Source organism: Pygocentrus nattereri, chromosome 2 (genome assembly GCF_015220715.1).
Source record: "Pygocentrus nattereri isolate fPygNat1 chromosome 2, fPygNat1.pri, whole genome shotgun sequence".
Taxonomy (NCBI): Eukaryota; Metazoa; Chordata; class Actinopteri; order Characiformes; family Serrasalmidae; genus Pygocentrus; species Pygocentrus nattereri.
Window position 1 is genome coordinate 28,940,974 of NC_051212.1, and position 245,303 is coordinate 29,186,276.

The 245,303-nt window shown below is 38.6% G+C and overlaps 2 protein-coding genes across 11 annotated transcripts; one reads left to right on the plus strand and one right to left on the minus strand.

The window, feature by feature from the left end:
* The first annotated feature begins 341 nt into the window (after positions 1-341).
* sec24d (SEC24 homolog D, COPII coat complex component) lies at positions 342-29,600 on the plus strand. Its single transcript, XM_017713949.2, has 23 exons — positions 342-471; positions 2,086-2,296; positions 4,963-5,065; positions 5,174-5,319; positions 5,429-5,707; positions 6,725-6,864; positions 7,825-7,936; positions 8,087-8,214; positions 10,667-10,805; positions 11,530-11,645; positions 13,092-13,216; positions 17,320-17,511; positions 20,885-20,978; positions 21,674-21,790; positions 21,945-22,115; positions 22,673-22,769; positions 23,113-23,258; positions 23,588-23,726; positions 24,832-24,950; positions 25,188-25,367; positions 26,377-26,568; positions 27,036-27,125; positions 28,348-29,600. The coding sequence occupies exons 2-23, from the start codon at positions 2,146-2,148 to the stop codon at positions 28,486-28,488; spliced, it is 3,117 nt and encodes a 1,038-aa protein (XP_017569438.1). The 5' UTR covers positions 342-471; positions 2,086-2,145; the 3' UTR covers positions 28,489-29,600.
* An 855-nt stretch (positions 29,601-30,455) lies between these two features.
* kcnip4 (Kv channel interacting protein 4) lies at positions 30,456-241,705 on the minus strand. Of its 10 annotated transcripts, none has more exons than XM_037534748.1 (9): positions 240,981-241,705; positions 59,933-60,034; positions 54,500-54,624; positions 38,640-38,709; positions 36,308-36,378; positions 35,616-35,723; positions 35,421-35,525; positions 34,182-34,244; positions 30,456-33,482 (listed from the first exon to the last, which is right to left on the minus strand). In XM_037534748.1, the coding sequence occupies exons 1-9, from the start codon at positions 241,072-241,074 to the stop codon at positions 33,435-33,437; spliced, it is 786 nt and encodes a 261-aa protein (XP_037390645.1). In that variant the 5' UTR covers positions 241,075-241,705; the 3' UTR covers positions 30,456-33,434. The 10 variants fall into 10 exon arrangements, with proteins under 10 accessions (XP_037390645.1, XP_037390644.1, XP_017569439.1 ...); XM_037534747.1 differs by having other exon boundaries at positions 240,969-241,705; XM_017713950.2 differs by lacking the exons at positions 59,933-60,034; positions 240,981-241,705 and adding exons at positions 223,728-223,879; positions 224,509-224,759.
* Positions 241,706-245,303: the final 3,598 nt, after the last annotated feature.

A 245,303-nucleotide genomic window follows, 5' to 3' on the forward strand; every position in this document is an offset into this window, starting at 1 on the left:
CTCTTCGTGGGGACATTTTGCTGGTACCAGACACGACAAAACATATTTTAATGTTCAGGCTGCAGTTTTCACCTGAAAAGAGCTAAATAAACCTAGGAGATCGTCTTTTTCTTTGGTGGTTTTTGGTCATTTCACAGCTACAATTACCCGCCGGCTAAATGTGCCGCGCTGACGTCTTCGCTCAGGAGCCTGACTAAGCGTTGGGGCGATTTGATTCGACTCATTCAGCTGTTTATCGTCACTTTTACGGACACAAACATACAGTCTGCTCGGTGGAGGATTTCGCCCCGCACATCTGCATCTCTGCTGACGTGTAGCGGCTCTCACGGCTGCGCGCATGCGCAGAGGCGGCGGGAGGATGACGCTGCAGGCAGCAGGGTTCATCACGCCGGAGTTTGACGTGGCACTCCGCTCAGCCACTCTGCCCCAGCGTCAGTTAGACAGGACAGGCGGCGTCCCTCTGCCTTCCCGGTAAGTGCCTCTTTCTTTTCACGTTGTCAGACAAACTGAGAATTTCTGCCGAAGGAGTTCAACATTATGTAAGAATGACAGAAGCGCAGAGGAAAGTTTGCAGCGTGCTGTTGTCAGTTTCGGTCTGTGGCTCATCACAGACATAACAGACCACAACTTTGACTGTGGGGCAGTCGACTGGCATTTAACAACACTCAAAAAGCTTATATTTCGCCATGTTGCGGTGGCTAAACCGTTGGAAAATGGTTTTAAAGGCACAAATGTGTCGTCTTGCTGTTTAAACGTGAGCAGGGTTTACCGCTGATCTTTGACGTGGCAGCTTTGGGTAGAGCTGAAATGATGCCCGCCTTGGGTGCTGGACTACTCTTAGAGCAGGACCATAGCTAGCATTCCCTGCCAGAAAGCGTTTATAGATGCATAAGGAGTGGATTTCGCCCGCTGAAACTTCTTTGACCAGGCCTTAGGTTAAGAGATGCAAGTCCGGTGAAACATCCGTGTGAAGCATCTGCACAGACCACGAACGACATTAGACTAATGGCTAAATCAGCAGGCTGAGCAAACTTTTTCCCTCATTAGCCCTTTCGTTATGCGCAGGCTGCTCTGTATTTTGGCATATATGCTTCCAGTTCTGAAAGGAAAGATCATTTGTTTGTCAGTATGCCTTTTGCAGGTGTGCGGTGTAGCAGGACAGAACTGGGATTTAAAAGCAGTCAGTTTGTGCTTTACAAGAGATCCTTCTCTCTGATCTGTAAAGGGGAGATGGAGAAACCAGTGATCATACATACACAGACAGGCAGTGTTGAGAGTATTCCTGCCAGTGTAATCACTCCCCTTATCATAGTCCATTGGTTAAGATCCCTCTTACACGTGATCAAGAGTTGCCATGAGATATGGTATGAACAAAACCTGCAGCACTCAGGAGGTAATAATTTCATCGTACAGGCTAAACTGCTGTTTACTTGATCATAGGTAGTCACCACTAAAAAAGTAAGGGTGTATCCTAACCTCTAGATTACACTGCATTACAATACAATTTCATTTTGCAGCAGCACAGTATTTGGCAGTATTTTAAATGTTACAAAGATACAATGTCATACGAACAATTAAACCTCTAAGATTACTATCATCGTTTTACATTTGTGTGGAAAATGGCCTGTAATCAATTATGATGTTAAATAATAATTTTGGCTCAAAATAAAAGTCTTAGGTTGAAACAAAACACAAAAAGATAATCCGAAACATAAAAATCTAAAATAAGGCCATATGTTTTGTATTCCACTATTGTGAATAGTCACATTAATGTATACAGTGTATTTTAATCAGTAAAACATTATCGAATTTTACCAGAACAATCTAATGGAGGTGGTTTCCCAAAGAACTGTCATCAGCTCAAATCGTGAAGAAGTCAGAGCTTTCCACCCTTCTATCTGATGTATTATTATATTTCTGACTAAAGGTATGATAACCGAGTGTGGACTTAATGGTGAAAGCTAGAAACACTGTACAATGACATCATCCGAGCTCTAACATGAGATAGGCTTGTGTTCATGTTGGTGCAAAAAATGTGTGGATGGTATTAAAAACGTTTGGAAACTGATATCAAATTTGTTTCAGAATCACTCCACAGGTTGCTGATCTTCTGTCAGTCTGGAATGAAAGAACTCTAACAGGAAGATGAGCCAGCAGGGTTATGTTGCTACACCTCCTTACTCCCAGGCTCAGCCAGGAATAGGGGGCTATCCCACAGGATTTGGAGCTTCCCCTCCACAAGCCCACTATGGGCACTATGGAGCCCCACCACAACCCTACACTGCACAAGCAGCAGGTAAGTTAAAATCTCCTTGATCATGTTCTCACTTGTGTCTGACATGCCTCATCTTGTCCCTTCATGGTAGATATATCACAGAGACTTACTTAATTTGAGAAGCACAAACCCATAGCGATGATTGTATACCGTAAAAAAAAACTGCTGTAAATGTGCAGCAATTTCCAAAAATGGTGTGATGCTGTGCAAAATGTAAATAAAATAGAATGCAATGATGTGCAAGTGTTGTATTCCCTATATACATTTCAAAATAGTACAAAAACAACATATCAAATGTTGAAACTGAAAAATGTTATACATTTTTTGTAAAATATATACTAATTTTCTACTGGTTGCCAGCGACGTGGGGCATTCAATACAAAATAGACAGGGGCATGTTTACCACTGTGTTGTATCACCTCTTCTTTTAACAACTCTAAGTGTTTGGGAACTGTGGAGACAAACTGCTGTAGTTTTGAAAGTAAAGTAGGTTCTCATTCTGTCTTGAGCGAATTCAGGCCCAGAGAAGGCGGCAGAGTTTTTGGATGCAGTGATGAACTGTGTTCACAGACAGTGGTTTTCAGAAGTGGTTTTCAGAGCCCATGCAGTGATTCTGTACTAGAAATCATGTCAATATTTAATACAGTGCTGTATGAGGGCCAGAGAACACACCCAGCCAGTTTTGGTTTTCAGTCTTTTCTCTTGCATACAGAGGTTTGGATTTGCCTTAATGATATTATGTACCGCAGATGATGAAATTTCCAAGAAATGTTTTTATTGAATTTTTGCACTATTTTGTTGTGCAGTCTTTCACAGAGTGGTGATCCACTCTCTATTTTTACTTCTGAAGGACTCTCACGGATGCCTTTTTTTATAGTCAATAATGTTACTGTCCCTGTTGCCAATTAACCTAGTTATTGTAAGATGTCCCACCAGGTGTTTTTTTTAGCATATTTGGAAATGTAACTTGAGCAATGTATCTGGCAGAACTGTAGTTGGGTTCTGTTAATTAACTGTTATATCTTCATCTACAGTTCATTTCATGAGTTTTGTCAACATGTAATTCTCACACCAAAGAAACGTTTGAAATCATCAATTTTATATTTCAGTTAAAAAGTCCATCTTGTAGTTTCATGATAAAAAAAAGTTATGGAGTTACTGGTATCTTTGCAGACTGAAATACGGTGCATGCAATACATAAGTGCATGTATCAGCTGTAGTTTCTAACATATATTATGATGTACTAGTTGTTAAACACTTGTAATTTAGAGTGTGATCTTAAAATCAACCCTTGATTATTATTATATCATATTGTAGTTAACATAGCTGCCAGTATTTTACTTTAGTTCAGAATATGAGAGAGTATGAGGGCAAAAACTTCAAGTCAAAAGTTTTTCAAAACATGAACTATGTTTATGTGTAATCATATTCTGTTCACTGAAGCACTTACATTTTTGGCAGGTTTGACCCCTTCCATGGCTAGGGCCTGCTGGTGGATCCAAAGTTTTATTACATACTTCAGTAACCTAGGAAAAGCTCAAACAGTTTGTATTGAAGTCTCTGTACTTACTGAATAATGCGGTTTAAAATGTAATATGCCTTGGATTTTAATGGTTTAAAACACATTTTGGTTGGGCCGCTGTATAATGTACACATTTTATTTTCCAGCATAGTGAATTTGCTTAAAAAAACGTCATCAGTCTTGTGGGGTCATCATGCTCTGATGCTTAACATTTTGCTCCAACAGTGTTATCCATGATGCACCATTATCACTGTACATTTTATGGGGCTGCTCTGAAAGACCTGTCTGAACAGGTCATTATATACAGTCAAATGCAAAGGTATAAACACTCCTCATGAAATGACATGTTTTGTTGATTTTCTAATTTAAAATAAGTTAACACCTTCTACAGATAACTAACTTAAAATAGCATGTTTCTGTATATTCTGTATGTTCTGTGTATTGGGTTTATTTATTTGCTGAGTTTAACATATTTTGGAAAAAAATAAAACAAAATATAAAATATACCTTAACTTTTCTACAGGACACAGTTTATGTTTCAGTATGTTAAATGTAGCAACTAAACAGTAATTGTGCACTAAAATGTGCAGAAGTGTGTTGTTTTTAGAGGATGTGTTAACTTATTTTCGTTCAACAAAACAGATAATTTGACCAGGGGCACCCAAACATTTGCATAAAACTGTATCTATCTGTCGGTGTATTGACTGCTCTGTCTTTTTAAATGGCATAGTGACAAAGCAAATGTAAATGGCTGAACTATTACTTCAGTCCGCGACCCTGAGAGAGAACCGGCTTAGAAAGTGTGTGTGTGTTACTTCAGTAGGGCAGGGGAAAGAATTGTATGTTCAGAATGCATTAATAGATCATAAGAGATTGCATGTGAAAGTCACAAAATATTTTTAAAGTTGTTGTTTTGCTCATTGTTTGTAAAGTTTTATATCCATTTGTATGTTCTAGCCAGTTGTTTTGACCTTTTTGGCCATTTGGACCATTTGGCCAGCTTTGCACCCCGTAAAAATAACCTACACTTAAGCTTATAATATGCTAGATTTTGTTCTTGTCTAATCTCTGATTGTTGACTGTTGTAAATGTTTTTGTAAAAGTAATAATCCATTAAGAATGTGGTCATGATACTATGCCCCTTTCTGTAATTGTTGTGCTCCAGGTGTGCTGAAGCCAGCAGCCTCCTCCCCTTCTGGGATGCCTCCACCACCTGTGTCTAGCCAATATGGATCGCCCATTCAGCAAAACGGCGCACATTCTCAGAAGTAACTTTACTTTGCTCTTAGTTTTCTAAAGAGTTTTGTCTGTTGTGTTTTCCAAAATGCTCTTGAGATTTAATTTGAGTCTCTTATGGGCTTTTCCTTTACAATCAGGTTCCCCCCTCCTGCAGTCTCTGCCCCTGCCATGCCTCCCTATGGACAGCCCCTTCAAAGACCTGCTTACCAGAGCATGGCTCAGGCAACACCTCCAACCCAACAGATGACCAATCAGATGAGTGCTATGAGCATTGGTGGATATGGTAGGTTTAGTAGAGCTTTACAAGTGCAGTGCAGTTTCTCACTCCTAATATATTATACTTGTTTGAAATGTTCTCTAAACATAAATCCTTACTTTTGCTCTTTATCAAGGCCAGGGTCCCCTGCAGTCTCCTCAGTCACCCACCAGTTCTGCAGCACCACAGCCTTACCAAATGCCTTCAGCACCAGCAATGGGGCATCCACCCATGTCTCCCACAGGCCACCAGCCTCCCTCGATGAGTGCCTGTCCACCAATGACAGCTGGCCCTCCCATGGGTGCAACAGGAGCTCCACCAATGGGAATGCCTAACTCACAGCCTGGCCTTCCCCCGATGGGTGGAGGTGGATTCCAGCAGCCAGGAGGACCTCAGGGCTTTCCTCAACAGCCAGGTTAGCAATCATCTCTAATGTACAGCATAAATAACTGGAAACGTGGTCTACGCCTCTGATGCTTTGCCCACAGATGTGCACTGACTGATCAGCTCTGTTTTTTTTTGTCAGTTACATTTTTAGTTACACTCATGCTGTCCTGTGTGTACACACTTTAGTGCCCTGTTTTTTAGCCGTTTGACCAGAAGTAATTTTTTATTATAAAGTTAATAGAAGCTACTCACCTGTTGAAAACAGTTGCTTGCTCTACACACTCTGACAACAATCAGCCTTGCCAAACAGGATATATTTGCTGGACAGAAGTCCAAAAATTTCCTATCGATCACCACACAGTATGTAACGCTTTGCCCCTATGTTGTGTGCTAAAACACTGCTTTGTGTTTTTTGTTTTTGTGTGCCAGTCAACTGGCCATGTCCTGTTAGGGCTGCACAATACATAACCTTAAAAAAGTACACTGTACTGTTAAGAACAATTTCCTGAACAGCTTTTTCTATAATGACCACAAAAATGTTAAGATGACACTTTTTGTTAATTTTTAAGTGAAAAGAACACATTCTGTATAGAGAACAAACTTAAATGTGTCATTTTCTGCTAATTTCAGGGCAGTTTATGTGCTGAATATAACATACTGGAAAAAATCAAATTTATTTAATTCCTTAGAAAACTGCTCATGGTAATGCAGGTCTGTTGTGACAGCAGCCATTTTTGCTTCACACGTGTTACACACAACAGTGGGTGTGAAATTAGTCATTACATTTAAAGAATTTTTAAAAAGTCAGTAGTTCAGAATAGTGTAGTTTTTGATCTGGCTGTTTAGCTGAATTGCTTAAGTACTCAGTCTGTACCTTGGCAACTACATGTTTTACATTAAAGCATTATTAATTTTCATTTACCATAAAGGAAAGTGATTCTGATGTATAGCAGGATTCTGGTTATTACAGCGTTGTCAGATAATGAGTACACTATGTTGTAGCAACTTATACTTTAATTTAGTCTGAGCATACCTGTGATTGCAGGGCCGTATGGAGGGCAGATGCCAGGGTCACAAATGGCAGGGCCTCAGGCAGGTGCTTTCGCAGGAGGCTTCCCTGGAGGAGCCGCCCATATGGCTGGGCCTCCTCAGAAGAAATTGGACCCTGACTCTATACCAAGCACAGTAAGCCAATGTGCTGCTTGCAGTTTTATTATATTGCACTGCTGTGAAAACGTATTTGGTTTTCTAAATTTTTAAATATTTGTTACACTAAATGGCCTCAGATCCTCATACATGATCATTTCATTTAATGAAAGAAAATAGTTTTGCAAAACCCGTGTCCCGCATGTGAAACTGCAACCAAATAGTTCCTATACATGAAATCAGTTTTCAACATCGCTTTGGATTTTGGCCCACTCTTCTTTGCAGAATTCCTTTAATTCAGCCAAATTGGTACTGCATACTTGGAGGCAAAATGAACCTTTCAGAGGTGGATGTGCTTTGGATTGCTGTCTTTTTAAATAACTCAGTTGCGCTTGAGCTTCAGATCGTAGACAGATGATGTTATTCATGGTTCCATCAATTATGACTCTCCCACTCCCTGAAGCAGCAAAACATCCCCACAACATCACACCACCACTATTTTTGACTGTTGGCATATTGTTGTTATTGTGGAATGATGTTTTTTGCTTTATGCAAATGTAACAAGACCCATCTTCCAAACGTTTTCACTTTTAACAACAGAGAACATTATTCCAAAAGAGCTCATTGGGGGTCATCGTATTTTTTTTGTTTTTTGTGAGACCAGCTTTTACGTTCCTCTTGGTTACCGGTGCTTTTTTGGTCTTCCATGGATACCATTTTTGCCTAATCTCTTTCTAATGGTGGAATCATGAACGCAGACCTTATCTGATGTCTTTTTTTCAATAAATGATATGTTGCGTTTATTAAAGTTGTCTTTGTCTTATATTAAATTTAGTTTGAGCCCCTGAAACGACTGTGACAAATATGCAGTAATAGTAGAAATCAGGAGGGGGAAAATACTTTTTCCAGCAGTGTATGTAAAAGATCATTCTTTTAGCTCACAGAAAAACAATATGCACTGCTGTGTGCTTGAAAATAAAATTAGTTTCCACTGTATAGACTCAGGTGATCGAAGATGACCAAGCTAAGAGAGGTGGTCAGCTCTACACCACAAACCTCAGGGGTCAGGTGCCTCCTTTGGTCACGACCAGTTTCACAGTCCAGGATCAAGGTGAGCTCTAGAACAAAGTGATTGAAGTGAATGAATTGCTACTAAATTGGTTATAATGAATTTAACAGAATGATAAAAGGGATTCAGTGAGTTTCCAATGAATTGAAAAAATAACTCTCTGGTGACTCAAATTGTTGATTGTTGTTTCAGGAAACGCTAGCCCCAGGTTCATGCGATGCACAACTTATTCATTTCCCTGTTCCTCTGACCTTGCCAAGCAGTGCCAAGTGCCCCTGGCCACCATCATCAAACCTTTTGCCACCGTGCCCAAAAATGAAGTATGTAGAATCAGTGTTGTGTAATGTTTTGTAATGTAAATAGCCAAAATGAAAATCTGAACCAACAGGTGCAAAAATTTGTACTTTGATTAGTTTAAATGCTTGTGTATCAGTGATGGCAGTTTTTTTTCTTTTTTTTATGTCTTTACAAAATTTCTGCAAAGTTAAATGGTTACGATGTAAACTCTTTCAAAGTAGTTTGATGTGAAATTATGCACCACTGTACATAAACTGAATTGTCAGAACTGTTCACAGTGGAACCAAATGGCTCTAAATACCTCCCAGTCATCTGTTTTATGAAATGGTTACAATTATGTTGCCTGATACCGGAGACATTGTTTTATGGTAGCTTCTTTTGAGAGAAGGTTTTGGTCTGAAACAGTTTTGCAGAGAGGTACATGCAAGGTGTTGTAAGGCAAAATCCTCTCACCACAAACTTCTTTTTTCACATTAACTTGTCATAGTCAAGAAATTTTAATGTAAATAATGGTGATTAACAATTGAATTGTCTTTTTGTTCGTTGTATGCAATTAAACTATGAGCCTAAAGTGGCCAAATTGGCTGATTACCTATCTTGCTTTCAGTCTTAGTAACCTCCAGCTGTCAGTGGAAAAAGCTTGAGTTCAAATAAACATCGCTCAGCGCTGCCCTCTGAAGGTGTTATTGTACCAGTCAGAATTCTTGTTGATTTTGTTTGTTGAGTTTGCTTTCTTTTATTTACATTTATTTGCTTAAGCCCAACGAATGAAAGCAATCCACTTGCTGTGACGTAAAGGAGATTGTGAAAGCTTAAACTCTGGAGAGTAATTGTAATCAGTTAAAATAACTGATCAGCTCAAATCATTGCGATCAGGCAATTATGTAATAATTGTGACAGGCCTAACATTTCCCACTATTTTACCATTTTCATCATTACACATAAAAACTCAGAAGACATGTTTAGGTTCATAATTTTGGATGGTGAATAAAATGGCTATATTTAGGCTGCAAATGTCACAATCCTTGGTTCCTGTTATCTGGTAAAAATATGGTAAAGAAAATCCAACTGTCCAACTGTTACAACTGCAACTGTTAGAATCAGAATAAGAATCAATTTATTTTGCCCACTATATTACACATACAAGGCATTTGTCTTGATGAGTGCAGACAGTATGACATGTAACATACTGAACAGATTAGACAAGCTCACAGACTATTGACAAGTATTTAACTAAGGGACAAAAAAAGAAATAACAATACACTAGATAGGATAAAGAAGAAGAAGGAGGAGTAATAAAGAGCCAATGTGGAAAAAATAGATGCACATCTGAATATCTATACATATGCTGGTCTGAGGAGACATCTAATAACTGTTACATGCAGAATATTATAAAATGATATGAACATTTGTGCAGTGTTAGCGTAGTAAACATGACCTGTGCCTTTACATTAACTGTAATTGCTATATATATTTTTTGTTGATTGTATTTTCATCCTGCTGACTTGCATGTAAGAAAGGATAGTATAACTCCTTGTCAAGACCTCCAAGTACTTGTGTGTCCCTGGGGCCTTTTTTCAGTCACTCTCACTCTTCTGTCCATGACAGCACTATGCTGTAGGGCCTTTTTAGGCAATGTTAGTGTAGTCTTTCACAAGAGGCTAATTAGCTTAAAGTTCGCTCTCTGGGGAGCATTTTGGATGAAGGGTTTTCGTGCTCTCTGAATAAAAGCAGAGCTAAAACATTTCACAGGGCTACATCTCCCTCTATCAGCAATAGTAAGAGATGATAAGAAGACAGTATAAGAATGTAAAATGAATGTGTATAAAAGGTAAATGTCTTTAAATAATATTAGATTGTGTGACTTTATTACATTGTTTCAGACCTATCATACACTTACTCACTGTGATGGCCTCAGTGAACCTTTCTTTGGAACGCTTTTAAACACTGTATTTAGAAAAATTCTAGAGCACACAACAATGCCTTTTAAAGGAACAAGACAGATGCTGGGACAGAAAGTGTTTTTTTGCTGAGTGCCATCGAAGAACCGTTCAGCATAACCAGTGCTTACAGTTTATTTCTGTTGACTTTTTCCTTTTGGTCAGTCTCCCTCTGTTTTTTTTTTCTCAGCACTGACCAGAAATGTGCACTGCATGAAAAATACTTCAAAACAAGTAAAGTTAATTGGCTGCAAGTCTACCAGCTTTGTTTACTGCATGCCATCCACTCTTATTAAGCAGAGACCAGCTTATTCCAATTAGTTCTGCATATGCTTTTTAAGTTTGTAATTACTGTTCACTTAACAGATATAAGAAACATGTGGGTGTGGGGATATGCCTCATAAACTGCATTGCAGACAGTAATATGTCATACTCTACAATATATACAGCAACTACAAATGCAAGAAGCTCCATGTTATAGTTCAAAAAGATAATCATTTGTCTGTGTCTTCTCTGTATTCTGTTTGTCTAAAAGACTCCTCTGTATGTGGTAAATCACGGAGAGGCAGGACCTATACGCTGTAACCGCTGCAAGGCCTACATGTGCCCGTTCATGCTCTTCATTGATGGAGGGCGGCGCTACCAGTGCAGCTTCTGCAACTGTGTCAACGAGGGTCAGTATTTTACTCACTGTATCATGGTGTCTGATTTGCAGTGTACCGGTCAGTCCTTTAGGATTTTAGATTTTAGGTTGCCATTAATTCTTCATGTATGTGTCATAACTATACATATTATGGGGAAATAAAAGGGCCTTAAAGGGTCCACATTGTACATTTTCCCTAAATTCCATTTAAAGCGTTTGTGCGAATATAGTATAATCATATATAGTTTAAATGTATCATATAGCTTTATAAATAATTTATTCAGTAATTGAGCAAATAAATTGACATTTATTTTCACATGACCCCTTTCCAGTCTCTACCACACATAAATGACTTCTGTTCTCATTGTCTACCCTGAATTGTGCCTCTTTTAATAAGCAGTAAGTAATATAAGTAAATTCATTGGTTTTCATGGTGTCAGTAAAACTCAAACTCAGAATACAAATCAGACTGTGCAGCTTAATTTCCTGTTATTCACTCAGGAGTGGTGGGACTGAATGGTTGGTGTTGAAACTTTAGCATAGCTTACATACTACATCAAGGTTTTTAATTGAACAAAAGTGAGATAAACCTAATTTTCTATGACCTTGGTCGTTTAAGATTAATAATACAAAAGTAAATCTGTAGTTTTTGTGGTTAAATACTGTGAGACAATGGGCCAAGCATCCATGTTTTCTATGAAGCTATTTCCTCAAAAAGAGTAAGAAGTAAAACATGCACCTCCTCCCCCCCACAGTTCCTGTCCAGTATTTCCAGCATCTGGACCATATGGGTCGAAGAGTGGACCTATATGAAAGACCAGAGTTGTCCCTAGGCTCCTATGAGTTCACTGCTACTCTGGATTACTGTAAGGTAATGATCTGTTTGCAGCCCCTCTAAACCATACATAACTCCTAAGCTCAAACACTGAACTTTTGTTTGAAGTCTGGCAACAGTGTTAATGTGATTTTGCCAATTATTATAGGGCCCGTTTTGGGATAGAAGAAGCCTACTTTGTATTATGTGGCAAACATAGACAATTAGAGTAGTTTTATCCAGTGTTTATTGTGGATTAAAGCAGATATTAATCAGCAAGTATCAACAAATAAAATTCGGTCAAGGAAACATCTGAGAAAATATTATCCAAGTCTTTGATTGGGCTTCAAGAGGTTAGCATGCCCCAGGAGGCAGCTGAAAGAGCTTCATTTTTTGGCAGTCATGTTGCATTTTTTAGTCAAAGATGGGTGATTAGATCTCGGGCCTAAACACTGTAAGAGTCCTGAAACAGTCTGAAGACAAAGGATTATTTTCACAAAGGATGCTGTATCATATTACAAGCTTTTATAGAATGGGAGTATGCAGTGGGAAAATTCCATTTTAGAGAAAATATTTGTTAGTGAAGTAAACCTCTGTTGACTATATGCAAATAAACTGATGTAATTGTCACTGTAATAAGACTAGAGCTGAGTGCAGTATATTTGAGAAATATTTTTTTCTTTTGTTTATCTACTGTTACCATCTCTGAAAAATTGATTACACTGTGGCAGCACTGTGAGATAAAAACTACGTATAATTAAATCACAGAAAAATCAGCAACAGACCCCAGTAATGGTCTTTGTTTTGGCTGGTTGCTCAGGAGGCTAAATTTAAGCCTGACACCATTTCAGTTGCCTGACTTTAGCCTTCATACTCTACTGTTTATTAATGTTTACATTTCTGTTGATGGCCCATATTAAACAAACGCCTCATAGATGATACCTACTGCACAGTGTTAACTACATGGAAACAAAACTGAGCACTTAGTCCTGCTCCTACTGCCCTCAATTGCATGAGAATGTAGGTGATGGAATGAGTGTGTGTCAGTTGTATGTTTTCATTGGTGTCTGTTCGCTTGTTTTTACATTTTGCCAGTGACTGTTTCAAGGTTTTGAGTACGATTTCATAAACAAAGTGTTTCAAATAACAACAGGAGTGAGATAAAAACACATTTGAGCAGTGAAATAACTTACTAGGGCCTAAAAGGCTGTGTAGTTTTTGCCTGGTTGAGGCAAAGAACGCAGGATCTTAAAGGAAATTAAATTTAAAAATTAAATTGCTGTCCTTTTAAGACTGTTGGCACTGGTGTCAAGTTGAGCTCAGTTAGCATTTGTTTTAGTAAATAAGCATTTGCTAGTTCTAGTTCGATTTTCACTTGGTTAAGAGTAAATAAATACTATATATATATATATATATGTATGTATGTGTATATTGTGGGGTTTTTTTCTTTCCAGTAATTTTATGCACCTAACATCAAATGACTTAATTTCTTCCTTTTCTTAGAACAATAAGCCCCCGAATCCTCCAGCTTATATCTTCATGATTGATGTCTCCTATAACAACATAAAGAGCGGGCTGGTCAAACTGATATGTGAGGAACTGAAGACGCTTTTAGATCGGCTTCCAAAGTGAGTGAGGAGGCTGCTTTTACTGTCTTTTGTCACAAGTTATTTCAGCTGTGCACAGTTGTTGCAAAGCAAATCAGTTTATTAACCATTTTTGTCCAGAGAAGTTCCAACCATGGTCAAGTGTAATTATATTTTTGGTTAGTAATCTGAGGAAAAACTTTACAGACCAGAGACTGAGGGCGTTTATCATGCCCTGAAGATCTTTAGCTGCTTTTGCACACTTTGGTCATCTCTCAACTTTAGCTAAACTACAAAATAAAGATGCCTATGGGGTTCTTTGGAGCAATACCATAAAAGAACCAGTTGTGCTTCCCTAAAGAACTGTTCAATAAATTGTTCTTTTAATGAAGCATGTTAGTTAATGAAATAATACTAATATATTTCATTAACTAATAGTATACTAATAGTATATTAATGAAATATATGAGTATGCAGCTGGGTCATTATAGTTTCTTATCTTTAATAAGTTTTTTATTTTAATTATTTTTTATTTTATTTTCAATTCAGTTTATTTTCAGTTATGTCAGTTAGTGCGTTAATGGTTTTAGCTTTTATTTTCCAGTTGCACTGTTTAAAGCTGCACTGTGTGTTTTGGAGATTTGGAGACCTCTCTGGTGGAAATGTGTAGTTGTACACATTGTGCAGAATAACATTCTATAATGATGGTTTTGCTCCAGTTTTCTTCCCTAATGAATCTGATTGCGAGCGTATTGAAGTATTCAAAAACACTCCGAAAAAACTAGGTCAAGGATGTGTCTTGCAAGGATGATTTATTATGAATTATCTACTATTGCCATCATCTCTTCATCAGTATAATGTTGATTTTTGTATTTGAGACCTAAACATAGAGCCAGACCTTTTTGTCGAGCCTGTGAATGACATTAATGTGTAAAGATGCATGGCCTGGTCCTAAAAACTCCTGCGAAATCTGACTTTTAAATTAATATTGCAGGGCTCACAGAGAGACTGCACACATGCCATAGTTCTGTTCTGTTTTTTCATCCTGCTTCGTCTTTGAATTTTATCCCCCAAAATTACATAATGCATCTTTAAAGAACCTAAAGTTTATATACCAATTAAAGATATTCTTACATTCTTAGACATTAAATAAAGATTAGTCTTTATGTGTGGCATTACTTTTGCAATGATGTGTATCGGCATGGGGTTTTTCTGGTAACTTTTAAGAGGACAGCTGATTTCAGGCATATTGCACACTGTTTTCATCAGCACACTCCACAGCTCCACACACTGCTCCAGTGGGTCGCTCGCAGGGTCTTTAGAGCACACTCGTTGCCTTGGGCAGTGAAGGCCCTCACTGTTTTGTCAGCACATTTCAGGTGGAACATGTGCACGTCTGAGCTACTGTCAGCTCGGAATTCAGCTGAACCCACCCAAAAAAAAGGCCCCCGATTCCAATGCCAAATATGGCCATAGAGAAAAAAATGGGGGAAAAAAAGAAAAAACAAAAGCTCTGTGTTGCTAAGCAATCCAATATCTCATTCGAAAATTCCTGCCTGTAAGGTTTTGTGTGGGGGCTGATAGAGGAAGGCCAGAGCATTTTACGGGGTTGACTGCAGTCCTGTACCCAGTCCAAGTCTCGAAAAAGTCCATGGGGCACATGGCTCTTATCTGTGCCATTTTTCTGGCCTGAAAAAACAGTGGGCCTTTGATTTACCTCCTATGGACTCGTATGTCTCTTTCCTACAAGATTTTGTTCTCCCTCTCCCCCAGCTCCTGTGGGTATGTCCATATTTGTTTGGGAAACTGACCTCACCTCACAAGCACTCTAGTAGTACACTCCAAATAAGCCTGCGGTATTAAATCTGATTTCTCCCCTCTGTTCCTGGCTATGCTCACTAGAGTGCTTACACTTAATGAAAACCACATTGGACACCCAACGGTTTTATATGGTTCACTTTACCACTCTTCTCTCTCATAGTTAAGAATAGAGAACAGGCAGCAAGTAGCTGTACCCAGTGGTAGGTTTTGTCATTCTTCATTAGAACACAAGCCTGAAAATATGCACCAAGCTGAAAGCAGTTAATGTTCTCTGTTTTTGAGTGATATTGTTTTGAATCTGTTCTTTATATGGGTAATGACAGGGTTGGCATGCAGACCCTAAGTGAGATAAGCCAGCAACATGTTTTACTGTATTTTTCCAGCAAGGACTACAAATATCCATCCATCCATCCATCCATCCATCCATCCATCCATCCATTTTCTAAGCCGCTTCTCCGTCAGGGTCGCGGGGGGTGCTGGAGCCTATCCCAGCAGTCTTTGGGCGAAAGGCAGACTACAAATATAAGATGTAAATATCAGTAGAAGTCATCTTGCTGAACCTTTTCACCTAGCTCAAGTACACTTTCCACTCCCTGGCTAGCAGCTACTTGGTAGGCTTGCACCTCAGCCACTAATCAGCATATTCTGTATGAACATTACTTTACAGTTAGGGATGTATTGTAATGGCTGGGCAATATGACAGTATTTTAGTGTTATCATGATTATTTTGTTACAGTATCCTTTTTGAGCATAACTACATGCTTCATTACAAATGAGCATAATTAGGCCTGTTTAATTGGATTTATTGCAGCATGGTTTGTAAATCACAAAATAAAAATCACTGTAGTTGTTGATTTTTTTATTATTATTATTATTATTATATTACTTTTTAATAAGTATAATTTTATATTGTAATTTTGTTCTTTTATAATGTTGAATGCTCTAATAAAACCAAAATGAAAACATATTAACCTAAGGCAGATTTTCTGGCGCTCATATTTTTACTGTATTGAAAAATGTAATGAATCACAACACAACCCTAATTACATTACATTATGTGTATTTTAGCTGCAGTATACTAATAGAATTAGGGTTATGTACTGCTCAGTTTGGCTTTGCTCCATTTATTATTTCAGGCAGTCTGAACAAAACATCTTAATTTATATTGCAAGAAGCATATTTAGTGTTTCTTTAGTCTTGAAGCAGTCATCCTGCTACAGGAATATGCACTCCTTTACATTGTTTTTTTCCAGTTGGAACTGTGTACTTTTGACTTTTGCCCTCTTACTGAAACCTGATGATAAGCTAAAAGAGATAAGTGTGTTTCTTGATTGAAAGTATAGAAGTCTGCTCGCCTCTCACTCAGCCTTTTTTTGCCTTTCAGACATTCTGTCCCCCCACTCTAGTACTTCAACACAAACTCTGCATATCTACATAAAACTTTTGAATATTTCCCTCCTTTTTATTATACCACTGAAACCATAAGAAGCTCATTTGTGCTGCTGCTTTGGACAGCACTATGGGCATGCTGTCCTAATGGTCCGTCTAATTAGGAAAGAGTCAGAATAAGAGGTGCATAGCAAGAATGACCTCATTCTATTATGTCTGACTTTTTCCTTTTTTTCTTTCTTTAAAAAAAGAGTTGTTTTTGCACAAGGAATGTGTATTTGGCAATGTTGGCTCATGTTAGCTTTCACGGTGATTTATGTTAAGGAAGTTGTTCTCAGCACTACAAATACACAATGCTGCCTGAACTGGCTTTACTAAGAGAGAGAACACACTTCTCTTTGCGTAAATTTGACTTCAAATCTGTCATTGTACTAACAAAAACTAGTTTAGCTGCCCTGTTTGCCTTTTGTCCAGTGATGTTTTCCTCATAAACAGTTGGAAGTTGCATTTCTCACTGATATCTTGTAGACACACATTCTAGCCATTCTGACCCATGCTGGCTTACAGTACGTGCTTTACAATGGTGGCGTTGTTATTTTGATTCGTTGGACAATCATTTTGACCTATCAGATTAAATCAGATACACCCAATGAATTATCAGTAGATTGACGGAGTCAGACCAACTCTAAGAGCTTTCTGACGCTCAAAAGGGAGTTTTGCACGTTATACAAATAATATGTGGAACAAATACCGTACAAATAATATACGGTGTGTAGTTATGAGAGTGAGGAAGTCTGGACCCACCAGCATGTCACCAGCATAGTTTAAGAGCTTATGGACATGCTTGCTCTAATAACATTTGTACATGCTGTATATGTGCATTAATATAAAATGCAGCATATCACCATATGCATGTGTGCCCTTATGTGTTTTAGGGAAGAAGGAGCTGAGAGTTCATCCATCAAGGTGGGTTTTGTCACCTACAATAAGATCCTGCACTTCTACAATGTGAAGAGTGCGCTGGCTCAGCCCCAGATGATGGTGGTATCAGATGTGGCAGAGATGTTTGTGCCGCTGCTTGATGGATTCCTTGTGAATTTTCAGGAGTCAAGAGCTGTCATCAACAAGTAGGTTTATTTTTATAATCATCTGCCTCCATCTTGCCCTATCCATTGCCCCCTCTACTTTCACACCAACCATCTCCATGTCCACCTTCACTACATCCATAAACCTTCTCTGAGGTCTACCTCTTCTCCTTCTACCCGGCAGCTCCATCTCCAACATTCTTTGCCCAATATATCCAACTATTCCTCCTCAACACATGTCCAAACCATCTCAACCTGGCCTCTCTGGCTTTATCTCCAAACTGCTCCACCTTCACTGTCCCTCTGATCTGCTCATTTCTAATCTTGTCCAGCCTTGTCACTCCCAACAAAAATCTCAGCATCTTCATCTCCGCCACCTCCAGCTCAGCCTCCTGTCTTTTAGACAGAGCCACAGTCTCCAAACCATACATCATAGCAGAACGCACTACTGTCTTGTAAACCTTCCCTTTCACTCTTGCTGCTATCCTTCTGTCACACATCAGCCCTGACATCCGTCTCCACCCACTCCATCCTGCCTGCACCCTCTTCTTCACCTCTTTTCTACACTGTCCATTGCTCTGGATGGTTGACCCAAGATATTTGAAGTCATCCACCTTTACGACCTCTAGTCCTTGCATCTTCACCTTTCCACCTGCCTCCCTCTCATTCACACACATGTATTCCGTCTTGTTCCGTCCACCTCTCCAGATACTCTTCCACCTGCTCTCTACTCTCACCACAGATTACAATTTCATCTGCAAACATCATGGTCCATGGAGCCTCCTGCCTGACCATCTGTCAACCTGTTCATCACCATTGCAAACAAGAAGGGGCTCAAAGCTGATCCCTGATGTAACCCTACCTTCACCTTGAAACCATTTGTCACTCCAACAGCACACCTCACCACTGTCTCACTATCCTCATACATGTCCTGCACCACCCTAACATACTTTTCAGCTACACCTGACTTCCTCATACAGTACCACAGTTCCTGTCTTGGCACCCTATCATATGCCTTCTCTAGATCCACATAGACACAATGTAGCTCCTTCTGACCTTCTCTGTACTTCTCTACCAACACTCTCAACGCAAAAATTGCATCTGTGGTACTCTTTCTGGGCATGAAACCAAACTGCTGCTCACTGATCTGAACCCCTCACCTTAGCCTTGCTTCAACAACTGTTTCCCATACCTTCATGGTGTGGCTCATCAACTTTATACCTCTGTAGTTACTGCAGCTCTGCACATCACCCTTGTTCTTAAAAATGGGGACCAATACACTACTTCTCCACTCATCAGGCATCCTCTCACTCTCCAGGATTTTGTTAAACAACCTGTTTAAAAAGTCCACTGCCTTCTCTCCTAAACATCTCCATACCTCCACAGGCATGTCATCTGGACCAACTGCCTTTCCATTCTTCATCCTTTTTAAAGCTGCCCTTACGTCCACCTTACTAATTCTCTGCACTTCCTGATCCACGATCTCTCCCCCCGTTGTCCTCCTCTCTCTCTCGTTTTCCTCATTCATTAGTTCTTCAAAGTACTCCTTCCATCTACTCAACACTCTGTTCACTCACTAGTACATTTCCCTCTCTACCCTTTATCAGCCTAACCTGCTGTACATCCTTTCCAGCTCTATCTCTCTGTTTAGCCAAACGATACAAGTCCTTTACTCCTTCTTTACTGTCCAGCCTCTCATACAGCTCATCATAGGCCTTTGCCTGTGCCACCATTCTTTTTGCTATGCGACTAGCCTCACAGTACTCCTGCCTACTTCCTTCATCTCTCTGGTTATCCCACTTTTTCTTAGCTGCCTTCTTCTTCTGAATACTCTCCTGGACTTCCTCATTCCACCACCAACTTTCCTTGTCTTCTTTCATCTGACCAGACGAAACACCCAACACAGTTTCTATCACCACCTTAGCTGTAGTTTTCCAGTCCTCAGGTAGCTCCTCACTGCCCCCAAGGGCCTGTTGCAATTTTTCCCTGAACTGCCTGCAACCATCCTCCTCCTTCAGCTTCCACCATCTAATCTTTGGCTCTGTCTTCACTCTCTTCCTCTTCTTTGTTTCTAATCTCATTCTACAGACAACCACCCTATGCTGCCTTGCTACACTTTCCCCTGGCACCACTTTACAATCTCCAATCTCCTTTAGGTGGCGTCTCCTGCTAAGGATATAATCCACCTGTGTGCACCTCCCTCCACTCTTGTATATCACCCTGTGTTCTTTCCTCTTCTGAAAATACGTGTTCACCACAGCCATTTCCATTCTCTGTGCAAAATCTACAACCATCTGACCTTCCGCATTTCTGTCTTTCACACCATACATACCCAGCACCTCTTCATCCCCTCTGTTCCCTTCACCAACATGTCCATTGAAGTCTGCACCAATCACTAATCTCTCCTCTCTAGGGACACCATCTACCACTTCATCCATCTTACTCCAAAACTCCTCTTTCTCCTCTAACTGACAACCAACCTGTGGTGCATATGAACTGACCACATTCAAAATCACACCATCAACCTCCCACTTCAGGCTCATGATCCTGTCTGACACTCTCTTTACATCCAGAACACTTTTCACAAGCTGTTCCTTTAGGATTATCCCTACTCCATTTCTCTTCCTCTCTACACCATGATAGAACAGTGTGTTCTATCAGGAACACCTCCAATGTTCTTGGCCTTGCTTCCTTTCCATCTGGTCTCCTGGACACACAGAATATCCACCTTCCTTCTCTCCATCATGTCTGCAAGCTCTCTGCCTTTACCAGTCATTGTCCCTATGTTCAGAGTCCCTACTCTAACCTCCAAACTCCTGCCTTTCCTTCTCTCTCGCTGCCTTCTAACCCGCCTTCCTCCTCTCCTCTTTGATGGTCTTTGACCTACTGTAATCCAATTTCCCTGCTGGTCAACAGCACCGGAGGCGGTCGTTGTTAACCCGGGCCTCGACCGATCCAGTATGGCAATCATATTTGTGATCCGCATGATAGTTTTGGCACAAGTTTTACGCCGGATGCCCTTCCTGACGCAACCCTCACCATTTATCCGGGCTTGGGACCGGCACCAAAAGTACACAAAGTACACCCCTAATGGCTGGTTTAGGTTTATTTTTATAATCACTATTATAATTATTATTAGCAGTAGTACTAGTGTTAATATTGTTGTTGCCTAGATTAAATGGGACACATAAAAAAGTACATGTGACAAGTATTAGTTTCCTTTTTCAAAAAATTTGGCAAACATTTGTTAAAACTACTAGTGATCATGTGATTCCAATCTAAATCTTATAACTTATCAAAATCAGTACTACATCATTAAAAAGTAAATCCCTTTGCTTTATAATAGCAGGAATTAACATTCTTTGGCATTAGGAGTTGTCTTATTTTTGGGAATCCCTTCTTTTGTCATTTGTAGTCTACTGGACCAGATCCCAGACATGTTTGCTGATACCAATGAGAGTGAGACAGTTTTTGCCCCAGTCATTCAAGCTGGTGTTGAGGCACTAAAGGTAAGTCATTATAGCTAATTTGATCCCAAAATGTTTTTGTCCTACATGATTTGTACTCGTTTCAGTACTTCTTTTGGTGAACTGTGTTAAACCGTAAGCATCTGTCTATTGTATTCCTTTAATAGCCTTTTTTTCTGTTGTCTTTTATTATTTTCTGTTGTCTGTTGTCTTTTATTATTTTAATATCTAATGTTTATGATCCTAAGCAGAACATATATTTCTACCTTTTTAAGCAAGCCAACATATGAATCGCACTATAATTCACACATCGGTTGCCTCTGTCGCTACTGAATCCTGATCTGAATGTGTGCTCATATTTGCTTAGAAACTATTGCAATGTACCTACAATAAAGGCAGCATTGTGCTTCTTTTACATGGTGATAGAAAGCAAAGTAACTTATAATAAGCTCTAATTTCACATGCCAAACATATTATTAAATTTACGTTTGGTAAGATAAGGTTAACCAAGTGTGTCTTTAAATAATGCATGCCTTTACCAAATAAATACTCGGTTACTCTGCAGTTTCAGAGTGTTTGAGCTTATTGACTAAGTGTACTGGCCCACTAAACCCCCCCTAGAGGCTTTAAGAAAAATGAACAGCTATTAATTATTCATTAATCACTTCTCCGATTGTGCTGTACCTCCAGTGAGAATTGTGTGTCGTTGATCATGTTCAAACTATCTGTCTCCTCAGGCAGCTGAGTGCAGCGGCAAGCTCTTCATCTTCCACTCCTCACTCCCTACTGCAGAGGCTCCGGGCAAATTGAAGAACCGAGATGACAGGAAGCTGGTGAACACTGAGAAAGAAAAGGTGAGATGTTCATTCAATTCATTTATACTTCTATCAAATCTTCACTATGAAAATGACATCAGTACTGTGTGACACAAAAGAGGAAAAAGAATGGAGCTAAACTGAGTTCATACTAGGAATGTCAGACTAAGACTAGGTCGATTTGTGTTTGCAGATTCTGTTTCAGCCACAGCGGGGTGTGTACGAACAGCTGACTAAAGACTGTGTTGCCCAGGGTTGCTGTGTGGACCTCTTTGTGTTCCCAAACCAGTATGTGGACATGGCCACTATGGGCGACATCCCTACACACACTGGTGGCTCAGTGTACAAGTACAGCAACTTCCAGGTGTGTATTGACAAATACATACAAGAGCCCAAATTAAATCATATTGCCAATAAAATAGGCCTATATTAAAGTGTGGCAGATTTATCTGTATCGTTGACAAGACTTTTTTTTTTTATAAAACATTGGTAATTATAAAAAGCTTGTTTTATGTTACAACAAAGATAATTAAAATCACTAATTAGTGTGATCATTCTTTCTCACCAGCTAGAAACTGTTGCTAGAAGAGTTGTCAATCAATTGCCTACAAACAGCAATACAATTGTAAAAAAAAGAATTTTTTTTTGTTATTTAGTTTTTATTTTTCTTATTTTCTTCCTTGTTTTCAACCTTTTCCCCCCCCACAAAAATAGTTATCTGAATTTTTCCACCATTAAAATAGTGTCAGCATTGTTGAGAACTTTCATATTGGTCGGGTCTTAACATGAAGTCATGAACTCAGATTACAGGCATGTTAAAACACAAATGGATGAGAGTATAACGGTTTGTAGTTGTTATTGTAGTGTTATGAAACACTGCCCTCAAGTGGTCATGTTGACATCTACATCTCTCGCTCACAGGTCCAGATAGATGGTGAACATTTCCTCACTGACTTGAGGCGAGATGTGGAGAAGTCCATTGGATTTGATGCCATCATGCGTGTCCGTACCAGCACAGGTAATACTGCCACTACAATATTAAACAAGCCAACAGAAGAGAAATGAGCCAGAGAATTTCCCCATTGTGTGACTAATAAAGGATTATCTTATCTTATGTACCAAATAAAAAAAATATAAATACAAACAAGCATTTACTTTATTTGATTCATTTGTGTGCCATTCAAATCCACATGGATGAAAAATATTACATGATCACTGTGTATTTACTTTTAGCAGTAATTGTGATGATGAAATGGTGAATAACATGAATCAAGTAAAAATAAAAGCATTACTTTTTTCCATTGTATGAAACTGTTACAACATTTTGCTGAGCCATAAATCTCAATCTTGATGAACATCAGGTTTCAGAGCCACAGACTTCTTTGGTGCCATCTACATGAACAACACTACCGATGTGGAGATGGCAGCAGTGGACTGTGACAAGGCTGTTACTGTGGAGTTTAAACACGATGACGCTCTTAATGAGGAGGCTGGGGCACTAATACAGGTCTGTGTGGCCACATATAACACTGTACAGTGACCTGTGTGTTCATTCAGACAATTGTATGATATGTGCTGTAATCTGTTTAATTCATAGAATTCACGTGCTGTAATTCTATTTAATTCATAAAACTGTGAACAAATCAGGACCTGCTACTCCATGAATTTATTATTTGTTGGTATTCTTATTTCACTATGAGGATTTCTCTACTTTACTTTATTTGCTTTTTTCTAATAAACCCAGTAAAACATTTCAGAAACAACTGAAAAAACAACTGAACTAAAAAAAAAAAAACTACTGGTCGCCTACTTACTGTGTTCCTCTCCTGTCTGCAGTGCGCTCTGCTGTACACCTCTATCAGTGGTCAGAGACGGCTGCGCGTCCACAACCTCAGTCTGAATTGTAGCTCTCAGCTCTCTGAACTCTACAAGAGCTGTGAGACTGATGCACTCATCAACTTCTTTGCCAAGTCAGGTAACCCACTGCTGTGCCCTCTTTCCTCTGCTTTTGCAGTCAGACACTACATGTCAAAGTATTCAGACACTCCTTCTAATCAGAGAAATCAGCTACTTTAAGGGCACTTGTTGACACAGGAGTTCAGTTGTGCACACAAAGCTTCTATAATCTCCATTAAAGAAAAGCATCGCTTAACCTCTAAGATATTAATCAGTCTGTAGGATGACAGTGTTCGCATTCAACCTCCAAAAGAGCCAGTTAAACACAGGATAACCAATGCACTGGCACCTTATACGTCTGCCTTTTCCAGCACATTGTGTACTAACGTACAATAAAAACTCTTTAAGATAACAGTGCTGTCATTAACTTGTAGGTGAGTTGATTAAGTTTAGGGTGATCACTTTCCTCAGAGGAAGTGTCAACATACCTTTGCACATAAAATGTTTGTTTCCCAGACCCAGATTAAGTCTAAGCCTAAAGATAATTTGTAATGTTAATTCTCCCTTGACACAAAAATTTAGTCCAAGATTATGCTTAATTCCACACCACATATAAGCTCAGTAAGGGTAGAGGCAGTAAAAGTCTTGGACTAAACTGCAGTCAGGGTATATTCACGATGGAAAACTTTTTTTTAGTCCAGCATCAGTCTTACCTACTCTATTATTTAAAAGCTTGTAGCAGATGTTTTCAAAGATATAAATCCGACTTTGTTCTGGATACGTGTACAAAATGATAGTAATGTAATGTCAATATGCTAGATGCAAACTGATTTCAAATGATTAGTAGAAAGCTATAAATAAAGAAGGAGAAATAAATGTGTTCATGATAATGGACAGTGCCGTAGGTGATTCTGAGATGACTGTATAGCATCAAAAAGGAAGTATACATCTGACTTCAGCATGTAAAAAGTGGTGATAAGGCTCATTGTATATGTTTTTGTCATTGTCCAAGTTCTTATTGCATGTAGAGTAACGAAAAATATTTACCAAGTTATTCCAGCTTTCTGAACATTAGTTTATGTGCGGAAAAATTACCATAGGCGGAAATTACACTGTTATGAGAATTGTCGTTTAAAACCTGTTTATATAGTTCTAATTATAACTGTTTGTCTTTGGTCTTCCAGCATACCATGCAATTCTAAACCAGCCTGTGAAGACAGTGAGGGAGATTCTGGTTAAGCAAACAGCTCACATGTTGGCCTGCTACAGGAAGCACTGTGCCAGCCCCTCTGCAGCCAGTCAGGTCTGACAAATATAACACACAGCCATTCTCAGAGAAAAGAGAAATGGTTACAGCATGATAAATGCACTGTTAGAGAATATAAAGATTATAGAGATCATAGAAAGATTATATAAAGATGGTAGAGATGCTTGCAGTTCTGTACAAACTAATATATTCAGTGTTATCTCTTCCATTAGTGTAAGTTCAGATCAGAGTTTACTTACTAACTGACACTTTTTCTCCTGTTCTTGTCTGTAGCTGATCCTGCCTGATGCTATGAAGGTGTTCCCAGTGTACATGAACAGCCTGATGAAGACTCCAGTGCTGGTGGGCAGTGCAGAGCTCTCTACAGATGAAAGAAACTTCCACAGACTCAGTGTCATGTCTACGGGAGTGGAGGAGAGCCAGATCCTCCTTTACCCGCGTCTCATTCCCCTGGTGAGAGCAAATTCTCATTTTGTGTATTTGATGGCAGTACCTGAAAACAATACATAAGCACAGTGGACAGTGACCAATTTAACAGAAAGATGGGTCATGCAATCGTGCAGTTTATTTTTGAAGGAACTAGGCTTTATATGTCTCTGCCTTAAGGAATCTCCAAAGTTACTATTTCAAGATATATTTCCTTATTTTTCTACCTACCTGCTGTATCAGTCTCATACTGATGATTACCACAGGTAGTGACTGTGATGCATTTCTCTATACTTAGAAAAATAATAGTTCTGACCAGCCAATCTCCAATGTCTCTCTTGTTGCACACATTCTACCTCTGTGTGATATGAGTGATGGGGCAGCATATCTGCCACAGCTCTCACACATAGCATGTACACTGCAAAGCGGTCTGGCAAGAGCTTGATGCATTTGTTTACTCTCTGCAGTGTCTTACTTGTGATTGGATGGTTGTTTTAAGCCTGGTAGATCCTACTGTGAAATAATAACGTTATTGCTGTGATGATCTACAATACCTCCTTTAACCAGTCACAGCTATGCTGTTATTTGTGGTAACATAAAGCCTTGAGTTTTCTACTGCTTGAACTATATAATGCTAATTTGAAACTACAATGATCGCAGTCAGACAATACAGGTCTTAGGATGAGACAGACTTATGAAGTTTATTCAGATTTTTAATTCAGTATTCAAGCCATTCCACTTTTATTCACTTTCCCTAAAGTGTTCTGCTATCCACGGTGATCAGGCAGGATCGTGTGAAAAATCTAGTGTCACCCATACACTGATAACAGTTCACCTTTCCTCTGAAAAGAACAAATGCTACAGATTATTAACTGAATAATTACATATTAAAATAGGTGTTTTAAGTTAAAGAACTGTGTTTTTGCAGGCAAGTGTGCTGAAATGATTGAAATGATAACTGGACTATTGCTTTAATCAGTATTATTTGAGGGTGTTTGTTCACAGTGTTCTTGTTGCTTTTTTTTTTTTTTTTAAGCACTCCATGGATGTAGTGAATGAGGCAGTGCCGGCTGCAGTGCGCTGCTCTGAGGAGCGTCTGAGTGAGACCGGTGTGTTCCTGCTGGATAATGGCCAGAATCTGTTCCTGTGGCTGGGCCAGGCCTGCCCCCCTGACCTCATCCAGAGTCTCTTTAATGTGCCATCCTTGGCCCACCTCAGCCCTGACATGGTATACAGAATCACAATCAGTTGCTCAGGGAAAATTTGGTTAACCCCATAAACTGCAGGCTAATTATTTAGTTAGTTAAGGTAACTATTGTACAAACAAAGGTGTGCAGCTGTGAGAGTAAGGAATAGACATGTGGACCTGGTGACCGGTCCCCAGAGTTTAAGGAGTTAAAGAATAATTGCCTTAGGGTTTCCTAAATCATGCTAAGACAATGGGTCTGCCTTTGAAAGAGTAACCACTGACTTTTTAAGAAGTCAAAGATTAACGCCGCTATGGCCCCAACTTACCTTTAGTGTTTTTACAATGTTATTATATTACATTATTGACTGTATGTAGCTGTATGTATGTATATATTATATATACAGTATGTACAGTCAATAATGTAATATAATAATTTTTTTTTGTTATTTGTCTAACATCTCAAAAGAGGACCTGGTGATCACTGAACGATTGTAATGTTATTGCAGACTTCATTGCCAGAGCTGGATAATGCCCAGTCTAAGAAGCTCCGCTCCATCATCTGTGCCATCTCCCAGCAGAGGCCCCACTCCATGAAGGTACAGCACTGTTTTTATTCAGTTTGTACATGTTTATCATGTACATGTTACTACAAGATCTAAGTGATAAATAACTGCAATTTTGTGAGAAATAAAGATCAAAATCTTAAAAATGTTTATAAAGGTAAATGTTTATGGGGTCAACAAAGCAAAGATGCATTGTAATTGTTTTGCATTTTTATTTAGCCCCACAGGCTAAATCAGGCCTGCTACACAATCCTGTCTGGCCCACAAAAGTATTAGAATTTTCTATTAATATTAGCCTGTTTCACAAAGAGCTGCACTACACTATCCAGCATGCACTGCAACGTAATGTGCATTCTGATTCCCAGTAACAGTTTACGGGACAGCAGTTACACCTCAGTTCTACACAGTTCTACACAGTTCCACACCAGTCGTATTGCCAAAATGCAATAAGTCTAAACGAACATGCAGCAAAGAAAAGATGCCCAGAGACTAGTTTAAGCTAATAGGTAGGTTTAAAAGACTGAGCTCCTGTGGACATGTACATTTTGAATATTTGAAGGTCTGCTACAAATGTCTGTTTTACTGTTAAGGGTTTTTTGTATATTGTAAATAAACAGTGGCCAGTTTGGGTTACAGTGCAACATTAATTAAAACTTAAATAACTTTTTTCTCAGACCCTCAGATTTGATTAGATTTCTTAATATGGCCCTTTTACTGGTTGAGTTTGACACCCCTGCTCTAGGGCCATAACTGGCTGCTTCAGTGATTCACAAAACATTTCAGACACCATGTCATATCATCAGAGTGTAGTAACATGTAGAAACACCTTAGCATCGACTGCCTTAGGATGTCCTGTCCTTCTTGTACACCGCTAAACCAGGAAGGCTGTTAGCTGCTCACAAAACGGTACTAGCTCAGGGGTGCACAATTCCAGTCCTGGAAGGCTGGTGTCCACCACTGTTCGATGACTTGCTTGCTTAAACACACCTGATTAAACTCATTTGTTCATTGACAGATTTAGTAGGAGTATTTGAATAGAGGGAACTACCAAACTGTGCTGGACACTGGTACGTCAGGACCAAAATTGTGCACCCCTGTCATGGCTTGAGTGTCTTATAAAACCTTAGGATGACTATTACAACCTCCCATCCAACTTCGGTACCAGTTCCAGAAGTCTTTGGGTCTACATGCAGGTCATAGTTGTGCCTGATCTCAGATCTGCAACAGTAGGTGTTTAACTGTCTTCTGTTTGCAGATGGTAATTGTGAAGCAGAAAGACAAGCCAGAGATGCTGTTCCGCCAACATCTAGTGGAGGATAAAGGTCTACATGGAGGAGCATCATACATTGACTTCCTATGTTATGTCCATCGTGAGATCAGGCAGCTCCTCACCTAATACAGATACACACACACAGTTTTACAGAGGAAATATGTCTAAGACAGCACACATCTTGAACTTGAGCTGCCTTTGATGATGGTACTACACCTTCAGGACTTTACGTACATGTGCTTCTTTTGTCAATTTCAATAGAATTCCTGTTTGGAAAAAAATCATTCCAGTCTTTGCTTGATTATATGTACTAGTATGTATTAGGGTTAAGCTTTTTCAGATAGCATAGGAAAACAGAGGGTTCCCAGATGACCCAAATTCCTGAAATATTATATACCCTGTTTATTTTATCAACAGGATAATGAAACATGACATTACATGGCTACAAATCATTCACAATGTCTATTTTAAAAAAATACTTAAGTCAAGTAAAAGGCCCTTTTTCATTAACAAGTAAAACATGCTGTGTCTATTAAATTAATAGATGGCAACTTTGAATAGTATTAGAATAGTTAGATCCAGTAAAACAAATCAATTACCTTAAATTCATTGATTCTATAAAAACAAACATAATACATATTAATTCATCAAACTAAGGAAAACCATTACATGCTTAACTTTATGTACGCTCCATTGTCAACACTTATCTTGACTTTGTCTTCATTATAGTGCCATTCATTTTGCAATTTTGTACATCAAACATATATTTTGTGCATTCAGCCACCTTACAATAGTGTATAATCTAAAAACCATGAAATAACAGTATAAAGCATATCTTGTACAAGTTTTTTCCATGCTTATGGAACATGTCCGTGTTAGTTATATGGAATTCAAGCTGGTCAGAAAAGTTTCATATTAAAATCTGCCTTAATTTTTATTTTTTTTAATGGTTTTCTCTAGATGTTTACTGTATATTTTATTACAACTGGAGATGTATTTGAAAGACTATGGTTTGTATGCAAACATGCCTCAGGTAACCCATGTACTTAACCTTTGTAGAGCATAGGTAGACTTGTACATGTACCATGTACCTGCTTATAGTAGTGTAAAACTAGAGGGATGTGTTATTTTTGATTTGGGAAAGGCGGATTCTTTTGTTGAGACAAGGATGCCATGTCATACATTTCAGTTTAAAGCTTTTACAAAATATTGGAATAAAAGTGTAGTCTTCATTGGAATGGTGTTTGTGTGAGTTTTTTAAAACCTCCATGAAATAAAAATGAACTTGAATGGCAACAAACCATGCATAGCCTTTCAAAGACTCCACAATGCTGGAAATAGAAACTAGGTAGCGTTTAAGAAGACTTTATGAAAACTCTGCATCTTTCAGGCTATACTCTATGGCCAAATGCATGTGGACACCTGACCATCACACCTATACGAGTTAGTTGGACATCCTTTTCCATGGCTATTAATATGGAGTTGGCCCCACTTTGAAGCAATAACAGCCTTCACTCTTTTGAGAAGGCCATCAACAAGATTTGAGTCTGTGGGAATGCGTGTCCATCAAGTGAAAACAGCATTAGAGAGGTCAGGTACAGATGTTGAATGTAGGCCTGGCTTGCAATTTCTGTTCCAATTCATCCCAAGGTGATAAGTGGACTTGAGGTCAGGGCTCTGTGTGGGTCACTGAATTTTGTTCCACATCAAACTGGTCAAACCAGGTCACTAGGGACCTTCCTTTGTGCAAAGGGGGACAGTCATGCTAGAAAAGGAAAGGGCCTTCCCCAAACCGCTGCCACGAAGTTGAAAGCATATGAAACCTCTTTGTATGCTGTAGAATTAACAGTGCTCTTCACTGAAACTATGGGACCGAGCCTAAACACTGGAAAACAACCCCAGGCCATCATTCAAAATCAAATCACTTCACCTTTGGCTATATGCATTTCTGTAGGTAGTACACTTACAGTTTTTATCCAGTAATCATGAGAGTCCAGATTTCATTATAAAACACATTCGGCATGACTGAACACTAAAGGACAGAAAATAGATTTGTTTTAGTTTCTCTGGCAGACAAAACACAAGCAAGCATGTACATTCGGAGCCGTTTATTGAATCTATGCCACAAAATGCCTCTATGTCCTCTAGTACCATAGGGACATGTGATATGCACAGAGTACTAGGATCAGCTGCATTCAATACTACCCACCACCAAGGGCCATTCACTAGAGCAAGCTTCGTTCATAAAACATGCAGCTGCCAGTCTTTCACACAGCATCCCTACTAGATTTTCCACATTCAGTATCTCAATGCAGAATCTCTACAGCAAGTGTGCTATGACATCATGTTTCCAAAGGCAGTCGGAAGAATGCTACAAAAAAGACAGATTAAACACAAATATGCACAAAAGTCAAAACCTTAATAAGCTTGCTATTTGTTAAGTTGCAAGACCCTTGGTTTATAGTTCATTTTAAAGGAGGGGGCCTTTAACTTTGGTACAACTTGCACTTATAGCAAGTGTCCCATAGGTGGCACCATGTCAATATGAACATGCCATCTGAAGTCAACATTGTGGAGTTTCAATTTACTTGAATAACAGGGTTTAAAATTCTTGTGTGCAGTTTTTACCCTCAGAAAACCATAATTAAAATGACAGAGCTGCTAATCATATCATTGAAACTCTTCACTGTTCACATGAAAAAAGATGTTATCTATAGTTTAAGAAAATATGACAAAAGAGCAGCTTAATTTCAATTACACACGTGATCAGTCGATAAACACACATGGCAAAACAACCATTCAAGTGACTATTACAACAAACAGCGATTTTATGCAAAAGAAGTATCTCAGAAAACCAGCGTACACCATAAAATAACGCTGCTGGTGGTAAGAGTAGTACATAGCTGTTGGAAATGTTGCCTTTGGACTTAGTGCTGGGTTGACAAGTGCTTTTGGATGCAACTGGGTGACGGAAAGCATACATCTGCTACTCAGCATGCTTACTGCTCAGTCTGTGCTGCAGCCAATCACAGCCCTATGTCTTTGATTTAGACAGTGGAAGTTAATCAGTCCTAATGCCGGAAAACAGGAGGAATGAGAGAGAGATACAGGGAGAGAAAAAAAGGATGAGTCTGCCTTGGAACGACATAAAAGGAAGACATGAAAGGAAGCTCCAAACTTGTAGCTTGTAGAAAAAAAAAAGCCATGAAATGTTCACTGGCTAGAAATATATCTACAAAAATAATGATGTGCTTTAATTCGGTCCAAACAACCTGAAATTAACATCAAAGCAAAGCACTTTTCAAAACAATTAGAGCATTTTGCTGAATTTGCACCTATCCCTGACAGGGACACACACACCAGCACCTCTCCTGTGACTTGTGTATAATGTAGATAATGTAGGTTTCTAGCAGACACACAAAAACTGATAAAGTCTTTATCACAACAAAGTCAAACCAAATACTGTAAAGCTAAGTAAACAGTGCTCCATTTCTTGGTACAATGTTAGAATCCTAGTAAATGTAAGTTGCTCTGAGAACAGCAACACGATGCCTGAAAACTGTAAACATGATAATAGCATGTGATCTTCTGAGAGGACTTTACATATAAACCCATAAGCAGCATTATACTGACAGTATTATTCCTATAATAAACCTACACTACAACAATGTGTGCTTCTATCTGCTAGCTTTCAAACTCAACATATGAAAACAAACCTGGAATCTATTATTTCATATATATATTTATTATATTTGTTCTGGTTGGCAAATAATCATGAACAAAGTTGAAAAACAGTAGATATCTATATTAAATACATATTTAAAATGATACAGTATCTCTTTTCCATACTCTGGATGTGTCTTTTGGACCTTTTGTGGCTTGGAACTCCAGCTATAAGAACATTCTGGAATGTTTCTGTAGAAATTGAACAATATCGCTTGCATAAGAGAAAGTTCACACGGACAAAAAGTAAAATACAAACAGAAATCAGGGCCAAAGGGCAAAAAAATGAACTCATTCATTATAATGCTTTGAAATGCTTTATCATTCATAGTTAAAGGATGGTCAGCTTCGGTAATGACACCCTAAATCTGTTTCCTCATGCACTGCGTGTACAAAAACATGCTATGTTCAGTAAAGGGTTAAAACGGCTGAGGATAATACACCTACACTGACCTCAACAGGTTGTCTCAGCTTTCTCATAAGATTAAGAGCAGAAATAAATTACTTCTGTTTACTATCTTCATTAAAAATGTCAACGTGTGCAATCTAATCATAGAAAGAGTAGGCAACTATTTTAAGCAAGTCCAAAAAACAACGCTCATATCAAATGTTAACACTAAAACTTGGAAATGGAACATGGCTTGGAGATTAAAAGGCCCATATCAAGGAAAGACTTGCTCTCGTCCAAACTAAGCTGCAAAAAACATGGTCCATTTGAAATTCTTTGTTTTTGTGATGTCATGGAAAACTAATGCACTTACATGCATCTGCCTTCAGCCTACAGCAGTTTAGCTCCTCCCATTGATTTTGAAGGTATAAGGAATGTTTCAGCCAGTACTGCTTTTTGAGGGCAGCCAATCAGAACAGAGGTTATTTGCATGTTAGGCTTAAAGGCACAGTAACAAAAACAGCCTGTTTAATTCTAAAAGATAGTTTGAAAATGGTCATCTAAAATTGAATGATGACATTTTTACTACATAAAGCCACACAAACACCAAGTTGACCACCTAGGAAAAAAAAAGTAAACAGTAAACAAATTTGGGATATGGGCCCTTTAAAAGTACTCCTTTCCCAAATGCCCTCTTATTTGACAAGTGAGGGGGTGTGCAATGTACCGTTTGCACAGAATCCTTCAAATTAATAACTGCTGGGGGAACGAACCTTAATTCTTTAATACTTTAATTACAAACGCTGTAATGAGAGCAAGTGGAATGAAGTTTGAGTGAGAGAGATGGTGTTTTATGGATTGTGTGACTTCCATTCAGATAGATTTGTCTTGATGAGGAAATCAGCAGAAAGGTCCCAGTCAGCGCTGACCAGCCACCAGAGACATTTTGTCCATTCAGGTATTAAATGACATTTTCAAAAAGCTGCATCGATCTCATGATGTTCTCGTCCTGCGGAGGATAGATAAGCACAGGTGAGACATTTCACACTCAATGCCACGAGAGACGATGGCTTCATAAAAACAACAGGACATAACATTTTAATAAGGCAACTCACAAGCCTGGAGCCACTCATTATAGGGAGATTTTTTTTCCCTGTGAAGGCTTCTAGCTGCTAGCTTCCAAATCCAACTCCAACAATCAAAACAAACTGGAATCTATGATTTCATATATGTGTATTAGGGGTGCACTGACCATTAAGTTTTATGGCCGATTTCTTCACAGCCTAGTTGGCAGATGCTGATTTTTTTGGCCGATTTTGGGTAAATGAACACATGAAGCACATTTATGGTACTTTTTAATAGCCAAAGTCATTACGTAAATAAGATTATTGGACCATTACTGGACCAAAGTAGCACAAAGAGTTATGCATACTTATGCTGTAATATTACATTTGGAGCAGCAGTATTCAAATGCAGCACAAGTGCACCCACCTGCCTATCAGCATTTATATCATGAAATGGCAACACAGATCAAATAATACTGACAATGCTGATTACTCTTACATAGGTAAGACAATACCATGCAAAGATTTCATACTACTACTACTGAAATTTCATTTTTTATACAAATATATATTTGATAATGAACTGTAACTAAAAACAGAGGAAACTTCATGCACAGTATTTGTATAATTTTAATAAGTCTTACATTTTGGCAGCAGTCTATAAATTCATCTATGGTGACCACTCCATCCTTATTTTTGTCCATTTTCTGTTATAAAGACACAGAAAACAAAAGACAATTTCATCATTACCACTGCTGCTCTGTCTGCACAGGGCTCCCTCCCCCGAACCTCTACACAAGATGCTCTTTAACAACCCTGACACACACAGATGCAGCAGTATGTGAACACCACAGTGATTCACCAGAGAAGTGAAGAGTCTTCCTCTCATAAAAATGACCATTTTTACAGTACGTTTAGAGAAAAATCTGCCTGAACTCAGGATACTGATTACAGAATCTATTTCTTAAGCTCTGTTTGAGCTGAATGAATGTTACCTTGAGAAATGCTTTAACCTGAGCAATTATTAAGAGATGCACGATTTTAATCCAGTACAAATCAATATATATTATATATAGATCTTTTATATGCTAAGTTGATATGATAATGTTAGTACATAGACAACAGTGGTTAAAAAAAAAAAAAAAGTTTTTAATTTGGGGATTATTTTAGGTTACCACACCCTGCATGTACCTCTAAACCACATGTCAGGCTCCAGACCCTGTGGGACAAAACACTGGAGACTTCAGCGCACTGCCTCATTAAACACACCTGATTCAACTAATCAGCAAGGCCTTTATGAACTGAATTCAGAGTGTTAAATGAGGGAAAATGCTAATATCTGCAGCACTGGAAAGACCCCAGAACAAAGAATTCCACGTCAAACTACTCTCAATGATTTTTACATCTTAACCATTAAATTATGCAGAATAAAAAAAAAGGTAAAACTGGAATTCCCCTTGAAGTTCAGAACAGCACTACTGTGATCTACAGCATATTTGTTGATGGCCTAATTAAAATGAGCATTCTTTGGATGAGCTTAATGCTGTTCTTATGTAACATTAATTGGATGTTAGTTTTGGGTATTTGTTTGGACCCCTGTAACTGTAATCTTAATGTGAATGTGAACATCCAGGCCATGAGGCTTTCTGCATATAAAACAGGCAGTCAAAACCCTTACAAATTACATTACCAGAGCTCCTCTGGCAAAACTAATGCAGCACCAATTGTCTCAATAATAATAATGTATGTTATAGGAATGTTGGGCCATTTCTATTGATCCATTCATCACGAAACACAACGTAAAGAGCACCTTCTTTTTATTAAAATCAAAACAAAAATGCAACAATGCAGCCATTCCAAGTATTCTTAAAAAGTCGTCTTACCTGGAAAAATATCTCCACATGTTGTCTTGGAGTTTCCTCTTTAAGAATAGGATATGTGCATTTGCCCATCATGTTGTAGATGGCTTTCATGATGTCCAACATCTCCTGTATGACAGAAATCAGGAAGGATTGCTTATCCATGTTAAAATGGGAGTGAAAAACTCATCATTTTTTCTGCTTTAGAACTGATGGTACCTCTTTTGTTATATATCCATCTTTGTTAATATCATACAGGTTAAAGGCCCAGTTAAGTTTTTCCTGGACTGTCCCTCGGAGGAGAATGGACAGACCCGTTACAAAATCCTGAAATCACATCAAGCACAAGGACAGTCAGAATGATTCAAACCTCTCTTCAGTTATAGAAAGAAAAGGACATAATTCACCCTGTTGTGATTCACACATCAAACTACAAAAGGATCTCTTACACTGCATATCCTACATAGGATTGTGAAATTACCAGCAGACCTGAGGACAACTATAAAGCAGAACCAGACAAGAATCTAGCTGATAATTAAAGCATAAATCCAACTTTCATTTATTAAAAATGATAATGGCGATATTCTCATTTTCTTTAATTGCCAACATGCTGTAGGCCAAGCAATGCTAATTAATAAATAAAGCTTAAGAATCTACAATGGCTGTGTGGAGAACAGGACACTTCCAGCAGCACCCAGGCTGGAGAGTATGTTTTCATGTGGTGCTGTAACACATTTTATGGTTTTCTTTGGTGGGGGTAGGGGGCTAGAATAAAAGTGCACCCAAGAAATATGGAGCAGAAATATAAAGTTGGGCAGTTGTTCACAGAGCCAGCTTTTTGAAAAATGTGATCACTTTGAATTTGGGTACTCTGCATATGTTAGAAATAAAGTAAAGTAAGTGTTACTTACTTCAAAACTCACTGAGCCGTCGTGGTCTGTGTCGAATGCATTGAACAGAAAGTGTGCATATGTGGACGCATCTGAAGCAGTAATCAAAACAAGCTTCGTATTATTTTAGTAAAAGCAATATCACTCACAGTACATTGTTGCCTGTATTACATTTGTGTTATTAGTGGTGGGTAACATTTTGTCTATAGTGGTACACTGCTATTCAAGTGAATAATATTGCAGTTATTAATCAGTACTGCTGAAACTAATACTCCGTATATCCCATTTACTGTGTGTTTCATTTTGTTTTAAAAGACCAGTTTAAAATACATAAAAACTAAACAAGTAGTAAGTTTTCTTTATGGAAATGTGCTTTTTGTTCAGTTAATGTTTACAATATTGTGTAAGCTCGCCTCGGGTGTCATTTCTGGTATCAGAAGAAAACATTTCAACCAAAACAACTTGTAGCCCTATTGTGACGGGATTAAATTAAATGAGGCCCTTGTAATTTCCTCTTTTACAGGTGCTAGTCAGTGCATTTACTGCCATGCGGACCAGCCATGTTGGTACATCTACATACTTCACCTACCTTAGCAGTATTCAGCCAAATATCAGTTACATACAGACACACATATCTGCATTGTTCAGGTAGATGCCACATTACATTAGGAAAAAATATCTGCTTGTACTCACTCTATCAGAGACTATTTATTTATTACACTAATGAATCTTGTGGTCATTTTGCCTATACTAAGCTCTGATCTCACAATACTGGCACACATTTGAAAGTTATTAATATGCATATTTTCTCACATAATCTGCTGTGCCCATGTAAATATTCTTCCGTGCTTCTGAAAGAGGCCTTGTTTCATTTGAAGAAGAGAAATAGAAAACAGTTTTCCAATTCAATTTTTTCCATTGTAAGAAAATGCCTGTAGCCTAATGCAATATTGTTCCTTTTATTTTGCATTTAGTACAACTCCAGTAAGCACTGGTGTGTGTTTTTGCTATCATTCATCAAACAGAATAATGGTTCATTTGGAGTTATGCAACAGTGAGGTAATATCTTCCAGGCTATTAGGATAGTCCAAATGGCAGTCAGCAGAAACAGAAGGAGTTTTATTTGCCATTGTTGAAACATGTCAAATCCCCAAAGGTTTTGTCACTGGAGAACTGCAAATCCCAGAATTACTTCAACCCGTTACTCTGACTAGCTGTCACAGGGCTTAATAGACAACAGTGAACTACAACAGCAGCCACTTTCACTGCAAAATTTATACCCAAAAGCCATTAATCACTGTATATACATCTTTCACCAAGGATGTGACTGAGGAAGTCTTTGGTAGTTATTTCTTCTAAATATTTCCTTACAGTGCTGGTCAGAGATGAAAAAGAGATGAAAAATACTTGAGGGATTCGGATTTTGTTGCTATACATAAGTACTATTTTGGAAGATTTATACTTCACTCAAATATTATTAAAATGAAATACTTGCACTTTTAATTACAGTTCCCAAAAACAAAATACACAGTAACGCTTTATAACAAGATTACCCTTATAAAGGGTTTATAAAGAATTTAATTATTAATTGAGCCATGAACAATTTAAAAATCCTGAATAAACAATTATAACAAATAAAAAAATTACAATAACATTGATCTATTACCTGCCAAATACTGAGCCCACGTTTATCTACACTGTTAAATCTCAGATTTTGCTCTTCTGAGGTCACTCAATAACACAACCTGATGCTGTGGTATCCACAGAAAATATTATCAGATGATATTCACTTTTGCATTAATACAGTTACTGAGCCCTTGAAGTCCGAGTACTGCTAGTCTATGCTAAAACAATAACTTAGAAACCTAACATTAAAGTTCTGGTCTGTTTTCCTCTCTTAAAATTACACCAAAGTGAAACTTTGATAATACTGTAAACATTAACAAACAGATTTACAGAAAGGAAATGTATCATTATGTGCTATATTTGTTTTTTTATGTGTTGTGTGCTACATTTTTCACTTAAAAACCAACAAAAAACATGGTGTTCCAACTTTTGTAAACAACTATCAAAACAATCTGAAGCATGCAGCAGATTACAGCCAAGTTTCTGTAATCAATCATGTTGAAAATTCATATTGTGTGAAAACTGGTATAGAACCTAGGGAACGCAGCAATACTGATTTACTGCTTTCTTTTCTTGTAAATTATTGCCACTCTGACTACATGCAGCAACACCGTAATGCACTACCTTTATGGCATTCTTTAAACCGGCAAGCACAGTGCAGTAAGTCAACTGAACATGAATGTGTATGTGAGGGAAAATGGTAGGTAATATCTGTAAATGTACTGACCTCCTTGTGGGAAGAACTGAGAGTAAATGTCCTTAAATGTGTCTTCATTGACCACACCACTTGGACATTCCTGTAAGAAAGGAAAGTGTTACTTCAATATGTAGCATTATCTTCAAAAACAGATTCCTTTAAAGTGTCATATTATAGAAAGGTCTGTTATGAATGATATTACGGTCAATATTACAAAAAGCTTGGCATGAACAGTTTCATGTAATGACCTCTTTTCCAAACCCCTTTCAGAACAGCTAAAATGTGTCTCACTTTGGAAAATGTGAATTACTAATAACACATCATTTTTATACGTGAGGACAATGTACTATAAACCACATATGAGCAATAATGGGATCTCGTTCCACAGTGCTACTTCCACAAGGACTGAAGAAGCCATTGTTGTCTAGAGGCTTTATTCATGTTTCACAGTGTTGTGAGAGATGATTTTTCTTCATTGAATCATTATAGCTGATTCAGCGGCCATAATGAATGGCGAGCCTCACCCCTGATTTATAGCAAGAGCACTCGAATGGAATTTACCCAAGTGCTTAACAGATAAGGTAGGCTCAGTAGAGCATCATTAATATAAAGGAAGAGAAAATACCAGCAAAGCCATAAGAACACTGGGGTTTCAGAAGAAATTCACTTGACTTTCAATAGCCCGTAAAGGTTATATTTGTACTGCTTTTTGTATTGATATGTTAATGCATGTCAGCTGGCACGTAAAAAAAAAACAAACAAAAAAAACATACTTATAGGAAATCTCATACTGTGAGGGCATTTTAATATTCTTCAACAGGGGATTTCAATAGCCACAGGCCAACACAGTTCTATTTTATTCAATTACCATGTTTTCTTTCTCCATACATCTTTGACATACATACACAGCTGTATGCAAAGTTTGGGGACCTCTGGTCAAATTGCATATTGATATTTTTAGTGGAAAGAAATGAACACAAGCAAATTATTTTATGAAATATGTCATTTTTTTCTGTGAAGGTTAATGCTTACTTAGAAAAAACAAAATTATAAAAAGTACTTGTGGCATATGCAAAAGTTTGGACACTAAGTCAGCACAGCATATTGTGGTGAAAAGGTTGTTTTTACTTCAGTGTACAACACCACCTGATTCCAAAATGCCTCTGCTTTTCTGCTTAAAAGATGTTTACTGAACTTTAAACACTGACTTTTGTGAGGAAGTTGCAGGGAAGGTTTCCTTCTGATGACTCTCCCATGTAGATGCAAGCAACTCTACACATGAGAACAGTGTGTCAGCCAAACCTTCCGACAGGCCCTGTGCTGTCATATGGGGATTTTGCTTTGCCTTTCTGGCCTACATACAAGCAGCTCTATCTGAGAGTTTTCTTTTCTTAATTTACACACTTCCCCTGCCATTTCTTAATGAAATTTTAGACAACTGGAAGTGTTGATATTTTTATAGCATTTCCCTGCTTTGTGGGCATCAATTAGCTTCCTTTTCAGGTCCTCTGGAATTGTCAACTGATTATTCCTGAAAGGGTATCAAACTTTGGCACATGCCACAACTACTATTAATTTTTAACTATTTAAGTTAATCAAGTAATTGCATTAACATTTGCAGAAAAAAATACAAGAACATAAATGCAAAAGAAAATATTTTAAATATGTAATTGCATAACGGTTATATTTCTTTCAATAAAAATAAAGACAAACAGCATTATTGGTTGGTTTAGTGTAGTGGTTAACACCTCTGCCTTCTACAGTCGAGACTGGGGTTCAATCCCCCACCTGGGTAAGCACCCTACACTATACCAATAAGAGTCCTTGGGCAAGGCTTCTAACACTACCTTCGCCTACCTCTGTAAAAATGGTCAAACTGTAAGTCGCTCTGGACAATCTGCCGAATGCCGTAAATATAATTATTTAACTGGTGAATAAATCTTAGGTAAGCGAGCAAGTCAGATCCATGAGGTGTTTCGTAACTAAAAACAGATTTTCCAAACAATGGCTTGTAGCTTAATTCAATATTAACAGCTTTATTTTGCATTAAGCATAGAGTTCCATCTAAAATCACTGATATACACTATATTGCCAAGAGTATTCACTCAATGATCCAAATCATTGAATTTAGGTGTTCCAATCACTTCAATGGCCACAGGGTTAAAAAACCAAGCACCTAGGCCTGCAGACTGCTTCTACAAACATTTGTAAAAGAATGGGTCGCTCTTTGGAGCTTAGTGAATTCCAGCGTGGTACCATGATAGGATACCACCTGTGCAAGTCCAGTCGTGAAATTTCTTCATTACTAAATATTCCACAGTCAACTGTCAGTGGTATTATAACAAATTGGAAGCCACGTAATATGAGAGCACGGGGTCAGTGGATACTGAGGCGCATAGTGCACAGAGGTCGCCAACTTTCTGCAGAGTCGATTGCTACAGACCTCCAAACTTCATGTGGCCTTCAGATTAGCTCAGGACCAGTGTGTAAGTAGTTTCATGGAATGGGTTTCCATGGCCGAGCAGCTGCTTCCAAGCCTTACATCACCAAGCACAATGCAAAACGTTGAATGCAGTGGTGTAAAGCGCCACTTTTTTTTTTTTTGTTTGGTGTGAAAGAACTTGACTGGCCTGCACAGAGTCCTGACCTCACCTTTGGGCTGAATTAGAGCGGATACTGCGAGCCAAGCCTTCTAGTCCAACATCAGTGTCTGACCTCACAAATGCGCTTCTAGAACAATGGTCAAAAATTCTCATAAACACACTCCTAAACCTTGTGGAAATGCTCCCGAGTGGCGCAACTGTCTAAGCATTGGCCCCTTTGATCAGGAGATCATGAGTTCGATCTCCTGGTGATGGAGCTGTCCATAGCCGGGAGTACAAGAGAGCACAATTAATCTTGCTCTCTCTGGGTGGGTAGCATGGCCCCCCTTCTCCTCCCATCACTCAATGCGATGCTAGTCAGTGCAGGCGTCTGTTAGCTGACGTAACAGATCTGGCGGTTGGTGCTTTCTTCCGAGCGTGTTCGACTGTTCCATGACGTCACATGAGCAGCAGTTCGAAAAGGAGCAGTGGTTGGTTTTACATCCTGTGCTAGCCTTCACCCTCCTAGCATTGGTACTATCAAGTGATAGGGGGAGTCCTAAGTAGCGGGTGGAATTGGGGAGAAAATCGGGTGAAAAGAAAAAAAAAACTTGTAGAAAACCTTCAAAGAAGAGCTGAAGCTGTTATAGCTGCAATGGGTGGCCCAAGATCACATTATACACTATGGATTAAGAATGGGGTCTCACTCAAGTTCATATGTGAGTGAAGCCATACGAGCAAATAGTTTGGGAAATGTGTGTGTGTGTGTGTGTGTGTGTGTGTGTGTGTGTGTGTGTGTGTGTGTGTGTGTATATATATATATATATATATATATATATATATATATATAAACTCTTTAAACTGACTACTCAACAGGGGGGAAAAAGAAAAGGACCTCTCTAGTTTAATTACATTAGTATGTAAAGTCTGGTTTATCAAAAGGGTTTCTAGTAGGAGTATCACTGTAAGATGATCACTGTTCAAATACAACACTTAAGGAAAATTGAGCATTACTGGCTTTTATTGGTACTTTATATTGATGCCCTCTCTCAAAACACCAGCAAAGACCAAATCTAATCAAAGAGCATTATACTTATACTGGTTTTCAAAAAAATAAATAAATAAAATTATGAACACAGAAATGATCTCAAAAGAAGTCTAATTACACACCAGGGACAGACTTTGCACAAGCATTAGTGTCTCCATTATCAGACTGAAGCAGTAGGAACAGTAAGTAGCTCCAATTCATTTTCCACCACAGAGCAACTGGAAACTCTAGAGTCTCATAAGGAATACAGGACAATGGGCTTCACAGATAATAGAATATTTTAAAGTCCTGATCTTTTTCAAAGTCCGTCTAGGCACTATTCATTGAGTCTTACCTGGGAGTTTATGCAAGAGCACAGTGTGGAGCTCAGGTGAGCTTGAAAGTGAAGTTATTATAGCACAGCTCCTGGTTTTTAGGGCAAGGTAAACAACCCAATTACAGCATTCCCTCTGGTTGTGTACAGAATAGCTGGACGAAGGCCAAAGGATGCAGAAAGCAGTGGACAATGTGTGAAGGCTCTTTAAACTTTAGACTTATATAGCCTTTAGTACCAACAAAGTGCTAGCATTTGGCATTAATACAGACTTAAGGAAACCAGTATTGCCTGTAAGATACGTATTACTTCAACCATAAAATTATTCTGTTAAGACACTTATAGATGTGGGGACTGAACTGAACCAACAGTCAAATGGCATGTCAAATATCTCTTTGCCATAAAGGAATACTCCTATTGGAATATTGCTATATATAAAGGAACACAGCACCGAATCAAAGAAAGATTTACTACAATTGCCAATTAAGTGAGATGTCACAAATGGTTAAATGTCAGAAAATGTGCCTTGCTCAGCTAGAAGATGGACATAAGTAAACAGTCTCATTATTAGTTTTTTATTTGTATGTTGTCTTTAGCTTTTTCTTTTTAAACCTGTGGCCATGCTTGTTAAACAAATAAAGCCATTCTGCAGCCTTCCATGAACAGAATGCATTCTTTTGCAAGATCATGTGGTTACATAAAAAAAAAAATAAATAAATAAAATAAAATAAAATAAAAACATACAAAGATAAGCCTTAGCTGTTTATTTGACCAAGGAGCTAATTTATAGGCTGTAAACGCATGACTTATTAAACCTTTTTGCAAAAACTACCAAAACCATATTGATGACCAAACCATAAACAAGAACAAAGTTAGCTTGCAAGTTTCTGATTTAAGCCTTCTGCATGATGTTACCTTATTAACATCTGAAACAGGTAAACGAAAATAGTCGTATCTACTAAGAGGATTTGCTGCCTGCAAGTTATGAACAGCTCTCTCAGTATTCAGTTCTTTTTCTGAACTGGCATTCACATCACTTGTCTGCCACTGCAACCCCTTCACAATAAAACTGTCAGTTGGTGATGGTTACAGACCATGATTAGACGATAGCATATTGCACATGATCTCATAAGCCTAATCTATCTGCTACATCTGTAATATACAGTTAGCACTGGCAATAAATTCCCTCTACTTACAAATAAACAACTTGTTGCTGAAGCATACAATATAAGTATAATATAAGTGCCTTTTGAGAAGTTTTAGTTATTTTCTTTAAGTACAGGGAAAAGGGTTCAAATTACTGTCCGTGGTGAGGAACAAATGCACAAAATGAATTAGCTGAAAAATTCCCTTAATTTGCCAACTCTTGTTGCCACAATTAAAACACTTGACAAATTGTTAGTAAACATTCATTTTAATGATTGCTATTCTTCATTTCAGATTACCTGAATTCTAATACTATGGTACATGAGAACCTCTACTGTGGAGGCAATGTGAATGTTTAGTAATAAACTTTTAATGAACACTTATTGAGAATCATGAATCAAAGCACTGATTCTGCTTTTACTTTGAGACGCGAGCAGATGTGATTGCCTGAACTTGAAATGAACTTCATCTGCTACAGTCCCTGTGTGTATTATACTCCAGTTCACAGATGAGGCCAATATCATCAAGCAGTGCTGCAGAACTCAGTCTTAAAATAACTAAGTGTTTGTTCAAAGTTCTGGACAATTGCTTGAGCGTCTGGCCCTGTGCTTTGGCACTATGAGATTTACAGAGCAACAGAAAAAGGTAGGAGTGTGTGTGTGTGTGTGTGTGTGTGTGTGTGTGTGTGTGTGTGTGTGTGTGTGTGTGTGTGCTTGCGTGTGTGTTGGTTTAGCTGATACCTGAGAAAACATTCGGTTCATCTGTGTTCCCACTTGGGATATGAAGTTAGAAGTTAAGCAGGCCATGGAGACCCAACTTTTCCTGCACTCTGTTCTAAATCAGACTTTTACCCAAGAAGGGTATTTATCCCATGACAATACTGCTTTATTCTGAAAAAGACTAGAAGCTAACTAAGAAGCTCATGGTGCCAAGAAACTTCAAGCTGCATTGGCAGATCTATTGTGAAGCAGGAGGTAGCTGCTGGTATCCCAATGGGCTAACCTAAGTTAACATTGTACCTCTGGAGCCCGGAAATGTAATGACTAACGTAATAATTTTAATTCGGTACGATGTCATTATACTGCACAAAACCCCTAAAATAGGCAAGGAAATATGCAAAAAAAAGTCACTCACTCATTACAGGCCACCAAGTCTAGGCAAATCATTCCTCACATGTTGTGCACATACACAATCTTCTGTATTCATTATTAAACTTGTGGTTCTGAATTATTTTAATTCACTTGATCCCATTCATCACTATGATGGCCCTGTATGCAAACCAAAGAAAGAACTTAAGTATTTGTTTATCCATATCCTCTGGGCTAACTGTTATTACAACTTATATTTTGGTAAGTGCTATGAATTATTCTGCTTAATTGAGTACTACAAAACTATCATGTAAGTCACGTAGCTATAAGAGTGAACCCCTAAAGTTTAAAGTGTGTCCCTCATGTGTGGCGTTTTCATATCAGATCATGGCTGTACATTCTTTCAAGTCAATGTAGAAATAAAGAAGAAAATGTTTGAAAGTTGTTTTAAATATATTACACTGATTTAGAAACAGTAAAGAAGTTTGAAAACATTTATAATTAGTGCATCAGGCACAGCTCTGACTCCTTTAATGATCCGGTCTCTGATCTAAATGCCAGATCAAAGGAAACTCTGGACACCAATCAAACTGAAGAAAATCTCATGAATGAATGTGGAAATATGCCAGCTTTAGAGGAACTGTCGTAAACCAGAGCACATTTAGATAAAATCTAGGTGACAATTTTCATAGCTATGCTGATGACACAATTTCCATTCCTTCTAAAAATCAAGACTTGGTTTACAAGCTTACCAGCTGTGTGTAGATCTCATTGGATTTCGACAACTAAATTAGGAAGCTAGGTCCTTTAACTTCATATACCAAAGCTGAAGTACAAAATCTGGGTGTAATCTTAGACTCTGAGCTATGCTTTATCCTGCATATGAATGCAGTTACTTAAGTAGCTTATTATTTGAGAAATAATATTTAAAGTTCAGCCTCGTCAATCTCAGAGTGACGCAGATAAACTTGCTTGCTAAGAAAACATTCCATTCTCTACAGTGCATCCTAACAAAAAAACAAACAAACAAAAGCTCACATACTACTGTTTTGAAAGAACTGCACTGGCAGCCTGTATCTTTCAGGACAGACTTGAAAGTTCTGCTACTAACATTTAAGGCTCAAAAAGAGCTAACATCCGCACACCTGGGCTCTTAGATCTGTAGACACTGGCCTTTTGCAAATGCCTTCCATAAAATACAGAAAACTTGAAAAGGCCTCTCAGTTATTATGCCATTAAATTGTGGAACTCAATTCCACCTTTTATTAAACAGTCAAGTTGAATGAACAAGTAAGAAACAATTAAAAACATCTCTAACTTGGCATTTAATTAAAATAAAGTGTTTTTGGAATTTATCTTTTTAATTTGGGCAGTGTCATTGCCTTTATAACTTTAAATTAGCACTCTTCATCAGCTTTCTGCAAAGCAATTTGAGCTGCTACCAATATGAAAAGTGCTCCATAAATAGTTATTATGATTATTATTATTATTATTATTACTGTTAAGGTTGCTACAACAGGATAAGGGGTTAGGGTCATCTTGGGAGCAGAAGATTTTAGATACTGGCAAAAGATTGTCATAAATTCAGTGCTGTGGAATCTAATCTACAAAGCTGTGAAACTAAAGTTATTTTAAGAGCACAGTTCATCAGAACAGAAACAGCGCAATATTAAATGAGCTGTGTCATATTGTAAATGTCCAGTGCATCATAAATCCGTTTCATAAAACACCAGGAAAATCAGAGAGTTACTAAACAGAAAGATCCCTGTGAGATCAAGAAATGCAGTATTTATGTATAAAACAGACCAACCCAAGATGTTTAAAATATGGTTGAGTGAGAAATCAAACTGACACTTTCACCCTCTAACACAGATGTAGCTGACAGGACAAGATATACCTGGTGTCCAAAGTTTGCTTCTTTAGTTTTACAGCTAAGCTACAGCTTAGCTATGAGGCCAGTGTATTTACCAAGTAATGGAAGTCTGCATCTCTTAAAATCTGTTTGGGTGGCACAGACTACTGACTATAATAATAATGATGCCTATTATTTGTATCACTGTGAACCTGAAATTCAAATAGTCTCCTGAGCTACAACGTGTTCAATAATCAGAGATTATTTATTTATTTAATTTTCAATCAAAATCAGCAGTTATGTGTAATTCATGTCTTCTCCACTGTGAGAAGACAACTCAGCATTACAAGTCTGAAAGGAAGTGTAGCTGTTATTGAAAAAATATCCCTACTGATTTTTTTAGGGGTGGAAGCTGCACTAAAGGCAAAGCATGGACTCCTTTAAATAAAGGAAAAATGTATTATATTTAGTTGTTAAGGATTCTGCATAATTTATTGTTAAACATATTACAGCTTTGCATTACTGTTTCAAAGTTTGAAGAAATATATGATTCCAATATGGCTGCAGCACTAGTAGCTGTTACTTATTCTTGTCCAGATTTCAAGAAGACAAAAGCCCAGTGCTGAATATCTGTAGAATTTGTCTTCACTGTGAGAGGACAGTTGAAAGGAGGTCTAAAAGGATGTATAGCTGTTTAAAGAAAAACAAGGAAATGGACAAAGAAAATAAGCTATAAAAAGAAAATCAAACCAACTTCCAAGACTGACCTTTGGAGGTGTGGAAAAATGTGGAGGTGTAGAAAAGTAATGGAAGCTGTAATAAAGGCAATTGGATTAAATACTTAAACGTATTATATTCATTTGGTGAGAACTCTGTTAAATATGTTCCTGCTTTTTTCCTGACACTGTTACACAATTGACTGGAGGTCAACTCTGTAAAAAGACAAACCTATAAAACTGTAAAAGCTTCAGAATGTACACTATATTGCCAAAAGTATTCACTCAACCGTCCAAACCATTGAATTCAGGTGTTCCAAACACTTCCATGGCCACAGTTGTATAAAACCAAGTACCTAGGCCTGCAGACTCCTTCTACAAACATTTGGGAATGAGTGGGTCGCTCTCAGGAGCTCAGTGAATTCCAGTGTGGTACTGTGATAGGATACAACCTGTGCGACAAGTCCAGTAACACTAAACATTCCACAGTCAACTGTCAGTGGTATTACAACAAAGTGGAAGCGATTGGGAACGACAGCAACTCAGGCCATGTAAAATGACAGAGCAGAGTCAGCGGATGCTGAGGCGCATAGTGCATAGAGGTCGCCAACTTTCTGCAAAGTCAATCGTTACAGGCCTCTAAACTTAATGCGGCCTTCAGATTAGCTCAAGAACAGCGTAGAAAGCTTCACTGAATGGGTTTCCATGCCTGAGCAGCTGCATCCAAGCCTTACATCACCAAGTGCAATACAAAGCATTGAATGCAATGGTGTAAAGCACCACTACTGGACTCTAGAGCAGTGGAGATGTGTTCTCTGGAGTGACAAATCACGCTTCTCTGTCTGGCAATCTGATGGATGAGCCTGGGTTTGGCGGTTGCCAGGAGAACGGTACTTGCCTAAATGCATTATACCAAGTGTAAAGTTTGGTGGAGGGGAGATTATGGTGTGGGGTTGTTTTTCAGGAGTTTGGCTCGGCCCCTTAGTTCCAGTGAAAGGAACTCTTAATGCCTCAGCAGACCAAGAGATTTTGGACAATTTCACGCTCCCAACCTTGTGGGAACAGTTTGGGGACGGCCCATTCCTGTTCCAACATGACTGCGCACCAGTGCACAAAGCAAGGTCCATAAAGACATGGATGAATGAGTTTGGTATGGAAGAACTTGACTGGCCTGCACAGAGACCTGACCTCAACCTGATAGAACACCTTTGGGATGAATTTGAGCAAAGACTGCGAACAGGTTTTTGTCCAACATCAGTGTCTGACCTCACAAATGTGCTTCTGGAAGAATGGGCAAAATTTCCCATAAACACACTCCTAAACCTTCTTCTTCCCAGAAGAGTTGAAGCTGTTTTGGGTGGGCTGATATCATTCATTTTAAACTCTATGGATTAAGTTTTCAGTCCTGGGCAAGTTAATAAGTGGTACATAAGGCCATTTAGTCCTGAAAAGAGCATTGCTAACTTAGAGAATAACAGTAAGTCAGCAGGACAGAAAAAATAAAACTGACAGAAAATTGACACTGGCAATAACTTAACCTGGTTAACATACTTATCAGTATAGTAATACAGAATAATGTAATACAAAATACAGAAATAAAGGTGAAGTCACATGGAGGCCAATGGACACCTGGTGATAGTTTTCTGGATACAAATTAAAATAAATTACACTATCAAGACAGACTCTCCACTGACAGCAAAAAAACATTGTGGCTATATTAAGTACAATCAAAATATTTTATTCTACTGAGGATTTGTGAATAAGGTCTCATTTCAACATAAACTTGTTGCAGTTATGACTTGAAATGTTCAAATTTACTTAATTGAGCAAAATACAGTTCCAAAACAGTAACAACTACAAATTTGTGTAAAATAAACCAAAAAGAAAACTGAACTGAATTGTGACATTAAAACTGAAAAGAAAATTAAAATTAAAATGACATACATCTACAGTAGTGTGATATTTTTCACATTTTGAAGTTTCACAATGTTTTACAATATCACATTAAGCAACCTTTTAAAATCAGGTCATGAAAATTAAAGGAAAAATTCTAAAGAAATATGCATACCACCACTCACAACAAAATATAATACTTCAGTATTTAATGTGTCCAGGCTTTGCCTTTATTACAGCTTCCATTCTTTTCAGACTTTGTTTTTTAAAGAAATCTGTAGGGATATTTATCCCAATTTCCAAAGTTCAGCTAGAAGTTGGTTGCATTTTTTGCTTCTCACAAAACAAGTAATCTCAAACACATTTTTTAACATTGGGGTGGTCAGTTCATTGTTCTGAGAATACAAGCAGCTTCTTTCATATGCAATTTTCTTGTTTTTCATCCATTCCCTTTTCTCAGTAACAGCTTCCTTATGCTAATGGATTATCTTGTGTGAAATTTTCTCATACACATCTCCTGAAAAATTAATATCGTGTACATTATGGTTGTTTTGACTGGAAATTAAATAAATGAGTGGAATGTGACTTTTGCACAGTACTGTATATGGATTACTGGATGCACAGAAGCACTTCTCATAAGTTTCATATGTAGTATGTAAGCATTAGCACATAATACATGCAGTTTTCTGTGAGGGTAAATAGCTTAATCTGAGCATTATTACACAAACATTTTTTCTAAAAATGGAAAATATGAATGAGAAGTCAGTAAAAGTTCTGCACAGAAATTTACGTAGCTATTGTCGAACAAGGGAGAAACTCATTCAATTTTTTGAAATAGCTCAGCTAGCTCTCCATTTCCAAAGCTAGTTCTATTAGTGAGTGTTTTTCTGCAAAACAACCAAATATCCCTGCTCTTCTTTTTTTAATCATGCTTCAATGACATTTTCCAAGTCTGAGGGTATATAAAGGCCATTTTCAGATCCCACAAGTAATGTACTGCTATGATTGATGAGTACAACAATAAACCACACAGCATTTATCATTCTATCATCAATCATACTTTATCATACTATAAAGGTTCATCTTCAGCGGTATCCTGAGAATGAAACTACATAATCTTCAAATTAGATTGTACTATAGTATGTAAATAAACACTACACAACAGCTTACGGTGACTAATCTAACACACAACTCTGACATAAAGGGGCTGTGTCTGAGGGACTTTGTTGTTGTACTGAGCGCTGGATAATTAAATGGGAATGTTTTGTGTAGCTGTCATCCTCTGGCTCTTGTGCACACAGGATGAGACAGAGTCAAAGTAATTACCATCTAAAGAGATCCTGCTTTTCCACAATGCCATCAAGTACTTCAGCTGCCTACCAGTCAAGAGTTCTATTAACATCTTTTAGACTGGAGGGGCAACATAAGGTTCATTACAGCTTCTAAATAAACAGAGTGTAATTAAAAGTATTTTTCTGTCTAGTCATCCATGATCATTCAATAATTAGCTTACATAGTAACAGCGGAGTGTCTTGAAATGAAGTTATGTTTACAATTTTAATATGGCCACAGCACTAGAGGCAATAACTACCATGGTAGGTTTTAGGTAAAAGTGATATCATGTAATGCTTTAGAGAGACGTATTGCTTACAAACCTTTGAAAAGTTTGAAAACAGACAAATGACCAAAAAGAAGCTGCCCACAAGGATAAATACAACTACTGCCTGCATGAATGTAATCAAGGTTGAAGGGAACTTATTCTTGTCCAGAACTAAAGAAACCAAAAGTCTGAATATCTGAATATTCAGAATATCTCAGACTCTTCCATAACTCAAATTTTCTATTTGGCAAAGTATTTTTTCAAAAGGTGGCTGCTTTCAGATTGTTATTGTTTCAGCAGTTTCATTCAAAATACCAAATTGCCTTTGTACACTTCAGAGCTCATGATCCCATTACTGAACACAAGCTCACCAACACCACTGTAAGAAAAACAGCTCCAGACTTTGATGTTTCCACCGCTGTGCTTTACAGTACTGTTAGTGGTGTCTGGTTAGAGCTCTTCTTTCTCTTTGGGCTCACCCAAACAACATTTTACAGGTTTTCAATACTCGTTGGTATTTCTGAATGAGTATATGAATAGCAGCAGTAATTGCGATACAAAGGCTCAGTTGAACTTAGTCAGAGCTGAGCTGAAAATACCTTGTACACTTCCAAAATAATTTTTGTCTGTGTGGACAGCAAGCATCTTTTTGAAAATGCAGAAATTTGTGGATTAAGATGTAGCACGGACGTTGTCTTGCTGCATAGTTTCATCTGCCTGAATGGCTGATGACTGGTTTGTTTCTGTGTGATCAGTATATCAGGTTGGATTATGTTTACTTAAATTAGATTTACTTCAGCATTACAATATCAGTCCTCATATGAACTCTTCCTTTTTTTGTTATTTCTCATTTTCATAATACATCTAAACAACTTGTGTGGTTGCATTTGCAGCACACGGTCTTGCACTCCATTTCTAAAGCAACACACACAAATGCAATGTCCTTACCAAGGCATTTATAGTAACAAGTGCTACATGATATTGACATAACTATGCCATAGACATGTCATGGCAGATGTCATATGCTGTCATAAGTGGTTATGGCAGTTTATGTCCAGTAATATAACAGTTTTACCATAACAGTTAATTTTGTCATGACGGACGCAATAACGGCTAAGTAGAGTACACAGCAAAGATTAGCATGTGGCGATCTGTAATGAAACATGTCACATTATGAAACATTATGGCATCTGTCAATGACAATTACTGTGAATGGCAGCTATATTACTGAACAAAATTGGTCAGGACAGCTCATGACAGCATGACACCTGATATGACATGTTTATGGCATGGTCATGTACATACATAGCAAGGATCAATAAAACATTGCCTAATCCAGTTACAAATGAAACATATTCATTTTCAAACCGTTTTTGTGTTCTTGTGTGGACAGAGATAATAGTCATGTGCAGTCTCGCAGAACTAAAATCAGTGGATCCAGGTTTAACCTAGTGTTTAGCGTGTACTATGAAGAGTCAGGTCATGGTGCTGGATACAATGACTCTACATTTCTCAAAAGGTTCAGAGGTTCCAGTTTGCCACTAAATCTCAGGCTCTCTTGAGAAACATACTGAATTATTGCTGTTGCACAAAAAACATCATGGATCTCATGGACACCATTTATGAGGGAAAACGTACAGCGTGACCCTGTCTTCTCACTAGATGAGATGTGGTATCTTTTGATCCAAGTCCAGACTAAGATGTCCAGGACAGAGTGCCAATTCCAAAGACTATAACTGTCATAGAGGTTTTAAAAGCAATACTATATATGGCCCCTCTGCAGAGAGTGTGCCAGCTGCACATTACCCAGTTTCTGTCTTTGTGGTCAGGTTGAAAGCGAGAGAAACACATTCCATCTAAAAAGCCATCTACAAACCTTTAAAGACCACAAGATCACTTAGAGTGAATTGGACAGGTGCCCGATGGACTGCCTGACTAAAAAGAGACGGGCTTTTAGCACTTCATAGAAGCTGTTGTACAAAATGGAGAGCAAAAAGTCACTGAACTACGGCTGGCAATGACAATTACATAATTGAACTTAAGGGCTAAGTACAGGAATATCAGAATGCTCTGAAAAGAAAATCACTTCAATCGTTTTAACTTTGTTGGTGATTCTATGAGGTAAAATTCGATCTAGTGCTAAAAAGTTATGCTGCATTCATGGCAGCTGGGAACTCTATTTTCTTACTTGGAATGCCTATATTCCCACCTTAGAGCATTCACATAACCTCAACTGTATAAGGTTATAAAAAAGTAGGGTCACCGTAAGCTAGCACTTGTTAGGACAATCTAGGACAGAACAGCCTTGTCTTCCAGTATCCTCATTTATTTTGTGGTCTTCTATTCAATATTTGAGTGAATGAAATTCTATATAAAAAAATTTTGCAATGGTCAAAATATTAAAAGCTGAAACATACACTTAGGATCTAAAATGTAACTTTCAATAATTTAAATATCATTTTTTTCTTGCCAGTGAAGAATGCGTCATGTTAGCTTATTATTTGAAGCTGAACAAAATCAAAATTTTAAGGCTGTTCAGCTAAAAAACTGACCAGTACTGCGACAACATACAGAGTTTGTTGAAGAGCATTACATCAAAACAGATTTGGGTTACTTTTTAAGATGCCCTGACTTTTAAACAATGTTTAAATGTAGCTACTTCTTGACTTTCACTCAAGTACAATTCTGGCTCTATGTTTCTGAGTAAAACAGAGTATGGGAATATGTTGGGAGGGCTGTACAAATGGATTTTCTCTATTCTGAAGTATTGCAGAATGCTAATATATAGCCATTATATGCAGGAGTTGCTTCAAGTACAGTCTCAAGGTAAGGTCCCCTACTTTATCTCTCAACAGTGAGATAATGCAGGGCCCATGTGCCAACCTCAAACTTTGCCACTTGACAATTTAGGTCGAGTTAATTGGGTGTTGTTTCATTTCATCACGCACCAGAGGTGACCGAGGACATCATCTCTGCTACAGGGCCACTCTGGAGACCTTTACCTGACCTGATTAGAAGAAAACGTGTGATATCATTTCAGATAGCAGTGTTTGGCATATTTTGAAAGCTTTACCCTTCGATCTTAAATGTTATTTGTTTCCATTAGGAGTGCAAGATTCTAACAGTTTATATGTTACTCATGGTTAATGGAACAATCATCAATCCTATACTGAAGTTACAGAAAATATATATGAATAAGTATAAGATATATGAATAAGTAGCACTTTTAGCTTGTGCACATTCTAAGCCATGCATAGTAAACTATGATTAGGCTTTTCCACTCCTTTCAGCTCACTGAAATGGCTAGCACAGTGGATAACACTACTGCTCCAAAATGAAAAGCAAAGGTTTCATTCCATGCCCAGGTAGGAATGCTACTACTATAACAACATTGGCAAGACTCCTCAAGCTTTACAAAACTCCTCAAACATTAACATACCAATGACCATTGACAAGTATAACCAGTATCTGTTAAATAATATAAAATGCAAAAGCATTTACAATAATCACCCATGCGTAATTTAACTAGGTCATGGCCATGTAAAATCTTGCTAGTGAGATGTTATAGCAATCACATTTGATCAAAACTTCATAAAATGTTCTAGTTCAGTTTATGCTCTTTCTACAGTGAAAAACAGACGTTTTAGCTCACGTTCTTGAAGCCACGGTAGAGGATCTGCAGCTCCTTGCGAGAGAAGCGTGTCTGAGCCTCCAGCTGCTCCAGACCCTCAGGCCGGTGACGCACTGCCGACAGCTCCAGCTCATCTTCAACACTGTCTGTGGAAAACAACCACATGCACCCAAGTAAATCATATTAACATTTAACTCTTGACCACTGTTTATCAACTAAGAATCAGCTCAGATGGATCTATCAACAAGCTTGTGGTCTCAATACAACTAATAAAAATAACAGAAGTAGATAGATTTCATTATCATTGGAGCCTATAACAATCCCTGTGTGTTTACAGGTATAGTCTTCATTAGCAAAGGGACACATCTGACACCCAGCATCTGTATTGGGCCTATACTAGACATCACTGCAATGGCACTTCATGTCCACTTATTTATCTCTGCTACTGTACTGAATAAGTGCCTCCAATATATCACCCTACACATGTCACTTTATACGTCACTTTATACATTACCAGTATTAATAATAATAATAATACATTTTATTTCATGGCGCCTTTCAAAAACCCAAGGTCACCTTACAAAACAGGAAAAAGCAACAATAATAATAAATGTGAATCAACAATCATTTGAATACGTCAAAGTAAAACAACACTAAAAGATTAAGATTAATATGTATACCTTCTACCTCGGACTCATGCTGCTGTGTTTCATGCTGCTGTTATTAGCACCTTCTATTTATTGTTCATTGTTACTTTTGGGAGTTAACTGGGACCTTGAGTACACTATATCGTTCCACCTCATGTACCACATGTGATGTGAATGACAATAAAGCACTAGATCAGATATCTGAGGAAAAAATTAATTTGTGCTGATTCTGTAACAGCTCTAATCTGAAACAAAGGATTGCTTGTAGCACAAAATAAAAAAAAAATATATTTTTTGAACATCAGTTTTGTATCCAAGTTTTCTGTTATTTCTGTATCAGTATTAAGAAAAAGCAGCATCATGCCAATCCCTAGTATTTTTTTATGTATTTGGCACTGCGTTTGTAAAGACATTAAGTTACATTATGCTAGATTCATCACATAAACACAAACAAAACACAGGAGACACATAGCACTGTGCAAAGGTTTAAGCACTTGAGGAAATATCTAAAACGCTATTTACCTTGGGCGAGGTTTGCTCAGAAAGACACTAATTACCAATCAATACAAATAAACAATATGTAGTGATTTTATGCATGTCAGTTTATTCATGTAACCACTTCCAAATCTCTCCTGTATTATTTGTATCATCCAGTTCCTGTTTGGGCTAATCAACAGAAGTTGCGCTGTTGACTTTACACAGATTTATACTGAATTCTAATACAGTATATTATTAATATAAATACAATTCTAAGTGATTGTTACAACACATTTATTACTGCATGAAAATCTTCACTTATTCTAATGATGTGATGTTTTAGGCATACAGCAAAAACACACTTATTACCCAGATAAATAATTTTAAACAATCTGTTTAAGTGCCTAAGACTTTCACACAGTATTTCATATCCTTGACATTCATCAATCTGAACACTCCATGTACAAATCTGTCTAACTAATCTAAGTACTGGGGGTCAATTACACTGGTACACAAAAGCAGCTCACAGTCAGTAGTGCTCTTATTACAGCATACATCTTAGTGCAAGATTAGATTTGCTTCAAATCCTTTATGATTATTAAAGCAGTTTTATGACAAAGTCATATGAATGCCAGGAGTTTATTATTGTGACTAACATCAAAGATGCTGGCAAAATTTATGAGCAACCATTACATATGCATAAAGCACAGTGATGGGTGTAAACAGGATCTTTTTTGTCTCACTGTTCCAAATACTACATCTCTCCTCCACATCCGCTGTGCCTAACTGTCTCCATATCCCATTAGACAACTGATAAAAGCTAAAATGAGTTCAGAGCAAAGAAACCAGCACCCTTCAGCTCCTCTTAGAGCTGATAATCCAGGGCTTTTGGTGTCTGCTGGGGCACTGAACCATTGTAAATATCTCCAGACAAGTGAGGTTTGTCATGGACATGAGTTGCAGTTCTAAAATGTTATGGATTGAGCCACATTCAAAACTGTTGTACAAATACATGGTTTGGGCAAATGTCAGACCACCTTTATCATTTAATTTTCATTCAAAACCATAAGCACAAAAAAGAGCAAATTTAAAAAAAAATAAAAATTAATAGTTTACAATACTGGGTTTTGAAAATTGGACAACCTAACAGCCATGCAAGACCTAGCAGACCACCAAAATAATCATCATCAGATAAAAAGTACTCATGTAAAATTTTTATCTCGAAGAGAAACTCAAGCTCAGATCTAAAAAAAAAAATCCACAGGTGTTTTTGTCCATCTGTGAGGAGATAACAGAGTCTAACAGCATGTGTAACTGTGAAGAAGCAGCTATGGAGAAAAGTAAAGACAAAAAAGAATTTCTGCAAATCAAAGAGGCTGCTGGTCTTCTCAAAACAATCGACTGACCACCCCAGAGTGCAGACCTCAACACCACTCAATGTGTTTGGGATTACTCTGATTGAGAGAAGCAGAAATGCACTCAAATTTTAAGTCTGAACTTCAGATGTGTGGAAAAATATCCCTGTAGATTTCTTTGAAAAACAAAGAGAGTCTGTTGTAAAGAATGGAAGCATAATAAAGGCAAAGGATAGATATAATAAATGTTAGACATGATATTAGGCAGAATATTTATTTGTTGATGGTTGTATTATTTTTGTTTTAATATATTTTTCTCTGATGGAACAAGGGTATTTTAATATACATAATGACAATTTTGAGTGAAAACTAAATAAATGAAAAGTGGTTTCTTTTGCACAGTACTGTGGACACAACTACAAACAAATACTAGAACAGTTAATGATTTTATTTACTTAAAATAATTGAACTTTTTATTTTTTTAAATAGTTCCACCATCTATCATGATTTTGTATTAACACTATTATGCACATTGTGCTGTTCATTCTCTGGTTTGTGGTTGGAGTTATGAAAGCTTGGCATGTTTTCACCTAGTCCAGCTGGATGTTCAGCTGGTCAGCTACCTTCACCACTTTTAGAATCACAAGAAATTAACTAATTACCATCAAAGGCCAGCTTACACCATCTGAAACCAGCTACCAAAAAAGCCAGTTTTTGCTGAATTTGCAAGAAGGGTGAAATAATTTTGGTTCCCTAAACTAGTGTTAAACTGCATCGCTTGGCAGAAAAATTGTTTACTGCAAATAGTATTAATAATCATGGCTAGTGATGCATAACAGCACCCCTTAATTGTGCTGAATCACTGTGATGCACATTTGTGGGTTATTGCTATAGTTTGGATGCCAGTTAAAATGTTCTAAACCTCTCTAGTAACATTTTCTCTTCAAGTAAAGTGACAGATACAGAAACTGGGCTTTACTGGCTCTGCCAATGCAGCTTAAAAGAATTCTGAAATAAAATCTATTCTTGCTTCTGTTGACAGAAAGACAATATGCAGTACTATTTGGTTGGGCTGTAACAAGACACCAGAGCACTGCAAAGCATTGATCTGAACACAACCGACTCAATCAGATTGATTCAAAATGTGATGAAATTAAATATAGCTCTTCTGAACTCAGCTTTGTGTTTTGTTATCAACTGCATCTGGTTTATTCTACGAATTCAGCATAAATGACAAGCACAATTTTTAGTAATCGTATTGAACAAACTGAACTGTACAGAATCTTGGCCTAAACAGAATCATTACGATCTTGTTGACTCAAATTCAAAAATGTAATTCTCTCCATTTGTAAAGTACTGGAAAATATTTGACTTTAACTGTATAATATTTTACTTTATCTAAAGCTAAATCCAGCACTAAGTTAGGTTTTCAGCTTAACATATACATATCAAGTAATATAAATATTTCACTAGAAAGAACAGGAAAAAGGATCCAATGTCCAGGAAAATGAGTGCTGACCACTGAATTGCTGCCTTTTGGTATAAAAGTTTGATTATTGTACGATAGCCTGAGCAGGAGGACGTGGGCCACTGTGTGTCAAGGAGATTACTGAAACTCTTGATGCAAGGAAAACTAATGGCTCATGTTTGACCTCATGATGTATCCCATCATAGGCTGGGGCAGACAGGCAGAACAGACCAATCAGAAACATCAAAACAGAGGCTTTACCCATTTACGAACTACCTTTTCATCATGCTGTGAAGGAACAAAGCAATTAGGCCTGGTTAATATGTCATTATAGCACAGCAACAGACCATAAATTACTGAGCCAAAATTTTTAACCTATCCATGTTCTGCCCACAATGTGTTCACGTGTAGCGACCACTTGCTTCTGGGAAGATTAAGCATTGTTCCCTGTTTTCACCATTTGTAGGTAATGGTTCTCACTGTGGTTTGCAAGAGAAATGGCCCCCTTTCCTTTCCAGACCAGGGTTATTATAGATTTCAAATTCATTATTTTAGTAATTCATTAGTTTTACTTTAGTTTTTCCATAGTGGTTTTGGATTTCAGCTCAGTTCCAGTTAATCTTAAGTGAACAAGAAGTATAAAAATAAAATAATATTCTTGGCTTAGTTTTTATTTTCTGAAAAGTTAATTTTACTTTAGTTTTTACTTCATTCTCTCATCCATGCATTGAAAAAAAATTTTTTTTCAGAAATTCCATAGATACATTGTACAACAATGTCCAGTTAGCATAGCACTTTAAACTAGAAACTCAATGTTACGTAGCAGCTCTAATACATTTTTTTTTTCCAAAGTTCTATAAATTTGTCCAATCTAGCAACAGTTGCTATGAAAGAACACATCGTGGGGAGAGCTTCAATTTTATTTTAAAACAGCATAGATACATCATATTAATTCAAACATGAAAGCCTGCAGAATGCCAAGATGGGCTATAATTCATTCAAAAGCTTCTTATAAACTAATGCCAGACTCTGCTAACTGTTTACTATTCTACTCCAAACAACATCTTGTCCTAGTGTCAACATCAGTACTGATGTTAAGAATTTGTTACTTGATAAAATCAATGAAATGTGATAAGAGAAAGGCTTCAAAATGAATAATATCACTTCGTCACCAAGTCCACTGATATCCAGCCTGTTTAAAAACACAGACACTGCTGAGGAGTGGAACAGAGGAAATCAGCAGTCTGGAGCGATAAGATCCAAACCAACACTGTATAATATAAACTGGAGAGTCAGTGCAGCAGGTACACCGAGTATGGACATGTCCTGGACCTTCTATCAGGGTAAAAAATAGAGAGCAAGAGAGCGAGAGAATATCAGAACAGGTAGAGATAGATGGAAATGAGGCTATGGAGAAATACAGAAAGAGACTCAAAGGGAATTGGCATCAGAACAGTGCAGTGAGAGGAGATGTGAGATTTTGAGAATGTTTCCAGGGAGAACTTGCTTTGGATACTGGCAGACGGCTTTTTGGCAGCAGAGCACAGGAAGAGCTTCCGGAGACGTGCGCCGACTCCCCGCCTGTTGCCGTTCTGAGGGCAGGCGTAACCTAGGAGATACAGTATGAGCATCACCACAGACATCGGTGTGTCCAACGAGACATAAGGTTGAAAGCATGCACAACAGTTGGATCCGGAGCACAGACGGCTGGAGATGCATTGCGAAGTTTCCATTGAGGGTGGATGTGCTTTTGGTTAATAATGGGTTGATGAATGAGTGTCTCAGTTGCAGAGAAAATGTGATGTTAGTTGAGACATTAAAGAAAATATGAGCTACTACTTGATCAGGGTAAACATCTCACACTTTGAGAGCTTTTATAATGCTTCTGACCAGGGTTAGGCAGTAACAGTAACATGGCATCTCACAGTACTTGAAAATTGTGATTTTCTGAAAACTGGTTCTTTGACATCACTGTGCCTTTCTTTTACAGTTGCAAATATGACAATGTGACAGCAACTGTTAATGGTTAACAGTGCTAAGGAGAACACTAAGGTAATGTGCTGCGTTAGGGGTAGCTTTCCTAGCAGACTGACCGATCCACACAAACTACAGGACAGGTCTGATTCTGGCAAACTGACACTGCTCTGACATTTAGTTGTCAACAAGCGGGTTTCATTTCTGTAATAGAGGAAAGCTTTATAAAGGCTGATTCAATTTACTGGATTCATATCGAAAATGATTTTGAACTTTCAATCAACACAGAGCTGTCAGCCTAGGACTGAAATTGTAAAAGGTACTGTAAGCGTAACAGTGAAAATCTATAATAACTCATGAGAATTCCTAGAAATAAAGAACAGGGATAGAAAATTAACTGACTACAACTACCAATAAACAGATTCATCCATCAAATAATCCATCATTATTTTTTTGTGATAAATATGATAAATCATAAATTTTATGTACCTTGCCTACAAACATTAACACTCTCCAACTACAATGTGACATTCTCCTTCCGATTTCTGTAAACTGCAGACTAAAGAAAGAGATATTAAGTAGTAAAAAATATGCAGCATTTACACAAAGGAAAAGAACCAAACATATGCACATTTTTTGGCTGTAGTTTTGTAGCTGAATAACACAATGTGAGGAAGCTGAACGAGTCTCCAGGCACTTGTTTGGTCAGTGTTAGTAAGGGAAAGACAGTAATTAGAAACTGGAAAACACATCAGGCTAGCACCTTTGCAATGTCTTGTACCTTGGTTTCGGACACTGAAAAAACAAACCAAGGCATCAATACAGAGGGATTTCCATTTGTGTACAGACATTCTCACTTGTGGAAATGTGTTCGTTAACGCAGCTAAAATAACTATGAAAACGCACGACTAAAGAATTGTCAATCTACTCTGTCTCTGCATCTGATAAACAGAACACTTAACAAGGCTGTAAATCACATTTGTTGGGTGATTTGTCTTAGAAAATAGATTTTTATTTACTTTTTTATTATAAACAAAATTTTTGAAATGTCATGAAAACCAATGTATTTACATAATATGCCTATTCAGCTTATGGCAGGTAAACTCAGCTCAGTCATGCTGAAGCTCCTAAGGAGTCTTTCAGCCTGGACTGCCTTTTGAAAGAGGCACAATACATGAAAGCTAATCAAAACATTAGTTGTTTAAACATCTCATTCTTGAGGGCCTAAAAACAGCAACTGCCTGTTTAATTCTAGGGGATGAAAAGAAGCTGTGAATATGGACCTTTTAAATCAAGGCCGCCTGGCAGTTAGAGTGAGATGCAGAGGCCGCTGTCTAGATCTGGATGGTTAATTGAATGAAATAATAGTAAAGTTTGCTAGACAAGATGGCTGTTCTGTAACACAATAAACATGACAACCAAGCGCTCTTTAACTTTGCTGTGAGCTTGGCTTTGAACGGCATTAATCCTTTCTACTGAGCCTCTGAGGATGTATTCTAATTCTCACAGGTAAAACAAAACCTTGTTTTAAAGCTCTGAAGGGCACACAACTATGGATCAAGCAAAGTAAAGTAGGCTAAAGTCTTAGCATGCTATAGCCCAGAGTTCTAGCACGTGTTGGGGGGGGAGCAGAAATGTGAAGGCATATCTGACCCTGAAGCTTCTCTGAAAAATTCAGCACAAAGCTTTAAAGAGTGGGAGTGGGTGGGAGACAAGCTTTCATATACCGCTAGTCATCCATCATCCACACAAATCTGTGAAACTATCAAGAGTGCTCGGACAGCGAGCAGAAGTTGAGATGGAGTAGATGTACGAGCTCTGTGTATAGTAAACTCTCTTAGGCAGTGAGAGTTTCTGGCAGCTAGGTGAAGCCCTCTGGAGAGCAGATAATTTGAGATCACTCAGATCGTTATTTGGCACCACTGCAAGTCAAACTTGGAAATGCTCACTGCATTGTTTGGCTGGATGGCACCAGCTCTGGTAAGGAATGGAACAGAATGAAAACGTGTGGACAGGTCATGTAAATCAATTTTGAAACCACATATATTGGAGCATTAACAACTTTCTAATTCTCTCACAAAACCTTTTTTTCATTGTTTGCATCTGCTTGTAGCAAATATATTTGCATTTCTTTAAAAGAACAAATAATACACACATATACACACACACACACACACACACACACACACACACACACACACACTGTAACGTGCTGACAGAAAACCAGATGCTTGCAGACGTTTGTGATGGTGGTTTAATGAAAACAACCAATCGAAGCAAAAAGGGGCAAAACACAAAGCGTAGTCAGAGTCCAGGCAAAAAGTCAAAACATGGGTCAAAACAATGAGCAGAAGTACCAAAGGGGAAGGCAAAAGACAATCAAAAACAATGAAGCAAAAGGGTCAAAACACACGGTCAAACAATCAGAATCAGAAAAGAGAACACTCAGTAGTTTCTGGGAAACAATACCTTGCACTGAGACTGACTAAAGCCCAGGCTTTTATACTCTAGACTACCTGTCCTCTGAATAAACACATAGGTGGAAACACTTAAAACTCAGGAGATTAAGAGCGCTGATATGCGCACATGATAGAGTCCAAAGTCACATGGGAATCCACTGAATTCTGGGTAATGCTGTCTTCTCTGAATGTACATCTTGTGTCATTGATTCCCACCAATACTGATTGGATAGCAGTTTGTAGGTACGGGTCTCTCCGGGATGGCCTGAAGTGAAAGATGAATGAGCCCACGTTATCAATGAGGTTCTGAATGGTTGGGGAACATACAGTTTCTCTGGGGATCATTTGTTAGGTACGTGTGTGAGGCAAAGCCTTCTCAATCTCTTCATCTATGCACCACCAGATAGAAGAAATCTTCCCCTCTGGAGGAAGAATTTGCTCAGGGTCCTCATTCTGCAGCAGATTAGTTTCCGTTTGATCTTTCCTAGAAAGTGCATCTGCTTTGGTATTACAAGACCCTGGCCTATAAGTCATACTAAACTTAAAAAGGGGAGAAGAAAAGTGACCATCTAGCTTTTCGGGCATTCAGTCTTTTAGCTGTGCGAAGACATTCCAAGTTCTTGTGGTCAGTTGACATGATGAAAGGGTGGTTGGTGCCCTCCATTCCTCTAGTGCCACCTTAACTACTAATAATTCCCTGTCACCAATCCCATAGTTTCGCTTTGACTGTGACAACTTTTGGGAATAGAATATTAAGGGGTGCAATTTGGCCAGGGATCCATTCCTCTGATATAGTACTGCCCCTACTCCTGTTTCAGATGCGTCTACCTCCACTACGAAGGGCTGTGTGGGATCCGGGTGAATAAAAATGGGGCAGTAGTGAAAGTAGTGAAGGCCCTCTCAGCCTGTTCGTCCCATGCAATCTTTTTTGGGTTTCTTTTTAAAAGAGAGGTCAACAGGGACGCTATGGAATTAAAATTTCAAATAAATCTGTGGTAGAAGTTTGCAAAACCTAAAAACCGCTGCAGCTCCTTTACTGAAGTGGGCTGAGACCATTTGAGCACTACCTCAACCTTGTGATCATCCATTATTATCTCTTGTTGACTAATCGTGTACCCCAAAAAGGAAACTGATTGTAGGTGGAACTCACACTTCTACCCGCTGAGAAACATTATTCTCTAAAAGTAATTTTAGCACAGCACGGACGTGTTGCACGTGGATCTCAAACGAGGGTGAATAGACTAGGATGTCATCTAAATAAGTGATGCTAAATCATCCTAACATGTCCGTGAGGGTGACATTTATGAACACCTGGAACACAGAGAGGGTGATAGAGAGCCTGAATGGCATTACAAGATACTCAATGCCCCCTAGTGGTCAAAAATGCAATCTTCCATACACCCCCTTCCTTCATATTGATTAAATTATAGGCACTACGGAGATCTTATTTGGAGAAATACTGGGCACCTTGGAGGTGTTCAAGCGCTACTGGGACTAACGTTAGGGGGTAAGGATAGGCCTTGGAAATTTGGTTAAGGGCTCTATAGTCTATGCAAGACCGTAGCCCACCATCCTTCTTAATGAAGAAAAAACTAGAGGCGATAGGAGAATTGGACGGTCTGATAAATCCTTGTTCTAGAGCTTCATCTATGTACCCATCTAGGGCTTTTTGTTCTTCCTGTGTTAACGGATACACTCTAGCTTTGGGTAGGACTGGGTCTTCTACAAGCTCCATGGCACAATCATGTGTCCTATGAGGGGGCAACTTTGTCACATTCTGCTGGTTGAAAACTTCTTTTAAATCTATGTATTCCAGGGGTATTTTGAAAGAAGAATCAGAGTTGGGGCTCTCAATGGTGGTAGAACCAAGGAAAATGGATTGGGTAGCAATGCAGTGATTCAGACAATGCTCTGACCAATGTGTAACAGTATGCTGAGTCCAAGAAATAGTAGGGTTATGCTTCTCTAACCATGGGAGCCTTAAGATCATTTCAAAGTCTGATTTTTCAAGCACCAGGAACAACAGCGTTTCAGAATGTAAGGTACTGGTATGCATTTCCAAAGGTATGGTGGCTTGAGAGATGGGTCTCAGCCCCACTGGATCACCATCTACAGCAGTAACTTTCAGGTCTGTTTGGAGGTTCCTGACTCGAATCTAGTTGCTCCACAATCCGGGTATGAATTAAGTTTCCTTCTGCTCCTGAATCAATCAGCACTGAAACAACAAGAGATTTTGGAGTATATCAGCACAGGTAACATCATCAATTTAGAAACCAACCCCTTTGTGGGAACACTCACTACATTAGCACGTGGAGTGAACTCCATGTGCTGTCCAGGGGTTGGCGCCTTGCTTTGTTTTGCTTTGTTGTGGTCTCGAGAGGTAGTCCTGAAGCAGATGACCCGCTTGATTACAGTACAGACAAACGTGATGAGTGATTTGGCACTCTGTCTCTTCTTGTGACAATCATGCAGATTCACATATCATGGGTTCAGGGACCTCGGGGATCTCTCTTAGAATTCTCACATGGGCCAAATTGCTTTGTTGGGCTCTTGTGGTCTTAGTACGCTTTCAGGAGTTCAAAAGATGATCTAGTTTAATGGCAAGGTAAATGAGCTGGTCCAAAGTTAGTTTATCATTCTTGCTAGCTAGCTCATTCAGGATGTCGGCGTTTAATCCTTGTTGAAACATTACTAAGAGCTGCCTCATTCCAGCCACTGCTAGCAGCGAGCATTCTAAGTTCCAAGGCGTAATCCACAACAGAATGAGTCCCGTGACGTAACTGGGTTAGGAGTTCTCCGTTAACTTTCCCCTCAGAAGGGTGATCAAAAATTAACTTCAACTCCCTTACAAATTGGGCGCAAGACAAGTGATGCAAATTAGACCAACTAGCAGTGGCCCATTCCAATGCTTTATCCGCTGATCTAGAGATTACAAAGGAAATTTTAGCCTGGTCAGAGCTACGAGGTGAATTATCAAAAAACATGGAACACTGAAGCAAAAAACCTTGACATTTATCGAGATCTCCTTCAAACTTGTCGGGTTTACTGACCGGAAATATGGCTGAGGAAGCCTCTGCTGCAGTGGTAGATAAAACAAAGGTAGCAGTCTGATCAGACAAGCTCATACTCCAGAATTGGCTGGTCATATCCTTCATGCTATTAACCAGCTGAACCAACTGAGCCTGTTGTTCCACCTGTTGATGGGCCAGTGATTGCAGGGAATGGGTTACTCCAGATAACATGTTGATGTCATCCCAGGAGTTGTCCCTGCTCAGTGACAGCCTTCTGTAAGGCTTCCTGATCCTCCGCATGCATGGAGGCGAGATATTCTGTAACGTGCTGACAGAAAAACAGACGCTTGCAGACGTTTGTGATGGTGGTTTAATGAAAACAACCAACCGAAGCAAAAAAGGGGCAAAACACAAAGCGTAGTCAGAGTCCAGGCAAAAAGTCAAAACACACGGTCAAACAGTCAAAATCAGAAAAGAGAACACTCAGTAGTTTCTGGGAAACAATACCTTGCACTGAGACTGACTAAAGCCCGGGCTTTTATACTCTAGACTACCTGTCCTCTGAATAAACACACAGGTGGAAACACTTAAAACTCAGGAGATTGAGAGCGCTGATATGAGCACATGCTAGAGTCCAAAGTCACATGGGAATCCACTGAATTCTGGGTAATGCTGTCTCCTCCATGGTTGGAGTCTGAGTGCGGATGTTCCGTCACATGATCTCCCAGAGTATTCTGAGAGTTGGAGTCTGTATCCTTCATAGAAGGAGCTGAATGTGTGACACATACAAACATGCATACATACACACACACATACACTTTATATATGTACACACACCCCAAAAAACTGTCCGAACATTTGTGCCATCCTTAGAAGTGTATTCAATGTGTGTTAGAGCAACAGCAGCATTATTAGATAAGTATATTTTCTGCAAATGTGAAAAAGTCCACTTCATGTAATGTTTTTTGAACATGTGCGCATGTATTAGTATTTGATCTTAAGCTGAACAGTATATTGTCACTGTTCATGGAAAAACATGTATCTTCATTTTTGTACATTTTTAATTTGCAGCATTAATTGAACTTGATGCCTGTCCTTTATACAGTGTGAAAATCTTCATATTGATGTTTTTGCCCTCTCCTGTAGAGTTGCCATTTTGGAGAGACTTTGGACTGCAATGATATACAGATAAATATTACATAATAGAACAAAAATTAGAAAATTTACTGTGCAATCATTCATTAAAAAAAAAGTAAGCATTCCACTGTCTTCACGAACTTGCACTGTACCTTTAGCAGAAACATCTATGTATATTTTCATTAACAGTCTACCAGTTTCTGACATTTACTAGGAATAATATTTGCCCACTCATGAATGCAGAGTTACTCTAAATTGTTCTGAATTCTGTGTTATGAGTATGCACGCCTTGCAGTTGTATTCTGTTATATGCCAGATGTGTCCATAGCACATTGTTCCAGAAGTCCTGGTTCTTGCCTGGGTACTCATTAATCTTGCCCTAATATTCGTTTAGACAGCAAAAACTTCTTTCTGGCACATCTTCCATGTAGGTCAAATTTGAACCATCTCTTTCTAATGGTAGATGCATGCACTTTGACATTAACAGTGGCAAGAGCTAGCAGCAGATTCTGTGATGGAATTATGTGGTTCTTAGAGACTGCTTTTAGCATTTTACAGTCTGCTCGCAGGTTAAATTTGCGAGGCCAGTCTGGTCTGGCCTGGCCAAGTTAGCAGTGCTTTAAAATCTTGCCTACTTGTAAATGATCTTCAGTGGAATGACTGACTTCCAACTTCCCAGACTCTACAGCCTCTTTAGGTCTCTATTAACCTAGGTATGATAATAGTATGCACTTCAATAATGAAGAGCAAACCATACCAGATATCTGATCTGAGTTTCTCAACAGTACTTCGCATAGGACAGTAGCACAGTATATATGATATTTACACATGTGCAACATCAAGCATGCTCATCATACACAGGCAGCATGGTACTTCAATAAATGTGTCTAGAGTTTCCAAGTCAGTTGAGACAGTAAAAGTTCAAGCAACACAAAACTATTGAAATAAAAATACTCATGACACTTTAAATGCTTTATGATGATGTTGAGGAAAGTTTATGGATGTCTTATGAATGTTTTATGTGGTTGCACCTAACACATAATAGTATCAAAATCTATGAAAACATAAGCGAGAAGAAGCAGTCATGATGTACTTTTGCCATTTGGTGAAAAATTCTCCCAGAGGTTAGGAAGGCTTCATATCTAGCCAGACAATTGGGACACAGCCTGAACTTTACTTTTCTACATTCTTCATACACATCCAGCATAAACATCACTACTGACCAGAGCACTGTGCCCTGAAGTCATACTGGAAATGAAGTCAGACTTTGAAAAGTTCACAACCAGAGCAATAAAATGTTTGGGCTGAACATGATTACCGGGGGACACATCGAAACTACCTCTGTAAAGCAATAAAATACATTTGTGGTTCAGAGTTCTCTTGCTCATGTTTTGATGAATCTACAAATACCACATATATGGAGGTGGGGAGAGCAGCCTAATTTCAGTGAAATAATGACTCTAGTAAAAGTAAAAGGACAAAACTTTCAGGTCAACAAAACAACTTGGTCAAACTGAAATCAAAAATGACCTCAAAAAGCTCAGAGATCTTCAATACTACATAATAGTACATAATCACCTTATTGCAGTTATTTGAGTTGATGTTGAATTTTTCAACTGACCATAATTGTCTAATTTTTACTTTTTCTTTTTTTTTACAGTTAATGTTGAATTTTTACAGTCATGTTTATGGAAACAATAAACTGGGTGTGTTTTCATTCATTGGGTTGATAAATTGGCAAATAAATGTGAATAAAAGAGAGCAAAACATTTTATAGATATACATGATAGATGTTATGAAAACAACAATAGTTCTAACGTCTGATACCTTTAGAGGACAGCAATGAATAATTGATCATTTAAGATCATGTTGCTTCTGTCATCAGTTGTGAGCTATGATGAAACAGCTAATCAGGTCACTTTAGGCTTGTACTGTATTAGTTACAACGAAAACTTGTATGTAACTATTTGTATGGCAATTAATGATCAGCTAAAATTTGGCTAACAGACCTACTTTTCGTCTAAAATGAAATGATAAACCTTAGAAGTGGTGTGTATTACAAATTGCAAAGCACAAATGTAATAACCCTAAAAATGGAATAAGTATCTAAAACATTAATCACTAAAATGTAACCGAGTAAAAGGTTGTAGCACTTCTCACAAACATTAATAGAAGCAATCTGAAAGGTACAAATCCATTCATTTTACTTTAGTACAAACTCTAAACTAGTTACTACTAGTTAAATAAAACTAGTTACTACCCATCTCTGAGCATAAATAAGAATGTATGAATCAACCACAAAGTCTTAAGAGATTGGGAAAAACAATGGAGATATGGGGATATGTGAGAAGGTATTTTAAGCTGGCGGTGCTTAAATTTTAAGCACTGTATGGGTGATATGAGCGATCACATATAGCAAGGTTTCTTTAGTAAAGGAATGATTCTAATTAAAAGTGATGTATATGACATTTTAATCATCTCTTTTCTATATAAAGACATAGTGGTGTAATGGTGTGCTGAGCAGATTTTAAAGTCCTGCGCTGTGAAGCGTTGGCCCTCCCCACGTTTTGTTTTGTCCTCCCCAGACAGTGACACCCATATACCGTACATGCGCAATGTAAGGTGGAACGGGAAAATTTGAAAAGAGGCTTAAGTCCTGAAATGTAGTCTACTCTGCTGCACCTTAAATAGCTGTTGAAAAAGGAGCTGACTTCAGCTTCTTTGCGAGTTGAAATGTATGGAGCACTGAATGGAGGGTGTGTACGTTTTGCTGTTAAGTTCAAACATCAGTAATCATTCTGCAGAATCATATAGTTCCCCTTTAAAACCATAGATAGAATAATTTCATATTAAATGCATGGTGAATTTATTCTACATCAATCTGAAGAACATGTTACATATGGTTCTATATAGAAACCTTGCCAAAATGATTCTAAATTGCACCAAAAAGTGTTTTTCTATTTTCACGAAGTCACAATGTTGGTGCTATATGGAACCATTTTCAAAAACATTCTGTAAGGAACCATTTACACATGAAATGATTTTTTTTTTACCCAACCACTGATGCCCATTGTCTCTCTGCTCTCGTTCTAGATGAACTTCATGCCAATGAACCGAGTGGCGAACAATCGGATTCTTGATCTGTGGCAGGAATAATTGGATTTTGTTCACTTTCCCTCTTTGCACCAACAATCTGCGTGTGATTTAGCAACACACACCCAAAGAGGATAGCAGTTGGTGAAAGAAGCATTTTGGCTTGTTAATTTAAACCGTGCATGGTTAGTGCAGGTTTTGCAATCATATAAATAGAAAAATGCAAACTCCACTCTAACACAAGCACACAGTGCTTTACTATGATCAAATGATTATAATGTTAAGAATGTTTTTTAATTATTATTTTTTACAGAATTCTGGGGGTGCAGCTGCACCTTTGACACCCCCACTTTCTACATCTCTGACTCAATGAAAATTAAAGTCAACAAATCAAGCTTGCTCCAATTGACTTAATTTCTCCATGGAATTCACTGTTTGAGTCAAGCAAGCAGATCACTTTATTGATTAAAGCCCATACTTGGACAACTAGTTTTAATTTCTTAAATAAATTGCTTCATGTACAAAAGTATGGATTTGGAGTTGTTAAAGGAAGCTGCTATGGTACACTATAGCTGACTGCACCAAATCAATTCCCCACTGAACAGAGGCTTGTGCTGATTTCAGATGCTGGGTTTGCACTTCAGCATGGAGCCATATGGGCCAGAGCAAGAGTCAGTCCTACTGGTTAACCTCAGAGCGCTGATGATGGATTATTACTGGGAGTATAAGACCCCATGAAAAAATTCTGCAGCGTGTCAGGCTTTTTGCAGCACGGCACAATGAGGCAGATTCTATTACCTTCTGTTTGTTAACTCAAATCAAACCAAATTTATTTGTATAGCACTTTTTACAATGGATGTCACAAAGCAGCTTTACAGAATTTCGGAAAAGACAAAGTTTCAACAGGACTGTAAGAATGTACCCGGTGGGTAAGCCAGGGGCAACAGTGGCAAGGAAAAACTCCCTCAGAACTGAGGAAGAAACCTTGGGAGGAACTCATCCTCCTCTGGTCAAACTACCTACAAGTGATTATATTACTAATATTATATATATATAATATTAATATTATAATAGCAGTAATATTGGTATTAGGAATAGCTAGGAGTCCATGAGAATATCAGTGTAGGGTGGGCAAAAAAAAAGGGTTAACTGATTTGAAAGCTAACAAAAGACATTAAGAGCAAAACGAAACATGGTTAGCAACTGAAGTCTATGCTAGATCATTCAGTTCAGTGCAAGGTGGAAAACTAAGGCAATGTAAATCTAGTTCAATAAGGAATAAACCAAAGCACTTGATGTATGTGCTCCAGAACATTGATTAGATTGGAACACCATGGCCTATGTAAAATCAATCACCAGTTGTAGAAGCACTGGAATAGCCAAGAACTTAAAATCTGTAATTATATAATACAATGTTTAGTCAGTTACAACCTATGCTATAATTATGAGTCTGGACAGTTTCATTTTTCCACACTTGAACATTTTCTCCTGACTCCAGCTTGAATTTACAACTTCCCATTTCCTCCTGGCATTCATCAGATTTCACAGTGTTCCTCTTGATCCATTATGTACCTCAGTCCGGGCAAATGAAGAAATTCTGCATGAGCCTGGGGTCTCTGATAGGAGAACTGTGTATGATTTAAAACTTTACTGATCCATAGAGACTGCTGTACTTTAGCATAGGCAAGGTAATGATCTATTCTCAGTCATGACCACCTGCCTGTGGCATTAACAGCAGTTAGAGGAAAACACTGGAGAGCACAGGGCACTGCCCTAAGGAGCCACAACTCAAGCGCCAGTCAGCTTTATAGAGGAAAAAAAATAAATAAAAATTACAGCTCAAAATGATGCGGCAGAATATTTGGATCATTTCATTATGGGCAATGCCTGGGTATATACAACTTATTGAAAGGACAAAATCATGAAAAACTTTGAATTAATCATGGTTGCAATGTCACCATCAGGCACATGCCTAGTTAACCCTCTGAGGTTCCAATATCTGCCAATAATGAAATCACTATTTGGTTATCCATTGCATTTCATTACAAGAAAGAAGCTATTTCTAAATAATTTTGAAGTGTATTCTTCTGCATGATACTACATTTCTGTTCATCAATTCCATCATCTAAGTTATGGCTCCGCATTAACTTCAGTCAAAATTTATTGATCCTTTTTGGGCATTGTTTTTATCCTTTTTCCATGGTTAACCAGACATTAGAGTTATTGGAGTGGAAAGTGTGCAAAAACGTTTAAAATGGTGTACTGTTCCTGGCTACCATGAAGCAAATGTGTAACTGTAGCCATTCAAAGGATTGTTTTGGAGATGTAGATTTTGTTATGAACTTTTGTTTTCCCCTAAATATCGTCACAGACTGGCTTGATTGAAGCATAGACTGAAGAAATCAGGTCATTTATCAGTCTTAAAAGGAACCATATCTAAAGCAGCCTGTTTAATTAATGAGATAAAGAGAGGTTGAAGAATGGTAAAAATAGAGCAAATCACAGCTGCTTTTGGTAGACCAACCTAAATGGACATCAGGGGTGAAAATACCTGACAATTGTAGGATATGGGTCTTATAAACATCGGCAAATACACTTACTGTTGCCCTCTAACTACACTAATTGATGGCTAAAAGCCAACTGATGTTCAAGCCTTTATTTACTTCCAAATTTCAGGCCAAATGGTGCTTACCAAAAAGGTTGCCTAACCTCATACTGTGGAAAAAATTAATTCAGCTGCACATTTCACTGCTTTTGGCAGTGAAAACTGCTGCACAGTCCATCTGCTTGTGACTTAGGAAAATGAGGAAAAATTTGACCAGCAGTTGACAGAGTGTGCAGGTGTTCTAGAATTTAAAAACTTAGGATCACATCTGTTCTACTCACAAATCACACTTACAAAAACAGGTACACACACACACACACCCACACACCAAATCTCCAAAACACTCATTCCCAGCACAGAGTTGCAGCAGTAAATCATTGACCGAGCTTCCTGTGCCAAATGAACATATAAGGAACATGTACACTGTGAGTGCTTCACTTTGTTCAGGATCTGCAAGACGGTTTATCTGGAAGCCTGACAAAAACAAAACAAAAAAAGGATTCTGTGCATACACCAACAGGCCAATCCACTTTAAATTTTACAGAGAGAAGAGCATGAACTTATGGATTGTTTGTAGGTTTTGTGAACCATGCTTAGAAAACTTTACTAACATTAATATGTAATAACAAAAGCAACAGCAAGTGGAAAGCTACAGTTTCCATAAAGAGTCTCCACTGTATGAACAAGAAGGGGAGCAATTGACTCTGTGTGTACACACGTGTATGTATATGTGTATATGTAGAGAGAGAGAGAGAGAGAGAGAGAGAGAGAGAGAGAGAGAGAGAGAGAGAGAGAGAGAGAGAGAGAGAGCGAGAGCGCTATTAGTATGGAGAACTGAAATGTAATCACTACACTGGAAAAACTTTCATAGTGACTCCTTGAATACATGCCAAATGAAACGCAAACACTATTACACCTCTTTACTGAAAAACACCACACAAGGATTTTCTGAATTCATGTCAGAACTGAACAATCCACCATGAAAAGTAATTAATACACAGTTATACTGCTTTCCACTGAGCAGTACTACAAACATATATACCTAATTGAAATGTAATCGAAAAGAGAAAATAGTGAAAAGCAATGAGCATGTGATACCTGTGTACAAACAAAAACATGCACCAAAAAGTGCTTAAATGAAAGTAAGATTCATAACATTGTCTTAACGCCATTTGAAGAGCTACACTGTGAAAAGCTATAAAGCTGTGTACTGATTACATTTTAAGGTGGATTGTTCAACTTTTGCATGAATTCATCATTTTGTTTTTCCAATGTAAATTTTACTGTTCTGTTTTTCACCAAAGGGGTCAAGAAAACCTTAACTCTGGAAGTTAATGGATACTTTTTCTAAGCAGTTATCAAGATTTTCTTTTGCTTCCTTCATTACATTTTAACATTTTATAAAGGGGAGCTTGCAAATTAAAACTTTATTAACAAGTCAAAAACGGAAATACTAATATTAATTATTGAGTAACAATTAAATTCTCCATAAAGATCAAATTAGACCTATGACAAATTAGATTGATCCTGATCAACCCCACAAAACAATGAGATTAATGATTTATAATTTTACCACTGTAAATAAATACATACATACTGTATAATCACTCATTTTTGCAATTTTAAGAAAACGTGTCGCTCATTACTGTGCTTGCCCACTATATTAAGGCCAGTCAAAATGCTTTGAAATGTCATGTTTTATTGTCTATTTCCCCCCATTCCCCTTTATTTCTAAGTAAGCAACCTCTAACCTAAGATCCTAACTAAACAAGAACTGACATTACACCAATCTTCCAATTTACTTGTGGCTCCTTTTGCTTTTTGCTTGTGCTCTCCAAGCCAATAAGAGACACTCTGTCCAGTTCTCTCAGACAGGACAGATGTCTTGTTTGCTAAGCTCCAAATGCAAGTCCAAGGCAAGAAACATGGAAAACAGATCTGTTTATCTTCTGAACTAGACAGACAGACAAGTAAATTGAGAGAATTCAGGAAAACAAATGAATGGAGTTTGAAAGGCCAGTAAAATAATAATGGCCCTGTTACCTGCAGTGTAACTCTCACTGTGTTAGTTAGCTATTCTGTGTGTTCTTATGCATATTCAGAGGTTCTGAAAGGGGGTCGGGGTTTTACAGCAGAGATGTGCAAGAGGAGGGAGCTGCCAAAAGCCAAACACTAATGAAGCACAGATGGTCACTGGACACACAGGACAGGTCCCGCTTTCCTTACTGTTAAAAAGCACTGACAAAACACACAAACGCACACACCTCTAGCTTCTCAGTGGAAAAGAGAGAGAGATAGGGCACTGAAATCTGCATAAAGCATCACAATCACCTTGAATATGTTATAAAAAAGAAAAGGGGTAGGGCAGAAACTATCATCAATTCAATGTATATTTCGATCACTCAAAATGAGATATCTTCTGTTAAAGTCAAAGCTGAATTTGAAGTTTTAAGTTATGGCATCTGCACTTTTTTTTTTTTTTGCTAAAGCTGAAGGAACAAAAACACTTCAGTTCTGCACACCAGCAACAGTACTTTTGATTGATTGTTGCAAATAAACCTAAATCACATCTTTACCCTCTGTGCTTAAACCTATTAATTTCAGGAAGAAATAAAAGGAAAGTTTAGTGAGACCAGCTGTGGAATACAAGTTGTGTAAAGCATGAAGTTGTGTAAAGCATAAATAAAAACAGAATACGATGATTTGCAAATCATTTTCAACCTATATTCAATTGAATACACTACGAAGACAAGATATTTAATGTTCAAACGGATAAACCTTATTGTTGTTTGCAAATATTCACTCATTTTGAATTTGATGTCTGCAACATGTTCCAAAGATGTTGGGACAGGGGCATGTTTACCACTGTGTTACATCACCTTTCCTTTTAACAACACTCAATAAGCGTTTGGGAACTGAGGACACTAATTGTTGAAGCTTTGTAGTTGGAATTCTTTCCCATTCTTGCTTGATGTACAACTTCAGTTGCTCAACAGTCCGGGGTCTCCGTTGTCGTATTTTGAGCTTCATAATGCACCACTTCAATGGGAGACAGGTCTGGACTGCAGGCAGGCCAGTCTAGTACCCGCACTCTTTTACTATGAAGCCACGCTGTTGTAACAAGTGCAGAATGTGGCTTGGCATTGTCTTGCTGAAATAAGCAGGACGTCCCTGAAAAAGACGTTGCTTGGATGGCAGCATATGTTGCTCCAAAACCTGTATGTACCTTTCAGCATTAATGGGGCCTTCACAGATGTACAAGCTACCCATGCCATGGGCACTAACACACCCCCACACCTTCAGAAATGCTGGCTTTTGAACTTTGCGCTGATAACAATCCGGACAGTCCTTTTCCTCTTTGGCCCGGAGGACACAAAGTCAATGATTTCCAAAAACAATTTGAAACGTGGACTCGTCAGACCACAGGACTTTTCCACTTTGTGTCAGTCCATCTCAGATGAGCTTGGGCCCAGAGAAGCTGGCGGTGTTTCTGGGTGTTAGTTAGTTCAATACTGATCATCACTCCCTCTTTGAGAAACATTGGCTAATTAATAGCTCATAAACATTTCTGTAAAACCAACTAATGAACTGTAAAATAATATTTAGTAAACTAGATATTCAAATTATACCACTATGTTTTTTTAGGAAACTAGAAAGTGAACCCCACTTTTATTATAAACTGAGGAATTTCTTAGCTGTTTTTACTATACCAGCTGAAGCAGAATGTGTTACCATAGAGACTGAGTGGGCAGACCCTGCTGCATCGCAGTATTCCATTGGCTGATTGGCAGTAGGCTGGACTTGGAGTGCATACATCAGCTTAGTTCAGCCGCATGCTGTAGATGTGTACATAACTATACATCTATCTCTATAAAAACAATTGCCTAGAATTGCCCGTCACCACCCATGACTGTAACAAACACAGAACAATAACCATTTGCAGAATTACTGGATGACTTTAACCAAATATCTTTCATTCTAGATCCTTGATATCCCTCTAGCAGAAACGACTTGGCTTCCTCTCATGTAACCGAAGCAAATGACCACCTATAAAGGCCACTGGAGAGCAGAGAGTCTGGACTCAAAGTTGTAAAGTGCTGTGTAATGACAGTGCAGAATTCTTTATATGCCATTACCCCATCCGCAGAGTCAAAGCCACCACTCTTCCTTTTAGAGCTGCCTATGGGATGGTTAAACAGACAAGCCCTGATGTTTTATGAAGAGAATATCTCACTGCTTGTGGAAACAATCATATTCTTTAAAAGGTACTGATTCATTTTTTTTGATGGATTGTATATATAAGGAATGCCTGGCCAAAAGGCAGAAAAGACCTCTATAAACTGCAATCAGGTAGGATGCATTGTTTAAAAAAAAAGAAAAAGAAAAATCAATTGTCAGTGTTTGTGTAGTCTTACATGATGGATCTATGTATTTGTTGTACACAAAGTTTTCTTACATTTAAACCACAAATTGGTCCTTTTAGATTTCATAATAGCAACATCTATTGCACTAGTAAAGAATGAATATCTTGTACCCCTATTATTACTGTTTTCCTTCTTCTGTGACCAGACACAATCATCTTGACAGTCAGCATATAAAAGTCTGCCCATACCATACATATTTACATTGCCTTTAATTAGGCAGCAACAAACTGACACAGGTCTGCTCTTCCACACAGCCCTTTTAAGATAAAGCCAAGGAAAGAAAACTAGGCTAAAATTAGGTGTGTGGTTATTAAGGATATTATGGAGATGAGACAAATTCAGACTGTGCTGAACAAAGTAAACATGGAGTCTAAATAATCCAAACTACAAAAGGCCCTTTACAGAAAAAAAATTCTAAACTACAAATTGATGAATAATGTATAAGTGCACCTACGCCCTATGAATAAACATGCAACACTGGTGCTGGATTTGTAGGGATACATTATTCTACATCTAGCTCACTAATTAAACTTGAAGAAAAATGATGATGGAGCACATTCAGTCCACACTGTTTTTGATGAAAACAATGAAATTCAAACTGGTAACTTGAGCCTCAGGCATCCACTTTCAAAGCCAAGTGACCTTGTGTCGCATTTCCAAAGACGTACGTTGGAAATTACTATTGCTTCGTTGTCTGCAACACAGTCATACAGAAGGTGTTCAATAAAGAGGTTTAGGCTGTCTAGTAGAACAATAAGTAAAACATGATGTAGCCCTAAATGTAACTAATAAAATGAAAGCACTCCAACTGACAAAAAGCAGCAAATCCTTTGAGATCAATTTTGTGCTCACAATAGATTTTCTCACTGAAATTGAGTCATTTTTTCCTACTTAGAATCAAGACTGAGCACAGACATGAGAGGCATTTTAAGCAGACAAGCCTTCCCATAGAACAATCTGTGGTCTAGGTTTTTGCATTTTGATCTGCTTTAAATTTTTTAAAACTGCATAATTAAATTGTTAAGATGTAAACAAAGTCATTCAGAGTGGTTTGATATGAAATATGTCTTTGTAGAGAAACTTACATACTCTGAATTCTTTACAGTGGTGATGGTAGGAACTAGGGGCCATTATGTCTACATAACACATTATCCATATAGTGGTAAATCCAAAAAATTTCTTTAGGTAATATATTGCCTTACAACTCCCTGCATATAATTCTCTGCAAAAAAGGATATTTTAGCCAAAAGCTTAATCACAAAACTACATCTCAGGCATCAGGCAGCATATTCATAACCATTTCATGTCATAACGTTCCATAAAGGAGCTTATAGAGGCAGACACTTGGTTCGTATCACCACTAATGCGAACCATTCGGACTAAGTTTGTCTTGAACAGAACATTTCACATAAAAACCACTCTGAATACTTTTGCTTACACCTTAACTATGTAGAACTGTTCAAAATTGGATAGAATTACCCTTTAAGTCTAATAAACATGCTATCGTAACCCATGTATTAACAATAAAAGGTCCCTGTACTGTGATCAAAGCTCTCTGTTTCTCTCTCTTGTGAGACTGATGTCAAATTCCACTTATAGTTTCTTCTTAATGGGGATCAATACTCTGAGATAAGATGAAGGGCCATTAAACTGAACATATTACTGTTCCACACCTTTCTAAAGCAGATGTGGTCAATGTCTTCTGGTGAATTGAATCCAGCCACTCAGAACCTGCCCTTAATGTTAGTCCCTGGAATGGACAGCCGTTAGTTTCCATTAAGCTCCTTTAATTAACAGACCAGAACATTCCCAATTACACTTCCACAAAGCGTGAGCCAGCCTTCTACCGTCTCTCTGATTATAGCTAAAGCCACCTGAGGGGATGCACAGAAACGTAAGTGGAAAGGTCATGTCAGCTGCCACCTATAACCACTGGCCTAAATTAGAGACTGGTAAAAGCACAAGGAGAGCACATTGTCCTGTACACTGCCTGAACTTCAGCTTAGCTGCTTGCCTACTTTACAGACAACACATTTAAATCTGCTCTGTGATATTACAACAATTCATCATACATAATATGTACATATTGGGGCACTCAAACACAATCATTCTTTAATATTGTAATATGTAAAAATGTACACTGTGTGTGTAAGAAAGCACTGTTCTACACTCTTAAAAGATGGTTCTTCATAGGTTCCTTAAGTAAGGAAAATTGTTCTATGTAGAACCATTATGAAAAGTGTTCTATATAGCACCAAAAAATGTTCTTCTATTGTTATAGTGTCAAGCTTGACACAACTGAACATACACTACTCACAAAAAGTTAGGGATATTTGGCTTTCAGGTGAAATTTATGGAAAACGTAAAAAGTTCACGCTACAGTGATATAATATCATGAAAGTAGGGCGTTTAAGTAGAAGCATGCAATGATGATTTCCTCATTTCAAACAATTTATTGAAACAAAAGCAAACAGTGGTGGGAATACCCCAACAAAAAATGTCAATGACTCAATAACTTGTGATGTGCCCTTGAGCATCAATTACAGCTTGACAATGTCGTCTCATGCTGTTCACAATTCAACTCATTGTCTGCTGAGGCATGACATCCCACTTTTCTTGAAGGGTGGCCCTCAGGTCATTGAGGTTCTGGGGTACAGAGTTACGAGACTCTACACGGTAACTCAGCTGATCCCATAGGTTTTCTATGGGATTCAGGTCTAGAGAAAGTGCAGGCCACTCCAGTCTCCAGCAGCCGTTCCCTAATGATATGACCTCGATGAGCTGGAGCATTGTCATCCATGAAGATGAAATGAGGCCTGTGTTGTTCATGCAGAGGCACAATGACTGGATTAATGATGTTATTCAGTAGTATGGGCTTGTCACTGTACCATTCACAAAGTGTAAGGCAGTTCTGTATTGACGAGACACACCTGCCCACACTGTAACACCACCACCACTTTGCCGTTAAGCTCCTTGTTAGAGAACAGCAGGTTGTGCAAAAAGTACTGAAACACTGAACAGTTGCAATCAAAAGTTTAGATAAGGTCATATTAAGTTCACCTGTAAAGGTTAGAGTGCATTTTAGGCTCATCCTGAAATTTCACCCGAAAGCCAAATATCCCTAGCCTTTTGTGAGTAGTGTGTATATATATCACCTTTTTGGTGCTACATATAATCCTAACATTCCTTAGCTTCATCTAAATTTTTTTTAGCTCAAAAACAGCTTGTGCATAGTTAGTTGGCTTAGTCTATTCCATCATATCAATACGAGTAAACGAGTGACATAGCTGTGATCTGTAGTATCTGCTGTGCATTTTGTTAGGTGTATGGTGGCTTTTAGATGGCCACAGTAGTCCTTCCATGCTTTGGACTAAACAGATCATCACTGCCCCCTGGAGGTCTCCATCGTGGCTCATAAATATGGGAACAAATAACATTAGAAAGAAACTATCGCCATATCGAATTACTTACTATTTGAAGTTTAACCTTTATGACGATTTAAAAAAATTTAAATTCTGAATATATGTCTAATATGGTGAAAATGTCCAAGCTATGAGGTTATAGTTTTGGCCTACTGATCATTCTTAGATGTAGTGTAATAGAACAATGCTCTTACAACACTCCAGCGTCTACTGGGCATTAAAAACTGAACCCCACCTATGTCTACTGCTAAAAAAAAAAAAAAAAAAAAAAAAAAAAGGTCAAATGCAAGAATCACTTGCAAGACTGCTGACCAAGATTTTAGCAGAACTGTTAATCTATTAATTAGATAATAGATAACCTCTTAATTATCTACCTACTACTTCATGATATTAAAAAAAAAAACAAACAAACAAAAAAAACAATATGACTAAGGCAGAAGTAAAAAAGAAAAAGGTCTTATGCTTTAGCTCCTGACAGCCCATTACCATGGCTCATCTGCTGAGGTTCATCAGCATCTGCAGGCTAAAGTTCAGACTCAAGCTCTGTCGGAGGCTCGTGAATCGCGCACAAGGACATGTCTGAGACAAAGGCCAGGAGAAAGGGGTCCGTCGCCATCATGCCCACAATGTTCCCTCCACTAATGGCTGGCGCCACTGTTAATCTGACATAAGCACCCTCTGTATTCCTGAGTCACTAAGGACCATGGTGTGTGTATGCGTGTGCGCGTGTGTACACACACTGAAGTGCACAGCTGAGGTGGGCAATATTTATCTTCACTGACACACTAATTAGTTCTCCCAGTCCTCAGTGAGCGCTATGAAACAATGGCTGTGCTAAGATCCACATTGCTGAGACGCACAAATCAAGTAGGTGTTGTAGGACCATTTATGCCTGGTCAGGGATCAGTGAGATTGCTTTGTTGATAATGTCTGAAATATAAACTGGGAGACATTTAGTCTCTCTGTTATCAATTAGGAGATAATGACTAGCCATTGCACCTATCCTAGCCCCGCGTTTAAAGAGTGTAACTAAATGGAGAAATTGTTAGTGACTCATTACTGTAGGTGTGTTTCCCACAGTTTCCAGCAAATATTAAACTCTGTTTCAGTAATAAATTCCACCTGCTATTTTGAATTTCCAATCTCTCTTTATTCTTTAGAATGGAATATCCTTTAAAATAGACATATGTAAATGACCTCTATTCTGATTGGCTGTGTTGTACTGTGACAGTTCAAAAAGTCCCAGTCTGGGATGAAATACTCCATCATAAATGGGCAGAGCTAAACTGCTGGAGAATAGGCAGATACACTATATGGCCAAAAGTAAATGGACAGTTGACCATGAGCTTGTTAAACATTCCAAAATCATGGGCATTAAAATGGAGTTGGGCCCACTTTGAAGCAATAACAGCCTCCACTCTTTTAAATAGGCTTTCCAGAAGATTTTTTTTATGTCTGTGGACATGTGTGCCCATTAAGTGAAAATAGCATTCAACGGCTGATGTTGGACAAGAAGGCTAGGCTCACAAAAGACATTCCAATTCATCTTAAAAAGGTGTTCATCAGTGGTGCTGAGGTCTGGGCTCTGTGCAGACCACTTGAGTTCCTCCACACCAAACTCATCAAACCATGTATTTGTGGACCTTGCTTTGTGCACAGGGGCACAGTCATGCTGGAATCAACCGACACAAACCACCGACACAAACCTGGTAGGATATAATTGTCTAAAATCTCTTTAGATGCAGTAGCATTAACATGAAGTTGAATCTACACTACTTGATTATTTTTGCCCAATTTTAAAACTCTGCCCCCTCCAACAAATTTTCCTAATTTGAAGCAATTTTACAAGTCAGGAGCTTGATCTGAAGCGTTTGATTGCATGAATGATCTGGTAGAGGAAAAAGATGAAGACAGATTTGCATGCATTCTACTACATGAGCAGTGGACAGCAAAGACAGAAGAGCTGCTTATTAAGGTAAACACATGACTCTTTACAGTTTCAGTAGGCAGTTCACAGAAGATCATTTTCTCCAAGTTTGACTGTGATATCTGAGTTTTAACTTGGTTTCACATATGGAAAGTATAGAAATTGACTAACATTTTACACTTGAGATTGTTAGCACCCAATCTTTTCCAAATTTTTTTTGCATGCATAAACATTTACATCTAGACATCTCAAGTCACTTAATCTTTGAAGCAGGGGGTAGATGAGGTCAATATGACTATGTAACAGATGTATTACATCTCAGTGGTCCTTTCTGAGTATTTCATTAGTATCATCTTTACTTCTATTGAACTGCATGTATTATATAAAAAAAAAAGAAAAAGAAAGAAAGAAAGAAAGAAAGAAAGAAAGAAAGAAAGAAAGAAAGAAAGAAAGAAAGAAAGAAAGAAAGAAATTTAGGCCTGTAATCAACAGCAAATGTGTTGTGGTAGCCATTTTATTCATATTGTGGCACTCCATTTTCTGTTTGTGGTTTTCTGTTCTGTTCATTTCAACTTCATAAAAGCTCATTTAAAATATAGATATAGAGATTGCGGGTGTATTGAACATTAGTCTAAAATATCAGAGTTTCAAACATTACTTAATTTTGACACTACTATAATTATTTTCTTAATGAATTCATAAAATCAAATCATCTTGAAACATCATATTCAACTTTGTTTCTTTGAATAATCATGAATCTGAGTTAAATACTGCTGTCAGCACCTGGCCTCTTACTGTGTGAATGGAAATCCTACCAGTCAATATCACGCCGCTTCACAGCATCTAGTAAATCGAAGCTGAGACCAAAACAAACTGCCACAATACACCATGTCAAAAAACTGAAATGGCTATTAGGCTATGAACAAGCAATTGATTTTTCAAGTTTCATGAAAAATTTCTCAGAACATGAAGTTATGAATCTACATATTTCCAGCAGATGGCAGCCGTTGATTGACTAAGTTGGTCGACTAAGAAAACAAACAGCTCTGCTTAATGGCTTCAGGCAGGAAGCTAAAAAGCTGCAGCTGAAATTCAGCTCACCTTGTTGAACGCTGTTCTTTCTGTCTACTGATGTGACAATGTTTATTACTGAAAACTAGCTTATAAAGAATATTGGAAGGCGAAAAAGTGGTCTTTTTGGTCCCTTTGCGAACCAGGTCTAAAGGCTGGTTTTTAGGATGTTGGGACAAAAACAAAAGGTGTAGAACCTCTACATTATGTGCAGGTTCTTTAAAATTCAAGAAGGTTCTTCACACTCAGACCATTTACAAAAAGAAACCATCCAAGTTCTTTATGGCACCAGCCCTCAGGTATTATCCATATATTTGCTCTGTCCTGGTGTTGGGAGTTCAAGCAAAAATGTGGAGCATCTGGGGGTCCCTGAGAACCACTGCTTTAGGGAACCAAAAGTAGGTGTTCTGGAGCATCACTCCAGAAAACCTTTTTGGTACCTTTTTATTTAAGTGCATATATCACATTTTGATTGCATCCATTTAGCTAATTACTGCACGTGGTCTATAAAATGTGTGGATTTTGTAAAGTGATTATGAAGGAGCTGACATTGGGTGGCTGGGTTTTCTAGCACCTAGCTTTCAGTGGGAGGGATGGAGATGTTTCAAAGATGTTTGCTTTATGCGTGAAGGGTGAAACCTGACTGAGAAAACAAACTGCTCTGCCTGACGACTTCGGGCAGGAGGCTAAAAGCACCAGCTGAGCTTCGCCACACCTTGGCATGCAGCACCCGTGCTGTCTAATGATGTTAAATGACCCATTTAAATGAAACACTACAGCTATGACACAGAATAACCTGGAAAGCTGGCAGTACATTGCTTCAAAAGCTCTGGGTTTTAGATATATAATATATAATCTATAATGTATAAAATGCAATATAGGGTATAATGGTTTCTTACAATTTAATCAACACAAAGTACTTTAAAGACTCTAGTCTCAAGTCAAAATATATAATGAAGAGATGTTTTTGTTGCATTTAAGGTAAATGCATTGGGATTTATTTAGGATCCTGTATGTTAGGCTAAATGATCTCTGTACTTTTGTTTTATTGTACTGTAGATGTAATACACTGTGGATTACACTATGTGTACACTAAATGTGAACCTCAGAAGGGCTTAGAGGCTAAAATCATTTAGGTTCATTAGCTTGTAGGTCTCACAAAACCTCATCATATACAACACTACTGTACTGTATTAAATGTTGTATTCATACAGTTGATGTAGGTTGATGCTATCAAGCCAAAAGTACTTTGTTTATGCAGTGGACTAACCTCTCTGGAACATTATGGAGTGGAAACTCGAAGCATGGGTTGAAGAGGGCTGGGAAAAAGGTGTGATTAAATCAATTATTTACAACAGTTCTTGAGATACAGTACTTTTAAGTGTGGGAAAAGGCCCCAGCTTGCCAACATCTCTCACCTACTCTCATAACATCAGTTAAAACACTTGGAACCTTTTTCCAAAACACTTCTCTGTCATTGTGTCTTGCCAGTAGCTTTGTAAATTAGACTTTCCTTATCTCCCTCCTCTTCATATCTCAAGCAAATTTACCTATATATTTACATATTATACCCAGTTCAAATCAAAAACCTTGCTCTCTGGATTTCAACAAACCGGCGGCAACTAAAAAAAACCCAACTACAGCCATCAACATCGATTATGATAGGGACAGAGTAATATACCTATTATTCTGCCAGTTAATCAAATAACTATAAGTTCCACACATGTTTTTTGAATAACTATAACTGCAATGAAAGAGTGTCAGTGGTTTAATGTAAAATTGTAGAAACACTCAATGACTCTTCAATGACTTCTTCCCACAGCAGTAGAACAAAGACCTGCAATGTCTACAACACAAAGAGTCATTTTATTTACTATGTAAATCGGTCAGAAAACCTGCACATCACAATGCTGAAACTGTTAAACTTAGGGAAAAATCCTTGGGAACAATTTTGCCTAAAGCTATTTTATTTTAAATTTATTTGGTCACAACCATCATAAATAAATGTGTCAGGCATCCATCAGCATATTCAGAATCATTTCACGTGATGTAGCTTTTAGAGGCATTAAACACTTCAGATGTCTATTCCCATTACAAACACTGAACAATTTTGGGTTACTATAACTTAATCATGCAGAAATCCTGAAATTTCTGAAAAATTTGTGGACGCCCGTTAAACCATTTAAACAACAAACCATTTAAAGTATAGTACAGAAAGACCTCAGTAAAAACTAGAAGGTGCCTATGTGGTAAAAAATGCACATGAATGGCTATTTCTTAGGTTATTTTTCTTAGATCAATTTGGAATAATTAGCATCCAACTTGCCAACAAACCACCAATTTATCAAGAAAGTGAATGTTAATGAAATTAATTTATTTGCATCATTGTGATGGCCCAAAGGCCAACCCACGCTAACAACACAACTTCTACAACTCACAGACCAACCATTACATCTTTTTGAAGCAATAACAGCAGTGTTCTGCCAGCATGTAGCCAGATCTCATTTTCTCATACTAATGGAGCCACATGCTTAAACTCATACACCCAGTCTGATCCTCTCTTACCCTCAGAGAAGCTGATGAGCCCCAGCAAATGCAGCAGCTTCAGCGCAGCGCACACGATAACCACGATGCCCAGCGTCTGTAGCCCCTCCGTTTCCCACACTGTGCTCAGCATGGCCCCCTGCTCTGGCTCATGCCCTCCTGACTCTGCTTCGGCCTCCGTGCTCCAATTCCCCAGTGCCCAGGTGCCCTCTGCGGTGGGCTTGCAGGGGCCGGGCAGCCCCAGGCACCCCCAGGCCCCCAATTCCAGGCTGTGCGAGACCCCTGGGGATTTCTTTAGAGTAGAGGTTCCCAACCCTGGAGTTCCCCTGTCCTGCACGTTCCAGCGTCTTCCCTCCGCTATCACACCCACTCCAGTCCAAGGAAAGCCTTATTAATCAGCTGTATAGGTGGATATGGTGTGTTAGAGCAGGCACCAAAATATGCAGTGGAGGGGGCACTCCAGGACCACTGGCTTAGAGTAAGAGCGCAAGAAGAGGCCACGAGGAATGAGGAGGAGAAGAAAGCAGGAGAGAACAAGAGAGTTTGACCCAGTCTGCTGTGCGAGTTTGAAGCATGCTCTTATTTGAGAGGCTGCGAGTTTCTGTGGAGAGGAGGGGCTGAGAGTGAGCAAGAGAGAGAGAGAGAAAGGCAGGAGGAGAAATAGGTGGAGCTGAGGAGGAGAAGACAAAAAAAAATAAAAAATTGCAACCATGTAGATACAGACCTGTATTTAACATATAAACAAGTCACGATTCACTCGGAATTCAGACGGAAATGTTTGGGATCTTGCCGGAAAAGATATTTTAAAGACTGATTTAAGTGGAATTGAAGAGACTGTTCAAAATGTTTGCTAAATGTAAATGGTTATGGTGTAAATTAAGTAATTCAGTATGGTTTGATGTGATGCACTGTTGTAGAGAAACTTACTTCAGACGTCTGAAGCTTATGTCTCTAAAAGCTCCCTCAAAGAAAGTTATTACATGAAATGGATAAGAAAAAAAGCGGGTGATGTCCAAAAATTGATCTATAATTTGTTGGTAAAGATCATTCTTGGTAAAGAAACTACATGAACAAGTCATTGTAAGGTAGGAGTGGTAGGACAGGTGAGATAGCCACCAGAAGACTGCAGGTTCAAATCCCAACATTGACTGGGTGTGCCTGATTGTACCCCTACGCAAGGCACCTAACGCCAACTGCCCCAAGCAGCACTGCTCAGGGAAGATGTACTGTGCGTAGTTACACAGTGAAATTACTTTTTGAATTCTTTTACAATTCAGCAATTGAATTCTGCATATATTTTGAAAAATCAGTGGAAACTAGGACTGTTTACATTTGTTACTGTCATGCTTCCTGAGTACCAGGTTTATCCAGACAGAAATGCAGGTGTAAATGAAACCAATACCACACCTGGTCATTACATGTGGATAGTCTAACTGGAATTAATCCTGAGACTCAAATGTAAATACACAAAATACTCAAATATAGCAAACAATCAGATGTAAATTGGATTGGAGACATGTTTTATACCAGTTTAAACAAGCTACATTTGACAACAGAAATCCTTTACAATCCAGTGACAAAAATGCCCCCTAAACAGTCAAAACTTTAGAGGCAATGTTTAGTTCAACTCCTGATGGGAGTCTCTCTTTCAATTTTATTTAGGCAGCCAAATTAGTTTGCTTAAACAAAGCAACAGTTTAGCTAGCCCTTCTTTACCTGGTCACCATCTCGCTACAACACACTGCATTTCAACGCAGATGGTTCACGAGGACGATTACTAATACAGGAGCCATCTTCTTGTAAACACTGACTGCTGGTGTGAGGAAATGAACAGGCCCATATGAAATTGTCATATGCTTTTGAATAGAACAGAAAAACAAAGATCACCACAGGCAATTGGCTGTTGTATATGTGCCAATTTACATGCTGCATAGTAAATTATGTGCTAGCTGTAGAATTTGACTACAAAGTGTAAAGGCCAGTGGTTAAAATCTTAACAATCCAGTGTTAGTCACATTAAATGAGCATATGCAAACAGGGTCCAGGAGTCTACTAGACATATTTTTAAAGTTTTCAGCATCTTGTGTTCTTGATTGTAATTATATACGATACAGATGGATTTGTATGCATCAGTCTCAAAAATCATAACCCCTAGAATTTATAAGTAATAACAGGTTAAAAAAAACAAAAAACAAAACAAAAAAACACTTGAGGATGGGTGCATGTATAGCATAAGCCTCTCCCCTCCTCCCTACCTGCTTATTTAATCACTGAGGGTATAAAAGCTGGCAAATGTGAAACCCTCAGGAAACAGTGAGGTTCATATCAGCACTACAATTTTCATAGACCAATTTTTCAACGCTGTATTGAAATCACTACACCCTTTGATGAAACCTTATCACACTCATATAAAGCCTTCCAGCCATTAAACTTCACAGTCCATTCAGCAAATATGAATTGCTTTGTTTTGCTTATTTAAATCAATCCTTAATTCTACAGTAAAAGCTACGTAACCTCAAGCTTAAATTTGAGTCATTCTGCTGACCTTGTGTTTTTATTGACACTATTCTATTCCCTAGTTGGCCCCTAAGCATTGATCCCAGCACATATTAAAAGGAGAAAAAAAATCCATTGTGTTCTGGTGCTGACACCAATTATCTTCATTAAGCAGAAAAGAAACAGAGACCAAAGAATAACAAGCAAGCGGCCATGAGGATTTACTTCAGTTCAATCAGGGGATATTGATTCAGTCTTTCAGCCAGATGTATCTCAATGGTCAGTGACCATTTCAACAGAACAATTAAATACTGCCACCTGCTGGACTTTTAGATTCGCAGTTTTTGGACCTTTTCTTGGTGATATATTTTCTAGGATGACTGCAGCTAATGAAAAATTAATACAATTTTAAACTCACATGTTCAACGAACTGGCAAAGATGTAATGCCAATTAGCAGGATGATGCAAGTTTTAAAACTATATATATTCCAAAATTGTAAAAACATACATATGGGGTAATATTAGTAGATTACTTGATCTGTATTATAATCAACAGTGACAGCCCTATGATATGTTTATTATTAAGGTATATTACCATTTCTGTAGTTTTACAAATGCAATAAATGACTAAAATGCAGACATTTTAGCACAGTAGTGCAGCATCACCTTAGCATTCAGCCCTTCCATCGGGAAAAATGAAAAAAAAAAAAGAAAAAAAAAAAAATCAATAAATGGAGGATTAAATATCGGTTTGAAATATCAGTCAAATCTCTGTCTGTTTGATGACTATTTTTTTGGAAAATATCTGCTGATATCGGTATGACTTTGCTTCCCTGTATACACAGATTTATCTGGGTGGAACACCATGGATACTATGTTTCCAGGCTCTGAAAACGACTACAGTCTGGTATTTCATCATTTACTCCTGCTTAAAGACCAAATACTGTTCTGAATAAAGGGACCTGAATATTTAACAGTTTTATAATACAAGCCCTCTTCGAACTTTGCTCACATCAAACCAAATGTGCTCATGCCCCACTGGCCCAGACCTAGTCCTGGACTCAGCCTTCAGAAAACGTCTTGAAGGTGAGAGCTAAAATGTCACACTAGGCTGATAGAGAACTGCCCTATTCTGGGGCTGATTTCTTATCGTGCTCCACCATAGGGACATGTCTATGATGTGACGGCTCTTTGTTCTTCGATTTCTGATGGTGAGAAAATCGATTTTGGTTGGAGGTTACATATTATGTCTACTGGCCAAAGCCTTCTCTGCTCTGTCCTTGGGGGCTCTCTTATCAGCCCTGGCCTGCCTGTAAACCTGAGAGAGGGTGCTGGAGGAGCTGAGCTCTATTCCAGGTCACCTACAGCACCACCGAGTTCAGCTCTCGACTCAAACAGGAGAGAAATAGTTCATGTCCAAACATACTGGCAACAGTAAAATGCAACTGATTTCTATTTAAATAAAAACTGGAAAAGGTTGAAAGTGATTCATAAAAATACCTACATTTAGTATAAATCTCCATTCCTGGGTTGACCAACAGTTTCTCCTAGGCTGATTCCAGTGGCAAAATTTTGAGAGCGGTGTGGTTGATGAACATTATAATGCAGATGTTTGATTGTTCTTAAATACAGACCATTTAAAAAGGACAGCAATATATAATTATACCTTAAAAGCCTATAGTACATAATTATTGGCTATAGTTATTGGCAATGTTGGTGTCAATTTCAGCTTGACAACTAACCAGTGGCATCTTTATTTATTCACACCACAGGAATAAAAGCACTTCCTCGTCTATCATATCCCCCTTACTCAAAATAAAGAGGAAATCCCTGAAAGTGCCAAATTTCCTTCCTAGCCAAGTGTTCATGCACGTAAGTATGTGTCTACATAACTTTCAGTCAAGGAGACTGACCGGCATGAACTGGTCAAGAACATTATATTTTTCAGCATTGGAGCTTTTGTGGGAAAAATTGAATGTTGCTTAAGAACAGGGGTGTCAAACTGGGCACCTTCTGGGCCAAAGTACAATGAATATTTGTATTTACTCTCATCTATGCTCTGCAGTCAGTTCATGAGGGCCTTGCTAATTAGCTGATGAGCTGAATCAGGTGTGTTTAATGAGGCAGTGTGCTGAAGTCTGCAGTGTTTTGGCCTGCAAGGACTGAAGCCTGACACACACGCTTTACAAGTATGGTTGGAATTATTGAGAATTACCAGTGGTTTGCATCTAATGTGCAGATCAGACTTTTGGATTCTTCTCTTTATGGTAGTCTTATACATACTCTTAAAAATGGGTTCCAAAAAGAATTGCCTGGAGATGCTAGAAGAAACACATGGTTCCTTAGAGAATCTTTATGAGTAGCACTTCCAAGATCCATTTCTGTAAATAAGATGTGAGTGAAGAACCTTTTTAAAATGTAAAAGAACCTGTGCAACAATTCCATAGAACCACGTAAGCTTCATTTTTAGAAGTGCATGCTATCACTGATCTTGATGGAAGTATTCTACACTCACCCCTGTCTTCTGTGGTCTGCCAAGTTGTTTGTTATTGCTGGACTAAGCCAATCTAACCAATGTGTTGACTGACACCTCACGTTTTAACTATGTTTTTGATTAATTTATGCTAATGCCACAACACAGTCAGTGATTTTGCTCTGATTCTTCCAATATATATATAAATACCATCATCTTAAAGCACTTTAGCCTCAGACATTTTAAACATAATGTACTGAGTACAGAGATAAAACAAATATATTACTGTGTTGTGTGCAGACTGTTTAATCAGGAAACTCATTGTTGGGAGAGCTTTTAATGTGAACGTATGATATCTAGCTGCAATTCTTTTCGTCATGCAATCACTGCACAATCACCAACCCACCTACAACAGCCAGCAATAATGAGCATGATATAAAGTATAATCTCTATAAATCCCCAAGCAATTAATTTTGTATGTATACCCAAGTGTGAACTAAATGACAATATGAAAACAAATACACTTCAGAAATATCAAAAGGTCACACAGAACAAAACTAAGAAAAAGGTATATGAGCACTATGAGAACCTTCAGACTGGTAACTCTTATTTACACTATGCACTATGGATAAAAATTGTAATATGCACTATTTATTCACTCTTTCATAGATAGAGTTGAGCAAACAGTTTCCTTCTGCTTCACACTTTCCAATATACCAGTGAAAATCCATTAAAACACACCCAGCTATTAGGGCCATGCTCCACAATTATACCACTCTCAGATATGCAGCAGCTGCACCACAAAAATGCCATTTATCAAGCTGTTGACAGTTACATGACATGAAAGAATCTATAATAGGATCATTAAGCTGTTTTGATACCAGTTGGACAGTGTTCTGGGACTAATTACATGCCACACAGTGATACCTGTTAGGCTATGCAAATCAGCTTAGGTTCCAATATTTAGGAAACATTGAAATTAGCCCATCATATTTAAAAAGGCAATGTGTGTGAAATGCAAGCAATTAAAGCCTGTGAACCGTGGCCGCCCTGAGCAGTGCTGCATACACAATGTGCACTGGTTCTCTTCTCTACACAAACAGAGCTGACTAGGTTTCTGCCAACATTAAAGGGCTCGTCTGATATCCTAATTTATAGACATTAAGCTATAAAAACAGCCCATCCGAATTTGCTGTCACACAATGCATTTACATTGTTCACTTTCTCGGTCTGGAGCAGTTCAGCCCCACCTATTCACATAGAAGTTATAAGGAGTGTTTCAGCCCAGAGAAAACTGAACAATCTTTCAGCTTCAGTTTTAAATATATATAAAAAAAAAAAATCACAATTTCAAACAGCACAATTTACAAACTGCAAGAGTTATTCATTTTATCCTAATTTATCAGTAACACTGTCTTAAGTTATGCATGGGAAAATTTTGCATAATTATTATTATGCAGGGGGCACTATGCAGGTGGTCTTCAAGTGGGGCCAGCTAAAAATTGTAGGGAAAGAGCTCCATGTTTTTTCCCCACCAGGTGCAAGTTTTAACTAGGCCTATGTAACATACACATTTATTTAAGTGCATCTTGGTTGCATAAATGTATCATTAGCAATTCTACAAATACTACAAACAAACATTTTGCCAATATTGTTCAGCCATAGGCACAATACAGGGCAGCCAGTCGGAACAGAGGTTGCATTTATATCCATCTTCAAGGCACAGCACCAAAAACAGTCTGTTAATTCTAAAGTATAAGAGAGAGATAGTAAAAACTGGTTTTGTTGGCGTTTGAGGTTTTTTTTTTTTTTATGGGCACAATCAACTGCAACACAATTGCAAAATAATCTAATGTGCTAAGAGATAAACATGACAGCTAGAACTGATATTTCAAATTCAATTCTTTGATCTCAGCCCTCAACACAATGTTCAGCTGCCAGTGGGCAGACAGGAAGTGAAAGAGTTGAATCGTGGCCATTGTCTGAGCTGTACCTGTAAGCCTGGAGAGCAGGACAGTTGGGCCTGATAACACTGATTTGTAGTTCCATGTATGGTTCTGAGACAGCAGAGCAGACAGGTCCTCTGTGAGAGCCTCTGTGCTTACAGAAAGGAGTCGAACAGAGGCAGCAGAAATGGCACAGAGAGCTGTGTGTGTCTAATGTGTTTGAGGAGCAAATTATGCAGAGTAGTAATAACTCCACGACACCTGCTGAACGACTGTTTAACAATCACACTGAATCAGGAACTCGCAGATGAGCATGTTATTTCAACTGATTGAACACTGAGCTTTCTGACAAAACTCCTGAAGCACGTTCAATGCAAGTCTGGCCAAGATGAAATGCATATCGAACTACAGCAGCCTGTCCAAAACACTACCAAGAAATGGACCATAAATTGAGAAGTAGAAAAAATATATTATTGAAAGGCCTGCAGAGAGAAATCAATTGCAAGTGTCCTGAGGAGGAAATCATTAAGATGATGTGGCAGATGTTGTACACAGTCTTGCGATGGCTGTTTACTTTTTAACAATTTATTTATTTATTTCTGTTGTCTGCCAATTTGGTCATGGCCAATTCCCAATGTAGCAGCAAATCTCTTCCCCACTGCATGACAGTAATATTAGTCTGGGAGGATGAAGGCCTAAGGCCAGATCAGCTCTCCTATGATACGTACCTTGGTGCCACCATATCTTTCTGAACTACTGGCAACAAATTGTCAACTGCTTCCTCATGCTCAGAGGGGGAGAACAAAAAAACTTGACAGCATTGTTTTCCACTGTATAATGACAGAGACCATATGACTATGCAGCAGTCTAACTGGCTATGCCATCTTTCCTGCACAATCACAACATGGTTCATTGTGTTCTCTTTGAGTGATGAAAACTGATAACTCATCACAATATTTTGGGCAAGAGAAGCCCAGGAATGTAATTCCACTGTTGTATTTTAGTTTATATTAAGTTCATTGTTATCACAACAGCAAACGTTCCTGAGTCTACAAGATGGTGTAGAGAAAATGCTCTGTGTGAACCCATTCTCATAGGTTTTAAACAAAATTGTAATTTGTAATTGTACCAGTTATAGGACTTCATACTACTGCATTACAAGCTTGCCAAACAGTCAGCACTCTACAGTGCAAAATCTGCTGCAGTATAAAAATGTAAATATACTGTCTTCATAAATGTATGTAGTACATTATACTTTTCAAAATGAAAGGAAAAGAAATAATAATAAAAGCTACCAAAATATATAAACATTTTTAGCTGTCTAGACTTTTGCTCACATCCAACCAATAGCAGTTATGTTTTTGATATAGTGACAGCAACAGGAAGAGGCCAGGTTCTCCTTAAATTAGCTGCAATTGGATAGTGCAGCAGATAAATCCACTGGCCTGCATGCAGAACAGGTTCTGAGGTTTGAATCTTTTGGCCATCCATGAATGTCACAGATACACCAATAATGTTCACCTAATGCAAGTCACTCTGGATAAGAACATGTGCTACATATGTAAATGTAGGAGGAAGTTTCTGAAATGTTGCTTCCATAACTTTTTTTTTTGGCTTTGTTAAAAAATTATTTTACGTACAATAGCAAAGTGTAAAATAAATTAGATAAAGATTTCTTCTGGAGAAAATACAGGCAGTCAAAAGCAATATATCACAATGTCACAACATGTCATATCACAATACTTGGCACATCCCAAGTCTCAACAGAATGGTACTGTAGGTCAAGGATCGTGACATTATTTCATGGGTTTTCTACTGTCACCCACCCTAGTGTTGTACTCTGTATGACTACATGTAAGACATGGTTAGAACTAATTCCTGAACCCCAGGCTCACAATTAGTATCCTGTACTTTTATTTGTTGTGTGGCAGGGGAATAAATAATGCATTTTACTTTCTGCATGTGATTAATAGTCAAGAGTGTCGCATTTTGCATGTAAAAGGTATGTAAAGTTGAATTATAAGACCTGTCCCTGTAAAGTCATCTAAAGTCAAAATGCAGATGTATTAATGTTATTCTTGAGACATTCAAGACTGCAAGTCTGCATAATAGGAAAAAGAGACTTTATACATTCTTGCAAGTTTTAGTCTATACAGAAACAGTCAACCAATGACCTTCAATGAGCCGAAATTAACAAACATGACGGCACAGAGCCAAGCACACTTTTACAAAAATAATGGCTGTGTTTACCCAAGCAGCACTATATAAATCAATTGGTGTAGGTGTAGGTCAATGGGCTGGCCATTCTCACTATGCCCACAAACATCAGACAAGTGCTCAGAACAGCAAAGGCTAATGCCTCTTTGCAGATGTGTCACTGAACAAGGTTACTGGCATCAGCAGTACAGGAAGCATCAGTGATTAGCAATGTTCAGGGTACATTACACAAATTCAATTAAAAATCTTAGAATAACCTATTACAGCCGCAGTTCAACTTTGTTGAGTGGGACCTTTAACATCTAATTCATATTGGGATGCCTAGGGTAACATATTATGAATTTGTCAGCAGGTACAAAAGCATGGTGGGCAACTGCAACCCTGGGGAGTTTTGGGTACGGGTGAAGTAATGTTGTGAATGCTGACAAATGTGTGGTTCACTCTACTAAAAAGGCCTGACACATTCAACAGCCTACTGCTCATGAAAGTGTTTGCAAGAGCCAGAAACACTGATCTTCCATAAGAACCTCAAGAACAGGGCTTACCCCACGACATACACCATAAATAACTAAATGTAACCACTTTGGTCATCATTAAGGTAGTATAGGAAGGGCCTAAATCTCATACAAAAAGATGACATTGATCTCTGCTAATGAGATTCTAGTATCATGCTAGCACTAAGCTAACAGTGATTCACATGAACGATTTTGGCTGTTGTAGATTAAGCAAGGACATTTAAAGCTTGTAAAAGACATTCCATGTTTTACCTGAAAATTGTTACAAATGTATTAACACAAATTTTACTTTATATTAGGAGATTTACAGTAATCATTTATTAAAGAGGCCTGACACTCCTTTCCTTCTGAAATGTATGTAGGGAACACCAGAAGGTCTCACAAACCTGGTCCCACCCACTGTAATTTAAAATGGTGGATTCCACTGAAAGTACCTAATTTTGTGGTAAATCTGACATGTTAGGCTCACTTTAGACTTTTGATACAGTTTCTGAATGCCTAACCAATAGGAGAGGTAGCGTAGATATACAACATACCATGGAGAACAAAACCTGATAATCTTCTCATTTGTTTCCAACCAAAGCTTAGCAATGACCAGATTAATACTACAACTAGAGTTTAAATACTACAAGCTTGGTGATATTAAATAAAAATGAACTACAAATTGCAAACCCTTTATTCATAGAAATCATTACGTTTTCTCTGAAGGCCTAGAATGAGATGTGAGAGACGTTAATGTGAAGATAATAAAAACAGCAATAGCGAATGTTTAATTTCACTTACACTGCTCAACCACTGGTTTGGAGTCCCACGACACTCTTTACCAGTCTTACTTCTTAAATTTTCTTTACATCAAATGGATCCCAATACTTGCCTGCTTTGTGCAGACTGCTACTGTTATGTTGGGGTCAATAAATGCTTGGCTCTGTACAGGACTATCTAACCTGATCAAATGGCTGCAGCACAACGCATTGAGTTACTAAAAGTGTTCCCTGCAGAAACAGATATGTATAAAAGATACCATCTTGGAACTGCACATCGTCTGAGAGTCTTTACTCAACTGAAGCTATTGAGCAGACATAACTTACTGATTCACTACTGTTCTGTCCTATACAATCAAAAAAGGCTCTCTTACTGTGAATCATACAAGAACAGTTTAAATTGCACCACAACACCAACATATTCAGATACTTATTCCCAGTGAGGTCTTTATATTTGAGGGCAACGATTATGATGACACAAAGTGCCAGTTGACTACTTACACACTCCCAGCACTCCAAAATCGCAGATTTAGAAGCAGTTATAGTGAGACACAGATAATGAAAAAGAACTGTGTACGTTTGTTTTGCAATGGTTGTTAATTGTGAACTGCTAACAAAAACAATGCAGGACAGTGCAGAAGAGGGCGATGTCAAAATGGAACATCACGAGTGAGTGGTGGGTGATTTAAATTTGAGATGAGCTATAGCATTTCATACATGATTATAGTTGAGTAGTACATAACTTCTTGTTCAACCATCTGAATCATGTGTCTGTATGCCTCTTTGAGATTTCACCATAGAATAGGCTCTTCCTGTATCCACAGCAAGCATTTCCTTTTTTTTTAGTCATGAATGTTATCTTTCAGCCATAAACGCTCAGAGTGATGAGGACATAGACTTTGATGCATAAACTCAGCAAACTATTACTGTAATGTTAATTTATACATCATCTCAATGTCACTGCCCTCCATTGCTCTCAACTCTGCTGACTTTTGCAGTATGCTGAATTTTGAACATATAGGGTTGGATTGTAATGAATGAGTGATGGTGTGATTAGCTTATATTCAATCAGAAGGATTTAAAAGACAACAAAAGTCTTTTCCCTTTAGATGTACCTTGCAAAATAACCCCATGAAATGGGTCACAGAGCAAGTTCAGCTAAACCAAATGTTGACAGAGGCACGTATTTGCTCATTTCCATTCCTGAAGAAAAGACAATGTTAACAAACTATGAAATGACCCACAATGTGTCACAAGGTAGAACCATTAAAATCAGAGTCACAACATACGGACCATTAAACAATCTTATTAAACATGAGAGAAAGCCATCGTATAATCATATTGAGGAGGGATTTATGCAGTTCATGACCTGTTAGAGACTGCAAAGGTTGACTCTTTTGGTGAATGTCATTTATACCAAACTGAAGCCCAAAATGGAGAAACTTTTTTCTATTTAACTCAAATTATAAAATGTATTTAAGGTACTGACTATCTTTATCTCAGGGGCAGGATTACTCCATCTTCTTTGTCAAATCCATGGAAAGGACCTCTGTACAGCAGTTACTACCTGGTGTACTTTTCTCCTGTCCTCAAAGCTGCCAGCTAGTCTGCTAAAGAAAGTTTAATACAATAATAAGCAGTTTAAACGAATACTTGCACGCTCTATGCTGGAAAAAATATATGAAAATAAACTGTGACAGTGTTAGGTATACAGGAAAAACTGTCAGTGAATTCACCATTTCTGCAGTACATGTACTTATGATGAATTTTAATTTTTGATTAAATAAAATATTAACAATTAATTTAATATAAAGTCTCTCCTCAGCCCTACATCTGTACAAGACATCTATACAGTTTTAAGATCAAAGCTTGGTATCAAAATTCAATACTTTTATTATACTGACAATTAAACACTACAAAGTACAGAAATCTATTAAACACTAAATTTCATCATCTAAGTAGAGTCTCACTCAGCATCAATAAGTCAATAAGCAAAAAATTTATTCCCAAATTACAACGGTCATTAACAGCAGCAGTCTGCTACAAGTACAAAAAGACAGCAAAAATAGTACACACATCATGCGCCTTTTGTAATACTGAATCTCACTGAACAGCAAATTCCATGGAAATCTTGATGTTCTTTTTTGTATGCATAATGGCTGCATCATGTAAGGATGGGTAAGAAAAACTACACCTAAAGCATAATTATGACTTTAGCAGAATGAATACTGTATGCAGTGTCAGATGAAAGAAGTAAAACCCTTTTTTTTTGGCCATTTTCCCCTCAATCTAGTCATGTCCAATTCCCCCTGCTAGTCAGGCATCATTGCTCGAGAAGAACTTGGAGGATAATGCAAACATTTGCCTATGTTGGCTGGCACTGTGCTAAGTGGTGGTTGGAGAAGGAGGGCCAACCTACCGACCCAGACAAAATGAAGCCTACAGATGGCTGTGGCATCACTGGGGATTAAACTTGCAATCTTGCAGAGTGAAACATAAGATTTCACTTGCCCTGATATATTTGTCAATGTCTTAGTGAAAATGTTCTGCATCTCAGTCACTAACTGCTCTGAGTCTGGGTGGGAAAGTAGTCAGTGACTGTAAACTATAAAAGAACAAAAGATGATATCAGAAAGCATAATTCATTAATTGCTATTGGAATATTCCTGTTGAAATACTGTCACGGTCAGTAAAAATGTCACACAGAACACAGAGCATGTGATTATTTTGCCAACAGGAGCTAAAGACAGATTTAAAAGATTTTTAGTCTGGGATTACTGGTAATTTAAATAACCTGTTTGGCCAATAGTCTTGAATTTGCAGTGACACACATCAAGAGTGTCAAACTCTATAGCTCATCTAAAATGGTCAAAAATCTGTATATTAAGATCACCTTTATGGTTTAAATATACTTATGTTCAGAGATTTCCACTTTACTGAAAATGTCTTGGTTAAAAATGGACCTTCATTGACACCAATGTGTCTGTTTAGACTGTAAACTATAAAAGAACAAAAGATGATATCAGAAAGCATAATTCATTAATTGCTATTGGAATATTCCTGTTGAAATACTGTCACGGTCAGTAAAAATGTCACACAGAACAACAGTTCACAGCTAGAGTCTCTGGGTGATGCTGCTAGTTACAGCACATATAGCAAAGATTTCTTGCTAAAAGCTAAACCCTCTTGGTCTTGTACAAAAGTATGTAATACAAAAGGATTATTTATTATATTATATTTTATATATATATATATATATATATATATATATATATATATATATATATATATATATATATATATATATATATATATGCGCGCATGGGAGGGTCTGGAAAACAATGGAAGGATTAATTCAGAATGTTCTGTTTGCGCACACAGACCATCTTCACTTTTCCATTAAAAAGGTGTTTGTAAGCCGTATTAAAGAAATTATAGCTGAGCATACACAGATCTCTCCACAATGCAGAGCTTACTGGTGCAACAAGATGGATGAAGTACAAATTCATGCCTCAGAAAACACCTCATACTCCTGAGTAATATAATAGAAATTCATGTCACTCCACTGTGTTGTACCTGCTACAAAAAATGGTGTAAGAATCCCTCATTATCAGCTACACGCACATTAAAATCAGTTAATGTGTATGTTTATGGATGACTCAGTCATTTAAATCAAATTAAATGTGAAAATGACCTGTTTCCAAAGCAAAATTACTCAAGGTAAATATGATATATGGTAATGTCATGCACACCTCCCCCAACTGATTTGATCAAAAAGACAAATGTAAATATCTTGGTGTATAAGAGAAGACTTAGTGTTTAATAAATGCATGATTAAACAAAAGCAGAGGCTTTCATTGTGGCTATTGCTGGTTACACTACAACTGAATGTTCAAAAGTGTGCAGTTGCTTTCAAAAAGCTGATTACGAGCAAAAACAACAAGCTACAGCGATGTTGGTTCCTGATGCTGTTGTAACCATCAAAAGAGAGCATAACGTAATGTATATTATGTATAACTTCTGAAGGGCCACAAAACTGAAGTCATGAATAAAGGAATAAAGCTGTGTTTATTTATTAATGAGTTGATTTATCTGAATTGAATTATTCAGTTTTCATCTGGTCTCGATAACAAAGTAATCCCCAACGACCCTTAACACAAACACACACTCATGTAGATAGGCTTTTACAGGAGTCTTTGATAGAGACTGAGAAACAAAATGGCCTCTCCAAAAATATGTTCTACAGCAGCTCCATCTACTGGATCTCCATGCAACTGTACAAAGAATCGAAGCAGTTATATCATGTTGGTTTTGAAAAAAGGTCATGCACTGTCCTTAAATGCATTTTCATTCATTTAATACAAGAAAATATGTTCTAATGTAGCTCAATCCCAGATTTTCCATGCAAATGCACAATGAATCCAATTAAAAGCAGCTATATCATGCTGGCCTTGCACAGTCCATTTTTAATAGTCTTTAATCCAGGATTTGAACGTGCCAGCAATGTGTTAAAGCTTTATGAACCAATAGAAATGCTCCAAAATTACTTCTGAAGTTACCATTTTGAAAAAACAAGGCTTTGTCGGAGCACCAACAATATGTTTGGGTATATATACAGTCATACGCAAACGTCTAAACACCCTCTGGTCAAATGAAATGTTTGGTTGATTTTCTTGGTGAAAATAAGTTAAAACCTACACAAGAAACTAACTTAAATATGGCATTTTCTGCTAATTTTAGTGCACAATTTCTACTTTTTTGCTGAATTAACCATTACTGTGCACAGGCCACATTTTACAAATGTTTCATTAGTTTCCTAATACATTATATTCAGCAAATAAACAATAGTTGTGCATTAAAATGTGCAAAAAGTGTGTTCTCTATAGAGGATTTGTTAACTTATTTTCACTAAATCAATAAAATGTCATTTGACTGGGGTGGCCAAACTTTTGCATGTGATTATTTTGCCAACAGGAGCTAAAGACAGATTTAAAAGATTTTTAGTCTGGGATTACTGGTAATTTAAATAACCTGTTTGGCCAATAGTCTTGAATTTGCAGTGACACACATCACAAGAGTGTCAAACTCTATAGCTCATCTAAAATGGTCAAAAATCTGTATATTAAGATCACCTTTATGGTTTAAATATACTTATGTTCAGAGATTTCCACTTTACTGAAAATGTCTTGGTTAAAAATGGACCTTCATTGACACCAATGTGTCTGTTTAGACACACAGCACATCAAGGTCAATTTGGCATTATTTATACAAACCTCCGTGGGGAGTGGGGGGTTACTGGGGGACATTCTGAGCACAAAATTCAGTTGCTGTGTTCCCTAAAAAACTCACATTGACACTACCAAACATCCTCATAGCCCCACCAAGTGGCAATTTAAAAGTACTGCAAGAGATTAGCTCAGTGAGACAAACCTGGCTGACTATTTAAAGGCCCCCAAAACACCCATTTTAGATATTTCTTGGTAAATATTACAAAGTAATGCAGCTGCAAGGTGTGGACAGTGTATATTTCCACTAACATTTCTGTTAGGCTTGTCATAAGTATTTGATTAAACTGAATTTGAATTTATCAAGAAACTAATGCTATCCTCTCATACGTGGCAGTTTACATGATAACGTACATTTTAATATCTCCTGCTGGTAAAGAGACCAAGACCTGAGTAAGAAACTACCTGATGGACATTTATATGCATCCACTTACCACACAGTGTTTTAAATGCTTTTAAATGGTTCCTCAAATTGATGAATGTGCTATGTATGGTTCTATATAGAACATTTTTGAAAAGGGCTCTGTATCACACAAAAAAGGTTCTTCTATTATGATATCAAGCTTGTAACAATGCAAGAACCATATTTTTTGTGTTATATAGAACACTTTTCAAAAAAAGATTCTGTACAGAATCATCTATAGTACATTCTCCATCGATATGAAAACCTTGCATTCAAGGTTCCTTAAGTGCTAATGGTTCTACCTAGCAACATTTTCTTTACTAAAGAACCTCTAAAAAACCATTTTAAGTGTGTAGTTCATCTATTTTATATTCCAGCAAAATATTTTAGATTCCACCAACTTCAGAACTGCATTGTTTAGCCTAAGAAAATAGAACAAACCAACTTGGTTGGTTACTTGAGGACAAATATAAACAAGAGTGACATTTATAATATCTGTACATAGTGATACATTTGTAGCAGACACCCCCAATCTAGGTGAGCCAGAATCACACTGCTTAGAAGGACTCCACATTTCTGAACTTTGCGCTCAGGACTTTTTCAAAGGTCAAGCAGATGCCATCAAAACAGGATTAGGGTGCCTACAAGTTTTACGACTTAAAATGATGCTATCTTGGGAATATGGACACAGTGGGAAGCCTGCAACCCCCTTTTGCTCCACATGGCATACCATACCAGGCCATAAATCCTGGCCTGGAATCCAGCTGCAGATCTTCCCAAACTTTAACTAAGCTATGAATTAACAGAAATCATTCTATAGACTGCACCAATACGGAATTTCCACCATTCAATGGGATTTGGTTCAAGAAGTCCAGAGATATCAAGAAATGGGTTGCTATGAGAATCTAACAAAGTTAGCCTTTTTAGATTTCATTGACAATTTAGATATGGAACCACAACACCCCAAGTGGTGAAAATGAGGCACATCACACCACCACTATGTGCTTATAAAGAATCCAAGGGACTTGGATGTTGTCTGCTTTGAGTATTAACATTTCTATAATCTGTAAGCAATACTACTTGTTTATTAGTATTATGTGTATTATCTAAATAGTACCTATATCCCTTTCTACTATTGAGTGCTAGAAATACGGAGTGTCAACTTTAATAACCAACAGCGACAACCATCTAATTGCAGTAAGTTAGACCAGTGACCAATACGTATCCTGAATGTGGCTCTCTTATTTCCTTTGGTCCTTTCCTTTTGTGGTCAATTTTATTTCTTCAACATTTATACAGTCTATAGTATTATGGATATAAACATATCTGAATATTCTGTTCATTCATTGATTCTGAAAGTTTAACCAATTTGATGATATAAGAATGTTCCTTTGTTTAAACTAACTGAAACAAAGAAGGCAGCACCTCTGAGGAAGGCGTTCCTAAAATTATGCACAACCAATCAGGGTTGGAAACAATGAATAGCTAATTAAGTGTTAGGTTAGGAAAACCTATCAGCACTCTGATTCCACCCCAAGGGAAAGGGTAAGCAGTTGGAGCAAAACCCCGGGGCACAGAACTTTTGTTAGAGAGAGAGAGACAGAAAAGAGACAGACAAAGAGAGACAGAGAAAGAGACAGAGAGACAGAGTGAGCAGGAGTCAGCGTTCTCAACCAGAAGATAGCTGAACTCCTAAGTTTGCACCGGCCTTAGTCAGAGAGACAGGCCAGAATTGGAATGCTCCAAGATCAGATCTGCTTAGATCAGTCCGTCTACACACCTTAAGTTTAGACCACCCTCAGAGAAGGAAGGTAGATGTTTCTTGTCTGCTAAAGAGAGGTAGTTAGTTAAGTTAGCGTCACCAGCCTCAGAACCTAGACTGCAATCGAATGGGACACAAGAAAAGAACAAGCGGTTCGGACACCACGGACACCCAGCAGCACACCCAGAGCCATGCACTAATCTGTGAGCAGATTAACCAGCGAAAGGCCGAGAGACGCCACCCTCAGACGGCCGAGAGACGCCACCCTCAGACGGCCACAAGACGCCTTAACCAATCACTTACAGGAAGGCGCGTGCCCGCACGGTGACACAGCACCTGCGACCAGCTAGGAGAAAAGCAACGAGTGAGCTCCGGCCTCAAAGACGGCCTTTTGGAAGTTAGCTGACTCCCACGTAAGCTGGTTCCATCAATTGACAGTGAGGGCTCTGACGCCAATTTATTTAATAAGACAGCGTTTAATAAGTACATCTAACTTAGCCATATGTAGTTACTCCTGTCCATACTTAGGTTAGTTCTTTACAGAGACTCTTTCAAGTTTAAGTTTCCCGCGTCTTCCCGAGAACCACTGTGCCTCAAATCATTTAACTGAACCACTTCACACGAGCCATGTTGTCCTTTTAACTTTTATCCTTTTTGTTGTGTTTTGTTCTATTTTCTTTCATCCATGATTGAATGTAGTCCAACATAGTTTAATATTTAGCCAATAAACTCTACGGTCTGGTCTGTGGACTTGGCATAAATCCAGGTTACCTCACACTCTCATCTAAAGGTTTGAGCAATAATAAAATTAATATTGCATAGACCGCAACACAACCCTTGAATCCATATCTGATCCATGCTCTAGATACTGATAGGTAACTGAACAATCTATGGCCGTCATCACACCTGAAGGGATTTAGGAAAATCCACGGACTGTGAATTGAGGATCCCTGGCCTGTAGCATACTGAACAAGAATGGACAGCAGATGGCCAAACAAGCAGTTGCCCAGAGCCTGACAGGAGACTGATTGGTGTCTGTGTGTGAGAATTTGGTTTCACACTGATTCACACAAGAACTAACACCTCCATTGTTTTTCTCTTTTTTTTTTTGCCCAGTCTCATCTTAGGTTACACAGAGAAATCCTATAAAGTCCACCTCAGTGCCTTCCACAAATTTGTAAATACTATAGTAGTGTGAGAATATTTGTACACAAGATGATGACATGCAGTGCTACAAAAAATAAAAATACGGCTGCATTATTATGGCCAAAAATAATACCACGATTTAGCTTGATTGATCAAAACACCCACAGAAACCCATCCATCCATCCTCTTCCGCTTCTCTGGGGTTCGGGTCACGGGGGCAGCATCTTAAGCAATGAGGCCTAGACCTCCCTTTGCCCAGCCACTTCCACTAGCTCTCCAGGGGGGATTCCGAGGCGCTCCCAGGCCAGCTGGGCAATATAGTCACGCCAGCGTGTCCTGGGACTTCCCCGGGGTCTCCTCCCTGGTGGACTTGCCTGTGACACCTCACGAGGGAGGCGTCCAGGAGGCATCCTAACCAGATGCCCGAACCACCTCAACTGGCTCCTCTCGACGTGAAGAAGCAGCGGCTCTACTCCGAGTCCCTCCCGGATGACCAAACTTCTCAGCCTCTCTCTAAGGGAGAGTCCAGACACCCTGCGGAGGAAACTCATTTCGGCCGCTTGTATTCGCGATCTTGTTCTTTCGGTCATTAACCAAAGCTCATAACCATAGGTGAGGGTAGGAACGTAGATCGACCAGTAAATTGAGAACTTTGCCTTGTGGCTCAGCTCTTTCTTTACCACAACAGACCGGTAAAGAGCCTGCATCACTGCTGACCCAGCACCAATCCACCTGTCAATCTCCCGCTCCCTTGTACCATCACACGTGACGCCGTGACCCCGAGATACTTGAACTCCTCCACTTGAGGCAAGAGCTTATCCCAGACCGCCTTTTCCACCTGAGAACCATGGTCTCGGATTTGGAGGTACTGATCCTCATCCCGGCCGCTTCACACTCGGCTGCAAACTGATCCAGCGAAAGCTGAAGTTCGCGGCCCGATGTCCCAAATAGGACCACATCATCTGCAAACAGCAGCGATGTGACCTTGAGGTCACCAAACCGGACACCCTCCGTCCCCTGACTGCGCCTAGAAATTCTATCCATAAAAATTATGAATAGAATCGGTGACAAAGGGCAGCCCTGACGGAGTCCAACTCTCACTGGGAATGAGTCTGACTTATTGCTGGCCATGTGAACCAAACTCCTGCTTTGTTTGTACAGAGCCTGAATGGCTCGTAGCAAAGAGCCATGTACCCCGTACTCCGGAAGCACCTCCCACAGAATACCCCGGGGAACACAGTCGAATGCCTTCTCCAGATCCACAAAGCACATATGGACGGGTTGGGCAAACTCCCATGAGCCCTCCAGAATCCTGGAGAGGGTGAAGAGTTGGTCCAGTGTTCCACGACCAGGGCAGAACCCACACTGCTCCTCCTGAATCCGAGGTTCGACTATAAGCCGGACTCTCTGCTCCAGAATAGCATAGACCCCTGCATAGACCTTACCAGGGAGGCTGAGGAGTGTGATTCCCCTGTAGTTGGAACACACCCTCTGGTCCCCTTTTTTAAAAAGAGGCACCACCACCCCAGTCTGCCAATCCAGTGGCACTGCCCCTGATGTCCACGCAATGTTGAAAAGGCGTGTCAGCCAAGACAGCCCCACAACATCCATAGCCTTGAGGAACTCTCATCCACCCCTGGAGCCTAGCCACCAAGGAGCTTTTTAACTACCTTAGTGACTTCGGCCTCAATAATGGACGAGCCTATTCCCGTGTCTCCAGACTCTGGCTCCTTACTGGAGAACGTGTTGGTGGGATTGAGAAGGTCCTCAAAGTATTCCTTCCACCGCCCAATGACGTCTTCAGCTGAAGTCAGCAGCAGACCATCTCCACTATATACAGTGCTAGTGGCACACTGCTTTCCCCTTCTGAGTTGCCTGACGGTTTGCCAGAAGCTTTTCAGAGCCGACTTAGTCACTTTCCAAGGCCTCACCAAACTCCTCCCACACCCGAGTTTTTGCCTTGGCGACGACTGAAGCCGCAGATCGCTTGGCCTGTCGATACCTGCCAGCTGCCTCTGGTGTCCCACAGGCCAACCATGCCCGGTAGGACTCCTTCTTCAGCTTGACGGCATCTCTCACCTGGGGTGTCCACTACCGGGTTCGAGGATTACCACCCCGACAGGCACCAACTACCTTGCGGCCACAGCTACAGTCAGCCGCTTCAACAATGGAGGAGCGGAACATGGCCCATTCTGAGTCAATATCCCCCACCTCCCCCAATATCTGGTCAAAGTTCTGACGGAGGTGTGAGTTGAAGATCAATCTGACAGGTTCTTTTGCCAGAAGTTCACAGGAAATCCTCACTATATAACGGTCTGACCGGCATCTTCCCCACCACCTGATCCAACTCACCACCAGGTGGTGATCAGTTGACAGCCTAGCTCCTCTCTTTACCCGAGTGTCCAAAACACATGGCCGCAAGTCCGATGACACGACTACAAAGTCAATCATTGAACTGCGGCCACAGAAACACTCATTAAGAACTGATATTGGTCAAGATGCTCACAACAAACAATAAGGCACTGTGACTGGTTAGAGGGCTCATTTGTAAACTTTTGTCCTGTCATAACCAGCATCACGGTAGTCAAAGTCAATATATTGCACATAAAATCAGAAATTGGACAAAACATCACTCTGCAAATGAAAACAAAACCATGCACTCCTATAGCCGCAGCTAGAGACCAGTGTCCTGCTTAACAGCTCACCCTGTTATCTCTATCTTCGTCTCATCATCAACCATTCTAAAGAAACAGTCAAAATTGTTTAATGTACCCAAAATCTACTTCACAGAAAATGATTATAATGATTCAACATTCAATACTGATGAATATGCTGCCTGATACACGAGTCATTACATTGCAATTATTTTGTGACTGTTTGGTCTAAAACCCTTTTAACAAATCTATTCAAAGTTCCCAGGCGTTTACTATTATCAACATTATCACCACCAATGTGAAAGAAATACGAGTCATTAAGTTTTTCTAGTGAATAATTCTCAGATCAAAACCCTTTGTCTACATCTCAACAACTGAATTATGGACAAATTTTGAAAAGTTGGTGGAATTCCTCTAAAGTCTTTACAGAAGCTTGATAACTCCACTTAACATTTTTTTTCTATATTATTTGAGGTTTTTATTGCATTTTTGAGTTCTCAACAATGTATTTCATTAGTCATCCACAAAATGCACTGCTGGCACTTTGAGGACATTTATACACTCACGCACGCACGCACACACAGTACAGCAAAACAAAAAGCCTTAAAGTTGAAACAAACATTTTGGTCCCTCACCTGCAGCCAAAGCAGGTCAATGTGCTGCTTGCAGTGCAACTTCTGTGGTGAGTCTCAGATTTACACTGACCTAGGGATGCTTATTCTTACTCAAATATTACAGCTCAGGCCTATTCATAGCTAAAACTACAGCTGTATAACCCGGTACAGCCTACTTTTGAGTACATTAAAAAGTCCTTTGTAATTGAAATAAGACGTTTCTTCACTTTAAATGCTCATTTTTCCCTACATAACTGGTAGGTATGGGTTGGGAATCTCTAGGCACCTCACAATTTGATTCAGAATCATTAAGTTTCTCTAGCGATGCAATTCTAAAATGATTATCGATGCATCTTATTTTCTATACAGGATTTCTTTATCCTCACTGTGTGACAACTTTGGACTTTTAAAGCAAAGTATTTGTAATGATCCATAATGAATTCACTCCAATATCCTTTATTGATAAATCAATCAAAGCGTTGTGCCATGCGAACTGGAAGGCTCTCATTCACTGCTAGTTTGGAGCACAAGATGCAGGCTGCTACTCATCTGTGATAAAATGCACAGTTACAGTGAAATAAGATCCTGTGGCAGTGGGTGTCCACACAACACATTAAAGCAATCCTTCCCATTTTCTTCAGTGATTATAAAATGGATCCATAAATTGGATTTTGGTCTCATTGTAACAGGAGGATGCGTCACTGTTTCAGTAAAATATCTTCGAGACAGAACCAAAGTGTCCAACATAGTGCAAAAGCCTTGGTTCTCAATGACTGAGAACAGACACAAATCCTTGCCAAAAGTTGCAATAGAGTTTAATTCACTTGGACTATTTTGAGTTTGGTGGAAGCCTTGACATTGCTTGTTCGATGGTCCTCTGGTTGTCAGCCACTACAACTGGACCTAAAATTGCTAGTTCACCTAGCTAGTAGGTAGTGGAAAGGTAAAGAGAAAGATTTAAGATGAACATTGATCATTTGGAGACTAATGGACTTATCTGCATTTATAAATCACTCCAGCTGGTTTTCTGATGCATTTAATCTGCAACGAGAAACTGTCAAACATTAGAAGACATGACGCCCAAGTCAGTTTCTCGTTTGCCAGCTTCTGATTTGAATTTTCCCGTTCCACCTTAAATGGTGCAGCAATTACATTCTTGCATTCAGGCACAATTTAAGGTGGCATGGGAAAATTCGAGCAAGAAACTAGTGAATGAGAAACTGACTTCAGATTTGTAAAAAGTAGAAAAATTTACAAGAAACTACTTTTGAGGTTCTACTTTTGTGGACATTTTTCCAGCTGGTGATGCAAGAAAGGTGGCTACAGCCTAGCTAAAGCTTAGAGCAGAGCAAAGTAATTTTCAATTTTTGTTTGTATTATATTTTTAGACTGTACTAGGATATTAACATGTACTAAGACATATAGCCAAGATGGTAAAATGGACACAAAATGTTGTGGGGCTCCCAAGATGGTGTGATTTTTATTTCAAGCACAAAATGACTTAACATTTAACATCTGAGTTGCGACCCCTGCACTAGCTTATAATGTAGTGTGTGTGTCACAGACTGTTCAGGACCAGCACTTCTGCACTTTGCAAAGTTCCACCTTTTGCGTTCCATCAACATATCAATTACAAATTAGAAAATCGATTTTAGATATTTGTGAATCGATTCAGAATCATCCACACAACTATCAAGCTTCCAGAAAGCAAAGGTTTTGCTGGTTCTCTCATTAACAGTAAAATAAAGATAAAACTATGCTACGCCTCACATTTTAATATTCCCTTACTTAATATTCATTCTAGCATCACACTTAAAATAGGGTTACTAGATGCTAGATGACTGGATCTAGATACTAAAGAGCCAACAGAGTTAGCCATAACTAACAACCTTTCACATCTACCATAAACTTCTCTGGTTAGCTGATACACAGTAGTGAAAGTAGATTAGGGATATAGTTTTGTCGATATTTACATCACTACATGGCTAAGTTTGCAAAAAGAAGCTAACAGATAGCAAGTAGTTTCCGTCTAAGCAACCCACCCACCCAAAACAAGTATCACCAAAATGACAATTTTATAACAGAAGGAAAGAACATTCCTAACTACAAATGTAGTTTCAAAGGTTTCTGTAAGAATATTTCTGTTGGTGCAATCTTTATGAAATTTCACAGACTGTATACAGCAGCTGTTGTGCTCAAATCATGTAGAAAAATAAATATTGGAAAAAAGTTTGTATACTATTACATAGGCTGGACATATTACACATATATACATATAAAACCCAGCATGTGAAACCTCTCGTCTTAGATGAATATTTTGTACATTCAAAGGCCTCCTTCTCTACACACCCAGTAGCTTCATCTGATAATAAGGAACACTTTCTTGTATCATTATAGAGAGGAAATTATCTTTAATGTGAATGCACTGGAATGGAATAGAGGCTTAGTTTCAGACGAAAGTCCAAACACTAAAGTGTTGCAGCAGTGATCATCACTGTATAAGCTCTATGAGCTAGAGCAACATAATTTCTGTTCCATTAGGCTCTGAAGCTTTTGGAACGAACAGGCCTGCTGTGTTAATGGTGATCAACACAAGAAGACAGACTTGGGAAAACAAGTCTGGGAAAATTCATTGGCAAACTATGAAGTCATGGCTGAAGCAGACGTCTAAAATGTGACTAATCGTAAAGAATGTGATGTTGACTATATAAATAGAACGTATAGAAAGTCTTTACTAATTCCTGATTGTGACAAAAAGCACTGCATTTAAAAAAACTGTCAAATCACAACTCTCAACACACCACCTCAATGAGTAAAGTACTCCATACATTATCCTGACTCGTATCATAACATGACTAAGCTGTCTCACTAACTCTGTGTATTTGTTATTATTTGTCTGCCCTTGAGGCAAAGCAGACAAGAACCTCCACAGCCTCAGTTTCACAGACAAGTCTTCAATAGGGTTTAGTCATTGAGTGTTTTAGATCAATGTCTGTTCTGTTGTGTGGAGGTGACCGCGTACATCCGGTCAGCACTCTGATGAAAGACCAAAATGCTCTCAAAACTATTCAGTCCAAGATTTCTACAGTACTTTCACTATAACTTCACATTTACAGTCACTGTAACTAGAAATAGAGCTGTATTGATACCTTGTGGCCAATTCTGACCCCAATAACTGATTTAAAACTGATCGTTTTACCTTTTTTATATAGTAAAACAAGTTTGCACTATAATCAATGTATAAAATGAAGTGAAATTTGACAAGTTCTAATTTAACAGATGGACAATATATTAACTTAAGATAAATCATGAAATTGGTAAACCACACATTATGATTAAAAACATTTACATATTTTATATGTAAATATAAACACTATATGGACAAAAGTATTGCAACAGCCACACGTGCTTTGACAGCCCATTCTACAACCCCAATTCCGAAGAAGTTGGGACGTTGTGTAAAACAAATAAAAACAGAATACGATGATTTGCAAATCCTTTTCAACCTATATTCAATTGAATACACTACAAAGACAAGATATTTAATGTTCAAACAGATAAACTTTATTGTTTTTTGCAAATATTCACTCATTTTGAATTTGATGCCTGCAACATGTTCCAAAGAAGTCGGGACAGGGGCATGTTTACCACTGTGTTACATCACCTTTCCTTTTAACAACACTCAATAAGCGTTTGGGAACTGAGGACACTAATTGTTGAAGCTTTGTAGGTGGAATTCTTACCCATTCTTGCTTGATGTACAACTTCAGTTGCTCAACAGTCCGGGGTCTCCGTCGTCATATTTTGCGCTTCATAATGCACCACACATTTTCAATGGGAGACAGGTCTGGACTGCAGGCAGGCCAGTCTAGTACCTGCACTCTTTTACTACGAAGCCACACTGTTGTAACACGTGCAGAATGTGGCTTGACATTGTCTTGCTGAAATAAGCAGGGACGTCTCTGAAAAAGACGTTGTTTGGATGGCAGCATATGTTGCTCCAAAACCTGTATGTACCTTTCAGCATTAATGGTTGCACTTGTAGATGGAGCGACGAACTGTGTTCACTGACAAAGGTTTTCTGAAGTGTTCCTGAGCCCATGTGGTAATATCCGTTACAGAATGATGTTGGTTTTTAATGCAGTGCCGTCTGAGGGATCGAAGGTCACGGGCATTCAATGTTTTCTGCCTTGCTGCTTACTTGCAGAGATTTCTCCAGATTCTCTGAGTCTTTTGATGATATTATGGACTGTAGATGATGAAATCCCTAAATTCCTTGCAATTGCATGTTGAGAAATGTTCTTAAACTGTTGGACTATTTGCTCACGCAGTTGTTCACAAAGTGGTGATCCTCACCCCATCCTTGCTTGTGAACGACTGAGCCTTTCAGGGATGCTCCCTTTATACCCAATCATGACACTCACCTGTTTCCAATGAACCTGTTCACCTGTGGAATGTTCCAAACAGGTGTTTTATAGCATTCCTCAACTTTCCCAGTCTTTTGTTCCCCCTGTCCCAACTTCTTTGGAACGTGTTGCAGGCATCCAATTCAAAATGAGTGAATATTTGCAATAAACAATAAAGTTTATCTGTTTGAACATTAAATATCTTGTCATTGTAGTGTATTCAATTGAATATAGGTTGAAAAGGATTTACTAGTATTCTGTTTTTATTTATATTTTATACAACGTCCCAACTTCAATCGAATTGGGGTGATAAATCCATACCCATTACTATGGTCCCAACCTTTGCAGCTACAACAGCTTCCACTCTTTTGGGAAGATTTCTACAAGATTCTGAAGTCTGAAAGTACAGAAACCTGCCCATACAAAATTTCTGAAATCAAGGTAGCCTGTGACCTTTGCAAAGGCTTTACACCAGATGTTGGAACACTGCTGTAAGGATGTGATTGCATTCACCAATAACAGCATTACTGATCAGATAATGATGAGTGATCAGTTCTGCATCACAACTCATCACTCTAAGTCATCCCAAAGTTATTGGATGGAGCTCAGTCACTCCAGAGAATGCAATTCCAATGCCTCATACCCTTCTTGCCAACACCTGCCATTAAGCATGCTGTCTTTAGGTCAATGTGCTCCAAGGCATCACATTCTATAGGCAGGGCTTTTCTATGTATATCATACAAGCTGCGTATGTGCTACTGAACTGGTGCACCTTATAGTAGAAATCAGTGAAGTAGTAAAGCAACAAACATCTTACATAACAGGTAGTAATACAAAATCAGTTGAAAACTGATTAATTCAAACATCAACATTTCTTAAAATTTTTTTTAAACTCTCAGAGAAACAGTTCAGCAATTTCTCAGTGTTTAAATGCTGGCACTACAATGCAAATATTAAATAAAAATAGATTATAAAGCATGGAAGTTATATCTCCAACTTTTAATCAATAAACATACAAAAAATAAATTTTGTGGTAAATACTGTAATAAATCCAATAAAAGGTATAATAACCTATAATAACCTAGAGTTGTTACAAGAAACCCAGGTCACAGAACTCAGGAAGGCTGCCATCAGTGCATTAGTCTGAACAATGTTCTGGCCTTCGACATTCTAATTAGCCTCATCTATAAGCAGCTCACTATGAATTAAGGTACTTAAGTTTCTGCTAATGTCTAAGTGGCCATTATTTGTTCCAGCTGCCTTTCAAAAGGCAACAGTTAAAAGCAAAACACACTCGCATTCTGGGCTTAATTAACTGGAGCCAGCATTTTGACTTGACATCTGGCAAAGTTAAACAGAACAGCAACTATATAAATACAGGACTTCATGCAAGCTTTGTCCACTGATACATATTTTAAAATCCCATTAACTGAACAGAGGGGCCTAATATTTTTAGAGAGGGCTAATTTGATATCTAAGGCATGACAAAGATCTGACCACCTGTTAATAGAACCTATTTTAAAAGGCATAGCTTACAAATGGTTTTGGATAAGGTCTGTGCAATATAACGAAAATATATCTTGTTACCTGAAGACACACTAATGATACACAATATGCATTATGGCATTAATTGCTTAAGTACATGAATATGTTGGAATGGACAAAAGTAGTCATTTATTATTATGTACATGAACGAGTTTTTGTACTTGGACAATCATATTAAACTGTGGTCTTGAAATATAAATCCCTCTCACACACACACACACACACACACACACACACACACACACACACACACACACACACACACACACCTATTTCTCAAATAGCTAAACAAAACATTGCAGCAATAATAATAACAATAATAAATCAGCAGCAGCACATGTTCATGGTTGTGCTGGGACCATACCACAAAAGAGTCTAAACTGAATCAGCCTAACCATAACTCATCTCAAACCATGACATCTAGTTGGCAGTGTTGGACAGTAACAAAGTAAATGTAATTTGTTACTGTACTTTTTTTCTTGTCTCTGTACTTTACTGAAGTATTTTCATTCTTGATGAGTTACTTTAACTTCACTACATTTCAAAGTCAAATTTCTTTTTACTCCACTACATTATGTGAAAGCTGTTCCTTTTGGTTTATGTGTGAATAAAATCACAACATGTCAAAACGAAAGAGGCGCAAAGCAAAAACACCAATCACAGCACGCACTTTGTTTTGAGCTTGTTTTGGCCTGTCGGTGCAGCAGCGTAAAATTTTGGTAGAGTCTATTTATTCTGAATTCATACAAACACTTTCATTTACAGTAAATTTGTTTTGGCTAGTTTATGTTTATGAACAGAGACCTACAGATGCAATATAGTAAAGGAAAACTCATTTGGGAACCTTGGGTATTTCTACTTTAACTCAAGTACATGATTTGTGTACTTCGTCCACCACTGCTAGTTGGATCCTTGTTTTTATGCAGTATACACAGTTACTACACACTGGTGTTTACAGCCTCTATATAATTAGTCTAAATATGTTGCAGAAGTACTGTAACTTGCAACGTAATTTTCTGTGTTAAAACCTCACTATTAACACTACTGCTTGTATAATGTCAGTTGGCGATGTGGACAGCTACAAATAACATTTCTATAGTTGACAAATACAGAGACCCTGTAAAGCAGCCTGTTGTGTTTAGCCTGTTCAAAGTTGCACATAACAGGTAGCCATGTGGCTGCAGAACATGAGATTCACACGTTCAAAATAAGACCGTAGAAAGACCCCTAACTGTGATTCCAGCATTACTTCCCACAAAACATCTTGCGCTCAACACAAAGAGCTTATGCTGAACAGCATATTTGCAATAGAGAAACACTTATTTTGAAACTCTGTATTTAATTTGAACCTTCAGGACCAAAAAGCTTCTTAGAGGATTTAAAAATGTAAGTCAATTCTCAAGCAAGCTCTTCATTAACTGAGTCATATCACACCGTTTAAGTCTGTATGAGGTAATAACTTCCACATACTACTAGCTACATTTACTAGAAAGAAAGAAAGAAAAAAAAGCTAATCTGTAACAGCAAACTGAGTGAGCAGTTTCCTGAGAATGGAGAAAGGTTCTTGTATTTTGGGAATTATTTACAAAGTTCTTCAATAAACATTTTGCTACACTACATAAATTACTATTCTCAATAGTGAATTGCTTTGCCGAATGCAATTCATTTCTACCAATAGCTTCTGTTCATCATTTGGATAATTAGGATTTCTTCAAACAGCTTTTAAAATTCACTCAATCAGTGGACATCTTGAGCTTTATTAGTTAAATTCTATCCCAAGTTGGAAAGCATGCCGGAGTGGAATCAGGACAGTGTGGAATATTTTTTTTCTTTTTAAGGTTTTTTTGGCTTTGCCAAAAGAGTACAAAATCATACAAGATACGAGAAGAATCTGGACGTAGGACAACACAGATCAATGTCAATTTCTAAGGTTTAATAACAACCAAACAAAAGAAAGACCACCATTTACTATTAAAACACGTCTCACAGACCTGTTGACTGTTTTGAGTCACAAAATTTCAGACCATTTCCACTTTCTTTGACTGCAGGTAGTATGATTAAAAATAACCTTCTCACACAATCAAAAACTCAAAAGAAGCATAAGCACTGTTCAAATGCAAATATAACTATGAACATACAGAGCACAAATGCTATTTATATTAGCAAGTAAACAAACCTCCACATTTTCTCCCTTATCATTATAGCTTGCCTTTGAAGACCAAACGGTCAGCACACGGAGTACAAGAGAGTGTAAACATTATTCAAATAGAACTTGTATATACTCAATTTCTTCAGACACAAATACTACTAATAATAGAGAGTAATCAGAAACCGCCACTTTTTTAATGCCATCTTAATTCTGTGAGTCCACACTATCAATACATTATCACATTGTCAAATACAGCATGAATACTGTCTACTATTTAAACTTAAACACATTCCTTTAGGCATAAACACTAAAGATTAGCAAGAGAAGTATCCACTTTTTCCTTACCATCATAGCTTGCCTCTAAAAGCCCAAACTGTTCCAGAACCTTTACAAAGAGCACGACCACAACCAGCACAGCGATCATCTCCAGCCCCTCCAGGTTCATGGTGCTGACTGGGTCAGGTCATGGTCTGACCACTGCTTTGGGCAGAGAGCATTGCCTTTTAACCACATTTGAAGAGCCACTATCTCATCCTCAGGGAAGACAGAAAAAAGAGAGGAGAGGGGAGGGGAGGGTAAAGGAGAAGGAGGAAGAGGAGGGGGAGAGACAGAGCGAAGAGGAGTATGGAGGGAAGGAGGAAATGATGGATTAGACAAAGACTAAACAGATAAAAGGTAGAAAGGACAATAGAAAGTGAAGAGGGGGTGTGCCATAGGAAGAAAGATAGAATGCCCTTTTTATACCTCCTGTAAAATTGCACAATGAAGCACTTAAGTACATCTCTGTCCAGTTATCTTTTCCCAACAGACACACACAGAGGAGCAATAACACCTCAGGACAGAGTACTGTGAGGTGTCATAATCCAGCCGAGACTGGCCTTCACACAAAACAGCATATGCAGAGCTCGGAAGCTCTAAACACCTCGAGACGCTGTCACATGGAGCATCCGTTGCCTGGGAAACAGGGTCTGCAACAAATACAGTAAGGATCCACACTGGACACAAAGAGACTGCTCCCAAAATACAGCACAACACTATTTGCCAAAACTTGTCACTACTCAGAGTCCCTGAGAGAGTTAGTACTCTTTCAAAAGTCTGACAGTTTTACAGAAATCTAGTGCTAAACTTGCTAAACCTAATATCAAACAAAAAAATACACTGTAGTGCTAGCACACACAATTTGATACATTAGGGAATGCACTGGTTTAGAATTTCTGGGCCATTAACATCTTGTTGTAGTTGATGATGCATACAACATACATTTTTAGCACAAGTTCACACTATAATCCAAGGGCAGTGAACATAAAACAGTTTAAAGCTCTATATTTATTTGACATGGCCAAAACTAAATCAGATATGGAAGTTACCGTAAATGAGAATGAATTATTTTATAGTTCAGGTCCTAAAATCTAACTGGCTGGGCCATATCTAAAGCGGTTATAAAATACTTGATATATGCACACATCAACTCAATTCTGTATTCGTGCATTGAGATGTTGATAAGCGTTCCTTATACGTATCAGGACCATGGAACATCATACTGATGGGTGCAGCTGGGTGTGATTATATGAACAAAAACTACAAAGATGATGAAATGACTGAATGATTTAGTGATGGGCTACTAAAAGTTAAAAGCTCAAAGGTTACATTCACCACTCATTAGTAGTCCAAGTTTAAACAAACAAATGCTACACTCTATAAAAGTTGGTTCTTCAAGTGTTCTTTTGTAAAAACAAAAGTCCTATATAGAACCATGAACTCTCAAAAGAACAATTTGCATGCAAAGGGTTCTTTGTGTGGTAAAATGGTTCTTCAGATTAATAGAGCATTTGTTATATATGGTTCTATATAGAACCTTTCTGAAAAGTTCTTTGGGATTCTGCTATTGTTACAATGTCAAGCAGAACTGTTTGGTGCTATGAAGAATCTTTTTCAAAAAGGTTCTATATATGAACCATACACAACATTTTTCAATCAAAAGAAATATTTCACCATGCACAGGACCATTTAAGCATGCAAATGTTTTTTTTTTTGGAGTGTTCATGGTTCTTTAAATAGAATCACTATCTTTACTAAAGAACCTTCGAAGAACCATCCTTTTTAAGAGTGCAAGACCAGGGCTAGTTTTGGCTCACTGTCCCTCAGTAGCTCTCAATAGCAGACACTGTGCACCATGTCCTTCTCTAATGTGTGTGTGACTTCCTCACACTCCAAATTGTAGAATGGACAAAATGGTGGTTGTGTTTGTGGATGTTTGCTTCGATGCATCTGTGCCATCGTCTTCTTGAAAAGTGGTCATGAACACCACTATTTTTAGGCCTGTCTAGCAGAATCAAATGCCTATTGCATCCTCATATACAATTCAAAATGTTCATGATAAACCTGCCTAATAAATAATGCTAAATATTTAATCAATATTTTATATAAATATTTAAATATTTAAGATATTGTTGATGTTGACATTGGCCATACAATGGTTATTTGTCTGTTAATCATTTACATCCCCAAATGTAAACAATTTCATGAAGTTACATAAATATTGTAAAGTATTCAGCAGACGCTCTTATTTTGTGTGCACTACACTATCCATTTGACTGTAAAGAATGAACATGTCAAGTGACTACACTTACATTAGTGTACAGTACACTACTTATCAGTTGTAATTATATCAGACTATAACTATTGATTCAATTTTCTCACTTACCATAGTATATAACGTATGAGCCAGAGATAAATCGTTCACCCCTACAAAGTAGTGGGGCACTTCATCACCATAAACATACTGCTGTACATTCAAGCCCCTTGCTCAAGAGGCTACAAAGGCTACTGAAAGAGCTGTTCATTCTTCTCTAGTGCTGTTCTGATCACGCTATTTTGTGGCATTTGATTAGGGCAACAGTCTTTTGATTTGTCTGCTAATGAAGCTGTATTATTGCGGGTAAATTAGTGCCTCTAGCAGCCCCCACACCTGATTACCTTCAAGGTCAAGCTGTCAGCCACACATGATTAATTCATCTGTGTCTGCAAAGCAAGCACTGAAGACAAAGTTCACAAGTTTAGAGTACATTAACATTATGCCATGAGCATAATGTCCTGGTTTTCTAAGAAAACCTTGCTGGGTTTCTTTATAACTGGGCCATACGCATTTTAACCAGTGTGAACAGAGACTGTAGATGTTAAGTAACATACACACTCTGATGTACATAAATAGTATATTAATACTAGGCCATCGTCATTGTCAATGCTCACTTTGATCCATTTTTGAATACGTGAAATTGGCAGCTGCCGTTTATGTCTTTAGAATATAAACATTTTAATGACATTTGACCTAACAGAACCTAATTTTATTTCTTTTAATCAAGTTTTCTTATGATAGAAAATGATTTACTTTTGCTATTCTAGTGCCAGATCTTTTTTTTTTTTTTAAATATATGAATTACTGGGTGGCAAACTTGTGTGAGGCATGAGCAACCACAGACATAGAACCCTCTGTTCCAGTCACAAGTCAGCTTTTAATACAACAGTTCTGCTCCTCAGGTACCAAAAAAAGTCTTGGAAACAGATGCCTGTCTCTTGTAGATCTGAAAGCCAAAAGGACATGTAACCACACTCATGCCCTGAGTTCAAAATAACTCTCCTTAGAACAGATGATTGCGTAGGAGTGAGAGATGGAATTACCTGTTGTTACATGTCCTTCAGCCTGATAAGGAAGGTCAGTTTACCTCAGGACATGTTAGCTGTAGGATCTCACATTGGAGCTAAATCAGATTCAATTCTACAAAGCAATATGGTAAAATAAGCAAATCTAGAGCTGCTGTAGTGGTCTGAGTAAAGATGGCACTGACATGTGTGGATTTAGTGTTCCCAGGGCTCTACAGAAGAGAGAAAAAAACAAAAAACAAAAACCCAGGAATAGGAACCCTGATGAATGGACATAATTAGTTGACAACATCTACACTGCCTACACTACAAATACTTTCGGCAAGTTATTTATAAGTCTGTTTGATATATTTAGTATTTCTATTTTTGAGAAAGTTGTAAGAAAAAAACTGTCAACATAGAGATAATTAGGTACAGAGTATATAAAGTAAAGAGTGATGAGGCAACTTTTTCTAGAAAGTAAATAGTAACATTCCCAGTACATTTGAAGAGAATAATTAGTAACATGTAATAAGCCCACACTTGTGCTATCTAAACATTAACACTCGTGTTATGTACAGTCTGCAGAGCCTGCAGTATTTTTGTACCAGAAGATGATTTTGGAGAACCGTAAGTTAGTTCTGGAAGTGTTCTCGAAGTGTGGTACCAAAATCTTCCACTTTCTTCATGTTTCTTTGCTGTACTTGAACAACTGTATTAGATGTTGCCCACTTTAGATCCACAAAATTGCCCAGCAGGACCTGTAATCTGTTAATTATTACTTATTATAATTATAATTACTTATTATAATCACCATGTTCACACTAGTCTGTCTTTACACGGTTGTGAAATGTTTAAAATTCAAGCTACAATCAGCTGTTTGAGAAATAACTGCTACTTTATACAAACTTATTATATTCTTTATTATTTATTATAGAAAAGGCCCAATATTTTAAGCGCCATCACTGCTATAGAATTTAGAAGTGCAAAGATTTGGCTGTGCACATAAGAATGTGTTTGAAAATATTTTGCATCTTCCAGGTCTCTTCTCCTCAGTGAACGATATGCCAGCATGTTAGTTTATCTCAAAGATCTCTATTGTTTCTAGCCTTGGATTTCAAGATGGTGATGAGCAATGTGAAATGAGCATATAGCTATTGTAAGTGAAGTGCTTCAATCAAAAATAGCTCATTTTAAAGTTTACTACATTTTAAAGGGAAAAAGAAATATTGTAATGTGTCAGTATCAACTGGTAGTCAAAGTTTCAGTTGCGAAAAAGGAGGTACTGTGCCATTTCTTGTCTCGAGTGGATATTCTGAGAAATGCAAGTTGGGGGTGAAAATTTCTACCATGCTGAGACTCTAATAAAAGATATTCATCACGTTTCTCCTAGAGAGATTTCCATCATCAATCATGTGCAACTGGGAAGACAAGCAGGGATTAAAGATTAGCTCAACCAGGTTTTGATTGCCATCATCAAGTGCTCCCATTGAATTCAATTATCCTCTCTATGGTTTTAGACATCTAAAAGTGCACAAGGTTAAGCAAAAGATATTTTTGATGTAATATAATGCAGATCATGATCTCATTTGACATCTGAAAGCTCAATAATCAAGCATGTCATAATATTCAGGACTCTTCATTCAGGAACCTAAAGATCAATTCTGATGTATGTAGTACATTGGTTCTAAAAATGGAACATCACCATACACAATATGTCCTCATGTGCGAGTCTTTCATTCACACTCCTCTGTCACTATACACAGGTGAGAAAGCTACCCAACGAGTCTCAGATAGCTCCACCACACACACACACGCCAGTATGTCCTGAGTGATTGCACCATACAGCCACACAAAGCCTGCCATCAGGGCCTGTACCCTCAGCTATATTTAGAATGAGCCCAGCAGCCACAAATAAAATGGTAAGAGATAGTGCCCCAGCATCAGTAGCCACAAGCACACCATGGTACAGAGGTCAGTGCCATGATTAGTCCATCACTTTAATTTCTTTAAAAAAAATACAGGAAAGATGTTTTCATAAAAAATATGCCTGAATGTTAGGCATGTAAACATTTTTTAACAGTAATCAAAAATTTTGCCCACTGATTTTTTCAAACCACTATGAATGTTTACGTGTTATGGTTTTAACCTCACAAATTTGTTATTTCTCTGATTGAGATTAACACAAAACATTGAAAATAAAAATGAACATTTAAAATCACACAAAACCTGAAAACACACATCATTACACCCCTAATAGTCATCAAATGTTTTCACAGATGATCAGTTATACATATTGAACAAGAACTATGGAAACTACCCTGTGTAAGAATATTGTGATTTTAAGCAAGTACTCATGGATTCTGATTCATTTTATTGGATATAAGTGCACCAATACACAACCATCATAATCGTTACAGGCTATGCTTGTATTGATGCAGTAATTGTCCTAAAGGCAAGATGCTTCTCTATAAACATCTAAAACATGCGAGAATCAGAGAATTTCTGACATTTAACCAGTCTGAGTGGACAATAACTGAGGTTTTCAAATAACATGCTTACTCTAGAATTAATTACATTTAGTTGCCCATAATTGGATGCAAGCAAAAGAACATCCATTTTCTTTATAGTGTTTGCTTGGTTTCGAACAAAACAACCATTTATAAACAGGACAAAGGCAATTATTCAGCTTTCTCTGTGTAGCTTAATTAACTTAGCATTGAATTCTTAACACTTGATGAATGTATCTGTAAGCATGGATGTTAAATGTAATTAATGTCCTCCATTTGTTCCTGCATTTATGCTGAAAGTTCCCAACAGCCTATAACCTTGTGTAGCTAATGCATGTTGCTCTGTTTATCTCTCAAGCCCTTAAGCTTCAGCGCTAAACTGTGTTCATGGGTATTTGTCATGGGGAGACAACTATGAATAAAACAAATGGACAGAGGTCAGAGAAATAGTCAGGGTCCACAATGCTACCCCTGTATTGTTTAAAATATATTTCTCTTATTTAGATCTGGTGTGAAATGCAAGCCTATTAGCTGTGTACCAGCACCAGCAGAGATGTCAGTCACCAAGTGTGAACTTGGACCATGGGCTGAGAGATGGACTACATGTGGCTAAACAGGACTGTGCTGCCCTCAAGTGGATATCATCACCAATCTCTCTATTATATGGACAAGGATGTGGCATAATGCAAATGTATTTCCCCAAATACTTACTAGTTGTCTCAGGGGTAATTTGTTGGGGGGCATGTTGGGGGCATGTCTGTGCATGTTGATCAAACCTCAAAGAATCCAACACATTTTGAATCCACAGTAATTGTTAGTGATAACAAAAGCATGATGTAATTTGATATGACTTCATTATATTCCGCTTGTAGCTCACTGAAACAGATGAAAAATTCTATTGAAAGCTGGGGATCTACAATGTGAATCCCACAAGCTGTGCATATATACATACATACATGCTTACAAATTAATTTGAAGTTTCTATGCATGGTCTTCTTTTGCAATAAATAAATGAAAATAAAGATTTAAATAATAAAAATTGCCATGTTCGTCTCTTCTTGACATCAAAACATACAAAAAAAACGTGTGCAGTCAAATCTGTCAGTACAGAATATAAACTGAATGTAACTCATTGCATAATTAATTGGATAAATACATTATTATTACTAGTAGTTTAGTTGAAGTTAATTATTCATTTTTTATGCTGCTAACCATTTCCTAGTCAAGCTTGAAGGCCACTTCAAAAAGCAATTAATCTTGATTAACTCCACAACATGGTGATGAATCATTTTAATTGCTTGACAGCCCTAACCATTACATTTGACCAGTTTAACTAAGTGAAATGCTTAACTTCTAAAAGACTAACCTTGGCCACTTATCCCAAAGGTTTTTCCTTTGCATGAACCAAGAGCCCTTTTTTTATCCTACCTGTGTAGAATCTCACTTAAGCTACAGCTGTAAGGAAGTTAGACTTCGGCCCGATCCCATTTCACCCTTTGCCCATACCACTCAGCCCTAACTTAGCCCTCCATTTTGCGTGTTCACGTCTAGGGTTAGGGTGTCCCATAGAGGGGTAGGGTGAAGTGTTAGGGCTTTTTCAGAGACTCACTCCAAACGGAGGGTTATGAGGAAAATAAAGAAAAAAACGGTTGCTGAACTTTTCCCTTCTCTGTTATATTGATTTGCTCATTAGGCCGCTGGACATGGACTTCAGCAAAACCGCTTTGCAACAATGTTTTCTGTAAAAGGGTTGCACAAATAGATCTTCACCAAATTGCATTCCCTCTTAATGCAAGAACATGTAAGTATGCCTGGCTCATCCACTTGAAAGGGTACATCTAGCACTGCTTTGGAGAGACAGCACTTATGAATCAGAGCACAAACAAGCAATTTCACGTCATCTCAGTGAAGTCCACAGAGACCTGTGATTAATTCTACAAAGTAAATTCTCATTGAAAGTCATGCAGTGAGACACGGAATTAAAACTGCAGAAGCACTAAGGGCTCTTCCCTTTCTCATGGCTCTTCAATCTAAATGCTAATTTGAACTGATGTATTCTTTTATGTTTATCCTTGTCTGAATGCTTTCACTTACATATGTTCCCAGAACAGAAATAAATACCTGGTTGGAAACATAAATGTAAAGTAAATGATTAAACTGTGTTTGGAAAACATTTTTGGGGGAGGGCTGCAAGTAGTAGAGATTCAGAAAAAAGAAGGTTTATTCCACAGGAGTAATATGTGGGTCATTCTGCCTACTCCATGTCTAAAAGATGTCCCAGCATCCCTTCTAGTTAGGGAGTTCAGCTACTTTAACATGAACACATTGCTGACATAAGCATAACACACAACCACTAAACACTAAAGAAAAATACTGCCAACAGAACGGGACACTCTGGAGAATCCAAACACAAACCACAGGTTTGCCAAGCATCACCTACAAGGGTATAAAGATCCCCAATACAATACAATACAATACAATACAATACAATACAATACATCGTCTGGCACTAGGTGGTTTATTGCTCTTCATTAACCAGAATTTTAATTTGGCTTCAGCAATACAAATTTAGAAACCATGCATAGACTAAAAAATGCTTTTTTTGCCCTTCTATGATGTTTGTGGTATCAAATGAGTCAAGAATATTGCTTTTTGGCATAGAAAACAAATTATACCACACATATATACACTCACCAGCCACTTTATTAGGAACTTGCATGTTAATACAAATAGCTAATCAGCCCATCACATGGCCACAACTCAATGCATTTAGGCATGTAGAGGTGGTAAAGACAACTTGCTGAAGTGCAGACCGAGCATCAGAATAGGGAAGAAAGGTGATTTAAGTGACTTTGATTGTGGCATGGTTGATGGTGCCAGACGGGCTTGTCTGAGTATTTCAGAAACTGCTGATCTACTGGGATTTTCACACATATCCATCTCTAGGGTTTACAGAGAACGGTCAGAAAAAGAGAAAATATCCAGTGAGTGGCAGTTGTGTGGATGAAAATGCCTTGTTGATATGAGGTCAGACGAGAACAGCCAGACTGGTTCGAGATGATAGAAAGGCAACAGTAACTCAAATAACCAACCAAAATCTCTGAGGAATGTTTCCATTTCTCTGAGAAATGTTGAAAGTATGCCAGAATTAAGGCAGTTCTAAATGCAAAAGGGGGTCCGACCTAATAAAGTGGCCAGTGAGTGTATAGCATATATAGCAATTATTACTCCAAAACATCTTTTTATTTATTTTTATACTATTTTCATGTTTTCATGTGCACACACACACAATTAAGGATTAATCCTAGCTTGAGTATGTAAACCTGGCTTAACAGCGAATGTGAACCATTCCACAAAAAAAAAAAAAAAAAAAGTTTTTGTGGGGGTGGAGGGGGCGTTTCAGGTCTAGTGTGCACTCCGCTTAAGAAAGCAGTAGGAGAACTGAAAATATGGATCATCACACAAACTGAAAACTAATCACTAGCAATTGATCAATAAATAATCAATTAAAGTGGATTTAAATCAAAACTACCATATTTGTGAGCAGAAAAAACTGGCCAACATCAGGGGATCATCGCACTAATGCTCCTGTAACTTAATGGAATCAAGTTCCAGCATCTAATTGTAAAGCCTTCACTGCAGCACAGGGGCACAAACTCCCTATGAAGACCCTTGATTTCAGAAGAAACTCTGGACAAACAGGTACACTATATTTCCAAAAGTATTCATTTATCTGGCTTCACACACACATGAATTTGAGTGAAATCCCATTCTTAATCCATAGGATTTAATATGATGTTGGCTGACCCTTTGCAGCTATAACAGCTTCAACTCTTCTGGACAGTGTCTGCTCTAATTCATCCCTAAGGTGTTCTACTGGTTTGAGGTCAGGACTCTATGCAGGCCAGTCAAGTTCTTCCATACCAAACTCACTCATCCATGTCTTTATGGACCTTGCTTTGTGCACTGGTGCACAGTCATGTTGGAACAGGTAGGGGCCACGCCCAAACTGTTCCCACATAGTTGGGGGCACAAAATTTTCCAGAATCTCTTGGTCTGCTGAAGGATCAAGAGTTCCTTTCACTGGAACTAAGGGACCAAGCCCGACTCCTGAAAAACCACCCCACACCATAATCCCCCCTCCACCAAACTTTACACGTGGCACAATGCTGTCAGACAAGACAATATTTATCACGGTACCACACTGAAATTCACTGAGCTCCTGAGAGCTACCCATTCTTTCACTAATGTTTGTAGAAGCAGTCTGCATGCCTAGGTACTTGGTATTATACATCTGTGGCCATGGAAGTGATTGGAACACCTGAATACAATGATTTGGATGGGTGAGAACACTTTTGGCAACATAGTACATCTTAAATGCTTTCAGACATTTAGGGAACTTAATTTACTCAGGTACACATACAGTAAACACATAGTTGGGTATAACCCTACAGGCATAGATACTAAAGTATCTATGTTCTGCTGAACAGGTGTTTTCAAACGTTTGACCCACTTCTGTGGCTCCCAAAAAAGTCTTGCTTCTGAACAGGTAAGCTGAATATGAGGGAGTATGTTTAACCCTTTATACTCTACACCAAAATCAGGAACTGAGGGCTGAAATCCTGCAGTTTGGTGATTTCTCTGCTCTAGCACATCACCTTAATGTGACAGTTAACTGATGAGTTGAATTAGTTGTGCTTGAGCAGGGTAAATGAATAAATAAACTGCAGGATTCTGTCCCTCCAGGACTTTGTCTACACCCACATTTCAGTTCTTCATTCTTGTAACTTAACTGATTAGTATATTGTAGTAAATTCTTATGGTTTATGAATAATATTATGCACATAAAAAGCTTGCAAAAAAAGTCTGTACTTTAATCCTTAGAAGTCAGTTATCACTGACAACAAAAGCCAGGTGTGATTAATGATTTACTATTTTGCATTCATAACGTATTAAAACAAATGTTTCAGACTATATTTTCAATTCAACCCACATCACATTTGTATTAAGTTAAAAAGGAGACATTCATGATTTGTTGTGTAGGGATGTCTGACACGTTAATTCCTTTTCTTTTCCCCCAATACAGGAGACACAAGATCATACATGTGAATTTGATACTGTACATGCTAGAAAAAGATTTCAATGGCCCTGTTTAACACAATCCACGATGCTCCTAAATAATTTGACCATGAACATAAAAACCCCTGCTGTACAGCTCTCAGAACTGGGGAAAAAAGGCTTGGTTACCTTCTTCTGACAAAGCTAAAGTTAGCACCGTATGCGATGGCTTCTTACCCAGAATTTTCTGTTTCACCTTAAACGGTGCAGCAATCAGTGTGGTGCCAGTCTGGCACCTGAGCAAAATACAAATAAGAAGCAAATCTTTGTCTACTTTAGATGGTTGATTTGCCAAAATGGTTGAAATGGTGAGCAGAGAAGCCTTAGCCAGAAGGAGCAACATAAACTCTTAACGAGTACATTAACGACCTGCAACGAGTAGTATGTTGAACGCTGACGGTTTACGGGTGTGAAGACTCCGCACCAGTATTGCAGAAGCATCAAATACCTGAGCTAATATCTGACCTGTGCCAACTCATTTGTGCAAACATCTACGTCTCAGATAGTGGAGAATGAAGAACATGCAGCAGCTACTTCTCCACACAGGATTCTAACAGTGGCCAAGGGCCGAGTGTAAACGGGCCAAACAAGTATCTCTAATAGCTAGTCAGCTGAAGAAACTCTTGAAATCCACAGTTTGTCAAATTGTTAGAAAATGAAAATCATCAAAAATGCAACATTTACATTAGTTTTCTTACTCTTTATTTAAAACATTGTATAACGATGTAAAAACGGAAATACGTCATTGTGAAATCTGCAGTCTTTTTTGGAAAACCATTGTTCTGCCTGCGCTCAGAGCTGTCAAAACAATGTATAACAATGTATGTTATGAATTGTACACTGGGAGTATAATAAGTAATTGTTAGATAGGCCAACTAAAAATTAAGTATGCATAGTGGCTGATCAGTATCACTTATCATGGGGCGACACTGACAGCAAACATCCACAAAATTGTTAAAACGATTTATCTGAGACATGGGTGTGCAAAACGATAGAGAAATGTAATAGACAGGAAAAATTAAAATAACTTCATTAGCTTATGAAAATAAGCATTAGCTCCACAGGAAGCAAAGTTCTACATAGTGTTAGTTTAGTTGTATATTTAGTTCATATTTAGTAAAAGCACAGGCCACATTTTATTTCTTTTCCCTAAATAAATTCAGAAAATGAACAGTAAATGTACATTAAAATGTGCAAAAGTGTGTTTGCTGTAAGAGGATGCACAACTTATTTTCACTTATTAAAAAAGACGTTTGACCAGGGATTCCCAAATTATTACTCTGGCATATGGACTCAATGTACGCACTCATAAAACGTGCATAAATCAATCAGCCAATCAGAACAAGTTTGTTATATAATTGCTATTCTGATGGGTCGTATCCTACAATTTTTGCTTTGTTAGGTTAACCTATTGCTAGCTGGTTATTGGTCAAAATTTTAGAAGAATAATATGATGGAATTTATAATCTCTCTTTAGGCGTGGTGTATGGCTGTATTGCTGAGTGGACACGAATACCTATGTGTAGTCGCTACCCTGTGCTCTGCGACAGCTGCTCTCCCTGTAGTGGTCAGCAAGTCATAGTGCTTCTTCTGCTTGCCCTGTTTATCAGTGTAAACACCAGACGGGCCAGAACTGAACTGGGGCCAGAAGCACGGCCTGACTGCTTCCTCAGCAAGCGACAAGGGAAACAAAATCAATTAGCAGCCACAGCGAGAGGAAAAGCAAGTACCCCTGAATAAGGCAGGTTGCGCTCCTTCTGCTATTTGTGCTCCCGCACAACTATATGAAGTGCATGATGGTACCGCCACTCACTCACCTCCCTTTTGGTCCAAACTGAAGCTCAAATGGAGTGCAAGTTGCAAAAGTACTCGAGAGCTCTCGATCAGCATGGCTTCTTTATGAGGTATGACTATCCCTATAGTGCACTTCAAATGCATCAGCGTGTTTGGCCTGATGTATTGGGATGGCATGATTGTGCTGCAGAAGGGGCTCTGCTGAAACACAGGGGCTCTTGAGATGGCCATGCGACAGGCAGTGAAAGCGAATGGCAGGTATTAGTGAGGGAGTAGAGTGCCACTAAAGCATTATCATTCAGTGTTTCTGAAAGCGAGCGCAACATTCATCAAAGCCCACTGGATGCACTCATATGATGTGTCCTCTCAACAACTTTGATTACTTTCCCTGCACTTTCATTTTCAGGTGTCTCATGCATTACACACACACACAGTACTGTGTATGTCAAACACTTGCGCACATTTTTAAAACCCATTTGTCTAGGCAATAAGTGTTGTTGCTTGTACCATATATTTTTAGAAAAGAAAGACATACATAATGGAATAGATATCTAAGCTAGTTTGGTTGCAGATTTCTCTCCACCTCCAACATTGCATAAGATTTGTTACAGTCCAGCTGTAAACCTGAATAAAGCACTGATGACCCAAACTAGCTAACGGATAATAACTACAGGTAATTCTGGGTTTACTTGAGGAGAGGTTTGGAAATGGTTGATTGAACACATGGACATTTGTAAAATCACTATTCATTGAAATGTCGTTTTCATTCATTGTTAAATGTGTGTTTAAGTAAATAAAAACTTTCAGTTGCCTAAATATTTTGCAAAGCTCTGAAAGTAATAGGGATTTATACATACTTCTGCCTCTTTCCCCCACCCCCAACAGAGTACTTTAATACTAAGCATCAGCTAAGAGTCCAATTTAAATTATTTTCATTAATACAATCACACAATTTAGATAACACATGCTAATCTGCTCATTAACTTCTTTGCTTAATTTCATGTGAGAGTAACAATGTCTGATCTTCTCATATCAGTGCAACACACACGCTACCACCACATCAGAGTCACTGCAGTGCTGAGAATGATCCACCAGCCAGATAATACCACTTTTGGTGGCCCTGTGTGGCTCCTGACCATTAACAAACAGGGTTAAAAGGGGACAAAGTATGCAGAGAACCAGATGGACTACAGTCTGTTATTGTAAAACTACAGTGCACATATATGGTAAGTGAAGCCAACAAAGGGTGTAGAAACAAGATGTGCTTAATGAAGCGGTTATATTTATTATACATACATACATACATACATACATACATACAGGTCAGTTAATAATAATATAAAATTAATATAACTTTTTATTGTGAATGTTACCACTTTACATTGCTCCATCATGCAAAGTCTGCTCCTTTCAATCATTTTTAAATATGCTGATGATGTTAATGATGGTTTTAAAGCAGAAGGGGTGTGGTACAGCCAGTAAGGCAAAAATGTTTCTGCATTGCCTTTTTTTGGCCCAATGCAAGAGAGTACATGCATGGCGCTTGCAATAAACAGCAGAAAACACACTCAAATCATAATAGCTCACATTCTACATGCAGCTAGTTAAAGCAGAATTTTAAACAAAGGTTGCAGTCATAACACCAGCATTGACATTTTCATTTTCCACTTTAAAAAGTCCCACTTTAAAAATGGATAGACCGTTTTCTTACAACAAAGTACTGTAATTGCAATTATAATGGTCTACTCCCATAACATAATAGAAGGAGTCTGGATAGCAGATCCTTAAAATAGAGATTTTTTGTTGAATTGACTGAGTTCCAAATACTAGTCAGCATTCAATCCAACGCACAACTGAACCTATAAGAATGACTGATGCTGCATTGTACTGATCTTTGTAGCGCAGCTCATAAGCCACACCTGCAAAAGCTCATATTGACAAATTCAGTGCCTCGAGGTCACTGCTCACAATGACTTTGAAAAGGACTCTTTAGTAAAAAGTCAGACTCCATTAAACCAAACTTAAGCGAGAGGAGTGGACTGCACAGCCACCACAAAGCCTGCTGTGAAAACTGGGTTCCCCCATTTCTGCTTACAGTGCACAAAACCTGTCTCCTCTATGATCTATTGCTTGGGAGAAGGACCAAGCTTGCCCATTCATTTTGCTCTCAACCTGTTCCACAAAACATTCATAAAATATAGGTTAGAAATGAGACACTAAATATAGGCTTTCGTATAGCCCCTAAATGACCATCAACACTGAGACCAGAGTACCATTGTTGACTTGAGCTCGCCTCAGTAGCTGATGTCATTAAGTGTTCTGGACATTTTAAAATTGGATAAATCTATCGACACTATCCTACCAAAGGCTTGCAACTGTAACATTTAGTTTTTATTTTACACCATTTCAAAATACAAGCTTTTGAATACTTTGCATACAATTGTTATATTAATGTATATTAAAACTAAATATTTCTTCGTTCTCATACAAAGTTACCATTTTGGAGATAATGTTTTGTTAAAACAATGATGACTTAAAAACAGTTAACATTAAAATGTTACACCACTACCACCACCTCCTCCTCACCATCACCACCATCACCAACAAGAAAGTCTCCTAAATATACACAGGTCTTAAATAAAATCTTAAATGCAAACATCTTGAAGCTCTTACTCTTCAAACAGTAGTACTTTGACTCTTAAAGGAAGGATAAAGCTTCTCAAAGTCACTCTGTATGAAGTGACTGATACAGGCACTTAAGCACAGTAAAAGGTACCGAATAAGATCTTAAAGTGCAAATCTCTGAAACCTCTGGAGTGAGTGGAGTCACGCTTATATGAAGTTAAGTACAGGTGAATAACACTTCATTTCACAGCCTGCTGACCAGGCATCATTTTTCTTGATGGATTTGCATAAAAATCAGCAGCACATCACTAATGGGTCAATGCTGGAAAGCTCTCCCCTTCCCCACCCAAAGTGATTGTACTAAAGACGTATCTGTGACGGTGCCGACATAACAGTGCAACTTGAAACAGTTTTTTTTTTCCTGAGAGCATAGAGAAGAATGTTCATAAAAAGAATGGACATGTGAAGTAGACATCAAAGAAGAATAAAGTGGCTCTTCAAGGCAGAGTTATCTGGAATTGGCACAGTTATTTCAATATGACTGCCAAATAGAGCACCTGCCAGAGCACCTGTCTCAGAACTTCAAAGAACTTTATATCTCTACTGTACCACTGAATAACACTGCAGCATTCACATGTATCAAAAGAAACCAAAACGTAGAGTTTGAAAGTTTTCAAGGTGCTCCTTGTGGGCAAAATAAGTGCCCTGTGCAGGCACGGATTTAAGTTGTAGAAAAGCTTCTAAAATTCTACAGCATTTTGAAATGACCAGTCAATTTAAAATGTTATTCAAACAGCAAGACGCCACACACACACATTAAAAGCCACACCATGTCTTACTGAAGGCACTGTGTATGTAATACATAATGTCAGAACAAAGGAACCAGCTTAACTGCCATTCTTTATAATTCTTCTCACTCCAAGTTAAGCGACAATCTTCAAATCACTTACCTCTCCTTTTTCTCTTTTGTTTTGGCTGGAGGGAGAAAATGACCATTAGCGCGCCCATGTTGCCCCTTCACTTCTTTATCTGCTCTGCTCAGTGGTCCGCAAGTCCTGTTGAGGTATCTTTTGCTTCAGAGAACCCTGGCACCTTCCTTACGACAAGAGTGACCAAGTCTTCTCCGTTAGCTCTACTCCTTTTCTCCTTGTTCAAACTTTGACAAAATGATGAATGAATGTTTTCCTCTCATGGAATGCTCCTTTAACTTTGGCTCACTTGAGGAACTAGATAAATGAAGCTGTGTGCGCTTTCTGTTAGCGCTGACTGTTGCACGCTGTTTTTGCAAGTGTGGGAGAGAAAGGAAGCAGAGCAGGAGGAGGAGGAGGAGGAGGAGGAGGAGGAGGAGGAGGGGGAGAGAAAGGGACAGTGGAGAGCGGCTACCCACAAAAGCACAAGCAGCATTCAAACTGTCCGCTACTGGTTATTAAACCAAGTGCGTGGCAGATAATAGCTGATAATAAATACTGCTGCAACAAGAGCACCATTTCAAATCAAGAACAGTAATCATGTAAAAGCAAGGCTAGTCTACATTATTTAAAATTCATAAGCAATTCCTCAACCTGAGAGCTTTAAAGCACAGAGAGCCGGATCACCTAAATGAGCGCTATTCAACATCTGACAGCCTTCATTTGCAATTCTGCTCAGCTATTTCTCCTGATAGAAACGTCAGAAGGCTGCATTAAAGAGACGGCAGGACAACCAAAAAATTGCAAGGATCCCCACGAGTTACAATAACCTAACAGACAACTAACCACACAGCTTATTAATCAAAAGTTGCGAAACTTGGTTTGCAAACAGCTTTTCTTTCTAATCATAAAAGCCTTAATGGTCCAGTAACTGCAATTACAAGGTAGTATGTATAACTTTAGACAGGTTCAAAGATGCCATGCTTTACATTTCCTCACTTTAAGTGTGACCGTGTGGAAATGCAATGACATTGAAATGGGGGAAAAAAACATTTATAAATAAAGAGCTGAGACTACAAACTCATTTGTCTTTTTTTGTTACATATTTGCACAAGTCTTCTGTGAGCCATTATCTGAAACAGTGCTGCTATCTTAACTGACAAAATGACAAACGAACCGCAGTGAGAATCCTTGAGAGTCACTGTAAGTGTGTCATGCAGGTGCTAGCTGCCACACAAGCAAAATTCTAGAAGTGTGGCAGTGTTTATTTCTTTTAGTTTACACATTCATCATTCAGGTATGGGAAAAAAGGGCATAACAGCCAAATATATATAAATGCTTTAATACTACAGGAAGAAATGTAAAAATATCAAAGAAATACAAACATGGAGAGCTCTACTGATAGGGCACTAAAAACACTGAAGGCTCCATTGAGTGGGGTTTAAAAGCTGAAAAACAAAAATCCATGGTTCTCTGCTTTGAGTTTAAGAGCCTTTACTGTATCATGGCTTTGGACAAAATCTCTACACATTCCAGTGTGAACCTTTATCAAGAAGAGTGATTGAGCATGAGCCTTAATCTCCTTGATGAGGGTTCACACAGAAATGCGTTGAGAGATTGTGTCCACAGCAATCACACAATAAAGACTCAAACTGAATGAAGAGAACTGATTTTATCATTACATTTTAAATCATACAGCTGGAATGAAAAATTGAAAAGACTACATGAAAAACTGAAGGAAGGTACACTATATTGCCAAACGTATTCGCTTGTCTGCCATCACACACACATGAACTTGAGTGACATCCCATTCTTAACCCATAGGTTTTAAGATTATGTCCTGACCTCAAGCAGACAGCCTTCCCACCATCCATGTCTTTATGGACCTTGCTTTGTGCAGTGGTGCGCAGTCATGTTGGAACAGGAAGGGGCCGTCCCCAAACTGTTCCCACAAAGTTGGGAGCATGAAATTGTCCAAAATCTCTTGGTCTGCTGAAGAATTAAGGAGTTCCTTTCACTGGAACTAAGGGGCCAAGCCCAACTCCTGAAAAACCACCCCACACCATAATCCCCCCTCCACCAAACTTTACATTTGGTATAATGTGGTCAGACAAGGCAACCACCAAACCCAGACTCGTCCAATACATTGACAGAAGAAGAAGCGCGATTCGCCACTCCAGAGAACACGTCTCCACTGCTTCTAGAGTCCAGTGGTGGCACTTTACACCACTGCAAATCAACACTTTGCTTTGTGCTTAGTGATGTAAGACTTGGACGCAGCTGCTCGGCCATTCCATAAAGCTCTCTATGCTGATCTTGAGCTAATCTGAAAGCCACATTAAGTTTGGAGGTCTGTAGTGATTGACTCCACAGAAAGTTGGCGACCTCTCTGCACTATGTGCCTCAGTATCCGTTGACCCTGCTCTGTCATTTTACATGGCCTACCACTTCGTGGCTGAGTTGCTGTCGTTCCCAATTGCTTCCAGTTTGTTATAATACCACTGACAGTTGACTGTGGAATATTTAGTAGCGAGGAAATTTCACGACTGTCACACAGGTGACATCCTATCATAGTACCATACTGGAATTTACTGAACTGAGAGGGACCCCTCCTTTCATAAATGTTTGTAGAAGCAGTCTGCATGCCTAGGTGCTTGGTTTTACACATCTTTGGCCATAGAAGTGACAAACACTGGAATACAATGATTTGGATGGGTGACTGAATACTTTTGATTTTTTTTTTTTTGGGGGGGGGGGGGGGCTTCGTACTGTTGTCAGGCAAAAAATAGAAATACCCATTAAGAAGTGTTAACATGCAGAAATTGATGACAGAGCACCACCAGTAATCATCTCAGAACATAACCAAAAATGTGACAGTCTGAGCCAGTGGGGAGTGATCTCATGAGAAGCATCCCATGAAACAAAATGAAATGAATGTCTTCATCCTGCTTTCTGTCCAGCCCTTTCTTGAGTAAGCTACTGAGATTTACAAGGCAGGGATTTACACCTGTGAAGCAAGTCTGGAAAGCAACAGTAGTTTCAAGGCTGAAATACACGTGTCCAAGACAAATGTCTGCTCAAAAATTATTGTTCCAAAGCCAACTCTGAAGCTTATGAACTCAATTATGGTTCATTCATAATTCATAGCTGAAAGGTCACCAAAATCCTAGTTTGCCTTCTACTCTCTGGGTAGTCTTATATACACACACAGCTACTACATTCAATTACATTTAGCAGTGTTTGGGCAGAGCAGGGATTTCTGACTTGTTAATACAAGTTAATAACCATAAAAAGTGAAAAATAATTGTAAATAGTTCAGAAGTGATATTTGTCTTTGCCACTGACTGGATCTACTTCTGACTAGGGGAAGTATAAGCAACAGCCTAAATAGCATGAAAGTATAAGTCTCAGGCTTAAATAAATACTTTTTGTTCATACATTTAATTCCTAAATCTAAAACTAAATATTTAATTCCTCTTAACATGTAGTATAAGTTGCATAGGTGTCAACACATCCATAAACCTTTATAAAATATGGTTTTGAAGCAGTTTTGAAAGTATATGGTCACATTAGACAGACATGTGGAAACCTAGTCTAATACAGATTCACCATAAACTCTGGCCAATAATTCTGCTGTACCCAGATTTTTTTCTTGTTTTTTTATATGATAAGACTGTGGGTGGTGGGCTGAGAGCATAGACACATTCATGTATATGAAATTCTTTTCTTGCATGCATGAACAAAACATCACCTCACCTGAGAAATGGGCCAAAACATCAAAGTGCCACTTGATCGATAAGTGTTGTGCTGTAATAATCAGATCATTGTTCAATCTAACAGCAGAAAATAAAAGAAAAGTTGCATGTCTAGAGTGGAACTTACTTAAAAATGCAACAGCAAAGACACTTTTCCTCCACAGCATCAATCTTGCAGATGACGCATCGGAAGATTTTTTTGTTCTGTTAGATAACAGCCTGGCTCTGCTCTCTCTGACCGCCTTTGTATGTACGCATGTGTGTTTAACTATGTTTAGCTGTTTAATTCTCATTCTGTATAATTAGATTGATTATCATAGGACTATTTCACAGGTTAGAAAATCTAAAATGGATAAATCGCTGCTATTGCTACTGATTTTAATGACAGAAACTGATTAATTCATACAGTTTGAAGACTGTCTAGATCTAGATCTTAACACCTATAAGGTTGTACAGTTTTAAAATATCTAATCCTCTTCAGTGATGTCAACATTTGATCAGACTACTGCAGGCTGATGAAACTGGAAATGTATGGACTGCCTTGTGCTGCTTTATTGCTCAATTCAATTTTCAGGCAGTAGCGTGAACAAGGAATGGAGAACATGACAAGCCAGCCCACACTTTCCCATAATTTTCAAATGCTAGCACTTGTACTTATATTGTGGCATATTGGTGAGGAAAATATATCCCTTACTTCTATGTCAGTCCTTTATATCTATTCACTAATTTCTCTTTTTATGGGAGCGCTGGATAGTAGTAATTTCATTATAGGTGTTTGGATTTGGTGTTACACCTCTTACTTTCAAATTGTACATTTTATTTTAATATAAAAGGAAGAGAAGAATAAAGCCCAACAAACACCCATTCCATTGCTGGATGTACCAAGATCTACCACTACTGTTCTATATGGAGTTTTTTATTTTTAATCCATATTCAAGTTGGCTTCCGGCAGTCACTTCTACTTGAGTCATTATTTCATCAAGGTAACAATACTTGTACTTGGTTTTAGGCCATTCCACCCACATCTGCTCACACGTCATACAGTCTCTCACATCTCTACAGCACCCACTCAGAATTACTTCAATACATCTCTGCTTTTTTGAATCAAACACTTCCTTAGTTCTGGCACCGTCAGAAAGAGTTGGTTATACTAGGTTAATCCTAAATAAAAGGCTGGATTTACATCTCAAATCCTATTTATTTTCCACTGTAAATGATAAATACAGGCATATGTTCTCCATTTTGCTCCAGGCTGAAGTTATTTTGCCACCTATGGATAAAGGAGCAACTAAAGATAAAATATGTAGGCATGGCTCTAAATAATTTTACAGCACAAATATGCTGGTTGCATTGAAATACTTCACATTAGGCAAAAAACAATTATGATCATTTAATAAAGCCAATGGAATTATTCCTATGGTAATTATAGGTAGTCAAGAGGCACAGTGAGAACAGATGATTAATTAAGACCAGTATGGCAAATTGGATGAAGAAGCCCACCACGGAAAGATGTCTCCCACTTTTTTTTCCCCTGATCAAATGAGGTCACATCTAATCTCAACACATTTACTGAATGGCTGTGGTCCAGTTCATTTAGAAGTTTCATCTGCATGACTGCACTCCTGCGATTCATTACCTAGAAAAAGTTTTGGGGTCAGCTGATCTCATTTTTGCCACTGGATAAAAGTTTGAACACCACTGGTCAAATGACATTTTTGTAGATGTGTTATATTTCAGTCTATATATGTTGCCTTTGGGTCAAATTCTACAGAACAACATTGACTGCCATAGTTATACAGATGATACACAGTTCTATCTGGTTCTCACACCAGATGATTACAGCTCGATAGACTCACTGTTTCATTGTTTAGAGGTGCCAAAATGTCCTTCAGTTAAATGAGGATAAAACAGATATGATAAGTGTTTGGCAGCAAAGAGAATTAGTTTCAGTGAACATCATGATTCTCAAGCTCTAAAAACCAAAGACCAAGTCTGAAATCTTTGAGTTTTAATGCACTCACCTTCACTAGCCATATTAAAGCAATTAACAAACCAGCCTTCTATTATCTGAAAAACACAACCACAATATAGTGCTTAGTTTTCCAGCAAGACTTTCATGCTTTTATCTTGAGTAGGGTGGACTATTGCAATGGACTCTTAACTGGACTCCCCAAAAAGACCAATAACAGTGACAGCTCATTCAGAACGCTCCTGCTAGAGTTTTAACAAGTTTACATCACTCCAGCTCTAAAATCTTTACGCTGACTTCCATTTAGTCAGAGTAGATTTTAAAGTGCTGCTACTAGTCTATAAATAACTGAATGGTTTAGGCAGATCAGGGCAGTTGTAGGCTGGAGGTTAGGGGACCAGCCTTGTGATCCCCTGAGCCGACAGTGCGTGACTGAGGTGCCCTTGAGCAAGGCATCTAACCCCCAACATCTTCCCGGGAACTGCAGATAGTAGAGCCCACCACTCTGGGGAAGTGTGCTCACTCCCCCCCCTAGTGTGTGTGTTCATTAGTGTGTATGTGGTGTTTCACTCCACGGATGGTTTAGATTTCAGGTTAAATTTCCCCATTGTGGGACTAATAAGAGAGTCTTTTACTCTTAATTACTACGTCTTTTATATGTTTAAAGAATATAAACTGAATAAGTTTCTTAGATCTATGGACTAAGGTCAGATAATAAAGCCCAGAGTCCAAAGTAAACATGGTGAAGCAGCATTTAGCCGTTATGCAGGATACAACTGCAACGGACTGTTGGAAGATCTTAAATGTGCACCAAATGTAGCAATTTTTAAATCCAGATTAAAAGCATCTCTCTTTTCATGTGCCTCTTATTGAGCCTTATAACTTGTGCTTAAGCTTTGCTTTAATTCCCTTTTATGTTTAACCCTATTTTTTTACCCTATATTTTATAAGCTTATTTAAAAACATGTACATTGTTTTAACTCAGTTTTTATGCCACATGCTTTTTATGCCTTTTAGATCTGGATGTAATAATTAATGATTTTATTTTTCTGTGATTGTGTAAAGCAATCTGAATGACTGCTGTGTATGAAAAGAGCTATACAAATAAACATACCTTGCATGCCAGTTAGAGCAATAGAATTACACAACATTATCAGCCATCTTGCTGGAGATCATTCTATAAATCCTAGATGAGTAACAGATGCAAGATACACCAGGGGGACTTTGTACACCACAGGGGGCAAGATGCCACTTATGATTTTAATTCTGTCATATCAAACAAAACTGGCTAGTGCTCCATCTTATTTCTCCTAACTGTACACATTTTTGCATCATCATCCTACACATGCTAAGCCCATGTACAGTTTAGCTTCAGAGTAAAGAACCATTGCTCTGGTGGACAGATGGAGATTTCACCCATTTACCTCCACATGGTGGCTTTGTGGGAGAAAATACTAACACTAATAGCACCACTTAATGGAAAAATCTGAACAGCAAGTGACAATTCTTGGAGTCACCACTCAGGGGCAGTATGAGACAAGGTTTTTAATGCTTCAGAAGCTCTGCTTCTCATTTCTTTAAGCACAATCTAGAGCCTCGCCACTCTTCTACAGCCCCTTTGCCATAATACAGCATAATAAGTGAGAAAAACACAGGACAAACTAAACTCCATTAAGATCAAAGCACTGCTTCTAAATCGTTGGTGACATGGTGGCACAGGTAGATTCACACTCAATCCATCTTTCAGATAGTAACATTATAACAAAGCCTTCAGACCGGCTGAAATTAAAGTACAACAGAGAACTGTGACATCCGGAGGCTAACAGAACAAGTTATTTCAACTGAAACATTCAAAGTTTCTGCTAAAATGTCTCTGTCTAAAAAGTGTTCTGCCCCAGACACTGCAGAGGACTTTGAAACTCTTCTGCAAAGGACTCTGGTAATGATCCCCAGGTCCATGTGATTAAAAGTACCCATGCTGTTAGATCTCAGAAAGCAATTCTTCTGCTTTACATTGAAGTCAGAGGTCCTTGGACAGTGTCTATCCCAAATCTTTAAGCTTTTCCTCATTAAGAATTATGTTACTCAAGAATTAATTTAATTCATACTGAATCTACCAAGTTTCCCTCTCTATGGTAGCTCAGTTTTGGTATTTTGGAATAACAATTTCATGTGGAGTCTACAATTCTGAAAAGTTTTCTTTTAAAAAAAAAAAAAAAAGAAAACTGTCCAGAACTTAAAACGCTATATTTTGCTCTTTAGTCAGCTATGCCTTAATATTAAGTGCAACGCAGTTTGAAATGCTCTCTCTTATAAAACACTAATATTTTAAATACAAATGAACATTAGTACAAATTCAATACAAAAAATTATTAGAATTTCTTGTTCACCATCCGCTGGTTCCTCTACCAGTCATATCATAGATTAGACAGATTCCATCAGCAATATAGCTCAAAAAATTGACAGACAAAATCAGTAATGGACAAAAAACAGTTGACAAATTGTTGATTTTTTGGTTACGTTTTCGAAGTGATGTCCAACCTCGAAGGGGTTAATGACTTAACAGTCATTGACAGAAGAGGGCAGCAGTTCACTAACAGTGGCATACCTATGCGAGCACCCAGCCTAGGGGCATGAAGTAAAAAGTAGTCACATACAACATATGCAATCTGACTTGGTAAGTCAATATAGGGTTCCACAAGGAGAGTTGGGAAAAGGCAAGCTAAACCGAAAGGCTTGCTGCACAGATAAATAGCTTTAAATATTCTCTCGGGTGTCTTTTGCACAGTACTCCAGGAAAGGTCTGTCCAAATGTGACATGCTGCTTTGTGTCAACAGCCACACGATTAAAGCATCAACAGGGCCAATTAATCTACAGCATGTGTAGATCTAGGCTAAGGAAAGGACACCTCTAACATTAGCACCAGTGCTAACATTAGCTTTGCCTGCCAACTGGGCCAAGCAGTAGGTGCCAAGGACAGGTAGTCAGTGGTATGCAGTCTAATGAGCATAATCACCTGCTGTTTCTAAACACGGCCAAGTTAAGACAATGACCTTAATGAGTACACAGAGCAGAGGCAGTGAATCACATTGAAATAAATTTTTACAAGACATTTGTTTGGGTTTACAATTTTTTCTTCATGGACTGAGGAGTAATTTGAGAGAAGAGCAAGGTTGGCAGGACTAAACCATGTCAGGCTGTTTCTGCCCACAGGGTGCTGAGACTACAGGGACAGGTGTGTGTGTGTGTGTGCGCAAAAATTTGCAGAAAAAGAGACACATTAGCTTTCACATCCTCGCTGTCCAAAAGGAAAAAAATTATCTCCAAAATGGCAACTTCACAGAAGTTGTCCTTTTAATGTAAGGGGATTTTTTTTTTGTTCAAATAATTTTGGACTATTTTTTATTGGTTCATTCATTACATTTTGACAACCTGAAGGACAACTGCCGAGTTTGAATGGTATGGAAAACTAAAACGCAGATACGCATTTTTTTTCCCCATTTCGGACAGCGGTAATCTGCTAGATGTTAGGAGCGTGCAATGTAATATGACATTCAATCGAATCATATCACAACATGCTCTTCTGAGAGTATCCTGGATATCACCAGCCATTAAAGAGCACAACTGCAATTTGTTACAAAGATCACAATCATTTTTGCCATTTTTTTATATACTTTTATCCAAAACTACATTTACATTTGAACTATGAAAACGGTGGACATTAGGTAATATCCCAGTAAGATAATATAATTGTTTTTAACATTTGCAGTGAGCATCTAAAAATTACATGGCATCTGTCCTGTGTGTTATTCACTATATAGCAAAGATCTTGCACAACCCTGTCGGTGCAACTGGTTTGATGATATGCAAGTGGAAAGTTTATGGAGCCACAACTAATCATCGAAGAAAGTGAAGTTACACAGGGAACAATAATGAACTGCACTGCAATCATTTTTGTTCCAACACACTACGCAAAACTGCTCTGTTAAAAAAATCTGCACTCAGATGCACGTCTACAATCTGCACACAAGTGTTTAGACAAATCAGAACTCTTCTGTTTTCTGGTCAAATAAAACAAAACAAACTCTTTAGTAATAATTCAGCTCATCATGTTTGGAAAAAGAAGAGTTGCATGTATGGTTGCAAGAACAAACACAGTGAAGTACGGAGGTGGGTGCGTCATGACTTGTGCTGGTTTCTCTGCAAATGGTACTGTTAAATTATATATGTCATCCAAAGAAACATGAATGAGTGATGTCCTGAGACACAGTCGAGGAGAATTTCATTTCAATAGCCAAGAAACTGAGTCTGTGGACAAGATGAACATTTAAACAATGACAATTACGACAATGACCCCAAACATAAAGCCAAAATAACAAGACCGGTTTCTACAAAAAGTGAGGCTTGCACATCCTCATCAATCTCCTAACTTAAATCCCATCGAAAATGTATTAAGGCTTTTGAATTTGTGGGTTTTCAAAGAGGAATGGGCCAAAGCTGAACGAACTACAATGCTGCAAAAAAGCTTCTACTTACCATAGACGTCTCAAACCTGTAATTACCATCAATGGCTTTGCAACAAAGCCTTAATGTAATTAATTTGCAATATCTCTGAGATTTTAATGTGTAATGACTGCTGTGCAGTGTATGTATTAGTATTCCATTTGTAAATTTATTCTGTTAAATTAATTCTCAAATAAACTCATTCAGCCAGCAAAATCAAGTAATACAGTTCATTGATGTCTGTTTTTCTTAACCAACGTGACTAGAGCGGCATCCATTTGGAATATCAGCAGGCAACCGTCAACTTCAGTGATCCACACACCTCCTCCTAGCACCACCACAGGGACCACTGTAGGGCCTCAGTGTGCAGGTGCACAGCCAGCTGTACATGCCAACCTACTGCTGAGGCTGAACCACAGAGTTGTGGTGGAGTTCATGGGCAAGCAATTCATCTCTGCCTGACAGAATAAGAGGAAGAAGCAAAAGATACTTGAAGTTTTAGATAAACAAGAACATCAATTACATAAATAAATAAAGCTGTCTTGACTGCTTCTTTACAAACATTCCATAACACATATAAACTGCCCTAAATTCAGACGTAGTTGTTACTGTGGGAAATCATAAGCCATGAACTGCTTCAAAAGCATTAAAACAAATAGTTTCCTTAAATTATATTTCTAAGCAGAGTGAGGAAAATGTTATGCCTTGTGGCTACATGGCTCTTGCACAGCTGAGTATATTCATAATTACGTTCTTTGCTAAGGCTACAAGAATTAAATTACCCAACAAACAGCCAATTTTACATTATTGCACATCATGGAGAACTTTGCTCTAAACAATAAATCTCTGTTCCCATAGGCTGCCTTTATACACTCAGACATCATCTTAGAATCTCTACCAGCTTTCATCCAGTGCACATTCAGAATGTTGGGCTTTTCACCCCAAAACGTTTACTTGCAGAACACAATGCATTTGCCTTTCATGTGACTTACGAGTTTTCAAGTATATAAGAAAGCTCCTTTAAATGGTTTTATCTTGATAAAGATATTGTTTGGTATTCCCCCAGCTACATACAGTGAACGGAAAAGCTTTGAAGGAGATAAATCTGTTTAAACAATTGACGCAAAACAAAGTCACACTTCAGTTCTCCAGAGTTTTTAATGCTTTTATGTATAAACAAACATGAACACAGTTGTTAAGTGCTTCATAAACTGCCCAGAAGAAAAAAAAAAGTATACTTCTTAAATGGGGAATATTACAGAAAACCACATTTTCCTCACTTTTTTTGGTTAAATAAAGAGTTTGAGTCATTTATCAAGTTACATTTTTAAAGACAAAAATAATTTTATGACAAATCAAATTATTACATTCTAAACCAAGCACCACCCTAAGTTCCTCAGCACATCAATGTTGTAAATTCAAGCTCCAGTTGCGGTTAAAAAAAATGAAACGAGGGGGGCATTTAAAAGTGAGATTCTGTCCAGGTCCATTGTTTGCTGACAATTATTACTGTTTTCAAGTTTGCAGTGCTTGTTTTCTTCACTTTTGCACATCTCAACTGCATAAATTTATCTGTCATGTCTTCTTTGGGTCCACCTGCTGTACCAGTATGCTTTAGCCTAGGAACATTAGGCTTAGCTTTTAAAGTATGTTGTGTTTTTCCTTATCTACGTACATTTCAGATGTCTTAATTTTATCATAGTTATGTCATCTTTATTGGGCAAGGATGCCTGCGCTGGGCGGACACGTTTTATAGAGAAGGGTGCCGCAGCATTAAGTGCGTTTCTGTGAATCTGCCATGGTGGTTCACTGATATGATTTTGTACTGCCACTGAGCAGAAGTGTTGGAATAGATAGGTTGATGACTGCACTGCTGTCAGGAATAGGCTATAACCTCACGTTGTACCAAGTTTGTCTACTCCACAGACCTACACAAAAATTGTATTTATGCTGTTATGACCCGGTCTAGGTCAACTATTAAGTTCAAGACTGTATTATGTAACCAAGATGAAAACAGTAGATTTACACACCGGCAACAACCTCAGGAATGGCCTAGGCCAAAGCAACAAACAAACCCACACTAACTTTACAACACAAACTACCTTCCCTACATACAAACAAAAAGAAAAGACAGTGTTTAAACCTACCTCCCTTACTACCCAAAGACACAGAAAAACCCGTTCCCAAACAAAACGGCAGCCACTCCCTACAGCCGGTTCACATAGACTATTTACAAACATACAAGATACATACAGCATTTAGGGTGAGACTAAATCGTAGTCAAAACAAGCAGGGTCGGTAACAAGCAGAGCAGGGAATGGTAGCAAAATACACACAAAAGCAAGCGACACAATGAGGAAGTCTCCTCAAGTCTCAGCCATCTTGGGCCTCTTTAAGCAGGTGGGATCTGCAGCAGGGTCTGGTAGGAAAGGGTGTAGTTACGGGGGCAGATGAAACCATGGAATGGATCAGCAGCAGGGTCCGGTAGTGGAAAGGGTGAAGTCATGGGATGGAATCTGTAATGAGTGCAGAAAAAAAAACACAAACCACGCAACACCACAAGGCATAAAACTGCCTACACCACTTGTATGTTATCACTGTTAAAGGTTTCAAAACGTACTCCACTCTATAGAAGCCATTTATGGAAACTATGCCGCAAAAATGCCCTGAGTGAATTATTTTGGTGATGTCACACAAACATTTACATGTGTGTTCATTCTGCCATATGTAATATAGCCCCAGCCATTCTCATTAAATTTATAATAAGTGTTTCAGCCTTGACTTTTTTGAATGAGGCACAATACAAGGCAGGCAATCAAAATAGAAGTAATTTATATATACAGTATAGATCAGGCACAATGCATAAACCTATATAAACATTAAGTGGACACAAAACATACAAATGTATGAAAAGCCCTTTCAGCCCCTTAAACAAAATAACTAGCATACTGTTGGCTCTGTTTGAAATGCTTTGACGCTGCATTGAGCTGCTAGCAAGCAAAGAGGAGTGAAAGAAGATGGATGAGGACCCTTTGCTGTGAAAATGCATTCCACTCCAAACATGATCAGAGCACTTAAAAAAAAAAAAACAAAAGTGTTAAACCCAGCTAACATTGCACCAGTCATGCTTCCAGAACTTAAACTCTAAGCTTAATCTTAAAGAACTTTATAACCCTCTGACATCTTAAAAATTTGACAACTTAAAATTCCACCCAAACTATAGAAACTCTGCTTTCCAACAACAGGCCACATATACTGTGTGACTTATTTCCCTGTGAAATACAAGGACAGATCTATACTACAACTGCAGAGTCAGTGTATACAGACTAAAGTTCACCTGCCATTTTTTTACGACTCCATATCTGTAGCAATACACATCACCAATAAGATCAGGAACTGAAAACATTCGCTGACCGTGCTGAGGAAAATGGTCAAGGATTTGTACATATACACAGTAAAGTCATTAAGAGACCTCCATACACACATACATTTATAAAACAAGTACACTGCTCAGATAAAAATGTTTCAGTAAAAATGTACAATGTACATTTTTTGGCTTTGTATTTTAACATTTAATATTTGCATTTAACAATTGGTAACACTGAAAGGTTGAGTGTGCTGAAGCAGATGATACAAAATGTATGGTCGCATAACTACTTTACATTTAAAAATAAGATGCATCAGGGCAGGTTTATCATTAATTCAAAAACGTTTATAAATGTCAACCTGTTTGCTCAGCTATGCAGACACAAAAAACAGTTTGCTTTACGTTTTGTAATTTATACACAATCCCATCATATTCACATCCCATTACCAATCTTTAAGACAAAAAAAATTAATTCAACTAAATCTAAATTGCATTTGCACTGGCTACTGTCAATAATCTGACCAGCAAATCACATGGTGATCAACGGTAATCAAGGTCTCTGCCCCATCAAGGCCTTCAACCAGTCAAGATGGACTGACACCGAAAACCAAGGTGTTGAAAGCTTCAATAAAAGACTAAGCACTTCCTAACTATCAGCCATCACTCAGACACATGGTTGGGTATATCAGGTACATCAGCCCCAATTTCACTGTTAGTCCAGGTTTAGTTCTGACAGGCTGGGCTCCTTACCTATTTATATCCTGGCCTACTCAGGTGCACAAGGGAAACCCTTTCCCTCAGAGAAGACAAACTGTAACCAATATGTCAGCATGTCTCTCAACCCTGTAACTGAGCACTTAGCATGCTCCTGCGGCTTCTTCAATGTCAGGGCTACAGCAAAGAGTCACACATACCACTCTTCTAGAAACATTTAGCAGCTACAGAAATTAAATGCATACTAAGAACTGGTACACTAAAACTACTACTTACAAATGCCTGATGACATCAAAAGGAGCCTTACAGTCCTGCAAACAACCAGATAAAAAAAAAAAGCTGATTTATTATGTAGGAATGGAAGGATCAATCGCCTGTCGATAGGAATCAGCTGCTTTTTGGGTAAAATACACAACCAAGGATCTCCCGATATTCCTTATCCTTACTTGGCCGATAGCAAGAGGCAACTTTTTTCGTCGCACAAGATATGTATACGCTAAATTTCTCTACATGTGCTGAAAAGAACAAACCGTCAGTCTAGCAGTTTGTTGTTCCAATATCTGATTTACACCAAGCCAAATGTTATCTGCAAAGCATAAAAAACTAATGCAATTCATGAAGGATTCAAAGCAACCACAATTTTCATTTTCAACACCATTAACCAGAAACAACACTTTACAGTGCATCATCCAGCTGACTGTAGTATCAGAAGCTAGCAGTACTAGCAAACATGGAATATGGCATCAACAATAAGCTAACAAACTGTGGAGATGGCGACTGGATTTCTCATCTAAATTTACTGCACAGTTAAGTGTCACATAAACCCGTCCTGACCCCGAATAGAATCTGCATCGGCCGATCATGCTGAGGGACGATCACAAACGATATTGATCCACCACAGGAACAGGAACTATATTAATGAAGGACACTAACACTGTTGTGCTGTTACACAATTTAGCACCCAGCACTACCTTACTTGTAATGTGATTACACTAACAACATTGTCTGATCTTAAAACACATAGGATACATCTCATATTGATTTTCCCACTACTTAAGATTCATCCATCTATTTTCTAAGCCGCTTCTCCGTCAGGGTCACGGGGGGGTGCTGGAGCCTATCACAGCAGTCTTCGGGTGGAAGGCAGGATACACCCTGGACAGGTCGCCAGTCCATCGCAGGGCAGACAGACAGACACAGACAGTCACTCACACACTCACACCTAGGGGTAATTTAGCATGTCCAATTGGCCTGACTGCATGTCTTTGGACTGTGGGAGGAAACCGGAGAACCCGGAGGAAACCCACGCAGACACGGGGAGAACATGCAAACTCCACACAGAGAGGACCCTGGTCGCCCGGCTGGGGAATCGAACCTAGGCCCTCCTTGCTGTGAGGCGACAGCGCTACCCACCATGCCACAGTGCCACCCTAATTAAGATTCAGTCTGATAATAATAATTAATTAACCAATAATCTATTGTAGTAGAACTAATATTAAATTTACATCTAGATCTCTATCAAAACAAAAAGGCTACATGTTCAAGCCTTTTTAAATGTTTTGAAAACTCTCCTTTGTCCTGCTCTGCCTGGTCAAACTCCCACTGTAGCAGATCTCTGTATCAGGTGGTCAGTTTACCGTTTCATCAGAATGCAGCCAAATGCACTTCTGAGGACTCCAGGCCAAGGACAGCACACGGTTGAAAAACACTGCACTTATCGCTCATGAATCACTGCAATATACTCATAAAATAAACAAACAAATGTGTAATTTCATCATACTGACTTCTGACACCATTGTGATGAACATACCAATAAAAACAAATTGACCTGGAATAATCTTTACTTTAGCGAAGTTAAGACAGTCTTTTTTTCTTTTCTTCATTTTATATGAGATATGAGATTTTATTACAACAGTGAAGTTTACACATTCATTTTAGGTAATATTGCCGTCTTGTATACCTCATCAATCATCCAGAGAGACCAGAGTCGGCAGTTTTGTCAAAATATATGCATTAGAGCAGTTTCTTTGCAAAACTTTCACTGATTTGTACTTCCATAATATGTTCTTCTATAATCCAATATCTCTTTCGATCTGTTTTCACCACTCCCTGCTATTCCCCATTTCTCCCTTCTGTCCTTTCCTGCCTGTCCTTGTTACTAGTATTCCATACTCTCAAAGAACAATTACATTTCTTATGCCTATATGTTTTTCCTGCACCTTGCATGTCCCAGCATTTCTTTAACCCCTTAACACCAGGGCAAAACAGGCCATTTCTGCCTTTAAATCTACTCTGTTCTCATGTATGTAAAGACGATGATCTAACAAAGCCAAATAAAAAGATACATTTTTATTCTGTTTGTTTCACAAACTACCATTTTGAGTAAACAACTATGACATGACTAACTTTAGAATATAAGCTTGAACTTCTTAACCGCAAAGTGGTAACGATATGATCTCTGCAGCCTAACAGCGGTAAAAGGGAAAACGGCTACTGCCTACAAGCTCACGGTCAGAAAGTGAGAAGCCTCATTTAATAAATACATTACGGCAGGTTTTAAAATGTTCATCAAGCTCAGAGACAACAGTAATCATGAAAGCTCCATGTTGCAATCTACTTTTGCCATGTAATTGCTTTTCTCTGAAAAGTAGCTTTCATGTTGCTAAGCTAGATTTGCTACAGTTTTAGGTAGCTTGCTCAAAAATGATAAGCACTTAGCGATCAGAATTACATCTGTCATGTGCATACACTGCATCCAACAATAAAGGCATCATTCCTATATAAAGAGCATTATTCCAAAATGGTTTGTATCCATTTGTAAAAGGCAGAGGTTTCAAATGAATAACAGCTGACATGTCAAAAAGCACATTTTTATTTCTGTAGTAAATGTGATATTAATCATAATATTGCGTTGATATTTATGGTATGTCCCCTCCATGGATCACCACCTTATCGTGGTGGAAGGGTTTAGAAGGTGCAAATAAAGGGGTGGACAAATAACAGCAGCATGGACCACAGCAGTATGAGTATGAGGTAGGAGGTGTACATCTAAATGCTGGTAACGTATAAAGTGACGTGTGGATGATATAGTGGAGGCACTGATTCAGTAAAGCAGCAAGAAATAAGTGGACATGAAGTGCCATTGCAGTGATTGTCTAATAGTAGTCTTACAGCTTCAGGGTAGAAGCTGTTCCTCAGTCTGGTTGTTTTGCACTTAATGCTCCGCAGCCTCCTACCTGAGGGGAGCGGAATGGGTGGTGTCCTTCATAATGCCAGTGGCCCTTTTCCTGCATCTGGACGTGTAAATGTCCAGGGTACCATGTTACCTCAATGGCAGGGAAGAAGCCTGAGTTGGTGCGCGAGGTTGAGAGATACCGGCTAGATATAGTCGGGCTCACCTCAACACACAGCTTGGGCTCTGGGTCCAATCTCCTTTTCTGGAGTTGCCCATGGTGAGAGGCGGCGGGCAGGTGTGGGCTTTCTCATAGCCCCTTGACTCGGTGCCTGTATGTTGGGGTTTTCTCCGGTGGACGAGAGGGTAGCTTCCCTACGTCGGGTTGGGGAACGGGTCCTGACTGCTGTCTGTGCTTATGCACCAAACAGCAGTTCAGAGTACCCAGCCTTCCTAGAGTCCTTGGGAAGGGTGCTTGAAAGTGCTCCTCCTGGAGACTCTATTGTCCAACTGGGGGACTTTAACGCTCACGTGGGCAATGACAGTGAGACCTGGAGGGGTGTGATTGGGAGGAATGGCCTCTCTGATCTGAACCTGAGTGGTGTTCAGTTTTTGGACTTCTGTGCAAACCACAGTTTGTCCATCACAAACACCATGAACACTTTGAACACAAGGCTGTCCAAGGAAGTGCACATGGCACCAGGACACCCTAGGCCGCAGTTCAATGATTGACTTTGTAGTTGTGTCATCGGACTTGCGGCCATGTGTTTTGGACACTCGGGTAAAGAGAGGAGCTGAGTTGTCAAATGATCACCACCTGGTGAGGAGTTGGATTAGGTGGTGGGGGAAGGTGCCGGTCAGACCAGGCAAACCCAAACGTATAGTGAGGATTTGCCGGGAACGTCTAGCAGAAGAACCTGTCAGATTGATCTTCAACTCACACCTCCGTCAGAACTTTGACCAGATATCGGGGGAGGTGAGGAACATTGACTCAGAATGGGCCATGTTCCGCTCCTCCATTGTTGAAGCGGCTGACTAGCTGTGGCCGCAGGGTAGTTGGTGCCTGTTGGGGCGGTAATCCTCAAACCCGGTGGTGGACACCCCAGGTGAGAGATGCCATCAAGCTGAAGAAGTAGTCCTACCAGGCATGGTTGGCCTGTGGGACACCAGAGGCAGCTGGCAGGTAGACAGGCCAAGCGATCTGGGGCTTCAGTCGTCGCCAAGGCAAAAACCCGGGTGTGGCAGGAGGCTGGTGAGGACTTGGAAAGTGACTAAGTTGGCTCTGAAAAGATTCTGGCAAACCGTCAGCCAACTCAGATGGAGAAAGCAGTGTGCCACTAGCACTGTATATAGTGGAGATGGTCTGCTGCTGGCTTCAGCTGAAGACGTCATTGGGCGGTGGAAGGAATACTTCTCAATCCGACCGACACGTTCTCCAGTAAGGAGCCAGAGTCTGGAGACACGGGAATAGGCTTGTCCATTATTGAGGCCGAAGTCACTAAGGTAGTTAAAAAGCTCCTTGGTGGCAAGGCTCCAGGGGTGGATGAGATCCGTCCTGAGTTCCTCAAGGCTCTGGATGTTGTGGGGCTGTCTTGGCTGACACGCCTTTTCAACACTGCGTGGACAACGGGGGCAGTGCCACTGGATTGGCAGACTGGGGTGGTGGTGCCTCTTTTTAAAAAGGGGGCCCGGAGGGTGGGTTCCAACTACAGGGGAAATCACACTCCTCAGGCTCCCTGGCCTCCTATGCAGGGGTACTGGAGAAGAGAGTCCGGCTTATAGTCGAACCTCGGATCCAGGAGGAGCAGTGCGGGTTCCGCCCTGGTTGTGGAACACTGGACCAACTCTTCACCCTCTCCAGGATTCTGGAGGGTGCATGGGAGTTTGCCCAACCAGTCCACATGTGCTTTGTGGATTTGGAGAAGGCATTCGACTGTGTTCCCCGGGGTATCCTGTGGGAGGTGCTTCGGGAGTACAGGGTACATGGCTCTTTGCTACGAGCCATCCAGGCTCTGTACAAACAAAGCAGGAGTTTGGTTCGCATGGCCGGCAGTAAGTCAGACTCGTTCCCAGTGAGAGTTGGACTCCGGCACGGTTGCCGTTTGTCACCGATTCTATTCATAATTTTTATGGATAGAATTTCTAGGCGCAGTCAGGGGATGGAGGGTGTCGGGTTTGGTGACCTCAAGGTCACATTGCTGCTGTTTGTGGATGATGTGGTGCTATTGGGGACAACAGGCAGTGAACTTCAGCTTTCACTGGATCGGTTTGCAGCCGAGTGTGAAGCGGCCGGGATGAGGATCAGTACCTCCAAATCCGAGACCATGGTTCTCAGGCAGAAAAGGGTGGAGAGCTCTCTCTGGGTTGGGGATAAGCTCTTGCCTCAAGTGGAGGAGTTTAAGTATCTCGGGGTCTTGTTCACGAGTGATGGTAAAAGGGAGCGGGAGATTGACAGGCGGATTGGTGCTGGGTCAGTAGTGATGTGGGCTCCTTACCGGTCTGTTGTGGTAAAGAAAAAGCTGAGCCATAAGGCAAGGCTCTCGATTTACCGGTCAATCTATGTGCCCACCCTCACCTATGGTCATGTGCTTTAGGTAATGACCGAAATAATGAGATCGCAAATACAAGCGGCTGAAATGAGTTTCCTCTGTAGGGTGTCTGGACTCTCCCTTAGAGATAGGGTGAGAAGTTTGGTCATCCGGGAGGGACTCTGAGTAGAGCCGCTGCATCTCCACGTCAAGAGGAGTCAGCTGAGGTGGTCCTGGCATCTGGTTAGGATGCCTCTTGGACGCCTCCACTCGGGAGGAGACCCCGGGGAAGACCCAGGACTTCTTGCCCAGCTGGCCTGGGAGCGCCTCGGAATCCCCCCCGGAGAGCAAGTGGAATTGGCTGGGGAAAGGGAGGTCTGGGCCTCATTGCTTAGGATGCTGCCCCCGTGACCTGAACCCCGGAAAAGCAGAAGATAATGTATGGATGGATTTCTTGTATGTACAGAGCATGCTACCAACTACTAATATCATGAGAAAAAAGAAAGTTGATGAATGTGCTGATTGTGTTTAAACTCTTCCTCTCTAAATGATAGAAAACAAGGCTGCACAAAGAAAACTTCAATTCCAAACACTAATATCTTAGTATCTTATTAACCATGCTCTAATTTTATACTAACCATGCTCTAATTTTACTGAAAGAAAAACCTCTAAGCTTTTATCCTCATTGGACACCTTCATAATGAATCACCTTCAAGCTATTCAAGGTTGATTCAGCATTGTTTTCCAATAAAACTGGCATTTTAATGATGAGGGACAATGACCGTGTTTCCCTCCAAGAATGTCAACTGCATAGAAGTCTTCTAGGATGTCAACTTAATTCAGTTACTCTGTCTCGAGATGGATGTGTTGAAATATGATTAATGGTGCTTGCATTAAAAAAAAAAAAAAAAAAAAAAAAGATTCAGGCTACACTGCACTGTGATGACAAAGCCTGTCCTCAACACATGTCAAATTACCACCAAATCAAGTTGAATTACATTTTGATACACTGGATAAAATGACCACTAACTTGTCAGATGGCAAAAAAAGAATCAATAACTCATTCAAACCATTTACAGTCACTTTGTTATGTAGCATGACTTGTGTATACATAGGGTGTTAGTCTTTTTTATAGAAATACAGAGGCCAGAGTTCTGAACTGATGTTAAAAATATTAAAAGCCCTTAGTTCTACACTATTCTGTCCATGTGCAAATGAGAAAGGTATGTATCTAAATGCGTCCATGAAAAATGCACAAGCTTAACCTGACTGGCAGAAATGCATAGCTAAATTATGCATGACACTTATTAATATTAATCTGAACCAATGCCCTAGTTCATTTATGCATTTAGGTGATCTGAGTCTAGTCAATTTAACACATCTAGAATCTTTCACACCAGCTCAAATACATGATGTCTAGGAAGTTCTAAGGGTAGTTCATACAAGAAGGCTAAAATGGAAAATAGGCCATGGCACACTGCAGCTGCTCCAGGACACTGCACAAGTTCCCCCAATATGGACATTTCATGGCTGTACAGGGAATGCTCAAAGTTTTTCTAACAATCTTACAGTTCACAAAATAAAGTCCTTGCAATTCTCATCCAAATTGCAAGTATTTTGCATTTTTGTTTTATTTTGCACAAATAAAACTAGTGCTTTTGTAATTCTGCATTTTTGCTATTTGCCTAAAGGAGGATAGTTGGATTTCTATTTACACAGTAATAAATAAATAAATAAATAAATAAATAAAAAGGTCTGTACATCCAGACACACGACCATTTTAATAGCAATTAACTGCTTCACATGTTGTCATTAGGATCTCTAATAGCTTTATCAAACATGTTTCATGTCCATATTGTGCAGCCCTAGTTCAGTATCTGATGTACACAGCTTGTAGAACCAGGTAAGCTCAAGAGCTCTCTGGCACTCTCTAAATGCTTCTGCCCACAGCCCATCCATCTGGTGTGTATCAAGCCCAGACAATGCTCTTCATTAGCCTGCCTGCACCAAGGCCTGCCTCTTATTTTTCATCTCTGCTCTTTTAGATGATACAGGCCAGAAGGAACAGCTCCTTTGGCTTTTAGACAGCCTAAGAATAGAACCTGAGAGAATGCAGCATTGTAGCTCATTTTATCGACTCCTTAAAAACTGACCTCTACAGACCTTGGGCTATAAGATTTCTAATATTTCTTGGTGCTGTCTAGTGAGTGAGAACCCATAAAGTGCCTTGGCTCAGAGTGGATGGAAAATCGAGAAGCGAGGAAATGGGGGAAGTGATCAGACTGCAAACGGCCACTAATTCGACCACAATGGACAGGAATTACATAAATACATACGTCACTAATGACGATCGGGGTAAAACAGCAAAAAGGGAAGTCATTTTGTGGTAATTGATAATGTGGTAAAATGTGGATTATTGCTAACCTCCGTTTCATAGTAAATATACGGTGGCAAATCTTATTCACTATAGTCACTCTAATTATTGATTCCAGATACATGATCTACATATATATGAGTCATGTGCAGTATTAGCCCATGCAGCTGAATGCAGTTTTACAGTGAAGCAGGGGTAGAGAGCTGGCAACTCTGAGTCATCCTGCATCTCTTCTGGGACCAGGTCCAAATCAATGTGGTTCATTTCCTGTTTCTGTGGTTCAGGAACAGGATCAGAATGGGCTCATTTGAAACACCAACCTGGAAAATGAACAGAACATGGACCTTGTTCTTGGAAATATATTTTAGAAGTGGCTGTTATTTCCAGCAACAACAAAATCATTTTGTAATTTGATATTTTTCACATCATTAAAACAAACTGAGAAACTATATTAAAAGTGCAGACTCCTAACCTTCGATTGATGACATATTTATGTTTGTAAGTAGGTATTAATGGACAATGTGGCCAAACAACAGGAGAAATTCGATGTATACAACAGAGAGAGAGTGTGTGTGTGTGTGTGTGTGTGTGTGTGTGTGTGTGTGTGTGTGTGTGTGTGTGTGTGTGTGTGTGCGCGCATATACATATATGCATATGCACAGACACACAGCGATACAATATGCACCATGACAGTGATTATTATTCAATATACTGTGATACTATAAGCAATGATGAATTGATGAATTGCGATTTTTATTTAATTTTAGAAAAACAAAATCTACATCTTTCTAAAAAAATCTGAACAGTGGCAGCACACCTACTAGAGGGCAGTCGAGAGTTCCTGACATGAAACCTAGCGACAGTGGAAGAGGACTTAATGTACCAACTACAAAATAAACAAAAGAGGTACCAGAGTAGACTGTGTGTGGAGGTCATTCATTTGTGCCATGTGGATGAGGAATTATTTTCAATCACATTACCAATGAGAGAAATTCGCATCATGTCTCGTGTGAACTATTGGCTACAGTGCACCCACGAATTCCAGTGGTACATCTCCATGTCATCCCTATCTGTAAGCCTTCAGATAACAAGCACAAATGAACACAGAATATGGACAGAATGCTCAGTCCACATATATATTTAACATTGAGCATAAATGCTGTTAGGTGGCAAAATGTAACACGATAATTTAAGGTGGAGCAGGAAAATTTAAACAAGAAGCAGGCGTAAAATCCTAAAATCTAATGTCAGGAAAATGTCAGCATTAACAGAATAAGTAGGATATTCCAATACCAGGAAATGTAATGAAAGTCATTTTATGCTGGACAATACAATACTGTACTGTACAACAGACCAAGTAAGGGTGAATTAGCATTAAAAGCACAAGTTATTATACTTTAGTAATAGTACAGGTATACTCACTTGATAGGTATGACAAATCGTAACACCAGTCTACGTCTCAAGTACACACATATACATATGAGGTGGTTTGGGCATCTAGTAAGGATGGCCTCTGGACGCCTCCCTAGGGAGATGTTCCAGACATGTCCGACAGGGAGGAGGACCCCGGGGAAGACCCAGGACACGTTGGAGGAATTATATCTCTCGACTGTCTTGGGAATGCCTCAGTATCCCTCCAGAAGTGCTGGAGGAGGTGGTGGGTGAGAGGTAGGCATTTGCTTAGGCTGCTGCCCCTGCGACCCGGACTCAGATAAGCGGGTCGAGGATGTATGTATGTATGTATGTATGTAAATATAGAGCAATATTTAACAACTGAGTTAAATAAATAGAGTGAATACAGAACTGAACTACATATAAGATAAACATAAGTAGATAAAGCTGTGTCGCCCACACAGAACGCAAAAACGACTGTTTGGTAAATACAAATCATGCACGCAATCAATAGGTGCTCTTACACAGCAGAAGTGATCTTGACATGAGGCCAATGCCCAGAGACCATCAGCTGAGAGCACCACTTCATGCAGCTGTACGCAGGAGGCAGCACACCACAAAGTGCAAAAGAAAACAGAAGCATGGCAAGCAGGCTAAAAGCTAATCCCAAAATACCAGATGCTCTTTACATACTACCTGCTAGCATTTGCTCACTTGACAATAAACTGGTGCAGGAGGTTCTGCATTTTCTTTTTTTTTCTGAATTATAACTGAAACAGGTCTAACTTCATGCATGTCCGTGTCATGTTACACACAGCATTTGTAAAGCAAAATAGAAACAGCTCAGCAAGTGCTGAAACTAAAACACTGGTATTTCATCATCCTGTTAAGGCTTACAGTACACATGTTATAAAAGCCACGATCATCTATAATTTAATTATATTCCCATATACAAGCATGCCAGCACTTTATGATAAAACTAAGAGCGAACATGCAAGATTAATAATTGATTTGAGGAATTCCGCATAAGGCAGATGAAGCACAATGACATGCTTGAAAGTGATTTATATTTATGTATGTCTGCCTTTACAGAGAACTTCAGCTGCACACAAAGAAATGGTAATGACAAAAATAGAACCATGAAACAAAATCAAAATCTCATAGCTGATATATGAAGAGAATTTATGCAAAATCAACATGAAATGGTCATGTCACATGTGCCATCTGTATCATTTACTGAATTCCTACTAAAATTGCAAATCAGGCTGGTCATCCTTGCATGGTTACTTTAAACAGTCTGACTAACCAAAGTTGGATTAAGAGAATCAACTTGCAACATATCTCCAACACTTTATTGCCCCTTCTGACTCTCTGATTCAATTCCCCTCTCCTGTAGCCAGGTGCCTCGGTGCATCCGACACATTAATCACAGTGGCTATCTGCTGTGAAGGCGCTGTCCTTTAGTACTGACTGTGACAGGTATGAAGTGTGGCTGATCAAAGCAAGGATGACACGATTGCATCCAATGACTCACAGTCACTCTTCGCCAGTTGCTGTACCATGCAGAGGAGTTGATTAGACTTGCTAAGCACACCGCTGGTTGCATTAACATGGGCTACACAAAGGCAAAGTTGGAAAGGGAGATTAAGGAAATCAGCAAGACGAGAGGACACTGAAGAGATAAGACATGCCGACTTAAGAATACAAACCACAGGACAAACACACATGCAGTGCATAACTTCAAAAAAGTGAACTTAATACAAATGTTGGTCACATTATCAGACAAGGTTGTCAATTTGACAGCATTCATAATTTTGTATTGAACCATCAGAGTTCTCGTTCTGCTAGCCACTGACCTACAGGCTAATAAATACATCCTTTGAGCTAGCTGGCTGGCACATACAGTAACTGTGGTCAAACAAGGCAATGTCTGACTTCTTCAAAGACATAATTTAACCAAAGGTCCCCTGTGAATTTACCATATTCAGGAGTGGACATTGCAAAAAAGTAACAAGTGGCTATCATGGGGAATACCATCAGCCGGCAAAATTGATTTTTTACTAACCATCCAGGCAGGAACACCACTGCTGTGTCATACAGGATGCTGAGTAGGAAAGCTAATCATACAATCTCCCACCATATTCTTTCTAGATTAAGAATCCCTGCTGTTTTTTATCATCTAATTTAGTCAGCAAATATTGCAAAGGATGTTAATAAGCACTGGAAACTGAAGGACTAGATAGATTTGGAAGAATCTCTGAACTACTGGGTTTCCAACAAATAATGGCAATTTCATCTTTATTCAATACAAAAAGACCACTAGAGAGAGAAATGTCTTGGCCTTTCAGTCAGAGAAAAGAACTCCTTGCAGAAATATTAGCTCTCTGGAAAATGAGCAAAAAAAGCTTGCAGTCTTACAAAACATGTGATTTTTTTACATTCAGAACACAAAATATCCATTAAACCATCACCGTATCTGTTGTAAAAATATGCCTACTTGCTTCTTACAGCAGTGACGCAACAGTCTAAAGCAATTCTGGTTTGAATGCTGGGACAACCCTTTCAGATGACCTATCTGGAAGCTGGGAGTAGATTTTAAAAGGGCTACAAACTACTTTTTGACTGTTGATTTTTACACAATGCTGGAATACACCTTTGACAACCTAAGCTATAACATCTAAAGTTAGATTACTCCATACAGCTGCTTAACAATCAGTGCTTAACAATCTCTTGCTCAGAGCACTGAAAGCTCTCAGCAGTTTGGTCTGCCATACTGAATCACTGCAACACCACTAAGTTGCAGCTCCAGTTTGTCCCAGGCAGATGAAGTGTGCAGGGTGCATTGATCGCCAAGTTAAAATACAAGTAAATGTGGTGACTCGGGCTCTCCAATTGCCTGGAGGCTTCTTCAAGCGCAATTTGTAGCAGTGTCCCTCTTTCCCAGAGCTTCGAGGGACCCCCAGGAAAGTGTTTGCTCAAAGAAACAAGGAGTTCTTCCTCCACAGTGCCCTTCTGTTTGTTCAGTAAAGGGAAGCAGATACCAATTCTGGTAATTAAAACCATGTCACAGTTTAAAGATGGATATAGAGTTATCCATCACAAGAGTTTGATCTGAGCTCTATCTAGATGCACCTGTGTAACAGAGTTAAAGTACACTGCTCAAAAAAATAAAGGGAACACTAAAATAACACATCCTAGATCTCAATGAATGAAATATTCCAGTTGAAAATCTTTTCTTTACATAGTGGAATGCGTTGAGAACAAAATAACAAAAATGACCAATGTAAATCAAAATTATTATCCCATGGAGGTCTGGATTTGGAATCGTACTCAAAATAAAGCGGAAAATCAAATTACAGGCTGATCCAACTTAAGTGGAAATTCCTTAAGACAAGTTAAAATGAGGCTCAGTAGTGTGTGTGGCCTCCACATGCCTGTATGACCTCTCTACAATGCCTGGGCATACTCGTGATGAGGCGGCGGATGTTCTCCTAAGGGATCATTTCCCAGACCTGGATTAAAGCATCAGCCAACTCCTGGACAGTCTGTGGTGCAACGTGGCGTTGGTGGATGGAACGAGACATGATGTCGCAGATGTGCTCGATTGGATTCAGGTCTGGGGAACGGGCGGGCCAGTCCATAGCATCAATGCCTTCCTCATGCAGGAACTGCTGACACACTCCAGCCACATGAGGCCTAGCATTGTCATGCTAAGGTACCTCTGGCTAAGCACATGGAGGGCTGTGCAGCCCTCCAAAGAAATGCCTCCCCACACCATTACTGACCCACTGCTAAACCGGTCATGCTGAAGGATGTTGCAGGCAGCAGATCGCTTTCCACGGCGTCTCCAGACTCTGTCACGTCTGTCACATGCACTCAATGTGAACCTGCTTTCATCTGTGAAGAGCACAGGGCGCCAATGGCGAATCTGCAAATCTTGGTGTTTTCTGGCACCAATCACCCTGCATGGTGTTGGGCTGTAAGCACAAGCCACACTTGTGGACGTCGGGCCCTCATACCATACTCATGGAGTCCGTTTCTGACAGTTTGAGCAGAAACATGCATGTTAGTGGCCTGCTGGAGGTCATTTTGCAGGGCTCTGGCACTGCTCCTCCTGTTCCTCCTTGCACAAAGGAGGAGGTAGTGGTCCTGTTGCTGGGTTATTGCCCTCCTACGGCCCCCTCCACATCTCCTGGTGTACTGGCCTGTCTCCTGGTATCTCCTCCATGCTCTGGACACTGTGCTGACAGAGCAAACCTTCTTGCCACAGCTCGCATTGATGTGCCATCCTGGACGAGCTGCACTACCTGACCAACTTCTGTGGGTTGTAGACACCACCTCATGCTACCCTCTAGGGGTGAGAGCACTGACCAAATGCAAAAGTGACCAAAACATCAGCCAGAAAGGATGAGAACAGAGAAATGGTCTGTGGTCACTACTTGCAGAACCACTCCTTTACAGGGGCTGTCTTGCTAATTGCCTCTCATTTCTACCTGTTGTCTGTTCCATTTGCACAACAGCATGTAAAATTGATTCACAATCAGAGTTGATTTTTATGATAGGTTCTGGAAAGTGTATTTCAAATGTAACTTTTCACAATAACGTACACATCGGCTTACTGCCCACACCTACTTCAGACATACTAATAAATAAGGATGACATAGTTTTCCTTTTTGATAGGCATACTGAAACCTGGAGTGCTGGTGGACTCATACACAAATGCCTTAAAAACTACAAAGCTTTAAAATGAGCCATTATAAGTTGAACCACTTCATTTAAAAATACCTTCCTCAAACCCTTCATCAACCACAGAATGACGTACAAACCTGTTTAAAACAAAAAAAACCCCCCCACAAATTATTAAAAACAACAACAACAACAACAACAACAACAACACCACAAAGCTAGCTGCTTAAGGTATCGTCCTGATACAGATACAAGTTATCAGATTGGTACCATCCCTATTTGAAAGTTACAGGCTTATATAAGATGTGTGCCATCTGATGCTTTGGGTGTTACTTATCAGAGCCTCTGCTGCTCATTTCCTAATGAATGCTGACTACAACTCCCTGTCACCCACTAAAAAAATGCTGCTTTTTCTGTACCCCCTTCTCCTCATGATTGCATGCATTGCTTTTAAAATGATGATTGCTGCTCATAAAATATTACCAGTGGAACAAGAAATAAAATCACCAGAGTACAGAAAAGCATTTCTGAAACATGATCCAGTAAGTCTACTCCCATCATACACCACAAACAACCAGAGAGGACAGCATGAACTCTGTCACATTTCTTAACCACTGGCCATGAAGCTTTGCCAAGCACTGAAGGAAAGCACTGAGGCATCTGGCCACTGCAGTAAGTACTATATTTCAAATTGTGTTTCAGAAATGTGAGTTCATCCATAATAAAACTCATTCACTTCCTAAAACTATACAGAAACAAAACAAGAAAGTCACATTAGAAAAGAAAGCACAGTTTAGCTACTATAAGGCTCTAATAATAATAATAATAATACTACAATTTATAGTTATTATAGTTTTTTTCTGATCAGTTATCAGTAGCACTGCTTGTGATCTTTTAGATTATTTTCGCTTTTAATAGCTGACCTGGCTGAATGCATCATAAATTGATGAGAAAAAGATGAGAGACGCTTCTGAAATAAATCATACGCTGGAGCGTTTTGCATTACAGAAAGCATTTCATTACAGAAAGGCCCAGTGAAAAACTTGTGATGAGACCTTCACATCATGCAAGCACGACAAGTTTGATAAATCCCCTTAAATAATCATGCATACATGTCTTTGACGTGACAAGCATCATGCATGGACAGCGTAAGTGAAGCATAAGCAATCGTGCCTCTATTTCTGCTCTTTTCTCCTTTTCTTTTCTAATTAAACATAGCAATTCTGCTATGTATTCTGATAAATATAATTCTGCTAAATATAATATAGCAAGTCTGTTTACTACCAAACAATCACAACTTTTTACCTCTGCTGGTGCCAGAAGAGAGAAGCTGCCACACACTGTTAGTACAGTGCAGGACCTGCTCTGCAATTATCACACCAATAAAATCAGTAAAATATAATTGAAAATACAGTTTAGAGTTCTATAGTTAGTGGGAGTAAGTGATTTGAATGGCTCTCTTTAAAGTTCGCTCATTCTAAAGCTTCACATTCACATTTTGGCAGATGTAAGACTGGGCCAAAACAATGATTAAAGCAGAAGCATGTCTGTTCCATCAGAATACTGATTTGCCATCTACTAGATATATTTTGATGCTGCAATAAAAGAATGTGCTTAAAATTATGGGTATCTATGAAATGAAAAAATGTTTTTTTTTTTGTTCAGTAAAAAGCCCATCAATACTGTGATAATACCACTACATTTTAGTAACTGATGTCATGACAGGACATATTCATACTGTCTAATTCCTAGTACAAGATTTGGGGCACTCAAAGTAATGGCATGCCAGATGTGCATTCATGTTTTAGAGAAATGGATAAACCTGGGAAAACACCTCTGCTAGACAAGTCGCACAGAAAGGCCATATTTTATTGCTATGAGAGAAGTCTAAGTTTTCAGGAGGAATATCAGTCAGTTCCAGTCCAAATCAGAGATTTTACAAGATCCAAATGTCTTTGCAGAACTGGAATGAGACTGCAGAACAAAAACGGTAATATTGATTTGAAAAGTAGGCTAGACTGAAAAATCTTGTGTGTCCACTATGTACCAGAGTAAAACAAAATCAAATGCCTAAAATTGACTTCGTCAACAAAGTTTGAATGAGTTGGTGCTTTCAAGCAAGATATTGATTATTACTAATCATTATCAAAATGTTGAGTCATATAACAAATGACCAGTATTTTAGCAAAGGGAAAAGAAAGCAGAAATGGAATCTGATCCATGATTTTAACTAGCAATTTCACTTTTTCTGATTTTTATTTCTTTACCATATTTGAAAGTCAACTACCCTTATCCATTCAGTGAACAGAAGAATAAATCAATAGACAGTCCTGACATTAACGTACATTAAAGTTGAGAATGTAGACATGTGCCAGTAGCCTGTGATCTGGTTTTGCCCAATATTAAACTCTCATTGTAACATACAAATACACTATACCGTCAAAAGTATTCTCTCGTCTGCCTTCACACGCATATGAACTTGACTGACATTCCATTCTTAATCCAAAAGGGTTACTATGATGTTGGCCCACCGTTTGCAGCTATAACAGCTTCAACTCTTCTACGAAGGCTTTCCACAAGGTTTAGGAGTGTTTATGGGAACCATTCGTCCAGAAGCGCATTTGTGAGGTCAGACACTGATGTGAGCCAGACCTTCTTGTCCAACAACATCTGCTCTAGATCATCCCAAATGTGTTCTATCGGGTTGAGATTAGGACTCTGTGCAGGCCCGTCAAGTTCTTCCACACCAAACTCGCTCATCCATGTCTTTATGGACCTTGCTTTGTGCACTGGTGCGCAGTCCTGTTGGAACAAGAAGGGGCCGTCCCCAAACTGTTCCCACAAAGTTGGGAGCATGAAACTGTCCTGAAGCATTAAGAGTTCCTTTCACTGGAACTAAGGGGCCGAACCAAACTCCTGAAAAACAACCCCACACCATAATCTCCCCTCCACCAAACTTTACACTTAGCGCAATGCAGCCAGACAAGTACTGTTCTCCTGGAAACCACCAAACCCAGACTTGTCCATCGGATTGCCAGAAGAGAAGAGTGATTCACGTCTCCAATGCTTTAGAGACCAGCGGTGGCGCTTTACACCACCGCATTCGATGCATTGTTTTACGCTTGGTGATGTAAGACTTGGAAGCAGCTGCTTGGCCATGGAAACCCATTCCATGAAGCGCTTTATACTGTTCTTGAGCTAAGGCCACATGAAGTTTTTGCAGAGTCAGCAGACCTCCAAAGTTAGTGACTCTCTGCACTATGCACCTCAGCATCTGCTGACCCCGCTCTATCATTTTATGTAGCCTACCACTTCGTGGCTGAGTTGCTGTCATTCCCAATCGCTTCCACTTTGTTATAATACCACTGACAGTTGACTCTGGAATATTTAGTAGCAAGGAAATTTCACAACTGGACTCGTTGCACAGTCCATCACGGTATCACGCTGTACCACGCTGGAATTCCTGAGAGTGACCCATTCTTTCATAAATGTCTGTAGAAGCAGTCTGCATGCCTAGGTGCTTGGTTTTATACACCTGTGGCAAAGGAAAATGATTGGAACACCTGATTATGATTTGGAAGGGTGAGTGAATATTTTTAACAATATAGTGTAATTTGTGTTTGCAACTGTGTGTGAAATAAAAGGCAAAATGATAATCTTGAGAACCTGGTTTTATTTAACAAGCAGCTCAAAAGACTTAATGGGATAAAAGGCCAAACCACCAGCATTCAGATTTAGGTTTTAAGTTGAAATGTTTAGTGAAAGTTTTACTTTCAAACAGCTTACAAAACAAGTAAAAATACATCTGAATGTCTGTTGCAAGTTTTGCTTGGCAAAAGTTTGTGTTTAGACTAGTTTTCTAGTATTGAACATGGGGGGGTTGGGGGGGCAATCATTTATTTTTAATGATTATTTTATTGCAAATATTGCACATGCATACAACAATTTTAAAAAAGACATTCAAAACATCCTTACATTGTCAACATTTAATGATGTACATTAAAAATACCATGATAAAATCAAACTGCAAATTAAAAAAATAAATCTAATTGCAATGAAAAAGACGCAAGATTTTACTGCATCTGTGACTGTTTAAATGAATCTAAAGTACACTAGTCTCCTCCCTTTCTGCCTGCCTTTCTAAACACACTATATTAACAGACAAGACACCATTGACTGCTCATATTGTACAGTAAGAAAATGCTGACAAATCACCATGATGCTTGAGAGGACAGTAAACACTCATCTTACTGACAACACATCAATACCAATTCAGTGCATCCTCAAACGGAAAAGCAGTAACCCCTCACCAGCAAAATTAATTCATCCATACAGACTCCTGCGCGGTGGCTTACTCTTAAGCTATTTATAGAGATCTCACTCTCCATGAAATTGACAGTGTGTTAATGTATTTCCTGCAGTTAGTACCTACAAGCCCACAAGCTCAGTGCTGGGCCTCATGGGGGAGAAACTAATGCATTTATTGCAATTGTTGCTCCTAATGCATTTTTTTGCCCTTTAATGGTGTTTTTTATAGCTATGGTACAAGACATTAGTTTGATGTGCCACATCATTAGAAGAGTTTCATTTTTCAATTCAAATAGACTTCTCCATTACACATGGAGCAGGAAGAGGTGCAGTTTAGCCAGCTGCTAGTAACCATTCAGTACACTATCTATGTCTTTAGATTGAACTGCAACAGTAAATCTTTACATACACACACACACACACACACACACACACACACACACATAAATAACATACATTATAACATAAATGTGACCTAAAACATGATTAGATCTTCATTTATAATAAGAGATAAAGAGGACTCAAACACCACAATTATATAGTTTTTCATCCATTTATCGAACAAAGTGATCTTACATTAAATGTGTTTGTTGGCAAACGTTCAGAACAACCTTCAAACAACCTTCAGAACTCTCAGTTTGGTATAGGTGAAAAGTAGGGTCAGGAGGTTCAAACAACTGGATGACATTCCGGTGAGAGTGTAGCTGACCCTACCCTATTAAAGAAACATTAACCTTCACCATTAAAATCTGGTCACGGACTTTGACTGTGAAGATATGTGAGTGTCTTGGTTAAAGGAGACTTATGAGAACCTCAGTAAATTGTTTGCCATTGCCTGGAGGGGGGGGGTCTGAAAAAAAACTTTGATAAGTTTTGACTTCACTGGTCCACTGTCAGGAAAACAGTGTACAAATGGAGGAAATTCACTTATTACACTTCCCTGGAGTTGGCATTCAACAAAAATGTCAGATCACAAAAGCCCCAAAGTAACATCCAAGGAGCTGCAGGCCCTTGCAGCTTTTGTACATAGGCTAATGTCAGTGTTCATGAGTCCACAAATCAGGCAAACAATGAACAAGAGTAGTATGTGTATGGGATGATGGCATGGAGAAAACCCCCCTTCTCTCCAGGGAGAACATTTCTGCCCATTTAGTTTCCTAACGACCATCCAAACAAGCAAGAAGACAACTGAAATAAAATGTGGATAGATAAGGCAAAAATGGATCATTCTAACTTAAATGAAAGATGTTACATTTGGCAAAAAAAAAAGAACATTGCATTCCAGCATAAGAACCTCATCTCAACTCAAACATTGTGGAGGCAGTATCATGGTTTGGGACCCACCCACCCGCTCACACAAAGAGCAGGACAGATTCCCTTAAATACCTAATTGGGATATAAATATCTGCTAGACACATTTTATAGACATCACTGAAAGAGAGAAGAGTCATCATATTTTGAAGCACTTTTACGGGCTAGTTGAACAGAATAGAGCAATTTTGAGCTGGTTACTGTCTGCTCATGCTGGAGAGCTGGGTTCAAGCTCAGCACAAAGAAGCACTTGCTGGGCTTATATAACACTACATTTCTGCCAATCTAATGATGTTACTCTGGTGCTGCATGAGAGGTAATTTAATCTGTTCTGTCATTGCAATCCTTAACAAAGTGTTTATCATGGAAATCATAATGAAAATACTATTTATTTTGCAGCCCTAGAATCAACCATAAATATTCATGATTGGTGCTTATTCCTAATGAGCACAACAGACCAATCTCAAGCATTCCAGGATCCTCATGCAAAAGAGTATGTACATGTATGTCCTATTAATTATGCATTTTGGCTCATACAACTTCATAAACAGGCAGAAAGCACCCTAGTCTACCCTGGGACTGAAAGGCTTCGCACATCTGGCCAAGAGATTTTACAATTAGTTGTTCAATATGCAATAAACAGCTTAAAAAGCCTTTAAGGCATTTAAGGCAACAGGCAGAGACGACATGGCTTGGAGAAAAGTTCAGAGTTGAGGTACTGAGACAGCCCAGACAAAAGTCACCCAATGATCCTCACCACAATTACAAGGAAACGCTCCATGATATTGAAAGGAAAAGCAGCCAAGCTGAGAAATAATGAGGGGTCCTTCAGTCATCATGCTGAAAAAATCTCTTGTGGCAACACAAACTGAATAAGGGCACAGTTGAAAGACACTGGGGTAAAATTCTCTATAGGGTTTTGTAGACGAAACTAACAATGAAGAATGTTAACTTCATATGAGACGTGTTGCCTACAACCCAATTATCCTCAAACTATTCTTTTAAAACAAGAAAGCTTGACACTGTGAAAAGGTTCTAAATCACATCTATTTTGCCCCCTTAGCAGAGGTCAGTGAACCTACTACTTTGAAACGTAATGTAACATGCTCCTAAATCTCCTGGGGTTAGCTAATATTTAAAGAACTAAATGCATTCCCCCCGTCTTTACATTTGCCTGTGTCTTTTGTTTTGCTCTGACACCATTGTACATTTAACTGTAATACCATTAGATCACAATTTACACACAAGACTGCTTTTACTATATTCATAACCATTTCACAAATATTACTGCAAATGCGTTCTAGTGACAACCATTGTCTTCACTAAAATGCCTCAATTAGTTTGATGGACCTACTCCCCCCTATACACTCCACATAATTGTTAAGAAAATCTACCAGCATTAAAAATATATATTTTTTAGGAAGGCAGCAACTGAACTAGAGCTACAGCAAAACAATTATTTCAGTAATTAACCAATCAGTAATTATCCATTCTTTCAGTTATTAATTGGCACCTGCCATGTTACTGGTTGATGCGTCACAATACGTGGATTCAATTAATATGACTTTAGTTTACACCCTCTTTGTAAAAAAATACCACTGACATAAGCCTCCGTGTTAAATTAATATTAAATCACACACACACACACACTAAATTTTCATGCTATAATGGCAAATGTTTATCTACACCATGTGTTGGTCACAGGACTACCTAATCATCATCATCGGTATTGGTACTGCCCCAGAAAACACATCATTCGACCCCCTCACCCCTGCATCCATAACGCTCATCAAGCATCTTTAATTCATTTAGGATCACTTAGCATTTGCATCCTGCTCTGTTCAAGTCTGGCTTATAACTCATATATTTAAATTTCTTCCCCCTCAAACCAAGAAACACAAAGCAGTGAACTTTCTAATATTTACAGCATCTCTTTGGTGGACAGATGAACAGAAAAAAGACTGAGGTAATGAGAGAGAGACAGGCTCAAAGACAGATGGCGAAGGTGGGTGGGAGAGAGACTGCATTAAGTAGGGAAGAAGCCATGCACCCTGACCTATGCAGTAGAAAAAAATAGGCAGTGGCAAATGTTCAAAGTATTTGGTTTCTACTTCGTGGTCTGAGTTTGTACTGGATAGATTAATTTTCCTTTTGAATTCAGAATAACCTGAGTGCACTGCTGTATCACTGTATACTGCTAAATTAAAACCGCAAGGATATTTTTTTCCACACCTCCAAAATTCAGTCTTAGACATTTGTTGCATTTTATGCTTCTCATGAACCAAGTAATCCAGACACTTTCCACAGTCCATTTATCTGAGAACATAAGCATCTTCATTTGATTTGCAAATACTGTTGTCTTAGTTCTTATTGTTTAATTTTTCTCAGTAATGACAGCTACACATCCTTTTAGACCCGTGACAGTGAATTGTCTTCTCAAAGTGAAAAGATGGACAGAAACACCTGTGGATAATTTCAGACATGCCACAAGAGTGGAGCAGATTTTTTTATTCACTCTCAAAGATGAAACCTTTAAGTACTGTTTAATTTGATAGTGACTGTTTTGATGGTCTACTAGGACATGGTTGTAAGGAGTCCCATTTTCTGTATTGTTAAATCATTTTCAATTATTTTTCACCCTTCACCCTTAGTTACAACTATCTTTTGCCTGAGCTCAGAAATATCTCCTGAAAAATCAATAGCTGGTACTTGTTTTAATGGTCGTTTTGACTGAAAAGTAAAATGATGGTCAATCACTGCACAAGTTCAGAGATGTGAAAAGCAGGAACACATTCAGCACAAATGACTGAACTAAAAAGCACTAAATGGTTTGTTTATACACTTTTATAATGCTTAATCTTGGTTTAAACACTAGCATCACATTAACAAACAAAAAAAAGACCCATCCAAATGATGTTATTCTTCTAACTTAATGGTAATGTACTGTATATTTGATGCACATAAAATTGCTTTGACAAAATTTGTTTGTGGCTTTTAAGACCAAACACAATCTCACTATTCGAAGGTCTGTACTTTTGTTCAGTATGATTTGGTGGGAGAGAGAAGGGGAAATCCTAATCCTGCACTCTTTATGGTGCAATGCATCTGTCATGGAGATCTATGGCAGTAATTTTCATTATGAAGCAGTCAAGCAAGGCTGCCGATTTCTAGCTATCACAATGACGCATAATCGCTATGGTGATGTGCCCCCAGCAATTCATGGAGACCAACCAAAGTGACACCAGCCATTTGGCCTTGTATAATTCAGGTTGTCCCATCAATCTCTGATCTCCTGTGTTTTAAAGGTGGGCAATCCTACATCTGTGATTGTATCTGACTCTCTAGTGAGGTGAGAGCAAGCATCAGCAAAACTGCAGTCCCTTGAGAGCAAGTAAGAATTGACTGCACGTCAGAACGGAACCAGGTCAGTGTTCACCTACAACTTTCCACACCTGGAAAATGAATCCAACACTTAACATTACAGAATAAAGGGACACTATGAAATATGGAGTTCAAATGGTATGCATACTTATTAGACAGCTTATTTGTTAATATGGTAAAGCGTTAATTTCTGGATCCATCACTGTCAATTGCACAAAAGGTCCAATTACATTCAATTCCACACAAAAAAAATAATCAAAGTATGAATGGAATCGATCTTAATTAGAAAAAGCAAGACCAATCAAATGCTGATTCAGTGCATGTTAACTTGATAGCTTTCCACAGTTAAACAGTATGGGAAAATGAATCCAGCCTAGATGTCTTTTAGCTCATTGATTTCTTATGCAGTGCAACTAAGCACATTAACACCAGGGTGTTACTTTGCATTTAAATAGGACTGGAATTGACTGATTCAGCCCATGAAGTTTTCTGATCCTGACCATCACAGGAATTTTCTGCATCATGCAGCACACCCATGCATATTTTCAGAGCTCTGTGATAAATGTTAAGTAACTGCTATACTATCTAATACTTCAATACTTTTAAGCGAAGGTGACATTCATTTAGATGATTGATTCTATGACTAAATCAATTTGCATACATAAATAAAAAAAGTCGCTTCCATTGGGGGGATGCACTCTGGGGTGATGTGGCTTACACTTTGCATCAAGGCTGCAGCACAAGGATTTGTACAGCAGAACTGTAAAGTGGTGAAATACTTCAAAATCCATCACTGTTGCATATATGAGAGACTCAAGAAAAAACAAGCAGGGACAGCATTTTGATAAAACATTTGGAGATAGAAGTAGGAGGAGACATTACAGGGTAAGCACAGAAATGAGTGGGGGAATACAAATCCAGGGGCCTCAGCACCTGCATATATTTGTGTTCTTTACATGGGATCCTGAAATGATTCAGAAACCACTGAATCACTCATTCCTTGTGGCTACTTCAAAATGATACAACCGCCAAGAGATGTTAGAAACCAATGACCACAAAAACATACTGAAAAAAGTGCTGTTGGGGATTGAAATATGTATCAGAGCATAATACAGAAGCCCTTGTAGGTTTACATATGGCTGTCTAAGAAAGACTGTGTCCCAGAGAGCAGACTGGGAATCATACATAATCCTTGGACTCCTCTCGGGAATTTTGTCAGATTTTGACAGGTTTTCTTTTTAGCTCTACTTCAACCTACATGTTATTGTGACCTATAAGAGGCCCCTGAAAACTTGGATAGGTTTTATAAAATCTGACCTCTATATGTCTGTGGCATCTTTCACTCTATGGAAACGGAACTCGGCACCAACTAACAAATAGTACTTTCAGAAGGAAACTTTCCATCCTTCAGTATGCTAAAGAGAAACTGGAACTACACAGGGTGTATATCTTATGACTTATATACAAGTAGGGATATACAGTCATACACAAGAATCGTATCAGTTCCAGAAGATGGCATAGGAAAGGTACTTGAAACTGAAATTTTGGTTCAAACCGACATTTTCACCTGTTTGAAAACTGTCTGGGCATAGCTTAACATTCTGATGACTGATTGACATCCCTCAGTACAAAACATTCCCAGCCTGTTATGAATTGCATGAGCAAAGGAACATAACCTAACAAACTAAACATAATTATAATGGCAAAGTCAAAAGGCAGTTATTTCCAGTCATACAAGATGAGACTCCAATCTCTCTGAATGGGGAAAGACCTAAAAATGCAAAAAAAAAAAAAAAAAAAAAACCACAATCAATCATCATCATACTGTAAAGAGGAGACCATGTTGAGCATCATGAGCTTTTCCATTTATTTTCCAAGCCAGTGACCAGTCTCCTCTCCTTTATAATGTCTCTGGCATTACCCAAGGTTAAACCTCTCTAAGAGAATGTCAGCAAAATGCATCAGGCATTTATTAACCATTGGAAAGTTAATGCAATTAATACAGATTGTTAATACAGCAATGTGTTCATGTTTTTGTGGGCACACAGTCTACAAGATTAACCTACTTGGAAAGAAATCATAGTTATAGGCTCTGAGGTGCTTGAATAATTTTTCCAATTTCTCAAAAAATTTCTCAAATAGGGTAATAGTTCAGCTAAACACTGCCACATCACACAATGTTTACAGCCCTAAACATTTGGATTTCATGTGGTTGTAGTTTTCAGCCTTGTTGATGTGGGCAAGTACTATGAAGTGAAAGAGTGAGACCAGAAAGAGTATGCTGAAACGGGTCATGGGTAGGGTGAGCAGGTGAACCAGGTCATGAGTGAGGAAGTTAAAGAAGATCAACCACTAACCATATACAAGATAGACAGCTCATCCAAAAAATGGACTCTCAGAATGATTATGCATGTCTTTGATTAGGCTGTCATAACTGACATGTGTACTGAAGTGATAAAATAATGTCAGAACATTCCTCGATAGCACAACTGGACCTTCTATTCTTGAAGCTGAATGCTGCCAAGAACCTTTCGTAAGCAGGAAAGCCAATACAATGAGGAAAAGAAGACGAAACGTGTCATTACCTCATTGGAAACAATCCAATCTGGATGGCTGCCACTGAATGATGACCAACAGAAGAGATCTGCAAGGATGTGATGGACCATGACAAGCTAGGCTGACTTATAAGAAATAACCAGGGGCAGCTCACTGTGACAAATCAGGAACTATTGCTTGGTTCAGTGTAGAAACTGCTTTAAGAAAGCAGTTGAAGGCAATTAACAACTGTACAAACATCGAGATGAGAAAAGTACATAGTTAAGTATGAATGTCTGTGGCCAATCGCTATAAAATGTTAAATCATCTTAAATAATATAAACGGATGACCAAAAAAAAAACGTTTAAAATCTTTAAATTAAAAATAGAATCTTAGTGAAGCAACCTGAGCAGCTATAACACAACTTGGTCTAGATTCTTCTTCTAGATTCCCTGCTTTAACATACCCATTTCATCTCTGTAAGGGGTTGTTAATGAGCTGATTAGTTGGATCAGGTTTGTTGGGAGCAGAGAAAATAGTACAATGTGCGGAGCAGTGGGCCACCTGGACCAAGGATGAGAAACAGTGGTCTAGGGGCAAGTCTAGAGCACTGTCTGACATGTTGATCCAAAATGTCCTATTGGTGTTTAGTTCTGTTGAAGGCCAAAAATGTATGATTTTATTTTCATACTCATTCAGTGACCCCTTATGCCCTGTGAGTGCACTTTCAACCACAATGTCCAACCCTGCTTACTGTCTTTCTCACAGGTCTAAATGTAGATGTCATTTTAGCTACTGTTCGAAAAACGAAGTAGTTGAAAAGTCTTATGACTGATGTGAATGGCAGGAGCTTCAATTATAAACTCTTTCAAAGTAGCTTAGATTTTTTCCTCTAGGCATCTTGATACAAACAAGGTCAGCTGGGCCTGCTTAGCATTTTTATTTGCCTTAGAAAATAGCAGGATGTTTATTGCTTAATTGTACCATGCAACACACCTGCCTGAAAGCATCTATACTCACCATGTTTTTCTACTGTGAAGGGAAAGAGCGAGAACAGAAACTGGTCATGGGTAGGGTGAGCAGGTGAACCAGGTCATGAGCGAGGAAGGTAAAGTGGATCAACCATTAAGCATATACAATACACAATTAATGGAATTAATTGTTATTTTAGTGAAAAAATGTGATCGATTAACCTGATTAAAAGCATATTTATGGAACCAAGTATGGTTCTTCTCTGGCATTGCTTCAAAAGAACTTTTTGGCTCCACTTGGTGTGTATTAAACAGTTATTCAATTCTGTACTTATTTATCAGTGACAGTACAAATTATTCTGTAATTTCTATGAAACTTATGAGTTACATTGTTAAGAGAATGAGGAATATAAGTGTAGCAAGACATACATGGTGGTTACATAGTGCTGTGAATAAGCATTTGCCTCTCACCTGATTTCTTCTGTTTTTGCTAATTTGTCATATTCAACTCTTTCAGATCATCCGACTTATTTTAATATAAGATAGACAACATGGATGCACTTGGGACAAAATTATAGCAATTGAAATTAATTCTTTAAAATTCTGGAAATAAAAAGATGCTGTACTCAGTTTGAAAAAGCATGACCTATTTTATTCCCTGTAGAGAGACACTTGCATGATGCTAAATCTGAAAGGTATTGCTCCGCTTTTGAAACTAATTCAAGTTCTAAAAGCCTCTGGGGAGAGGAAATATTGTTTTGTGGGCAACACAGGAAACCAACAGTAAACAATATTGACTGATGTCCCTCTCCAAGAATGAAATCATTTCTATAATATACAGAATGTAGCAGAGGGTGAATGCTACACCAGTACTAGAGAGCACTCACATTTCCTGACTGCATGACCAGGCTCATGTTGACCACATTGACCCTCTATCTACTGCAACCCAGATGCAGCTTAAGTAGCCTCAAAGCCCTAATATTCACATCTGTTAAAATAAAAATTCAGCTTTTCACCAGGACGGTCACAAGCAACTTTAGCTGACAACTACCATATAAATAACTGCAATTAACAACATATTAAGCGCTCAATTTAGATGATTATCTATCCCAGTTCCTAGATGTTGATACTTTAGACCTGAAAACAAATGAAGATCAAATAAACAAATATTATCTTACCACCACCCTCTAAAGACTGCAACCAAAAATCAAACAAAAAGCTTTTTCACTGTTGGCCTCTGAAGCTGTTAAAAATTTAAACAAAAACAAAAGGTCACTGCTGCACTCTAAAGATGTTAAGCGGATAAACAAACACTTGTTACTCACCGCTGCCCTCTCAAGATATTAAACATGAACCATTACTCACTGCTGCCCTCTACAGATGTTAATCGAATAAACAAAACACATGCATTACTCACCTATGCCATCTAAATTGTACAAGACTGAAAAACTAATTTTTGTAAGATGCCTATCAAAGAATGCATTTTCTGCTTTTATTTATGGGTATTTGTCTCAACCCAAGCCAAATAAATGCCATTTCATATCTGATGTACAGTAAATAAACAATAATTGCAATCAGAAGATTGCCATACATGTGACAGGCCAATCTTACAGTCCAAAACCCACTAATGAAATTACTATTTTTTTAATCACTTGCACAACAAAAAGTAGAAAAATATCAGGTTCAGCTCCCAATTTAAATATTTTTCAGAGAACCTGAAATGTCATTTGCTTGCTAAATTATATAATATAATTTAATTAATATAATTATTCTGTTAATTTTTGGCCAATTCCAGTTTGTTTTTTTGTTCCATTGTCACAGCTGTCAACTGAAAAGCTTGCTTAGGGACAACAATAGGTTCAGAGTTTGATTTAGTCCTGCTGTCACACTCTCCTCCAGGATCATAGAACCTCTAATCTATGTAACATCTGGTTTTATATGTGCCGAAGTACAAAGATAGAAACAGCTGCAGCATAAAGGAAGTTATTACTTAAAATGATACAGAAAAAAGGTGCTTATCACAAAACATCACCGGTTGAATGCTCAGAAAGTGTCTACCTGTGGAAATTGTTCTACCTCTTGGCCAGGGAAGGAAAAACATTAGAATGGGTTTCTCTCACTGATCGGTCCACTGTCTGATCTGAATACCAATGTAAAGTGTTTATAGTAATTTATTTAATATATTGCAATTTCACTTTACACTGAAATCTAGAGGAGGATGAGCTCTAAGAGTCATGGATATTTGTGTTTCTTTCATGCGCTTAGGTTAAGAGTTTTTTTCTGTCAACGTGACCCTCAGTGATGCTCATTGGGGGCTACACCCACTTTTCTGGAAAGCTGCTGTGACAAACGCTGTTGCAATAAGAGTTGTACAAATACTGTAATATTTCAATATATCCAGAAACACAAACTGAGTACCAGGCTCTGCACCACTAGGGAACATGGCTACAATAAAAATCTGCTTTAACACTCAACACAGTCTTCATAGCACATCCAAAATGCTCACAAAATGACGCATTAATGTTTAGACACAGTAAGTAATGTGAACTAAATTTGGATCTCAAATGGCAAGGGCTTCAAAAAACATGTTTTTCGAAAACAGTTTATCACCACCAAACAGTGACACAAAACAGTTGCCACACTCCTATGGAATTCATAAACAAGGGGAGTGTAATTTTAGACTGTGCTCATAAATTTGTTAATTCGGTGACTACGGTTACATGACATGACTTTATTTCACACACTTACATAATATGTGGACCAGGATGGTATTTTTGATAAATGCAACACTCATTTTATGGTTTAATTATATTGTTAATGAAATCATTACAATTTACAATATCTGACGTTCCAATCAATCAATAATATTTCAAGCACGCAAAAGTTCACAAGTACAAAAATAATAGCACATTTGATGGTTAAAGTGGCAATAAATTCCAAATGCATTACTACATAATTACTACATTACTACATAAAAATAAGCAAAAATGCCATCTTTATTCAGTTTCCCTTGTTCTATTCTTTGGTCAGCTTCATTTGTCATTAACCAATCTACCATATGCTCACATGGAGCACAGTGTAACCAGAGTTAGAGCTCACTGGTGTCACAAAGCACCATTTTCCATTTTCCCCAAATATGATTTTTTTTCATTCCTCTGAAAGGGATGTGAACATTGGCCCCGTCATCACCGGACCTCCCCCTGTCATTCAACAAGAGCAAACCCATGCAGACGCGTGCTGGCTGAAGCATAAGAAATCAGCAATTAACATTCTCCTCCAAGCATAGTGAGTTGTCCAAAGACGTTGCATTAGTAGAAATTTAAAAAGATGTAGGGGCTTCATGTGTCTCGGAAGACACACCATGTTGCATGGTAGCAAATAAATAAATAAATAAATAAATAAATAAATAAATAAATAAAGGATTTGGCAGAAGCAAAAAGGAAGAAAGAGACCAAAGGCAAGAGCTACAGAAAACTGAAGAGATCTAGGAATTCCAGGTGAGGTACAGCTATACCTTGTGCAAAAAGGTCAGAATACAGGCAGCAACAGAAAAAAAAAACAGACAAACTGAAAAACCTTAAATAGAAGAAAATGTGAAGCAATGTGAACGTAATGTAATGTAATGTTCATTTGAGTGTGTGCTGATATAAAGGGGCTGAGGTGGATAGAAATGGCATGGCTGTGGCAGATGACTAATGAAAGGACAGAATGAAAAAGGCTTCAACAGAACACACTCAGACAAATAAAGGGCAAGCCATTTTCAAGCTGACTGATCACACACACACACTACCATCTCCACCAAATGCTGACTGCCCTCAGTCCAACTGTTTAGAGTTCCAAAAGCCATTACCCAAAATAAGCAGTGGAGCAAGATTCAGTTTTCCAACCTGCCACTGCATTTTAACCCTATTACACTCAACGTCTCCTCAGCAAAAGCCTTTATATTTGTCCCATGTAATGCTGCTCTCTCCCTTGTAAATCTGCTGCCAGAGTAGTCATAGATCACAACACATCCATTTTCATATTGGTCCTAGTAAAATGCATCAGCATGCCTTTGGCACTGCTGTATTAACTGAGCACATCATGAACAAATTCTGAACATTAATGATAATACATGCCTGAGGTGTAGGGGTATATTCCTATACATGTTTTTGCTTGATCTGAAAATGTAGTTTATGACTGAAATCTACAATTTCTTTTTAACTTTGTTAGACTTATTTATATACTATTATATTATTTATATACTAAGAGTAACAGAAACCACATTATTGATGGCAAAGAGCAGAATAAAAGTCAGAAAATGATTTTTGTGTGTCTACTGGTTTTAAAAGGATTCAATAAACACTCTAATACATATAATGGTAACCTAGAGAGACTCAAATATAGTTTCTACTTTAAAGGCAGTAATTCAGTACAGAGCTGTGTAATTAGTTATGTAACAAAAAATGAAAACTCCAGACACTGAAGGGTTAAAGGTGAAACCCTGTACAACACACTGGGTCGCATTCATAGACGACAAAAAAAAAAAAAAAAAAAACCTAAAAATACACCACCCATTTTCTAGACAAACATTAGTGCAAATGAGAAAACTGATTGTACTTGCCGGAGGGGCTGAAATGGAATCAAATGAACTAGGTTGACTGGAAGCTGCAGGCTGAATCAAATGGCAGAAAACAATAAGAGCAGTGGGCTCCCTGAGGTCCAAGCAATGCTCAGATGATTGCACTGCAGCCAATGTTTTAAATTCTGAAAAAGCCTGGAAGAATCTATTCCATGCAGCTTGATATTCTTTTGTGGGGTAATCTTCAGAATGACTGCCAGCATGTCTGCCATTATGTGGAAATAATACAGACAGATTTTAGTAACAAAATCTTTCAAATAAGCACAGGTATGAAATCTTAATTGTAGTATCATAACCAAATACCACCTCATCTGCTCAACCAGAAATGTGTTTGCCTCTTGAATAGACGTGATGGGAAGATAACAACTGAGAGTCAATATGCTGACAGATACTGTTGTCACCATCACTGTCATTTCATTACAGGTTTAATTCTCATTCCTGCATATTTGTCTTGTCATCCTCATGGGAACAATGTACCACTCACGGGTGTTGGCAGATGTTTAACCTATGAAATTCTATTAAATCAGCAGAATATTTTGACAAGTGTTTGTATATTGCACGTATCCCAGTAACAGGTCTGCGGATCCCAGAGAAAGTAAATGGGTAATGCCTCAAAACACTGAGGGTAACATTAACAATCACCAAATCACATTAACAGCATCATCATTATCTAATTATTCATGATACATCTAACTAATTTTTCAATGTGCGTTTAGCCTCTCTGCTGAAAATATCAGAACAACAATGCATGCCAATGGGCTGGGTTTGAAAGAACACCTGAAGTGGGAGATTATTTTCTTGGTAAAAAAGGGGAAAGGTGATGCAGACAGTGAGAGTTCAACACAATGAGCAAAAAGCTTACATTTCTTTATCTCAGGTTAGCCATTAGCTATTCATAATGAAAAGGGAAAGCTGGGTCTTTGAAAGCCTTCAGTTCACTGTGCTCCAGTCTTGCTCGGTTCCAGAACCGCTGAGGGTGGCAGCAACCTGGTATCAGTCCAGTCAACCTTCAAAGAGAATGCCAGCCAGTCTGACTGACACAATAGACATGTAACTCAATGAGGCTAAGGACACCTCTGCTGACAAAGAGCCGGAGCATTATGCCTTCAGTCATGGCAGGATGTAAGATAGGTTGCAGGCTCACCTCGCTTGGCTAGGGATGCCAAGGGCAGCGAGCTGTGGTACAGGGGCCAAAACTAAAGGTCAAAGTACTAGTGATCACACCATAGCTTGTAGAGGGAGCTGCTCTTGAGGCTGCAAGCTGAGGCAGAAGCCAAAGACAAATGGTGAATGTTGCTGATGGACTAAACCAGGCATAATGAGCTAGAGTTTGCAATAAATTTCTCATGCTGTGACTTGTAGAGTATATTGGCATTTATTATAATGTGTTATGGCAAATCTAATTAAATGGTGATTTTGATAAGATCTGTTGAAGTGTCTGAAGGTATGGATACATGGTATTACCTGCTCACAGATACTATTTGGTGATTAGACAAGAAGGCCTGCTTAACACTGGCCATAAAAGATTTTCACTATTTCAACATTTTATAAACATCTTTCTATCAGCATGGGATATGCACATGAAAAGCATTGCCGTATTCCACAATTCCCATATTGGTGCATCCCTAATAACACCAGCTACTCCAATTGTACCCTTCTTATACCAAAGCTACTTGAACATTACACTTTAGCATGCTAACTGCTTTAAACAAGGTATCAAGTAAATGTACATGAGCTTGCTTGAAGCAAGTAGCAAATATACCATTTTGAATCTTATACTTCAAATAACAATGATATTCAGAGCACAGGAGAGGTGATGTGTCCAGATGACTAGTTTTGATCATAAACTGTGGTTAAACACCGTAAACAGGAGACAACAAAACGACACGCTCAGATGTCTCATTTAAAAACGGGGATATTAAATTTCCTCAGACTACCATCACGTGAACAACTTAACACGACTGCGTAATCACACCTCATCTGTGAGTCTGCTTCATCCAGATGGAACAGGTAGGATGTGCTCAGGCCCAAACAAGCTACTACCTTGGATTAAATATTCAGTGTTTGATGAGGGATTATGTGGACTGTCGTAAGGATGACTGGAACATGACCTGGTAATAGCTGTCAAGAAACCAAAGAGAAGAAATCAAGACGGCTTGTGTCGCAGGCTCCACATCAACACAGACAGCCAACACGTCAGTCAGATCTATGCTGACACACCACAAACAAATCCTCCTGCCCAACAGTTCAACTCCACACACACATACACATGCAGAGCAGGGGTCAAAGCCAGCATTTCTTAGCTAAATATTAATACAGACTGAAATATATACAGTGCTGAGCTCCTTAAATTGCAGTTCGTTTAAAGGAAAGGTTTGGGCAGGTCATCCTGATAATGCCAAAGGGTGCTTGGGCATTAGAAAGAAAAAGTATAGTACCCACCCTTAGTTCTCTCTATTGGCGTAAGAGATTATTGGTCTCGCAAGTAATGACTTCAAATCTCTGTCTACAGGCCCACTGCACTGACTAGCAAAATCAAATCACAACTGATTGTCTAGTGATGGCTATGCACAAAGCTGTTTGCTAATTATCATGGAAATGAGAGCATTGTTCGAGGGAATAAAAGTCAAGCAAATGGAACGTTTTCTGGACGCTTATAGCCAGTTAAAAACATCATGTCAAATTTTGTTTCTTTTCTTAGGCAAGACAAAAGACAGACCATATTCCAGAATCTATGCCAAGTATTTTAACATATTGTCCTGAAACACCTCAGATATAATACACAGAAGCTAAAGGATGACAGCCATAAGCTCATAAAGGTGCTTGCCGTGGAAACTACTAAAATGCACAAAGATACATGCATACATGTTGCTTTAAAGAAGCACAACCTTAGACATTTTAAGCTAATCCTGAAGGAAAGAATTATATGCAACATAGCAAATGGTATTACACATCTTTCGAAGAGCATAAATTATCTAAATAAAGCACTGAGAAATGGGCAAAGTCTAAGACCTTGTGCACAAAAAACATTCTTTGTGTAGGACAAATCAAAGATACCATCTACCACAGCCTCATCCCAACTGTGGCTATAACAGAGTCGTCTTTTGGCGTAACCATGTGGAAAATATCCACAGTAAATGGTTAATCCGCATTGGGTGGGGGCGGGTCTTTTTGTCCTGTAAATTTTGCAATGATAAACTGACACTGATGTGGGTGTAAGAATAAACAGTGATTGAGTAGGAGCTGAAGCTTAAAGCAGCACTACATAAGAGTTTTGTTAAAACAAAGTAGCAGCATTACGGAGTCAGAAGAAAAAAAAAACATGCTAAAATATGCTGTCGGCACTGCTGTAAATCACTCTCTAAAGCACACCACATGCAAAGGCTAAAAAAAGAAGGTCCTGCTTGAGGTTTTGGTCTCAAAAAAAAAAAAAAAAAAAAAAAAAGTCAACATTATGCTGATGAAGATGACAACAAAAGATAGATAATTTACTTACATTCTTGAAAGACACGTCTCTCATCAAGATTTGACAAAGTTCTCTTTGAATTCAACCCAATTGCAGAGTGATCCGCAACTCACATTACAACATGCTCTTTAGCATTTTCCACGCATTTACACATTGCCACCAGATCCCCAAATCTTACAAAGTGCAGCTTTAATCTCTGCCAATAACATAAAAGCAGAGTTCAGTAAGAGTTTTGGTTGTATTTTGATGCCATCATTTGTCCACAAATTGTTATTATCCAGTAATAAAAAGAACAGAACTGCCAATGCCACAACTTTTAAAATCTGAAAGTTGCTTAGTCTGATATCTTCTAATAAGAAATGGCCCGTTTAGCCTGTTGTACGAGAGGTGAGACATGTTTTTACTCAGGTGTTTTCCTTGAGATCTGAAACTGAGACCTGATGGTATATAACGCAAACTATCATATAACAGAGGTTGCATAGGCTAATCAACTAGTTGATTAGTAAATACACTAGCCGACGCTATACAAGAAAAAAAAAAAAAAAGAAAGTGAAGAAGCACAAGGAGAAGACACAGTTTTTTTCTGCTAAACACAATGACCTAAGTACTTTATCACTGTGGAAATACTACATGAAATGAAACCAGTTGCAACTGAAAGCTGTGTCAGACTACGCTCAAATACAGGCTTGCAAGCCAGACCTATAGGTAGACCTATCTGATAAAACAATTACAGATAGTTCAGCATGATGTGCATAATAAAATAAAACATGGAGTGCTGGTTGGCAAATGCACAAGCATATTTTGTTTACTTGCTACCCAAGAGCTCAAACACAATTTAGGAAAAACTTGTGAAACAGTATATCATGAATGCTTGCTGATTCAGCTACTAACCCTATACTTCACTCTGAATGGCTTACTGAGCAGATGCAACAGCTTGCTACTAGCATTTACATTTACAGCATTTAGCAGATGCTCTTATCCAGAGTGACTTACAAGAAGTGCTTTGTCAATCTAGATAAAGTTTAGAGAAAAGACAGTCCTGAGCTCAGATACTGCTAGAAACAAAATGTCACTGCGGACCCTGAGAGAAAAAGGAACAGAGTTGAACGCAGAACTCTGTGCAATACAATTACAATAACATACAATACAATAAACTACAATACACAGTGCAATACAATAAAATATATATAAGTGCAGCTTATAATTCAGTGCTAATTTAAGTGCTGTGTGAAGAGATCTTCAGTCTGCGTTTGCGAGACTCTGCTGTTCGGACAGCCAGTGGGAGTTCGTTCCACCACTTGGGTGCCAGTACAGAGAACATTCTCGACGCTTGTCTTCCACACGCCTTGAAGGATGGCGGGTCAAGCCGAGCTGTACTCTAAGCACGAAGGGCTCGTGGTACAGTTCGAGATTTCACCATTGCCATCAAGTAGGTAGGGGCTGGTCCATTTTTGGCTTTATAGGCAAGCATTAGGGTTTTAAATCTGATGCGTGCAGCTACAGGGAGCCAGTGAAGGGAGCGCAGCAGTGGGGTGACGTGGCTGAACTTGGGCAGATTGAAGATGAGCCGTGCTGCCGCATTTATCTTGAAACATGGTAATTCTTTTTTGCCATCGGACAGTGCATGGACCAGAGCTAGTTTATCCTCTCTGTGAGAGATACGTTTCTGAGAGCTATGTTGATTTTAAGCATGCACTATACATCAGACAGTCTATGCACTTCTGTGGTCACGGGGCACAGGTCTAGCTTCAACAAAAATATTTTACAAAACTGGACAAGGCATTTTAGGCAAGTAGAATCAAATGAAGATGAAAACACTGCTAGTCAGTAGGATAAAGCACAAACAGCAATAAAAATCCCTGTTGATGTGTTACTTAATGACTTATTTTTCCAAACTATCTGGGAATTTACTAAGGAGAAAAAAAATAATAAAACAGGACTACATGCATGTTAAAGGAGCCAGAGAGATTGCGTTTCAAATCCATGTGGTAATCAGCATAAAGCATTCTAAATGCTTAACAAAAGTCATTCATCAAAACATGCCGTTAAAGTCCTACTCATTACCAGCAAAACTGTGTTATGCATGATCAAAAGGAGCTAAATGCTAAAAAGTAGGAAATGCTAAACAAAACTGCCATTTTCACACAAACTAAAATCATATTCCTATTATTTTGACTTTTGTACAAAAACAGGTTCTTCACCTGTTTAAAAAAATGAATTAATAAAATGTTCACTTCTCCAGAGTGAGACCCCCTCAACATCAATCTCAGCATAAGGCAGGAAGACAGGCAATATTAGTTTGGCAATACTCTGACTGGCTCTTGGGGAGTCTGGCTGTCAATAGCAACATTCAGTTTCAATGACTCAGCAATAAAAACAACTTTGGGTCTATTCCAAACAGCAATAGGGCTGCTCACTCCAGTGGTACTTATTTATTATTGATATCTGCTGGTTTTGATTGGCAAATCAGAGGCCTGCAATCAATAAAGGAGCTAAGTCAGATTATTGATTCTTTTAAATCCTCTTCAAAGTAAATTACCCACTAGAAAAATAATGGAAAGCACCCCTGGAAAAGACACTAGCCTTTTACACCAAATCTATACAACTGTTATAAACTGTGTTCTCAGAATAAATACTAAAGTTCTACGAACATTAATATAACCGTAGATAAAAGTAAGAGCTCATTAAGAAGCAAGAAAAACCCAGCATTATTGTATTGCACCCAAGAATTCAAACAAAACAGACAAAAGCTAACTATGAAAAAAAGACACTTCTGAAAAACAATACTTTAGCATTATTTTAAACAGAAGAACTTTGACCATGACAACATTTTCCAAGTTTAATCCATTTTTGAACTTATTTTAAGTCTATACAGGAACGTCCTTATACATAAGCATCTAATAACATTTAAAGTGATACTTGAGAGCCCATCAGTATTCAATAGATATGTTTTTTTTTTAAATATATTTTTCTAAGTAATGGAAGGAAGAAGGCAAGTTAAGAACACCACAACAGTTCTAAAAAAAGATGATGCCCTCACACTAACTCATAACAGTCATTACAGTGTATGTACACATTATACATAACTTGCACATATTTTCTTACATTACTTTAGTTTGAGGGCATAATTTCTAACAAATATTGTGACAAACATGATTTTCTGTAATTTAAGCCCTAGGCCTCAACTATTAAATGTAGCTATGTAACTATGCTCGCAATACTTGGCAATTAGCCTTCATAAATTAAACAAATGTCCATCACTTAACGTCATCGACATCACAAAATAGTCACCTTGTGAATACTGACGGGATTTATCCAAAACATTTGTCTTGTTTATTTTAAACATTATTTAACCTTTAAGCTTTGTTTTTAAATCATTATGTACCCAACCTTCAAATAAAGTGTTAACCTGTTTTTAAACAGATCATTTCAATTTTCCAGCAGTTTAAGATGAAATGACCTGTGACCAAATCCAAATCAAGCAAGGAACATCAAGCAAAAAGTCTCAAGCATATCCAGTGATAATCAAATACTGCACCTAACTGCCTACACAGGTCTGACTTACATTTAAATTAACCTACATCCAGTGCTGAAGTCATTCCAGCAATTGCTTTCATGCATTATGCTATGCATTACTACAGGGGTCCAGCTTTAAAGAGATCAATGCCTATCAATGGCAGGCTTTTACACACCTTACCAAATCATCTGAGTACAAAAGATGAATGAAGAAACTATGAACGTCAGTCTTTGCCATCAGTATTTTTGAAGTTCTCAGAGTCAAAAACCCACGCACACTCCTTTGCATACCTTTTGTGTATCTGCCCACTCAACCAGAGGATTATTATTACATGTTCTCTTTATAAAATGTTTAAAATTCTAGGGGAAATAAACTAAAATAAATAAGTAGACTGTGCCATTGTGAAACAAGACCCAAAAAGTCTGTAAAAAAGTTCATCTCAGTGCAATGCACCAAATTACAAATTTAATTCCTATATACAGTACATAAAGGTGCCAAAAACACTGTCACCATCAAAAAAAAAAAAAACTATTTTCTTCCATTTTGTTTTTCAGCATTTGAAAATGGCATCTGTCCTTGAACAATAGAAATTCTGCGAAACACTTGGAATACATCTTTACAGATATTTATATTGAGAATAAGGAGCACTTTTGTATTTTCCTATAAAGGTACCATTTTACAGATAGTGCTTTTGTTTTTTTTTTTGGTGGGGATACGTAATATTGACTGCAAAAAAAAAGACAAAAACACATGATGACAAGACATGATGGTTTTAAAAAGGTATTCTGTGCATTCTACTGTTGCACTAGTCTGATAGAAAACCTATTGCGGTATAATATCCAGAAATCCAATATAACCTAGCCTAACCTCATTTAATCCCATGTAGTCATTAGCACTCCCGCCACTTAAGTAGTCCAATTTATACACCAGCACAAGATGCTAATACAATAGGCAATTCTACCATCAAAGTCTAGTAGTTGCTATACCTTATATAAGAGAGACAGAGTTTTAATGCTAGGTTCTGACCATTTTCCAGCACATCGAGCACCAGCTTCAACCAGTTTCTTCTCCGTGTACAATATAAAAGGTTCAATTCATGAAGCAACAGTCAATGAAACCAATTTCACAGTTTTCCAGTTCCTCGAGGTGAAAGCTGCACCAAGGTCAACTTGCCCACTACACGATCATTGATTTATTTGAGCAATTATGCACCAAGCCTGTAAAATCTTTTAAACACGCTATACTGTTCAAACACTGGAACCAAGATTTACAATACATCACTGAGTAAAGGCTAAGGGCCAGGACCATAACCAGTGACAATGTTTGAAGGACTCTAGGACTGTATCCACAAACATGTCTAAATACACTGCAGTCATGGCCGTTCATATTTGTTTAGATTTGGCAAATCTGTTTACCTCATTACAATAATTTAATCATTGACCTTAATTGACCTAATTAAAGAGATTCGGATGGAGGGGCTTGGTAATGAAGGTCGAAATCATGTTTGAGACTGCCTGCAGGCTCTGAACTGTATGCCGCACTGTATCAACCTGATATAGACAAATATATAAACTCAGAGAAGCATAATGGCACTCATCAAAACCGGCTGCTCTTTTAAATTCTTTAAACCTTTCATGATGAATGGACCAATAGAAACAGCCAATTATTACAACATACATTAATGGTTGGAGATTTGCTACAACAGTGAATATTTTAAATTAGGTTAACAATCAGTCCTTGAATATGCTGTAGATGAGCTACTGTGCATATAGCTTGATGAGGTATGTTGCTTCAAGCATAAATCACTACTTTTCAATACATTTCACAATATTCATGTAAAACCAGTATCAGCACTTCAAAAGCATGACAACTTGAGGTGCGCAGTACAAACTTGATGGAACCGCTCCAAACTCTACCTGCATTAAGAGTGCCAGTGATGAGTCTGAAGAGGTACTGAGCAAACTTCAGGAATTCTCTCTTGCATCTCTTCCTGCAGCTCATTTCCGAGAGTTGTCACTTGCTGGAGACTTTTCCTGCTGTGGGATCCTCTGAGGGCTGTGCGTTAAAGGATAACTTCCCTTCCTGAAGCTGCGTTCGGCAGCTGCGTGCGAGTGTGTGAGGTGACGTGATCATACGGCGCTGCAGGACGAGGCTGCAAGCTCCACGAGGGTCAGCTCATAAAAATATTTCCTTGAGATGCTGAGTTTTCCTCTCTCTTTCTAAGCTGTGCCTATCTGTAAGCCTTCAAGCAGCGCGTGGCTCCTCAGCTCTCTCAGTCACACGCTTTCACACACTGTGCTCTCATGCACACACACTTTGGTAGTAGTCTGGCTGCTCGTGTGGCTCAGCACCATCTGTGGAGCTTTAACCCTCCCCCTGACCACTGCTAGAGAGGCGGGACCAGAGAAAGGGGGGCAGGGAGGAGCAGTGGGGGAAAAGAGTGGCAGCAGTGAAAGTGTCTAAGCTCATGAATCAGCGGTGACAGGTGATTGTGGAGCCATCTTTACACAACACCTACACTGCACCACACAGTGAGGGGTGAGAGAGGACGAAAGAGAAATAAAAATGGTGAGAGAAAAGCAAAAGAGAGGAAAGAGAGAGAATGAGAGAGAAAGCGGCAGAGAACAGAAGAAAGACGAGAGAGAAAGAGAAGATGACCGAGAGACAATGAAAAGGGGCCAAAAGCAAACAGAAGAGAGGGAGAGAGAACAGAAGAGAAAGACAGAAAAAAATGGATAGGAAAAAGGCAGTGAGTGACCAAAAAACATAGGAGAAAAGCAGAGAAAGTGCACGAGACAATAAGCGAGAAAGCAGGGAGAAGGGAGAGGGAGAGAGAACAACAAGTAAGAAACAGAGGAGACAGATAGGAGAGGAAAAGTAGTAAGAAACGTAAGAGAAAAAAGGAGAAAGAAAAGAGATAAGTGAGAAAAAAGTAAGAGAAAGGAGAAAACAACGGATGAAAGAAAGAAATTGCAAGAGTGAAAGAGAAAAATGACAAGAAAGAATTACTAAAAATTAGTAAACAGACATAGGAGGAAGTCAAAGCCGCAAATGGTGACTGAAGAGAGACTCATTCATATTGTAGGTATTTTTATATCATCTTTAAATATTAACATCAAAAAGCACAGCCGGGTGACATCATGAATTTGGGAGCACATCAACTTCAACGCTAATTACCACCACTTCAATTATCATCAGTCAACGTCAAGCCCTTCTCTCCATGAGTGCCATCACCAACTTCAATTACGTCAATCCCACAGACACTTCTATCTGATCCCTGATCAGTCACGATACAAAGACTCAACTTTCCCCATTCCTTTAATGTGTTCATACTCTTCTATTCTAACTACAGATGAAGGCTCTATTTTTTGCAAAACGTCTATACAGAAGAAGCGTTCAGCTATGAAATGAGCTGGTTTGTATTCCATGTGAAGTGAAGGTTGAATTCCATAGGTCATTCCTGCTGGAGGAAGGCCCATCTCAAGAGTACTCAAAAAGGAGAGCTTTTCCCCCCCATAAGTGACGCTCACTAAGGATTTAGACCCCTGCCTCTGTTCTGCTGTGCGTCATTTGAGAACACTGTTTCCGCAAAAAGGCATGGTGTTCTCCATACATGGACCTGGCACAGTCTGTTCAATGCTAAGGCCAGATGAAAAGTTTACACTTTCACAGGTGTATGTTTGACATAACTTTCAAAGTGTCTGCTTTTTGTAATTGAGAACACACAGAAAAATAACAGCCAAAAAGACGTTCATTCATTTCCATATTCCTGTGCTATCACAGAACACTCTGTCCTGCAGTCTTGGACCAGCAGGATGACACACCAATTCAGTATAAGAAGGAGCAGGGCACAACCTAGCATGGTGTAAAATGGATATTTAATGTACTTAAACAGGATCAAGCAAAAAGTGCTTCACGCATTCCCACAGCAACATCATCTACAACATGACAGCAGTTAGACAGATTTCTCATAAATGTTGGTCTTCAGCATGAGTTCACACCTATATCATTTTAAATCACTCTGTTAGCAGCTGTATTAATGTTTTGAATCAAAACCTCAGTGAGAGCTAGCCAGGATAAAATGTACAGCCTCCAAATGATGGGGTTAGATGTAACATTAGAGCCAAGTCTCCCAAAGTATACCAACAGTTTTTTGGGGGGTGGAATTCTTCACTATAAACATACTATAGAAGCCATGTAAATAAATGTAACCATGCAAGTATTTGCCATTTTACTTTGTAGTCAAAAATAAATTTGCCACGTTAGATGTTTGACAGCCTCTTTTATTAAAAAAAGTTATTAGGCTACACATAACATTTATAAGAATAACATTCATAAGACATACAACAGAAGCCAATTTACTTTCTCTAGAGGAAACGGACACAGCAGAATGAAGATGAGCACTTGAGAGACTGCTTCATTAAATTAAGTAAATTTAGTTGGGCAGTTTGTGTGCTCATTGAGGGCCATTTACCACTCACTACACTGGGTTGGCAATACTCAATATTTGGGTACACACAAAAAAACTTCAGAGATGTCAAGCATGGAATTTTTGTGATTCTCATAATGACGATTCACAGAGATAAAAAAATTTTGCTGCGGCTGATAATTTTACGGAATTTTAAATCAATCATACTATAATTTATATGCATGGCAGTGAGTATAATACTAATTGCCTCATTTTCCTTAGGATATACAGGAAAAATTTGTTTCACTTATCACTAATCAATCATGGTATCTCAGCTGAACATTTTGTGTAAACCGCTGCTGCTATCCTCTGCTGAAAAAAAAAAAAAAAAAATCTAATTTGGCCAATAATTTAATTTGTTAATACAAATTTTACAAGGGAACAAAACCTCTCAGACTATCAAGGTTACATTTGGCTGAGCTGTGCATTTGCACTGAGGAGCTCCACACCACATAGCCGAGTGCTCTGAAGTCACTGAGCAGGAAAGTCAGGTCACTGGAAGAGTCAAACCTCAGACTTAAATAAGAATAAGGGAACATGATCTAATTGGACATGCTTTCTAAACAGAAACCAATGATCAATAAAGGACATGGCATACCAAGCTTATAAAAGTCCAGCCAATAACAGTCAAAGGACAGCATAAAAAAAAAACACAACCCTAACAGAATGTGTTGCAGCCTGTGGGAACAGCTGCTTCATCTGAGTTGGACCTGCTGCCTTTTGTCCTCAGCGTTTCAGCTGCAATCCCTCCATGTTGACCCAGCAGTCAGGAGACTGCATTCATACATCACCCTAACGGCTCCCTCACTTTGCAGTGCGACATACGTACATGATGTATGCAACACACAACAGAATTCCAGAGCCTTATACAGTACGACCCAAATAAGACCATTCACAATGAGTGAAAAAGCTGCAAAAGCCAATTCTCCAAAATAGAAAAAAGGCAGGACAATTACTGTGTCGTTCCCATTATAGCAATTTATTGGGCCATAAAAGATCTTCTAGGTTCAAGATTGAACATATTAAAACACTTGTATTTACATTCTGTGGTCTTACTGATTTTTTTTATTTCCAAAAAGCCACAGTTGTGCAACCTCATCTGCAAAGGGCCAGTGCTGAGGCAGGTTTTCATTCCAAACGAGTAGGAGCACATCCACTTCCACTTGTTTATCATCAGGTGGTCTCCGTCTTCAAAAACTAATCAGATATGCCACTGGTTGGAATGACACTCCTGTTTGAGAATAAACACACAACACTGCAATGAGAGATACGATAAGGGCATGCATGCTGTCTATCATACCAATTAGACAAAATATGCTTAGCACATAACACCAGTGCAGCTGTCCACTCACTGATTCACAGTTCATGACACCATATTATAGTCTTTCAGAATAGGAAGGAGTTGAATCGCTGCCTTTAATGGTATATTATTACATTGGTCTTTTTCTTTCGTCAGTGAACAACAAAACAGTTCTTGTCACAGAGCAGAATATTTCTGGTACAATGATATCACACTCTGCTGCCTGTGTCTCAGCAGGAGGGAAAAAAAAAAAAAAAAAAAGATTTTATCATAGCTTTAAGAATATCCATCACACAGTGACAGAGTGGAGCGTTTGTGAGGAATGCTGCATGATGTAAAACCTAGCCTTACACTAATCACAAACCAAACAGACATTCAGTGACTGCATTCATCATTTGGGATGTGTTCTGAATGTTGCAGTGCACCTCTTTACTCAGCTGAGTAACTACACACCTAGAACTATCACCAATGATGTAGTTGAGATGCGTAAATGATACAACCCTTTTTTAATTAGGAAACCGTGTTTGCTCACCATCTATTTATGCAAATGCCCTACAGACCGTGGAAACTTTCACAAACCTCCCCAAAGAAAGTGTTTCATGTAGAGAGGCTAAACAATCCTGTGTGTTTTATTAAAACAAACATCAAAACAAGCAAGCAGTAATCTGTACACATTTTCAAAGTGACCCTTCCCTGGTTTACCATATCAGAATGAAATGAACATTAAAAAGAATGGCTGGTAGTCAATTTCAAAAAGACTTAACTCTAGGAATTCAGGACTCCAGGGTTGACACAAAAGCTTGGGACTTGATTCCACACAGTGACGTTCAAGTCTGCCTGCACTGAAAAGATTGTGCTGTAATGGCCAATGCAGTCTGTATGAAACATGCAGCTTCCCACAACTCAGTCTACCTGTATTTTACTGTACACAGAATAGAATGTAAAATTTACAACAAATCAAACAACACTGCCAGGGACCAAACATCTACACCCCCCCCAATCAGATACAGCTGATCAACAGGGGCTGGCAGACTAACTAAACAGAGCTAGCATTAGCTCTCCATACTTCTTTGGCAAGGTCACATATAATTAATAGCACACAGTCTAAATGTTTGGAAGTTGTCCTCCTTTATCTTTGTTTTTGGAACCAAGATTGGAATTGGTGTCCACTCTAAAATCTCCATAATTGAACAGCCCTTTTAAAAAGTTAACATCTACTGTGCACAACTGTGAAAATGCTAAAATTAATAAAATGGCTCTCAACACAAACCATAAAATACATGAGGCATAACATTATGACCACCATAATGACCATCTCCTTGTTTACACTCATTGTCCATTTTATCAGCTCCACTATATAGGTGCACTTTGTAGTTCTACAGTTACAGACTGTAGTCCATCCGTTTCTTTGTTAGCTGCCTTTAACCCTGTTCTTCCAGGATCAGGAGCCCAATGGACCCTTACAGAGCAGGTACTTTTAGGGTGGTGGATCATTCTCAGCACTGCAGTAACTGAAGTGGTGGTGGTGTGTCAGTGTTTTCACATATACCTGGGATGACCACCTCTCGACAGACAAAATGTGGGACAAGTAGCAAGTTTAAGTGGGACAATATGGGACAGACATAACATTAAGCTAATCTAATTGACCAAACCTACCAAATTTACTAAACATTTATTCTTGCCTTTCAACCCCACCAACCAAAAGATTAAGACACTACCTGACCCAGAAGATAGCCTAAAGTTGCTATAGTTTAAGGCATAGACCTTAAATCTTGTCTTTATTGGCACTATCAAATTAGTCAACTGTCCAAAGGACCAGGCATTATGCAACTAAAAGTGTGCTCTCAGTTTTGATCAAATTCAACTTAAAATACAAGGCACAAAAAATATCAGGTCTAGCCTATTTAAGTTCAACAAAATATTAGGCCTAGCCTATACAAAGTTTAACTATTTCAGTGCAAATAATGTAAACCAAAATCTTATTGATAAGAATCAAAATATGATATGACCCATACAGTTAGCCTTAATAATGCCAATGTTATCTGCCTTCAGCTTTTGATAAACAGATTTATACTTTCCATAATTTACACTAGTGCTATCCTCATAAAATCAACAACATTGTTCTTTAACCCAAGCCCTGGGGTCCAGTAACTCACTGCAAGTGGGAAAAGCTTGGTGCTGCTGTGGTTGGAAGTACCTGACGCCACTGAAAAACAGTGCGCATTCCACCTGCAAACATAAGTGATGTCAGTTCTTGTATACATATTTCCACTGAGACCGGAGCAAGAACATCGGTTACAATGGATGCTGCTTTGGTGCGGCCACACGACATTTTTTTTTGCTATCTCAGAGTCTGGAAAAATGACAGGCTAATTTGTTATTGCATTCGGTAGAGTGATATGAATGAGTATGTTGTACTGCATGATAAATGCTCATCATTTTGTTTAATGAAAAATGATTTCATCGATTTGCATGTTTCTTCTTGTTGTGCTCTCTTCCTGTGAAACTCACATGCACCATGTGGTTTCACACCATATTCTCCACTATGCCCGACAGAAAAAACTGCTTTTACATAAAATGCAAAAAGCTCTCTCTGCTTCGCCATCCAATGGTGCAGTCTATTCGCTACTGAAATCGCATCTTCTCTTTTTCGTGGCCACACTGGCCATGTCCGCTTAACCTGACCGAACAGCACGCGCTCAAATTTGAGATTGTTGACGATGTTGAGGAGGCATTCGTGAGCGTGTCAACAGCTTGACTGACATACAACTCAGCCTGTTGACTACCGCTTTTATTGCTCTCCTCTGAGCTATTGGACAAAAGTCAAGAGTAAGCCTATCCACGGAAGTGGCCGTGTTTTTATTTTCAATTAGGTAGGGTGGATTAAAAATGCGGGACAGAATGCTCAATTTGCGAGACGCAGAACAAAAGGGTAAAATTGATGTACAGTACAATGTAAAGCGGGACAGGTGGTCACCCTACATTGTTTTAAAAGAACCAAAAAGAGTTCTGTTAAAGTGAACCTGGAAAGGAACCAAATGCAAATGACCTCAGTTCTTTTTGTGTTCACAATGTAAATAAACTATAAAGAGGATTCAGTTTTCTTTCCGGTCCTTTGAGAGCTCAGACCACTTCTTGTTCAGACCATAACTAGAACACTGACCCTTTTCCCAGTACTCACGATGTGCACAGCACTCGCCAAGTGGGCAGCATTCTCCGATAAATCCAATCAGGTGATGAGAAGAACCACCAGACCCGCCTATGGCGCTCCTATTGGCCACGGTGAAATGATTGGCTGAAGTGCATCGAGCAAAATTGGAAAAATGGCCCTGTGGGTCTGCTGTAGCGGGCTCTGTTTTAGGCTGTACTCCTCACCGAGATCCCTCCAGTGAATTTTTTCATTCATTTATTAAACGTTAGGTGTGAAAGCAGTTGAAAATTGCATTGCATGCCCTGTTTGAGCCTTTAACAAGGCAAAATCACGTAAGGTCTTGCATCTTATCACTTTAATATGTCAGCGCTGCTGTCTTTTTTCTCAGATCACAGACAGACTTTATCCTGAGTAGGACCTTATAGATTATCCTTGGTCTGTTTTACCTGCTAACTGTGGCTGTGTGTACAGTTAGCTTCGAGGTCTTCACTGTAAAGCAAAGCTAAAGCAAACTGGGGCCGTTTTGTTTTCACAATGCACAAATTAATCAAACCACAACACAAACTACAAATGAACCAAACAGACCACCTCAAGAGGTTCGTTTTTGGGGCCATTTAGAGGGGTCTCAGTTCATTTGACGTATTCACATATGCAAAAGATACCATGTCTGAGCCCACTTCAGAAGCTGAAACGGCCCAAATGTGAAAACTTCCTTAGTGTGAGTTGTGCTGGTCTAAGTGGATCAGACACAGCAGTGATGCTGGAATTTTTAAACACTGTGTCCACTCACTGTCCACTCTAGACACTCCTACCTTGTCAGTCCACCTTGTAGAGGTTAAAGTCAGAGACAATAGCTCATCTGCAGCTGCACAGTTTGTGTTGATCATCCTCTAGTCCCTTTATCAGTGGTCCAGGAAGCTGCCCACAGGACAATGTTGGCTGGATATTTTTGACTGGTGGACTATTCTCAGTCCAGCAGTGAGACTGAGGTATTTAAAAACTTCAGCAGCATTGCTGTGTCTGATCCACTCAGACCAGCGCCACACACTCCAACACACCACCACTATGTCAGTACTGCAGTACGGAGAATGATCCACCACCCAAATAGTACCTGCTCTGTGGGGGTCTATGGGGGTCCTGATTACTTTAGAAGAGAGTAAAAGTATGCAACGAAACAGGCTGTAATTGTAGAACTACAAAGTGCACCTATATAGTAAGTGGAACTGATAAAGTGGACAATGAGTGTAGAAACAAGGAGGTGGTTATAATATTATGCCTCAGTGTACATAAACTGCACTAAAAATAAATTGGCTCTAAAAGCCAATAATCCAGTCAGTAAACATCTTATGAACAATAAACTCAATGGACAGAATAGACAAAGAGGAAAAATCTAAACAATGCTGCCAACATCCAAAATATTTCACGCCCTTCAACAGAGTTTATGCTGACACACAAGCAAAAACAAAACTCTGAAATATACATATCAAGTCACACAGCTAGAAAATATAGCTTTCTAGGCAATGTTACACTAAAGAAAACTGGATGTCTTTCAGCAGCCATGTCCAATTAGAACTACATATGACTCATCCTTTAAACGTTAAATGCTTGTTTTACTAACTGCACTCCACCTCACATGACAATGACTGTAGATATTACGTGTGTGACTAGACGTTATTAAAGGAATGAAAATATGCATCATTTGTATCTAAAAATATATCTACTTTTTTAAATACATGCAAACTACATGCCTGAATATTACTTCAGTCTATTCTTCCTCCTTTTCTCTTTTCCATAACAGAGCTGGTTTTCCTCATACTGGCCAGCTGGATGTCTTTAGTGGTGAACCTTGCAGATATGGGACAAACTGCTCTTGACCCATTTAAACCAGACTTGCCTCAAGCCTCAAATGTGTCACACATCCCCAGTTTTTGTTAAGAAATTTCTTCTCCTTAACATAAATTGACAAATGGTCAGTAAGTACAACCCCAATTGCAATGAAGCTGGGACATTGCGTGAAACATAAAAACAGAATGCATGGTTTGCAAATACTTTTCAACCTATATTCAATTGAATACACTACAAAGACAAGATATTTAATGTTCAAACGGATAAACTGTTTTTTGCAAATATTCACTCATTTTGAATTTGATGCCTGCAACACGTTACAAAGATGTTGGGACAGGGGCATGTTTACCACTGTGTTACATCACCTTTCCTTTTAACAACACTCAGTAAGCGTTTGGGAACTGAGGACACTAAGTGTTGAAGCTTTGTAGGTGGAATTCTTTCCCATTCTTGCTTGATGTACAACTTCAGTTGCTCAACAGTCCGGGGTCTCCGTTATCATATTTTGAGCTTCATAATGCGCCACACATTTTCAATGGGAGACAGATCTGGACTGCAGGCAGGCCAGTCTAGTACCCGCACTCTTTTACTATGAAGCCACGCTGTTGTAACACGTGCAGAATGTGGATTGGCATTTTCTTGCTGAAATAAGCAGGACGTCCCTGAAAAAGACGTTGCTTGGATGGCAGCATATGTTGCTCCAAAACCTGTATGTACCTTTCAGCATTAATGGTGCCTTCACAGATGTGCAAGTTACCCATGGATGTCCATGATTTCCAAAAACAATTTGAAACGTGGACTCGTCAGATCACAGGACACTTTGTCAGTCCATCTCAGATGAGCTCTGGCCCAGAGAAGCCGGCGGCGTTTCTGGGTGTTGCTGATATTTGGCTTTCGCTTTGCATGGTAGAGTTTTAACATGCACTTGTAGATGGAGCGACGAACTGTGTTCACTGACAGTGGTTTTCTGAAGTGTTCCTGAGCCCATGTGGTAATATCCGTTACAGAATGATGTCGGTTTTTAATGCAGTGCTGCCTGAGGGATCGAAGGTCATGGGCATTCAATGTTGGTTTTCTGCCTTAAACTTACTTTCTTACTTCCTTTCAGAGATTTCTCCAGATTCTCTGAATCATTTGATGATATTATGGACTGTAGATGATAAAATCCCTAAATTCCTTGCAATTGCGTGTTGAGAAACGTTGTTTTTAAACTGTTGGGCTATTTGCTCACGCAGTTGTTCACAAAGTGGTGAACCTCGCCCCATCCTTGCTTGTGAACGACTGAGCCTTTCAGGGATGCTCCCTTTATACCCAATCATGACACTCACCTGTTTCCAATTAACCTGTTCACCTGTGGAATGTTCCAAACAGGTGTTTTTTTGAGCATTCCTCAACTTTCCCAGTCTTTTGTTGCCCCTGTCCCAACTTCTTTGGAACGTGTTGCAGGCAGCAAATTCAAAATGAGTGAATATTTGCAAAAAACAAGTTCTTGTCTTTGTTCACTGTTAGAAAAGAAAAAAAAATAATGAAGTTCTCAATTTCTCTGTAGTTTCACCTAGACAAAAAAGAGATCAAGTGGAAAGGCAAAGTATTTCTGCTCAGGTCACGTGTTGCTTAGATATTTCTTGTGAGCAAAAGAGCAAAGTAATCTTGTGTCTTAAGTTAGCACAGCTCTTAAATTTGCTGAGATACTGACAAATCTTTATCTGCAACTAATCTGCAATTTCTCATCTCTTCATCTCTCCTGCATCTCATGTCCCCTTTAGTCTGATTTCTCCATAAGAATTTTAGATTAAAATCACAACTAAGTCTCTTGAGCCACATTCGAGCAATAAAATTTTCCTCCAACAGTCAGAACTGCTGTCATATAGTTAAACAGGGAATGACACACTAATGTCAGGAGATTATGGGTTTGAATAGTCACTTTAATTGCAATATTTTGCAGATACCAATAAAACCACAGGTCATTAATATCTACTGTGAACTGACGAGTCTCCAAAGTCCTGCCTAAAATTGGATATAGCATTACTTTTCACAGGGCATATGACTAAATGTCAAGCTTCATTGATTAAATCTGGGATCAAATTGACAGCAGGCAATCAGTGTAGACAATACAATTCAAATATCCCACCATCAACTGTTACATTAAATTCACTAGAGCTACCAGCAATCCATATTTTATAAGATGACTCCTTTATTGATGAACAGAGGAGACATAAAAAAGTAAACACACTTCACATCTAGGTCAGACAAAAAATTCCCATACAGATAAAAAGTTAAAACTTAACTTTTAAGTTCATTAAAGGTTCTTCTGAAGTTAAGAGAGATAAATCAACTGCGATACAAGTACTGTGATCTAACTGCACACCTGGGCTAAGAGCCCAATATGCTGCTGACAGAATTAATTTTTAATACATTTTACAAGATATAATGGTCAAAATTTCAGAAGATAGCGTCAGACTGTATCAGATTTTGAAGGTCTGCATGCACTCCTCTAGGAGTAATAAGATTTTGGATGTGAAATTTGTAGTCCATAACTTGATACGGACTCAAGCATCCACACATCTCATTACTTCTAGACAACATCTGAAAAATAGCAGTTGCCGTACAGTCACCAGCTCAAGGCAATGTCTTTTTTTTTTCCTTTTTCCAGTCAATCACCTTAAAGAAACCAAATAAGTTAAGGAAATGGTATCAAATTACACTGTGACCATACTGGCAATGCTACTCTGCTATTTAATGGAGTTCACCCCCTCAATCTCCGGCTACCACCAGGCACTCTCTCCCACGGGGCCTTCCTCTGCACCATGCGAGTGCACATTGTGTCAAAATTGTGACAATCAATTTTGGGGGTACATCTAGGAATATTTCCACATGCACCAGAGGAGACAACAAAGCCAGAGTGTCTGAGTTTTGACATGAAATAAACAAAAGATAAAGGTTTGAAAACGAACACCAACACTAATGACGTTTGTCAGAGCTCATGGTTATGCTTGGCTTGTTTGCTCCTTTTGATGCTCAGATTTCTGAGCTGAAGCAAAACCCGCATAATTTGATGGATCTAGTTGAGTTTTAAAAAGTTAGTTAAAAACAAAAGCACACCAGACAAGAGATTTGACAGACTTCCAAACAATAACAGAAGATAAGAGGAATAACTTGACATTAAATTGTGTGGATCTCAGCAGTCTCATCATGAACTTGAGGAATAAGGAATTTAGACAAAAATGTAAATTTTAGCTGTAAGCCTCATCTTCAGCTCACAAAAATAAATGGTGGTGGTTTTACTACATTACGGAGATGTTGATTTGAACAAGACTACTATTACTATGAGAGCTCCAAATTTAACAAATTATATAAGTAATTCTTTCAGGAATTATTACTTCACAGACTTAAAGCTATGGACATGGTGGATTTACAGTAGATTAAAATCAAGGATCTCATCTGTGAAAAATGAAAGGACATAATGTAATGAAAATGTATGTTTTGATATTTTTTCTCTGTCCATCAACACACCAGTGACATGCACTCATGCCATGTGTGTAAAACTAAAACCAGAATAGCTCATAAAAAAGAAAAAAAAAACTCCATTTAGATAATCAATAATTAGATAAATCAATACCTAATTTTCACAAAAGTTATTTCTGTGGGCAACGCAGCACAATAATATAACATACTATAACACTGTCCATATAACACAGATACAGCTACTAGTTATTCTCAATCTGGAGACAATAGCACACCAAACTGATTATTATTACCACTAAATCCATCTAGTAACCAACAATTAAATAGTCCTGTGTAAACTCTTTCCTTTACCATCGTGTTCCCCGCAATCTACAACCACCAGACAAAACCTCTGCGTGTGAAAGAAGCACAAGATACTTTAAAAGCCAGCCATTGCTGTACTTTCTTGGTTTGCTTTTTGTGCACAGACTAGATAATGCATAGAAAGGTTCTTTGAGATAAAGAGGATCTAGAGACAACAGTTTAGATTAAAAATAAGGCTAGCAACTTCAAATGATTTTCATGACATTAAGCAGTGCATCAAGCATTATGTATCATTACATATGAATTAACTACATCAAGCAAAGCCTTTGAATGGATGATTAAAGTCAATGGTTAGTGACTAAATGTTCAGTAGTTGAGCTCAAAGACAAGCACAAACTCAAGTTAGGACTGCAGTAAAGAAATAATCGAAACTGCTGATTAAAGTAGAGATTTGACACACAATTACCGAAAACCAGCATGGAAGTGAATGGAATGAATGGCCAGATATTCAATGTAAATGATCATTCAGCAAAATGAAGTTTAAATGATGACACTCCAGCTCCCCTGGTGAAAATATGCAAGTGTTTTATAACTGCATCTCAGATATACTGAGACACCCAAACCATCTAAAACCATAACACTTGCAGTGTGAATGCTGAAGTGCCATTATGCGTCCCTGGCTGCAACGAATGAACACTTTAACTGCATCATCACAGCAGAGACTAAAGCAGCTGTATATCTTCTTTCCTCGCCAGTTTGTTACAGCTGCAGCCCATGCAACTCAATGCACATCAAACTTGTCATGCCTCTAGGGGATCCTTGCCTCTCAAACTTCTGCACTAAGCAGTAACTTAAAAAAAATTCACACATGAATATTAAGCATCTTTGCTTATTTCAGCTTCAGTGGCCACACTGGAGTTTGTTTCACTCAAGGCAAGGTGACATGGAACATGGACATGATGTACAACTTTTGTGGCTTGAAGAAAAGACAAAACCTTTAAAGAATTAATGGAATACCAGCATAACAAACAAGTACTGAAGTGTTCAAATTATTCAGTATATCCGTACTAAGCACTGAACATTTCGAAATTATATTCAGCTAAGACTCCTAGGTAATGTTCTGCTGTCTGATCCTGTTAAAATTTGAGAAATGCCATTAAAAATGAAGGGTTTTGAACAAGAAAGAGACAATAAGTGCTCAATGAGTGCCAATTCAAGCACTGCTTAAAAAGCTTGTAACTGACGACCTCTCTCTGCTGAGAAAGTCTGATTCCCAGTTTTGACTCAAAGAACAGTGTGCAAGCAAGAGAGAGCAAAAGCAATACAGATATGACTGGAACAAACATATTAGGCCCTGTTAATGGCCTAGCTGTGTAGATGTTTGAGGAATGCTGCTGGAATTTCTGTTTATTTGAATCTTCACCCCTGGCAGCAACCCAAAAACTGTGTTCATAACCCACCTTCAATAATCACATCAATTTCAGAGAAGGTCAAATAGAAGGTCCAATAAAATAGCCATATGTTCCAATTTACCAAGCATTACTGTGGTTAACTGAGAGAACATTATTAAGCAGTCATGTCTTTGACTATTGAAAGGCATGAAAAAGAAAAAGCACAATAGCAGCTCCCAAAATGAAAGCTAAATACAACTACCGCAGTGTCACTGACCATTTAAAAAAAAAGGCAAGATGAACCATCTATTATACATTTTCTTTCAATCCAGAGATACACACACACACACAGCTCAAAGAAATAAAGGGAACACTCAAATAACTCAAACATCCTAGATCTGAATGAATTAAATATTCTCATTGAATACTTTGTTCTGTACAAAGTTGAATGTGCTGACAACAAAATCACACAAAAATCATCAATGGAAATCAAATTTATTAACCAATGGAGGCCTGGATTTGGATTCACACACAAAATTAAAGTGGAAAAACACACTACAGGCTGATCCAACTTTGATGTGATGTCCTTAAAACAAGTCAAAATGAGGCTCAGTATTGTGTGTGTCCTCCACGTGCCTGTATGACCTCCCTACAATGCCTGGGCATGCTCCTGATGAGGTGGCGGATGGTCTCCTGAGGGATCTCCTCCCAGACCTGGACTACAGCATCCGCCAACTCCTGGACAGTCTGTGGTGCAACATGGCGTTGTTGGATGGAGCGAGACATGATGTCCCAGATGTGCTCAATCGGAATCAGGTCTGGGGAACGGGCGGGCCAGTCCATAGCTTCAATGCCTTCATCTTGCAGGAACTGCTGACACACTCCAGCCACATGAGGTCTAGCATAGCCCACACCATTATTGATCCACTGCCAAACCGGTCATGCTGAATGATGTTGCAGACAGCAGATTGCTCTCCACGGCGTCTCCAGACTCTGTCACGTCTGTTACATGTGCTCAGTGTGAACCTGCTTTCATCTGTGAAGAGCACAGGGCGCCAGTGGTGAATTTGCCAATCCTGGTGTTCTCTGGCAAATGCCAAGTGTCCTGCATGGTGTTGGGCTGTGAGCACAACCCCCATCTGTGGACGTCGGGCCCTCATACCATCCTCATGGAGTCGGTCTCTAACCGTTTGTGCAGACAAATGCACATTTGTGGCCAGCTGGATGTCATTTTGCAGGGCTCTGGCAGTGCTCCTCCTGTTCCTCCTTGCACAAAGGCAGATATAGCGGTCCTGCTGCTGGGTTGTTGCCCTCCTACGGCCTCCTCCACGTCTCCTGGTGTACTGGCCTGTCTCCTGGTAGCGCCTCCAGCCTCTGGACACTACGCTGACAGACACAGCAAACCTTCTTGCCACAGCTTGTATTGATGTGCCATACTGGATGAGCTGCACTACCTGAGCCACTTGTGTGGGTTGTAGAGTCTGTCTCATGCTACCACGAGTGTGAAAGCACCACCAACATTCAAAAGTGACCAAACATCAGCCAGAAAGCAGAAAGGTACTGAGAAGTGGTCTGTGGTCTCCACCTGCAGAACCACTCCTTTATTGAGTGTGTCTTGCCAATTGCCAATAATTTCCACCTGTTGTCTATTCCATTTGCACAACAGCATGTGAAATTGATTGTCAGTGTTGCTTCCTAAGTGGACAGTTTGATTTCACAGAAGTTTGATTTACTTGGGAGTTATATTGTGTTGTTTAAGTGTTCCCTTTATTTTTTTGAGCAGTGTATATTAAATGTGGTCATCATAAAACTCCTAGTATCAATAATCTTTTTCCCTCCAGAGATCTTTCAAAAGGCCAATTCACAACAATACTTTGTTGAAGCACCTTTGGCAGCAATTACAGCCTCAAGTCTTTTTGAGTATGATGCTACAAGCTTGGCACATTTATTTTTGGTCAGTTTCTCCCAATCTTCTTTGTAGAACCTCTCACAAGCTCCATCAGGTTGGGTGGGAAACGTCGGTGCACAGCCATTTTCAGATCTCTTCAGACTGAGGCCACTCAAGAACATTCACATTGACAGAGTTGTCCTGAAGCCACTCCTTTGTCATCTTGGCTGTGTGCTTAGGGTTGCTGTCCTGTTGGAAGATGAACCTTCGGCCCAGTCTGATGTCCAGAGCGGGTTATCTTCAAGGATGTCTCTGTACCTTGCTGCATTCATCTTTCCCTCGACCCTGACTAGTCTCCCAGTTCCTGCTGCCGAAAAACAACCCCACAGCATGATGCTGCCACCACCATACTTCATCTTTGTTATTTCATCAGACCAGAGAATTTTGTTTCACATGGTCTGAGAGTCCTTCAGGTGCCTTTTGGCAAACTTCAAGCAGGCTGTCTTGTGCCTTTTACTGAGGAGCGGCTTCCGTCTGGCCACTCTACCATACAGCCCTGATTGGTAGAGTGCTGCAGAAATGGTTGTCCTTCTGGAAGGTTCTCTCTCCACAGAGCAATGCTGAAGCACTGTCAGAGTGACTCTTGGGTTCTTCGTCACCTCCCTGACTAAGGACTAAGGCGGCCAGCTCTAGGAAGAGTTCTTGTGGTTCCAAACCTCTTACATTTATGGATGATGGAGGCCACTGTGCTCATTGGGACCCTCAATGCTGCAGAATTTTTTCCTGTTTCCTTCCCCAGACCTGTGCCTCCTGTCTACAGACAACTCCTTGGACTTCATGGCTTGGTTTGTGCTCTGACATGTACGGTCAACTATGGGACCATATATAGACAGGTGTGTGCCTTTCCAAATCATGTCCAATCAACTGGATGTACCACAGGTGGACTCCAATCAAGTTGTCAAAACAACTGAAGGATGATCAGTGGGAACAGCACCTGAGCTCAATTTTGAATGTCGTGGCAAAGGCTGTGAATACTTGAGATTTTTTTTGTTCTTTATTTTTAATAAATTTGCAAAACATTCAAACAAACTTTTTCATTTTGTCATTATGGGGTACGGTGTGTAGAATGAGAATAAATAATTTAACCCACTTTGGAATAAGGCTGTAACATAAAATGTGGAAAAGGTGAAGTGCTGTGAATACTTTCCGGATTAACTCTAGAACCAAGGACAGCCTTTAAATCCTAAATAACTTGGCCCCACTATATTGTGCAATGACTGTGTGAATGCTTGAAATGTTGAGACAAATCTACTTTAGTTTAGGAACTGAGTCACTCTATTCTCTCACAGTTATCTGCATCTGACTGTATTTAGTATTTTACTGACAGAGCAAGTCACTTAATGGTTTGGGAGCTGGTGCGGAGTGAGCCACCCTTCCAGTTTAGGGTCTACAGATGCAGATTTGTAATTTGCAGATTTGGTAGTAATGACATTTCAATTTAAGCGCAAACAGCCTGTGTGATTTCGCCACTGTGGCTTAGAATACTTCATATAATCAAAGCTGCTTCTTCTGTAGTTTGTTTTCATTGTTTCACAACTAGCATTGAGATTAAAGTACTTCTGTTCCACTTCATCTCTTCCCATTTTTTACCTTGCCTCTAAAGGTGGATCTCCATAAGGGGCGTACACATGCCTATACAGCAACTGAGCCTCTGTACGAGACAGCGAGAGAGAAATAGAGCGAGAGTGTGAAGGCCATAGCAATTATGACCTTAGGGCTTTGGACTGTGATGACAACTGCAGCTTATCCATCAATCATTCCTTGAAACAGAGGGAATTCAGTATTTTAACCCTAGAGGATGTAATGGTGCACTTCCATCAAGTGTAAAACCACAAAGCCAATTCGCTCATTCCCCTCTGGCCAAGCAAGATATTAAATACATCTCCCCACACTGGAAAAATGCACTCATCAATCCAATCCAAATCACGGAACTATCAAATAAGACAAAAGAGTCAGTTCTTCTAAAACTAAAAAGGAACAGGATTTACTTTGCCATCAACTGCTGAGGTCTGCACCAAAAAGACCAGCCTAAGATCAAAACAGGCAAGCAACTGAACACCCAGCACCATTACACAACAAGATATTTGTTGAATTGGGAGACTAAATTATGCAGACCATATCAAAGCATTGCTGAGGATACAACATTAAAAAAAATACATTGCTGGACCTGTATCACAGCAAACAGTCACTTTTTGAAGTTTGATGTAGTCTGTAAACACAAAGTTCCAAAATGTAGTATTATTCACTCTCCAGTCAATACAGTTTGCATATGTAAACTAAGCTGCATTTACTGTTTTTGTGACGTCTTGAAACATATCCACCTTTTAAATCTACAGCACATTAACTCTGCCCATTCATGTTGGTGTTAAGGAGCGTTTCAGCCCAAGTGTTTTTTTTTGATTGAGGCACAATATGGAACAGCTGATCAAAACAGAGCTCATTTACACATATCAATCTACAAGGCACATGACATTGTAACATTACATTAGATCAACCTTAGAAATGACGTCATGTGGTAAAAGTCCATTTTGAAACAGTTCAGTGTGTGAGTTGAATAAAGCTAGTTATTACTACATGTACATTTTTAGGTTGAACTGAGAAAGTATGCTTTTGAAATAAAAGCATAAAAACCTTAAATATGATGCATGCATTCAAAATTCGTAATTTAAGAAATCACAAGTGCTCAGCAATGTTTTTAAATCTAAACATATGATTTAAATGAACATTTGTCTAGCACATTTAGCAAGGATGCCAGCACATAACGTTTAAGCCTTTCATACTGCCTGGCCATTTCCCCAGCAGTCCAAGTCATCAGTATTCACAGCTACCATTTCATCATCCCACCAAGAATAGAAGCCCTAGGGATGACCATGGTGTTTGGTAGCTACGCACCGCGGACCAGAACATATGATGCAGTTAACCAAATGAGCTTGTCACCAAGGCCGACAGCAGAGAAATGTAGACGTTACCACACCTGACAGCTATGGGAATCAAGCTGTAAATACAAGAGAATGACACATGGCAAAATGCAAGGCTTTCCAAATAATGGAGCACCTCGACCTGACTCACACAGGCCTGCCTAATGTAGCATATTGGCATTTCATTAAAGATACTTCGCAGATGTTTTGGTGCCTCACTGCAACATATTACTTATCGGGGTAAAGGGTCTAAAATTGAAAGTTGATGTGCAGGCAGGACTCTGCCATGGGAATGTGCACACTACGGTAACTGTCATAGTGAAATATATTAAAGTCTCATCACGAGCAAAGCAATGATTGAAGGGAACCATTTTCAGGACTGAACCGAAAGTTGAATTGCAAAATATGAACAGAAATCATAAGTAGAAGATTCAATTTGATGGTGATGACACTGAGGAAATGCCAGCATATTAGACAGTACAATACCTGTATTACCAGATGTCAGTTCAGCAGGGCCCTACAAACACTATTCAAGGAAGAATCTTGTAGAGGATTTTATGGAATTCACATATGTAAAGAGAATCTCTGAGTGAACTCCGAATCAGTTTTACTTTTCCACTCCAATTGCGTGCTCTATTTTAAATGAGTTAAATGAGTGAGTTGTCTAAAGGTCAACTCAACTTTATGTCAAGGTAAAGCACACAAGAATGATTATTTGAAGAGTCTTATAAAATAAGAATTATGTACAATGTTGTAAAGAAGGATTTGCTCTGTTCTGATTCTTTTTATTATTGCATATTTGCCAAATTAAATGCTTTTAAATATTTTAGATAAATCAAACAAGAGATTACACAAAATGTATATTTCAAACGAAATATTTTTTACATTATTTGAATTTAATCTAAAGAGCAAAAGATATCCAAAACGTAAAATCACCTGTGTGATACAAAATGCCCCTTTAAGCATAACTTGTTTCATTATCTTTAGCAAGAAACACTGCAACTAACTTCCCCTATTACCTAATATGAGCTTTTCACATTGTTCTGGGGGAAGCTGAGCTCACTCTTCTTTACAGAACTGCTTAAACTCTGTTATATACTGCCAGGTTGTTGATCGTGAACTGCTGGCTTGAGGCTCTGCCCCAGCATCTCTACTGGGTTCAAGTCAGGACTTTGACAAGGCCAAAACACTGACTGTTTCTTCTCAGCCATTCAGCTCTGGATTAACTTTTTTGTTTTAAATTATCAGCTTGCTTCAGCTTACAATCAGGGACTGATGAACAGACTGTTTGAGAATTCTGTGATAGAGTACAGAATTCAACATTCCTTAAACAAAGCTCCCACAGCAGCAAAATCATCCCCACCCCCTCCCCACCACCAACACTGAAACATGGTGGTAAGTTATTATGGTGAAATGAACTTGTTTTATGGCAGGTACTGAAGGACAATGGTTCAGTGTTCAAAAAAAACTTAATGGTTTTGTAGCTTTGTCCAGACTGATATTTTAACAGACCAACCCCAAATAAACTAGGCAAATACTTTTTCATGGCACTGTAAACATGCCATATGTATGGCTTGTACCAGGAATTCACTTACAGTAATCATATCCAATATAATTAGAAATGTACAATTATGCTTTGAGTAAAAACAGAAACATTCATTAGTCAATCCACCCAGAAATGTTCACGCATTCTCGGTTAATACAATCAGTGTAGATCTTTTAAAAATCAGCTGCCATGAATTTTTTTTAATATGCATCTCATCAGTAATTCTAGAGAGCACACTGTGCAGCCTTGACTATGCAGATGCCATTGCTGCATTTGTCTTCAGCAGGGATCTGGTTATATTTAAAACTGTATATACAGCTATAATCAGCACAGAACAGTTCTAATAACACTGAAGTGGTTGGTGATAAAACACAATTACCTTTGGGATACTTAACCCTTGGGGTTACAGTGTAATGTACTTGTGTTTTAAGGCTTTCAGATAGAATATGTGCTGGACATGAAGTTATAATACCACTTAAATGTCACTTCCATCCTATATTTTCTTAAACATGAACAGCTTTTTTTCCAGATAATTTTCTTTACCTATTCCAAAAGGAGAACAGAAGTTTTGTAAACTCAGAAAGAGATACAGATGAATAATAAAGCTGAATCAATAACATCTGAATCAAGAAACTAAAGCCTGCTCTTTTACGGTCATCCAGTCATTGTTTTCCCCTCTTTATCTCTTCTCTGGTAAAACAAAGTTCATTCTCTCTTTGAGGCCAAATAGGCACAAATGGAGTTCTGTCAAAACAGAACTTGGATTATCCACATTAAAAAGGGCCGGCTGGTGCTGACACAGTTTTTCCATGGCCTGATTTGTTTAGCTGAACCTTTGCAGGGAGGACTGGAGCGGTCTGTCGACCTACATTCCCTCAAACCAGAATCCACTCTCAACCTAAACACAAGAGCCATCCTCTCTTAGAAACCTAAACAACCTGCACCAACAGATGGAAGCTCCTTCAATGGATTTTACTGCGCACACAAACCATCAGGACTGCAAATTAAGATTAAGAACTGCCACAAACAGCTATTAAACCATTTTAATGTAGCACAGTACATAAACCATGCACAGTGTCTGAACAGATCATTTGTCATGTAACATCAACAACTTAAATTGGTCAGTGTAGACAACACGTACTGTAACCGATCGAATTTTGACAGTAGATAAGTGCTACCAATAACTAAAATGATCAAGTGACATTCATGCTCAACCCATTAACATGTGCTTTACCAGCAACTACAGGAGGTTAGAAAAGCACTACAGAATTCCTGCAAAAACCCTATTCAACTGAACTGGACAAAAGTTTAATATTTATTTTGGACACGTGAATGCTCACACTGTCAAAAAAGATTGTGTAGTATTTTTTTGTGCGAGTGGCAAATTATCCATTTTGAGCAGCTATAACATAGTACAGCTTAGTCACGTTAGATTTTAAACTGACCTAATAAAAAAAGATCGCTCAATCTCAAGAACTGTTGTATTGGTCTCATTCATATTCCATTCAGATGGACTGCTGTGAAAAGCTCCCTTATAGAACCTTACCGAGTTAGAATATCTGAAAGCCTCTAAAAGCTACACCACAAAAGTTATTACATGAAATGGTTACAAATGCACTGCTTGACACATGTTTTACTACAGTTCTAAGACAAGATTTCCATCTAAAAACATCCATCACCACCACTGTACAGAATTCTCTACAATGAACCGCTTATCAAACTGCTCTGAACACAGCAGTTTTGAAAAATCAGTGCATCTTTGACTGCAGTTTGTTCTTTTAAATAACTAACTATAACTGAAAATAAATCTGATAACTGTACATTGCTGTACATAAATTGTGCATCCCACAAAAGAATCTAATGTACAGTAGGGACAGTGTCCATAATTTAAATCTTATTCTGAATCTGTATATTGAGAACGGCCCAAGAAAACACATTTCAGTATTCATGGATGCAAGTACGTGTCAGGAAATAATACTCTGAAGCTATATTCAGCACTACATTTGTCCTAAAGTGACGTTCCAATGGATAGTATTCAGGTTGCCTGGTGAACCTTCACAGTCATTACTGCAGGGGAGTTTAGATGACCTCCACAAACAGGAGCTTTGCAGTCTAATGCCAGAGAAAAGCTATAACTATGTCCAACAGGAGGCTTAGACACCTTTCATCACACTCTGCTGACATGAAAACACACCAATGCAAGCATTCACTCGAGGGGAAAATACAGTGCAGATATACTCACTTGAAAATTCTATTACAGATTATGTCAAGCTCGCCAAGAGATGGGTCCCTTTGGATCAGTCAGCGTGGTTCTCTCTGGATTTAAGAAAGCTACCCCTTTCCTTATAGCTTTACAATGGCTCTCAAAACACCTCCTGAGCCTTTGCTTGTTCCAAACAACTGCAGACAGAAGCTACAATTTTATTCATTATTCAGAGGCTCTGCTTAAAGCTTACTTGCCTTTAATAATACCCCCAAAAAATAGAATAAAATGTACCAAAATGCAAGTAAAATTGAATTTCATATTAAATATGACATACTTTGTGAATACTTCCAACAACATTAGATATGAAAGATTTTGGGAAAATCTACCTGCAGTTTTGTTGATTATATTCAATAATTTAAGCTCCAGCACCAAGACCTCCAATTTTTCTTAAGGCTTGAACAGTCAATGTAGTGAGCCAGACTGCCACTCTTATATCATGACTTCAATACAGTTCACTGCTCAGCCCTAAAAGACACTAAAAGGCAAGATGTACAGTCAAATAATCATGGTCTTAGTATAAAGTACAAATGGCCTCCCACAACAGTCTCTCATCCATCTCACTAGCGCGATGCTTTGGGTAGTGCCATCACATTGACTTTCCAAGAACATCCATTTTGTGTCTTCCATTAGGCAAAGTGTTGACAAGGCAGTGTAATCAAGGGTAAACAAATGTTCCGATGTTTAATTATTCATAGCAGTCTGCCCTAACTCAAATATGAATGCCAGAATGCTGAGCATCTAGTTTTCATTACAGTAGGGCACCATGAAAATGAAGTCAAGAATGTGTCACCATAAGTGTACGAGTTAACATTTTCAAGGACTTGCCAGATGCTCTACCAAGTAAAACACATGAGGGGTAGGATTACTGCAATGATCATTATAAAATCTGAAAGTATTACATAAACAGAATTAGAGACACAAATTTTTAAAAAGGTACATTGTGTGTCTATGCAGGTTCCATAACAACTGTAAACTGTTAATAAAACACTTAACATGGAATTGCACATCAAGACGTCCTGCAAGAGTAACCACAATATTACAAAAACTGGTGAATGCACTTTCACATCACATGCCATCAGGACACTCACATTAAATCAGGTCAGTATACTCAAAAAGCTTTGTAAACTTTTATGAAATGTCAAGAGCACCCAGTTACATAGTGTGACCTTTTGCAATTTATTTAGGGGCAATATTGTGATCATTTAAAAATATACTGAATAACCATAATGCCCAGAATACAAATTGCCAGATATTCATTCTTCTGTGAGAGCTTATAAAATGACACTGTAAGAAGAATAAGACCTCAGGAGGTTTCTTTTATATCAATTTCTACTTTGTTAATAGACCAGAGTTCCTCCTTTCCCTCTGGCAACCCTTGCATATGGTGTGTTGGCACAAAAGGTTCTCTGCAATAAACGTAACACACTGAGGCCCTCTTAATTAGGAGATCTCAATCATCAGGTCTCTTGGGCTTAACAGAGTATTATTTAAAGTCACAAGTTGCCTTTTCTGACTATTAATAATGTGATACAGTAGCATAAGCAGTTGCACTGGTCTTGAGTAAATAGCCTTCTACAAGCTAAGCCTTAAACCGGTCATGTCAAAACTTCTGAGGAAGTCTAACTAGGAAGTTATACTCAACTGCTTGAGATGCCACTATTTGAAGTACTTCAAATACTATGAGTTTTTTTTACATTTCATCATGGGAAGACAGCAATATACAGGTTAACAGTTCAGCAAAACGTTCATGTGTTTGCGAGTATTTTATACTTTTTATACTGTTCCTAAAAAGTACCTAAACATGAGTGCATTGCCAAGAGCAATGGTTAAGGACATGGCTAAGAAGGCTAAGATAGCCCAGCTGTACCAGAATTAACCAGGCTAGCTACTCTAACTGACATAGCCAGGACCAGGAACAATAGAAATATATTTAATAAATAACATGTTAACACTAGGGTTGGGGAAAATCTCAAAATAATAAGCACAATTTTTCTAGTTAAAAAAAAGTTGATCAAAAATATTGCAAACATAGCTGATTATACATCAAGTTACTTGCCCATCATCTACAACATCCAATTGCTCTATCATGCAGACCTAGTTCAAACATAATTGCTGAGCTTCCAACATAACAGTGAGCTCTATTAATTCATTAGCTCATTAAAAGAGAGTGTCCTTTTTTCCTCCAACACAAAAACCTTCCAAATTTCCTTCAGCTTTTTTTTTTTTAATAATAAAACATGCTGCTATATTTTACAGCAACACTTGTGCCGTCACCCAAAAAAGGTTGGCCTACAACTCCAACTCCTCTCAAACCACCAAAGTGAAGCTGCCCATCTCTGAGCTACAGAAAGGGCAGCACAGGCCAAAGAGGACACTTGGCTGCTTTTTCCACCATTTCTCAAACAATAAGATGAAGGTGCACTCCCTTTGATTCCAACTCATCCACTACATTAATTCCACCAACTACACTTAAGTAGCAGCACACGATCAGGGTCTCTGTCTGTTCCCTCTGCCTGGACTATGGACCCTCAGCAGTTGTCGCTTTGAAAAGCAACCTCAGTGACAAACACCATAACGCACAACCCTTTCCATCATTTAATACCTTTCTCCTATGAAATGTAAATGCCCTCATGGAGAATGATGGTGATGAAAGCTGAGTGAGGCAATTACTGCAAACCCATTTGATATATATATATATATATATATATATATATATATATATATAGAAAAAAATTATACATGTTGGTAGTTGAATGTAGCATTGGCCTATTCGTACCAAGTATCATTCAGTGTTTAATATAGGAGGAAGCTTCACACCGAGACAAATATTTAAACTAGGCACAAAAAATAAAAAGATGAAAATTAGTTCTGTAAGTTTTGGCATAAATATGTTTTCTTTAAACACTATAACTAAAAAGGTGAACAAACAATGCAATCATCCTACAAACAAAACCAGACATGTACAGGATACAAGCAAGCTATGAGCTGTTATGCAATCACATTTGTTTAGACTGTAACCATGGCAACAGAGTTCCAACTGGTCAGCCTAGCTCTGAATAAATGCTGTTACGCAGCATCACAGTCCATCAGTTTCAGAGTTGATGTGAAAGACAGCATTACTTTGCATGTTTGTCATGAAAACTTCAAACACCACAAAGCATAGGATCGTAGGTCCAAAGTCTGTGAAACCAAAAACCAGAGGAACGGAGTAGATTAGACTAGGCATCGGCCTTTTGTGTGGGGAAGATGGAAAGTGTTATCCACCGTGTTATCCATTTGAGCAAGCTGAAAAGTTGTGCGTGTTGTGTCATTCTCTGCTGCTCCTGATCTAATTCAATGTAAAAAGCAAGTTTTGTTTCTGTCCGTGGCACACCGATGCCATCTGATACGCTGTGGAGGCATATTCAGGATTTCTGCTAGCATTTCTTGGCATTTGAACACCAAATGTCCCAAAATCAGTCTTTGCTAAACTTTAGCTTAAGGTTTCGGAAACACATCAGCAGCACTGTGCCTGCATGGGTTCAGTGGTGGTTTAATTCTAGCACTGGAGTGGTAAATCTGGTCCATGACAGGCACAGGTGTGTAAAAACAGAACGCCTTCTAATAGTTGAAAGTCCTCGCCGCCTGCAGGCACTAGAAATTACGAGGCTTTCCAGTACCCTGTATCAATCACTCCTCTATTTATAGATTACCAAGCCACCACTGGAATACAGAAATATGGCCAAAGTAGGTTACCTGCAAAGAGCAATGAGACCTGCATCCTGTAGCATCTGTCTGGAAGTCATTTATAGGCTTCAGAGGAGTAATCACTAGAAGGAGAAAAAAATTGAGGCGCATTTTTAACTGAAAAGGGTCATTTGCACATGGTGGTGGAGGTAAGTTGGTGGAAAGCTGTGTGACTACTGTAGGGCCTAAAGGTCCGATTCTGATTGAGCAATATGCTTTTGACAAACAATACATATTGCTTATTCCTCATTATTTACTAAATGTCAAGTCACAGAACAATTGGAAGAGCATTATTTTAACCTTTCCCATTTTAAATGTTCATCAAGATATTCAAATTTGGAGATCTGAGGTCTGGTCTGATGACTGCTCTTCAATTATGAATGTCAATTTTCAATACAATTACATTTTTAAAATAAGCATAATTCTTAGTTTTGGATACAGCCCAGTTCTTAATTTGGGCACTGAATCAACACTGCACTATATTCTTACTGTTTACATTATGAACTTGCACAAGGCACCATGGCATCAGGTTAGCAGTTAATTAGCCTAGTAACACAGGTTAGCTAACTCAAACAGCTAGCTAATGTGCAAAAGCAAAAGACGCCCAGCTGTCAATAGCCATAATATACACTGATATCCTTAGTCCTTAACGCTGCACTGAAATATTTAACGAAGGACAAATGACATCTAATATTTGAAATTTAAAACCACAGCCATCTCCGACGCCTCCTCTCCTTCTGTTATGTTCTGGTGGTTCTAATCACTCTCATATTAACAGTACCACTACATCTTATTTCCCCAGTGTGAACGTATTGCATGCACTTAAAGAAGCTAGTACACTACAGAAGACCTCATTTAGACAGAGAGCCAGTTTCTAGAGCAAAAACGACAGATTCTGCCCATTTGTTATGTATGAAACTGCCACATAGGCCTGTCCATGCGGTTTATGAGCTGCATGCATGGTAAACAGGGAAAATCTTCCTCATACATATGCATTTGAGGGTGGGCTCCTCAGGAATAGATGTACATATGTGAGAAGATGGTGCAAAACATGCCATAATGCAGATGCAAGGTCATGTTATTGTTTTTGGTTCACAAACTATATTGTCTTAGCTGGAGTTAAAATACTTTCAATTATTAACATCTCTCTCATCATAAGCAGCCCACAAGCCTTCTGATGGCTACATTTCTTTGTGCCTGCGAATCATTAGCACAGGTAGCAGGTGGAGCTACACAGTTTGCAGTCAAAGCAAAGGTTAAATTCAGGCTCACTGTGAGCGTATATTGTGTTCACATCAAGGCACATTTTGCAATCTTCCTAAGCTAAAGTAAGTACATCTGGCTTACAATGTCAGACTTTAGTGCTTCATTTCTGATACCAAAATTTGTGCTGATAAGTATAAATTTGAAGAACCGATTCCAATGATGTGATTTTGCTTTTAAGCACAGTAGTGTGACTGCAGTACAGAAGACATTCTGTACACATAGAAAAGTCAGTCACACACACACACTCAAACACACGTTAAATCAGCCATGTCAGTTTAAGGTTAGGCTTTGTCAGACACACACATGACCGGAGTGTCATGTTTTCTAATGACATCTCATGTGACCTATCGTGTGACAATAGACTGTCAGTCTACTGTCAGCAGACATACTACTTTAAGAAACTCTGCAAAGACCTTGTTACCAAATCTGACCCCTCAGGGGGAAAGCTCGGCTGTTAACCGCTTTTAGCAGCTAATCTGGTCAGTCGTCTCCCCTTGCCGGCCTCTGGAGCGCAAGCTCCTGTTGGGGGAGGGCAACATAAGCTAGTTTAAAATGTATTAGCTTAACTTTTCAGCAAAACAACTGCTAGTCTTCACAAAGCCACATTTCATATCTCAAAGCTAGTTACAAGAATTGCCATCTTGATTTTTTTCTTCAGGATTGTAACTTGTGGTATTTAATCCAGGTACAAGCTGCTGTAACACATACCTCAAGTCATAAAGATAGGTATGCAATCATGTGGTGATGAAACAAAGTTAACTAGTGGACTAAACAGACAACACAAAACAAGGGAAGCAAAAAGCAAAAAAAAAAAAAAAAAAAAAAAAAAAAAAAAAAAAAAAAAAAAAAAACACACACCACTAACCACTGCTCATCAAATCAAAAACACCGAGACCATAGGGGAAAAAAATGCCCAGAGAAACACTGTATTCCTCTTGAACCTTTGTCTTAAGGGGCTACAGTACAATATTTATTTGTGTGAGTGAGTGAGTGAGTGAGTGAGTGAGTGAGTGAGTGAGTGAGTGAATTACCTTTAGTCACGTACCAATTTTGGCCCTTGGGTCATACTTTGGGCAGCCCTGATTTAAACACTTAGGACTGTATCTACTAAACATTTGCAGTGACACAAATATATTTTGCATGCACAAGAGCACACACACAGTTCATTTATAAACATGCAAGTAAGAGATGTCTGGCATATGCACACAAGGTCATCACTAAGCTGCAGGTTTTAGCCCACCTGACTTCATGACTACACATTTAAAAGAGCTGGGAGTGCTAAGGCATGAAAATAAGAAGTGACAAAGAATTTGGAGGCAAGTTCCTTTTTTCTTTTTTTAAAGGGAAAAAAAAAAAAACAACATCAAGCAGGTGGAAAAATTACCTTTGACATAAGCCATAACACTGAAGGCACAAGAGAAGACGGGATGAGTGACACAGGGAAGAGAAAATATTCAGTCATAGAATCTCAGATCTGTTAAAAGCAAATTTATTTTATAAGAAAAAAATGGATAAAAACCTTCACTATTTTTCCAGGATTTCCCCCCATTTCCCTCTCTTTAGCAGCATTACCATAGTCTCTTGCTTTATGGACAAAATGTATTACAAAAGAATTTATAAGGATATTCAGCAGCTGGGAACCACCTTGTCCCTCAGAATGTTTGTAGAGTGAATAACTTCTTTCTCTGCTTTTCTCCATATCTATAACTGCTCTAAACATGCAGTGAATCTGTATATTAATATCTCCACAATTCAGATAAACCAGTTTACATAGCAGTATGTTGTTTAAAGCAGGGTTTGTCAACTACTGGGTTGTGGACCTCAAGTGGGCTATAAAGCACGCTTTGTTGATCCATGGGCTTGCACTGCAGGAAGGCCAGTGGTCAGTAGTGGGCCGGTGATGTAATTTTATTGTAAAAATTTGTCAAAAAAATAACTGACTTAACATTAAAAAACATCATTTTTTAACATTAATACAAGCCTTGTAAGAACAGTGAAGTAGCTTTGTTTACTTACTTTGAGCTTTTATATGTTTTCTAGTGATAAACAGAAGGGGCCAAAAAGGTGGAGAATACTGGGAACCCCTGGATTAAATAGCAAGTCATAGTGGATTAGCCACAAAACTAATGTCAGAGCTTATTTAATTTTAGCATGCACAAAAGGTTTTGTGCACTCCTCAATAAATACAGCCATTAAGCTTGTTCTTCATCATTTTACTTTACTGGTCAGCAAACTCTTGATGCATTCATTCATTTACTGGAAAAACCCTGTACCATCAAAAGAGGGAATGAATTTATGCCCAAAAGCTGGAGGGCATACAGATTTGCAAAACTTTTGCTTGAGGATTGGATAATACAGACCAAACATTAAATTCAGAAAACAGCAGGAGTGATCATTTATTATCTGAACTGGGATTACATAGGCAAATGTGTTATTTCCTGTAAGAGCCAAGTAGTAATCCTAAACGCTGCACATGATCAAAGTTGCTTATAACATTGCTCATATAATGAATTTAAGTTTGCAGCAATTCATATTATTCATCTCCTCACCTCAGATAAGATTAATTATTTGCTTGCCGTTTTCCAGAGGAGCAGCAACATCAGGATGATAAATGGAGCTATTCGCCATACGCAGCGGCACAGTGATGTACAGTCTCACCTGGTAAATATTGCAAATTCACTCCATTCCAGCCTGTGGAGCCTAATGACAACGGAGCCGTCACTGATATCTCCATATTCATGCCATCATCATTTATTCATCCTGTGCTGCCGAGCTTAATCAGCACACAGAGGCTGTTCATCAACACCAAGGGCCTGGAGAGGCAACGGAGACGGCTAGCTTGGAAAGCTTAAAAGCTAGGAATCAGAAGGCTGCTAGTTCAGTTCAGGAGGGTTGGCATGATAAAGACGCACATGCACTGTTATTTACAACAGAAAGCTAAAAATAATGCTACAACATACATACAGTCTTCAAAAGCCATAAAAACACAACAGCTGAAAGGTGTAACAATCTGACTGTTTATGTATTTAATAACTAGTTAAACAAACATTTAATATATTACATTAAAACATGATTATTAAACCAGCACCCTTGACACCCCCCCCCCCCCCACCCCAAACTATGTATACTCTGATTATGACTAGATCGCAGTCTATTGTCATGCTGTGTCCCAATTCAATTACTTACAAATGTGTAATACAGTACAGTGTAATGATAGCTTACGGCATAATTTAATCAGAAATCTGAAGTGCCTTCGAGGCATTCTTGGGCAATCTGGAGTACCTCAATGCCACCTAATGGACAAAAGGAGATTCACAATACACTTCAGTGTGTACAATATGTACAGCATGCACTACATCACAGGTTCCCAACTCTGTGTGCACATTTGTGCTTTCCTGCTCACAACCACTTAAGCTCAGGATGGGCTTCTTAATTAGCTGGTAAGTTGGAGGCTGTTCATCATCACTTTCTTCTTTGATACCCAACAATTGAGAATACCAAGTTAGAACTTGTGAACAAAGCCGAGAACTTTAGAAGTAGTGAAGCGTACAAATAAGCTCAAGATAAAAGACCAATTCAGTACATTTCTCTGCATTAATAAATTTGATGAATGAACTCGACTTGTCAGAAATATTCTGCTAAATCCATACTAAGTAAGTACTTGGTTTATAGGCAACAGCTTTTCTAGAGCAGAGTAATGTAGGCTTTCACAGAGAAGGAGATACATAGAGATAGAGCACCCTCTTCTGGTCAGATTTGAGTATTTTCATAACAAAATTCAACTGATTCAAGTTTAGGGTTTCAAAAGTCCCCGAAAATGTATATGAAAATGTGTAAAAAATAAATTTGTAAAAGCCATGCCAACCAAGCAGTAGCACACCTCAATGAACTGATAAGTTGTTTTAAGTCCAGCTGATTAAACAAGTGCAAATCAGGTGACCTGTTGCTACTTGATTAGAATGAAAACCTGTGTCCACACTTTCTGAACCCTTTTTAGACTGAAAAGCTAAAAAAATATTAACTTGGCTCAAGACAAAACACTAAAATGGATAAACAGGTAATATTTAGCTACAATAGAAGGCTATTCTTGTTTCATGATTGGAAAACAATTTGCAGCAAATTTTATGATTAAAATGATACTGACTGCTCTGTCTAAAGAGCAAAAAACAGAATGTGAAACTAACACCTTTTCAATGGGCTACAGTAAAGAGTAAGATGTTACAGTAGCAAATTAGTTAAGAAGGTACAGGAGTTAAACAACTGGTTATAAAAAAAAATAAGATATTTAAGATTCTTAAATCATTTTATGTATGCTATGCTGCATTTCACCATGTACTATAAACAATGCAAGACATTCTGAATTATTGTTATTTCTGTTTAGTTTAATCCGCTCAGAGGACAGCAAAGGAAGGAAAAACATCAAACCAAGCATTTACAAAAAAAAAGCAAACAAAAACTAGAGGTAATAGTGGAAGAAACCACCAACAGGAGAAAAAAAAATTTAGAACTGTCCAGTGGTTACTGTACTCAAGCGGGTTTGTGTTTCTGTACTTTACTGAAGTATTGCCATTTCCTTTTTACTTTACACTCCACTACATTTCAAAGACAAATATATTTTTACTACATTATGTAAAATCTGTCATTCCTTTTGGCTTGTATGTATATAATAATGTAACGTCAAAACGAAATAAGCACGAAGCAAAAACACCAATCAGGGCACAGAGGTCACTTTGTTTTGACCTATTGGACATACTGACCCACGGCAAGCACACGGTTCAACGTCAGTGCAGCAGCGTAAATTTTGTGTCCAACATAAATGATGGAACTAACCTAACTTTGTGTAAATGAACCACAATATAGAAATATGCACACACATGCAGTTGTGACTGATGTCTTTTTCTGAATGAATACACTTATTTTATAGTAAATTTGTTTTTGCTAGTTTATGTTTATGAACAGAGACCTACAGATGTAATATAGTAAAGGAAAACTCATTTGTGATCCTGAGTTTAAAGCAAGTTTTAATTAAACTTGTAACCAAGGTGCAAATAAATCTTACTGAAACTTCGTTTCTCACAAAAAGTTATTTCATGGCCACTTGGCCCTACATAATGGAAATTGTTTGCCTTCAGTGTTTTGTGCTTACGATAATTTTAATAGATGTCAGTGTCCGACTAATTAAATGACATTAAAATATCAGTTTACCAAGAGTGACACTGGAGGAGTATTTTCACCTAAAATTAGTTAATCAAGCAAGAGTCTTGCTACAAAAATGATAATAGGACATCAGAGTCATAATTACTCTTTTTTTACTTTCAATACTTAAGTACATTTGAAGGCAAATACTTCTACTCAAGTGGAGGTCTAAAGGGAGGACTTCTACTTTTACTGGAGTAATATTTTACCTTGTGTATCTCTACTTTAACTCAAGTACATGATGTGTACATCCACCACTGGAACTATATAATTGTGGGGGGACGGACAAGGACGGGCAGGAGTAGCCTAGGTAATACTGTGGATATTTTGATGCCTACCTCGTCAACTCCTACTACCCAAGACAAGTGTGAGACTATTGTAAGATTTAAGACAACATTTAAGAACATAATACCTAAGCATACCTTAGAATTATTCTTGTGAAAATAGTTAAAAATAAAATATCATTAAAGGAGGTTATTTGAAGAATTTAGTGATTTTTTTTTTAAGAATGAAGCAACAATGAACTAAGAGAAATATATATTGCCATAAATTCATTATAATAATGGTAACACCAATATGTACTCTATAGGGGTGTCACGATACACAATATTAATTTTCTTCTACAGGGGAGGTTCAAGAAGAAATGCACTGCAATTTGAATACACATGGACTTCATGCCTGATGATGTCAATAGTTCTATGTGAATGATTCTTAAAAATATTAACCTCCAAATTGGAAACTTCAAACTGGAAAAAAACCTGGTTTGATTACCCTAGTGTGGGTGGTTGATTAGCAAAGCTGTTTGAAAAGGTCACTAGCATCACCAGATCTCACATCATTTGACTTTTTTGTGAGGGTACATTAAGAATTCAGTTTGTGCGCCACCACTCCCAACAACACTGGATAATCTCATGGCTCTTTCAGAGTGATTTCTGAGTACAGTGACACCCGGCATGCTCAATCAAGTATGGGATGAATTGGACCATTGCCTTGATGATGTTCGTACAGCTGGAGGAGGTTCACACTGAGCACTTAATTACATAAACTTTATGCTCAAACCATTCAGAATTTACTGCATTGTTCTGTAATGATTAAGTGAAAATCATTTTGAAATCGGATGAATCTTTCTGAACCCTCCTGCATATATATAAGTGTTACACAGCACTGTGCAAGAAAGTGAGAAACTCATTTATTTCTTTAACTTCCAGTCAAAAACGGCCATTAAGTACAAGTTATTCATTTTTCAGGAGATATTTCAGAGATCAGACATAAGATGGCACACTTGCATAAAGAAGGAAAAAGTCAAAAGAAAATGTAGCAGACAAAACTATAGTAATTTCCAAAAGTGCAGTTAAAAAACTGACTAAAATACCTTATGGATTTTTTTTTGAGTGTGTGGCATCTGTCTTTTGTACAGTACTTTAAACATCAAATTAAACAATGTGGACCTAAACAATGCTCAAAAGTACCTAGGGCATTGTGAGACATGGCTTATACAGGTTTGCTGTTTAAAGGAATACTCCAGCTGATACACATCCCCAGTGACTTACTCCAGCTAAAACACATACAGAGCTGTTTTTTTGACTGTCATAGTAAGTCATGTTTGCACTGACTAAGTAGCTTGTCAAAATCTTGTTGGGGGTTGGTTTATCAACTCTAGCATGTGTAAAATACACCCACATGTGAGAATTATTCTGCACTGAGACAGGTAAACTCATTCAGACTTCTGGCTGAACTGACAGCAGCACCTGAGAGTAAAGGACCCAGCTGTTTTCCAGGCCAATGTGATTACAAAAATGGAGAGGCTTGGATAATAATATTCAGCGGAGATGGGAGAATAATCATGAACACACGGTCCTCTTTCTTTCACACAATCACTAACCAAAAGAAAAAAAAAAGATTTAACACCAATGATTTAATTCTAAAATAAAAAACAAACAACAGCATTAGAAACAAATGAAGTTAAATATTTTTCTATAATATAATTACAAAATACACAGGTTTAACCATTTTAATTATTAAATGGTCCCATAACATCTGAACCTCTAAAGTCACTTCACATATTTTAAAAAACGGGTGTTTTTATACATCTTTTGCTGCTTTAGTTTTGATTCTTTGCTGCTGTACATGGCATTTTGATACTCAGCTGCCAGTCTTCACAGCTTCATTATTCAAGCCCTACTCAAAACATGCAAATGGAATATGCACATTCTAGAAAACAAGGACACACAACAAATGCACTGCATCTTCTTCTAACTCACTTAGCAAATGAAACATGCTAAATTTACAGCCAGTGTACCACCAAAATCCCACCCACTACAATACTGTGCTTTATTACAGCAGTCACTCCACATGGACCGATGATGATTTGCGCCACTAAAAGTACCATAAATTCTCACAACGCAGTAAAATGATCAATATCACATCAGCATCAGTGTGCCTACTGCCAGAGTTTATAGATGAGTCATATAATCAACAATCCTGTCTTGGCCTCTTATGAAGGTCTTGTATGGTTTGTATGAGAACATATACTAAAGGAAAGGATACAAGTCTAGAGAGTATCCAGCATATTACCTGTGGATCACTTTTTGGACCACTACCAAAGGTACACAAATGCAGACCAAGCAGCAGGTGAGGTTAGCAAGTTGTTCATGGCAGGTGGTTATTTTGCACAAATTAACCTCTGAAAATGTGCCTGAAATGTTTCCTAATGTTTACTGAGAAACGGAATGGTGCTCCAGAGCTGTAATCTCAAAACTCAAATCTACCTTGAACAGGGGAGAAAGGATCCTGGTTAATTAATGATTACACTGCAATAATTTGTCCAGCCACACATGTATAAACAATGCCATTTGTTCTCAAAGTAACTTGTTAAAAATGTTAGAAAATCAGAAATTAAAACAGTAGTGCAACAATAAACTACTATTAATGAACTACAATAACAGAAAACAAGAAACTAGTTTCATCGTCTTCATATCAAGCAATGGGAACATTCCTTAGAATGTCAGAATAGACATTCTATTCATAGTCTTTAGAATAAAATGTTTTATCAAGGATGTTGAAGGAAAACTTAAAGTTTAACTGGTCTCAGTCTGAAGAATCTGTTCATGCAGCTTGTTTTAGATTCACTGCACAGGCCTCCAGAACCAATAGGGAAGAAGCCCACCTCCAGTGCATGTACTCACAAAGTTAATTCTACTCTTACACTCCTGGATAAAACTACAGATGCTTCTTCAATCATGGAAATCATTTACCACACTCTTTGGACCGAGTACCACAACAACCTTGACTGCCTTAGAGATATTTACCTTTTTTGTCAGGCAAAGCCCAGGAGATGATGCGCCTCACCAGACAGCAGTTAAGCAGTACTTTCTTAGAGAGGCCATGGTTTCTGGGGAAATGGCACAAGTTCTCCCTCCAGTAGGTTCTTTTGACCGGTGCGGACATAGTTATGTTCCGACTGTTCAAATACAAAATGGTAGATGTTTGGATTAATGGAAATTCTTTTTTTCCCCCTTTCTAAGAAAATGTACTAAAAAGGATGACCGATTGAGAAGAAGCACATAAAATATCGCTTGTTGCTTTCTGGGATGCAAGTCTGCTGTCTCTAGGGTTGCTCACCCTAACCTAAAAGTGTCTGTCAGAGTGAGGCTTCCCTAGGTAGATGGCAGAAAGTTTTGATCATTTTACTCTCTCAACACTTGCCCCATCTCTGAAAGCTCAAATAGAACCAAGATGTATTTCATAGATCAAGAATGGAAATGCAGAACACTCCATTAACAATATTTATCAAAAAATGAAGGAGTGAAGTCCAAAATGTATAAAACTAATAGGGAAGTTTGGCATCAAGTAGAATTTTTTTTTGCCTATATTAATACTAAAACTGCAATCAAACCACTTTAATCATCATGACTTCTGTCCTTTCTAGGCAATTACGTTTGTTTCTACTAAGCCTTCATATTTTTACATTACTATATTTAGTATGAAGGATCTTTGTATTGGTATACTGCATTGGATGCCTCACATGTACTAAATGCAACATCAATAGGCAATGCATTTCCAGATAATTCAGTTAGATCGTGCCCTTACCTTGTACGATAAAACAAGTGGGTTTATCTTCCCGGTTGGGTAACAGCACAGTCCTCAGATTTCAGTCAACTGACTGCTTTCCCTTTCTTCCAAGCGAGTGAAACAAGAGTGATGGCAAAAGAGGAGGAGGAGGAGGAGAGAACGAGAGTGATTCCTTGTGACCAGATCGACAGCCAATGGACTCAGACCCTGTACACCTCTTGCTGGAGTCAAGCGAAAGCAGTGCATCAACAGTATCACATTACTCACAGGTCAGTGCTTGTCTATATCTCAACGATTAATGATTAAAGAAATGTCAAACATCACAACTGTCAAAAAAAAAAAAAAAAAAAAAAAAAAAAAAGTTAAACTAAAAATTAAACCCCCCATCAACATTTTAATACCATCTTTCACTCCCTGCTCTCTTCCCATTCACCCAAACACACACACGGACTCCCCTACTGCTCAGCTGCCATAATTAGCAACAGTAAGCCCCCACCCACCCTCTATCCCAACAGATTCACACAGCCTACTAAATCTAACCCTGACAATAGGCTAACAGACTTAAAAAGAAGAAAATCTAAAATAAATAAAGGTGGTTATTATTTAGCCAATCACTACTTATATAAGGAAAATGAAAAACAAATCAAGAATTGAGGGCTTTAATCATACCCCCAGACCCTAGCATAGCTAACTAGGTCCTAAAATTAGCCTAGTCGCCGCTTTCAGATTTTTGTTAAATGCCTGACAACTGTAATCCAGACTACCCCATATATATATATATATATATATATATATATATATATATATATATATATATATATATATATATATATATATATATATATATATATATATATATATATATATATATATATATCTCTCTCTCTCTCTCTCACAGGCTGCAACAAGCCTAACTGTAACCCGTGTTTGATAGGAATGAGCCAGCCAGCCAGCAAGATAGCTAATCTGTGGGGTTAGCTATGCATTGCAAGCAAAAGTCATTTTTGATCACATAGTATGTAGAAACAAAACTACTTTTAGGAAAGGACACTACTGAAGCATAATGACAATGTGGAACCAACGCTGACTGTAGATATGACCTGTTCTTGTTAAAAAACAGCATGACAACATGGTGAATGAAAAGCAAAAAACAAAAAAATGACACCAGACAGTACAGTGAGCACGCACATCAGGCAGCAGTCGGGCCTTTAGATCAGATGACGTTTCTATGAAGCAAAAAAGCTCTGCACTAACACAGCAAAGACAATTAGGGAAGTGGAGGAATGTACAGTATTTGCTTGGGGGGAGGGGGAGGGGGGGTAAATAAGTCAAATGTTTAGATATGACCGATATTTCAAATCATTACTTAACTCCTCACATGGCCAGGGCCTGCCAGAAGGCCCAAAGTTTTATTACTCTCTTTTATACCACAAAACCTCGACCAGTTTGCACTGAAGTCCCTGTAGTTACTAAACAATTCTCAGTATGGGATTTTAAGGGGTTAAAAGGTGTATTTACTGTACATCTTCAAATAACAACTCAAGACCAATAATATTAACACCTATTATCGGATCAGGACCACTTCTAAATTTTTGTTGCACATGTAGACCATTTTAATGCTGGCTGATCTCGCTTAGCATCCATATGCTGTTAAATCTCTGTGTGCAAAACCAACCCCCTTTAATTTGAGGAGGCTGTACTGGTCAGTAACACTGGGTGGTACAATCCAAACCCACTGCTGAGCCCAGCATCTATGGAAGGCAAATCCAGCCAAAAAAGAAATTACCAAATGCAGTCACACCAAACGTCCTCAGAAAAAAAAAAAAACTGAAAAATGTTATACTGGCATTTAAATCGAGATACAAAATAGTTATATGAACCATATATGCTTGACCAGGCTTGCATTTGGTCTGATACCTTTTCTCCTAGACCATTTGCTCTGATGTTCAGCTTCACCAGATCTAAGACATGACAGTGATTTTTCTCGAGATTCAAAGTTGTTTAGAGCTTGAGGAAACATGCCATTCTGACTCTGAGGATGTCCTAAAATGTATCTCATAGCCCCACCTAGTTGTAATTAACATATATTAGCATGTTGGTGAGTTTGAAAATGAAAAAGCAAAGCAGCAAATTAAAAGTAAATCTCCAGCAGGTGGCACAAATATTCGTTTACCTTTTCCTTTTCATTCTGACTTGCTGAAAACGGACTCACAAACCGTCACTTTGCTGTTGATTTATGCATTTTCATTTAAAGTTTTTCTATTGCTATGAAAAAAAAAAAAAGAATGTAAACATTGTGTTCTGATTTTAGTTGACAGGTATCCTGCATTTCATGAAGAAAAGCCAAAGCGAAGCTTGGATTTCTTTTCTCTATTAGCTTTTTCATTTTAGACATGGCCATGAAATACCAGAATAAACAACAAATGAAATGGCATTTAAAATTTATTTTTGTCACAAATTAGTTATGCTTATGTGAAAAATGAAATTGCAACTGTAGGCATTTCATTTTATTTTTGGCAGGATACTTGTGCAGATGCAAAAATAGGTTTGTATTTTGTTTTAATTTCCTTTTTGGCTGGATTTGCCTCTTGTAAGTATTGGTTCTTGCTGTGATAACACTGTACTATACTCCAGAATCCTGTGAAACAACCTTTTATTCAGAGTGTGAGAAAACTACATTCATGGCTGCAAGATCATGAAGAGAAAAGGCGTTAAACAACTAGGTCTATTGAAATTAGTTGCCAATTAAGAAAATAGGAGAAATTTGATTTGTCTTTGTATAGTAGCTCTCAGCATAAACAGTTGAGTGATTGAAACTGTAGCAGTAATAAAACTGCTAAACGTTGGTATTTTTGAAAATGCCATTGATCCAATTTCATCCTTTATTTAGTCAATACAGCTCACACTTTAGCACACACATATACACACACACACACACACACACACACACACGTAGATAACAGCCTGTTCAACAAGGTCTGTGTGTACTTCCTCAGAAACAGTCTGTATTTTTAATTAACTCACTATCACACTGCATTCAAGCTATCCTACTTTACCCCCCCCCCCCCCCGCCCATGTCTGCCATTTACATAAATCATCTGAATCAAAGCTGTTGTCAACATGCATATTTACAAAAATGTCTTGTTCGTTTTAACAAGACTTTGGCTTAGGGTGGCCTAAACTGTCACTTGTTAATAACCACAACACTGGTCTCCACACCATATCACAGAACAGCCACAATTTGCCGCTGTGTGACTAACTCCAGCTAAATGTCATCGGTGTATTCCTGTTGCTTTTGTCAGTAAATATTATTCCATCTAGCTGCACCAACACAGAAAGTAAAACTGCGTCAAAAGCTTCGTCCTAGTTTTCAAGGTCTCAAAGCTTAATGTGCTTGTGAATCAGTGGGAGTCAGCCCCCGTTTGGACTTCCAAAGTCATTGCAGTTGAGAGCGTGGCAGTTATGCGACAGGCGCTGCTGTGTTTGGACTCAGTGGGGCCAGACAGTGCGCTGTGAATGCAGGCCGACCGCAGCTCAAGCATTAACACTGCGACCTTGGCCCCATCAACAAAGCAGCTAATGGGAGAGAAGCTCATGAGAGCATGTCAAATAGTCTCTGGTCTTTCACCGCAACCATTCCAGGTGGCTTAATGTGGCATCTCAAAATACTCATTTGTTTCATTTTAATTAGATTCATGCCTAAATACCTACTTTGGTCATAACGGGATTACAACTCAGACATATGATCTTTTTACAAATGCTGTGGTTTATGTTTTAGTGAGGGTTATTTCAGAATGCTACTTTCAGAAAAAGCACAAATGTTGGCAGAGATGAGAACAGCAGGGAAAATTAGAAATATACTAGAAAGAATGTGCATACATTAGGAAGCATGAGGAAGAAAATATGTGCCTATACCTCTTAGTCAGGTAATCATGTAGAAAGTAGCCAGATTTAACCAGTTACCATGGTTATGTTATGTATGTATATCTAGTAGTTTAGTGACCGTTCCTTGCACTGAAGTGGACGTGGGAGCAAGCGCAGCGATTGCATAGCTTCATCTTGGTCCAAAAAATAAATATATAAAAGCATGCAAAGTCTGTGGTTCTAGTACACTCATCTTTGATTTATCCACAAAATTTTATTAAGCTGATAAGAAACAATGGAATTGCAGTTGTCATGAATGTTCTGAGTTTGCAATCAACTGACCTGATGCCTTCTTCATGTCACCTGAGGCTGTTGTAAGAGGCCCACTTTCCCTGATATATATATATATATATATTTTTATAAAAATATTATGCTTTTCTGTTATGTAAAAACTGACGCTGTGGTCTGAGAAAACATCTTAAATTGTACACCATAACAAGGGCAGCTTTTTGTACATGGCATGATATCTGTCAACCAAACGAACACATTCAACCAGCTCAGCCATTTCTAGAAAAATCTAGGTAAATAAAAGTGATGAAGCAGTACATCACATCACCCAACATGTTTAAAAGTTCAGCTATGTCGTTCTCTTATTCCATTCCTTTTGAGGAGTGGGCGAACGTGTCCCTCTATGACGTTATTAGGCTCAGGCCGACGTCCCTGGACATAGGTACCATCGGGATCCCAGGTGGTTAAGAAACCCTCCTGGTCTGTTGATGGCTTTAAGCCACCTATGGTGTCTTTTTGGCTTGGCTCCATTTTGGAATTGTGTAAAACCTTAAATCAGGTATTTAATCTTATTTGACCTGCAACGCACCATGGAACTGCTTTCAGGTATATTTAATATTGTAGTTTAAAACCAAAAGAGAAGTGTGCAATGCAAATCAATGGTAAGTGCAGAGTTATCTTCCTCCACTGTGTGGATGTCTTAACTAGTCTAGTTTTTTTTTTTTTTTGACAGGGCTCACCTGAAAAAACAAATGAGACAGAAGATGCGAGCAGAGAATTCGTAGAGAAAATACAAAAATATTATAAACGATCTCTCTTTATTTTTCTTTATGCTCTGCTGGAAAAAAACCCCACACCATTTAGTGTTTGTTTGGTTCCTGACAGTTTTGTAATGCGTTTTGGCTTTTTTGATAGGTTGATGGTGTTAAGGATCATAGTCTTAATCCTAAAGCTGTAGAAGTTCTTTTACAGCAGCAACAGTTCCTCTGCATTGATCTTGAAGAAAAGAAATTTAAAAAGGATGAAATGTGCAAAAAATGTTTATTTACATAAGGACACAGTAAAAGCTAAATGAATTAGTTAATGTAAAAGGTAAAACCACAAACAAATCTGATCTAACCAAGCACACAAACAGCCCAGTTATCAGCCCTGTTAGTCACGCACAGTCATGAAGCTCAACATAGCAAAACAGCATTGAGCGTGTACACGAGACCAGCATAGTTTCTCTCTCTATTCATCAAATTAAAACAGAGCTAACTTGTGGTTTTAGGAGTTTTATTTACTCACCATGCTAAGCGATTTACAGGAAATATACAATTTACAGACAACCACCTTTTCAGATGATCTTGGTGAGGTCTGCATTTTTGACTTTTTGGGTTCTGAGTGAACCTCAACCCTCAATCTATTTTCTTTAAATGAAGTCATTTAATGTCAGACGAGGAGCGCATGCATGGTAAAGTTATCTACAAGACAAAACCAGATTTGTTTGCCAGCTTTTCTTCATCATCGATGTTGTCAATTTAATTAATTACTTGTAGCAACCTTAGTCAAAATCCACAGTATGTTACAGAGGATCAAATATGCTAATTTAAATCAAGTTTACCAAAGTGGGTAATTTGCCAAAACAGGATTTAGGTAGTCATTTTGATTTTTAACAAATATGGTAATTTAATTCCACTGAACACTACTAAGCTTTTTCCCCATTGATCCTTTTATGAAATATACTTAACCTATCATGGTTTATCATATTTTGTCTGCAAAATCCATAATTCATTTTGTTTATTAAGCTTAATGCTTTACCACTGTCTAACAGAATTACACAAAAAAACAACCACACACACACACACACACACACACACAGTGACATCTTTTCCTACTTTTTATTCCTTGAGGGCAACTATCAGTCGATGCAGAGGAATGTCCACATTAATAATTCAGCTAATGTGCTGGGTAACAGGAGATAACGAGCAGCACTTTAGTAATCAGCCCTCCACAACATCCTGATACAGACCAAGCCTGGGTGATATCGATTTCCACCAAGTAACGCTTTGTTACATTGCTAGGCAGAGCGTAAGACAATGCACTTAGGTGTTCTAACGTTTCCTTCACCTTTTAAACCCAACTTCAGCCAATTTGCTAGCTTCTACTTGCTCTGTGGCGCAGCTGCAATGTGTTAAACAGTCCTGCTACATACAGACAGCAGATTCCGTTTACAGCACAGACTGGTTTTGGATTCTTGAGCAGAAATATACACTAAAGGTCATTAATGAAGGATTGCAGCTGTGATTTTGCCATGAGTAGGTTTTTGTTGGCTATAAAGCTTCAAACCAACATTTATATGCATTTAAACAGTTCACCCACTGGATGGCAGTATTGCACACACAGAGAACAAGGTCATGCACACTGGTTGTGACTTGTGAGTTTATGGCCCCATTTGCATGACAGATTGATTTGTCCTTAAGGATAAATAATCAGTGAGAAGAGAGTTAAACTATAGCAAACATTTCCTTAGGAAATGCTAATACAAGCTGTGTATAGAGAAATAAGAATCAAAACTAAAAACACCACACAGTTTTAGCACCATACCATGAGATGCAGTTTGGATTTAAGATCAAGCCTCTAGACTAAAGGTCACTCTAAACTACAAAACCCTGATTACTGACTAAAAAATAACTATATATTACTGGTACAGACACAAAAAGGTACATTTTACCTAACAGATAAAACAAACACTCCACCCAAGTGACGCAGACCAGCATAATTGTTTTTTTTATTGGTAAAACAAATAGAGCTTTTTCCACAGCCAATATTCTGACTACAGACAAAGGCCTTGGACCAAAGCAGAAGTGGCTGTAGCATTCATCCATGGAATGCTTTTAGACACCCAGGTCTCACGTACTTCTGAGTAGCATTAAGGCAGTGGATCCCACCCTGGTCCAGAAACAGACCTGCATGAATGGAACAGCAAAAACACTGAAATGTCCAGGACCTTAGGAAACATGAAGTCATAACTTTATGCTAAAGCTTTGTTCAAGTCTGTGTGCTGAAGAGTGTGTTTGTGCACTCATTTTTTACTGCATGTTCCTACAACGCTGAAAAGCAATTTTTCTATTAAATTTATTCAGGAAAAGATAGGCTACTATTTGCAGGAAGTGAAATGAAGGAAATTTTCATTTAATTGTGATAGCATACTGAGCACCAAGTCAAAAAAAATAAATAAATAAAAGTGAACAGGTTAACCTCATAAGGTGAGTAACCAGTGCATCAGATGGATTTAAAATTAAACCTGTAGCCTAATGTCATTTTGAACTGCAGCAAATGACTACTGACCAATAAAATACACGTAACCACTTCTCTAAAGACAAAGTGTACAATGAACAATTATAAATGCATACAGCAGTACTAAAATGCAACTTAACTACACATTACAAAGTTCATTTGTGGGCTGCCACAGACCTACATGTTTTACAAGTGTATCAGTAAAAGGTAAATACTACTACCATACCAACCACAGCACCAAATTGTTGAAAAGTGATGTGAGCACACAAGATAATGCACTAATTGGGTCATATGCTTAAAAAGACTGTGCTTTACTCCTGTACAAACACTGAGGTAAAGAGGAAGTGATCTGCCCTAACTGTGTTCTTGCTTGTTTATTTATCATCACACCTCATTCGATATAAGCAAATTGTGTAAAGCCCTGTGCATTCCTTATGCATATTAAAGTGAGAGCCTCATCTCAAATTGCTGTATTGTTACTTCCCCAACATCCCTGGTTTCGCAGCACAAACATCCCATCTGTCATATTTTGGAAAAACCACATGATCACACCGTCAATCTACATCACCGACCCACATTAATCCATACATGTGACCCAATTATATTCCATGTCCTAGATAGATAGATAGATAGATAGATAGATAGATAGATAGATAGATAGATTTCCTATAATAGTAACTGAGTGACATATTACATCTGAAAAATAATTCACAGAAACCACAAGATCTCCACTAACAAGTACGATACAACACTGCCAAAGCCTGGCTGTAGGTCTTTGTAATTTACTGCATTTCCAAAATCGGCATATCAGAAAGCTTAAAAGCACCTCTGGGCAGAAACTTGGCACAAAAGAAATATAGTGCTCAATTTTTCAGTACTTTGCTTTTGTATTCAGAATATGATAAGAACTCTTGATTCTTGATACATTCTTTATTCCTTTAGCAAGGATCTTTTGTGATCAAGAGCATCACTGAATAACTCCACAGCTCTGATATATTTAGATGACAGAGTTACATCAGTAGCCAAGTGTGATGTGTTACACCTGTTTCTGTGCCTGTCTTGAGATTTTGTCATGTCTTTGATCTCGCAGTAGTCACTGCACTCATTCTGAGGTCATGAATTAATTGTGGTAACTAGAACACATTAAAGCAAAAATACAGACGCATTTTAATTTGCCTTGTTTTCATAAAGGGCTTTAGGACACCAACACAAAGAATAAGATTTTGTAAATATTACCGCACCATTTTCTAGTGCAGTCAGTAAGACAAAGAGATCATTTGTTTTTGAGTCAGTCATTTGAGTACAAGTAGTTCTAATACAACCAGACATCTCTGAAACGACAATGGGAGACAGCAATAACCTCCCTTTCATGTACACTATTGTAATGGGATTCAGTTCCAAGTAATTTTGATCAATTATCCATTTTAACCATGAAACGTTCACATGATGTAAAGCAAAACTAGTATTTTTAAATGATGTGAATAAAGTTTTGAGGATAAGAATACATAGTAAATCATTTCATATAGGGATCCAAAGCACAGAATTCACAAACAGAAGCAATTGTACACAGAAATGGACACAAGATGGAAAAATTTTCATCTCTAGCGAATGTTAAACACAATACAAACTGTTGCGAATTTTTTCAGTGTGCTCATCATGCTAAAATGCTCCTTAAAGTGCTGGTGAAGTAGGTAGTTGAGCTGTACAAGCTGGCACAGTCCCCAGCTAATCAATGAGGGAGTGAATATGTGGCATAAACAAGCCTGGCAGGGGATTCTCAACATGAAAGCCTGTCCATTCTCCTTTTGGCCCAGAGCAAGCATAAACAAACGCCTTCTGTTGGCTCTATCTTGGAAGTTTATTTCTGACTCAGGCCATGTCCCTCCACCGCTCACGCCTGGCTCAGCTCCGACGGCAGGCGGCCATCCTTGGCAGATGCTTGCCACCCCAGCTCCCAAAGGGAAAAAAAAAAAAAAAAAAAAAAAACTGGCCCTGCAGCAAACAAAGCATGGAGGGAAAAGCCCAAGAGACAAATGGGAAGCGCTTGTGGCAATTAATACCCAGTTTTCCAAGTGAGAAGAAATGGATTCAGAGGTTTTAAATAAGAGTATTTGGTGTAAACATTTTAAATGAGGGATTTTATTTTTAATTTTTTAGTTTGTGTTTTTAAATGTTTGTGTACCTGCAAGCCTGCACTTTTTGTCGTTAGCTACAAACATTAGTATCTAGTAAGCCGTAGTCACTACAGTTTTATGAAATGTAGCTGTAGTGCCTACAAATTTGTGTAGCTATAGCGAAAACTGTCACTTTCATTACAGGCTTCAGTCAATTCGCATAAAATGAACCACAGAGCACCGTCGTTCACTGGGCTAGTGGCAGTTGTGCATTCCTGGCTGAGCCACGGATAGCTGGAGCAGATGGGCACGCTCGTGCCTCATGTACTGATCATCCCTTACTAGCAAGCTTAACTCCGGGGTCGCAACTGAAATGTTAAGAGCCGTTTTATCCTTTCAGCAAAAATCAAACCACCTTGGGAGCCACGACATTTATTTCCCTTTTGCCATCTTGGCTGCAAGTACGTCTTCTCCACGAGTTTCTTGTAAAATGTCTCTCAGTGTTTGACTTTTCATGAGGTTGAAGTTGCTTCTCATCCTGTTCCACCTTAAATGGTGCCTGAGGTGCCAGATTGTCCTGCACCATTTAAGGTGGAACGGAAGAATTCGAAACTGACTTCAATTTCACGGGTTGCTGCAGATTAAACGCAACAGGAAACCAGTGTGACTATATAAACGTTTAAATGTATGTGTAATAAGTCTATTCATATTTTTATGTATTTACACACACACATACATACATATACATATATATATACATACATACATACATACATACACACACATACGCACAAGGTATTCATTGTTACTTTGATCTACTGCACTGAAGATGCCCATAGCCCCACTGAAGGCTGTCAGCATCTACCCATGGTCAGCTGTTTCACATACTCAAATATGAACCTACAAGTGCAGCACACCATGGAGGAAAAAATCGAAAACTCATCTTTAAGTCAGTCACATCAAACAAATAAATGACCAACCAATCTTTCCTTAGGTAGATACTCTGATCAGCATCATCTTAGCAAAGTCATAATCACCTGCTTGAAGGCATCCAGCATTCGCTACTTAAGTGCTGCACCAAGACAATTTTATGACCAACATACGTCTTGTCCACAAGTAAATAGCACAAACTGACTAAATTAGGCTTTATGTATGTGCATGTCATTAGTCTACACATCTCATTACATGGTTCGGCTCAAACATTTACTTCAAAACAAATGTCTGAACTAGCATGTCTTTGTGAAAAACAGTGGTCTTAAGACAGTACAGCTGAGCTATAAATATAAGGATTGGGAAGCACATAAATGCAATAAAGAGGATTTACTAAAGACGATGTAAATGATAGACCCACAGAAGAGGCCAAGGGGCACATAGGTTTCAATTTTTATACAATATTTTGAATATGTTGACTTAATTTTCCAGGGAGAACAAATCAGTTTATTCACACAAGTAAATGAACACCACTTTTAAAAGATTATGGCAATCAGTCAACTTCAAAAAACTTTGCAAGTTTTATTATACACCAGCATGTCTAAATGCAAACTGATGCCAAACTATGCCATTAAACGGTATTGAAAATTTCCTCCTTGTAATTTTGAGACTGACCTTGACACTGGACACAAATTCAGGAGAATGTGTCAAATAAGAGAACAATTTATTTAAATAAAGCAAAGTGCAATGCAATACAATGCAAAGTGCAGTAAATGAGAATAAGGGAACCAATGGTGTCTGAAGCAGCTTAGCTGGATGCTATTTGTTCGAGGCCATTTTGCCTGATGTCACGCTGTATGAGAGCCAAGAATTTTATTCCCAAGATCTAAAGCCATTTTATCTTATGATTGAATCCTGACGCTGTGGTCTTAGGATGTCCTAAAACATACACAGTAACATACGAGGCTTTTTCTATAGCCACAATCATTCACTGCTTAAAAAAAAAAAAAAAAGCCGGCCCGAGTGCATTAAACCAGCACAGCTGAACATTTTTTGGAACATTTCTAGTCACTCATCTATGGTAGACAGAATAAATGTGGTATTAATGAAGAAGTGTCATACAGCTATGGTTTGCACAAAATCAAACAAATAAATGTTAAAAAACACCATAGAAATGAAACTTGGATATAACTTAAAGTAGTTAGTGTATAGCTTGTATAGCAGTATACACTCACCGGCCACTTTATTAGGTACACCTTGCTAGTAAAAGGTTGATGCCCCTTTTGCCTTCAGAACTGCCTTAATTCTTTGTCACATACTTTGAACAAGGTGTTGGAAACATTCCTTTTGTTTTGGTTGGTTATTTGAGTTACTGTTGCCTTTCTATCATCTCGAACCTGTCTGCCCATTCTCCTCTGACCTCTCACTTCAACAAGGCATTTTCGTCCACACAACTGGATATTTTCTCTTTTTCAGACCGTTCTCTGTAAACCCTAGAGATGCTTTGTGCGTGAAAATCCCAGTAGATCAGCAGTTTCTGAAATACTCAGACAAGGCTGTCTGGCACCAACAACCATGTCACATTCAAAGTCACTTAAATCACCTTTCTTCCTTGTTCTGATGCTCGGTCTGCACTTCAGCAAGTTGTCTTGACCACCTCTACATGCCTAAATGCTTTGAGTTGTGGCCATGTGATTGGCTGTTTAGCTAGTTGTGTTAACAGTGTACCTAATAAAGTGGCTGGTGAGTGTAGATTCACTGTCCTCTGAAAATAACTCAACACACAGCCATTAATGTCTAAACAGCTGGTAACACAAGTGAGTCCACCTCACAGTGAACATGTCCAAATTGTGCTCCCGCCATTCTTACCTAGCACTGCCTTAACAATGGAATTCACCAGAGCTGCACAGGTTGCTACTGGAATCTTTTTCCACTCTTCCATGATGACAACGGAGCTGGTGGATGTTGAACACCTTGTGCTCATCCTTCTGCTTGAGGATGCTCCACAGGTGCTCAATTGGGTTTGGAGACGTACTTAGCTAGTCCATCACCTTTACCTTCAGCAAAGCAGGCACACTTTCCAAAGGGAGGGGATTTTGCTCTGCTTCAGAATGTCACGGTACACAGTGAAATTCATGTTTCCCCTCAACGAACCGCAGCTCCCCAGTGCCGAGCATTCATGCAGCTCCAGACCATGGTGCTACCACCACCATGCTTGACTGTAAGCAAGAGACAGTTGTCTTGGTACTCCTCACCAGGGCACCACCACACATGCTGGACACCATGTGATCCAAACAAGTTTATCTTGGTCTCGTCAGACCACAGGACATGGTTCCAGTAATCTATATTTTTGGACTGCTTGTCCTCAGCAAACTGTTTCCGGGCTTTTTTGTGCGTCAGCTTCAGAAGAGGCTTCCTTCTAGGACGATGGCCACGCAGACAGAGTTGATTCATTGTGCGACATACGGTCTGAGCACTGACAGGCTGACTTCACATTTCTTCAACTTCTGCAGCTATCGGCTTATAGCCTAGGCCATCTTTATGGAGAGCTACAATTCTTTTTCTGTCATACTCAGAGTTCTTTGCCATGTTGAATATCCAGTAGCCAGTATGAGTGAATTGTACCCAAAACAAGAAATTTAATAGCCCTGCTCTACATTCACACCTGGAACCTTGTAACTCTAATGAGTCACATGACACCAGGGGGGGACAAAGACACAATTGGGCACAATTTGGACATGAGTACACCTCACAGTGAACACTTGTGTTGCCAGCCATTTAGACAATAATGGCTGTGTGTTGAGTTATTTTGAGAGGACAGTAAATCTATACTGCTATACAAGCTGTACACTACTTTAAGTTATATCCAAGTTTCATTTCTATAGTGTTGTCCCATGAAAGGATATAATAAAATATTTGCAGAAACGTGAGGGGTGTACTCAGTCTTGTGAGATACTGTTCATCATTCCAGGCCTTCCAAGCACCCTTATGGTACAGGAGTGCAAACGTATGTTGAGAGGCACCTGAAAGTATGCCAAATCACAAAGTGTGAATATTATGTTTTTCACTGATTACTGTGGGGTTGCATTCATTTAAGGTTCATTAGTAAATAACTCCATGTGCAATGGATTTGATCCCAAACCAACAACAAGAGGCGGAAATGGAAATGAAGTCAGCATGCTAAACTAGGAATTGACAAACAGCCTACTCGCAAACAACAGAACCTTTCTCCACTTTAAAGACTCAGCATTAGAAAAGCGAGTGTGTGGCATTTTCTGCAAATGACTGACACTGTGGTCAGCTAACAAAATGTAAAATACTCTTTCACTCATCTATCTTGCAAGGCTTTAAATATTGAATACTGCTCCGCTCAGCAGACTTGATCTGTTCTATATGTAAATGTGTCTGTAGAAAAAAAGGTTAGCAGTCAGCAAAGCAACATGGATTACATTTTCAACGGAATAGAAAAAAAATCCTCATGGGTTCCAAATACTCGCTTTGAGAATCAAGTAACTTGCAAAGTGGTTGCTACTTACATGATCTTAACACACACACCCACTCTTATTTGTTGGAAACGTATTAAACCTCACAAAAATAGTGATACAAACTGCATCATGAAAATGTCTTCAAGCAGGCCATCATTACATTTCTGCCATATCACCCATGCCAACAACACAGAGTGTATTGGCTCAGAAAAACTAATTTTAGTTCAAAAGGATGGCACAGTGCACGTCTTTCTGAAAAATAATGATCTTATAAACTGTACAAACAGAAAAGGTACACCCAGATGCCTAGCTTATCACAGGCAGACAGATTCACTCACAAAGTAGAGACAATAGAATAAAATATAGTAAAACAATAAGAGTAAATGTTCAGTACAAAAATAAAGTAACTGAATGAATACTATGCAGAAGACAATGCAGAGGTCCCTCCAGTGAATCAACTTCTGACTGTGGACTGCAGCAATAGATGTTAACAGTTGTACGGTTTACCTTTAACAATGATATTTATTGTGTTTTCCAACAAACATGGCAAATGCGAGAGTATCGAAAGAGACTGATGGGGGTTATCAGTGATCATTTTAAAATTTCAATAGACTGTCCTGAATGCTAATTTTTCAGATTCTTGGACACTAAACTGGTCACATCCTTATGCATCTCACACCTTTGAAGCAAATATTTCTTGCCACGATAAGGAAAAGACTGTAAAAAAGCTTCAGAAATTTCATGCTTTCTAGACAAATGTAGCCTAACTCACTTTTACTGGTGATGCGATGCACCAACAATAATGAACAGCAAACCTAGTTGTACGACTTACAGATGCAAGTATTCAATTCATCTGGGGAAACAAAAGTCAGCGTATTAGCAGGTTCAAGTTCTAACAAGACTTACACAGCTTGCCCTTACCGAGAAAACAAAATTGCTCACATTAATCTTGATTGCACCGTTTGTTTTTAAATGAGCTGAATGACCACATCACAAGGGTTATTTATTACAAGCTGCATATAAGGGTAAATGTGATTAAATCCCTAAGCAGCAATTCAAGTAGTTTTTCCCCAGTTTAACATTGTTCACCTGGTCATTTCACATGGAACACCATGGCTCTTTCATTATAGGGGAAAAAGTAATCAATTAGCCTGCAGCTGAATGAAAACAGCCCTATATGGACACAATTATGCCCATAGTTGGTGTGCTTTCATTACTGTAAAACAGAGAGACCTCTGTAGGGGGTGAAGAGAATTTTGCTGTTTTCCAAGCATTTTGCATATCATCAAGGTGCTTGAGGCAAATCTAGAGGCACGATGCTCCATTTGGAGAAGTGCCAGAATGAATAAATAATGTTTTGTTCGATTTAACTTTACTGTGTTTTCGATCTCATCCTCCATTAAACAGACCAGCTAAAGACCACCAGCCACTTGATTGAGCCCCATTAGCAAGTAAGGGCAGAACTGTGCCCTTGTTTTCCTCATGATGTACTGTGGCCAAACACTACAAAACACATCAAGGTAGAGAAGACACTCGGTATAAAACTAACAAGTGGAAATCAAGCTAAGCCAGTTTACGCCTCACGCTTAGGAACATAAGGCCCTTTAAAAGCTTAGGTTGTTATCAGCGAAAGCCAAGAACGGGCATTCCTTCACTCTTTGGCGGCGGCAGCAGATCCCTGCCAAACTTCAAACCAAGACCCATCCTAACCTCGTGGTAAACACGTCCACAGAACAGGACAGTTTCTTCTTTTCAGCTCCAAAAAATCTCTGGCATTCACCATTGGTGAGTGGTCACTGCAGGCGAGTGCCCTTTAGTAGGGAAGGCTAAAGGGCAGCACTTCAGGTGTTTATATTCTTATTCTAACGATTTGCCAGTCTTTCAAGTAACATTACAACTGACTAAATCCTTTCATAAATGAGTCTAATCAAAATGATCCAGTTTCCCCAGACCTGGATGCCTAGTTTTTGGACTAAATAGCGATGCCAATGAGAAGTTACCATTGTAGTTTTAGGAATAGTCCGAGTCTGGGAACCTGGGCCTCAAGGTGCTACAAGCAGTTTAACAGCTAAACCGCTGGAGTAAACGACAGATGCGAAAAAGGCTTACAATGAAATCCAACTGGCTTAAAAGTTCGCCAACAATTCCAGACAAAAAAAAATCTGAACCAACACGACACCTGGCTTTGAAGACCGCTTTAAACGCCGCCACAGCTGTGGCTAAACAAATCAAAACGCCGCCGAGAAGCATCAGGAAAGTATCTCCGGTCAGGTGGACTGAACAGAGGAAAATTATCAGTGTGTAACTAAACCCCACAACGCCCCTTCGGGACTTAACCGCGCTGTGTGTGTCACAGAAAATCAGCTCGTAAATAAAACGCCACAGCGATGGTCCACATTCCCGCTCAGGGACTGAAGGAAATGGCAAAAGTACAAACATGACAACTTCCACCGCGACAGCGAAGCGGACATTATGGCTAAACAAGCTTCCAAGCCATCTGAGAGACGCGTTCATGCACCTTTCGTCCTACCGCTCGACGCGTCCACACGGGCAGAGATGCTGTCCAGCTTCTTTGACTCCATCTCCACAGCTGCTCCGCTCCTGTCGCTCCTGTCGCTCCTCATCGCACACTGACCGCCCGACCGTTGGGGTGGAGGCTGTTGCGCGCGCGCTCCTTCTTCAACTTCGCTTTATGCTGACGCACGGCTGGCGCGCGCCTGCAGTTTCGCACGCTCGCGCAAAACTTCCCGCCAGAATTCGGGCGTTTGACTTTCATTGAAAGCCAGAAGAGTTACGTCATCATTACCGCTCGTGCCCAAGACCGCTCGGTTCCCTCTGAACAGAAACACCCGCTCACCTCAGCCGAGTACCGCAGACTCAGTGAGGCTCGCTCTGAAACCAGGACCGTTCATATGGAGTTGTTGCCCATTTTGCTGCCAACAGCCTTCATTCTCCGTTTGAGAAGACGTCCCGTAGTGTCTCGCCGTCGGCTCCCTGACCTGAAGACTTCTGCTCCAACATTTTCTGCGCCATTTTAGAAAAACCGCCATGCTTACCAAACTTCATCTGTCCACGAACCATTTGGATCTTTAAGAAACTCTGTTACCAGTCTCCGTGGCTTGTGTAGTCAGAGCTTCAACACTTTCAGCCAACAATCTTCTTTTCTTCACCACAAATAAGCATCTATCTTAAAACAATGTCTTCCCGCACTCAAGCTTTGATTGATGTAGGCCTCATGAGACCCTCCACTCCAAACAACAGCTGACTTTCCTAAAGCCCTGGAGTCTCCCCTTCATCGCCAAAACAAAGTGATATCATCTTGTTTGCAATCATCAGACACGGAACCGGCGGTCCAGTTTAGGATTTACTGCTGATGGCCAGGGTTGCAATAGATCCACACATCGCAAACAACGAAGGTGATCAACAGGTGTCTAATTAAAGACTGAGGGTACAGAACCAACTGACGCACCCTGCTGGTTCAACATGGTACTACACTCCACAGGCCATCCCAATGGGCTACAGCGTGGTGGGGTCAGGGCCCAGCTTTTGCCTTCCAAAGCGAGTCCCGAGAAGTGAGCTGCTTAGGCAGGAGATGACCATTTGAAATAGGCTCCATGTTCACTTCTATGTATTTCTGTCTGTTTACAGTTCAACAGTAAAGACACACCTGAGCCGTTTGAGAGCGGTGAGTGGCCCTGTCCTCTTCTAAAGAGACTGGACTGTCATTTTTATCCACAGGCTCTCATCACTTTGCTTCAAAATAAATGTTCATGTGATAAAGCTGTGACTGAAAGAGAAATAGCTGCACCCAGTTATTAGAAGGGTGTCCACATCCTTTTTGTATGTAGTGGATCATTCAACATTCTAAACGTTGGAGAGCGCCTCAAATAGATTGAGCATCCAGATTGCGATGCCTGAGGCGAGAAACATGAACTCTCCCAAACAGTCTGGAGCCCACACACATACTTTCTGAAAACTGTAAAATGCTACTAAATGCCTAGTACTGACTGAGTACATTATGTAGGGAATGAACAGTTTTAGCTCTGGCAGAAAAACAGTGAAAGCGGCAGTAAACATTAAAGGACCATATCTTACATTATTCTTGTATTTTATTCTTTCTTCCCAGATGTCTACTTCTAATATTTGTGAAGCTTAAGGTACCAAAAACAGTCATAATTAATTTTTACATGAACATTTTTCATCTTCTCTACATTCCCCAGAATAAAACAGGCTGTTTCTGTTGCTATGCCTCTAAGGCGGAGATATGTACAAGCTCTCTTCTGACTGGTTACCCTCAAAAAGCAATCCAGGTTTAAAGACAATTTATAACTTGAGAGTGGATAAGCTGCAGCAGGCTGAATAGGCAGGTATATGTAAATGTGACGTGGTTTGCATGACAGCATAAAAACAGTTAATTCAAAAACAGGCAGCTTTGGGCCATTTATTATTAACTAGATTTTACTTTTTCAATTCTAGACTTATCACACAGTATAAAACTCTGCTTAATGCACTTACACCATCTGCTTCATTAGAAGTAAATCTACCTTGTCTTTCTACTCATTAGTGACGTTTATCTTTATAGGTTCACTGTGGAGATGTACAATTACAGTCTGTGTCATGGGCAGTTTGTCAGTCACCCTCTACCCCATGCATCTTTGGTAAATTTCTAACCCCAGAATCACTCTTAACCAGACATTACTTGGGTGGTGGACCATTCTCATGGTATGATATGGTAGTCTATGGGGGGCTGGCATGAAGGAACCATGTTACACATGTTAGTATCAGTGTTAGATCAGCCACTAAACCCCATATCCAGCCAAGGACAGTTTCATGGTCAAAAAGTGACTGACAGAGGGTTAGAGGATGGCTAACACATATCACATAGCAGAAGGGCAAAATCATAACAGATTGTAAAGGGCAACTAAATACATAAATATCAGACAAAACCACTAAAATGGATTAAGGTTTTGTTCTGAAAGCAACAATATACAGTAATAAAGTGAACAGTTCCATATTTTATACCTATATACACATTTACACACAGCAAATGGGCAAATAGATGCTTGTGTAAGCTCTAAGCTGTCAACTCTGTTACTGTTAATCTTCAGCAGTGGCACAGTGTCCTCTGTGGCATATATTTTTAAACAAATATAAATATAATCATTTCACAGTAATGGCTTGATGACACCATCAAAAGATCTCTCGCACTGTAACTGCACAACTTCAAGACAAACAATGTCAGCAATGGCTTCTGTTTCCCAAGAGATACGTCTTTGTTTCTTTGCCTGGTATCTCAATACAGTATGTACTTGCTTAGAGAGAAGCTGTGTGGCGAACCAAAGGGATATAGAGAATAAGGAACACTGCCCTGTGCCTCTGCCAGATGGGCCATTTCTGTTCCTCTTCCAGAAACTGTTAAGTTCATTCCAGTACCATGGAATACTCCTGAAAGCTATGGAGAATCATTCTGTGCACTGGGGTGCCTCTGCTAAACCATGCACAAGTTCAGATACGGTCAACTAGGGTAGCTGAATACATGAAATAATTAAGAATATTATTAGAATTTTAAAGCCAAAGTTATGCGCACTGATGGAACCCACACTGACAGAATTGATGAGCATATTTAAGGTCCAAGTATAAATCGATTATCACATGCTCTGTAATGAAAAACTCATAGCAAGCCTTTTTTGGTCAATTAGCCCACCACAGTCTGAACAAGCTGAAATAAGGAATCTTCTTAAAGAAGGACTGAAATAAGTTGAACTGATTTAAGGGTAACTGAGTCCTTTAACTCCAGTAAACATGCTTAACTATAGCCCCTAGCCACAGTTTCACTTAATTGTCTTCTGGTCAGACTCCAGCCTAGAGTCTCAGCAATGCACTGTGACCGCCATATGTGACTGAAAGCTGATTTATGCACCTAAAAAGATTCACATCCACAAACACAAACATGTGCAGTATATGGTTGACTGGTGGAGAGACAACAGGGCAGCAGACCTGAAAGTGCTACAAGGTATAAAAATGATGCAATGATGCTTGGAATCACCACCTTCACCTGGCTGATGCAATAGCTTCATCCTATCATTACTATCTTCGTGCATAGTGGTTTTTGTGTTATTTCATGTTTTATTACCAAATAAGGGGAAAAAAAAAAGTCATTTTGGGCCATTTCTTCTGGTCCATTCTTCATTTACTGACAATGTAAAGGACAACAGGCATTTTCAAGTCATGCCAAAAACTGAAAAATTACAAAAATGGAGATAAAAGGTTTTCTTCAGACAGCAGCAATATGAATGTACTTTATTTGCTTTCAAGCTGGTTAGCATGCATCAGCCACCACGTCTCTTCGAGCTGCCACTGGACAGCTAGACATGTTCGGAGGAGAATGCTAACTGCCAATTCTGTTCCGTCAGCTAAGAGATGTGTGTGTTAGCTAGACTCATGCTGAGAGACTGGGGAAGTGAAGGACACCTCACCCAACCAGAAGGAATGAGGCCAATTATGCTCTCTAGGACTCCCAGCCACAGATAGCTGTGCATCACCAGGGATCAAACTTCAGGTAGAGCCAGGTAGAGAAACTTATTAAAAAATTCAAAATATTTATTATATTTACTTTTTTTATTATATGGGTCCTAACAGTTTTTGAGTGGGCACAATGCAAGACCTATTCAGAGTCAGACAGTCTGCACAGACAGGTGAAAATATTTGGATTTCCATCATCACCCACTTGTTTTGCTCCTGTTGTCTTTGGCACACAGAAGACAAACAGAAAATGCAGCCATTCTCTTTTCTTGTTGGGGACGACACATCCAGTGTAACTGACAGATGAAAACAATCCAGCATACTGATGCAA

What these genes read in the sequence shown, in the direction of transcription:
- kcnip4 (XM_037534746.1), bottom strand. Translation starts at nt 86,225, where the DNA reads ATGCTGAGCACAGTGTGGGAAACGGAGGGGCTACAGACGCTGGGCATC. An exon ending in GCTCATCAGCTTCTCTGAGG is followed by an intron (nt 60,035 to 86,113) that starts GTAAGAGAGGAT and finishes TGTATCTCCTAG; the next exon opens with GTTACGCCTGCCCTCAGAAC. An exon ending in ACGGCTCAGTGAGTTTTGAA is followed by an intron (nt 35,724 to 36,307) that starts GTAAGTAACACT and finishes ATGTGATTTCAG; the next exon opens with GATTTTGTAACGGGTCTGTC.
- sec24d (XM_017713949.2), top strand. Translation starts at nt 2,146, where the DNA reads ATGAGCCAGCAGGGTTATGTTGCTACACCTCCTTACTCCCAGGCTCAG. An exon ending in TATGAGCATTGGTGGATATG is followed by an intron (nt 5,320 to 5,428) that starts GTAGGTTTAGTA and finishes CTCTTTATCAAG; the next exon opens with GCCAGGGTCCCCTGCAGTCT. An exon ending in CTACTCTGGATTACTGTAAG is followed by an intron (nt 11,646 to 13,091) that starts GTAATGATCTGT and finishes TCCTTTTCTTAG; the next exon opens with AACAATAAGCCCCCGAATCC.